At 40.3% G+C, this 288358-nt stretch overlaps 9 protein-coding genes across 27 annotated transcripts; 4 read left to right on the top strand and 5 right to left on the bottom strand.

Moving 5' to 3' along the window:
* Positions 1–1501: 1501 nt before the first annotated feature.
* On the bottom strand, positions 1502–34209 carry LOC148831408 (aggrecan core protein-like). Of its 3 annotated transcripts, XM_088922258.1 has the most exons (19): positions 33893–34209; positions 20329–20405; positions 19281–19664; positions 18775–18949; positions 17588–17715; positions 16724–17017; positions 15882–16331; positions 15236–15410; positions 14911–15038; positions 14227–14520; positions 13709–13792; positions 12179–13318; positions 11577–11690; positions 8645–8758; positions 7358–7516; positions 7028–7110; positions 6374–6518; positions 5689–5871; positions 4801–4926 (listed from the first exon to the last, which is right to left on the bottom strand). In XM_088922258.1, exons 2-19 carry the CDS (start codon positions 20396–20398, stop codon positions 4841–4843), a joined length of 4206 nt encoding a protein of 1401 aa, XP_088778384.1. In that variant the 5' UTR covers positions 20399–20405; positions 33893–34209; the 3' UTR covers positions 4801–4840. The 3 variants fall into 3 exon arrangements, with proteins under 3 accessions (XP_088778383.1, XP_088778382.1, XP_088778384.1); XM_088922257.1 differs by lacking the exon at positions 8645–8758 and having other exon boundaries at positions 1502–4923; XM_088922256.1 differs by lacking the exon at positions 8645–8758 and having other exon boundaries at positions 4596–4926.
* A 24839-nt stretch (positions 34210–59048) lies between these two features.
* Positions 59049–99978, top strand: ppip5k1a (diphosphoinositol pentakisphosphate kinase 1a). Of its 3 annotated transcripts, XM_088920701.1 has the most exons (32): positions 59049–59122; positions 66025–66534; positions 67264–67459; positions 68723–68813; positions 69045–69130; positions 70053–70207; positions 70713–70814; positions 70906–71067; positions 71489–71610; positions 71879–71980; positions 72187–72273; positions 72662–72737; positions 73198–73307; positions 74800–74885; positions 75160–75285; positions 77058–77105; positions 79626–79747; positions 79977–80159; positions 80670–80811; positions 81079–81302; positions 81381–81508; positions 82042–82156; positions 82391–82498; positions 82881–82997; positions 83092–83232; positions 83760–83853; positions 84783–84908; positions 88917–88979; positions 93227–93406; positions 96265–96402; positions 96811–96933; positions 97663–99978. In XM_088920701.1, exons 2-32 carry the CDS (start codon positions 66388–66390, stop codon positions 98214–98216), a joined length of 4254 nt encoding a protein of 1417 aa, XP_088776827.1. In that variant the 5' UTR covers positions 59049–59122; positions 66025–66387; the 3' UTR covers positions 98217–99978. The 3 variants fall into 3 exon arrangements, with proteins under 3 accessions (XP_088776827.1, XP_088776826.1, XP_088776825.1); XM_088920700.1 differs by lacking the exons at positions 77058–77105; positions 88917–88979; positions 93227–93406; XM_088920699.1 differs by lacking the exons at positions 77058–77105; positions 88917–88979; positions 93227–93406 and having other exon boundaries at positions 79977–80195.
* A 14906-nt stretch (positions 99979–114884) lies between these two features.
* Positions 114885–186733, bottom strand: map1aa (microtubule-associated protein 1Aa). 2 transcript variants are annotated; one of them, XM_088920697.1, is made up of 7 exons: positions 186472–186733; positions 178697–178798; positions 133007–133089; positions 132488–132628; positions 123020–132305; positions 122304–122536; positions 114885–121347 (listed from the first exon to the last, which is right to left on the bottom strand). In XM_088920697.1, exons 1-7 carry the CDS (start codon positions 186719–186721, stop codon positions 121192–121194), a joined length of 10251 nt encoding a protein of 3416 aa, XP_088776823.1. In that variant the 5' UTR covers positions 186722–186733; the 3' UTR covers positions 114885–121191. The 2 variants fall into 2 exon arrangements, with proteins under 2 accessions (XP_088776823.1, XP_088776824.1); XM_088920698.1 differs by lacking the exons at positions 178697–178798; positions 186472–186733 and adding an exon at positions 153514–153810.
* Positions 186734–195867: 9134 nt separating this feature from the next.
* Positions 195868–217950, top strand: tp53bp1 (tumor protein p53 binding protein, 1). 11 transcript variants are annotated; one of them, XM_088920164.1, is made up of 29 exons: positions 195868–195963; positions 196952–197166; positions 197549–197633; positions 197803–197887; positions 198403–198488; positions 199078–199206; positions 199450–199516; positions 199640–199809; positions 200038–200164; positions 200518–200612; positions 200756–200967; positions 201321–202857; positions 203167–203283; positions 203598–203819; positions 204188–204254; positions 204833–204925; positions 207234–207633; positions 208111–208179; positions 208827–208979; positions 209144–209394; positions 210121–210285; positions 210674–211080; positions 211903–212094; positions 212536–212718; positions 214371–214559; positions 215107–215201; positions 216000–216199; positions 216745–216881; positions 217630–217950. In XM_088920164.1, the coding sequence occupies exons 2-29, from the start codon at positions 196987–196989 to the stop codon at positions 217818–217820; spliced, it is 5904 nt and encodes a 1967-aa protein (XP_088776290.1). In that variant the 5' UTR covers positions 195868–195963; positions 196952–196986; the 3' UTR covers positions 217821–217950. The 11 variants fall into 11 exon arrangements, with proteins under 11 accessions (XP_088776290.1, XP_088776289.1, XP_088776287.1 ...); XM_088920163.1 differs by having other exon boundaries at positions 217627–217950; XM_088920161.1 differs by having other exon boundaries at positions 216745–216941.
* Positions 217951–218002: 52 nt separating this feature from the next.
* On the bottom strand, positions 218003–227594 carry tubgcp4 (tubulin gamma complex component 4). Of its 2 annotated transcripts, none has more exons than XM_088920171.1 (18): positions 227497–227594; positions 225557–225685; positions 224407–224529; positions 224055–224108; positions 223681–223737; positions 223051–223130; positions 222491–222692; positions 221302–221467; positions 220991–221115; positions 220757–220807; positions 220546–220651; positions 220342–220449; positions 220071–220215; positions 219634–219811; positions 219360–219494; positions 219137–219253; positions 218736–218875; positions 218003–218494 (listed from the first exon to the last, which is right to left on the bottom strand). In XM_088920171.1, the coding sequence occupies exons 3-18, from the start codon at positions 224449–224451 to the stop codon at positions 218482–218484; spliced, it is 1722 nt and encodes a 573-aa protein (XP_088776297.1). In that variant the 5' UTR covers positions 224452–224529; positions 225557–225685; positions 227497–227594; the 3' UTR covers positions 218003–218481. The 2 variants fall into 2 exon arrangements, with proteins under 2 accessions (XP_088776297.1, XP_088776296.1); XM_088920170.1 differs by lacking the exon at positions 227497–227594 and adding an exon at positions 226492–226679.
* Positions 226829–232631, top strand: cdkn2aip (CDKN2A interacting protein). 3 transcript variants are annotated; one of them, XM_088920172.1, is made up of 5 exons: positions 226829–226861; positions 226967–226999; positions 227776–228025; positions 228321–228442; positions 229951–232631. In XM_088920172.1, the coding sequence occupies exons 3-5, from the start codon at positions 227778–227780 to the stop codon at positions 230589–230591; spliced, it is 1011 nt and encodes a 336-aa protein (XP_088776298.1). In that variant the 5' UTR covers positions 226829–226861; positions 226967–226999; positions 227776–227777; the 3' UTR covers positions 230592–232631. The 3 variants fall into 3 exon arrangements, with proteins under 3 accessions (XP_088776298.1, XP_088776300.1, XP_088776299.1); XM_088920174.1 differs by having other exon boundaries at positions 227691–228025; XM_088920173.1 differs by lacking the exon at positions 226829–226861 and having other exon boundaries at positions 226944–226999.
* Positions 232632–239857: 7226 nt separating this feature from the next.
* On the bottom strand, positions 239858–241293 carry cart3 (cocaine- and amphetamine-regulated transcript 3). The gene is made up of 3 exons (XM_088920696.1): positions 241072–241293; positions 240641–240724; positions 239858–240204 (listed from the first exon to the last, which is right to left on the bottom strand). Exons 1-3 carry the CDS (start codon positions 241216–241218, stop codon positions 240097–240099), a joined length of 339 nt encoding a protein of 112 aa, XP_088776822.1. The 5' UTR covers positions 241219–241293; the 3' UTR covers positions 239858–240096.
* Positions 241294–257119: 15826 nt separating this feature from the next.
* LOC148831401 (uncharacterized) lies at positions 257120–260488 on the top strand. The gene is made up of 5 exons (XM_088922473.1): positions 257120–257266; positions 257473–257632; positions 258398–258580; positions 259259–259429; positions 260022–260488. Exons 1-5 carry the CDS (start codon positions 257120–257122, stop codon positions 260486–260488), a joined length of 1128 nt encoding a protein of 375 aa, XP_088778599.1.
* An 18106-nt stretch (positions 260489–278594) lies between these two features.
* On the bottom strand, positions 278595–281357 carry cartl (cocaine- and amphetamine-regulated transcript-like). Its single transcript, XM_088921288.1, has 3 exons — positions 281028–281357; positions 280388–280468; positions 278595–279062 (listed from the first exon to the last, which is right to left on the bottom strand). Exons 1-3 carry the CDS (start codon positions 281163–281165, stop codon positions 278955–278957), a joined length of 327 nt encoding a protein of 108 aa, XP_088777414.1. The 5' UTR covers positions 281166–281357; the 3' UTR covers positions 278595–278954.
* Between the last annotated feature and the right edge of the window lie 7001 nt (positions 281358–288358).

Here is a 288358-nt window from a genome sequence, read left to right as displayed (position 1 = left end):
TTCACATTCCCTTAGTGAGTTTCACGTCACTATGGTACAGATGGAAAAAAAACATTTAAAAATCTGAACATACTGTATAAAGCAAATTTGTGTCCTTTTGATTTATTGCTTTTTTTATATATGTAAGCAGTTTATTCTTTATAAGCTACTAGGAAAGTCACTGGGTACATTTCTGAGGAATAGGAATTAATATTGATTAACCTACACATTGTCAAGCTAGGTCAAGCAGCTGATGACCACTGTTTCCGCCAGGGATCACAGTGACTGGTTAAGTGGTATTGGTGCAGTTTGTGTTTGCGCCAGCAGAGGGCGTATGAACCAGGAATCGGAGAGAGCACAGCAACGAGGAGCTCTGGGCTAGAGAGGTGAAACGGCTCAAGTTGAGCACACAGAAAAACAGTGTGTCAGGACATCACACCCACCTCTCCCAAAAAGAGCTCCATTGAGTGCAGGGAAGTGAGTTTTGTCCTCCCCCCTTCATGAAGAGCAAATAAAATGTCCTGCAATGTTATTATTCCTCGAAGAAATATCCTGTTATTTACACTAGCCTGCTTCACTAAAACACTTTCTGAACTCAGCATCAGCACAAAGGTACTTCTGTTTTGCTCCCTTGCTACTTGTACATATTTTGTCAATGTGGCAAACAGCACATACGCATGCACATGGGTGCCTGAAGTACATGATGTTTCTCCAATTTCTAAGAAATCACTCAAAAGATGAGATGGATTTTTCAATACCAAGCAGAAAAAATGAATGAAAATACCAACAGTCATGCCATTCTTTCCTTTCATTCTTGATGTGAATTTGCTTAAAGTGTGCATGTTTTTGATGTTAAACTTCTGTGACTGATGCTGCCGAGCTGTCTGCAAGTGCTAAATAAAGATGTAAAGTGTCTAGAATTTACATTTTACCAGGGACAAGAGGACATTAGCATCAAAGGCAACGTCAGCTCTAAGCCTTTATTTTTTCTATTCTTAACTGTATTTAGAATGAGGGGTTGAACCTGTATCACAGAGATCCATATTTGTTTGGCCTTTTGATATCTGATGTGAATAATTTTTGTATGTTTGTGGCTGTATAACCCTTTGCACTGGCAAGACCTACGGAATATCAGCCTCAAGTCTACTTCCCAAAAGTTAATTATTTTTACACACTTACTGGAAAAATATTTTTTAAAGATATATGTATAAATATACCTTCATATATTAAAAAAAATCCTATGTTAAAATTAAGGGAACCAGAAAATAAGGTTATTTTTTATTATTATATTGTTTTTTATTTTTTATGTTCACTTAGATATTCGTGTGTATTTTAATGTAGTCTTCTTATATATATGTTCAGCATGTATTTGTTATCAACAGGGTCTGGCTTGCAACAGAATGCAACCAGAGTGCATAAATACACACATGCACTATCAAACACGTTTACACAACCATTCAGTGACACACAAAATCACACAAACTGCTGGGTATATGCTGCACACAGGAATCTAAAGTCCTACTAGGAATAAAATACATAATTTTTATTTAGCATCCTTCATGATGTCTGAGCAAACCAGAATACAAATGTTTTAAAAACAGACATTTTCTTTCTGGGGATACATCCGCGTGCTGTAGACACAGTCACAGTGCTACAGGCTAAACACATAAATGGCGTAACTTACACTTTTATTACAGCAACTGTTTCCTGGCTTCAGACAGTTATGTGTTAAAAAATAGAAATGTAGGTTAGAAAATGAATTAGGATTATATGAAACAACATGTGAATGCTGGTATAGCTGCATATTTGTGATTGTGCAATGCCAATTAAAACTAAAGAGAAGACAGAAAGATGGGAAATACTAGGCAGGGATGCTTTATAAAACCCCTTTGTCAAGAACATTTATTGATCTCAAGCGCCTCTACAAGCGGCATTGATTCTGAGCCTGCTTTTGTGGTTTTTTAAATCTAGAATATATTACCCCAGATTGTATTCAAGAGCTGCTCTAGCTGTGTGTTCCCATGCAGAACAATTCTCATGTCCTTCACTAGGTACACAAGCCTACATCCTCATCACAGCTAAAACAAACCTGCAAAAACAAAGTCATCAGATTTCAAATAATAACGAGTTGCAAAACAAAATTCCCTACTAATGTTTTATGATCACAGCAGAGTTTAACTTGATCACTTTTGAGAAAGACAGATAGGAATGCATTTGACATGTGACATGTTTCCCAATAGGCAATTTTTTTAAACAAAAGTTTGGCATTAAAAAAGCCCACTGCTCAATTTTTACTTTTGAGTAACCTGCATGGAACTGATCACCATCTTTCTTTGTTTGGGGACAGCTTTATACCAAATAATTGATTCCAGTGAGAGTTTTACTGATTCAGAAAACATAAAACATTCTACTCAAATGGTGAGAGCTGCCACTTTTAGCATGCATTACCAATTTCTTGATAGCTGATACCTCACTGTTGACTTGATGGCTTGGTGTCAACTGATAATTGCATACCGCCCTAAACATACTGTAGATCTCTCAGAATGTTCACACTTTTTCTGACACATAACGATTGGGGCCTAAACACTGTTTGGACTTTTAGCTTTAGTTAATGTCACATGAAATACATTGGTTCACACCAGAACGCTCCTCTCAGATTAGTTCTGTTTGGCAGTTTTGCTTGAGTAGGCCAGGATTAGGTACATGATGTCCATTTAAACATCATGGGGCATTTGCTTAGTAACAAGCAAGCACTCACACAGCTTTATTAATAACTTTGTCTACCACCGTCTACAGGCACTAACCTCAAGAGTTTTTAAACAAATATTTTTGGTGTTTTATATTTTGTAAATACACACGTACTCCTCACATTTATACAGGTTTATTGCCAACAGTTTCACCAGTTTCACTAGAATGTTTTTCTTATTTCTTCTATCAGATTTATTTTTATTAAGGGCATTAATCTCTTTAAAGTTCCTGCAAAAGACCTTGATAGACTACACCTCTCCAGTTCTATTCCTCCTGACTCTGAGATGAAAAATGATTTGTTTTAAAGGATCAAAGAGTATACCGCCATGCTGGTTGCTAATGTGTCCAATAGATTCTCCGCACTTAATGAGTATCTATTACTCCCAGAACCTGGTCCCACTCCACATTTCTTATGATTCTTTCATTTCTTTAAAGTTCTTGTCTTGCTGTTTCATGAATCTATAAAAAGAGAGCATTGTACATTTAACAAGCAGCAGACTATTGATTAATGTGCCAGCTTCTACAGACAGTAATCATGGTGGCCTCTTTTCTAAATTCTATATATTAAATAAAATATAATACATGGAGAAAAAAAATGCAAGAGAACAGTTGCTGTAAGTCCATTTCTGCCTGTTGTACCAGTCCCACAGAAACACTGTGCACTGCAAGGCTCTGAGGGAGAGACACAACAACAGGTCGTATGTGGAGAGATCAGGAAGAATGATATTTCACTTCATCAAAACATCAAACTGAAAATAAAGAACACGAAAACTACGATCATGCTGTTGCTATAAATATTCTGTGTTTTGTCATCCTAATATTGATGGGCAGCGACTTGCTATGTTACTCCCCCCCTAGAGGAGTTTGCTAGGCTCAGCGGTTTGCAGGATGCTTTGCCAGTCCATGTGCCAGTCAAGTCCTGGCGCTATGAAGGATCAATAAATAATACTATATTCACATTTTGTAGACCTACCTTTCCTGCAGAAATACCAAGATTAGTCAGTAGGATGTAAACCCCTGTGCTCTTTGATTTGAATTAGCTGGCTCTCCATGGCTGTGTTTGAATGTATCGGATCTAAGATCCCCCTGTAGTCTGACCAGAGTTCAACTAAGTTGTTCTTGATCTATATATCATCAATTGATGGGTTGGGTTCAAATTAATTTAAATTCACAAGCCCCTCGGTACTCAGTTCCTATACTGGACTAAATAACATGGTTAATCAGTGACTCCCAAGACTGAGTTCTCTATGTTAAGTTAGTCAACATTAAAGTCATAACCATTGAAATCCCTGTGTTTCACAAACTGCACTGGCCCTCTACTCACTTTAACTGTAAACTCTATGTTAATAATACAAACACTTGCAAGGCCTGAAAATAGCTCAATGCATTTCATGTGAAGGCATTCTAAATACTAGCAGCACTGTACTACACTCATTTACTTTAACTCCTCTTTTCTATTATCTGTAAGGAATTGAGCTTAGATGATGGACTCAGTGGCACAGCTTTGGTGTAGTTTGTAGCTGGGTGCTGTAAATCATACCAACTGATCTAGATATAGGTCTCAATTAAATATTTACAACAGATGTTGAGTAAAAGCTATCTTGCCAGAAAGGATCTGGAATGACTGGTTTCATCCAGCTGTCCAGGACATGCTCCAATGAGATGGTGAAGAGACCTGTAAGTACCTTGGAAAACTGCCTGAAAATAGGGTGATTCTTCCAAATAACAGATGTTAATAAAATCCTTACATGCATTATGGTTGGTCTGATGTTCTTAAAATAAAAAACAGTGATTAAAATAATATAAACAATAAACGAATTATTAAAATATTACAGTGTGTTTGGCACAAGAACAACAACAACCAAATAAAATCTTTGCTTTTTTATCCCCTGAAAAAAGGCACAGAGTGAAACTCAGTAACCAATACATCAGCCAGGTGGACTACAGAATTAAGTCTAACTTGCTTTGGTGTTTGTATTGTATATACAAGATGGGCACTCTTACTTTATAATCTCTTTTTTCAGACAGAACAAAATTACTCTTTTTATATAAATGTTCTTTAAAATAATAATCTTTTTATTCTTTCTTCTTTTATAAATCCCCTCTTCCCTTTTTAGCGGAGTTTTCCCCAAGATGTGCTGTCTGGTTTTGATCGACTTCTGATGGATCTCTTGCGCAGTCTGCGATTGGAGTGGGCTGCTGGACAGAGAAACGCAGGCAGGGATTGTGTTATTATTAAGAATAAAATTATAATACCGGTCACTTTCAGTGTTATTTTAACGATACTTTTCAAGAGAGCTCATTGACAATAAACACATTCACATGCAGGTAAATGTAATGCTCAATTTAGATTGCAGTGGTGCTATACAGTACATCTTATCCTCATTCTCAGCATTTGTACATCCAGACCAGTGAGATTTTGGCTCACTTGTTACTTGTGAAATTTTACCTATTGAACTGTTAATTCAGACAACCGAATATTAATGCAACCAATTTTTTCCAAGTTGCATACATGAATCTTCTGTATTTATTGTGCCCTTTGTTTCAAACCTGCTAATGTAGTTTCAACACTTCTAAGCTGAACCCAATTTAGCTTTATTTAAGTTTTCATGGATATCAGACTGCCAGACTCATCTCTCACTAGCCTTAATGATCCTTCTGCTGGAGATGTTTAGCTAATTCTCTTGAGTCTTTCCAGGCTGAATGTAGTTTGGGTATAGAGTGGATGGGACTTGGGAACTGTTTCCAATTTCAGAGTTTAGAAGTAGACTACAAAATAGATCTTTTACCATTATAAGGTAAAACAAAAAAGGAAAACATGAAAAACATCTACCACAGCTGGAAAGATTCTTTCTACCACAGAAATCAAACATGATTGAGGTTAATGTTTTTAAAACTAGCTTTTTATGAACCGATTCTAAACTACAGTGTCTCATCTTTGACCAAACAAGGAAGACTCACAATCTATGCACTCCACGTGTGGCTGCTCCCACTGGCCATCTGACAGGCATCGGACTACAGGAAGGTGGCGCTGTGTGAACCCAGGGTTACACTGATACCGTATAATGGAGTTCACCTCATAACGGTCCCTCCTCTTCCCAAAAAGCCTTGCATTTTCCACCTCCGGAGGAGACCCACAAGAGACTAAGAGCAAAGACAACACAACAGCAGTGACCAAAATGAACTGCGTTCTTGTAATGAAGACATGACTAAGGTAAGTACCAAGCGGTGTCACCCCACCCTGCATTTAACTTCTTAACTTGATTAACTTGACAAAAACAAGAAAAACAAACTGTTTAAATCATGTCAGAGAATGGTATTTACTGGTGACTTCCAAACCTTTTTGCTCATTAGTAAGTTGACCAGCCTCCTCTAATACTACATATACTGTATTTGACAGATATAAATCTGAAGCTAAGGGGAACAATATTGTACTTCTTTTCTTCTAAAATACACTGTGCCCTGCTTAATTTTGGATGCCTTGATATTTACTGTTGTACTAAAGATCCTCGACCCTCCAGCAAGAGTGTGTGTGTGTGTGTGTGTGTGTGTGTGTGTGTGTGTGTGTGTTCTCTGTGTGGGCTTGATTTCACATCAGTGCACCAAGGTCTTTTTTCACCACAGCACCTCTGGCTCCTTTGCTTACTTGTCCCTTTCTTGCAGGTGAAGGGCAGGTGGTAGTTGCAGGGTACGTCATTCCATTGGCCTTTCTCGTGCCAGATCATCACCACGCAATCCTCCTCTGTGATGAAATAGTTATCTGGCTGGTTTGGCCTCCAATTCTCATATTGCTAGGTTCAGTAAAATCAGACAAGCATTAGAGTGAAGTTTAATTGCAGGTCTTTTAACGCTTGGCAAGAACGTCACCCAGCTTTAAAGCTCTTGCAGTATCAGACCTGTGGAACTTTGCATACTGGCTGAATTCATTTTGTTTTGCATTACCCAGACAAATTCAGATGAAGCCTGCTCCTTAAAAAATTAACACACCCTTTTGCACTTTTCGGGTATTAACTAGATGAGTTTGAACATTCTGCCCAAAGACAAAGAACATTTGATTTAAGGGAACTTAAGAATTTAAGGTTCACATGCAAGTTTCTTTTCTTTAAAAAAAGTGGTTGTTTCCTTGTCTTTTATCTTTTGTTGAAAGCAATGAGAGGCTGACTATTCCTCTCACAGCAGGGGGTTTGCTCACTACAGTGGTAATAACTAGGAAACGTAAAGTGTTCAATAGGTTTGTTCATCTCTTATTAATTAGTCAGCAGGACATTGTGCAGAAGAAAGGTGCTTGGCAAGAACTGACCAGGGGGTGTCCATCAGACCAGTGGAAGTCATTCTCCAGTGTCCTGTCATTCAGGCCAATCCACTGGTAGTCCTGTGCATTGTCTGTGAGGGAGGAAAGTAGTGTAAGACTTAGTACACAACCCAAAAACATTCAGGGACTTTTACTGTAGACAAGTCTTAAAGGTGAGGAAATTCTCTACAGGATAATATTCACTGAATGCCATTCTGGTAAGGGCCAAATGGAAGAAGGGCACTGGGTCAGCAACAATTCTCAAAACCTGCACATGGGGACTCATTTCAGTCTTATGCATCCCTGTGTTGTGATCAGTGAACAGGTCCCGGGACTCACAGTTGACGAATTCCTGCTCCTCCGGTGTGATGATGCTGACCAGGTGAGAGCCGAGGCTCCGGCAGTGCCGCTCCGCGTCCACCCACGTCTCCCGCTGGGGAATGTGTCTGTAACAGTTTCCCTGGAACTTCTGCCAGCCCGATTCACAGCTCTGCAGGTCTGCAGCGACAGCAGGGGCAAAATCACACCATATCCCCAGCGGGGCATGGGGCATGTGGCTTATTTCGGCAGGGGTGTGCCGAGACCATCCTGGGCAAAAGAGCTTTGGGAATCATCATGATTATGCATACTTACATCAACCCACGAACTCTTACATTGAATGAATGTGAATTTTCCCTGATTCACACCATGTTCACATTTCATTCTGGAAGAACATGTATTTCTGATGAACAAGCTTTATCAGCCTTAATTCAGTTGTTTGTATGCCAGTACGGACACCACAGAATACCTTCAAATCAACACTATAATATATCACACTGGGTATGTATAACATACATAAAAAATATAACCAAATATGACACGTTTTACACACCTGCGGACAGTCGGAACTATACCCATTCTGTATCAGAGCGATCATGTGTATTTTAGGTCCTTGCTGCGGGAATTGTAAAACTTGCGACTGCAGAACCATGTCATGACAATTCATAGCCAGTCTGAATTTATCCTTCTGTACTACAAGGTGAAGGGGAGTTAGGACTCTGTAAATGAAAGCACATTATCCTCTGCCTGGGTAATATCTATGCCATTGAACAGTTCATATGGAGCTCATGAACTGTGCATGTCATTAAGCAAGGAATTAGTCAATTGTTTCTGGATAGAGTGCTTTATTTACATAAAGTCTTTAATTTGTTAAAAAGGTGCTTTCTATAACATAAGTACAAAGTACAAAAGAGTTTACTTGATTCTGTTAAATGGAACCCAATACTCTTCAATTATTAGTGGGCAAAGTGGATCATTTGGAATCATGTAGATTTTTCTACACGACTCAAGGGTGCCTATTTATTCCGTCACCACACCCAAACACATCACTGCTTCATGCACTGACAACCTTTAGTGACATGGAAGGAACAGTAACAAAAAGAGACCTCGGAAAGACCGCCAGGAGATAAAAGTAAATTTGCTGTAAAAAAATAAAAATAAATAAAACTTTCCATGGCTGAAACCGGAAACCACAGACACCTGCCAGACCAGTGACCGAAGAAGCGACACGAGCGTTTAATTAATGCTTAACGGCAGGGGAAGGGTATGAGAGGCAGTTAGTAAAATTAGCTCAAGCCATCGTCGTACCCATCTCACAATGGTCCCCTCCATAGCTGGGAAGGCATAAGCATTTGTAAGAGTCGATGCCATCGATGCAGGTAGCTCCATTGACGCAGGGGCTTGAGTAGCACTCATCGATGTCTGCAAAAAATGAAGGGTCCGCTGTTAGGATTCCTGCTGGGGGGTACGACCCAGAGCAGGTGCTTGTGGGAGAGGCCAAGAGGGGGCTGGAGGGGAGATGGAGCTTCTATTGGAAATGTGCTGCTGGAGCTCAACAGTTGTGCTGCAACAGTTGCTATCCGTATACTAAGTAACCCTAATTGGTTTCAGACCAGCATCTGAAATTCTGTGCATTGCCAATAGCAATTGAGAAAAGAAAACATAAAATGGGAACAAAATCTGTATTTATTTAAAAATACAATGTGCTTTATTTACCGACATTGATTAAAGAAACACAGTATTGCTTAGCAATAGATTATTATTTAAACCAGAGGAATTGTGTGGATTTTAGGTTTTCTTTGAATTTGTCACCTCATGGATGAAGTATTGAAATAGGCAGCAGGATGATGCTTCATTGACAGAAGCCAAAATTGTGATTGTCTCAAACTGATTTCATTTGTCATCATGGCCCTACTGGAACTGTAAATGATCAATTTTAAATGATGACATAGGGATTAACAACTTATTAGGCAGCAACAAAAGTGTACAGACACAAAATAGAAGCTGAGAAAAATATTAATGACAGAGATGGGAGCAGGCCATTTAAGCATGCAGGAGGACTGGAAGGGAAGGTGCGAGTTAGGCTTGACTAAAGCAAAGGTTGTGCAGGCACAAAATGGCTACAAAGAATGAAAGACAGAAAGTCTCCCATTCTACAGAGACAACTCCTCACAGACATGCCACAAAACCTGAAATACACAGAACACATAGGCAGTGATCACATATCACAAACAAAGGACAAAACATACAACAATTATTGAGACAAAAAAAGAAGAAAAAACAACATCCACAGGCTGAATGCTCCAAATATTCAGAGTAATCTCTAAATCACACTCAGAGCATTTAGCACATGAAAAGCATGTGGAGAGAGAGCTGCCGATTGTTGACTAATATAAGGACAGTCACATATTTTGCTAACGTTTTCAAAACCTAGGATTTGGAACAAAGGCAGTAGTATTTGAAAAAAAGTATGAACTGATAACCGGCTTAAGGCATAGTAACAAGCCAGTGTAAGGGACTGAATCTTCTAAGACATATTTCAGATGTTTTTCAACCCACCTTAAGAACACTGCAACAATATTTCATCAGAACGTAACCTTGGAAAATAATGATTCAATTTGACACAGTAAACATTAGAAAACCAGAGGAGTCAGAGGTTCCGACAGGGCAAATCAAACCATTCATTTGCCCTTTACACATTAAATGAAAAAAGCATTAGTCCCTGACAAGCTTTCTAATATGGTCACACAGTAATACTTATCAAACAACCAAAAGAGAAAGTAAAGGATTTAGCACAATGGAAACATGTCCTTGGACTATTTCTGTATAATAGTTCTTCAGAAATCTGTGGAGAAACTAACTATGCTCTTTTTTCTTTTTCCGTTTTAAATTTCCTCCACCACCACCCCTCCCATCTTTGGATGACAATTTTATTTATAGAGTATGATGTTTTTCTCTCTTTTTTTATATCCTCTCAAAGTGCCACTAGTGCCTTTCACGTAAGCCTCTTGTGCTTTATACCGTACATGTTTAAGTTAATTCATTTCCCTGTCCTAGCTGTACACTATCTTTTCATATTTCATTTGTAACACAGCTTCATTAATCCATTCTGTGTGTGATGGTCCTATAATATTCACCCAGTTTCACAGAATTAATTCTAAGCAATAATACACAGACTCAAAAATCTAAAATATTTTTATGCTGAGTTTATGCTTTAACCCTTGACAAATTACCAGGATACAGGAGTAAAAGGAACTGTAAGTACTGTAAGTGTCCTGTCTAACATGGCGTCCAAAAAGCCTGAACATGCTGGCAATCCCTTAGTAAATGTATTAATAATCCTTTAGATTTATTACATTTTACATCACAACCCCGTTCATTTTCTCCTATTTTTCAGGAGTATAATATAGTCTGTTTAAAATATTATACTGAACTAAGATATTGGAGTAATATATTATGGATAATTAACATTATTCTAGGCTATATCCCAGTTTCTTTCATCCGACCCCATAGAGAGATCAGCTATCCAATGGGAGGCACAGCTGTCAAATGCCCTATCTGACTTGATCATTGAGCTGATTATAAAATATCCAAGTCTTCGCCTGTATATTAGTCTGTATTAATTCATCACTGTGCTCATCTATTTGCTGATGCAGGTCACTAAGAATAAAAGTGATAGACAATAAGATTTTAAGCTTTGCAAAATTCAGAAATTCTTTTTCTGGGAGAAATGTTCGATACATTAATTCTGAGAATGATATACGGTTGTTATCACTAATTACATTACCTAACTTGCTAATATCTGCCTAAATTCATACTGGTTAGTTAACTGCCAGTTAAACTACTGCATGCTCTTTGATTAATAGAAAGTAATTCATCCTCTGTGCAGACAGACTACGGAAATGTGAGGCATCAGGGGAATTTGTCCCAGGTCTATGGCCTCAATGGAACCCACTGGCGAGAACAGAAAGTAACATTGCTGATGTGCTGCGCTTCACCAAGTATTGGTTTGGTTTTGAGACCTCAATGAGGTTATCATTCAAAAACACCACACTTATCGGACACTCACAGTAAGATGAACAGAAATGCTTCTGACTGACATGTGTACTTAGAAGACTCTGGACATTGGTTTTGACTTGAAATACAGTCCTTCTTCAAAGACAGTGTTAACTTAATCAAAATGGAATGCCATCATCAACTGGATATCCAAATGAATCAGAACCCAGCACTTGGAACTCACCCAGCTGGCACTCATCTCCACTCACACCAGGTGGGCACTCGCAGTGTCCGATCCCATCACGCACAGAGCATGAGCCTGCACCACATGGGTTGGGATTGCATGGGTCATGGGATTCTGAGAACAAAGCAGAGAGTCAGTGTGCTAACATCTACAGATGATAAGGAGCAGCCTGCACATCTATTATTAAATCCAAAGTTCATTCCTTTTTACACATTGTCCAAATTCTTTAGACCTCTGGCTTGTTCATTTCTTCATTGTAGATTAGTGCCAGTTCTCAACCAAGTCAACAGCAAAAAGTAGTATTTTTTGAAAAGCAGAATGCTTCTTGCTGAATGTATTTTTTGAGAAATTGAATACTCAATAAAGGATTGTGTTTACAGCATGTTGTGTAGTGTACATATTAGTTTTAGTATATATAGTGTATATGTTATTTATGTTACATTCAGCACTGTCATTAACTTCAATTAATCTCCTCAGGTGATATTAAAAATCTATTCATTTTAAATTTGAAATTGTAGCTGTCTTATCTGTATGTAAAGGAGCACAGATATTTGGCTATCTGTAGAAGGTGATTAAAATATCTAGATTGTGTGCTGACATACCATCCACTAAGACAGGCTCTTCTATTACTGATGGTGTCTGCAGAGAAATGGCAGAAGCAGTAGTCACAGTGACCGGAACAGCAGGAGTGACAAAAAGTTCTGGTTCAGAAAGGGCCTCTTCTGGCCCCACTGTGCTGCTTAGAATTTCATGATCTGCGGAGCCAGAGGACAGGATTACAGAAGCTGAATCACCAGAAAGTATCCCTGATGTTTCTCCACTGCCAGACTGCTCCCAGCTCACAGAGGGTAAGCCAGACCCTTCTCCGCTAAACTCCACGGTTCCTCGGCCCAGTTCCTGGGTTAGCACTGGCTTGGTGGAAACTTCTACCATCTCTTCTTGGGTTATGAATGTGATGTCCCCACTTTCACCTGATATCTCTCCTGAAGTAAAACCAGATTCCCCACTGAAGTACGGAAGACCAGATGCACTAGCGGGATATCCACTTGTCTCAGCAGATCCCGATACAAAATATCCTGAGGGACCTCCTCCCACTTCCTGCTGGTCCATTGGTCTTAGTGTCAGTTCAGTATAGTTCGGCTGGACAAAAATCACTTCTGAGAGTCCTGATTCAATCCCACTGAAGTCCTGGATTCCAGACGCAGATCCACTTGGGGCAGATCCGCTCTCAAACCCACTCACCCCAGATGTTAGTCCAGAGATGTCATCAAACCCAGAAAAATCCCCACTTATGCCTGAGATCCCAGATGGCAGCCCTGAGAAGTCCCCACTTTCTGGAATTCCAGAGGAGCTAAAGATGTCAGGAGTAGAGCCACTTTCAACTAACATTCCACTTCCAAAAATACCCCACAGCCCACTTGAATCTCCTGATTCCATCCCAGAAGGCAATGTAATAATTCCGGAAGGCCCTTCTCCAGCTTCTTCAGGTAGCCCAGATGTAGATCCCTCTCCAGATGGCACCATTCCACTTGAGAGCAAAGTCACTGAGATATCTGCACTACCATCAATGATCCCTGATGCGCTCCCAGACACTCCAGAAATGTCTGGAATTCCACTGGGAATTTCCGCACTGCCACTTACTGAGCCATCAGCTGAAAATATGGGGCCTGAAGGTAACTCAGCAGAGCCAGAGCCAGAACTAGTTACCTCCACAAAGATAGGAGGTGCAATCGAGGGGCTCACTAGAGAAAGAAAGAGACGGAGAGAGAGAATCAGCAAGTCTGTGGCTTAGATACTGTATGGTGAAATAAAAAAAGTTACACATTATACCCTTTAGAAAAAAATAAACAGAGCTTTCTAGTAAAAAACAATTTCACTGACACATAATATAATAAACTGTGTGTTTTTAATGGCATAATGGGTTCATTTACCATCAACATTTTGATGGTACAGTATACTGTATTAACCCATTACCATCAATGATAATACCATCAACCAGAGAATGAGTTTTGCAATATCCCTGTAAGATTTACAGTATATCCCTACAACAAGAAGCAGGGATACAAATATTTAATACTGTATCTTTAATGTTCAGTCTCATAAGTCAGACACTGTTCTAGGAGAGTTATTACCAGGCCTTAGCAGTCCCATTAGCGATGTTGCATTTATCAGATCTTCAAAGTCTGTGATATTCAGTCCAGTTGCGTTAAGATCAGCTAGAAAGAAGAAAAAGCATTTTTAGTTATTCAGTTCTTGCATTCTCTGGATCTGCTGTATAAAAGAAGCATACAATTAAACCATATTTTTATTGAAATGCTGCTTCATGCAATGTGGGAAAACTAACTACAATGACTATTCACTATTCACTACATTTGGATTTTTCCATTTTATTGTGTTAATATATGGAATCATAAAATATTAAGTGGGAATTTTTTGCTATTGATCAACAATAAATAAGGCATAGTGTCAAAGTGAAAACAAACTTCTACATATTCTCCTAAATTAATTATGTATGCATTAAAATCTAAATAAGTGTGTATATATCTAATTATATGTATAAATAGAATTTAAAGAGACGAAGATGTGCACATTCATGCTTATCCCAGGAAAAAGATCCCCAGTGCATTGCTTGATTACAAATGGCACTCACCCCGGAAGCAGTAAGCATCGTATTTGGAGGACAGGTTAGGGTAGCCTGTTTGGTTGGGTGAGAGATAAACGGTATGGATAGCAGCTTTGCCACCACCACACTGTGGCCTGGGGTTGGTGATGGGGTACCGGACACTGCCATCAGCCAGCCAGCCAGCTCGACATTTGTCAAATCCCTGTTTCCATGCAGCATATAACTCCGCAGTAGAGGCCAGAGTGGCATTCTGCTCAACGCAGGAGGACATGGCTTCATCATATGTGAAGCCCCCCGGTGAACTAACATGGAAAACTTCACCTAAAACACAGAAAAGTGCACTTTTTCACTGCTGTAACTCTTCAAAAACAGTGTCACCTAACCGTAGTTCTATTAAATTGCAGTTCATTCAGAAAGAAAGCTTTGAAACTTTGAAGCTCTGAAAGCTTTGAAACGTTTGCACATAATTTTAAAGAAGCTTGACACTGCGCAGGTCTTGAGTGTAGGAGATTGCTAACCCCCGAATAGCTTGTGTTATTGTAGATGCTTCAAAATCAATTTCTTGCATAACTGGTAGCCAGGGCATGGACCTGAGGTATGAAGTAATGTTTTCAAAGACAATACAATTGGTAAGCAATCAGGTGTCATAGACGCAGGTTTCTTTTTAGTTTTTTTATTAAGTTCGAATTCACAGAGTGCTGGTGCTCTTACCCCTTAGTCCATCAATGTAGCAGTAAACATCGTACTGCTCATCTGCAGGACGCACACCGTAGTTCCGCACTCCTGGGAGACCATTCATATCGGCATAGCAATTGTCTCGTGGAGAGACGATTGGATACCTTTACATTAGATAGACCAAGATATGTCAATATAATCACACCAATGTAATATGCGATGAAATCACATTGCATCCTTATGAACAACATGTGGTCATTTCAAATTGCGATAAGCTGTTGGTATGGGAAAGTGAGAGGAAAAGTAGCTAACAGTGATTGGCAAACCCTTTATGACTGGCGGTTAGGAATGAATGCGTTACCTGACGGACTGGTCCAGAAGCCAGCCTGCATCGCACTGGTGATAACCACTTTCGTAGGCAGCTTGGAGCTGTTCTGGGCTGGCAATTATTGCGCCGATCTTCTGACAGGCCAGCTGGGCCTCAATGAAGGTCAGGGAGTAGCGACTGGAGATCGGCCGGTAATGGAAGACAATGCCTAGTGAAACAGCCACTTAGCCCGTCAGTGATGAGAGCCATCTCGAAGCATTTTGTTCTCTAAGTCACGTTAATGTACAGACAGTGAAAAAGGACAGGTACAATTCACAACAGACAACCAAGAATCAAATTTAAAACAAACACTAAAACATAAAAATACCAAATAGATCAATAAATACATAACATAGCCTCTCCACATTATACAAGGCATTGCATTTTAAAAGTATTACTAAAATGCATTAACTACAGCCTATAGGTCACTATACACATCTACTCAGGTAATTCAGTTTTAAAACTTATACGCTAGAGGTATAATCTAGTGTAAATTATAAACTAGAGGTATAATCCTAAATATAATCAAATACAGTCCTCCTTAACAGACTGAATTTCACGATCCCTCATGTTTACACATGGAAACACACAGTACTTGACAGACTATTCTTCCATTGCAGCTGGTACTGGGGGAGCTCACCTGTGGGCGATAGCACAGCCTCAGGCTCTTCTGTGGGAGGGATGCTGGGTTCATAAAACTCTGTGGCATTCTCAGCAACAGGCTCAAGGCCTGTCTCAGGAGCAGCAGTGACCATGATGATTTCTTCTACCACCTCAGTGAAGTTTGCTGTGACCACCTCTTCAGTGACCTCAGGAGGTGGAGACAGGGGCAGATCTGTGACATTGTCCACTGGGTAGAAGAAGTCTGTGGTGACATTGTAGGGGAAGTCAGTGCTGGTGAAATTCATGGGCTCCTGCGTCACCAACTCTCCACGGGCCTCACTCTCCGTGGTGGCATTTCTGAAGAAGACCTCAGGGCCCTCAGTGAAGGTCCCTACAGTCACCAAGCCACTGCCCAGCTCTGTGGTCCCTGTCTGAAGTTCCGGTTGTTGGTATTCAATGGTGGTCACAGCAGAACCTTCCTCATCCTCTGAAAGAACAGGAAAAAAAAATACGGCGATTTACCCACGTGGGAAAATAACGTCCAGATACACCAAGGTACATCGCGGCTGTTCTAAATAAGTTAAGACTGCACAAAGAACTGCACCTGGAGCCACTTTCATATAATACATGCTGCCATGCTAGGTTTGAGAATTCTAATAAGAAAACAATGCCAAGCAGTTTAGCAGGGCATGTAGTGGTATCTAAATACAATATGAACATGACACCCAAAGCAGACATAATACATATCCATAGTACCTGAAGAACATCCAAGCTTTTGAATTTGACTGGAGTCCTCAGGAGATAATTGGAGGCCACATTAACTGGACTGCCTTTTATATTGGAGAAAAACTGACGCCAGCATACTGAGGCATCGCTCACCTTGGTAGCAAATAGCATCATAGCGGGAGTCTGGGTAGGGGTAACCAGTCTGGTTCAGGTAGAGGTAGACAGTGCGGACACCCACAAGGTTCCCTCCGCAGTTGGGCCGGGCGATTGAGATGGGGTAGCGGACACTCAAGTCTGCCAGCCAGCCCGCACTGCACACATCCATGCCCTTCTGCCAGGCCAGGTACAGCTGCCCAGTGGTGGCAAGCGTGGCACCCAGTTTCATGCATTGCTCCTCTGCTTCAGCAAAGGAGAACTTTTCCAGAGAGGTGGAATAGAAAACCCTGCCTGCAACAGAAGGTAAGAAACTTACTGTATAATAATCACAATTTCCTTTAAAGATGGACTATGCTAAAGAAAATGAATACAGAGAACCTGGGCCTTTCTCATCACTGTAGGTTTGTTTTAATGGCAATGGAAATGTAGAAAATATACAATTAGATCAGCTCTTTCATCTAGATATTGAAATGTGCACATTAAACTGCTTTTAAGGATTAATAAAGGTCCCATGTGCAAAGTACTTAAGAACTAAATATTTCCTTTAAAAATACCATTATTTATCTGAAGAAATAAAGGAATCATGACAATAAATACAGATTGCCTACAGCAACAGAAAAGGTTTGTCAGTGTCAGATGTTCATCAATAAGAATACAGGTGGATATTTTGTGCAAAAACAAATGATCATCTTCCGTGCTTATTTCATTTTCCAAGTACTTCTGCATACTCAAACTTTTGTCCATGACTGTAATTTTGTCTCTTTAACTTTCTGCTGAGCCCTGTCAACCAAGGGTATTATAACTGAAACTGTTACATTGTCTACTACAATCAATAAAAAACACATAAGATATATACAGTACCTTTCATCTGCTGTGCGAAACAGTACACATCATATGTCTCATTCACGTCTCTTACTCCATAGGTACGCACACCTGGGAATTCATCCTTGTCTCCATAACAGCCTTCCCGCGGACTGTGAATAGGGTACCTGGGAAGGAGAACACATGCCACTCAAAGCACATGATCAACAAGCCAGAGAGGAGCTACCCAGTTATCGATCATATACTGTACAGACCAGGAAGGCTACAGAAGAAAGATTATTCTCATATGATCTACAGTACCTGCTGAGAAAACAAACTAAGAATAATAAAACCAAAAGAAAATTCAGCTTTAATTGAACAGAGATCCTGGGCCATCTAAAAACACTTTGGTGATCCAAACCTTCTATCTGGGTCATAAGGGCTCCAACTGCATTAGACTGAATAAGCTGACTTGGCCAACCTTTTACATGTGCAGATTGTTTCTTCGCACTTGCTTTCCCTGTGTCCACTTAATTCTTCGTATTCTTCAGGATATGCTTAGTGTTCAATAACCTTTGGAGGTAGCCTTAACCGCTTTCATTTAAATAAAGCAAAACACTTCATTTACGTACACACACTGCTTCTTAAAACCCACGGCCGCTTCTCAGGGTTTGTGCTTTTGTGAGAAAACCTAGCAGCACTGTTGTATGACATGCTATCTACCACATCATTGCAGGAATTCTTTAGAAAGCAGAATAAAAACCAGCAGCTAAGACATCTGAGAAAAGTAAACATTTTCTCAGTGTTTCATGGTGGGGCTGGGGATAAGAAAAGAAAAGGCTGCTTTGTGCAAGATGGAAGTAGCAGGCGCGGAAGTACTGAGTTCAGTCTGTTTTCTAAATCTTTCTTAACAAAGCACAGAATGAAAGGACTTTCTGTCCTTTTTTGTAAGGCAGCCTAATCTGCATAGTCAAATCTGCTTATTTAAATATTTATTAGAATTGTTTGAATCCCAAGTACACAATAACACTGCTCATGGAAAAAAAAATCTTTGTGAAAGAGACATTTTGATTTTTTTACTCGTAAAGAAACAAATCACAAGGTGTGAACACTGCCCTTTTACAACAACATTACAGAGGCACAGTGTTGCATCGTGCCAGTGATTGGTGACTTCTGCAGGATCGCTGCTGTAAGGCCATACAGCATGTCGCTTGTTCCATTCTTTAACAAGGAGAGCCTGAGCTCACCTGACTGTTTGATCTGCCAGCCACCCGGCGTCACACTGATGGAAGCCGTCATCATAGGCAGCCTGCAGCTGCTCTGGGGTGGCAATGACTGCACTGTTCTGGATACAAGCAGCCTTGGCCTTCTCGAAGGTTAGAGTGTAGCGTGTGGTGATAGCACGGTAGTGGAACACAATACCTGTGTTGTAAGGTAGTGGAGAGAAATGGACAGAAAAAATCACAACAAAGAGCACCCACCTTCATTGCATTTCTATAGATCTGCCATAGATCTAAGCATGGCACCCATAGGTTTATAGGACTGGAGATCTAAGAAAAACCACCAACTATTTAAGACAAAATAGCTTCAGATTTCCTACAATATCACATTGGGAATTATTCATACAAATTCATCTCCACCATTTTTTAAATACTTCAATTTGGACAAGATAAAGGAGATCGCACATGGGTTCATGGTGATTCAGTAATGCAAGAGTTTGTGAGTTTGTGCCTTGGCAACTGATTGCACATACCTTGGACTTGAACCTCAACAGTGTCTTCACTGTCCTCAATGCCATGCATGACCTCACAGCGGTAGATGCCAGAATCGCTGGAACGGAGCTCGGTGATCTCAATGGTGGCATCGGTGGGCACCATTGGGTAGTTGACCATGGTTACTCTGTCCATGTACTCGGAGGTTACGCGCACTTTGCCTCCTGTGGCCACCAAGATGACTGACTCGCTGTCCTTGGTCACGTGGCTCCATTTGATGCGGGGAGCCAGAGGGGCAACTGTGGGGGCGCCAGGGTCATGGAGGGTGCTGTCCAGGAAGTAGCAGGGCATGGCCAGTGAGCCGCCCAGCAGGGGAAGTAGCGGGGACTCTGCAGGGACACTGACGCTCAGTGCATTCTCAGGGTCTGCAAAGGACAAGAGGTGGTGAGGAGACAGAAAGCCACACCAGCTATCTGCGTTAGATTACTTCCCACTTCAAAGAGTAAGAACACTACAGTATCTAAACTTACAGCACTGACGCCTCACAGTTCTAGTATCATATCTGTGATTCTAGCTGGGGATTTCTGTTTGTGAGGAGTTTGCATTTTCTCCATGTGTCCTCAAAGTATTTGTCTGAAAGTTCCATATTTCTACCACATCCTAAAGATATAAAGGTTCGGACTGATTGTCTGCTCTAAATTTTCAGTTTCTGTAGAGGGTTCCAGGGAGATTTCATAGATTCAGAGGTTAATCCCTAGTACGAAAAGTACTGGGTATGGGACTAGGAAGAAGTGGAAAAGAATGAGCACAATAGACCAATTGGCCTTTTCTCATCTGTGGTCTTTCTGAAGTTCTAAATACAAAAACACCAGATCTGACAGGTAGAATATGAGGCAATGCTGGAGCGAAAAAGATATTAAGTTCTCCTGCAGGAAGCTGAAGAGCCACTTGACATTCTTATACTGTACCTTCTTGTCTTAAACTACACATGAATTCCTGAAGAAAAAGCCAGATAAAAAATTCAATATGATATACAGTAGAATATAGATATAGAGAAATACAATAAAACTGGATCATGAGATCACTCACCTGATAGTTCGACGGAAATTGATGCTGCGATGACACGCAAGCACACAAATACTAATAGTAAAGTGGTCATAGTTTACCTGTAAGACACAGAGAAACAGCTTCAGATAACATGCTGAAATATTAATCAAACTGTACTGATACTGAAGGAACAAAATGACTTGAAACAAGCAGTAATTTTCAAAGGTTTATGCTAATATTTTTTAAAACAAACATAGTAATTGTGATTAAAACAGAAATATAGGATATTATTTATTTTTTAACTTTTTAATATTACTTTCACTGCTGCCAGGTCAAGGTAATGCTGAAAATATGGGTCTTCAAAAACAGCTGTGATATTTGCTAATAAGACATATACAACTGAAAGACACATGCTGAATGAGACAACTGAATGATACTACACTAAATATACTAAAACTGTATAAAGACCAAATGTATAGAGGAAAGGTATTTCGAGAAAGAACACTATGTTGTTGTGTCTGAAACGTTTTATCATTTACTGTACATGTGTGCAGTCTTTGCTGCCAATATCAGGAAGAAATCAGAAATGCCAAAGAAATACATTTTCAAGATTTGTAGGTGAAATCTACTTCCAGGAGAAGATAGAAAATTTTGCATTCATCTCAAAGAAAAAAAGGATCCAACTCTAACACATCTGGGTGTGAAAGAGTCTCATCACCTCTGGAAGAGAGGAACTACAGTAGATCATTCTTTAGATCATCCAGTATCTGCTGCTGTATGGTCTTCATGCTTTGGAAAAGAGGAGTGATATACTGTATCATTTTTTCACATCTTATAATTCACTTTAGGCTGCTGAAGATGATGCCTCATTCTTGATGCAATTACAGCAGCCAAGCTTGGGGGATAGTGGTTTTCCTGTACTGACTTTTAAAGGTTTGCTGATTGTGACCGTTTTAAACTTGATTTCCAAGGTTTTAAACAAATTAATGCATTTATACAGTAAGTGTCATCGTTGGCAGCACGTTTAGTACACCTCAGTTTAATATTTGAGAAACCTGATGTGAACAAATCCCACCCCATTTCCATTCTTTTTACAGGAATGCTGCCAATTACAGTAAGTATTCATTAAGGACTTAACTGCAAAGACAAATTTTGTCCACTTAAGGGCTATTTAAACCTTGAAGACCCCATCAGAATTGCTTAGTACATCACGCACCACTTCCAAAGCATTTGTGATAGGTTTCTGACTCTTAACACAGGTGAAATCCTTCAGCACATCTGTTCCTGAATGTTTTTAAAGCATATACCTTCAATATTGCCATTTCCTTTGGTAATGTACTTCTCCCCTGTTCTTATTTTAAGTGTCAGTGTTGTGTCTAATATGACATTCAACGTTGGCATGTTGCCGTAACATCATAAGCAGTAAGAACACGATTAAACAGCTCACATTTTGATGAGTACAGTTCTCATTCAGACTGAATTCACACAAGAGTTAACTGTTCCACAGTGAAATCAATGGTTTCTGTTCGAAACATTGGAACAAATTGTACATTAATGGGGATTAATACACTCATCTCCTTTCCTTAATGTTTTTTTAACTGCATACGAGTGGAAATATTCCATTATTACTTTTTTCCAAGTGGTTTTAAAACCTGGCCTTTCCTTACAAATGTATACTGAGAAGGTCTTGCTAGACTCATGTGCCCTGCCCTGGCACTTGATTAATGTTGCAAAAAGGAATGCAATGGATATACTGTTGTAACCATATTTTTTGCCATAATGTACTTTTTGTAGTACATTTAGAGTTTTTTATTGTGCTTCAACAAATAGACATTTAGACCTAATCTTATTCTAGTTCTTTACAAGTACATTGAAGAATATTTAATCAAAGCAGTGTAGAGAACCCCGGAATACCCCCTTTTATTTATTGTAATATCTATAATTAAATTTTTAGTTTGACTCATTTTTCACTTTCAGTCTACTGTATGTAACGTAATAAAAACAGATTAAAAAATGTTTAAGAAAACTACCTCATATTATGACCATGGTTCTCAGCTCTGCTGCTAACAAAATGAAAATGCTTCAAAAGCATAAGCATGGGAGGTAGACATATTACTTCCCTTGACTGATAAGGCATCATTTATGGCACAATATACAGCTTGTGTTTAGAAAGAATAGACACATAAGATAGACAGGTTTGATGGGGAAAAAGGAGTGCCAAACAGAATTTTGGTGAAACTGAGCTGATATCATTTATAGATATCTCTCAGGGACCTTTAAGGCATTTCATTTTGTTTGCAGTTACTGTACAGAGCAGGTATTTTAAAATATTATTAACTACTTTTATTCAACTATTATTAACTGCTTATATTAATAAAACATATGCTGATCAACAATTACACTGCCTCAATCTTTCTTTGTATTTCTTTATGTAAAATATAGTCAATTTGCCTTTTTTTAAGTTATCTGATAACGCAGTCCTCACAAAACTGTAATCTTTTGACAGCACAGCTTTCTCTTGCATGAATTTGAGAATAATTCCAATGAATTGCTATGGCAAAAATCTTACAGTGTCCGCTGTGCGTTGCTGTGTTATCTGTTACACACATGTACTGTAGCTCAGAATAACAATGAAACATTGTGATTCACTGGCTTAGAAGCTCTGTATATCTGATCATATTTAAGTAACTGAATACACAAAGACCTCCATTTTATCAGAGCCTAAATCACTGTAGATGAAATCTCTAAATGCTTACTTTTCGCAGCCAATTTAATGTTCAATGTTACTGTATAAAGCTTATTTTCCTGTCAAGGGAACCCCCACAGTCCCTCCTGGAGTTTTTCCATTCTTACAATACAAGGAAAAAGAGAGCACTTTAATTGCTGTTTACATTATGCAAGGCAAGGAGCGGTTTAGGGGCTGGTTTCTAGTTATGAGTTTGTATGTTAAAATGACCATCTTTGTATTTTTCAATAATAAAACACAAATACATCAATAATGAAATCAGGTCAGCAATTGCACCCCTGTAATTACTGTACCTAGAAGTTCTAGTTGAACCAAAATCCTAGCTACACATTATGTAAGAATTGGTGAATGAGAGCTCAAGATACTGGATCTCATTTAGAGACTCCATATTCTTAAAAAACGAACTGATTGTGATACATTTTTACTCATCGCTCTGTCTCTATAAATTGTACACTTGTGAGCTTATAAAAACCTTCCGTACTGTGTATACACTTCAGTTTTCTCACATGATACATGTGATATGAGATATTCCAGTACAGAAAATTAAGACTTGACTTGTGTTAAATGAAGACTGTAACTTTATGCCTTAATTCCCTTATTTGCCAAAATGGAGCTGTATAGATTGCAAGTCATCTCAACCTGCATCACAGGCTTCAGATACTGTGAGTGACATCACACTGGCTCTGAGCAAGTCCATCCTAACTACTTCAAGCTTGTCTGTACAAAGTGCCATCATAGTTCCCTTAATGCCACTCTCTCTCTGCTCTTTGGCCACTTCCAAGAACTGTAAGTGATTTTAGGAATGGCGTGAAAACTTGTTTGGCCAATTTACTATAATGTATCTTTGACTTGTCCAAACAGACTAATTTTTATATATAAATGTGATCCAATGTAAAATTAATTTAAACAACTTACTGCAACAAACTGGACAATTTTGACCAAAAGGATTTTAAGAAGGGTTTTTCTGCACATTTCTCTTTGATTTTAAAGTTATAAAACATATTGTCTACCAGCTTTGAGTAGTTAACAGTAAATGCCTTCTATAATACAAAATTCTAATCTCCTCTGTAAATTTTATTTCTCAAATTCTAAATGTTCAGTGCAGAATTTTTTTTTTAATAATACTGTACCATCATATGGTTCAGCAGATTTATGTCAGGATAGCTCATTGGCAATGGTGCAGTGAGGGGGTTAAAGCAAGTCAGGATTAGTCATTTCTGATGTCAAAGTGTGAATCAAACAGTGATTCATTCTCTAAATAACAAATCAAACATCAGTCCTGTTGTATACCTCTGTCAGTTTATATGTGTAATTAGTCTGACAGCCCAGGAAATCTCCAGCTCGATTACTCCAATACACCTACATAGTAATCAATTAGATGCCAAAACGCACTAGGAAAAATCAGGGAATGACCATAGGGAAGGTAAGGACAAAAATTATAAGTAGGTTTATATCTAGAAATCTAAAATACAGCACATTCTCAATTTACAATTTGCAGTTGATTCAGTATTTTTGCTAACTTTCTACAAATTTCTAGATAATCTATACATGACAGCACAGGATAAGACATCCTCTTAAAGAATATGGACATTCATGATACAAATTTTGCTGAGAGTCGCAATAGTTGTTCTTCAGAGAATATTTATATTCCCCTACCTATGTGTGATCTTCAGGACTTTATTGGACTGCTTTATTGAAATAAATGATTATACAATTTGGTCAATCACTAACCTAGGAATTAGAATAGAAAACACTGATATTCATGCTGTGACTCAGCCATCATTTGAAGTCTCATATTAAATAAACTTATCCAATCACACAGCAGGATTTGGATATTGGGTAACTAATATACAGTACTATACATGTGAGGAAAAGCACAAAAATGAAATACAAATATTGAGCTGTAATTTTTCCATTGACTTTTCCTCATGTTTTAAATCCTGAAGGAAGAATTTGATAATTAACATTCTTGGTCTTACATTTCAACAAGTCCATTACTTCTTGTAGCTATTCACAGTGCCTACAACATTCTGGAACTGACCACTGAAGCAATTAACCCAAGATGGCCTGAAAGAACTTCATTCAAACTGCAGATGTACAGCAGTGATGTGATAAAATTGCCATTCTTCAGCAAGGTTAATGGCTCATGGCCTTGGGATACAATACACCCTGTAGATGCAGCCTACAGTAGGAAAAGCATCTACCCCATTGGTATAATTAAACCTTTGAGAGCTAGGTTTTGACAACAGAAGCAGAAAAGCTTGAAGCCATCACTACTACCTAACTGACGGCTTGATTATTAAGGGTGAAAGGCATCTAGTAGAGTATGACCTGACACAAAAAAGGGCAAGAGAGAAAAAGACATGCAAAGCAACGAGCAGTGAAGACAGGCGCAGTTTCAATAATGAGGAGGAATGGGTAACAAAACTGGGAAATAACATATCTCAGGATGACCTGTGCTTTGGAACATAAAGAGACAAACTAAGGATGATACCCAAGGTTAGTGTCTGTTATACTAAAGATGTGAATCTTGAAGTCATGTCATTGCAGTGACATACTGTACAGAGGAAGAAACTAACACCAGATGCCAAGATTAAAGCATTGTTTCCTAGCTAAGTACACAGGCATGCAAACACTTAAAACAGCCATTCTGGAATAACGTACTCTTTTATGGTACCTAAAAACAAGAGATTTCACTCACACATTTTGTACATAAGTGTGGACATTTTTTACCTCAATTATAGTTTGTCAGACCTGTTTGACAATTGCCTGTGCTACAGAGCCATACTGTGGGACATATACATATCAGAAGAATGAGCAGTGAAACGTGAGTCAGGCTTCTGCACCCCGATCCAAAGGGTGGAGGAAACAATGTGGGCACAGCATCAGAACATTTATAAGGCCATTAGGATTGTTATTCTCTTAAATATGTATCGCAGCCACAGAGCCAGAGAAGCTGATGTCTGACAGGAGGAAAGATTGAGGGAAAGTGGCGAGAGAGTATGAGAGAGAAGAAGCCATACACTCACATCTCACACACAAACTGCCAGTTCTGTACCATTAACAAGGAGCCACTCAGTCTTTTTTTCTTAAGTAAACTTTAAGGTTTCCGTCATTGCTTTGGATCCTGACTTCGTTATTTTTTAGTTACAACCCTCCTCCACTTACAAAAAAAGTTTAGTTTTTCCTTGACTCTCTTGGGACAGTGGGAGAGAGCTGGCACATTCAAGCACGTTGCCCAGTGCAGCCCTGAAGACCTCTTTTGTTGGCAAAAAGAAGGGGGAGATATGGCTCCATCTTGTGGTTCTTAGTGGACCATCATAAGCTTGATACAAATCCAGCACCTCTAGCAAAGAGGACATTAGTACAGGCTAATAGTTCATTGCAGTCAAGTAAGATCTGCCCTTAGATCCTACAGCCTTTCTTTGTTCTCTTTAATAAACTTTTTTTAGTTAGGTGGAGGCAAAGTAAATTTGAAAAATTGACAATAGCGAGTCAAAGTGAGCCTTCTGATTTGCCATACTGATACTATAAGTAGTCTGTGACTGTCACTGATGAATCAAACATTTTGCTTCAATTTATTTATGAAGATATTTTAATCATTTAAGAGATCTATGTGTTATAATATAACATTTTTATATTATTGAGCATGCAAACACAGAAAGGATCGATATTTGTATCCTACATCTAAAAGTAATTTATGATTAGATAGTACCCACTTTTTATGTTTGTAACAATTAAACTGGTTTTGTAGACAAGGTTTGTTACTGCTTAACAGCAGTCAGCTTGATAGCAGCTTTAACCTTAAGGAAGCATTGAGCAGTAAAACTTGAAGTTCCTAAGTTCTATTGCTGCTAAATACTATATGAATTAGTAAAAGAGACCTTTTTTAAAGAGATTAAAGCTTTAAAACTTTTTTCTCCTAATTCCTAAGTTTTTCAGAGAAGGAAACTGACATCTAACTTACAGTTCTTCCAAAATCTGACATTAGCAGAACATCTCAGCACCACTCATTTAGTATAATTAATTGCATACAGTATGTACAGGAAACCATTATGTTCAATGCAAAGGTGGGACACCTATTTATCTACTTAGGATTCTTTAGGAACAAAATATAGTACAAATCAGAAACAACATCCCATATTACCCTTGATTAAACTCAAACATATAAAATCCCTTTTAAAGTACAGTATGTTAGGCTCTTTTATTGCATAACGAAGCAGTGGTCAAACGATCAGTAAAATTTATCAGAAAAATGCCATACTCTACATAAATACTGTATTGTATTGCTAAGTCTTATAAATGATTCATCCACTAAAACCTACTGCAATACTTTACAACTACTGAAAGAATATAGATTTAGAAATTCTAGATTTAGAAATTGATTTAAAAAAGAATTCTTACAAACCAGTGTGACAAGCAGGTAGTTCTAAATAATAGTTTCACGGTAGGAATCTCTTCCTTCTGGGTAGTTCACACAATTTTCTCCCACAGTATTTCTTTTGGTGTAAGATAAAAACAAGTTTCAACAGTCTCAGTAGTTAGAAGCTGTGTAAGTGTTGAACATTAACCTAAAGTTAATAAAAACTCATCATAACTGGACTGAGAACCCTTGTGGTATGCTTTAGGCATTTTCCAGAAACTATGTTAGGTTGTTTTTTACAACTATATCAACAGTCAAAGTCACAGGTAGCCTTTAGACATTTGCTATTTTTTTGTATCCCATTTAATACTTTAGCTTTTGAACTAACTGTTTCTCAGGATTACAGTGACCACCAAATATATTCAGCGTGATCAAATGGGTTTGACAATACGGTCATGAATCTCATTGTGTTTGATTGTGCCTATTATAATTTGCTTGTGGACCTGTCCATTGTTAATATCTTTTTTTGGTCTATTTTCCTTTAAAGAGCGACACAGGGCTGAACTGTTCCTTGCCTCAGCAGAATGCTGTTGAGCGACAGCTGTTTTTGGCACATCTGGCCTAAACCCATGTACATGCAAGAGAACCACACAAACAAGACCAGTTCATGAAGAATTCATGCATTGTCCCAGTTCTGCCCTCTGCTCATCTACGTAAGTGCCCTCAGATCTCACAGACTCCAATATTTGCACATCTGTCTCAGCTCAGACCTCAGTTAGGGCTGAAGAGCAAACATGCCCCAGGCCCAGGACTCCAGGAGTCATAACTGGCACAAATACGCCAGATCTGGAAGGGCTTGACTGGCTGAGAACGGGAGTGTACTGTTGTTTTCACTCTGGCCCCTGACATGTTCCTTGTTCTCCTTTCTAACTGAACACTCTGCATCCACAGAGAAATCATTTCTGTGCGTCACATTGAATCATATTTAATTACAGTAGGGGGCTAATTTTAATTTAGAAGTCGTGTTGCATTTTCCTTAAATCATTTCTTCTTCACATGATATTTTAATGCTTAAAGTTGCAAGACTGGTGCCATCTACCCTGCAATGAGGCTAACCGATGTTATTTTGTTAATGAGAAGTCTGCAAATAAGCCATGAAAGTAAACACCCCATGCTTCTTGAACAGCGGGTTATTGTGCCACCGGATGGTTACACCCGCTTAAAGGGGGAAAAAAACTCCAAATACTTGGCCGTGATACTTTTACAAACACAAACATCATTACAGGAGTCACGTCTTACATTTGTTAAACCCAAAAGGCAAAGCAACCATCCACTGCAGTGTTCCACATGTTTCATAGCATTATAAATGCGAAACACAGCCCCCAAGAGACTGGCTACCTGTTGAGAGTGATGAACTATACAAAATGAAGTTTGCAGTAACCTGTAAGAATAAGAAAGGTTATAAAAACATATACTCGTCCTGTGTCAAAAAAGGCTACACACATTGACATTCATTTACAAGAAAGGACATATCATTTAAAATTGGAACCCTACACTTTACACGAAAATAGATTTCAAAACCAGGCACTAAGAATTTCTAGCTGGCGTGCAAAATAAAAGTTTCTAATTTGACAATCTAGATTGCTTGTTAATACATTTTTCCAAATGTAGAAACTTATGCTATTGACCTTTTTCCTTTGAATAACCAAAACCTGGAGTGTGTTTTTTGTAATTTTGGAAATTAAACTACACTTATTCATTATCAGAAAGTCACTTAGTCCTATAAGGATCAAAGACCCCAGAAATTCATGCCTAACTAGTATCTCTTTAGAAAGAGCACTTACAGTAGTTCAAATGAACATGAGGAGAACATGCAAACTCCAAACAGTATCAAAACCAATACAAGGCAACACTTATTAACACAGCATCTTTTGAGTCAGGAGGATTCTGTTTATTATTTCAGACTGTGTCAACTATCAACTTAAATAATTATGAGATTCTCAAGAAGATAATTATCTCTATGTGGAAATTGATGGTTATGTGTCTCAAACAGACCTTTTTTCATGACAACTCTAAGTAAAAAATAAACAGTGAAATATAGTGTTCCTCATAAAAGAGATGCTTTCTGCAGTGTGTTCTGAGCAGCTGCAGGACGCAGCAGATGTGGGTGACAGTGCATCATACTGCTACAGTACATATTGAGAGACCACGTATAATCAAAATGAATTACGAAAGTGCCCAGATACTCAAATACCCATGTCAAGTCTGTGATTACATGGCATGGTTTTCAATTTCCATGAATTATGTAAAAGACTCTTAAATGAAAATGATCATGAAAAACACTCTTCCAGTATCTTCAAAAGAAAATTTACCAAGTGTCAAGAAAGGTGGGCATCACAGAGCAATACAAGCACCATTTAATTCAAAAGGCAATTGAAAGCAAATAGGTGTGAATCCTATACTGTGGACTGTTGATTAAAACCACGTCTAAAATAGATTAGTTTAAATTAGTTTGATTTTTAGATATTATATATATTTTTTTAAGATATATTATTGCTTATTTAAATGTTAAATAAAGAAATAAAATAGTGCGTAGACATTGTCTGAATGTAATTTTGTGGCAGGAGCTGAAAATGGCAGCTGGGGATAGAATTCTAGTACGCTCTGGCATTGATGATAGTTAACAGTTTACAGTGATTCATCAGTATATGAGTCACAGTATACACACTGTATACTGTATACACATACACAGTCATGTGATGATTTTAATCAGTCAGAGGTGCAACTTTGCCAAGGTGTTGTAGGCACTAATGTATTATTCAAGGAATTAGTTTAAGAATTTATACATCGCTATACAGCATCAGTAAGGACATCTCTCATAGAGGTTATTTGCAGTGCCTCCAATTGCCATGTGAATGTACAATTTGTGCATGGAGGCACTCTATAGTGACACCAGAGAAAAATAGAAAACCAGAAAATGCAGCTTTTTACAATGAAATTGTACCCAATACAAAATTTGTCTTTTTACCTAGAATAGCAACTTCTACTTATGTAAAATGGCAATTGTAAATTGTGTGAAGACAACCACTTTATTATGGAGTGTTTAAAACTACCATTTTTTCTTTAAACTAGTTCATCAGGTATTCCATTATTGTAGGGCTGTCTTGCAGGAGTGCTCTACAGTGTTCCCATTCAGCACCAGCTGCAAGTTCTATTCCACTTGAGGTCCAAGCCAATAAGAAAAACTCTGTTCCCACTGAAGTCAGTATTATAAAACCCTCTAACTGCATTAAGGCCAATGTAAATAAAACAGTCTATCCCAGATGAGGCCCTTGCCATTCCACTGAAGGCTGATTCCAGAAGAACACTATCCACATTCAGGTAGAAGCCAGCAGAAAACACTGTATGTACAGTAATTGGGTTCTTGCCTATATAACAGTCTATTCTAATTGATGTCTGTGCCAACAGAATGCTCTCTCTGCCTTCATGGTTATACCATTTGAACATTCTATATGTATGTATCCATATTACTGCCCAAAAGAAAGTTCATATCACAATGATACTGCACACTGAAACTTGAGTGAGAAACATAGACACAATTCATGCCATCACTAGGATAAATAATTAGGATGCATAATTTAAATATGTTACATTCATGTCTAGTAAACACATAACACACACTTCATACATTTTTACAAATGTAGTCATTATACAAAGCGAGTGCCTAAGAAGAATGTTCACAGCAAGAGCAATCAATGCAAGGCACAATTCAGCCACCTCTCCTCAAATACTGTATGTACTGTACATAATAAGATCCCCAGTTGCACTGCAGATGAATTTTCAAGATTATTAACCACTGTGGTATGAGTGCTATATTTCCTGATGTACTCCTCATGAGCAGTAGCCCTTTGCTAAGAATACGTGATGCAACTCACGTGAACATACTGTACAGTAATTGCACATGCAGACAAAACATTTCACTTGAAAAAGGGATAAGAAAAGTTAGAAATGAGAGGAGGCCTGTTGCCCATCTAGCTTCTTTGGTGTTTAGTGGTGTAATTATTCCAAGGATCTCTTCCTGCCATTTCTTGAAAGAAGTCAGGGTGCTGGCTTCAACAACGAAGTTGGCTAGCTTGTTCTATACTCCCACAACGTTGTGCAAAGAAGTGTCTTCCATTCTAAGTTTTAAATATGCTTCCCTTTAGTGTCTTTTTATGCCCTCCGTTTTATGTTTTACTGGTGATTTTGAAGAGGTCCATTGAATTAATTTTGTAGTGACTGCTCTTAATCACATATACATTATTAATCAGCAAACACTTGTACACATTGGCAGAACACGCAGTTATCAATGCTATTACAATAATACTCAATTATATTCTTCTACAGTCTGAGAATACAAAGATTAAGGTAAAACTAAGGAAAGGGAGTTCTTTTTAACAGACAGAGATCAAAACCAGTTTTAAAACCGAATAAGAAGAATAGGATGGAGAGCACAGGTGACTTGTGGCTTCCAGTTTGACACTGGGTGTTTTGAAGCCAAATTACCAAAAACTAAAGTAATAATTTTGTAATGGCAACCTAGTATTATTTCAAACCTCCTTAAGATCATTGCTTGTCACTTCAATCAATACTAAGCCAAGTGTTAGGTTTGCTGCTACCCATTAATCTTCTAAATCCAATGTCTTTAATTGTGGTAAAACACGTACACCTGCAAGATGGAACATAATACGGTATTACAGTATGTTTGCTTTAGTTGTGACAAAATTGTGTTATTTTTATCTATAAGAACGTATTTAAGCCAGTATTACAAGACTGAACGCCTTTATAAGCCTGTCCAGGTACTGGAGTATGTCCATTCCTTTTTTGTGGGAAAAAACAATACTGCCCTGCTGTTCTGTGGAGAGAAATTGGTGCCAAAGAAAAACATTGAAATTGGTCCACTTCTGGCAGCATGCTTAAGAATCAACAGTATAAGCCAAGCATTTTAATGGCCAAACAATGTCACCCTTTAAAATCCTGAATCCATGTCAGTAATCAAAAGGCACATGCAAGTCTTATTGTAAGTTTCTTAGAAATACATATCTACTGTAAATATACCAGACACATGCAGTACATATTATACAGTACACATACAGACTTGTGCACACGTTATCTAAGCACTATACATTCAATCTATGTACAGTCATAGATGTACATATAGATACTGTATACAGTCATCTATGACTCAACATCTAAACAGGATATTAAAAATGTTATGACTATGACACTATCCATAGCTATTTTGTGTAGGATCTCAACAGGATAAAGACACCAAGTGTACTTGATGGGTACTAGACTAAAATTAGGATCTATTATACAATGCAATAAATTGTTTAAATAAATATAGTCAACCTAACAGTGATGGAGTCTGGTATTCAGGCACAGTAAATTGCATATTATTTAGGCATGTCTTTATACTTTTGGCACTTGATATTTGGTTTGTAACATGAAACAAAATGCTTAATATTAAAAAAAAAATATTAAAAAAATCTGAAAATTAAGAAAAGTAATAAAAATCAACCAATCGCCCTGTCAATCAAATATAAGTGTGGTCATACTATTAATATAATATACTATTAATAATCAGGCAATGATGTGCTTGACTGTAGTGTAACACAAAAATGATTAACTACAGTCAAAAGACTGAGTGCCAAGAAAACTAGGATATACACACTGCTAAAATCTGATTGGCTCAGGGGTAAATGCAATTGATAGTTCAGCACAGCATATTTAATGACTGAGTCTGCACTACATTTATAGTGGATTTATTAGTTTGTGTCTTAATTTTGTTAAGGCGTTTTAAAATACTGTACTTACTATAGGTCAAGTGGGTCAAGTGGGCTTTTGCTCCTTTCGGGACTTTGTATAGAATGATGCCATAAAGACAACCAAGATGCTGATTTTGTTAAAAAATTAATGAAGTATTAGAATTAGCACAAATTCTGTATGATGGGTTTTAGTACAATAAAACACAACACAATATCTGTCCAGCGACTTCAGACAAAACAGGGAAGGTACCCTTTGAAACCACAAGAGCATCACTTTGAATCGTAACTAACACAAACCTCAGGAATGAAGCATGAAATGTCCTTTTGGTGTATACAACACCAACAACCGCCCATATAAGGTCTTACAGAAACACCTGTTACCTGTTTAGCTAGGTACAGTACATTAATATGAATATCAGTCAGATTTCCATTCTACCACGCGTTAGACTATAATTCTGCATAATCTACTTTTCTCTGCTTTGCGAAGGACGAGAAAAGGTGAAAAACGATCTACAGTACCTCTATTTTTCGCATGCGTTAAAGTAGCCTATAGCAAAAGCTTATCAGTCAGAATAAGAAGTACCGTTTTCTCCCCTCTCTGGTCCATCAAAGTTACCAGTATGCATTACTCCACTACTTGCTCTGAAATAAACAGGTGAAGTTCTCTCTGTTGTGAAAGAATACATTTACCTTCAGCTATTCAGTGGAGAATCCCAGCAATCTTAAGTTCCATACACCTGGCAAAAAAGTAAAAATTGTACGGTGATTTTTGGTCTTCGTGGGGAAAAAAAAAGAATAAAACGAAATATCTTCGATTTGTTTAGTCGGCTCTTTCTTCTGCCTTATTTTCTTCTCGGAAACTTTACTTATGTATTTATAACATATCACTGGCTGAATATTGGCTGCTGTATAATTTCCCCGCTGTTTAAGATCCTTGTCTGCCCTGACAGCTCACGGGCCCCGGTGGAGAGAGTTGCTCCGCGTGTGTGTGTTAAGAGCAGAAAGAATCTTTTTTCAAAAAGGGAACGCGTTTAGCTCGCTGTCAAAGATTAGGAAGAGGGGGGCAAGGAAGAAAAAAGAGAGGGGGAGTTTTTTTTTTAAACGACGAAGACTCCTTCTGCCAATGGTAAAAGAGGTGGGTGCCTATGGTGAAAGAGGTAGGTGTCTTCTAAACACCTAAAAAAATGTCTAATAATATTGACTCGTATTCTTATTATAACGGAAGAGGCGATAAGATGTGGAGATTATTGAACAGGACACCTGAAATCTGTAAATAAAGCCATAAATGTGCAAGTTTGCCTTTTCTTTAAATGCCTAACAGAGTCGTTTAATGTAAAAAAACAAAAAAAATCTTAATTCCATATTATTGATTTGTTGTTTCGGATAGATACTATAATTATCATCATCATCCTGGCTCTGCATGTTAACAACTTAAAACGTTAAGGGCCGGAGAGGACTCTTAACAGCTGTCAACAGTTTTTCACTGTTACAGCGAGGTGTACAATTAAATATTAAGTTTAAACATGGATAATAAACCAATAAAATAAAATATGACCAACCTTTGCAGGGCGTTTAAATTAAAATCCACATATTGAAATAAGGTTAGACAATGCTCTATAGGAGTGTCTCATCCTTTACAAAGCAGTGAGACATACTGTATCCAATGTCCTACAATTCTTGAGTACTGTATCATAGCAGCACCTTTACAGTGTGCTTACAAGTGTGCTTTACTGTAGAATAAAAGGTTGATGTTTGTGGCCTCATTACAAAACATAATTACAGGTGCACCTGCCTCTAGTCTATTGCTAAAGACAGCCACAGACTTTGCTAGCTTGTCACTTCAAGAGTTTTTTAGGCAGTGGTTGCTGGATAAAAAAACACAGAGAAAATGTGCAATTCAGGAGACAAGAAGCTTACTGAACTACTGGATCCATATTTCCATTTGCAAATATCTAATCTCACTAATGCTCCAGAATGTTGAAGCTGTAATTTACCCTGGAGTTAGACCAACCCTCTTTTAGGTATATTCACTACTGTTTTGTGTGGACAGGATGCTTCCTAGTATCTGTTTCACATATACCATTAAAGAGCACTTCTACCTCCAATTATTGTAAAGTATGAAGTTCTGGGTGATATTATTTAGGAGCAGTGATATGGAAGGAGATTTTGCGCTTTGAACGGCTTTAGACACAGATGTGTCCATCAAGTAAATACATACAGGCCAGCAGCCATATCACCTTGCAGCTCTCAACTGGCAGCCCACTGAAGCTAAGCTGGGTTGAGTCTGGTCAGTACCTGGATGGGAGACCTCCTGGGAAGCTATGGTTGCTGCTGGAAGTGGTGTTAGTGGGACCAGCGGTGGGCACCCACCCTGCGGTCTGTGTGGGTCCTAATTGCCCGGATTAGTGGCGGGGACACTATACTGTAGTGGGCGCCGTCTTTCAGATGAGACGTTAAACCGAGGTCCTGACTCTCAGTGGTCATTAAAGATCTCATGGCATTTCTCAATAAGAGTAGGGAGTTATCCCGGTGTCCAGGCCAAATTCCCCCCCCCCCTGCCTTTCCCGTGGCCTCAAAATTTTCCCCATGTACTGTATGATTGACTTGCACTTGCCCTGTGATGGACTGGCGCCCCGTCCAAGGTGAACCCTGCCTTGCACTCGTTGCTTGCCAGGTAGGCTCCGGCTTCCCGCAGCACCGTATGGTATGAAGTGGTTTGGCAAATGACATGACATAAATACATTCTCTCAACATCTACAAAAAAGTGAATAAAGAGAAGTGCATGTTCTCTATTCTGTATGTTCTCAATTCTCTATCTCTTCGCTGGTTTGTGAGTTGAATACCTTGTATTGTGTGAAAACCGTACAATGGGTAGCACTAGGAAAAAGTTCCTTAGGTTGAGCCTTTCCTTCCAAAGTACAGCAAAGCTTGTACTGGCAGCCTCTTGTAAGCAGGTTGTTCCCGTCAATAATTTGGAAAGATACATCTGTGGTATATATTGTTGGATAACAGCTTGTGCATTTGTTCTAAAAAAAACAATGAAAACTAAGGCTCCTTTCTTCGGATAGGATGGAAAACCAAAGTCCTGACTCTCCATGGTCATGTACAATCCTAGGGCATTTCTTGAAAAGAGCAGGGATGTTAACCCCAGTGTCCTGGCCAAATGTTTTTCTGGCCTTTACGAATCTTGGCCTACTCATAATCCCTGTCCAAGCTCCTTTAGAAGTTTCATTACTCCGTTCTCCTCTCCACTGATGGCTGATGTGTGGTGAGCGTTCTAGCGTACTTTGGCTGCCGTCACATCACCCAGCTGGGTGCTACACATTGGAGGTGTTGGTGGGGAGTCCCCACTGCCTGTAAAGCATTTTGAGTGGAGTGCCCAGAAAAGCGCCATATGAGTGTTAGGAATTAGTATTAAATGTTACGTGCAGATTCCTTAAGCTACCCACAGGTGTTACTAAACCTCTGTGTGGGAGTTTGAAGCTAGCTCCACAGTAAGGTGTGAGAAGTTTCAGAGAGGAGGAAGAATGAGCTTAATGCCTTAATGAACTTCACAGAAACTGACCAACCTGACCTAAATATGGAGTGTAAACTAGAACACGATTTGTCCTGCATGAATTAATAAGGACAGTAACTTAAATGTTGGAACCCGTTTTTAATCACACTGGTCTTGCCTTGATGACATCCTTCGTCTTGTAGGAAACTCTCACCTGGATGAGTTCAATGTTCTCACGTTTTTTGATCATGAAATGGGCCTGTATTATAACAATGTATCTCACCACCATGACTTAAATGACAACAAATCATTTACGATATACCAACCATGTTATTAACACCATGAATTTATCAAAATAATCTGTGACATTGTCTTTAAAAAAGAAGTGTTTCTTAATAAAATTTCATAGACAAACTCAAGAAATAGCTTAATATTATATAATATATGCAATTATATTTGTAAATATGAAAGCCACTTTATTTTACTAGCTCATATGAGACATTTTGTAAGAAAAAATCATTTTCAACTCTTGGATGCATGAAATGAATCCTCAGCTGACAGCTATATTGTTTCAGGATCCACATAGTGATGCTTTTGCCATTCAGAAGAAGACGGTATTAGCTTATTTCCATTTTAGACATTGAAAGAAGCATTAATGTTGTGGTCAAATGGAAATGGTCAGACTAGAGAGCTCACAGTCTTATATGTAACAGTGTAATCAAAAAATGTGAATAAACTTTAAGTTGTGGTGTGGCGGGCGGGTGTTAATGGGAGCTCACAGGAATGTAACGACAGCAATGGGGTGTGGGTAGGTGTCACTGGTTTTCTTTCTTCCCAGAATTCTTTACCACTTTCAATGCTCATAAACATTTTTGTGTTGACCTTGGATGGAAAATCATGTTCCTCCTGTCTGACAAAGCTGCTTTTCCAATCTGAGCTTGAAACTCCATGCAAGACCTGCATTAACCTTAGGTTTATAGCAGAATGAAGCTATTAACTGCTGATAAAGGGCTGTTGTTTTATAATTGGGTGATGAATACGTTGCTTGTGAGACGAGGGTTATGGATACAGGACCTCTACCTACCCACAAGGACAGATTAAGAGTGCTGGCGTGCACTGGGATGAATTCAGTGCCTGTGAGAGTAATGGTGAGACTGCGACCACAGCAAAATTGATGGAATATCCCCCATCTTCCCACGGGTTGGAGGCATCTGCAAACAGGCTGGCAAATCATTAGGATAATAAGATCAGGTACAAAATAACACTTTAGGTGTCCAGAGAGCTTTTATACTAACCCTTTAGTACTGTAGCTGCATTACTATAAGTGAGTTTTCTTTAGGACCTAGTTGGTTCATGCAATTCTACACTTAATGCTTATGGAAGACTAGGAGCTGTCAATATTAAGAACAAAAATATTTCTGTCCATCTATACTGTATGTGTTTATAAGTTGCATAGAATGGGTGATCAACAACGAAAAGAAAAAGAAAAAGAGTCAGTGTATACAGAGAGAACACTTACTGTATAAGACAAAATGTACAGTATTACATTTCCAGGAATCATTACTCTGACTCAGATTGTACATTTAGACCATCATGAACATGATAACTTAAATAACATAAAAAGAACAATTTTTGACAGTTTCATGAATGTGAAACTAGTTTAATAGGTTTTTAGTATTTGAATAAGATTACATATTCTAGTTTGACTGGTTTCAAAGTTGGAGTCAATCTTTTATTGTTTTCTGTGCAACACTGTTCAAAGGTTTTGGAATTTTTCTGTTGATATTGCTGGGGAAACTAATGACAGGTAATGTACTTTTATGTTTTGCAATGCGAGAGGATATGTATAGTAATGTCTGCTGTTCAACGTATTACTGAATGAGAGGTATCTTCCTGTCCTGTTTTCTTTGCTCTGTGTACTGTACTGTACATTATATGGTAAAGCATCTCCTTCAGAATCATTTAATAATACATGTAACTCAAATGCAAATAACATACTGTAGAATATTGTGCATTGAAGTTAGAGAGCAAAATTCTGATGGAATCCTCAGTTCATTGAAAACAATAAATCACAATATAATTGGTGGATTCGGCAGACCAATTACCAAAAATTGCCATACCAAAAAGAAAAGGGTGTCAGGTGGAGGCTCTCACTAGTGAAGAAGTGGGGTTCATTAAACGTTAGAAACTGCAGTTTGAGTGGGTTCCTTGTCTACCCTTCTCCTAGCACAGCAGCCACAAAGGGAACTTTCTCCATTGTAATGTGACAGATCCCTCCTTTACACTTTCTCCCTCCCTGCCACTTCTTTTGCCTCTTGTTTCTCGGGCAGGCTGAATCACTCCCCGAGTGACGATAAAGCACAAGAAAAGCTATGCCTCACCCTCTCCATCCATCACATTAATTAGTGCAGGAAGAAAAACAGAAACAGAGCAGCCGTGGGCTCAGACAGAGAGCTCCATTCAGCCCCCTGGCAGCCCTACGTCTGTGGTTTGCCTGCAACGTTCTTAAAACAGTATGTGGAGCTGGGCATCAGGAGAGTGAGACCTGTGTTAATGCAGGAAATGGCAATAGATGCAATTTTTTTTTAAAATCATCTCATTTTGAATTTGGAATGCCTGGTAACGGCTCTTCAACAATATGCATTACAGTTATGAAGTCCAAACAGCACAGAGCAACAGTTGTTATTTAAAACAAAATGCCCTTTTCTTGTCATTTCCCAGTATGAACTGATTTACAGTAACAGGTTACTACTTACAGTACATGGTAAGAATGGTAATATTAGTGTATCTATTGTACTGTATGTGTCTGCAAGCTAAGTCTGGGCCTTGTTTTACATTCAGATGTTGACATTTCTTGGGATGCCATTTCCATTTATTTGGAAAGAAAAACCCTTTCTGGGTATTTTGAAGCCTTTTTTACTTAATTGAAAAATACCAGCACAATGGAGCATGAGCAAAGGATGATTTACACCTTCACAGAAAATGCTGAAAAGGACAATAAACATAAGCTGGTATTTAAAAATGTCTTCATTTTGAGCTACACCATGTGAGTTTTGATAGAATACAGTTCTATAAGCTGTAAATCCTATGTCATGGTATAATAAACCTGCACCTTGAATGTGGAAAGGTCGCCAAATCAAGGCAAAAACGGCCTCTCACAATTTGGGTGTCCATTCAAAAGTTTTATTCTCCAAGTTCATTACCAAAAGAACAGCTCTCGTACTGAAATCAAGAGCAGAAAAAAATGTTCTCATTAGTTGAAAGCACTTTACTAGTCCTGCTTTGCAAGATGAGACTATCTTGGTTTAGCTGCTATTAGCTAATTAATATGTGAATCAATTATATCTTATATAGTCATTTTTCGAAAGAAGGCTGTAAGCTTTGACGTTTTGGCTGGATAACTTGTTCCTGACTCCCACAGCCCTTTGTATAAAATGCATCACCTTCTTTCAGTTTTAAATTCCTCATAGTTTCCATCTGCGTTCTCTGGTTTAAACTTTACTGCTTATTCTTAAGCAGACATTGGGTTGATTTGGTCTACGAATTTCAGGATTTGAACATCTGAATCAATCTTTTCAAGACTAAATGACTCAGTTCTTTCAGCCTCAGTGTAGGACATTACTTGAAGACTTGGGATGTGCAGTGTACGTGCACTCTTCTCAGTGTTTCCTTCCTTATATTGTATTTACAGTTTATGTTCTTGCTACCAGTACTGTATGTAACACTATGCACTTGTTAATATCTGAGTAAATAGAAGTTCACTTACTCCCAGTGCTGACAAATATTGTTGTAAAAGCATTAATTGGAATCAATACACTCAAAGAGGAGTCTGAAAATCATTAGGTTCATATCCTAGGTCCTATAGGAAGTAAACAATTTTAGTGTCCATGAACTCCTCTCATGAAAAAATGCCCTCTGAAAATTCAGATCCAGTGGTGGTGATTCTGTTACAATTCTTACTCTGTAAATCACTTAATATTTGTGGAAAAGGCTGTATTTGATAGTAATACAGCAATAATTAAAGTTTGTTCAATAGATTATCTCCAATTACAATAATTAATAAGGATTTAAAACATGTTCCCTGCTTTTAAAGGTTTCACAGTGTTCCTGCTTCTTCCAGTTGCAGTAGAATATCTTACAATACTGAACATGTTCATTCACACGTACTCGGACGTGGACACACCTGGAATCACAGAGGTGACTCTCCCCTTCACAGTGTCTGGTGATTTTGCATTTGATGACATCACTATAAATCACTGAACTTACTGTACGTGGAGTGCTGGTGTTTGGTGGAACAGTGTGGTAGGGAATAATGTCCCTCATTTCTTCCAGCTATTCTTAGCTTTTGGAATGGAGCTATGCTATTCATCAGTTAAGAGCTGTCCGATCCTGCCTAGCCCCTGCACAAAGCATAATGTTTTATCCCCTGTTTCTACAATAAGTTCCAATAAACTCTCGTTCTCCTTGTCCAAAAACTATTTCTGTGGCCAATGTCAGGGCCTAAGAATGAAATGCAACCTGGGTAGGCATGAAGGAAAAAATTCCCCTAAAAATGTCGACAGATATGATTAATTACCAACTGCTAGAACCGTTATTTCAGTTAACCAGGGCAAACGAAGATTTTACAGGTTTGAATTTGATTTAACAACTTCCCTATTTTTGGTATGTTTAGTGTCCTTGTGTCCTTGGGGATCCTAAACAGGCGTGGTCATCCGTAAAATTTTTAATCCACCTCAATGAAAGAGTTTCTTTTTTCCCTGTCCTCGGTCATTTATTTGGATCCAGTAAACATCCATTAAAAATAGCTTGTTTTTTGGAATTAATTACTTTAATGGAACGGTTTCAAAGATGTGCTGTTGAAAAGCACTGAAAATAGATTTCTCAAAAAATGTTCATGCGTCGTTATTTAACAAACAATGCTGGAAATCTTGTTAGCAATGAACCAGTGTATACAGTATTTATGCACTTTGTGTTTATTTAAGAAATGTTTTCAAGGCTGTTAAGGCCAGGACTGCTTAGGAAAATAATGTACTTGGCATTTAAGTGGGCAGATTTATCAAACCATTCAAACTGAGCTAGAATGGCTCCTAGCCTAGGGTGGTGCACAGCCATGATGTTTAGTGATGCTGCCTCACAGCTCCTGGGTCCTGGGTTAGATTTTGGGCTAGGGTGTCTTCTGCACTTGCATGTTCCACTTGTCATTGTGTGCACTTCTCAAAGTGCTGTTGTTTTCTCCCACCACCTCATGGATGTGTCCATCTTTGTGGCCCAGGATTCTGGGATAGGCTCTAAATTGTTTTGACCCTGACGTAGAGAAGCAGCTTTCTATTAACAAATGAATGGATGGCACCTAGGGTAATGATTTCTACTTATCCTACTATAAAAGACCACAAAAGAAGGATACAAAACCATTCAAGCCAACAAAGGGCTGATTCCAGGTGGCTAGTAATGGGGCTAGGAGGGAGGGCAAAGTACACTTGCCTATTCATTGTATAGACTTTGCTATGTACTGTATTTGTTTCTCTTGCATTGCTAGGTGATGCTGAATCCTACAGTAGGGCATCCAGTGACATCTCATTGGAGACCTGGCCTCTTTTGTCCCTCTGCTCGATGTGGGAAAGCCATCATCTGGATTTTTCCATTTAGCTGACATCTTCCTGAGAGCTTGTTGCCCTAGCAACAGTGTGGGTGGGTCAGGGCTGTTTCTTGTTTAAGGAAAATTTCCAGGTTCATCGGGTCTCTCCTGCATTGTGCCAACTATATATTATACATTGTACTGCAGAGATGGAGTGAGAAAATTAAAGAACCAAAAGACTGTTAAATACAGGTAGGTAAGGAAGGAGCATTATAATGACTGCTTGGCTTTAAACAACATAAAACATAACTGCAAGTCTATTTGGTCTGCTTAATGGTAGCAAAGAGTTCACATTTTTCCTGTCAGAAAACATCACATTCACAGGCTGATCCTTCTATTAGTATCCTAATGAATGGAATAGAAGGCTTCTGAGAGACTTTAATTCTGGTCACTCTTAATTCTGAAGGTTAATTCCAAGACAAAACAAAATGTTCCACCTGCTAAAAAGTTGTGACTTTTCTTTTTACTTTTCAACATGGAATTAACCTGTACTTGTTGATTCGCAGCAAATGTATGCTGGCATAGTTCCCTACTAGAACCTCTATACACTCTGATAATGTCAAATAATAATTGACACAGCTATGAGCTAGATGGATGTCTTAATGGCATGTTCTTTCAGTTTTCAGTCAAGTCATACAGTAGCTGCCTGTTTGTACTATATTTGGTACAATTATTTGATACAGTACTTATAGAACATAAGAGTTGTTGATGTTTCTGCATTAATGTCCAATAGAAAAACGTTGGTGTTTTCAGCCAGCACCTGTCACAACCTCAGTGGACAGATGTTACCTGAGATACTGTTATAGCAAAAACAAATTCAGCAAAGCAAGTGTGTTCTGCTGTGGAGAATCACAAGTGCTTATTTTCTGGTGTCCAAAGGGAATTAGAAACAAAAACAAACTTATTGATCATTATTTTTCATCCTGAAAGGCCTCTGCTGTTTAGTTTCATAAGCTCCATTATGAAGCATGTTCAAAAGGAAATAGAACAATATTGTGTGAGAGATGTGACTCTTCTAATGTCTTATGTTCTTACCATTCCTCTTCCAAACTTGGTTGAACAAGTACAGTAGGTTTAGTCATATCTTCCTCTATTCACAGAAGTTAAAAATCTCAGGGGTTTTACAAACCTGCAGTGGTGCTATCCCATGAAGCCCTGCCTTGACAGAGGTTAGACTAGACAATATTGTATTCACTCACTTCTCATTTCATTCCTTCCAGCACCTGCAAAAAAACAGCAAGGAGATCTGCAATGAATAAGAGAAATATTCTAATGAAATAAAAATTAACCACTGAATACAGCAATGAAACTCTTTGTACAAAGTTCCCTCTTGCAGCGGAAAGCAAGTCATTATTAATATTTATTATACTGTATGAGCACCCTTGTCTGCCCTTCAACTATAGAAGAATGAAGTGTTTTAGAGAAAGGAAATATCAAACAAGCTGACCCTTTGTCTGGTACCTGGGCTGTGATTCAAATAAAGCACCACTGGCCAGACAAGTATGGTAATAAAAACAGATTTTTTGGACTTTTACTGCCTCTTTTTTACATGTTTGCATTTCTTCTACCCAGTCTTTGGATATAGAGAAACTCAGAGAAGTTGATTTATTTCTCTACTGAAGACGCAAGTTTAGAGAATTAATACAGATGCCTTGCTGAGCTCTGAAAGAGCACATCCTTAGTTATTCTGGAGCAACAAAGTTAAAAGCCTTGCAGCGCCTCTATAAATTACTCCTGACCCACAACAATCAAAATGCAATGCACACAGCATTAAAACTGCACAAGTATGAAGTTGTAGAAAGTAGATGAACACTCAGCAGCTGCCTGTACTGAACCTCTTAAAACTGAGGTGTACACTTTTAATTACATTTTTAAAAAGTCAATTACTGTGCTTATCAGCAGTGCTGTTGTGGTTTAGACCAACAAAACTAAAGGTCCTGGACAGTTGTCAACTCTAACCATTGTAAGAATTGTGGACCATGGACCAATGACATAAGGCACACATACAAAAGGGACCATAAACTGCCAGATGTGTTGGTGATTTTATATCCTAGGAACACTTTGGGAGGTCTCTGGTGAATGGGTGATGTTAGTGTCTGTTTTCTTAAAATGCTGTGGCTCATGGGACCATGTTCCCTAAGGTCTCATTTGTCTGTATATCAAAAATCCCTGTTCTGTAGTACAGTACAGTATATGTTCATGATGCACTTGCTTTATGTCCAGTTTCTACGAATATTGTCCCCTGCATGGGTTTCCTTAAGCCATTCTAAACCTCCAATCTCTGAAAGTGATTTTGTTTGTCTAAAAAAGAGAAACAGATTGTTAAACTAACACACTATGTCATAAAAACATCCTCTTTTGAAACTCAAGAGTACAGTCTGCGGAGCTGCCAATCCCCAGGAGGAGGGCTTACACATCACAGCACATTAGTCTAGAAAATGCTCTGCTGAGATTGTGAAAGTATGTTTAAGGAAAGACAGCGGCTTTATATCATCCCTCTGTAAGAGATGAAAATCTGAGAGCCAGGAAACTGATAACAGCATTGTAACTGAGAAAACAAGTGGAGGAAATTTCTCTAAAGCACAGCTTACACAGGCTGCATACCACATTTTAGTCAAGTAGAAAAGGGGACCAAAGTACATTACGACAGCAGGCAAATTTCATTTTCACTTCGTTCACATTTCAGCAACCTTTGGGATCATTCTTTCATTCTAACACAGTTGATTAATATCTAAACACGGAAGACAAAACATCTTCACATGGCCTGGAGAGCAGTTCCTCAAGCCAGTTGTAATTGTAGGCTCCTTTCACTCCTCCAAATCTGCTGCTTTGCACAGAACTGTTTGCTTTGGTGTCTGGATGGTAAGGTGGGAAATCTACTTCCCATTTCTAAACCTACAGGTTCATCTATAAATGAACTGAAGTGGAAAAATCTTACGAAGGAGGCTTGAATGCATACTGTACTTTAAATAGGCGCAGTATGCAAGTTTGTGCTAAATTTCAAGATTGTAAAATGTGCTGAATTGACTGTTTTAAGTCCAAGTACACATCATGCAGCACTGAAAAGGAAGCATTATCAAAAACTCTCTCAGACACGATATTCTGTTTCCCTTAAACTTTCCTCATCATGTGCACAAAAGTAAAGGTTGAGGGATAGTTTCAAAAGCGTTTTCAGGGATGTCAACTCGAAATCATACAGTACATTCACCTGTTTTCAAATGCAACGCTAAGCTTTTGGACCACCACTTACTTTCCTACTGTTTCCTTGATTTCTAAAACCAAGGTAGGAGAGGAATCATTGATTATAGGAAAGGAGGACTGCTTTGGTGGTAAGAGAACACAACAGCGTAAATTATCTCAATATAGAATTAAAGGTAATAGCATGAGATATATAATCAGTAGGGTATTCTCTCAGTTACCAGACATTTCCTTCTGGGTCCGCCTGAAAACACACAAAAGCTTAAATTGAAGAACAGGCTGCAATTAAGTGGCTTTGGACTCAAATTGAGTCTGACTCAAGCTTCATGTAATTACTATAGACTGCACTCATTCGGACCAAGTTAAGAAGTTGTTTTAGTAGTGTCAATCTCAAAATAAAACAGGCCTTTTTTACTTGTGGACATTTGAGGTCACTCCTCAGATTACTGTTGTATTAGATTTAACAGGCCAGATATACCCTTTTGTTATGGACAACATAACAATAGCAGAGAGATACTGTGTTGTACTCACAACACAACATGTCAGGTAATTCCAGCAATTAGAACTGTCTTCAGTGGGGGAAGGGGAGCATGTAACTGTAACTAGAACATTATCTCAAAATTGTATGTGTGATTTCAAAAGACAAATTGTGTCTTGGGTGATGGAGTGAGTTTAATTAATCTCTCTGTCATTAACTTCTCTACTTGGTTTGTATAGTTGTCACCTTTCACAAATCTGCATCCCAATTCTCCTCCATGCTGCAAGAATCCTCCTAGCTTGGTGGCAGCACTAGACCCATTTCAGACATTCTGTGTCACATCATGGATACCTGCACACAGGAAACACCAAAGAACACATGATAGCAGAAAACTGTCAGCCCAACAGGTAATCTGACTTTAACACGTGCACCTGTCCTACCCAAAACTAGCATTAATACGAACTTTATCACCCACTGTAACCTAACTCAAGCCCTTACTTTAAACCTCACCCTAACCCTTGATCCAACCTTAACCTGAATCACCCAACCCTAAACCTAGCTGTCGTTCCATCTCTAACCCTAACATTAACTGTATCTCCAACTCTAAAATGAAACATACCGTTTTTTCCACCCCTAAATCAGATCTAATCCCAGTTTTACCTCCAATTTTCAACCTTTACTTTAGCTTCAATCCTAAACCTAATCTTAGCCTGGCTCTAACCCTAACCTTAATAATCACCCTATACACTGTACAGTAGCTCTATATACCGCAGGACACAGAATTCTGCTTGTGAATCAAGAAACCAAGAAAAAAGATAGCACCTTAGAAATCAGAAATTTTGAGATACTGTACTGAATTAAAGCAATTCTTACTGATTTTCACTTTTCATCAAGGTGGGGAGAGAGATGCACATCAACAATGGTGATTCCACACAGGGGAGTAGATTTATCTTTGCTGTTACCTTAAATTTGCTCGATGCGATTTTGACTCAAAGGAGATTACATCTTCATATATTCCGTTTTTCCTTAGATGGAATTTTCCAGGATCCTGCAGACGTTCGAGCAGGGACAGTGTATGCACTGTACCCCTGCCCGCCTCACAACAGCCAGCCAGCCCTGGAGACAGAGACCGATGGACCAGGAGACGACTTTGAACAACCTGATTTATGGCGTTCAAAAATACTTATTCAGTTAAAAATAATTTCTAAATGAGGTAGCTATCTCAGAGGCTGGAATGTCATCCGCTCTTCCTTAAGAATGTATGCTGTCTTTATAAATATTTATATGTCAGTTTTTTCACTCTCATAGTATATTTCCTAATGTTCCGTTTATCTTTTCTTTTGAGCTGTTGGTTTAAATACAGTATGTGGTAGAATAAAAGTGTGGATTTTCAAGCCACAAAAAATATGTATTCTTAGATACTGTATTATATGGGGTTTATTATTATTATTATTATTATGGACCAGTACAAGTTTCAGGGTTATATTTTTTCAGCACACTTGAAATGCTCCCTCTCTCCAGGGCACTGCAGCGGAGCTTTCGCCTGCTGACACACCTGATCGAGCTGCCGTTCCATTCAGCCACTCAAGAGACTGAGCTGGGGATCTGACTGCACACAGCATGTTGTGGCTCCACCTAGTCGTCATTCTTTGGTACTGCAACATGCTGTCCCAGCCCGTTCTGCTCAATTGGAGAGACTGAGCAATGAATTTCCTTTATTATTAAAAGAACCTCTGGAGACACAAGGTTCACATACGTCATCCAAAATCCTTATTGGGACGGGCTGATTCAAGCACTATAGAGCTCCTTTGATTCAGTTTCCTATCTCCACAGCACACTGGAATATTGATATAGCCTCTCGCACAGTTTGTCAGGGCGCCTACTGCCTCCAGGGGGAAAACAGCACTTTAATTTTTTCTGCGAATTTGAATGAAAGGGGTTTTTTTATGGAGAGAAGCCTCAGAGCTTTAGCCTAACTAATACTAACTGCATGGTTGAGAGAATAGTAAATATTGACCAAATCATTTTTTTGGATTTCTTTTTTTTCCTTCTAAAAACTGTTGGTATTCTGTCACTGTGGTAACCAGTATCAGTCTTCTAACTGAAAGAGATGGATCTCCTTCTAACAGTGTGCTCAGGGTTTAACTTTCTAGGGATGATTACAGCATCCTTTGCTTGAACACCCCTAAGTGCTGTGTTCCAAATACTTTTAGAATTCCCCAAAATCCTTAAAGCTAGTGTACAACCACAGGGGCTGACTAACATTTCCTTTGAGACTCTGTCCAAGCCAGGCTTAATGCAGGCTGCTCACAGCTAGAGTAGATAACATTCAAAACAAAGCAAAACTGTGTTATCTTCTCATGAGAAAAAAAAGGTTGTTCAAACCCAAAAGGAAAGCAAAATACTGTGTTGGGTCCTTTTCCAAACCCACTAAAACCCATATCAGGCTGGCACGATCTGCTGTTCATTCTCATTTCTCCTGGATGGATGGATGCAGTGGCAAAAAGGGCTCTCTTTTAAAGAAAAGCTCCATTGTAAACCATGAGAACATTTTTTTTAACCTGAACATATTTATTTTGTTTCCTGTGAGGAGTGGTGAACAGTGCATTGTAGCAGTGCGATTAGTGGAGCTCTGTGTAGAGACCAGAGCAGGGAGGAAAGGCGGCCAGTGTCTCTTCAATAGGGCCCATTTAGCTGTGGCTGCAAAGCCTAGCAGCCCTTAAATCTATTCATTAGCTGTAACCATTTAGTACAGTGTACCTCTCTCTTTGACACCTAAAAAGCAGCTCTGAAAAACCAAGGCTCTCAGCTGCGTTCTGGCTGGCAGCTTAATTCTTATTCACACATCCACCACCCCTTTGCCCTCAGCCCTGCCAACTAAACCTACTAAAAACCGACTAAACAACTAAAAGGGTGAGGGCTACTTTCCGAAACGCAGTGCAGCAGCTCCTGGAGCTAGGAGTGGTGACCACTGTTCACTCCTCTGGGAGAGGTAGAAAAGGGCTTGTGACATCAAATGTTAGAAACATAAAGAAACAAACTAGCCAGGAGAAAACGTTTGATCATCTGTGTTTTTAAGGTTGCACTCAAGTGGTTTCTTTTATTTTAAACTCTTGGATATTCTGGTTCTAAAAAAAAATTGTTCACCATTCCCTACATTTTGTGAGCACTCATGGTCCTCTCTCTCTTACTTGGTGACGGAGCTATAATATTGTTTTACCTAGGAGGTGTATTTCTTCTGTTTGGCATGTAATCCTTGTTCAATTAATACTCATTGATAAACCATGGAGTTCCCTGGCAATTATTGAACTTTCAGTAATAATTATGAGTTCACTGTCCACTGAAGCCACATTAAGAATCCAGTCAACAGCCCCTTAATCCTTCTAGAACCTTACAGAAAAATTGTTCCAGTTCACTTTAACTCTAATAACATGAACACAGGTACTCTGAGTGACCCACATTTTGTGGAATAGACTCAAATTATGAAAACCAGATTATGACACATGCATTCATATTTGTAAAACCTTCTGGTGAAACTTTAGAAGGTTCTGATGAGGCTACTGACACACCACCCCTCTGACTGAGGATTACTTCAATCTTCAAATTATCTGACCACCTGGACTAATGATTACTTCAATTAGAAATATTCTCATCCTAGTGGGCTGATGATTATTTCTAAAGAAAATACTCTCACCATCCCAGAATGATGATTACTTGAAGAGCAAATACTCTCACCAGCTTTGACTGATGATTAATTTAACAGGACATACTCTCACCCTACCAGGCTGCTGATTACTTCATGGTGAAATTGTATCACCTTTTTGGACTGATAATTAATTTTTGTTAAAAAATACTCTAATGATACATTGATGATTATTTCAAGTGGAAATACTTTCATGAAGTACTCATAACTAGGAGAAACGTTCTCTCACTCCTGGACTAATGATTAATTTAAGAAGAAATACTCTCACCCTCCCGTCCTGACGATTATTCAAGGGGAAATACACTCATGAGGTACTGATGATTACTTTAAGTAGACTCCTCTCCAAACCAACAATTACTTTAAGAGGAATCTGCCATCTCTGGCTCACATTGCTGCATTGCGGTGCTGGGATCCTGGGTCCTCAATTCCTGAGGTGCTATCTGGATGGAGTTTATATGTTTGTAATTTTTCTACTTATTTTTGTGGATTTCCTCTGGCTGCTCCTTTTTTTACCTGTGGTCCAAAGATGTACTGGTGTGTTAATAGAGTTCTGGAGAAAATTGCCCTGGTGTGAGTGTGTGTTTGTGTCTGTGTGTGCCCAGTGATGAACTAGCTTCCCATCCAGTGTGTATCCTGCCTTGCGCCCGTTGCTTGCCGGGATAGGCTCTGGTTCCTCCATGAACTTGTATTGGATAAAGTAGCTACAAAATGGATGAATGGAATTTAAACAAATGGAAAACGTAAATTTTGGAGGGAAAAAACTTTTGACATAATAATGACACAAAACTAGCTTGCGAAGTAGTGATACTGTGAAGCTTTGACATAAAATCTCCCAATAATGCAGTTCTTCACCCCAGAGTAAACTTTGATATTGCCCTGTGAGAAAACATTGAATAACAGAAACAAGATTAGTTTATTATAAATGGAACAAATACCAAAAATGTTTATATTGCTATTGAGTTTAAATCTGAAACTTGTCATAGCTTCTTTAAACATTATAAAAGACATATTAAGTGTGCAGCTGTTATGTTAGTCAAAAAACATATGTGATATAATTAGCTTAAAATATACAATATAAAAGTGTAAATTAGATGTTTCATTCTATTCTGAAAAGGTAAACTAAAAGTCAGGCACAGTGACGTGCTGGATTCTGCATAGCATACTGTGCATGGTCTTGTAAATGTCATGTTAGACATCAGGAATCTGGAATGAAGTCCACAAGACCTCGATGAGACCTCCCAAACTCACTATAGTTTTGCTTCTGAGCAGCTCCGGAGTCGAAAACCCTGATGAATGAAACCTCCTTAGTTATCCTGCATGAATACTGCAGAAAAAGACAGTTGAAATATACCGTATGTTGCCAGATTCATTTTCCTTTACATTCTGATGGAGAGTTTCAACTTACAATTTAATGGAGGTGTTGGGTTTCTTTGCATACTCTGTAATATGAAATTTACAGTACTGGGTTCAAATTGTCTCTTATTAATCAAGTTCTTGGGGTAATTCCTGACCCTTCATATTTGAGACCCCCCAGCTAAGAATTACAACTCCCTGTTCTTTATCTGCCCCTGCCCCTCCATCCTTCTTCCCCACTGACTCAAGTGTGCAGACAGGGAACAAAGGGCTGATTTTTCAGCAGTTTGGAGCAGGAAAAGATGGCCCCCAGAACTGTAGGACCACTGGCACCAGAAGGCCTCAGCCTGCTCTGCAGTTAAAAGCGAGAGAAAAGAAAGGAGGCTTCACAAAATTTGGGATCTTGCTGCTGTTTAGGTTTCGCTTGGAGACGTTTCATAATCAGGCCCTGTGCTGTTTGAGGGAGAGGGAGGGGTACAGCCTGTTTTTGGGAACACTGTTTCCTTATGCCAAGCACAAACCAGCCTCTCTTCTCTGAGTGTGGTGCTGGAACAGGGATCTGCAGTCTCTTTACACTGTGCTGATTGAGAGAGAGAGCAGGGAGACGTATGACGACGTCGACAGACCCCGTCTTGCATTCGTTCTGAGCAATCGGGAGTCATTAGCCAAGACAGTGTACGCAGGCCTGTGTGTGTACTGTATGCGTATTTATTGCGCGTGTGTAAAAAATGCCTTTTTTTTCTTTACAAACGGGCAGGGAGCATTAGAAATAAATATTTACAGAAAATTAAATAAAAAATAAAAGCTTCTTAAGTCTAGGGGCGAAATCACAACCATGGTAAATGGTATTTTGTCATGTATTTGCATAAGAAATCGTTTCACCAGTGTCTGAAAGAGAAGTTTGTCATATACCATGTATGCATATGAAATATGGTTGTTTCACGCAAGCCTATCCAAACAAATAATAAGAACATCATCTGAGTAATGTATCTTTTGGACATGTTGTATTAGTCTTGCACAAAAAATCATGTTGTCCCTAAGTAAACTGTACAAAACTTAAGATGGTGACATAATAGTGTTCCTGTTACAATTCCTTCTGGTTCAGATTGGCTGTGCTTGTACTTCAAAACAGAGTCTGAAGTCTTGGAAAATCTGGAGCTTGGAGATGGGACTGAAACTCTGGAGCTATTCCTCTGTTTTCTGGCTTTAGATTTTAGTTAATTGTGGCACAGGACTCAAGCTGACAGTGAGAGCATGGCAGATGATATTGGTAGTAAGGTGGTAGGGAGGCCACAACTTGTCTGAGCCCTGGAACTGGCATTTAGTTGCAGCCATGAACATTCAATAGTCAGGAACAGCACACTAAAGAGGAGGCGTGCTGGAAACTAATACTCTGTGAACTCAAATGTCTTGCTGGTATATGCATGCATGTAAAACCCCTGTAGATAATAATACTTACTGTATAAAGATATTTATTTGATGCAGTGCTGACATGCAAGCAAGGAACATTGAAACATTTAAATCAGTTGATAGCTTTACTAATTTGAGACATTTCAGATCACAAATTACAGATTTAATAATAGTCAATCTACTTTACAGTTTCCATTTTATTGTCCTGTAATGTTTTTTGAACAGAAAGAAATTGTTTTTCAGTGCTTAAGATGATAAATTATGAGGGGTTTCCCTTCAAACATTGACTTTTCTTTATCTTATTCTTACATATGAATTAAGTACGTCTGCACAGTACCTGCCTTTTTATCATTTTTATTTTCTATATTTTACAAAAGGGTTCCCTACTAAAAGGTACAGTACAGTGTGCAGATCGAAAGCTCTAATGGGGTCAACTGCTCCTCTACACAATCTTTCTTCCAATGCCCAGGCTCCATCTGTGAACAGGACTCTTTTAAGATGAATTGATCATAAACTGGCAACTTTCTCTTCTGACCCCTAGATCTCCCCTGAGAATTGAATTTTAGGGCCTGCAGCGCTGGTTCATTATGTCATACACACAATTTGACAAATCAAACAGAACCTGCAGTTGGTACAGCCTATAACCCTGTGTGTTTTGTGTGATTTCTACAGTGGTTCTTGAAATGAGGTACTGTACAACACAATCAACCACTGAATGGAAATTGTCTCGCATTCTTCTTGGGATCGTAACCGAGTCTCCATGCTAGCAGGTCACTTTTCTATCTGCAGGCTGTCTCCCTAGAATAGGATGTTTTCCAGTGAGATTACCAAGGAAGCACTCATTCCCTTTTTCACTAGTACACCGAAGATTACCTGATGCCACACCTGTACCTACGGTAGCTCAGATTGAGCTATTGGCCAGGTACTTTTCCACTTTTCCACAGCACCAATTTACAAAGATGTTTTTTTATATAAAAACGTGCTTTATTTTTTAAAGCACTGCATAGTTTTTCAGCTCCTGACCATTATTGTTAAAGTAATTCAAGGACATACCATTTTATGCAATATAAGATTGAAGACTCCTTGCTCTTCTTGTATATTCCAAATAATAAATTGAGTATTAAGATTCTGTGTCTCTTTGGCAGAGGAGGGCTGAACTTTCTTCTTCTACAGCACTGCTGTATGCCATCTTCTTCTCTTCTTCTTTGCTCTTTGTGCTGATCAAACAATGTGATGACCCACGTTTTTAAGCCCTGTTCCCCTGGTCTTCTTTTTACGGCACCGATACCAGACAGATTGTACTGCTGGAATTTCTTGATTCTTGTTCTGCTAACAAAACAGCCAGTGAAAACTCCAAACACAGCTGTGACATAGGGAACCCATGAAGATTGGTATAAAAGAGCTATCAAATACAGTATATTTCACTGGCATTGTTTCTGTTGGATATTGATCTCAAAGCTTCAATGATGAGAAAACAACCCAGAAAGTGTTGTTGTGCTATAGATAACATATTAACTTTAAGATGGAATGGGCAACAAGCATTCTAAATCATGAAGTTCTCAATTTACTAACAAAATCAAAACATAAAGATTCATAGTTTGTAAGTGCTTTCAATTTATTTGGTTATGCAGTAGTCTCATAAGCAACGCAATGAACACCAAAAGTTAAAGACTTCTTTCCCAAATAATACCATATCAAACATGATACCATAAAGAGGGTCAGGTCTTATTTTTTGTATTCACATTCAGTTATACAGTAAATTTGGACACTGTCAAAAGGCTTAAAATGAAATTATTGATGTTAGCATTATATTGTTGTCAGGACATACGGTAAATACAAGTACATGTACGGCAACATGGTAGTCTTCTCACTGAACTTCTAATTTTTGACTGGATGTTAGTGTCTGAAAGTATTTCTCAACTGCAAGGATACATATTCAGATAAAACATGGGTAAAATGGATGAAAAACCCTGTTCTAAATTCCTTTAACCATCTACATGTGGATCTACATCACCCTTGCTTGACTCCTCACTGGAGCAGATTCATTAGCATTGAGTGGGGCTTTATTTCCAAAGCCTTCAGCAAAGCTACACTGTACACCATTCATATGTTGTCATCACTATGCTTTGAAATCCAATGGAGAGCTTTGACTATTCTCTGTTTGATAAGAACACCAACAGACCAGCAAAAGAATATGCACACAAGCTGGTCTGTATGCCAGAGCCAGAGTGTCAGACTGACCGTTGCCGGGGATGGAGTGCGGGTGCAGTGGCTGGCCTCAGGAGGCCCTGGCTCTCATAATGGATCTTCTTGTCCTGGACTGACCCCCTGTACCACACGTTCTGCAGCACCGCTAGCTGCACAAATGGGAAACACATGTACTGCAGGCTGTGGGCTGGCTGGGGCTTAGGAACAGAGCTGTTCTTGTGTCACCAGCCAGGAGGAAGAGAGGTAGAAAGGTAGTGCCAGTCCAGAAGGAGGACCAACAGAACGAATGGACCAGACTTCTGCAGAGTGTTCTCATACTCCTATAATGGGCAAAGGCAAACCAGTTTTTGCACTCAGGAGAAAGCAGAGAGTGCATATTTTAGTTTAAGAAGTGTAAGTCTAAGAAAGCTTGGGCATGAATATGGTATAGTTGGGATATAGCCTGCAGCAGAAAATACACAGATACAGTATATGATACTCCAAATCATTAGTAGCAGAATGTTCTAAAGCTTTAGTTTTTATTTAGCTTAAATTTTAAAAACACATTAACTTGTACTATAGTAAGTAAATAAATAAGTCTGGACTACAAATAATTCAATATACAGTACAAGAAGAAAGATATTTTGCTCACTCTGAGCCCTCCTGATTATTCTGGTCTCGGTTGAGATTCCTTCCCTATCTCCCATGTCTTCTATCTTCATCAGCCTTCACTGTATTCTTCTATTGTAGCCTCCACTCTCTGTCTCAATTAACCTCCACCTCTGCATCCTTTCTCATCTTTCTCTTGGTCACTTACTGTACATCTGCCTAATGCGCACATTTGATCACCAACAATTCCCATAAGATCTTCTTAACTTTCTACTCCTTTCTCAGTTCCCTTTATCCAAATTTCTCCTCCTATTTCTCCTCCACAATCTCAGATTTTTCATGAGCACTCCAACACTTCATATCCTCTATTCTCAGCCCTCTATTCTATTACTCACCACCTGCTCCTCCCTCACACCACTCTCGGTCTCATTGCTCCAGGGCTGTAGACCTACTGTACCACTGGCATTCAGGACTTCTCCCCTACTTGTCTCTTCCAGGCTGCTGCCCCTGTTCTTCCCTATATTTCTTCTCCCTCTAACACATTTCTACTCTTGGGCTGTGTTCCATCTGCTTTGAAACAGATCTGCAGCGTACCTCACTTAAACAACTCTGCTCTTGAACCCTCAGCCTTTCAGGACTATTGTACTGTCTGCCTTTGATCCCTTCTCTCTAAAAAGCCTTGAGTGTGCTGTGCATTGCCAGCTCTCCGCCTTCCTCCTGCGGCACTTGCTTCTTCACCATCTCCAGCCTGGTTTTCCCTCATCACTCTTGAAACTGCTATCTTTTCTTCTCATGATTGTGTTCATTCAGCTTCTGCAACCACCAACTTCTCTGTCTTAATCCTCCCTCTGTTGCCTTCAACACTGTGGATCACTCAACTCAACAATGTGGGAGATCCAAGCTCTGCTCACACCTGGTGTTCTTATCTCACTGATTGCATACAATATACTGTATAAGGCCTAGGGCTAGGCTAACTGTGCCTTGCTCTCTTTCAAATGGTGCTCTCCAGAGTCCTGTCAGGGGTCTCTCTACACTAGCTTGCAAATACTCTCATCTCTTTCCATTGATTCTCATTTTTATATTTTTTTGTTAAAAATGCTCAAATCTTTCACCCTCTGATTCTCATATCTACTCCTGTATTTCTGCCTGGTTTGTGCCATTTCCTCCTCGCTACACTCTTTACTCCTTAAACTATCTTAAAGTTTTCCTCTCTCCCTTCCCTCTTTTTTCCCTGTCAATGAACCTCCTGGAACATCTCAGCATTTAACTACATCCTTCAGTCATTTTTACACTGTATCACAGTAATGTTTTCATTTTTAATTTTGTAATGTAATTTGCTTGTTGCAGTTATTCACTGTGAATATGAAACACCTATCAATATGGTGTCTACATTATTGCTATTACACGCATATCCGCACTGCCCTTACATGCTTGCTATTGCTTGCTTTGTAATTTTTTATGTTATTGTAATGACTTGTAATATTTTCCAGTGTATGTATTTATATCCAAAATACAAAACTTTGAAAACACTGAAGACATGTTAATACACTATATAAGCAGGTTTAGTTCCAAAAAATTAAAGTTCCTATTAAATATTTAAAAGCCATTTGAGTCATAAATAATTTAAAATAAACTCCAGTTGCAAAAAGGTATCATGGTTGTTTGTTGTCATTTAGTGCCCTCTAGTGGCAGTATTAATCACTGTGGCTTGAGAATGGTTATTTTGTACCAAGCCTCAAAAAATGTATTCCGAATTAATGCTTCTCACTCGTAAAGATAAGAACTGCCCTAAAAATACCTCCACAATTCCAAAATTTGAGTTATGCTCAAGAAGATGTTCTGAAGGTCCCTGGGTCTACGCCTCCTGTTAAAAACAGTTTATGATTTTACCAGAACACAAAGTGTTTGTGTGTGCAGTGTGCACACAGTATGTATTTGGCTTTGCATGTGCCAGTATGTCTGCTCAGCAGCTCCAGGCCTTCAAAAGAGAGCCTTGTTAGCACGGGCTGTTGACCTTGCTGTTTATAAAAACGGCTTTTCACCCACCACACAGAAGCAGACTGTGACCACCCCCGCCACACATACAGTACACGCACTCACACTCACATACAGACCGCGACAAGCTCTCCTTGCACAGACATCACTGAGGCATGGTGCCAGCAGAAAGCAAGCCAAGCACTGACGCCCGGCTGGGTCAGGTTCCCAAGGGAATTTCTTTTAGACAGCGATCACACTCTGATGTCAGTAATGGGCCTGAGCTGGAGAGGTTCCCAAAGGCACTTCCGTGTCACAGTCAAAGTCAATCTGTGGCTGCCACTGCAGTGAAGGAGCCTCTCACTGAACAGACAATGTGTGCAAGTGGAAGGAACACTGAGGCCTGACCTTCACTTGAATATTCAGTTCTCTCCTTACGCCTTGGGCGACCCAAAGTCCCAATGATCAGCACTATTAGTTAATAAATAACTTATGACCTGCTGTGTCGCATTCTATACTCTGAATTATTCAATCTCACCTCTATCTATACTGCAGCTCGACACTCTAACATTACCCCTGGGCTACTTTAACACTGCAGCATAATGTACCACTGTAACCATTGAGCTACTTAATAAGCTCCAATCGAGCTCTATAGCCATTGCGTTATGGAACACATTAGAGCCAAGTAAGCAATTAATTACTACGCACACTACAGAGCAGTCCTTTAATTGTTTAGCTATACCGTGTATCCTTAGTGTATTTCAATCATTAATACACCACAGCTCAGCACTAAACACGCTGTAGCCCTGCACTGTAACCAGTGAGCTACTTACAAAAACCCACTTTCATCCTTACAGACACAGAGAATTCAGATCACCATTCAGCTGATAGTTTAGCATCTGGCGACTGGAACGCTGGCATCCAAAAGTGCCCCAGCAACCACAAGCCTGGAGTGTTGACAACGGTTTAACTCAACAACCCCAGCTTTGGCCTTAATGCAGCGAACATCGGGAAAGCATTCCAAATGAGGAAGGGAGGTCTGTGTCTGTTCGCACCTCGTCAGCACGCAGATGCAGGACACAGGGTATTATTCATCACTCTGAGCTATCAGACACCATGGTCAATTCTACTGTAAATCACCTGCCTATCACAGTGACTCCAGGTCTCCCTGTCCACTCAGAACACCCTGTCTGTTGAGCTAGAGTGAGAATGATTATTGAAAGACCCCAACTAAAAGTAACAGAATTTGATTAGCAGAACTGAACAAAAAAAAGAAGTGTCCCAGAAACTTTACTACAGAATGAAGCCCCATGTAGATCACTACACCTTTAAATATAGTACTTCAGGTGTTGATCTGTGTATGCTGCTCTCATGTTTTAATGATATACATTAATTATAATAAATCTTCATTTTGGTATCCATGAAAACAAATTTGCTACAGCATATTAGGATGTCTGTTGCATAAAATTGGTTTAGTCGTATATTAATACTATAAGTGTTTTTGTCAAACCTAAAGACAAACTGTGGGTAATTTATGAATTGATGTATGCTTATCTGTATGATGCAAGTCTCTTAATGTATAAAATAAAAAAAAACGGTATTAAAGACGAACCCTATCTTATTCTTCTATGATTCATACAGTATACACTGGAGGTCTCTTTTTTTATCTGAAGTGTTAGGAACAATGATTTCCAGGAACTTATTGGCTAGTCATTTCCGGATGAATATGGCTACTCTGTCAGTTATGGGTTTCTATTGGCCCGTATTTACGCTAATCAAACGACCGGTGCTTCCGGGTCCGTCAAGGGAGGTAGGTTGCACTTACAAGCTGTCAATAGAGGAGGAAGCAAGAAAACGTCAACAAAGTCTTTCAACCTGTAAGTAAACTTACCGTAAACAAGAATATGCCTTCATACTTTTTGGTTGTTACCTGTATGGTTCAGCTAAGACGTAAACCGGTGACCCTTCAAGTGATATTATTGATTGGCTATTATTTTTGGATGTTTTTTTTGCACATTTCTTTAAGCACAATTGGAAGGCATGAGATGTTCCGCTTTTCTTTCTTAGCAAAGGGTAATGAATCAACATGTGATTAAACATCCACTGTTCGTTTCTTCAGCTGTTTACGTAACAGTTGCTGGTGGTTCCCAATGTATTTATCGTAACTCCAGGACTTGTACAGTAGCTACGGTATTTGCTAGGGCGCATGATAACACTTATTTACAGTTGTGCAGCAATGAGAGCTGAATTCTGACGTGGAGTAGTAATCACAGAGTCTGTTGCCCAGCTCTCAAAATCAGATACAGCAGTGAACAGGTGGGAGAGGGTTAGGTCGTCTCCAAAGTAGGAAAGTCCGATGCACGTCAAGAGTAACTGGAATCGAGAAAGTTATTAAGAGGCTCGCTCTCTTACAATGATTACTGCAATGTAGCCTTGGAGCTTGCAGTTGACTTATTCGGCGCTTTAAAACACTTAAATGTTGAATGTGTAACAGCAGTCCTACCTACTGTTAATTAAATATAAGAATTTAAGAAAGCTGACTAACCAGAGGGGAGATTGCAGTAGAATTTTCTGTAGAAGCCATGTGGACGTTAAACCTGTGGAATGTGTATGAGGTTTGAAAAAGCACAATGTTTCCAGATATTTTTTCCCCCCATCTGGTTTGGTCAAGTGCTATTAGGCCATTTAAAAATATTTCTTGCAATAGGACTGCATTCAGATCCACACTGTCTCTTGCTTCCCATGAAACCTGTTGCCTGAACTATTCTGCATGTTCAGTCAGTAATTAATACTGTGCCATTGGTTGGTTAACTAAGATTTTTTTGGTTTTTAACAAAATGGGCATAATCCGCTGGAGGCAGTCCAGAATTTAGAAGAAATTAACTTCCCAGGTTATTTCTCCTCCTTGCAGTTTCATTTATAATAGTCTAAGTTATGTTCATGCTGCGGTAGTTCTCAGTTTAATAAACATTCGTTAGGTCATCCTGGGTTCTTCAGAGGAAACCTTTGCTTGAGTGTGAGTGTGGTTGTTTTTAAAAGCAAACCATTTCACAGTGTGTGAGAACTTTCTGTATCAGAAAGCAGAGCATCTCTGTGGGCACATTCCTGGCATGAGGCAAGAGCTCAGTGACATCCCCAGTGCCCTGGATCAATTGACTCTTTTTAGACTTTTAAGGCAGTACTGGAATCAGTGTGAGGCCACAGAACAGCTGCAACATGAAGGTTAGGGATCTAATCACTACTCTTCTCTCTGTGAGGGATTATACCTAACTACTGTAGTACAACATGCAGAAATTAACTCTTTACACTTAGCAAGAGAATGTTTAGAGACAACAGTTTACCTTTCAATTCATTTTAATTCTGCTTACAGTATATATTTCAGACATGTTTGAACTAGATTCTGGAACTGTTTCACATGACATATTTTATTTTACCAACTAAGGGTATCATTAGATTCAAAAGCTCGATAAGCAATTTTATGTTTTAAAGCCCTATTAGATGTCAGACATTTGTACCTAACCTGGTTTATCTTATCATAAACTGAACCCTGTGAATGTTGGAATGCAGATTGCTTCTTATACTGTATACTGTATGGAGCATTCAAGGTGAAAGGGTATAAGTATAATGCAATCAGATGAACAAAGTTGGAAAACATGCTTGTTAGAATATATTTTGAGAGCAATAAAGACATTTACAGTAGCTGCCCAGAGCTGTTAATTGTCATGTTTCCTGCTATACACATAATGAACTTCAAGCAGGGGTGTGTGTAAATGAAAGTATGGCATGTCAGTTTCCCAGTTTCCAAATGCTACCTTTGGCACCAAACACTAAATGAAACTAAAAATCAGTTATTGAAAAGTAATAACATTTGAGGTCTGCTGACGTTTTTCCTTTTAGAATACATTTCATTCCATTTTTGCCCTAGATGCCTTAATACCTAGTGCGTTACGAAAAAAGTTTCACACATCATTGGTGAACTTAATCATGTCATTGGCATTGGTTGACAAATCATCTGTTTATTTTGCAGTCTTCTATATTCTTTGGCCTTCCGTCTTCTGATAATTCCAGCTGAAATGAGTAAATAACACAGATAATTTATCAGAAGCCATACTGTACATTTTATATCCCAGCACTCTGAAGTTCTTTCTATTCACCTGAGAACAACCTTCATCTTTGCAAGGCACGCTGCATAGCTTTATAATAAGCTGCTTTTGTCAACCCACCCTAAGTATTATTCACATGGAAAGATCCTAGCTATTGTTCTGGTAATTAATTGGTTGTCTTGAGACAGGTGCAACAGAAGATTTAAAGAGGTCACTATAATACCTGGTGTAATCTTGCCCTTCATATTCAGCACAGCAAGTTTCTCCTGGGATTCCCTATTCTCTGCTTTCAGAGAGTGTCCCCCTTCTCTGTGCTGCCTGTTGGAAAATGGCCTCCCTGAAATCTGCCCTGAGGCAGGCAGTTGTTGGAGAACGGAAGTCCTGTCTCATACGGTGCACTTCTGAACTCATTGGCCGAGGGGTAGCGCTCAGCTCCTACAGGGGACTGCTGCTTGGGGTTGACATTCTGCTGGATTTGTTTCAGGAAAATCCCACTTGGCTGTGAAAAACAATTTAAAAGTAGGAGCAGTAATGTTTGCTGCTATTCTATAGTAAGGGCAATGAGGAGCACAGTTTCAATGTAGCCCAGCTGGACTTTGCCTTGCACGTTTATCACGGGACATTTTGTGTCAGATTGGAAGTAAAAAAATGGCAAAAACTCTCATGCTTACTGGATTATTTTGGCAATTACCTGCCAAATGACAAAGCCTAGCTGAAAGTATTTTTTTCTTTCTATTAAATTTCTTTAAACTGAAATTCTTATTTTTATTATGGTTTTACTTATGATTGTTCATAAGTTGAAAATTATTAGAACATTCTGCTTCACATATTGTGTATGTATGCGGAGAGTAAGAGTAATAAATAGTTAATAGTTTCTGTGTCATACATGTGATGTTGATAAGGAATTTGCAGAGTTTTAGGATTCTGTTCTGATTGCTTAATAAGGTAAATTTATTACTTTAAAAAGTAAAAATGATAAAATAATTCTTCTGTAATGTTTACGTGCTTGGTACAATGTGTCAAATAACTGGTAGATAAAGGGGAAATAAGGGAAGAGAATAAGGGAAATAATTGCCTAATAATGAAAATTTCTTGGTTTACTGTTTTCTTTTAAGTAGTCAAAAAAGATAACTCCTGATTATGTTTACATGCATGTCACAATGTCCAAACACTTGGAAGAAAAAAGAGAAGTTTGTGTAGTTTCAGTAACCTGACCTGTTGGAGCTCCTGCTGCATTAAAAACTGGGTGGTGTTGACTTTTAATCCGGTTCTCTTGAGTGCTCAAGATATGAAAAGGTTGATCTTTGAGCCTGGGCTTTCAGAGGTTTTGTTATTTGTGAATAACTACAGTACAATTATTATGTTCATCTTCTGCACTGAGCACACAAAGGTGAGTAGTGTACTGACAGATTTAGTGCTGATGAAAAATGAAGTGGTCAAATAATATTTTTTAAGCAAATGATTCTTCCATATCCTGTAAGTCCAGGGAATTTTTTTTTTGCTGCACCCTTTAGAAAAATCTTAGATTTAAAACTTGAATAACAGAATTCCCTTTGTGTGTCTTTACTGCATCGAGCTCATGCTTTTATATATTACCTCTTCATTCGCATCCTCTTGCAAATATGCTGTATGTGTGGTATGAGAATTATGCTTTGAATTTTTGTCTGTCTGAACGGAGTTGTTTTCCCTAAGCTGTTGAAGGTGTTAATGCAGTGACCCTTTTCTATCAGTGCAAACACTTATCCTCAGATTATTGTATTAGCATTGTCTGTAGAATTGTAATAATCTTATGTATTAACAAATACAGATGGACTGGTCAGATGCTGGAAAGTCTTTAAATCTTTGGGTCCTAATCGGTATTCTGCCTCGGCCCATCCAGGGGGAATAATCTTTTCTTCAGTATAGAGTGGGTCTCTCATCTGAGAAAATAATAATACTTCATTGAGTTTTTAAACCTGTTTGTAAATATTGCAACATTTATTTTCTTTTTTAGCTAAAATAAAGTATCTGAAATTTTCTAATATAATATTATCAGATTTTTTATATGGGCTTTGGAGTCCACGTCTTAATTGTTGCACTGAGGTCTTGCTTTTAAATCAGATCTTCTGAACCTTTCAGACTAATCCCAGAGCTTTGATTGTACAGTATAACAATTGAACAATAGTAATTTCAAAGTTTCCTGGTCTTTTTTTTTATAGTTGTAATATTATTTGACCACTCGAGACCCCATAAGTATTGACAGAAAAATGAACCTTTCTTGTTTAATAGTTTGTTTGCAAAAGCCATGTGCTATAAAACAAACAGAGCAGTAAACAATATTGTGTATTTATGGTTTCGATGTAGTACAGGGCTATGTGTTATTATACTCGTGTTTGCTATTCTGCAGCTGAGAGGGTTTAAAAGAAGGTACTGGAGCCAAAGATAATAAGTACTTTGCTGAGCTTCAGCCTTCCTTCCTAATCACAGCCTCAGGAAATCCACAAAATAGATTTCAGCCTTGTCTCAAAGGTTGAAATGGGAGGTTCTCAGAGACAGAGAACAAAGCTGAGGCACTCTCAAGGCCAGTGTGTCTCTGCCTGGCCTAGGACTCCAAGGTGATAAGGGCTTCAGAAAAATACACCGTGGAGCCAAGAGTGAGGATTTAGACAGCCCTTCTCTAATGCTCACTGACCGGTATGTGCTTAATTCCATTTTCCATGAGCCAGGTGCGGTAATAAGACTGGTGCACAGAGAGAGCTGCCAGTCAATTCACCACTACACACCATGTCACTTTCTTCTTCCCAGTTGTCTGTTGCTTAGAGTCTGTCTTTCAATACCATTTCTAAATGCTGTCAGGCCTTGTGCAGCATGTAGGGAGGTACTGATTGTTTTTTCGTGGGTAGGACCTTATTTCTTCAGGGCGTAAGATTCCTCTGTTTTATCTTGCCAAAGTATCTCATCATATTTTCTCAGCGAGAAGAGAAAATACAAGGGAGAGGTTATTGTTTAGCCTGTTGCAGCTAGGCTTGTAAGGGGTTTGAAACCATTAAACTGTCCATTAAAAGCCTCCTATAAAACTTGCTTGGCTGTGACTGTCCTGGACCAAGGCTGCTGACGTCTGTTCTAGGTAGAAATATTTATAATCTTTCTGCAGTCCTTTTAGTACTATGTAGATGTAATGTGACTTCATGGTGACCTACCACAACAACTGTAATATCTCGTTAACAAAAGTTCATTTATGGTATGAATTGCTTCTGTAGCTAAAAGGGATCAATATGTTTTTTTAATAGTGACGTACACTTAGCGATATTCCCTGGAAAACATAATCAGAATATTAAATTACTGCAGATGCCTTTTCTGAAAGTGTATTGTATGCAGTATGAAAGTATTCCTGCACTACACAGAGCCTATGAATTACCAGTATCGTTTTCAGTCTGTGTCTAGAAGCAACTGATCAGAAAGCTGAAATCAGAAAGCTAGGAGATACAGTAGTACACTGTTTACAAGCCTGTCATTTGTCTTGATTTTGTACGTTACACTTCAGTTTCTGTGGTCATTTAGTTTGTTTCTTTGAGTCTCTTTGTCTTCCTACCTTAAGGAACCAACGTAAAGGCTCCTACTTAAAACAGAGCAGTCATTTTTGCATGTTTTTTTCCACTTCAGAATCATAGATTTGGAGTATCACTTTACTGTACTGTACATCTCCTTTTGTAGTTAACTGTACACAAGCTTTGATTGTTAGGAAAGAAGGTTCCAACTGAACTTTCTTCCCTGGGATTTGACATGGGATTTTCCATGTCTTTGGCGGTCACTTGTCTAGAAAAAAAATAAACTTATTGACTGTGAGAATAAAATATCAGGTAGGTGCTATACAGTTTTTCACTAGGTGTGGTCTACAGTATATAATTACATGCTGGCTGGTAACTACAATAATCTGACTTAATTTGTATTTTTTAGTTTTGTATAATATACTGTACATGTGTTGTTGAAACAAGTTTCACATGTGAGTGTTTTCAAACATTTTGGAGCTGAAGGGCATTATCATGCTATATAAATGTTTATATATACATATCCTTTTCACATTTTAGCTTGTATGGAAAAGCGGTAATTTTGTGGGGGATAATTCAGTGTTTTGGAAATGGATTTGAGAGCAGAGGGTGTGCAAGATTAATTTATCTTTCAGACATGTAAAAGCAGGTACTACTGTTTTAACATTGTTTTCTAAATTGTACCTACGTGGAATAAAATCTGAACTGTTGCAGCAAAAAAGTGTTAAAGATACTGTTAACATGGTATGACAGGCTTCAGGATCGTCTCTGTCTGCACTGGATCATTATCTGGAGACACAGTGTACCACTAGCTGGGCTCCAAACCAGGAGGTTTTGCTTATGTAATGACTGGTTCCAGGAGATAAAAAGCTTTTAATGTGGCGTTGCTCATGTGCTTGGATTGACATGATGCACTCTAGTCAAATCTCAGCACTCAGAGACTCCTGTTGTCTGCTGCCTTGCAACAAGTTCTGCATCTGTGGGGCAAGATGGTTAAAAGAGAGAAGAAATAGTAAAAACCTTTTTTTTATTTAAGACTCCTTGTGCTCTCTTTCTGTTCTGGCTTGTTCTGCTTTGAATGTCAAAGCAAACTTGAAACCTTGCTCATCTGCATGACCTTTTACACTTGTATTTTGTTTCTTCTTTCAGGTGCTGGCCCGTGAGCTGATAGCGTGGGATGGGTTGTTCCACGTCCAGCTCTAGAAGCGTCTGCGATTGAGAAAGTCTGAGGAGTTCAAGCCAGATGAATGAGACAGGGCTGCTGACTAAGAGGATCTAAATCTCTGCCAGCTTCCCCTAGGTCCCTGGGCCCTGTCTGTCTGGGGGTCTGTCTCTCTCTCTCTCTCAGTGTCAATCTTTCCCCTTCTTCAGTCTCTGCCCGTTCGCCTCCCAGGCTGTTTGAGACTGTCAGTGCTTTACCGTGCCCCAGGCCTCGTGCCCTGCGCTGCCCTCCGCTGTGTGTTGGCGTGCGATGGCGCGGCAGGACTCTGAGCGTTGCCGCGGCGGGCTGTGATGTCAGAGCCCAGCAGCCCCGGTGAGAGCCAGCGCGGCGCTCCCAGATTCTTCGTGGGCTGCGAGGACGATGAGAGCGAGAGCCTTGGGGACACCAGCATGAGGACAGACATGGATCTGTACGAGGATGACGAAGAGGCGGACTTGGTGAGGGGAACTGGGGGCTCCGGGGTGGAGCATGACGCGGAGGAGGGGAAGGGGGAGAAGGACAGACTGGTACCAAATAACTTGAAGGGTTCATGTGTGGCAATATTGGGCAGCATGGTGATGCAGTGGTTAGTATCTCTGCCAGGACTCAGACCTGGGAACATGGGTTCAGTTCTTAGGGTGTGATCTGCATGGAGGTTTGTACGTTATCCCGATGTTCGTGTCGGTTTCCTCTTGGTCCAAAGACCTGCTGGTAGGCTAATTGGCTTTTGGGAAAATTGGCCTTCCTGTGAGTGTGTGTGTATGTCTGTGTGTGGCCTGCAGTGGACTGGTGTCCTGTCCAGGGTGTATCCTGCTTTGTGCCCATTGATTGCCGGGATAGGCTCTGGCTCTCCAGCAACGCTATGTTGGACAAAGTGGTTGGACATTGGATTGGTTGTGCACTACACTAGTGAATAATGGGTGATCTGCAGGGTATTTTCAAAAATGAACAAAACTAATGATACAAACATTTTTGTCTTTTTATGCGTCATAATTCTCTAATAACTGCACATCAAATGACTTGTACTTAACTTGAATGTAGGGGTGACATTTATTTTTTTCTTTGTATTGTAATTCCATTGTTTATGGGGAGATTTGAGTACAGGTCTGCAGACGTGAGTGCAAGGCCTTTATGTGATGGATTTTAAACTGTGTTAAAAGCATGGGATTTCCGGATTCTCTCCTCAGCCACCAGAGCGGCAGATCGTGGTGGGGATCTGCGCAATGACAAAGAAATCCAAGTCAAAACCAATGACTCAGATCTTGGAGCGGCTTTGTAAGTTCGAGTACATCACAGTGGTGATTTTCCCCGAGGATGTCATACTCAATGAGCCTGTCGACAACTGGCCCCTCTGCGACTGCCTCATCTCCTTCCACTCTAAAGGTAAGGACCCCCGGCGTGCCCATTGTCTGGAGTGTGCTGGAAGGAAGCACCTGCAGATGAGCTCCCGGTGGCGCTCCAGGAACAATGCATGGGTGGAATTGACAAAAATCACCTTGCATGCCCATACTGTACCTCTTTTCACGAATGTTCTTTTTATGAAAATTGGATGCTATGAAGCATGTAAATTATTACCCATGTCTAAGGAATAACGAAAGCCAACTTCGAAACTACAAAGAATTGACGTGAAGAAAAATGTGGAAACTTCTGCCAAGTGTAGAGAGTGAAGAGGAAGATGTCATACGGCCCGTTTCATGTTGAGTGTTCCCATCACATTCCACTAGCTCGTGTAGGGGGGGAGCCACAAGGAGCGGCACGGGAGACATGTCACACAGCTCACCACGTCTTCCTTCATGCGTTATTCGCTAATTGTGTGCGCCTTTACTTTTCATAAGAATATTAGACTTTGTCTGGGATCCTAAAGGTGTTAAGAAAATGAAACTCACAAATTAAACAGGGTTTGTTTAATTACACAAAAAGAAAATTTAGTGCTTACTGTACAGTACTGTACTTAGGTATGAATGATTAATGATATACAGTAACTGCGTTAGGTGAGCTGGTTTTTTTATTACTAAAAACACAAACCACAGTATGAATGTTAGTCATTATTGTTTCTTTTGTCATTTTTTTGGGGTGGAAAAAAGTAGGGGTGACATTTTTGTGATCCAGAATGGAATAATGGAATAATGAAAGTACAGTAGGTTTTTCTGTTTAGGAATTTATGTTATATGAAAGGGTGCGAATTACATTCATAAAAAGAGGTACAGGTGTATTCTGTTGGACAGAACATTAATCAATGCATTGTAAGAACAGAAGGGCTGCTTTAATAAGAATTATACAGTTGAAGAGGTTTTCTATCTGATCCTTCGCTGAGCTGTGATCTGTGAAAACTGTGCAAGTACACTATACAGTAGGTAGAATTTATGTTAAACATAAATTTGCACTCTAAGGCTCCGATCGATCACAGTGTTCATGGACATGAGGAAAGGCTTGAGGTTTGGTGTAGTGCACAGTATAAATGTAATGGTTTATCTATTTCTAAAATAAAAATATTATAATTTTTTAAAAACACTGTAGAACTGGGTATTTATTTCATATAAAGTCCTGAGAAAAATGTATATTGAATTGCAAAAACAAGAGATGGTACTTTTTAATACCAGCCTTCAAGTCTAAACAGTTCTCTTTTTTCCATGCATATGCTTCCAGGATTTCCTCTTGACAAAGCAGTGAGTTATGCAAAACTACGGAGCCCACTTCTCATCAATGACCTGAACATGCAGTACTACATACAAGACAGGTATTATATTGAAGCATCACTGCAATGTGGAGGCTATGTAGTTGTGCTAATGGTGAGATGTAGAAAAAGAGGAATAATAGTGGATAGATCTTGGCAAACATTTCAGTATCTGTAAGAATCTGTCTTGTAAAAAATATTTGTCTTGGAAAGTGTGATCTGGGGCAAAGTACCAGAGCAGTATGTTGAATGATAGCAGTCCATACTTTTTGAAGTCTTTTGATTCTTTCACAGGAGAGAGGTGTATCGGATCTTGCAAGAAGAAGGGATCGATTTACCCCGCTATGCTGTTTTGAACCGGGACCCAGACAAACCAGAAGGTGTGTGTGCGACCATCTAGTAAGATGTTTTGAATTTTTTACTCTTCACTCTGAAAATATGTTCAACCTAACTTGCGATGCTTAGCTAGCTGAGGCATCCAGATGGTCTAAAATGTTTGGTTGGGGGGGGCAAGATCTTTTCTGTTTTTGGTTTCATTTTCTAGCAAAGTAAATTATATCATAGTAAATAACCAAGGCATTCTATACAAATGGTGTAATTTCCTTGTATCAGTCATCTTACCTTTCAGATTACTTTATTACCAAAGTATGCATGGATGAAAATGTGTGTAAACATTAAGCTTTGACCTGTCTAGGATGTTTTCTGCCTTTTTTGTATTTGACAATTGCCAGGTTTTGAAATGCTGTGTAATGTTTATATATAAAGTGTTCTCAGCTCCCAGATATGTATTCTTAACTTGCACTAAAATATACTGAGCAAGCTGAATGATGAAACTGCAGTACAAAATACCAAAACTTCAAAGATCAGAAGGGGATTTAAGACATAGACAGCTTGGAAGTTAAAGGGTATTGTTCAGTTTGTGAATTTGCTGTGGTTCTGTATGTTTAAAGGCCAGTGATGTCAAAATATATGAAAGCTACAATTCTTCTTGTCTTAATTCAAATCCCATGTTGGTTTGATGGTACAGAATAAAACCAGTAACATATCAAAGAAAATTATCAGCTTTTTCAGCATGCCCTACTAATTCCCTTCTGCACTTCTCTAGCCATGGGAAGAGAACAATGACAGTGTAAATTGGAAAGCTGTTGTTTCACATTAGCATAAGTACAGTAATCATTCTCTTTTCTTGTAGCTAATTGTAGACTTTGCCACACTTTACATTTAGTCACTCATTCTATACTTCTGTCCAGTGAAGTGATGCCTTCTCTTCTGTGGCTCTCAATGTCTCTGTGTTGCTTACAGAATGCAACCTGGTTGAAGGAGAGGACCACGTGGAGGTGAATGGGGAAGTTTTCCAAAAGCCATTTGTAGAAAAGCCAGTCAGCGCAGAGGATCACAATGTGTATATCTACTACCCCACCTCAGCTGGTGGAGGCAGCCAGCGCCTCTTCAGAAAGGTGCCTTCTCTCGTTTGACTTCAGCCGCAAGCATTCAGTTTTTTATTATTTATAAGGCAATGACCAACAGGGGTTATGAATAAAACAGAAAGTCTGTAGACGTAACCTACTGTGTTTTCAAACCAATACAGAAACGTGTGTCATTAAGAATATGGCTCCACGTTGCATTGATCAAGATGGGGGCTCACAAAGTGATAATGCAGGTTTCTTTTTTTGGGGATAGAAGTAAAACAGCTTTGTGCGTGGATAAAGCAAAACTGAACTGCACTGCTTTTCCAAAGCAATATCACCTTAATCATAATGCAACTACATAGAATGATACACAAAAATACATAAAAAAATACAAATACAGTGTTTTGAAAGTAATTGCTCGATGCTCATGACCATAGCAATGGCAGGCTGAAATGTACAGTAATAGTGCATGGCTCTTTAATAAAATTAAAGTGGGTATCACTGAACACTTTCAGAGCAGTAAAATTCTTAAACCTTGTGCTTGCTTCTGTAGATTGGGAGTCGCAGCAGTGTGTATTCCCCAGAAAGCAGCGTGCGAAAGACTGGTTCCTACATCTACGAGGAATTCATGCCAACGGACGGGACGGATGTTAAGGTGTGGCTGCAGATCAGGTGTCCTGTGTGTGTTTGTGGTGGCCAGCAGCTCAATGATGTGTTTGTGTGTGTGTGTGTGTTGTGACACACAGGTGTACACCGTAGGGCCGGACTATGCTCATGCTGAGGCCCGCAAGTCTCCTGCGCTGGATGGGAAGGTGGAGCGAGACAGTGAGGGGAAGGAGATCCGTTACCCTGTGATGCTCACTGCCATGGAGAAACTCGTGGCTCGCAAAGTGTGCCTGGCTTTCAAGGTGACTCCTCTCAGATTCATTCTGCAGCCATGCAGTACGTGTATTAACCTGGAAGTAGTGAGGTGTGTTTTTCCCTGACATTCTTCGGGGCTGAACCGAGAGGAAAACAAAAATCAAGACTCATACAGTAATTTAAACGATAGTAAAGAAGCTCAAAAACAGAAGGAAGTACTGTATTAAAACATTAAATTATTCTCATTGAAACTCACGGCTTACATAAATTCCAGGTCATTGTTTGAGACCTAAGATATTGTCATATCTGATGAAGATGTGCCCTGAAAAAAAACATTTTTTAAAATAAATTTGCTATAATAATCAGCAACCCTGTTTTTTTTCTCGCAGTATTTTGGTGAGCTCAGTCATTTAAATTAAAGTTGAATTGATTTAGTGTTAAGCTGACTGACTCATACTTCGATTTCAGCAAACAGTGTGTGGGTTTGACCTTTTACGAGCCAATGGGCACTCCTATGTCTGTGATGTTAATGGATTCAGCTTTGTGAAGAACTCCATGAAGTATTATGATGACTGTGCCAAGATCCTGGGGTAAGTAGGATACTCTTCACTGGTAGTGATAAGTGTACCCAACAGTCAGGCTCTTTTACCTTGATTTATCAGTTCAGATTCACTGTATACTGATTTACCTGAGAACATGTTTGTATTGATAAATCAGAAAATTAGAACACTGCACTGTACAGGCATAATTTTATGTAATGCATCTGATGGGACCAATTTTTATAAAGAAAGAAAAACATAACCAGCCTGCTCTTTTAGAAGAGACTTATTAGAAATACACCCTTCTGATTTCTGTCAGGAATATTGTAATGCGGGAGCTGGCTCCCCAGTTCCAAATCCCCTGGTCAATCCCTACGGAGGCAGAGGACATTCCCATAGTACCTACCACTTCCGGAACCATGTGAGTACACAATTGGAATTGTGATACGAGATTAAAATGTATATCATTTCCTCTTCATCATTTTTTTTCTGAATTCTTAGTTCTTTTGAGTTCTCTACAGAGCTGGGGGGGGGGGGGGGGAGTAAGAAAAGATTTTTACAGATAAGTGTATGTTGATTGGCTTCACACTGTGCCAACAGCCTCCTGACACTGTTGCTTTTTGTCAGGATGGAGCTACGCTGTGTTATTGCAGTGATCCGACATGGAGATCGAACCCCGAAACAGAAGATGAAGATGGAAGTGAGGAACCCAATGTAAGTTTTTGTTGCACTTGTGAAACTTGTCATCTTGCTGATTTTACATCTTGAATTCCACATGAGTGGTCTTTATTGTATTGATTTTTTTTTCTCAAAGACCTTCATACTTCAGTTGTTTTCCAGTTTCTCTGGAATAATTCTTTCTGCTTTTGATGATTTGTCACACTCCAATTGCGTAGTTACTATTCAGACACAATCATATGCCCAAGTCTGATATCGAAAATATCATGGGTATACAGTATCATTCTACTGTAAGTGAATTTCAATAAGTAACTGAGTGTGTTACATACAGTTTGTGTGTGATACATTTACTGTATTTTTATTATTAACCTTATCAGCATGTCTTTGCATATATATTGGACATTAGTTTGTGGTTTTCTTTCAGGTTCTTTGATCTGTTTGAGAAATATGAGGGCTACAAGACAGGAAAACTGAAACTTAAGAAGCCAAAGCAGTTACAGGTGAAGAGAAGACATCTACAGTATGTCAGTCTAGAGATGTAACCACTAGCTACATCAGAGACTGTCTTCTTACTTCAGAGAGTCTCTATTGCCATTTGGTTTATTGTTCTTTGTATGGAATGTGCTGCTGAATTAAAAAAAAGAACCTTACTTACTGCACCCACATAGAACAGCAGTGCATTGTTTTCCATGTGCTATTGATCCATAAGAATATCTGATAGTATCTTTCATTTGTAAGTGTTAGTTGAGATTCTGTAGTTATTATAACCACTACATATTGAAGTCGGATTCCTAGGCATTCAGTATTATAAATCTACCATCTGAATTGGGTGATTTAGCTCCACTCTCTGTATCTGAGAAGTCTTTTTCTTTTAATTGTCTTTTGTATGTGTACAAGTCCACTCGTTATTGCATCTCCAAGCACATTGCTGTTACCTGCTGATTGGGTGTTATTCTCCAGGAGGTACTTGACATTGCCCGACAGCTGCTGGCTGAACTGGGGCAGCACAATGACTGTGAGATCGAGGAGAAGAAATCCAAGCTGGAGCAGCTGAAGACTGTGCTGGAGATGTGAGTGTTCGAACAGGAAAAGAAAAAGTGTTTGAACAGTTGTTACATAATTCTAAACATTGTGTATGTTGTAAAAAAACATGCAGAGCATTTGTAGATTTTACCACGTTGATGTGATGCAGACAGTTGGGCTGATGTCCATTTCTTCATTTAATATTCACAGAGAGAGGAGTCATGGCTATTCCAAATAATAAATAATATTTTTTATTCTTTCTATTACTGTGAAACTGTAGCAAAGATGCCCTTTTTTGTTGTCAGTCTCTCCTGGTTCGTCACTAATACTGTATGTTTTTTTTGCTCTAAAATGCATCAGCCAGTTCCTCGGCTGTGTTCCCTGGCTGTGTGCCTTCTGTGTCGTCATGCAGTCATGCCAGCTTGTTGCCCATTTCACTTTTAGTTGCTGCTACTTTGTCCTGACATACCGTGCCGGCAGTTTTAGAATCCTGTATATCTTGAATTACTGTACATTCATGTGCACACAGGCACAAGATCAGCTGCTTTATCATTGTTATGTAGTAGTTATGCATCAACAATGCATAATTATGTAACGTGCAATTACATAGTTACATAGTTGTTTTTCTCCCACACTCCTGGAAGGGAAATCCAGTGTGAATGACTATGGTACACACTCCTTACCCCTGTTCCTTTTGATGTTTACCCATTTTATCATTGTCATTAAAGTGGTAGCTGTGCAGTAAACTTCCACAACACCAGCTTGACTTTCATAATGTCTACTTTGGCCTGGATCCCTGCAGTTGTTGTTATTGTTGCTGACTATTGGAACAATATTTAGAAATCAGCTAGATTTATTTTTAGCTTACATGTGAGAAAGATGCTGTGTATTTGTTTTAGGCTCATCCTGTTTCTGTGGGCTGTACTGCCATGTGTCTGTGTTTATTGTTCTCTTGCTGTTGTTCCTTACCACATACTGTAAATGCAAAGTTGTTCTGAGTTTTATATCTGCATTTTCTTTTTGCATTGTTGTGATCTAAATTCCAAAGTTGTGAGGGTGTCAGTTTCATTTCAATACTATATTCTTTCTTCTTCAGTTTTTTTTTTATTTTTGGCCATATTTTAGTATTTGGTTTCCTTATGGAACACCTTTATCTGGCTTTTAAGCGCTTAGAGACCATTTTACATTTACAACAGAGCATCCAGAAAACCTGCAGTACTGTAGGCTGGCCACCACGCCCAGATGAGATGTTTTCAGTACGCCCCGGGTGGTTTTGGCTTTCACTGAGTTTCTGCTGGCTAAAGGTGCGTGGCAGATCAAGGGAGAACAGCAAATATTTTAAAGGTCACAGTTCTCTGTTTTCTAAAAAACGTGACAGAGCCTAAACACATCCATTTGAATACTGCTCAAGGGAAATCATTTTCTGACTCCATGCTAGATCTGTCAGGTGCAGTATCTAATAGAATTTGTGTGAAGCGTGTACTGAATTTCCTTTTGCGGATATTAGTTTCCAATGGTGGTTTCCTTTCCTCTGTGCAGGTATGGCCATTTCTCTGGAATAAACAGGAAAGTGCAGCTGACCTACCTGCCCCATGGCCAACCTAAAACCTCCAGCGAAGAAGAAGGTAATAATATAGGAAGGAAGATGTAGACAGGGGTTCTGTGATATTCTAGTGCAGATGTAATTGGGAGATCAGGTATCATAACAGATTTTAGGCTGCAGTCATTTATGAATAAGAAATACTGGTTTGAGGTGTTAGACAGTAGTATAGTAGATATCAATACCAGTGCATGAAATGGGACTGGTTCAGTGAGGTAGTGCAAGAGATGTTACATAGATTGAAGCGAAACCTTTGCAGTTGGTTATGTGATCCTCGAGGCCTGTTGTTTCTCCTGCAGATTCCCGGAAGGAGGGCCCCTCGTTGCTGCTTGTGCTGAAGTGGGGAGGAGAACTGACTCCGGCAGGCAGGGTGCAGGCAGAGGAGCTGGGCAGAGCCTTCCGCTGCATGTACCCGGGAGGGCAAGGTGCGGCTGAGCCACTGTTGCCCTGGCATGTACAGTACACACCTTCATTTATCAGTCCAGCAGAGTATGAGGACATGACCAACCACTTGACTCGTTTCCTCGTTTAACATGCGAGGAACTCGACATGCTGTCCTAGTGTTTCTGTCTTTCTTTTCCTCAAAGGAATATCAAAGGAATAATGGACCATGGGCAGTCCATCGGAGGGATCAAAGAAGGAAGACAGTTGTTATCTCTGTCTGTTCTTTTGGTTTCAGAAGAACTCAGCACTGATCAGTTTATTTGGTGATTAAAAAGCACACCATCGCTTTGCACTGTGTGAGTCCTATTGGAACATCAGTTTGGATAATCGTCAGCTTGCCAGAAAAACGCAAAGAAAATATTTGGCCACAATTTAGTTTAAATTAAGTTATAACATACACTACTATCACAGATATTAAACTGAATGAGTTAAGATCAGAAAATATTTTAGAGGCAGCATAGCTTATAAGACTTTTTTAGTATTCTGAAATCCCTCACATTTTCAAAGCAAAGAATCAATTTGTTTTCTTTACTTGGCCCATTAAATAAACCGCAGATGAGATGCATTATACTGTAAATGCCTTCTCTGTTTCTTTGAACTCCATGGAAGTCTCAGGAGCACAGGAGATGAAAATGAAAATGTAGAGATAGGTTACCTTGACTGTTCAGCGGGGTGTAATGCAGGTCTTTGGATCTGACTGTGTTTTTGCAGGTTTACTGAAGCATTTCTTCAGAAGTGTAAAACCCTTCAGCCTTGTGACTGTCTCTCTGCTTCCAGTTAATTTAAACAATCTTTTTCTTCCAGTTCTGCATTTTCTCTTTCTCTCTGCACTTCATTTCTTTGATTTGTTTCTGTACACAGGCATTTCGGAAGGTACTCACACTGTGCTTCAGAAAAACCATTCAAACCCATTCGTTTGCAAATGAAGTGTCACCTAAAAAATATTATTCCTTGACTTAATAATTCACACTTTTCTAGGCAGAAACATGGCAAAATTTGCACTGCTTTTTTTCCTAATTAATATTTAAAATCATAATGAAAGTGACTGCCGGTAGATTAGAACTCATGCCATGAGACAAACAAATTTCCAGATCATTGACTTAAATAGAAATGCATTTTCATTGAACTAAATATATATGCTGAGAAGCTTTTAACAATCCATATTTCATCTTCACTCATAATTTTAATGCAACAACCAATAACAACCTTTAGAGATACTAAAATGTAGCTTGACACTAGTCTTAATGTTGTTATAGATAACTCGTGTGTATGCATGTATTTGATATTGGCTGTCATTGTTTTTAATTAATGACAAAAGTATTCATTTTGTTGTTTAAAAATTCAATCGTTATAAATTTGCATTGTTGTACATGAAAGAAATGAAGGAAAACAAGTCATGACCAGAATGAAAAAACTTGCCATGGTTAAGTATAGATTTACAGATCTCTGATTTATAAATTAGTATCCCCGGTGTCGTCGCTTTAAATGGAAATTTGTCCTCAGTAGACCTCTCCGGTTTAATAAAAGATGATTAGATCCTCATTCTACCAGTTACTGGGTCTCTCTAACCTTTTCTATGGTATCCTGATTTAATGGTGAATGAGAAAAGATAATGAGGTCCAAATGAAGGCATGCTTCTTTGGAATCTTGTTTGGTTTGGTTTTTTTTTCAAAAAGGGGGTTACGTTCCGAAGTGTCACTTTCCTTTTAATTCTTCTCTGTTTTTCCTGCCTTTTCCGACTCGTTAACTACAGTAGATGGCAGCCGCAGCGCCCTGGGCTGTGAGTCCCCTATTGACTGTGGTAAGAAGGGTTTGGGCCACCTCTTCCCTTTCCTTCTCCATATTAACACTGGCCTGAAGCACTGCTGCCTCCATCTCCCTGCTAAAACCCTGCTGCACTTTAACACATCCACTGGACTAACAACTCGGGATGTGCTAAACAACACAAAGAACAAATATCTTCCCCCATGTTTTGCATTACATGGAGGCAAAATATTACTAAATACTGAGGAGAGGGTCCCTGATTTTGAAGGCTGTTAATAAAATTAATACAGCCTGTGTCTGTTTGGGATTTAAGTGGATAGAAATTATAATAAAAAATCCCCAGCATGGGTTAGCATTAAGCGCACATGACTCAGCCTGTTCAGGAATTCATTCCCTCGCTACAGCGTTGCAGAATTAACTTTGAATTCTTAATGATCCACCTAATAGCTTTGAAATTCTTCATACTGTTTCGTTATAAGTTTTATTATTTGTTATTATATTAAAACTATCAATCTCATCACTGATGCTGTGCAGTCTGTTCAAGCACATCGTTTTAGGAGAATGTAAGAAGGATACAGGTTTTTTTTCATACTGTACAGTATATTACTTTTTAAGTTGTGCGGACTCTACAGGTTACTGGTTGCGGAGCGCATGCTGAGCACTGAGACTGTGTGGTTTAATCAGAGGCAGTGTGGCATGGTGCTGGTATTAGCATTCCATTTGTTTAGCAGTCTTAATACTGCATATCAATGGAAACAATGGCAAGGAGTTAATAGGGGATTGATAAAGCCATTAGATTATTAATGTGTGCAAGAAGGAATAATTGTGTATGCATATTTGCAGAAATCTTTCTGGTAATCCAGAGCAGACACAAAGCTGTACAGTATTTTATTACATTCCTTTTATTTGATGACTTTGTGTGTGGATTTATCTTAATTCAGTGGTGTTTTATTATTAATATTTCAGTTTTTTAACAACTTCTTAGGTTTACTTGAGTTTATACTGAAATGATTTTATTGTCTTTGACAGGGGCAGGGGCTGTTAACACCTGGCTACATTTGACTTTATCCTGTGAATTTGAGGTTTTCTACTTTTAAAAGTATTTGACAGCGAAGCTACCTCCTGTAATTTAGTTGAGCCACCAGTGAAATGGTCTCATACCATGGCTTTTTTTGTCATCATGGGGGATATGCGCAAAAATATGAGCTCTTTCACCTGCTGATATTCATTGATATTTTTCACTTTGACATTTAAAATGAAATTAAATTTTTCCCCATTCCCCATCATGATTTGTCTTCATCTCAGCTTTTGAATGAGCATGGGCTGGCTGTTCCAGGCCCTGCTTTGTAGGCTGCAGACATGCAGATGAGTTCCTTTACAGTGTTACAGTATATGCCATGCACTTCAAATCCTTTTACAATACAGTAAATCCCATTCCAGCCTTATCCTTGTGGTAATGTATGAGGCTACATTTCCATATACTTTAACAGTAAAGAGGTCTTGCCTGGATATTTTAAACATACAGTTGTATATGTAAATATAAACACATCATTTATGTATTTTTTCTCCAACAGGGTATGTAAAAGATGATCTGAAAAAGTCCACGGAATAATTGTATTGACCCACCTTCTGATAAGAACTAGCTTGATTTTTTTCTGACTAATTAGAGACATTTGATTTTTGATTTGGTTTTATAATTTTATTTGGTCACTTGTTCATTTCTTCTGATGCATTTCTTATGCCACTGTGCCTGACATCATCTGAAATGATCCAAGGATGAAGTAGCCTACATATGACCTAATGCTATTTTAAAATTAAAATATGTAAGTGCATGAAAAGGAGCAAGAAGCTAAAAATTCTGTATTAATTATTAAATGATATGTTTGAATGTTATCCATGTTGCACCAGCACTGATTCTCTCTGCAGTGCTGGAGGCCAAAGTCAAATTATTGTTTTGTATAAATGCCAATTGCAGATGAAAAAAAAATGCAGGGTACCAGTTTTCATTCAGCTGTTGTGTTTTATTTAGGATAAACAGTATATCCAAATGGATATATGGATGTATATCAGTTTCTAGACCCATATTTGTTTAGTGTTAACTCTCTAAATGTGCTTTGTGCATTTAACTGGTTATATACATCATGGAAATGCACTTATTAATTGATGTGTTGTATCTCAGATTTTCTCCGATTTTAAAAAGTGAATTATTTTACAGTACCAGTATACGGTGGATGGTGCTGTACAATCATTTACAGATGAATCTGCATTCTCTATCAAACATTAATATTTCATTTTTCACTTTCTTTCAAAAGCTTTCAGAATTCCTACATCAACAAGGTCTGGATAATCTATACTTAACTGTGCAATATCTTACCAGTGTCTTACTGAACTCTTATACTTTGTGTTGTTTCAGGTAGAGGTTCCACATTTCCACTTTTCTTTCAGTGAAGGCAGACATGTTTCAGTTTCTGGTCATGTCTACTGTAAGTACAGTATATCCAGGATTTCAGCTGATCCTCTGTGTGAAAAGTCCCTGTTCTGTGATGTTTGACTGCAGGGGACTACGCTGGGTTTCCCGGCTGCGGGTTGCTCCGGTTGCACAGCACCTATCGGCATGACCTTAAGATCTACGCCTCTGATGAGGGCAGGGTGCAGATGACAGCAGCAGCCTTTGCTAAGGTATTGTATAGATGCTGACTGTAACAGGAATTGGCTAGGACCTGGATAATATACCTTTTAGAAAACAAGTAATTTCTGATGGTCATACTTATTAATGTGGAGGGAGGAGATAAGCTTACTGTTTTAATCGCCCTGATGATCACTGGCTGATGAATAACCATGTTAGTGTAGATAACTGTCCAGTTGTGTATAGCTCATAGTCCCTGAGGTTTAGCCTTGTGTGCTGCAGGGCCTGCTGGCTCTGGAGGGGGAGCTCACGCCCATCCTGGTGCAGATGGTGAAAAGCGCCAACATGAACGGGCTGCTGGACAGTGACAGCGACTCGCTCAGCGGCTGCCAGCACCGTGTCAAGGCCCGGCTTCACGAGATCATGCAGAAGGATCAGGATTTTACAGAGGAGGACTTTGAAAGGGTATCCAGTGGTCCTTTTGTCACACAGGCTCCTACAGTATCTATACCATTTTGTTTTATTTTTGCAGTCTTGTACGTCTGTTTCTCCCATGGTCATTAGTTGTCCAGGGAATCAAGAGCAGTTTAATGTTAAATTGGTCTGTAAAGTAGAACATGATTGTGTGTGCTTTCTTACCAGAGTCACTTGACAGCCTGCAGATGACATAAGACCTAGTGTAATTGGCTTGGTAATAGGTCATTAAGAACAATGAGAAGGAGTTCACATTGGTTTTGCTTCTTTGCCTCCAAACAGTCATTAACCTTTATTCTTTAGTCTTACCTGTATGAAATAACTGACTGAATTTCTAAACTCATGAAAATTGTAAGCTTCTAAATATTTCTTGTGTCAATTAACAGTAATATCTGTTTTTTCTGGATGTAGGATGAATTGTTCTGTCCTATTAGTGCTGGAATTGAATAGTGGTATGCATTACCGGAGGCTGATCTCTGTTTTCCCTGTTGCTGTGCCAAGCTGGCCCCAACCTGCAGCTCGTCTCTGTTGAATTCTATGAAAGTGGTGGGGAATCCTGTCACGACCTGTGACAGCGTCTACGCCCTCATCCAAAGCCTCACCTCCCAAATCCGCCGGAGACTTGAGGACCCCAAGTCAGCAGGTCAGTGAGGTTTAGAGATATTTAACTGTTTGGGAAACTCTTTTAAAAAATGCATCAACAAATGAATTAATCTGTGCTTCGAAGGTAGTATTGGTGTTTGTTTGATCTGATTAAATGTGATGGCAGAACTGCATGCCATTCAGTATAGCCTCAGTTTTCAAGTGTAGCTACTGCCGTTCAGCCCCTTCATGGTGGGCAGCAGACATGGGTTGTAGGCTTGAAAGCCCAGTTGTCTTTGTAGTTTAACCCATCTCCTGCTCCTCACAGACCTGCAGCTGTACCACAGTGAGACCCTGGAGCTGATGCTGCAGCGCTGGTCCAAGCTGGAGCGGGATTTCCGCATGAAGAGTGGGCGCTATGACATCAGCAAGATCCCTGACATTTATGACTGCGTGAAGTACGATGTGCAGCACAACGGCTCTTTGGGGCTAGAGGATACACTCGAGCTCTTCAGGCTCTCGCGTGCTCTGGCTGACATCATCATCCCTCAGGTACGAGCTGAAGTGTTCCACGTCCTGCTTGAGACTTCTCCTTGTTTCTTACCTGACTGTTGCCATTGTTCACTTTAGGAATATGGCATCTCTAAAGAAGAGAAGCTGGACATCGCCTACGCCTACTGCCTTCCACTGGTGAAGAAAATCCAGCTAGACCTGCAAAGGACGCATGAGGATGAATCTGTCAACAAGCTGCACCCTCTGTGAGTCTCCACAATGCGTGACCTAAACAATGACCTTAACCTTTTCACTCATCACAACAGACTGCTGGGTTCTAATGGATGGCTGTTCATGAGTTCAATGTCTACTTTTTGGAAAACACAGTTTTTCTTGTATCGCTGTAGATGTGAAGAGTTTGGCTCTCCTTTGTCCCTGCTGGGATTCAATCCCGGATTCTTGCAGGCTCTGTGCATTCACAGTGCCACTCGCAAAACAGCAGATAAGTCTGCTCACGATAAAATCCTCACAAACAGCATAGTTCTGCATTGTCCAGATTTCAAAGGGTGGTGACATTGCACAGAATTACATTTATCACATTTGTACTCATACGCATGCGTCTTAAGTGTCCAAGATCCACATTTGTGTGATGATAGGTTTAAGATTAAATTAAATCTGAAAATACAGAAAAGCTCAACAAAATAGTTCAGCACATTGAATGTTTTTTTTTCCTTTTAAAATATCGAGGCTGTTGCAGAGTGATGTTGTTAAAACCAGGCTGTTCTGATTGGTTGTTCAGGTACTCCCGTGGGGTGATGTCTCCAGGGCGCCACGTGCGAACACGACTGTACTTCACCAGCGAGAGCCACGTGCACTCCCTGCTCAGCATCTTCCGCTATGGAGGCCTGCTGAATGTAAGCATGAAACACACTGGGGAGTTAACAGGAACGGGGCAGTGGATCGCTTTGAAATGCTGGGAGAAAAAGAGTCCAAGGTACTGAAACTCAGTACAGCGTGAGTGAACTGGTTCACACTGCATGGCCTTTTGGGAAAGACGATATGTATATATTCTGCTTAGATTTAGTAACCTTATGCGAGGTGCCTAACGGTGGCTGATACTCTGATGCTGATGTCTGTGTCTCTGACAGGAGGAGAAGGATCAGCAGTGGAAGCGTGCGATGGATTACCTGAGTGCAGTCTCCGAGCTCAACTACATGACGCAGATCGTCATCATGCTGTACGAGGACAACAACAAGGTCTGCTGCTCCCCTGACCGGCTGGCCTAGTCCCACAACCCGCAGCCTAGAGGAAGCTGGAGCATCAGGCCAATGTTAAATTGATCTGAATCAATTGCTTTCCCCTTTGTGGAAACATAAAGATCAGCTGGTGAAAGCCTAGATCCCCAGAAATTTTACTCCCCTACTTTTACTGTACATGTCCTCTTTGTTTTTGGCAAAATAAAGGAAAAGATTGTGGCAGGGGTGGGGTTATGTTAAAAGAATGAACCTATTCATCATGCCTTGTTGGAGCTGAGTGGAGAGCTGTTTATGTTACACCTGTATGGTTATAAGGGTTTGATCAACTCACATGTGCTATAGATGTGATTCTATGTTCATTGTTTTTGTGCTCTTTTGGCAGGACCCCTCATCAGAGGAGAGGTTCCATGTGGAGCTGCACTTCAGCCCCGGGGTTAAAGGCTGTGAGGAGGAGGAGAATGCGCCCATGGGGTTTGGGTTTCGTCCTGCATCTGCTGAGGCAAGTGCCCGAGCAGTTTCAGGTGGGGGGGAAGGAAGCTGGGTTTGCTGCTGCACAGCTTACCCAGCTCTCTAACAAACTGACTGTGTGACAGAACGAGGAGAAGCAGACGGATCCAGGTAGCTTGGAAGACTTGTCCCAAGACGAGCCGGACCGGGCTGTTCCACTCTCTGAGCCAATAAGCATTCAGAAGAAATCGCCACTCACGCGCACTCGCAAGACTGGTTCCATGGAGGTACTACAGAGATGAGAAACCATTTCCATTGCTCCTCTGTGCTTTTTACCCTCGGGGATGTTTTTAGAACAAAAACTAAAGAAATCTCAGTCACTCCAACATACAGTATCATTTGATGTGTTTCATTTCTGAAGCACAATATTTAATCAGTTATTAAATGTAACACACAGAGTGAGCGTGCTTATTTCTGCAAGCCTAGAGTATTAAAATAACTGCTCAAGCTTTACATTGCCTTATGTTAGTCACTGTAAATCTCAAAAGCCACGTGCTGGGATGAGTGAATGAGTGTTCAAGAAACATAGAAGAAGAGGTTTAACAAACATTAACTAAGTGCAGTAAATTAGTCGGTCGTAGATGAAAATCGTTACTGGAGACAGAGGACAGTTGCCAGCACATGCTTGTGGTTGTCATGTAGGCCTGTCATGTCATGTAGCTGGCATGGGCTGCTTGATGTGACGTGTGTGATCTTTGGACGAACGCCTGCACTGTGACTGCCCTGACCTCGCTCTGGCTTTATTTTTCTGCAGGTTCTCTCCGAAACCTCCTCCTCCAAGACGGGAGGGTACCGCCTCTTCCCCTCCTGCTCTCGGCAGTCCCCCGAGATGAAACAGAGCGGCTTAGGTTGGTGTCCGATTCCAGCTGTTCAGCATTGCCATCAGTCATTGCATTCCTTGCGCCAAATCTGAGCTAAAGAGGTGATCAGTGTATGTGTCTAGAATAGCCTGTTTTCATGATCACGTAGCTCATGTGATTTATCCCTCCGTATCATGTGCAGTAACCCTCTGATTACATCTGAGCAGGGTACAGTCGAGGTGCCTATACAATTACAGTTTGCTTATTCACTCTGGACGGTCCTCTGCTATCTATGTTAGTCTGGCCAGTTTCCATAAATTAATTATGCTTCCACTAGGAAGGATACATCACTGCGGTCACTGACTGTAGATAGGCTTTCAAGGATAGTGGTAATAATATCTTCTCACTCCAAAAGAAATAAAATATGAATTCGGTCAAAGTCTATGATAGGAGCATAGGAGAAGTTAATTTTATTTGCAATCCTGTAATTTTATAAATTGACCATGGTTCTGAAATACAAACCACAGCTTTTTTGCATTATCAGTGTTGCTGTTCAAGTAATTCAGACAGTGGAGATCTGTCAAATATGAGAGAGGGTGTCTGTAGAAGAGAAGATGTACTTATTCGTGCAGTATAACATTTAAAAACCGTCAAGATCGCAGCAGTAAATTTTTTGCATCCCATAAAGTGCTTTGTATTCCTTTTCTTTTGCTGGCACACTGACCTTTTATGATTTCACATCATGTTTTGACAGACGCCATAAATGTTTTGAAAGTTTTCCCTTCAGTGTTTGGCTCAGCTGTAAGATTTGGCTGACACACAGGTGTTTAAGGTGACCTTGGTGTCTGGCATGTGGTTTAGTTTAACTCCTTTTTCCCCCTCATTGTGTCTGGAAAAAAAAACATTCTTTGAATAACTGCATGTGGTGTTGTGGAGACTAATCCCTCCCCTCCCTGCCCCGTGGCTCTCCTACACAGGGTCTCAGTGCGCAGGCCTCTTCAGTACCACAGTCCTAGGAGGCTCTTCTAGCGCCCCCAACCTTCAAGACTACGCTCGTACACACCGCAAAAAATTCTCCACTGGCAGTCTGTCCTATAAAGACGGTATGTTGTAATGATTCTTTTACTCCTAGAGCCTGAGCAGTGACACAGGATAGGTGATCGCGAAGCATCAGTCCAGACATCACTCTTAATCGACACAGTTCAGCTGACCTTCTTATCATGCTGATCACAGGGAACGGGACAGCTTTTTTTGGTCTTACGATGTTGTCTTGGGGGGGGGTGGAGAATTCCCTTTTGAGTAACAAAACGTGTGTGGTGAAAACATCAACCAATATCGACATGACTAGCACCAATTATATAAAGTCTTGCCCAGGCCAATATCCATTACTGTAACTGCGCAGAGTTTAGCTTTGTGCTGGAAAGGCATTACTTTCAGAACCCACAGAGCAGTGATTAACGTGGGAGGGGTGTCTGGGAGCATTTTAATCGCCATTAGTATGAGAAATTAATTAATTATTTAATTAATTAATTAGAAGTTAAACCTGTTTTTCAAAGACAGCAGCCCTTTCTCAGAACTGCTCACCTAAAAGATAAAAAAGAATCACTAATCCTATAGTGGGGTGCTTCCTTCATTTGTAGTTCTAATCTGTGTCATCAGGTCAGTTTCTCTTACCGCATTCTGGTGCAGCAATCTGTATATGGGAGGAATCATAGCCTCACGCTGATGTGGAATTGACTTTTGATGTACTGAACTTTAACTTTGACTAACTATTGTACCCACCATCAGCAATGGTTTGAAATTCATATCCCCCAAACAAATTAAATTGAAGTGATTTGCGTAAAGTGTCCTATAACTGTACTTGACATGAGACAAACTGTATATTATAGTCATGGCTCCTGTGAACTCTTGGGGCCGATGCAGCTATATTTTAAGCATTCCTGCCTGTGCTTTTCATGCTGTTATGATTGCTAAAGCCTTACTATGCTAACTCTGTTGCTTTCATTTTACTTCGGAGTTTTGCAGAAAAAATGTACTAGTGCTGTACATTTTTTTTACATAAGGATGAACGAAGGAGAAAGTAGCACCATAAAGAAGCATATAAGACCAATTCAAAAAGAGTTTTGAGTCTCAATTGCAATGATGATTGCACTGACACATGCATTACATATTTAGCGAACAGAATTACATTGTTATTCCAGTAATGCTACATTGTGTGTTCAATTACTTTAAAGATCTCAGCAATTATCTGGTTTGGTATTTCCTTTCCATCAGCAGTGTCATAATTCAAAGCAGTGTGATCTTCATATTCATCCTCATCATAAAATCATCCTCATCCTCATCACCCCCGCACCTGCAGTTATCATACTCAAGGCTAGTGGGCTTTATGAAGACGTTCAGTCCTTGATTGATTGTTTGAGACTGAATTTTACCTAAAACTCAGCTTCTAACACATCCTCTGAAACTGAAATCGTTCAGAATAACCTTGTATATGTCCTGGCTCTGACGGGATGGCCAGTGTCCAGCTGCAGTATGTTATACAGTTTAATCTGAATTGCAGGATCACTGTTCACTGTTGTTGGTTTCCTTGGCGACTGCTCTGGCACGTTTGCTCTGAAATAAGCACACCTCCAGTAAAGTAGCAATAATACTGGCCGTGGCCGTGAAAGCAGGTAGATTTAGAACAGCTGTTGTAAATCAGGGTAGGCTTTTTGAATTTAAGTAAAGCAAAATAAAATGTGCTGATAAGATGAATATATTATTGAACCTATAGTCAAAATGCGATTTTTTTTAGTTTTGAATGCACTTCAGAGGAATTAGCTTTCTACACTGCTTAAATAACAGTAAATCAACAGACCTGCACATCGTTTTACAGTACATCAGGACAATATCATTAAGTCTGGTGAAACAGTCTTCCTCCTTTTGTTACATAATAGAACATGAACAATCTGAGTACAGGGTGTAAACTGCTGTGTACTCCATATTATCCTGTTATAATCCGAATAACATCTAAACAATTTTACTGAGATAGATGTATACCTTGCTCCAGTGGTCTGGTGTAAGATGCTGTTTTCCCACACATACAGTTTCTATTTCTTCATGTACAAAAGCTGGTGCAGTTACAAGATAAAGCCACGAGAGGTCTACACTCTTCTTCTATTCCTTGTCACAGGCTGCTTGTCACAGATTATCATGCCAGTGATGTTTTAGCGTTCTTTGCCGGTATATCGCTGCTTTTGAGCTTACCCCAGTGACTGTTTTAGTGAGTTCTCTTTATAAGTATTGTAGGGATGGAACGCGAGTTATGTTAAAGGCTACAATATTTAACACAGCTATAACTTCATTTAATTTCTTGAATTCCAACAGGGTTACAAGTCATTCATGTTATTGATTGAAGTAGCAGTGCCATTGTTATTGACAGCATTGTGACTTACTTGATGCAGTTTTCATTTCTTGACATAATTGTTTACCAGAAAATCAGCATATACTTTTATTTAAACAGTGTTATAAGAATGTATCACAACTAAACTATGCTTGGAATGTATGCAAAACTCAGCTAAAACAAAACTAAATTATGTTAGAACAAAGAAAAAAGGCATTGGGAAAAAATGGAATTATGGAATCATGGGGAAAAAATATTCTTAATGATTTATCTTAGTAAATGCTCAATTGTAATTCAGACAATTTATATGATTATAGATTGGTTTCTTCTGCATATTATCATACAGTCCACTAGGTGTCGCTGTGACGTCACTTAGGACTTGCTGGTTAAGGTGCCATTTTAGGGAATGATCTTTTGTGTTTAGACCACATAACACTGCTGTTGCATCAGGTTAAATAGAGCCCACTAACTGCGTTCTGTCGTCTTTCATCACACTGTTCATCATATTTTTTGTCTGAACCACCAAATGATCACTTTTTAGAGCATCATCACTTCATCCAGTTATTTTCCATTTTCTGTCTTTTTAGCAGATTAAGACACAAAAATCACAGAACACATTTTTAGAGCTTGTGTGAGTGTGTATGAGGGGGTGAGGGAAAGAGAAAGAATGGCTATGGGGTAAGCTAAATAAGACACTTTTGACACATCTTTTCAACCTCTAAGTAAAATGCGTTTTGGAAAAGAGTCTTGAAGACAGTGGTTTAAAAGCATAGAAGACTGTGATTAAAAAATCTGAAAGAGGTCTGGGGTTGGGACTGAGAAGAGCACACCTACACTGCCTGGAAGTGTGCAGGATGATTTTTAATAGGGATGAAAGTTCTGGTTGGACTTTTGAAGGGCTCAGAAAAGGGTCTTTCTTTCATTATTGGGAAGTTATTATCTCTTGTATGCTGGTATGTCCAGCAGAGCTAGCTGTTGTGGTGCTGTTTGTCACCTGCTAAGAGCCAAAGAGAAGCCAGAGTCCTGTTTCTTGTCTAAGGACATATGTAGATGTACACTGTGAAAGTACTGGAGCTTTCATGGCAGCTTCTAAAGGGAAATCAGACTTTAATGCTTGAATCTCAGTGCACAAATGTGATCTAAGCAGTTCTTTTCATAATACTGGTTACTTTGGGTAACTTTTGGAGAATAAAAGTATAAATGGTTCACTGGAATAGTGATTAATCTGAGGGGGTTACCATTGTTTTCTGCCTTGTCTTTTTTTTCAATATCTTTTTCCAAAGAGACCTACTGTAAACCTAGAAAATTGTAGGTGTCAAAAACATAAACCAAAATGACAAAAATTAATTATATGTTAAACATTTATCAGTTTAGCTTAAGATTGTATTCGGGTAAGCACCAAATGCAGTATCTGTACTTACAATTACTGCTTCCAAAAGTCATACTGGGCTACGAACACTTTCTGATGTGAAAGTGTATGTCTGTTACATTCTTTTGAAACATCATATACCCTGCACCATTTACAGCTTTCCAGAATGTTCTACTCCATCTAGCCCAGCACAGCCTTGATTAAACAAATCCTTAACCTTCAGTTCCCCAGTGTCTCACACCTCCTCCACTGCCCCCCCACCACAGCCCTCTCCGCCAACATCCCCTACAGACACACATCCCCGTTACCGGTCCAGAGTGAAAGAGATGGTAATGCTAGTGACCTTTTTTATTTCCTCAGAGTTGTTGTCTATGCCGGCAGTAAAGCGATTTTCTGTGTCGTTTGCAAAGCATCCGACTAATGGTACGTCTGCTTCTTTCAAGTATATTTCCACTTCTCCATATCCCTTGTCTTGCATGTCTTCCAAAAACACACTCTTACTATTATTATTTTTGTTTTCCTTTTTTACTGAGCTGCCTTCTTCACATCTTTCTAACCAGACTTATTTGTTCTTTGCCGTCTCGCTTGGACACTCACCCTCTTCCCATTTTTACATATTGTCTGTAACCTCCTGCGTAAATTTGTCACTCTCACCCAATGACTCGATGTTTCTTGATAGATGTATGTGTATATATACCCATCTGTGTGTATATACATCTTATAATCTATATAATTTCAGGATGTTTTGAATCTAAACCATCACCTGAAAAGCCCCACTTATTAACCCTTCCCCTGTTATTGATGACTTTTGCTAGTTTTTCCACATATACTGTTTGCTGAGAACACGGACTCTGAAGATGCAGCAGATTGTAAGGGAGTGCCTCTAGATGCTCGTTTACTTCATAAAATAATAAGAGAAAGATCTGTCTAAGTGAGTGATTTGCCAGTTTAGCCAGAGGATTTGTGTGGCCTGCTAAGCTAGCAGAAGCATTTTGCCTCGGCACATTCTGAAGGCCCGATCTTTAGAACCTGTTATTGCTAATGGGGAAAGGGTTAAACTGTGATTTGTGTTCATTATCTGTCTTTATCATCGTTGAGTTAATTGATTGATTCATTTGAATGAATACAAATGATCTGTTTGTGTTTGTTTAAGTGCTTGTGAAATGTGAGGGCCTTAGCAGTTTTTGAAGACCTCATTTCTCATGCCTGAATCCCTCCCCTTAGCAAAACTGTAAGAGGTTGCATGCTGAATTTTGTCAAAAGGCACTGCACCAAGGCCAATAAACTCCTCTTCACTTGTGACCAAAATAGTAGCTAACTCTGGAGCCCTGAAAACAATGGGCATACTTTGATGTGAACTGCAAGGAAAAAGCCTTTTGAAACTTGTTAGCTTCAGACACAAGCAGCCATACTGGATGTTTTCTGTATGTTTTATTTTAAGGTTTTCTATGCCAGGTACTTTTTCCTGCTGACTCAGTGGTTATCAAAAAAACATATCAAAGAGAATTCCTTATTGTCTCCGTCTTGTCTTCAGAGGATTCATTTGCAGTTCACAGTGTTTGGCTGATGAATTGTTTCTATTTGCCAGTAACCAGTATACAACACGTGTGTAAGGATATATACTGTAGCCTTTTTTCCAAGATGAAAGTTTTGTTTCCATGTGAATCTAAAAAGGAAGGTTCCTTGACCAGCATGTGCTCAGTTAGATGTTAGCAGAGTGTATAAATTAAGAAACATACAGTAATGACTTCTTTAATGTACTGTACTGTGAAACATTTTCAGCCCTCTTACTGTACATCATACATGTGTGTGTTGTATGCAGTCTTTTTGTGACATGAAAAGTTTAATGCACTATAAATCCACACAACTAAATAATGCAAAACAAAACACTGATTTTTATGTTTAAAAATTCATTAGATGTTTCTGCTGAAATGATTTAGGCATAACAAGATTAATATAATTGGATTTTGATCTTGCAATTTTACCAAGGGTGAAAAAACTTTTCCACTCTTAACTCGCATTTCTACTTCTTTTGTACTATAATTTACTATTGATAGATATTGGGGTTTTTGCATTTCTATTTAATGTGATAACTTTCATGTTTAAAGTTATTGTCTCTTAAAGTGTTGAGAGTAAAAAGGCTTGAATGTTCTGACTTGAGTTGTGTGGCTGCAACTTTTTTTCAGGGTCCTGAGCTTTGTGACAAAATACACATACACCACCAGAACAAAGTGACTTGACAGTATCTGCATCTATTTTTTTCCCTGGCTTAGTCTACATCAGCTTTCGAAACAGGGGTTGTGTTCATAACCTTACAGAAAACTGTTGATTAGAGCAGCAGTGCAAACAGTGGGTGCTTTATGAATGTAATTCTCGTTTGTAGCGTGGCTTTTCACTCCATTTGATCAGCATGAGCTAACCCTGACGGCTAGGAATATATTACATTGCCACCTCAGCTTACAATGCAGAATATATCATAGTACTATTCACCTTATATATTCAGCTATGCATTCTGCAGACTGTATCTCTGTATCTCTCCAACTTAATCCATCTGCCGGTTAACAGTAATTCCAAAATAAGATCACCTCATTTGTTTTTCTGTATCTCTTTGTGATGCACTCTCATAATAATTCAACTAATTAACCAGCATTCCTTTTTAACAGATAGCCCATCTTTACATAAGGGCAGATATACAGTAATTTTTGGAGTCCAGGGTGAATGCAGTGAAGGTCTAAGGATTGTTCATTTTTATGGGCTGCAGGACACCTGCTGAAGAATTTGTACCTCGTACTCAAGATTTGCACAGTGTTTTACACAACTCACAACTGTCTTTGCATACTGTACCTCTGGACCTCTGTATACTTTTGTTATAGCGGCACTTGTAGCAACATGTTGCTAGCATGAATTTCTGTTGTTTTTTATTTACATGACATTTTGGTATTGATCAGCTTTTCAGGTATTTCAAGTCAGATACAGGTGAAAAATGCAAAAGAGGTACTTTGATGTTTAATTTGATAATATTTAAATTAGGTTTCAACATTAGGAAATGGTGACTATTTTTACAACTGTAAAAAAGAATATGCAGTATATATATCCATGCATATTATTGTGACAATAGTACTCTGGATTCCTACAGCTAATGCACAGATAACAGAATTGCATGCTCTTTTGCATAACCTAATTTCCATTAAACATGGGATTACTGAGGAGCCAAAGTGACTCTGTAAACCTCAGTGAATTTCATGTTAGCAATGCTAGAGTTACAGTACTTATTGCTGGCCCTTGACAATTAAATTATTTTAATTGAGCTGTTGATTTAAAAACATAAATGGAAAATAATTTGATAAATTATTAGATTGTAAGAAACATGACAGGCTATGCTTTGTATATCTTTGACTAAGACCACAGTGGCTTTCTTGGACCTGTAGAGACCTTGGATTCAGATTCCTGAATAGGTGCAATAACTTAAACATGACTTAGAGAAACGGGAGATTGGATCCACTTTGTCCATCATACTCCAATGGTAGGGTTCATTATGCATGTGCTTAGAAATACGTGCTAACCTCTGAAGCTTGCTAATGCACATTACAGCAAGCAAATGTAGTTAATAAGCTGTTTTAAAAGCATTTTGTCTCATAAACAAAAGAGACTAGATATCTCATATCTAATTGTCTTAAAAAATCAAAGTATAGCAGCATCCGTAGAGTCTGGTTTAACCAGTCTGTTTTTTTCCCCAATTAGTGGTATTACACCCATACCGGGTGTCTGTCTTTTGGTACAATGTGATTCAGAGAAGAACACGAAACTAAATAAAATTTAAACTAAACTTAAAAGATTAATTTTCATGTTTGTGCACCTCTCACATCCACTTAATAGAGGGAGTATGTTGTAGCTGGATTGGAAAGTGGGATTTTTTTTTATTGCATGCGGTAGCGGTTAGCAGTGAGGCCTAGGTGAAAATTGTTTCTACTGTATCTTGAAATACTGTAGCTGGGTTTGGAGGGTACAGAGAGCAAGTGACGGACATTTCTTTGTCAGTATTCCAACTGGGCTTAACCCCAGTGACATGGTACAGTATGTGGCTATTGCATTAGAGTAACAGAAATGCATTTTTAGCCAGATGAAGTGGGCTTTTGAAATGCCTGAGCATGTAACCTGTTACTAAAGTTTACCGGACTAGCATTTAGGTCAAGCACGCAATCTTTGAATGTGTCCTAAAACCTTAGTATGCCATACAAAAACTTCTTTGTGATCTGGTTTGTGTGCAGGTACTGCAGCACATAGTGCTCTAAATAAAGGTGTGAAGGATTCATTCTGGACTGATATTCAGCACTCTCAATACAGGGAGCTTGATTTGTTGTAGTTCTTTTCCGAAAGTACAGTAGCTCTAGGATGTAGTTAGTTTTTTCCACAAATGGTCAATCAAAACAATTGGACTAAATAGGGTAAACATGGTCTTCGGAATGCCCAGTTGTTCTATCCGTCTGTGATGAAACTTTGCAGCAGTAAATGAAGGACATTCTGGTCACCAGCACACGCAGCGTTCGTCCCCTTGGCCTTGAAAGGGGCAAGTGTAAGAATAGCCGAGAGCTGTGCCTCAGGTAGGATATTGCTGGCTCCTCCTCGTCTGCTCTGCTCTGTCCTTCCTCGCTCTACCTCTTCTTCCTCAGAGCCCCTGGAGGAGCACCATGTGGCCCAGCTGTTGCGGCGGTTTTCCACAGACCAGGCAATGGGGCGCCCGCTCTCTCTGGACGCGGCGCTGGCCCACCACCTCCACCAGTGCTCCTACCACCTGCGCCTCTTCCGCAACTGGTTAATCTCCGGCCAGGACACCATAGAGTGCCTCTACGGTCAGCCCTGCAGACCCCCCCCTGCCCTGCTCCGTTGTGCCTGCGGCGGGGGCTGCTGCCACAGTTGGCTCGGCTTTGTGTAGCGTTGCACTCCTTCTGCATGTGTGCCTGTGATTTGAGGAAAGCTCTTTAGTGTGTGCTTTTCTGACCGTTTGTATATTTAAATTGTATTTCAGTCTGTTTATGTTATTCATCTCTCATCCAAGTTCTAGCAGCCCATGGCTCTCTCCTTGCCTCTCTCTCCACAGTGGGGCTGTGCTCTTTCTGCCATGTTTGATCCTAACCGATTATATTGACTTATTTGTCTCTTGAGAATGCTGGACTGTGTGAAACAGCGGCTGCACGCCAGCAATCCGGTATTCAGACTCTTTGAATAGTGATGCAGCTGCTGGGCTACAAAACTAAATAAAATCCCCGTCTTCTGGCTGAGCTTTGCTCTATGGGCTTTTGTTTGGATAACTCTTGGCATTTACGGTAATGCCGTTTCAGTACCTAAAAAGACAGGTTTAATGCTCTCTTTCTGTGTTCAGGGTTTATTGAAAGTTTCAGACCCGGGCATATTGGGCTTCAGAAGTTACTGGCTGTGGTGCAGAGCTTTTGATTTCAAAGACATTGGGATCAATGGGTATTGAATAATGGGCATTGAACCAGGTATAGCTTAGTGTATCTGTAACTGAATGAAAAACAGTGGATCTGAGAAGCAAACTTTTTTGTGACTAGCAATTGTGCAAAATTAGGTCTATAGGGGAGTATGCCAAAAAAAAGTGTCTACAGTAGCTGCAGTTTGGGAAGTGCAGTCGAAGGGACATTAAGCTTACAAGGAGTCTTGTGTTATAATGCAGTTGCTGTGTGGGTGAAACAATATACTATATAAGTGGACCCAGTGGGTCGAGTGTAATATTCAGTGCAGCAGACTTGGACTATGAAGGAATAGATATGCCTTAACAGGCATAGATTTGGACTATGCCTGTTAAGGTACACCAAGCAGAGTGCTGATGTTGATCATGACTGTTTTGGGATTTTCCAGTGTTCCACGCTGGTTCTGCTTCGTGGAATCATTGCATGTGCTGTGTGACATAAGCAGCAGCATAGTCTCACAGGGAAACATCACTACTGTGCTATGAAATACTGCTGCATATTGTGTGTCAGCTAAATGCCTTCCTATCAGGGAGATGCCAAGATTTGCACTTCCAGCACATCTTTGTAAGGGACATTCCCTACCTCCCATTGAAGTAGCAGGGATCAGACAGTATCTCTGTGGAACGGGTACAGCATGAAAAAGTGGCTAAATGTGAACTGAATATTAGCCTGGAGTAAGTTTCTTTTTAGAAAGTAAAAATATAATTTTCAGTTTCCGTTGTCAGGTACATTCTTTAGTGACATTGGGGGACTAAGGAAAAAATAGTTTTTGTCCCCAGCTGGTAGGTTGCAGTGGGAAAATGTCTTTAGGGGAGATGTTCACTATTAGATAAAGTGTCCCTCTCAACATCTGCTTAATAGAATTATTCCTGTCCTGTTCAAGCTCCAGAAGCTAGTGCAAGTCGATCACCTCGTATTCTCTAGTGTGAGGATAAGATGTGCCAATCATTTATAGTCACCAATGCTGTATTTAGAGTCTCTGTCCTGCTTTTGGAATACACAGAATCATGAGCTAAAGAACTGTTCTGCCTTCTGAAGACCTGTTGCCTTCTATTGTAAGGGTACGCTGTGGTCATTTTCCGTCTGCAGGAAAATGCAAGCAACACTGTATTCAGCATGAAATTAGGGACTAGGCTGAATCGGAGGCTTGTTTAGATGCTGCACGAGGTACTTGAAGTTGCTTCATGGTTTTTGAGCTGTAATTGTTTTCTTTACTCATGCTAATATTATTGCATTTACCTATTCTGTCGTTACGTCATAGTGACATCAAGTTAATAGGATTCTTAAAGGGTTCCCAATTTGTGTGAAAAGGCTGAAGCTTTTGACTTTTTCACTTTTGAAAAGCAGACTTCATATTGTATCACACTACATTAGGACCTGTTCTGGTACAGTATTGTCTTGATTTACAACCTGATGGGGGTGTCTTTTGCAGATGATGATGATGATTATGATGATAATAATTTGCAGGATGTACAGTAATTGCTCACAACAAATTACCGTAGATACTAGTCTGTCTGGCTGTCCAAGTTAGTACTAACTTTTACCGAATTGTCATTTCCACCATTTACACAAAATATCTCCTGACTGCAGTCTGCAATAAATATTGTACACACCAGTTGCTGGCAAAGCATATGTTTATAGAAGGAAAAAAATACTTGTTTCATTGTGGCACAGGGTGCCCATGATTAGCATTTGTCATGTTTAAACAGGAGTTTGATTAAAATAAAGTGTTGTTAAGATCGAAGAACACTGGCATAATTGGAATCCAAACTGCTTGGGTCGTCTCTTATGCTTGCTTAGTAAGGTGGTGTGATGTTCTATACATTGACATATATCTATATTAAAGTGCCTCAACCTTGGCACAAGACTGCAGTATGTGCATTTGTATGGATCACGTCTCCTGGAAATTGAGCCTGTTCTGAATGGATTGGTGCTTTGATTGACCGTTGTGTGACTCCAGTAGCTCACTTAGAAACTCATAATGAAAAAGCAGTAGGGTTGTGTGTGCATACCTGCAGTGCTTGTGGGGAACCTCTGCAAATGCAAAGACTCAACTAGAAAAAGGTAAAGACCAGCTTGACTAAGCAGTGATCTCTGGTGTGTAATGGTGTTCCTGAGATGACGCTTGCTTGTGAGGTCTGAGTTCACTCTGAGACCTCTTTGCACAGACTGATGGATGGGTGGTGGGATTGTTGGTTTGTGTCTCCCCTCTGCTGCAGGATTTGAAGGCTGCTCGATGGTGCCCTCTATCTACCCACTGGAGACACTGCACAACTCGCTCTCACTCAAGCAGGTCAACGAGTTCCTGACTGCCGTTTGTGAGAGTGGCAATGATTCCCACTCCAGAGCCACCAGAGGTATCATACCCTAACTCTGACCCTAATCTTAACTCTTCCTCCCTAGCCCTTGTGTTATCTTATTCATATTTTCTTTCGTTACCGGAAAGACAGATTCAGAAAATTAGTTACATAGTATAATTCTGAAGCAGCAGAAATAATTCTCCCAGCAATCGGAAAGGATTAACACCTATAATTGATCACATACTGTATAGTAATCAAGTCAACATTGCTTTTTATTGGTACAATGGTATGAAAAATTATAAATTAACTAAACTTTTTTTTTTCCTTTTCAAACAGCTGCTAGTCTCGTCCATATTGGTTTAATGCTCATGGTACTGCTGTAGTGAACAGCGGGTTCTAATTTCTGGCATCTGTCCTTGTGATTCGTTAATAACAACAGCTGTGCTGTTGCCCTTGCCTGTGCAGCTCTCTCAGCCATGTTTGACTCCCAAAGCCAGCCTGCAGTGGATGCCTTCATTCCTCAGAGAGTGCTGTCCTCCTCCGTGTCTGTCCTGTCCCTGAGACACCGCTCTGACCGCCCACCCTGGTGTGAGTATTCCACTGAAGTAATATTTCAGAGCCCTAAACTCCGGTGTCCTCATCTGTCTTCTTTGCTACAGCAGAGAACCCACAGAACCCAGAGCAATTCTGCATTGCCACTGAGTCATCATGCCTCAGGGTTAGATCCATTGAGTGGCTTTTTGTTGAACTTGCTTTAAAAGTCCTAAAGATCAGAAGGCCTGAGGGCACTGCTTGGGTTTAAACACTGAGCGAAAACACAGGATGGTTAATGGTAAACCTGTTGCCAAACCTCAGATTGTTTTGCACCACATTATGTTACTGCTTACTATTTGATGTGCTCCTAAGGCAGGGAACAATTTATCAGGACTAAATCAGGGCTCCCTCATTGACAGTCTGCACAGGCCTGTGGAGCATCTGCTGCTATTTCTGACTGCAGGACTCTCATTGTCTGCTCTTTCTGTCTGGCTTTCTCTTCCTTCATCATGTACTGTGCTGATGATTAATTTAGTCAGGGCAAAGCCTCTGAAGTACTGTTAAATTTCCAAAATATTGTATTTAATTTTAAATTTCAGCAACCAGGTCATTCTATTTTGCTTGCTTACTCCCATTTTATTATAAATTTTAATTTAACTTAAATGGAGAGTGGATCATAAATTCCTTATAAAACTAAAAGAAGGGAAGGGAGTCTCAAACTAATCAATGTCCAGGTTTCCTAGAACTGAATGGTAAAAAACCCTTTTGTTTCTGCCTGTGCAGACAGCAGTGGTCCTTCCAGTACAGTGTCCAGTGCTGGCCCTTCCTCGCCCACGACAGCAGACATGTCTCCACGCTTCAGCTTCAGTGACAAAACCCCTCTCACGCCCCAGAGCAGTGAGGAGGCACACTCCAGTCAGCAGGGGAGCAGCCAGCCCTCATCTACTGCCAATCTTCCCAGCAGCTCACCCACTGACACCAGCGCCACCGGAGCAACCCAACCTAATAGCAAAACCCCCAGTCCTCAGCAGTCCTGCGACCAGCAGTTTAACAGTACAGATCAGCTTGTCAGCTGCACTCACCCGCCTCTTCTAGCCACTCCTAGCAGCCCAGAATCGCAAGAACCCTTGAGCAAACTCGTTGAGCAAGACCTGCCCGTTTCCCAGTTGGCTGAGCTGAGCCTGGAAAGGGTGGAATTGGGAGGGACCCCTGGCTCTCTCCCTGTTCTGCTGGAGCTCAGAGAGAGCAGCTCTGAGACAGGATCCAATGCACAAACGCCCCTCACTCCTGAGGCTATAGAGGAATTCTTTGACACACAAGAGACAGTGGAAGTTTAGGAGATCATCCCCAGTAGCCTGGTGCATCCTGGGATGCCTCTAGATGCAGAAAAGTATCACAGCATTAGTGACTCAGCAAGAGGAAGAGGCAATGTTGTTGTGATCCTTGGGCATTGTTTTAATTCTTCCTACCATTAGATGTTCAAAAGGATGACATAACTTAGACAGGTGTTAAATAAGGTCCTGTATCCTCTGATGTTTTATGAATGCATTTGTGGTTGGGTCCTGTAATGATCTGGGTTATGATCATGTTTTCAATCACAATGCAAATTATTGTTTTGTGGCAGTCAAATTCGGTAGTCAGATGTTGCCTTCATGTTTGCTGTGGAGCCAAACCTTTCTTCCAAACCTTGTAATCCATTACACAGAGTATATCTGAGTCAGAGTGATCACATGCATTGGCCCTTAATCTGTGGGAACTGAAAAATATCACTGTTGTTATTTGCAAGAATAACAATTATTGATATCGGTAAACAGTTTAGTACAGTATATATATGCATATATTCTCAAAGTGTTCAAGGAAATAATTGCATTAAGATAAGTATTTGTTTCAGTGCAAACAACCAGGGATGAAGCAAAACATTGTAGCCCACACTTTTCTACAGCTTTTATACACCGAATCCAATGCTAAAGCTGGCTCAGTGCCCCGAAAAACTTACTCCTTTTGGCAATATTTTAACTTTGCACTTTGTCGACAACACTCTGAAAAATAAATCGGGAAGCTGAATGAAATTATGTCATTTTTGACACCAAACCATGGGTATAAAAATGGGTATAAAAAGATTTTTTATAACATTTGGTATCATTTTAACCATTTTGGTTATGGTACAAAACAATCACTGCGTTCATTACACTCTGATCTTGAAAGAAGATTTGTCTGTCTAGTGCACATTAACGTCTTATATTAATTTTAAAAATGTATTTTTATAGCCTCAGATAAATAGAAAGATTTGTAATTTGTTATCTTCCTGCAGATTTAAAAGATCATTAGGCCCATTAATAATCTGAAAATCTGCTTCAGGTCACCATCAGTATTTGCCTGTCGTCTCTAAACTAGTGGCTGGAGTAAAGACATTGATTAAATTCAAGAGACAGAGGGAAAGTCGCTGAAGTATAGTTGCCGTTGTTTCCAACATTTCCAAAAAAAAAGATATCAAAAGTGGATTCCTGTGGATCCGAACACTTGAATGTGCTTTATTGCCAAAGTTTTTAAGTATCACCTGCCACTGAAGTAAAAGGAAGACATTTTCACTGCAGAATACATCAGAAGAACATGGAGCAATGCTCAGTGGAACTCAACTATCAATGAAATACAGTGGGTTTCTCCTTAAGACTGTTTTCATGCCATGTCTGTTTTTATTTCTATAGATATGACATCAGGTTTCTAAACCTGAAATTTCAAACGAGTTTAAATTCATTTGATATCAACATTTTTTTCCATGTTGCTATTTATTTGTAAAACCACACATGGAATTTCAAAACATTTTTAAACTGCTGTTTATAATTGGATTTATTGTTTATTTGCCTATGTTCAACAATTGCACTGAGTGAAGAATGAACTGATACTGTATTTTGTTATCGGAATGAATTAATTCTGATTTTTTTGTGTAGTATTGATGCTGAAATATATGTTGGAGAATCAGATGCATTATTTAATGTTGGTTAGAAAAATCCATGCTGCTCTGAAGCAAACACTGTAAATTGTCTCTGTGTTAATGATTCTGAAAAGAAATTAATAATATAAAAATCTGAGTGATAGTGATGCAATTTTGTGTTGTGTTTATTGGTAGTGCTGTGACAATGTTTGAGCATTGAATAGGTTTGTGCAGAATTTTGTCAGTGTCCTGTTTACAATCCATTTTTGGATATTTTAGCTAAATTTGTGTTTTAGCAATTTAGCTATAAATTCAGTGGTTTCTATGAGCATAATCTAACTTGGGTTGACGTACTTTGTACACTGTCTTTATAGTAAGCAGTAGTTATTGTGGAACTGATATAGTGAACTGTAGTCTTTAGTGTTACTTGCTGTCCTAGTCATCTGTCTCTTTGAAAAACAGAGCTTTTCAGTTGTCAAACAGATCTTCATTCCATTATCATCTGCTGTCAATAGCCATTCGCTTGTGGCTGTCACTACTTGATACGTGCTTGGAGAGTTGTTTTCTGGTCCCCTAAACTCAAGTGAGCCACTTACTGTTGCTAACAAAGGAGTTCAGAAGGTAGTTTGAGAAAAAGAAATAACAGACCGGAACTTATTCTACTATACAGTATCTAGGTCTGAATTGGTTTTAGTCTGCCCATATCTAAAAATGGGACAGAAATGGTCTTTCTCTGGTTGCTGTTTCCTTCTTCTGTAGAAAAGAAGTAGCTTGTCACCCCAGTGTTCTGAGAAGAAGATTGTGACCCATGTGTCATGTTTGCTGGAGCATTGTTCTTTGCTGCTCTTTATTAATTCTCATGTTTTGTGAGACACCTGCACAAGAAATGGGGAAATGGGGGGAGGGGGGAAGGGGACATCTGGCTCTTGAATTCTTTTGACTGCTGGCTGCAAACACTCATTAATCAGCTGAATAAACTGTTTATCATTTCCTCACTCCTGGTCATACAGATACACTCCCCCAGGATCATTACATCTGTCCTTGAGTCTCTAAAGCTCTGTTCATTTTTTATATCTGTTAGTTCTTTCCTATGCACCCTACCTCTTTTCCAGGTCTTCAATTACAGTATAATCACTACACCACACAGCTTTGGGTTTTCATAGAATGATGACTGTTCTTCTTCCCAGTGCCTCCTCCGCGATTCCTTAATACTCTAACCTGGCCATTCCTCTCTGGTCTGTAGAACCACCCAGCTCCATGCTTACAGCACTTTACATGTTGACACTGAGAATCTTACTGTATAAGACTGTAACTTATAACCTTCACTGTAGCTGATTAATGTGTAAAAATATTGCCTTTAATGTGGGGAAGGGATTAAAGAAAAAGCTCTCAGTCTGTGAATTCAGTAATGAATGTTTGACAGTGATGTGGCAGATTAACATTAACTACAGTACGTCAGGCTGCATAAAGGATAGTAGTTCAAGTGGGTAGCTGCGTCAGCATGCCTAGTCTGCAAAGAAACACGTAATAGGTTTATTCCACGCTGAAAAGAGAAGAGAGAAAACATAAGATGGTGTTTTCTCTCTTCTCTTTTCAGCATAGAATAAGCATAAAGGATAGATGCATTACTGTCTCTGACCCATTACAAAAATAAGGAATTGTCTGCACTGAATTCACATTGGTGATGCTTAGCAAAAACATTTTCCTTACACAGAGATTTGTGATTTTTAGTCTACCAAAAATAAACTCTTTTAAAAACGTTTTTTAAAAAACAAATATTGCTCTGAGCGAGCTTTGAGAATTGAGATAATGAGAATGAGACTGGTGGTGCTCCAGCTAGCTGGTTATGAGAACTGGGATTGTTGGTACTATATAAATACTGCATGAACACTAGTTTATTAGTTTATTACTCGGTTGTTTGGTGCAAAAATGTATTTCTGTGTTTTAAAAACTGTTTTTTGAAAATCGTTTCTGATTTTTCCAAAAAAATCAAGTTCCATAAAGCAGACAAGAATTAGTTACAGTTCCTGAAAATGTGTTTTTAGAATGCAAAGAGCCTGTTGGGTCTTTTTTTTTCTTGGGCTTGAAAATATTGATTCTGCACCAAATCCCTTCAGTTTGCATACAGAGTTATTAATTAAAGATTTTAAGGATCAGGAGCCAGATGCAGCAGATTAGCAAAGATTACTTTTTCACCAGAGCAGTAATTTGTCACCAGAAGGTTATTTGTGTGTGTGTGTGCGCGCATGCATTTACACTTAATATTATGTATTAGAGGTTCTTCAAATGGAATAGGTGAGCTACTTTATGAATTCCTCTGGGTTACAGAGATACACTGCACTGCTAAGTATGTCATTTTTCTCCCTAATAATCTAATTATGTTAAATATAGCCAGATGCCGAATGCCACATCCTAATTGGGTTCTTTGAGTGTGCCTGCTTTCACATCATCTTAGAAGGTCACTTTGTTATTGAGGATATGATAGGAGGGGGCAGTGCTGCAGTCAGACAGCGAGCTGCAGCTAGCGGCCACACGTATGGGCCGAGGTGGGTTGGTGCTTTTGGGTTTTGAACTGAACAGACCCTTGAGGAACCGAACCGCAAGGGGAACGTTATTCTGCTCAGACAGCAGGCGCATCCCGTAGACACTTTTTTGACACCAACCCAGGTTGGATGTCAAGAGAGCCGACCCTGTTAGTCATCTAATTTGTTTATAGTCCTCCAAGGCTTTGCAAAGTCTCAGTTCATTTGCACCTGGCAGTTAATCTGTCCTTTCCTGAAGTATATAAATCCTCCTCTCTTCCGTATGCTCTGCAAGATATTTGTTTTCGCCCCTGTTATTTGCCAGCCTCCCGCTCCTGTCTGTATGGGAGATGGATGACTTCACTTTGCTATGCAGAGACCCTGCCTATCACATTAATAAGGGTTATGGGAGTTTTCAGTGCTGTATGATTCCTGTGCGGCAGCTGAGCTGAATTCTGACCATGTGTACTGTACGTGATTGCTCGTTCTGCTAGGACGACCCCAGTGAAGGGGAAGGCGTTGCTGGGATTTACCCCCCTTGTGACTTGTGGGTGAGAGAAGTTATGGGTGGGGCAGTAACCGAGAAAGTCAGGCAAGCTGGGTGCTGATTTGGAGGGCGGGGTGAAGTTTTGAATCAGCAGAAACCCAGTAGTCCTGGAAAGATGTCATCTTTGTTATATGGCTGATTTAAAAGCAAAGTCCTAATGCAATCAATTGAATTTAAAGACAAAAATGTTCAAATCCCAATGCGATCAGTGGAACGTAAAACACAACCTAACCTGCCAAAAAGACTTCTGCTGCAGCTCTTCTCTCATGAGAATATGCCCGAGTTAGCATAACGCAAAGGAAGTTTATAGGAAAATGATTATTTGCATGCCAAGAGAGCAAGCAGCATGGATAGGGGTGATTTGAATAAGCCCTGTACGTGGCTGAATGTCAGTCCGGAAATGAAATCTTGAGAGCTGCCATTGGGAAACCTCCCTGATTCACAGGCCCTTTGGAGTCAGTGGAGTACACCTGTGTACTGTGTAATCAGTTTCATTCATTAACAAAAGGAATGCAGAGTGAAATCATTGGTTTTCCTTTTAATTTTGACATTTGCATTCAATTTTTCACTTTGTTTCGTAACATAATTTTTAGGATTTCTTTTTGCCTTGCTACAGAGATATCAAGCTGACTGTTCTGTATTTTAACCTTCTTTTAACTTCCTTGACAATTGCAGGTCAGGCCTGTAATTGCATTCCTTCATCTATGTGAAATCCCTCTTCAATCATCAATCTTCCAGATTGGGTGCTGTTTTTCCAGTATTAGTGTTTTCTATGGTTATTTATCTAAGGTACCAATAAAGGTCCAGGAGAGGGGGCAGCTGGCTGTGCACCATGTGTGTTTGAAATCCTGTGTGTTTGTTTCTGTGTAAATGGAGTCCAGGTAAACAGCAAGTGTACAGAAAGTGACTGCCCTTCATGTGCCCATGCAGAGAGATGATAAATGTCTGTCAGGGTGGGAAAAGCCCAAAGACAATGCCTAGGAGACTAGAGATACTGATGATTCCAAGAGGAACTGTTGACATTTCAATTAGAAAGGAAGTTGCACAGCCGTTTTCCTGTGGATCGCATGCCTGTCGGTTTCACATGTAATACAGTAAAACTGTAAGCACACTGCAAAACTAATTGCAGAGGATGTGGGTGGATTCTGGGAATCACACAAGACACTAACAAGAACTTGCTGCACCAGGATTACTGAAGCTTTGCAGATGAAAGTGTTGTGTGAACTGCAGGGATATATGTGTTCTTTCTCTCATACGGAATAGTAATTGTGTTTGAAATAGAATAGCAGTCTATGAGCAGCAAGAATTTTAGTTTTCCCATTCTCATGCAAAAAAACTGAAGTCTAAATGTTTTGTTGGCAGTTGCTTTATCTTTCATCAAAGTAAGTGGTGTATCTTGGACTCTGTAAACACAAAGATGATGTGTATCATTTTGAATGCAGAAAACCTCCCTTTGTCTCATTGTGTTTCTCATGCATGAACTTAAAGCCTGAAAAAGAAGCAGTACAATATACAAGCATGAGTTGCCTGTGAATAAAATGTACTGCACAAACTGTGAGCCCATTCAAAAAGCAGTTTTCTTTTGAATGCTCTCTTTGACATTCCTAAACCATTTTTCACTATTGATCAATATAAAATGATGCAAAAGAAGCTCCCCTTATTAACACTGCTCAACTATCATAGTGTGCATGTTTGACCTTCCTGATTTCTTTAGCATCACAATAATTAAAAGCGCAATGCTAATTGCCTTTAGCTAAGTCTGTTTTTGGTCTAGCTGGGGATGTGGGGATTATTGGTCAGGAATGTGTTTTATCCCTCTCCCCCTTATGAGGCCAGTGATGACTCATCGCTCATTTGCTAGCGTCGGTCTGTTGTCATGGAGATAACTTTCCCTTTCTCTAATTGTCTTTACATGGAGCTGCTAAGCGAATAGGAGGCTGTGCTGTCAGAAAAGTGGGGTGCTGGCTGAAGGGAAAATACTAATCCTTTTATAACACTCTCTTTTACAGAATCCTGAACGGTGCATAATGCCTTCTGTTGGCATCATAAACAAAGTCTTCGGCTGCTGGTTCCAGTGTTATTTCAATTCTTTACGAGCCTCCTACACAGGGCTCACACGTTAGGTCTGCATGTGGCTTCTGCCTATCTGTATGCAAGCTGAGATCTGAACACTCCCATTAATTATGCCATCTGTCATGATTATTATTAGTTCTGAAGGATGTACATCCTTATATCTCAGGCTTAAATCGCTTTTCTTAACTGGAATGTAGAGATGCAAGAGGTCTTGTAGACTTTGTGGCAGCATTTTCACAGGTTTTTTTTCCTTCAGGACATACATCAGTATCATAGAGGATGACAAAAGAATGTGCAATTGATTTTTTTAATGTTGAAAACAAACAGAACTTTTTGTTTGCCCATTTTTTTCTAGTTTTTAAATTATTTTCCCTATTAAACCTGCATGAATGCAGTATTTCCAAAAGGTAAATTTACAGACTCTCATTCATCAGTACTTTCATTTTATTATATATTGTTTTAGGGTCACATACAGCAGCTGATTGATCGTCTCAACTAAAATTGTAAGGACATTCAACCAGCCCCAGCTCCTGTTTCCAAAACCAACAAACATCATCCATCACTTCCTCCATAGCAGCCAAACTGCTGTCCTCTCATCCCTTAGCTGTTGCCAGGGCCTCATCTCAGACCACTAGATCAAACTGCCTCTCAATATCAGACAAGAGCAGGCTGCACATTTGCAACGCCAAACCAGGCTACTCTGTCTTGCTGAGTTTCCAGGTGCAGTGCAGTGCTGGGGAAGAGGCACATTAAATTGTGTACACTTAGGTTAGTAACAGAGCTAAGGAGCTGTTTGCTCTGATCCGTATTCTGCAGAAGATTCCTGAAAAACCTGTTGTCATGGCAACCGCTGTCTGGGTGTCTTGGTGGCTCTGGTGTCCTGATGAGGTTTGTAGGTCCTCGTGTCCAGACAGCCTCTCTGGTTCATCATACTATTGTCAGTTGCTGGACTTCAAACAGGGCTGAAAAGTGCCCTGTTTGGGCTCAGACAGCTGTCCACAGCACCCTCTCCCCAGCACTTCGACCCACCCCGGCTCTGCTGGCCTGTTCTTATGGAGCTCTGACCTTTTCCAATGTTCTTTTCTCCCACTCTGACATCAGCGTCTTCACAGCTTGATTAAGATAAGCACGTCTTACAAAAAAAAGCTGTCAGATTTAGGACCTACCCGAAGACTCTGACAAAAATGCTGTGTACAATATGTTCCAATGTGTGGCTCATGTTCATGTCAGGAGGCATAATTTTTGGAACAAATGCAGTTTCCTTCTCTTGAGGGTAGAAGGAAAGAAAGAAACAGACTGTTGTAGATTAAAATCCTGTTTGATCAGTGATTATCTTCATGTTTGCAAAGGGGATTCCACTACATTAATAAGTCCAACAATAACTTTTCTGTCCAGTCTATTGTCCTTTATTAAGTGATCACTTCATTAAGTTCTTGCCCTTGCAGAAACACACATAGAAGGCTAGTGTTCCTGTCACAGACACAGAAACATTCTATTTATTGGAGGTGGGGAGGGGGGTCTCATCTCAATTTGGCAGGCCATTAGTATCAGCTGCAATGAAAGATGAACAGACAGAATTTGGAGAAAGCAGCTCTATCAGGTAGCAGTCAGAGAAGGGTCTGACTGGCCAGTCCCTCGGAAGGCTACGGGGTCTTCCTACCACCTGCAGAAGAAAACATGGCTCATCCTGTATAAAATAATGTCTACAAATCAGCATCTCAGAGTTGGTCATCTTATTTTAGAGAGTTCAATGATAAAAACAGGTAAAAACAGGATAATATAAAAAATGCAGAAGTGAATAGTGGTTTTCCTTGCTTGTGCACTACAGCAACATCATTCTCAGGGCAGCAGCAGTCTGTGCTTAGTATTTCTTTCCCATGGAAAGTCACATTTGTTTGCAGAGGCTGTTGAAGTTAATGTCTGAGGTGTCAAAGACACTGCTTTAATGGTTTTGGTTTCTTTGACTATCCTTTATTTTTGAGGTTGCCATTGCTGTCACAAACCTTTTTGTTAAGTATTATTATAATGGAATTTTCAGCTTTTCCCATAGGCTTAATTATACCATTCAGCTGACCTCAAAGTACATGTGTCTCCACTGGTCCCTAAAGCAAATGCACAGTCATGTAATTATAATGGAATGAGCCTTTATGCATTTTACTCTTTGTCCTTTGAGACAACCTGCATGCTTCCTCAAAACCAGAGATACCAACACTTTGCCAGAGACTACAGGCAGCAATATTTCTTCTCGATATGAAAGATACATGTCCCAAAAAGAAAATGTTTCCATAAACCAAAATGATTAGCAAAGCCAGACATACTGTACCGTTGTGATTATACAGTATCCAGCTTCTGTTGAGAGGACATTAATAACAAAACTGCAGTAAAAAAGAACAAGTCTCCCATTGTCAAAAATGTGTTAGGTTCTTCTGCTGATGTATCTGTTCATGCAGTAATGAACAGAACTTGATAATCGAAGAGAGATTTTCTACCTCCGACCCTTGAGTCTGTATAATGCACTGGCAGCCGTGTCTGGTCAGGACACTGACCCACCTCCCTTCCCCGACTCATTCTGCAGATGGCAATGACACAGCCCAGTGCCCACGGCCCCCTCACCCTGAGTCTTACACAATAGAAAAAAACCTGCAGCACTATACTGCATCTCAGGGCTTGCCCAGGCTAGTGGAGCATGAAATCAGTTTGATCTGCTTGTGGTTCACCTTTCTGCTGGAATATAGCTCAGGGATTGTTTTTCACAGTATTTTTTACAATTTTGCAGCTTTGACCTTAACAGGTTCGTCTGTTTCTCCTCTGTCCCCACACATACAGGGTATTTTTAATTTGCTCATTTAGTATGAATCTTGTTCTAGGAAATGCTGCTTCTAGAACATCAAGCCCCAAATATAATATTTTGAACATAAAAGTTGTCAAGGGTGTTAATTTACTCAGTTTGCATTATTTCTCGTTGCTTCATTTAACATTTAACATTTGCGGTGTGGTGCGGTGCCTCTGCAGCTAAGGATCTGCGCCTGTGGTTGGAAAGGTGCCTGTTCATATCCCATGACTGGCGGAGGAATCCTGCTCTGTTGGGCCCTTAACCCCAACTGCTCTAGGGGTGCTGTATAAATGGCTGACCCTGCGCTCTGACCCAAAGCTTCTTTCCCTGTCTGTGTGTCTCATGGAGAACAAGGTGGGGTATGTGAAAAGACAAATTCCTAATATGAGAAATTGTATATGGCCAATAAAGTAATCTCATCTCTTATATTCTCCATTAGTTATGCCTGGCACTCATTATCATATCCTACTCTGTACTTTTTACTTTATCAGTTATGCCACTCTAAAGTGACAACACTATTTAACCACACTACTGTTCTGTGTGAGCTACTATAGAATATTGCGATACATATTCCAGTATAACTTGCCCAATCCTTTGAACCTACTGCTTCCTAATGATTCTTCTGTTCTGTAAGAAACCCCTAAAATCCCAATACTTCTGATTTTACTGGTTCCTGGCCATAGTGTCCTTGAGTCATGTCTACCATGCTGTATATCATGTCAGGGTCACCACAAAAGGCATATCTTTATGCAAACTACTGTGGGAGTATTGTAGTTATGGGATACCCAATGCTACCCAGCCTTGTTGAAACAGATGCCCATGCTTCTTTTCTTGAATGAGATCGTCTGATCAGTGAGCTACAGTATTAACCACCAAATGAGTTAGATGCTCAGTATGACCTTCTTTTGTGTGTAATATTTTGTATGTTCTCATCAGCTGCCCTACTGTATATATACCTGCATCTCGGGAAAGTCCTATTTTTTCCACGGCAAAGCAGGGGCAGCAGATCTGTTGCTTGTTTCCACGTGCCCTTTGTCATTGAGTGCTCCCTGTCACCTTTCTTCTGGAGCCTTGTCACTTGCTGGCACTATGAATTCCCCTCAGTGCCATTATCCCTGCCTGCTTATATAATCTCCTGCCCTGGCATGGACACTGTGCGGCAATGCCATGTCACGCTGACACACACACACACACACACACACACACACACACACACACACACACACACACACACACACACACACACACACACACACACACACACACACATCATCTTGGAACCTCCGACAGCTGGTCACCTGGCTCCCCGTCTCATCTAGAGAGAGGCAGATGCACAGACTTTAGGGACTCTGTACCAGAAGGGAACAGGAAGAAAGAAAGAAAACAGTTGCAACTCCTTCTTGTTGAGGGTGACACTCCTGTGTTGGTCAACATGCAGTAATGTTGTCATGTATTTTTAATCTGTATTATACACCTCACCCAGCTTACTATCTCCAATGTTGTTGCTTTAAGGTTTTTTTAATAAATACTCTAAGTATGGAGCCCCTGACTTCATGCAGGTAGACAAGAAAGTATCATGAACAAATACCGTCCTATTTTTTTCTGATGAAAACGTCCTTTCCTTCCCCTTTTGAAAGTAGAAGTACTTGCGTTTCCCCACTCTGAGCAAACTTTTTTTTCCCCCCATAACTCCCCCCTGGTCAATTCTGTAGTTGTCCCAAATTGCCCCCTCTGTGACTAGCAGTCTTGTCCTCATAGCCCTCACTGCCCTCTTGCCTGATGTGGGATAAAAATATCTGAGCAGCCAGACAGATCGTTTTTGTTCAATTAGCACTGGCTTTCAGATCCTACCCTGAAGGCCCAGAGCTAGAGTGCCCCTGCTACTTAAAAAAGCTCTGATGGACAGCCAGGCAGGGGGAGGGGGTGTGGGTCAGCAAGTGGCAGTGATTGCAACAGGGGGAGGAGACAGGAAGAATATTGTGGAGAGCCATCATAACTGAGCAGCAGTGTTCTCGCAGACTGAACTACTTATCCCTGCATAACCCAGTCTTAGGACTGCTTGTGTATGTTTTTTGTTTTGAAGTCTGAACTACTGTTTTTGTCCAAAATTAGGGAAATAAAAAAAAATGATGTAACAGCAGTTTCACAGGTAATATGAACTGATCCATTAATCAAGTTAAGCCAACCAATGTACTCTTTAATTCAAATGTGAACTGCTAGATGCATTTATACCACCGCATGAATATAAAAGCCTGCAGTATGATATGTGAGAATTTTATATTTAGCTTGGTGCTTCTGTGTGTAGTGTTCAAAGGCTTTCACTGCAAGGGTAAAAACAAAATGACCATATGTCAGTATGGTCAAAAAGTGCATTTTCTCTTGGCTGAGACTGAAAGACTAATCATAGGTAATTATGAATTTCCCACTCCTACCTAGCCCCCTCATTACTCAACTAACAGGATCTGGTAGAAAAGAGCCCCCCCGCAGGGTTATCAACCTGTTCCTGAAACTGCAGAGGAAGCAATAAAATGTCTCCTTTCAATTCAATTGCCTGGAGCTGTCAATGGGATAGTATCAGCAGAAATAGGGGAGATGAAAGGCCCCCCACTTCCGTCAGAGACGTGTTGATGCAGTCTAACTCAGTGACCCCCTTTCTCGGAAAGAAGACTGAGGCAAGATTACAGGAAAATCTGTGCTGGATTCCTTGTGCATCAAGCAGCAGGGCAGAGGAGCTGCTGGATTTTTAAGAAAAGTCAGTGCAGCACCAGTTACTGTCGGTAAAGGCAATTTATTAATAACAGAATGTACAGTAATAATGCAAACAATAAAGTAAGACTTCAGACAGTCAAATGCAAATCATACCTGCCCTTAGCAGCTATGAGTTATAGTGTATATTGTCAAACAAGCACATAAAGTCTAGGTGGAAAACAAAATCAAGTTTGGAAACACTGATAAAATTCATGCACACGATCTGATCATTCTAGTAGTTACTAGTCTGGCATAAGGTATTGACATCTTGTATTCATAAACTAAACCTTAACAGCTCTCGTTGAAATACACTACAGTGTCTCCAAATATTCTAGAAGATTCACAGAATCTCTGTAAGTATTTCTTCAGGCTGTTTCGCAGATCCCATGGTTACCACCAGTGATACTGATGAGAACTTGAGCTACTATGAGTAAAGTACGGCATAAACACATGCCATCAGAAAATATAAAGTAGTCTAATCATTGTGATGACGTTTGAGTAGGTAGCTGTGTCAGCATGAGTAGGCTGCAAAGGAAAAGGTAAAGGTTCATTCCACGCTGAAAGGCAACAAAAATAAACGCAAACTTTCAGTCTGAAGAAGACTCCACAGATGAAATGTTGTGTTTACTAATCATTATGATGTTTAATTAATAGATGACAGTAATAATGATGTTTGAATTGGGGCTGCTTTTGGTGTTGTGACCGAACAGCTACCTCACAGCTCTTCAATCCAGGGTTCAGATTGGACAGCGGTTCCTTCTGCGTTGTGTTTTCATGTTTTTCCTGAAAACCCTACTGCAGGAGTTTTGTCTGGGTGTTCCGATTTCCTCTCAGTCTAAAGACAAGACATGTTGCCTAGGTTAATTGGTGTTTCTACTCCTGTTCTATAATTGGTGCTTTGGGCTTTACAGATTACCAAGGACAAACCAGAGAGTTTACCTTTATTAAAGTGCATTGCCTTAACATAGAAATAATATGTGCTTGCCCCAACAAAAAAGCTTGAAATAGAGTCCCGCAAACACATTGTACCTGAATAAGACCTTGAACTTGAGGCTGACAGGATGTTAATATTTACAAAATGAGCATAAAGGTGTTGTGGACAAACTGGATAGTGACATTATTTTTCTAACTTGTGGGATGGACTTATTTATCATTTAAAAACGGCTTTGTACCTTTGAGTGAGGTTTTGAGTCTGCCCTTGTTTTCTACACGCCCTTCACCCATGCCCTTTCCTTTCTAGTTTAAGTTTTAAGTTTTATTTTAATTACTTTGATCTGATGCCAACTGACTGAAAAAACAATATTCATGAGACTGCTCTGATTAATAGTGCTGTTAATATTCTGGATTGAATGCCTCTTATTGCTTCTGTTTGTTATCCAAAGTCAAGTCAAACACTAGGGAAAAAGGCCCATAAAAGCCAGCAAGTACTGGCAGAACACAAAGGCTATTTAAATGTCATTTAATCATTTATTTATGTACAGAATGGAGAAATCAAAATAGGATTGCTAAACAACAGAATTGTAAAAGTGTTTATAATCCTTTTATTCTGAACTAATGCAGTTCCTTGAAGATAAAACATTACCACTGCTGATAGATATTCGCTTTGTACAGACACGTGACAGCAATACCTCCCTGAGTGACATCACTATAGCTCTGAATCGGCCTATTTAAAGATAACTAGAATGTCCCTTCCAGGGCAATATTGAAACCATTGAAGATATACTGAAATAGTACTGGTTTTATGTGAAGTGGAAATTATAGTGACAAAAGGACTAATTAACAGGATATTATTTGTTAGTAACAGATATAAACTACAGTATCAAGAAAACACTACTTTTACTGGGTTGTAAGATTGCTCACTTGTTACCAAAGGAAGTGCCTGTCATTTGTGCACATGCCCTGTGTGTTGTAGCGAGTGTGTAGTAGCAGGTCTGGACTAGATTTGCTCTTCTGGGCACAGTGTTTGTGTTTCAAACACAACCCCCCACTGCCCTCATCCCACACCTCCTTCCCTGCCGGCACAGCCTGGCCTTAAAACAACACAAGAGACCCATTCTTACCTATCCCCCCCCTCTCCCCCCCCCCCCCCCCCCCAGTCCTTTGTGAAACAAACCAAAAAAAGTTCAAGAAAAGAAAGAAAATTGAAAAATCTACTCCAGCAACATCTGTCGCCTCCACACTAAAAAGCCCATGTGACTCACTCCATGATGTCATCCTCCTGGGCATTCAGCCTGCGCCAGGCTGGCATTCAGCACCTCGCGGCTCAATCGCCAGTCCCTGAAAGCGGGGATTGTGCTTGCCTCAATACTCCACTTGTTGTGCAAATACTAAAGGCAGTTTATTTAAAAAAAAACAGTGAAAGGTTTTTTTTCTTCCTAGCTGCACAGCCAGTGACGATCACATTGATTGTAACCAGGCGTGAAATAAAATAGCAGTACTGTAGATCTGAATAAACCAAGTCCCCTCGTATACCCTCTGGGCTGGAATGCAGTTGTTCATTTCTTTTATTGTTGTTGTTGTTTTTTGATATTACACTCAAGAATGTACAATTTTTCTACATATTCAAAGATTTTCCACACATCGATTTTAGTTGTTCAATGTGAATGCATCAAAATGGGCACTGCCTCCAGGAAATATTTGAGGTTTGAAATTAATTAGAGAATAAGTTTCACTTGCCATAATAAGCACTTGCCAAATGTTTTGTCATTACTCTTGGCCCCCTAAAATGATACAGAACTTCCGTAGATGAGGGAGTCTGTTAGCCTGCAGCCAAAAACTTAGTGGAATTGGACACAAAATCTGGAAGGCATGGTCTTCATATTCACCATAAAACAATGAAAAAGGACAAAAATGTACCTCCTCACACTACCTTCTCAATGAAGAACAGCTCTTGATATTGACCTGACAGCATGTACATAAGCAATGTAATTGATGGGACTTGAAGGAGTTTTGTAAGTCCAAAAATTGGTTCTTGTTGGAATGAAATGCATTATTTCATTACATTACACTCACTGGGACAAGTGGCTGATAACAACTCTATTTCCCACCAAATTTATTCTTTCTAGACCCACAGATGGAAAGAGAAAACAATAATTATTTTATTTCACTGATATATGTCCTGTATCAAGTGGGTTAGACCAGAGATGTTTTGTGTCAATGTCTTATGTATTACTCATTGTTTCCTTTTTTCATTAACAGATTGTTGTAGCTGTTGGTTTAACTCTGAACAAAATGAGAAAATTGAACGGGAAACAATTTGGAATTTTTAAACTGTACAAATGGGAAATAATGGAGATGTGGTCCATTAACAGTATGACCGCATTCACACTGGCCCAGATCAGAGTATGCTTCCTCTCTCACTTTCCTGGGCTCTGAAGGGCTGGTTGTTTACAGAGCTGAATTCTTCCTTTCACCGTCTGTACAAACAGTACTCTCTCTTTCCCTCTTCCTCTCCATCTCATTGTAACCCTCCTACACTTCCCTGTCCCTGCCTATGCAGAAATGTGAAAAATTTCAGTTCACTTTCAAAACAAAACGAGCAGAATTCCTTCGAGTGTGTATAAACAGTATGCAAGTGCCCCTCCTGCCCTCCCCTTTCACATTTTCCTCATGTTAACGATGCCTGTGGTTCTATTTGAATTACAAAAGTGTGAGTATTGTATACCCCTACCACCTCCCAACAACACCAACTGATCATACAGACTTATACCCTCAGCAGAGGGATAGCAAGTTGGCAGCACAATCTGTACATTGTTCAAAACCATGGTCCTCCTTTCAAACGCAACTGGAGATTAATTAGGGTTCATCCGTTCTTTCATTTTCTTAGCATTACATCAGCTCCCATTTCATCCCTTAGGATTTATGAATGAGATGCAAAGGGCCAACGTCTCTGCATCATCCCTTTCCCAGCATGGAGTTATATTTAGTAAACTGTATCCACATGAAACCTGTCTATGAGTAAACCATAGTACAATGTGTGTTTTCTATGCATAATCACAATGCCACTCCTTAAAAAAGAAGGGAGCGATACGAGCTCAAATGATCGTGATACTTTCGAAATACATCTTCCAAAGATTTAGTGATCCCATATGTACTGTAGATTAGCCATTATTCGAAAGTGTGAATGCTTCAGGAGTGGCTTTCTTGGGTTAATAAGCAGGGGCCAAAATGCGTGTCCAAAATGGGACAGACAGTTTGCTTCCTCGTGTACCTGTGTTCCAAATGTGTCAAGAACACGAGTCCCTTGGGGCGTGTCCTGCTTGGTAGGCTTTGAGAAGCAGGTCTGCCAGCACCAGAACAGCTTACCGTTCACACCATAGGAAAAAAATAAAGACACAGAAGAGTGCTGGGTGATTTTCAATAAATGTATTTTATTGGTGATCACCAGGCTGTTTCCGTTTTACAATAAATTTGCAGTAGTTCTATTTTTTTATTTTTAGATTTAAAGAGAGATACAGAATATTGCACACAAAATATCTGAGAAACTAAAAGATTAATACAGCGCAAAAAAGAAGAACTATCACAGCGCCTTCTTTACAACACCCCACGGCGAAAAGAGCAGCGCGGCCAGGTAACATCTGCCATTTCAGTACCATTAAGACAATTTGCTTATTTTTTTTCACAGATTTTTTTTTTAAAATAGCATTTATGTTTAATTTCCTTTTAAACTATTACATACAGGATTATAACTGATAAGAGATCACATGCAGAAACAAGCAAGGCTTATTTAAATGATCTGTATGCTTTTGTCTGACGATGATTTTAGGGAGAGAGTTGGGAAGATGCAGCTGAAGCCAAGATCCTGTGTTTTGCACAGCAGGTTTTTCAGCATCGTTTTTTTAGATTTTACTTTTTTTTTTCCTGAAAAATGCATCACTTCCAAGATAAAATTGGATAAAAATGAAAGCTGTCTTTTTTTTTTAAACTAGAGCAATCTGATCACCCAGTCTGGCAGTCAGGTTTGTATTTTGTGAGCATACTGTATGTAGAATTGTGTTAAGTCTTTTGAATCTGTTGGAAGTCTGATTCAAGTAGGTGAAAATCTGCAGTCCAAGTGAACACCCCTAGTGTTTTTTCATTGCATTTTTATGGGAAAAAGGCAGAAATCTTTTTCCTTTGTAAATCTCCTCTTGAATATGGATCTTGCCTATCCTCAAGTATATAAACAGACAACAGTACAAAGTAAATTGCATCTGCACACAGACAGCAAGAGCACTGAGTATTGTAAATCACATTCTTTCACACTTTCTTATATTATCTGTTCTTCCTTTCATCAAGATATTATTTTTTTAGCTTTTTTGTTTCATTGTTTTATTTCTAAAGTCAAAGCAGCTTTTAGAGTTAAGCAAACTCTACAAAGACATTCAAAATGTTTTTTTTTTCAAGTTAGTGCATTCACTTCTGAAACTAGGCTAGATTTTAAGTTCTCAGTTGTTTTTGTTCTGATTTTATTACCTCAAGAACTGACTTACATGTTTGTTCCATTCAGGCACCCATAGCTGACTGCTAAGGCCTCTGGGTGCCTGCTGTTATGGCCAGGTTGTAGAGATGTCGAAAACTGGCTAAACCACAACAGAACTAGCATCTCGAGAGACATGAAACAGACAGAAGACAAATCAAAACAGCAGACTATTTTAGTGCTCTAAAACAAATGTCTCAGTTCAATGTAACTAATGTTTGTACTATAAAACTGGACTCTGCTGTCGAAGACAGGGGGAGAAAAAACATGATTTCCAGCTTTCAAGATACTTGGAAATGACTGCTGACACAATAAGGGTCAACAGGCCGGCAGCACAAAATAACCTTGAAAGGCTACAGAGTCTTGCTGAGATATATTTACTCAACATCATAGTTAGGCCCCAAAACCATTATCTTCTGGGTCTCCACAATAGCAATGCCTACACCACTCTCAATGCCCCTCCCACAGAGCCCCTTTTTGTGCGTGGAGAGCAATTTAATATGTATCTAAAAAAAAAAAATAAACAGCACAGAAATAGCAGCACCCTCAAGCATGGATAGCTCCTATTTTGTAGTGGCTGTAAAGACTTTGTCTACGTCACAGCTTTGTTCTGGGTATTGTACAGCTATGTTATGTTTTCCTTAACTATAAACAGCATGCACGGAAAAGCTAGCACTGTACATTTTACACAAGGAGCAAGAATGAGCAAAATAATGAATTCAACCTCCTTTGTTGGCTGGTCCTACTGTAGAGCTACCCAATTTGAGGGCTGACTGTGCTGAGTCAGATAGTTTACTGGACAGCAGCTAGTTTTTCTAGTTACTAGTGCCACTCTGTTTGCTCTGGGTTTTGAAGAAACTTTGTACTATTGGCACGATTCCATACAGGAACAAGACTGCTAATCCTGGCTAAATCCCTATAGGTATCGCGGGATAACCACCCTGGTTTTGCCTTGGCTAATTCCCGTGACTCATAAAACAAAAAGAGGAAAGCCCTAGTAAACCCGATGCTGGCCCACAATTAGATCAATTCTGCACAAAACGACTAGTAATTGATCAAGCAGAGTTCAGGAAGAGCTCTCTTCCGTCCTGCTGCTTGGCGCTCACAGTGACGCGGACCCCAGTAGACACTGTCAAAGCTGCCAGATGTGCTCCCTGATTCCCCAACAATCTTTTTGTTCGCTAAATATTATGCAGCATTTGAAAGAGCATACCTTCATATCACTTGACACAAACGGCACGTATACTGTAAAAAACACACTCTTCTTTCAACGAGGCTCCTGTCTGTCATTCCAATACTCCCTAAACACCTCAATGTAAAAGAAATGTAAACAACACGAGTCACCTCTGATTAGTGCTATCCCAACTAGGGCACTTAAAAAACAATCACAATCGTGGAAAAAAAAAATGTTTTGTTTTTTTTTAATTAGACAATACTGTCAATAATAAGCAACTTTTACAAATAAATATGAAAAAAAATATTAGACTGCAAACAAAAGAATTAAATATATAACACTTTGTTAAAAATCATCTACAAGCAACAAGCCCAGAATTCCAAACAAGATATCAAAAAAGATATTTTATCAATGGTCCCAACTGGAAGAGTTTGGAGTTTAAAGGATAATAAACCCTATTCTGGGCACATAAAATAGCTATCCCCGTCCCCAAAACTTCCATGCCCTCCAACTCAAATGACCACTATATAATGGTCAGATTTTATATGCAGATTTGTTTGAAACCTTAATCCTTTGAAAATTCACTGCTTTTATAAAGAAGACCCACCCAGTGAAATTAATTTGTTTTAAAACAGTAAGCTTGTAGAGGGATGAAAATGCTTTCAACACAAATTTTGACAGATTTCCACCACATTCTCAGAGGTTTAAAGGGTGATTATTAGTATATTTTACAGGCAAAAGTACCAAGAACATGTTTTTGTTCATACTTTGAATGTCTGCAAAAATCTCACAATTGTAAAACATATTCCATTGTCATGAGCATTTGTTGGTTTGCATGTTTAAAAATGATCATTTGCATCCTCTTCACTTACGAGCTTCTGATATCTTTTTTCTCTTTCTACATCAATAGCTTATAGTATTCAGTCACCTACAGTAAATTACTAAATATAACAAAAAGATGCATTCTCACTTGGTGCTTTTTTATGCCCTTGATGTGACCTCTAACCTTTCCTCCCTGACCTCTGGCTCTGCAGACCCCTCTCGCTGCTATCTATACTAGACCTGCCTGCCTAGTATCAGTGAGAGGGGCTCCCTGTGAGCCAGACACTTCAAATTCAACCCCTGACTTAGAGCCTCAAGGCACATGTGGATGACGATCACACCTTCCCATCCTTACTGTGGGAACATACTCGTACTCTCCCTCACTGTAAGTACAGGAACTCAATCGCAGAGTCTATCCCAGACCTCTTTTTAACTGGAGTCACACAATTCAGTCAAGCTTCAGAGCACGCCCACTGAATGACAAACAGTTTCTATTGCTACATTTGCAGCATTGGCAAGTGCATAAGCCAAATCTACCTCATAGAAAATAATGTCAAAAAAGAACATAGATTGCCCAGAATAAATTAGGGAATAATTGTGTAAAATATTAATGATTAAAATTAAACTAATGTATTACTCCTTGGATTTATACTGTATATATATTTCCAGTGTTTCTGAAACAGAGTTTTCTTGGGTAAAATTTAAAGTGAAAATAAAAAGAACAGAGGTTAACTTAATTTGTTTTAGATTAGTTGGCTACAGCAGCATTTTAAAAACTTTTTTTGATTCTTTTTGTTTTTCCTTTTTTTATATGTATATATATATTTATATATATAACACCAGCTGCACCTGTCTATTTTAACACAGCCTGACAGTCTCCAACTAACAAGCCCAAACAGGAGTTTAAATCCATTGATTGAAAAACAGGAGAAATGTACAGAAGAGGACAGAATTAAAGCAGCTATACAGGCAACTCCTGACCCCTTGGTAAGCTAAGGTATAAGATTGCTAAAGGGTTCACCCTTTCATTATTACTCCACTACAGTCATTATTATACTTCTAATATATTTATATATATTTATATGTTCACTAAAATACAATACATAAGACAATGACAAGAACTGAACAGAGATCAGAAAAGCGCCATTTCTTACTATCACATAGAAATCCCCTGCAAGAATAAAGTATCCTCGTTACTATGCAAACTATATATTTATTATAAGTCAAATTATAAACTCCCCTCTCTGGGTAAATAATAACCAGATGTAGTCCATGAAATATTTTTCAGCATTAAACTTCAGAAAGAGTGCTTCTAGTTGATAGCAAACAATTTTACCTCCAGTAAGCTGAGAAATGAAGTGTTAAAGCTGCAGTTTTTCAATCAGGTTCTGTTTGTCAGCCCAGATTGCTGAGTTTTGTTTTTCCAGCTTATGAATGCTGAACTGTTTATTAAACATTTTTTTTTATTTCTCTGTGTAAGCTTTTAAAAAATACAGGTCACCAAAAAAAAATGCAGGTTCTGTCCTAATGAATGATATTTGGGAGTTTGCTCTGCATTTGCTAGAAGCTTCATCTGTCCCTAATGTCCTTCGTTTGCCCCACACCCTGGCATGAAGCAGAGAAAAAGTCTTCTTTCAACAAATGCATTGTGATGGTGGCATTTTGTGAAAGACTGGCATTCACTCTGTCAGAAAGAAATCGAATTCTGCAGAATGGAGCAGGGTCGCTGTTCTGCTCGTGTACTTGACACCCTGTACTTCTGAAATTGTTGAGCACATTTCTTTCTAGACATAAATATTATACACTGCAAGAGCTTAGGGTGTTTCCTCATACTCTCAGGAACAGGGGGGACTTTTGCTGCTCACATAGTCCATTTGTCAGTGCCAAGCCAGGTACTGAAAATAGGAAACAGGACATGAAGAGCTCATTAACTGTAACTATTTTCTTTTGTGCAACTCTGCAAACTATCTCAGCTCATCTGAACATTTAAAGAATCTCATTGAAATAACGGCCCTAGCACATCTCATTGCATTTTAATGTGCCTTTGTCAGTCTTGATGCTATTGAATAAAATAATGAATTAAATAAAAATGCTTTAAAAAATAAAAGCCTAAAGGCTTAAATTTTCCCATCTAAATTCTGCAGGCTCTGTGCCATTTACTATTAGGCACTGAATTTATCAGCAAGGCTGGGCAAACTCAAGTAAAAGTTTCAGAGATGGCACAGAGGAGGTTTAAGAAATAATTACCAGTGCTGACATGAGCTCAAACTCAAATGTCCTGCACCAGTACAGGGTTTCCATAATGTCTTGTCTTTATGGCTAGTGGGAATTGTCTCTGAATCCATGGGGTGACAGGAACAGCCAAAGATCACACAGAAGAAAACTTGAGGCATGCTTGGCCATTAGGAGAGACCCTAGGGATGGAGATATGGAGTTCTATCACCTGTATACTGAACACTAACAAAACATCTGCTTGTGCTTTAATTTCGTCAAATCGTTTTTGTAAAAGATTTGCTGGAAGGGTGGTAGATTTGAATTAGTCCAATGTCCCAGTTACCCCGCGGGTAAAGACAGACACAGTGGGCTTTGGGTTAATGATTCTATGAAGGGAGCAATTAATTCACCTAGACAGGAGTGTATGAAAACCTGCACCAAGTGGGAGCCTGTTGTTTTCCAACCATTATGCTGTTTCAGAGTGTGGTAAGTTTTGTAAATGCCCTTGCTGTAGTCAGAGAAGAGGTGTTTGTTTATTTAAGTGCTTAAATGTACTGTACTATTTGAATAAATGGTTCTCAATGTGCTGGCCACACCTGATGTGCTCACAAAGTGAAACTTCTGCAATGTGTGTTACAGGCTCAAACTTGGTGTGTACACAAGCATGTGTGTACCCTTATTTGGAGTTTGTGTGTACGTTTATTCAGTATAAGGAAAGAGAAAGGTTGAATCCTCTTAATGTCCTTGATCTGTGATCGCTCAGTCTCCCAAGACCAAAAGGTAGCAAGCACTGGGAATCTGATTTGTGGTTAAGAGGTCTGAACAAGAAGGAGATTCCCTGGATGTGTTACAATGTTGAGGAATGAGCAGAAGAAGGCAGAAATAAATCCCTGTCACTTGTCTATGATGAAGGCCCCAGAGACAAAAGCGGGACAGGGGGTGAAAATGAGACAAGGAGAAAGACAGAGAGGACACTGCACCCACAGGACTCAGAACTCAATCTTGCAGGCTGGGAAAGACTCATCCTGCATTACCACTGTGCTGCTGCTCGCCAGCACCATGATGTTGAGCTCTTGCTGTTTTTCATGGGTCTGCTGATACCACTCCCGGGTCACCTCTGTGTCATGAGTGGGGATCAGGGTCACCTGTAAGGAGAAGAGAGAAGAAATGATGAGTAAGAGAAAGAGATCATCACAAGTCAAACACTGCAGCTTTAGCCCTAATATTTTGTTTCAGCCAATCAGGATTCTCAAATCACAAGCATTCCAGGCTTCTTTCTTCATTGTCAGGACAGTGTTCCACAAATTCACCAAGTGCACTGCTACTTTTATTTATATTGATAACACGTTAATAGGTCAAATGGATTTTCAAGTATACCTTCATGGTCCTCTCACTATTTGTTGTAGTATTCATTTTTGGTGATCAGCCCAAAACACTGCATAATTTTTAATAAGGTCCCAAGTGAGAAATGTATCCCTTCATCAAGCCAGGTACTATAATACTTACAATATCTGAATTCACTAAACAGACATTGGAGGGCAGTTAATTGTTTGCACCTTTTCATTTTTAAACCAGCTCTCTTCCTCTTCTAGTTAAACATCATAGTTCGTTCAAAAGTGAATAAAGAGAATGAACCAAGAGCTCCATAAAAGGGGAGTTTCATGTTGACATCTCCCACACTGTGTTCATTTTCAATACCAGAGTATCCCTGCTGCCTCATCACAGTTCCTTTCTTATTCCTCCTTTCTTTTTGCGTTTCCAGTCAATGAGGAGATGGCATATCTATTTTCTTATAAAGCAGCCAGTCAGCGTCTTATTAAGCAACAGGCACAGACACCTAAAAGCAGGAAGATGGTGGAGTCTTGTTTAGTTTTAGTTATTGCTAATAATTCAATTTTTAAACCCTAGAATTGTCTACACAACTATTCCGACAGTCACTGACGTGCATATCATGTATGAAAGAGTATGGCCATCGAGAAAACAGCTCTTAACTGGTGGCTGTGCCAGTGAGAGCTCCTAGGAAGCCATTTTTTATGCCAGAATGAACAGCAGTAAATTAAAGAGTACTGCAGACTAATGATCTCAGCAGAAGTGGAGTTACCTGCAGGTTTGAGCCCCACTGAGCCTTGCCATCAAGCAAGGCATCCAAGACGCTGCGGCTGGGCTCTCCGCTGCCTGTGTCATTCCCGCTCACCACATAGTAAGCAGCACGGATGCGCTTGAAGAACTCCTGGTCCACGTTCTTGGCACTGCAGTGGTTAGGGATGTAGGCCAGATCCACATAGATTGGGGGTCCAGGGGGCGCCCCGGAAGTGGACTTCTGAGAGCTGGATCCTATGAGGGCAAGAACAGCAATGCTGGATTTGTGATGTTCTCCTAGATAGAATAATTTTCCATCAAATCAATTAAATAAATGGGCTGGGTTTAATGGAGCTTGGACTTGGATATGAACCTTAGACTTCCAGGTTGAATTTATGACTGACAGATCTAGGACTATTTTATACTGTCAAACTTTTCCTCAAAAGAGGATTTTTTTAATGCACACTTATTACCATTAAATATAGATTTATACTGGGGGAGAAAAAAACTTAATATTACTGGTGAAGTGGAAGAATTCCAAGAAAAAGGCTACAGGGATTACTTGCTCCTTCTTTAGATCCTCTACTTTGTATAGGGCAACTATTTTTAGAGACTTAATGCTCTTAATTATATAGTGATTGTGGCCTGCAGCAGTAATAATAGCTTGTGAACATTGTTACAGAACCTACAAAAAGATTATCAGGCTTTTTCTTCAATAAATCAGTAAGTAAACAGTACCTGTGTTGCTTTTGACTCCGTTGACAAGGCCCTTGCTTGGATTGTGACTCTGGCTGGACCTGGAAACCTCGTCTCTCTCCTCTCCTCGAGATCCTTGAATGTCAGACACCCGAGGTGGTTTAGAAGCCTTCTCTCCCTCCTTCTTTTTCACAGAGGCAGTTCGTTGAGACTTCTCAGATGAGTCTTTGGAAGCCTGCTTGGCAGGGGTGGGGGATCTCTTGACCCTGGTTTCTCCCTTGCGGCCAGGTGAGGCTGACTTAGGCTTTCCAAGTGTCTTCCGCAGGCCTTTGTTAGTCTTTGTGTCCTTCTTGAGCAGTTTATCTGTGCGGTTTTGGTCCATGGTCAGTGCCTCTGGGTCAACCATACATACGTCAGGATGTGGGGGTTGAGGGAAAGGGTCTACCATGGGAGCAGGTGGGGGATCATGAGCTCTGTCTGATGTCCTGGAGGAGGAGGTGTGATGGTTGCCTCCTCCACCTACAGCAGCAGATTTGTCTACAGGCAAGTACTCTGCATCTTCATCAGAATCCAGGTTGGCTTCTGCAGTAATTGATGGGCACTCCTCAGTCTCAGGAGGCACATCAGAGTCAGACTGTGAAGGCAGAGATTCACTAACTGAGGTTGGAGGGGTTTCCTCGCCAGCTACCCCCAGGCCAGCTGCCATGGCACCAGGGAGATGATGTGACTGACTCCCATTGTTATCTCCATGGTGACCATGATGCAGAGTGTGGTGACGCTGCTGTTTGTGGGATCTCCGCTTGACTGATGGCTGTTGCTGTTGGTTTTCATCACCATCTTGTGACTGGTCACTCCCTTCTTCTTCCTCCTCTTCACTAGAGAGTTGGTGTGGGCTGGGGTTGATGAAAGATGGGGAGAGCTCTCCTTTACGGTGTTTGTACTCACAGGAGGAGTATCTAACAGATGCTGAAGGAGAGTAAGATGAGGCAGCCCCCAAGCAGACATCGGGAGGGACTTGTTCAGAATCCTCTTCTGCTTTCATAAGCTCTTCAGGGTAGAACGGTGAGTGAAAGGTCTGATCACCTGAGGCCAAGGAGAGAGGGCGGGCTGGACGATCTGGCTCCCTCTCATCATCATCCTCATAGTCGTCTTCCTCACGGGAATGTGGATGAGATACCATTGCTCTCTGTTGCTGCTGTTGTGGTTCCCATTCAAGTGTGCAGCTCTGTCTCTTTTCGTCTTCTTTTTGTTTCTTCTCCTCCATAGCTTTTTCCTCTTCCTTCTTCTCTGTTCTTTCCAGTATTGCTGCTCCTGTGCAGGTAGCATCCGTCACTCCATAGAGAGCTTCTGGTGGGCTCATGCTAACTTCTGTGGGCCCATTTGCAGTTGCTGACTGTGCAGGCTGTGGTGGTGGAGCAGAAAATGATGCCAGCACATCTGGGAGGGGGCTGGCCGAGGTAAGAGAGGGGGAGATGGCCTCAGTCGGGGCTGCCGTAACTGCTTTTTGCTCAGCTGGTTCAGCTGTTGGAATTCTTTGGCATTCGATCCGACACGGTAAGGTGGTCTGCTCCATCTCACAGAAATAAGTGTCCTCCTCAGCAGCATCCATCTCTTCCATGAACCTTTTGGCAGTGGAATCTGCTGGCTGCAATGGAGAGACATCAAACAGACTCCGTGCTGTGGTCTCTTTTTCAATGGACTGTGACAAAAGGGAGTAAGGGGCAGATGCTCCTGGCCCCACAGATAATACTGGTTCATCTGCCCAATCAGCTTTATAGGAAGTGTCAAGATGATGTTCCTTTTCTGTTGTGGTGTCTGTCAAGCTAACCTGCTCTTTTTTTAATTCATCTGCAGCAGGAGACATTGGGGGGAAGGGTTTGACCTCTTCAAAGGGACTGAGGGGAGAAAATCGCGTGAGACTGGAGGACGACTCAGCAGTCGTGGGGGCGGTAACCAGCTTTTCAGAAACCTCCAGGTACTCATCTTTTACCATCCCTCCTGCACTTGAGAAAGGGGATTCCATGATTAAGGAAGGCTCCTCTTTAAAAGAGGAGTATTCAAAGCCAGTGCTGTCGAGATCAGTTTTAAAGAGTGTGTCAGAGGTGGCAGCCGCAGCCTCCAGTTCCTCTCCAAATGGACGGTAAGTGCAGAGAGATGCAGAAGCTGAAGAGGAATAGCTGTAAGATGAGGAAGAAGAATATGAAGTTGCAGATGTGGTGGTATAGTCAAAACCAGATGTGAATGAATCCCCCAGTTTTTTACTCAGTAGGTCAGGAGTCTTCTGTTTTTCAAATTCAAGATCTTTCTCACTTTGGAAGAATTTATCTTCACTTGTCTTGGAAGTCAAGGAGAGCCCAAGATGATCAGGTCCAGGGCTCTTGTCTTTCTGATCTTGTGTTTCCAGCTCTCTCACAAGGAAGGAGTCTTTCCTAACCTCATCATAGGAGTATTCAACCCCAGAAGAAAATCCTTTGGCCTCGGTTTGTCTGATCTCAGTGTAGCTGCCAGAGAACAGAGAAGATGCACTGCTCACTTCTTTCTGAAGAAATTCTTCTGCCTCTGCCTTCTGGCTGCTGCTGGGAGTTGGTTCAAACACTGCAGAAGTGGAGGGCTTCCCTTGTATATCAAAGCTGTAGTCTAGTTCACTACAGGAGGTTTCTTGTTTCTTTTCCTCCTCCTTCTTCCCTGGAAGCACTGAGTCTTTCTCTGTGAAGCTCTCATATGAATATTCCAAAGCAGCTGCAGAGAATGCAGCCTTGGATTCCTTTTCTGATTTTTCTTTAGCACCTTTCTCCAAATCTGAGTCGCTAGCACTCTCCTCTTCTTCTCCCACCTCTTCTTCCTCCTCTCCTTCGTCCTCCTGCTCTTCTTCCATCATTAATCTCATTTCACCCCTCTCAATTGCCTCTTCCTTCTCATAGTAGGTCATCATTGATTTACTGGCACCAGCCATACTTTTGCAAGCATAATCAGATGCAAGGATGTTGTCATCCAGGTGCTGAACTGAAGGTTCATTGTATGAGGCTGTGCTAGCTTGACTGTCCTTGTCGTCTGGCTGAGCGGTAGGAGAAAAGAGCTCCTTCTCTTCCAGTGAAAACTGACTAGAAGGAGATTCTGATTTTTCTGCCTCAGATGTATACTGTTTCTCCTTGTCTTGGTCTGTAATCACTTTTTCATCCTTCTTAGCCATGGACTGTTTTGCAGGAACATCATCAAAATCTGACAAGGCAGTTTGAGATTTTTCATCCAGTTTAGTCTGAGTCCACAAAGGTGAAGACAGCTCTTTTTCACTCTGTGCACTCAAAAGGGCCTCTTCCTCTTTAGGAGACATTCCATCCTTATCCTTGACTTCTGGTGAAACTGGATGAGAAGAAGGACTGTGATCTTTCTGATCAGCCTCCTTCTCTTTTTCCAAAGGCACTTCCTTCTCCAGGTAATCAGTGTATTGCTCCATATGACTTAGGGCAGAGGAAGAGGGCTCCATATCTGGCATTTGTTTATTGTCATAAATCTCAGTGTATGTAAAGCTCTTATCAACCACAAAAGGGGTGGGCTGTCTCTCCTCCCTCTCATGCTCCTCTTCCTGGCCTTTTTCACGATCTTCTCCAAGTTCTCCAGCAATACTCTCCCTTTCTAAGTCATAAAGACCAAAATGAACACTTTTCCCTGGTTCTACATAAGCCTCTGTGTGGTAATCAACTCGGCTGAATGAGATTGGTTCTTCCCTGTGCTGTTCATCCTTCGTGAACACATCCACAGTTTCTGCTCTTTCTGGGGATTTGTCCAGCTCTTTCTCTGCTGATGTTTTATTGTCATCGTAGTGGATGCCTAAAGCCTCATCTTCACCCATGGAGTACTGGAAGCTTTCCTTTAAGTCCCATGTCTCCCCTTTTGTTGCTGGTTTTTCTTCTTCAGGAGAATATTTTGACAGGTCTTGTTTCTCTTGGTCTTTAGGAGAATGCAGCTCCATTGTTTGAGAGGATTCTTTTTTGTCTTCAACTGTCTTTTTTACTTGGTCTTTTTCTGGGATGAAGAATGAAGATGTTGGGGGGAGACCTGGAGATGCTGCCTCACGCTCACCTTCCATTTCCCGCTTTGCCTCCTTCCCTGGTTTTTCTTCATCTTTGGTTATATTTACTGCTGGCTCATCTAGAGAATAATGGTCATCAGCTTTGCCTTGAATAAGGGGAGGCATGGATGTTTCATTAGGGGAGGTTTGCTCTGTGTTGCTCTGGCTCTCTGCGCCAAAAAGCACTGAATCCACAGAGGTCTTCTCAGCAGTGTAAGGATGAAGAACAGATTCAGAGATCACCGAGGTGCTGCTGGTAGAGACGTCTGTACAAGAAGGTACTGCTATAATCTCTTCTGCCTTGGACAACACAACCTTTTCCTCTGGTTCGGGTGAGATGTCTCCACCTTGCAAATAAGTCAACTGGTCTTCGGCATCAGTCAGAACTTGTGTCTTTAAGTCTTTGCTAGAGAAATCAACCATACTTACATCAGTTGTCAAAGCAGAAGTTGCATAGGAATCACTTCTCTTTTCTGGTTGAAACTGATCAGGCTGAACTATGTCAGAGGAAGGAACAGATGGCAAATCATCAGACATGAAATCTATTTTGCTTGCCTCAAGTGACAAAGGCCTAGACCCTGCGCCCCCCATGCAGATGGCATCCTCTTCATCTTCTTCGTCTTCTTCTTCCTCTTCTTCATCTGAGTATACTACCTGTGGCTTTGCTTCATGGTCCACAGGAGATGCTGCATGTCTTTCAGGTGACTTGGCCTGTGTGGTTTTAAGGTAGGGTGATTCAAAACTTTTCTCTGGCTCTTGCTCCTTTTCTTTTTCTGACGAGATGTTTTTAGTCATAGATACTGGGAATTCCTCAATTTTCTCTTCTTTTAGAGATTTAGCCTCACGGGTATATTCCTCATCCAGAAATGTGCTTTCTTTCTCTTCCAGAAATTTGGATTTTGTACTTTCCTTGATATCTCTCTCCTCATAGTCTTCCTCATCCTCTTCCTCATCTGTTTCTTGAAATGAGGCCTTTTCACCAGTTATATCTTTTTCCAGAAGCTCCTTTTCTCCCTCTACAGGAGAGATATCTTTCCTCTGTATGGTTAACTCTTCCTCTACAGAATCTGGCTTTGTCTCCTCCCTTGGTAGAAGCTCAGTTGTTGTAGAGTAGAGCTCAATAGCATGTACTTCATCAACTTTCTTTTGCTCTTGAGAAACAGGTATGTCTTTAGGAAGAGGGCTGGGTGGTGGTAGGTCTTTAGGAAGAGGGCTGGGTGGTGGTAAGTCTTTAGGAAGAGGGCTGGGTGGTGGTAAGTCTTTAGGAAGAGGGCTGGGTGGTGGCAAGTCTTTAGGAAGAGGGCTGGTTGGTGGCAAGTCTTTAGGAATCGGGCTGGTTGGTGGCAAGTCTTTAGGTAGAGGGCTGGGTGGACTTTCTTTCAGTGCTACAGTGTCCTGTTCAAGCAATGATAATTTGTCAACATCTGGAATTGTGACCGTCTCTGGTTTTGCCTCTTTAGGAATTTCAAGGACTGCGTCTTCCTTGCCTTTTATTTCCTCCACCTGTTCTGCAGGAGATGCCTCTGTTGTGGTTGCTTGTTGAATTATTTCATTTTCATCTTTCTTGTGCTCTTGCAGTCCTGGGGCAATTTCTGATTTTTCTTCAACAGGAGACTGATGGAAAGGTGTGTGTCCTGCACTGGTAGGACCAGACTGTGTTGGGGAGGCCATTTTTACTGTACTGTCATCTGGACTGAGGCATCTTTCCTCAGTATCTGGAAATCCACTAGAGTCTGTCACCAAAGCACTGGAAAGAGAGGGAGGAGGGGAAAAGGCCTTTGAAAAAGTCCCATCCTTGGTATCATCTGTGGAGACAGAAGTCTGGATGTCATCCACAGCTAGCTGGGTAATGGTCTCCATAGCAGATGTGGAAGCAGGCTGTTTTTCAGATGATATAAATATTTCTGAATCCTTCTCTGTGTCCTGAAACATCAAAGGAGATGCATAGCCTTCTTGGAGCTTTCCAAGTGGCATTTCAACATTAGGAGTCTGATCTTCCTCTTCATCCTCCTCTTCTTCATCTTCCTCCTCATGGAGCTGTGTCATCCTCCCAGCAGCATCTCCTTCTACTGCAATGGGTTGGTACTCCTCTGATGGAGGGGACTTGAAGCACTTGTCCTCTTCTAAGGAGGAAGTAGGAGAAATAGTCCCAGCAGAAGGTAAGTAATCCCTTCCTTGGGTGGCCTCTGTACGAGTGGAAGATGGAATACTATTGACCGTGTCAAGAAGCAAAGAGCTCTTTCCTGTCTCTTCAGTTTGAGGTGCTGTCACAGATGCTACGGACTGATCTTCAGCAACAGAAGTGGCAAAAGATGATAATTTGTCACATTCAGTGATGGAAGTGGCTGATGAAATGTGCTCTTCTTCTGCCAAGGGTGCTGCAATAATGTTAGTAGAGTACACAGCTAATGCTGGATCTTGCCCTCCTATGAAGCCCTTTGTTGCCAAATCTGATACATCTGTCAGAGCAGCTGCTTTCATCTCCTGCATACCATGGATGGCATCAAATGAGCCTGTTTCATCAGGAACAGAAATATCATAGGAACCAACTTCATAGCGTAGATGTGGTATTCTGTCTTCTGTTTCCTCATGAATTTCTTCATCAGAAATGGTCTGCTCAGTTTCAGAGTAACCAGGAATAGTCTCATCCTGAATATAAGAGATGTGTTCAGCTGCTGTTGCACCTTGTACAGTTGCAGTGACAGCAGCTGTTGCTGCTGCTACATTGGACAGATACGCATCTTCATCTTGTTCTTTGGCAAAGATTTTCTCATCTGTTGTTTTGGCATCCTTGTCAAGTTTTTCTTTTCCCTCAGTTGTGACCTTCAGTTCCTCCTCAGCTGTTTCATTTAAGTCTTCTGCTTCCTCCAGCTCTGCCTTTTCAACTACGTCTCCCTCTTCTTCCTCTTCATCTTCCTCTAGTTCAGCTTTCCTAGCTTCTTCCTTTTCTTTCATCTCAAACTTTTCAGTATATTTTTCACACTTTTCCATCTCCTCTTCCTCATGCTTTATATCCACACCTTTTTCCTGTGTTTCCTTCCATTTTAATCCATCTTCTTCTTCCCCCATTCCCATATCCTCTTCATCCTCTATTTCCTTCTTTTCAGCTATTTCTTTTCCTTCCTCCTGCTCTTCTTCCTCCTCTTCCTCCATTGCTGTGCCTTCATCCTCAAATTTCTCTCCTATCTTTGATGCCATTTCTGGCTCTTTTTCCTGTGAAATTTGCTTTTCATCATGTGGAGATTCGGCTTCAACATCTGTGGTTGTAATTCCCTCATCAGGGGACTCCAAGGGAGGAAACTTTTTGTCTTCTACGATTTGTGAGACAATCCTTTCTTCTGTATCTTCCTCTTGGTAAGGGCTAGGGATCACAGTGTCATCTGCTGGAGGCTTGGACACTGTTAAAGTATCCTCTGTTGGTTCTTCTCCCAGCTGTGTGACTTCTTGTTTAAGCTCTTCGAAATCCTTGGTTAGATCTTCTGGGGAGGAAACAATGGACCTGTCTTCCAGTGCTAGAGGAGGCTGTTGTACTTCAGGCTGAGGCTCAGAACCCGCAAGCCCTTCTTCTGTACCTTCAACAGGCTTTTGTTCAGTGGACTGTTCTTTAGCTGCTTTGGCTTTAGTTTTATCAGTTTTGGGCTTGCCATGCATTTTAGCCTTATGCAGCGTCTTCCTGACCTCAGGAGTGAATGGCTTCAGGTCAGGTTTAGTTATCTTCTTTAGCTCTGGCTTGGCAGTTTCCTTCTTTTTGTCTTCCTTCGCCTTGGCTTCTTTCTTCTCCTCTTTTTTAACAGCATCTTCTTTCTTCACATCACGCCTTTCTTTCTTGATCTCTTTTTTTTCTTTGTCTTTCTTCTCATCCATTTTGGACACCCTTTCTTTAGGATGTTTTTTGATGGTCTTCTCTTTTGATAGCTTCTTCTTTTCCAGCTTTGCAGCCTCAATTGTTTCTGTCTTGGCCTTTGGTGACTTGACTGTGATTTTATCTCCTTCCTTCAGTTTTTTCTCCTCTTTCTTTTCATTTTTGTTCTCTTTTGCTGGCTCAGTTTTGGTTTCAGTGACTGAAGCTTCATCTTGAGCATCTGCCTCTTTCTTAGAAACTTTTGTTGAAGCTTGAGGCTTAGGGGATGATTTAAGACTTTCCTTGCTATCTGTCCTTTGCTTCATCTTAGTTTGTTTTAACACTGGAGGAGGTACTCCAGAGGAAATATCCTTCTGAGTAGCCACTGGGTATCTCAAAAAGTCCAGGTGTTTTAATTTCTCCAGACCTTCTAAGATTTTGTTCTGTGGGGCATTTCCAGGGAATAAGACTCTGACAATCTTCTCTGTGGGGCTAGCAGGAAGCCAAACAACCAGAGCTGTGACTGATGTCAGGTAAGGAACTGATATCTCTCCTTCCTTTCCATTGGGCAGTACTATTCCAGTCTTAGCCTTACTGTTGCCAGCCCACTTCTGCATAAGAAATTGCATTTCTTTACTGTCCTTGACTGGATTAAGCACATACATGTCTAACCTGCCTACGCCCATCTTGTGGAAAAGAGTGATGGGCTCAATAGTGTTGCTCACTACTCTATACAGGGGCTCAGGCTTGATCCCAAGCTTATTGAGGTACTGCAAGGTGAGGGAAGCCTCCTCAATGCTCCGTTTCACTTTCAGCGTGGATTCAGGCATTCGTAATTTCTCAGGAACATTGAAGAAGACCACTCCAAGCTCTGGTGAGATCAAGTTTTTCATCCAGTCACTGTAGGTGGTGGATCCCTGTGACTGCTCCTCATCTTGCTCTGCTATTTTTCTCTGGAGGAGTCCATTTATACCTGGCAAGTTGTCTGCTCCAATGTGTGTAAGAAGAATAGAGTCGATACGATCCAAGTGCCTGACGAGCTTCCAGAAGCATGATCTCCGTTCGGAGCCTCCATCAATGAGGATATTAAAGCCATTGACTGCAAAGAGTGCAGAATCCCCTCGCCCTCCAGGGAAAATGTAGCAGCAGGGCTTGGAGAGCTTTAGAAATCCCCCTGAGGTAGGGGGCTCCAGAAGGTCAAAAGGTGAGGGCACGTCTACAGTTTCGGAGACATATTCTGTGAACTCCGAAACGCCCTCCATCTCGGGCAGCACAGGGTCAGGGTTCAGTCTGAAGTCCAAGAACTCCCGAAAGTGCTGATGCTGCTGCCCCAGGGAGCTCCAGCCCCCCTCCCCTTGACAGATCACCGTAAGAGTGGCCTGGTGTTCTGGGGCTGCTCCGCTCAGCAGGTTACTCACCTGTGAGATGAAAGACAGAAGCAGGATTGGTCATTTAGTATTCTCAGTCCAAACTAATTTACTGCACCCATGCAAAAAAAAATAGATACTAAACACACTCTGCCTTATAACTTTCATTTAACATGGTATATAACATTGAAATTGTCCATGTGACAAACGTATTTAAAAAAATTGTTCCTTACCTCAGGATCAGCAAAGATGTCTGAGAAGTTTTTAAAGGAGAATACCCCACTTTGTAAGATAAGGTCACCTCCCTGATCAGAGCTCTGGCCACTCAGGACTAGGAGCTTGTGTGCAGCTGAGTCAGTGATCAGAGAGTGGATCTAGACAGGTGTAGAGAGGTTGACAGGAACGTGTTAAATACAGACCAGCATGATGACCATCAGATTGCATCACAGGAATATGAATATTTTAATTTGTATATTATTTGCAATAACTTAGATATCTACCTACATGCATTAAGTTACTGGACCAGATGTCATGACAGCATAAATCAAAGACAATTTTAGAGAGTACTCTACAGCATACATAAATATACATATGCAGACGTGGGAACTTCTCACAGAATAATTATTACTTTAACTTTAACTGTCTCAAAGTTAACACCTTGAACAAAGCTCTTCTTGTGTTGGCACTTTTTGTGTTGTTAATTTGACAGCATGACTCAAAAGGCCAAAGTCACCTGCCAACAGGGAACCTACCTCAGAGGCAATGGTATCCTCTGATGGATTAACTAAGACAACCGTCTCGAGGACATCGCTTTTGTGATGCAGAGTTCTTTGTCCTGTGGAAGACAGAGATAAAAAGAGACATAAGGAAAGGTACTGACATTTCATAGACAAAAAAAAGCTGCCTTGGTGTGATCGTCGCGGTTCCGCGGGGTGTTGTGCCCCTCCGCCACCCGTTCCGTCCCGCACACCTGGGTCGCGAACCCGGGTCTCTGGCGTAACGCAACAGGGCACCAACCGCGTGAGCTAAAGGAGACCTCCCTCAGCCCAGGCAGCTGAGGTCCCTGCTACGCGCAGTGAGGGCGCTGACGTCACCGTATCCGAACTAGCTCCGCTACACCAGCTTATTGATACCTATAAAAATGTATTGCACATTTTGAACCACCCCATCTTTAAAGTTTAATAAACACAATATTGGTTCTGAAATCGGAAGATGTTTAATTTTATGATACTCTGTGCAGAACACCAGTCAACTGCTCTCAGGGGGTTTTGACAGACCTGAAATCTACAGCCATCTCATCTTCATTAGAGGTCAACAATGTTAAAAAACTATGTTTTATAATAAACATAGTTTATATTTTAAATGTTTACAGTACATGGTTCACAAAGCTTCTCTTCGTACTGCAAAACCACGAAATAGGGTTCTTAATTGTAGTGGCAAACTGTCATTTGAGGCTTGCTCAAACCTGACGTTCCAAATGATCACCACATTCCTAAATCAATGGCTTAAAATCAGAGTACACAAGTGTACATTTCCTGTTAGTATTTAAAAGAACACCAAACAAGAAAATTGATCTAAAATACAAATTCCGAAGGCCATGTTGTGAAAGAAGGCAAACATGCAGCTCTGAATCCCAGTTGGTAGATTAAAAGAAAAAAAAATCTCTACAAGAATAAGCATTTTTTTTTCATTGAACACATCATGAAACAGCCTTTTAAGTGGTAGTTCTAATGGACTGGCTTTCAACCAAAAGAGTCATCAGGGCACTTTGGAGGAACATTAATAGGAAAGTCTCAGAATGATCTTATGGCGCTTTGTCATGACGCAGCTGCTTTGCAGATAAATGGAGGACCGCACAAACAGTTTTATCAGTCGATTCCTGTCATGGCCACTAAAAAGTCTCTACAAAAACAGAAAACAAATACATTAAAGTGCACAAGAGGACAGTAATGCCATTCGCCGTGTCTGAAAGCCTCTCTCTGCAGTTATAACAGACTGCGGAGACTGACTATATCATCACTCCCTAGAGCAGAACCAAATTCGCTGCGTTTGTTTCACTTCACCAGAGAAAACCTTCTTTTGAGTGAAATTAAATTGGCTGAGTTTTTTTTAACAACTAAACATTCTGCAGCAGGAAGAAGGCTAGGTTAGAGCAGGGCCCTACTGCAATGTCTGCAGCAGAGTGCGTCAATTTTTCTCTTCTGTAACACCCACCTGGATTAGCTGTGATACATGTCAGCATTTCTGTCATGCCACCAGTGTGTAGATAATCTTTTAATTCCTTTTGTTTAAATACCAGTACAGAATCTAATAATAGGCCAGGGTAAAATAACATTGCCATAAGAAACATCTGGAGGGAAACCCTATTGTCTCACAGGGGGTTATCGTTTTGAAACCTGAATCATTACCAACAGCGAAGACTGCAGACTCTTGCAAGACAGGAGGCACTGCAAGGACTCTGCCATTGCAGCCTTAAAGGCTGTTCCTGTGAACAATAATTTAAAATGTTAAAATTTATTTTGAGTAAAAGTACCAAATCTCTTGTTCTCATATAAGATATATAACAGTGTAACAGCTCCTATAGTATCTTTAAAAAATATTTACAGCAAGAAGACCTAAGTAAAAGATTGAATAGGGAGACAGGATTTTCACCCTACACTAAATCTGACATAGCATAGAGAAATCACTCCAACTTTGCCTCTTGTCTGGCATCCAAACCGCAAATTAAGTGACCAACTGAATATTTCATTTTAAAAGTAGGACAGACTGAATGTGTGGTCTTGAAAACTAAAATCCAATATTTTTGCCCCTGTTTGGAATCCTCAAGCCTGTCCTAGCATACCTGCCACTGCAGAGTTCTGTGCAACAACATTCTCCCAGGAAGACAAATCCTCCAGGGCATGTCTGATTGGCTTACAGAGGCTTGCCATTTCTCACGAAGAACGCAGACTGACAGGTCGGGTATCACAGTGCTGTGAAACTACTGGTGGGCTGTGATGCAGAGGAACAAATAAATACAGGCAGATTAAAACTCTAGAGACCAAAACTTCAATCAGAGCATAACTAGTTCTTAACTAACTAGTGACTAGGTCACTCTTTTTTATTTTACAGAACTCAGTTAAAACGAAACAAGCAACAAGTGTCAGCCTAATTATGATTCAATACAGCCTTACGTGTCTTGGTCTGACTGTTTTAAAATGCTATCTTTTTGGCACTTTTAGAAAACCTAATTAGCTAATCACACCCAACGCAGTTGCTTCCATGCACTACTGCCACAACAACGTCGCATCTCCTCAGTCAGCAAACGCCACCATGCTATTGGCTGTTGCTATGGAGATGGTTGGCTGGCTGTTGCCGGCAGCCCCGTCACACTGACCCAGTCCTGGCATTCCGAGACGCATTGCAGCATTTTCGTGCAAGGAAAAAAATCTTGCTGCCTGGAAGATGCACAGTGCTGCACAGATTGGGAACTGACACAGCAGCAGTGCTCCAGTCCTTAATCAGACAAACTATATTTAGCATGAAATGCTTATCGTCTATGTTTAACTGCAAGAATCAGAACAGCATATTCTATGGGGAATGGGCAATTTTCTCTGCAGCCTATTGAGATGGTGGGGGATGGGACTACGTAGGGAGAAAAAAAGAGTACAAGTAAGATAGGACAACACTCAGACAGAGGTTATCTGCTAGAGTTCAGATTAGTGCTTTAAAAGCAGGCCAGCGACTTCTTATGAAGTTGGCTGCACTGGATAGTAAGGTGAAGGATATGTCAGAAGTTCTAACAACTCAAGAGAGTGATCTTTATCTCTGCTGATGACAGGAGAGGGATTCAGTGGGAAAATCAATTGAAATACAATTAGGTACAGTAAAAAAGTAAAGTTAAAGAGCTAAAACTACAAAAGCTAAATTAAATGTAAATGAAAAAATGTACTATTGTGTGCTATCTTGTTTTTGCTCATAAACATTTAATAGGGGCAAACAGGCTAGTGATGGATGTCACTGGAATGTTGAATAGAGAATTAGAAAGGATTTAATCATTTTAGTGTGAAAGGGGGACGAAGAGGAGCTTCAGACTAACAACGCAGGAAGCGTTGCCTCGCTGTTTAATTACTGAAGCTCTGTGATCAAATTCATGCAAACATCAGGAGTTATTATTTATAGATGACACAAGCTCAGCATTTAAGACTTCACTTGTCAAGTTCAGACTGAACAGAAGTCTTTCAAATGTCATTTATTCTGAGATTTTCATTGTGTTTCTGTACTGGGAGTTCATATTTACACAGTCTAACACTAAACTCTGCAGTGGTAGCCAGCATTGTTAAAGACTGCACATGTATCTTAGATACTCTCAGAAGTGTGGGATTGGGCAGCTTCTACTTGAATTCAGAGCCTAGGCGTTAGGAGCAAAATAATGAAAGCTGTAGGTGTACAGTATATTAAGAGTAGGTGAATATGTTAATAATAAATGCTGCTCATGACAAATTGATACAATACATTAACAAGTTATAACTAAAGAAGCAGAAAGCACTAGAATTCCCACGCAAAAAAAAAATTGATATACCTTTTTGGAAATTTCTAGATTCTATTTCTTATTTTCCATAAAGTTTTCTTAAAACTGGGAAGAGGGTAGGATTTATTAGTTAGAAGATTAGAATGTGGAAATGTTCTACAAAGAGCAACCTTAAGCCATGTTGTGCTTTAGCTTTTGTTGTTATTGTTGAAAAAAGAAACAAAAGAAAAGGGGGAGAGAGTAACCTTCAATGAGTTTGGCTGCTATTAGATGCACACAAAAATGCTGCTGGCCTGGATCACTTACATTTGCATTGAAACAAGTCCAAAATGTGTAAATATTCCAGTAGAACTCCTTTTTCTATAGTTTTGGTTTTATGAGACACTGTTCTGTCTTTTAAGACCCCCAATTCTTGCTATCTGTATATTCAAAGTTTCTCTTAGTTAAAAAGAGGAATTAATTCAGTAATTATGAATGTTTTTTGGAGTGTCACATCCATCAGAGAAAACACCAGACTAACAGTGCTGAAGGGAGAAATATAAATAAATAAACTTTGTCCTCTTGATCTCCACACAACTACATTCTCTCAGCAACCTGCTTTTCCATGGGTGTTGTTGACAAGAAGCAGCCCTAGCTGATATCTCCAGTACGACTCCTGCTGACATTGAGCATCTAGTTTGCAGCGAAACTGCATGACATAGCAGCAATTTGACATCTGAAGAGTCACCTTCAAAGGCGTTTGAAAAAAATTATTGCATTTTTCCATCACTGACAACTTACCACAGTCTTATGAACCAAATTCATCTTAGTTAATAAGAAAGCATTGCTGGTAAATCACTGAAATCATTAGGGATTCCAAAATGTCTGTCTCTTACTGATAATATCAGTTGAAAGACCTTAACTATTAATTGTAAAAAATTCAGGATAAAATATTTGTAGCTCATATTACAGGTAGCTGTCATAAAGCACACCCATTGACAAATAATGGACACCAGAGAAACTCAAGCCTTAACCACAGCATCTCAAGTTGAATAAGTATTTGTCCAAACAACTAAAGACACAAATGCATACATACAGTATGAATAGAAGGATACAAGCACATATATAGTGGACTCAGTTCCATATGACATATGAACCTCTTCAACCCACAATGGCTTCCATTTTTCCAACAGTAAAATTAATAAAAGTAAAAAAAATACTGTTAGAGTAGATGCATATCCCTCAAAGCAACTGTGTTCATGTTCAAGAAACAACATGAAAATGAAAACTGGGCAAATGACTTGTCACTATCCCATGCCACCTTCCAACGAAAGAATCAATTAAATAACAACAGTGTCAATGAAATAATCTCTCCCAACACACACAAACCCTGTCTTGAGCCAGGCCTACGTGACAAACGAGCACAACTGCCTGTCACTGACCGCACCCACAAGGCACCTGCCAGTTCTCCAGCCCCTAACCCCACTGAGCCACTATACTTACACAACAGATTATGCTCTCTCGACCCTCTCAAACCTTCCGCCATGCTGCACAGTACCCTCTAAGCCCAGAACACTTCTGTGCAGGCCTGCCTTTGTAGAGACCAGGGTGCACACTGCTAGCCAATACAATAAGCCTCTTAGGGCCTGAGGGAAATGCGGCCTAAATACAGAAACTGTGACGCCTTCTTGCTCACAGCTTCCCCCACCCACCCTCTGACCACAGAGTCTGAGGGAGCATCAGAAAGGCTGTTCCCTCCTCATCCCAGTGCCATCAGAAAGGCTGTTCCCTCCTCATCCCAGTGCCCACCATACCAGTTCCCAGGGGAGAATGGGACAGCTCCATCTCTCAGTGTCTTCCAGACTCAGCAGTAATGCTTTGTCTTAACACCTTTCCATAAATAGATAAGCACTCACATCCACTTTTATGGAGATACTCAAATTCATCTTTCAGGTGTATTTTTAAAATAATTCTTTGTGAGTGGAGCCAACTGAATGTGAGAATATGATTAAAAACAAACATAAAAATATTTATTCTATTACAATATTACTTTAATGCATATGCATATGACAAACCATAATGAGATATCCATTTGTACCAAGTGCTAAAACAGAGTTTGTTTAAAAAGTGTGAATGTAACCATCTGCTTAGTTTTTAAAGTGCTGCCACATATGTCAGCCTAAGTCTGTTCCTCGGGTTTACTGGTTGGTTTAATCGGGTCTTTGAAGTGCGGTATGTACAGCCAAGTTCTCATTTTTTATTCATTTCTCAAGCTTTAACAAGCATGAAACGTCAAGGAAAACAACAAGTAATTTTTATGAACATAAATGGTTTTAAACTATTTTTAAGAGTCTAGGGGTTGTGCAATAGCAAGGCTTTGGCTGGCGAAATCTCAAAATATTTCAAGACGCTTTTGCTATGACTCATTTCAGTAAAGATTCTTTTTATCTACTTATTTAAATCCCAAGTCTTTCAAAAAGACTTTCTAATATTCATTTTATCACACCCTTTAACATTGCTTTCCATGAACTCAAAAGAAAGAGAAAAAGGCCAATTCTTTTTATTATGTACAATCAGGTATTTAGTGCTAGATTTCATTTTCTGACTTTTATGGCTTGGTATTACTCTGTGAGAAAGGCTTAAAGGAAAACAAATGATACAGCCTTACATAAGGAAAATATCCAATATTATGAAAGAAATCCAGCCAGCCAGCCTGTCTTAGCAAGCAAAATGTTCACTAAAATGTAGTGTTTTATTCTTCTCTAAAATAAAGATTGCAGCTACTGAGCATTGCAGATTAGCTTTATTATAAAAGACCTGTATAGCATTATCACATTGCTATGTTGGATATAAATCTCTAGTGATTGCTAGGTGGGAGAGGCCTCTCTTGATTTCAGGACCCTGGACAGCCCCTGGAGGAGCCGCTCTGATCAAGATCCTTAGCCACTGTGATGGCAATCATTGATGCTTTGGAAGATGTCTGAAATCATTCCACATTATCCAAAAAGCCAAGTTAATATTCAGGCATTCGCTGAAAAAAAAACATTATTTCATAGGAGAAAAACAAAAATGCTTTGTTTGCTGCTCTAAAAAGGTCTAACAACACTTATCCTTTGAAAACTAAGCCTCTTGAAGTTCAGAATTTGAAGAAAGACCACTTCATTTCTCAAAACACACATCTGAATTTTATCTTAATCACATTATACTCAGTGACACGTGCAATATAATCTTTCTTTTTCTCCTTTCTCTCTTCGTCTTCCTCACAGCACCTTTTTCAGGAAGCTTGTCCTAATTTCCTCCTGTAATCCAAGTCGTGTGATTTGGCCAACACTGGGAGCTTCCGTCGTTAATCCTATTAAAGCATCAGAGTTAATCTCACCAGGGCTACTCAAGCTCTGCCCACCACCTAGGGAGGGGCCTTGCCCAGCCCTACCACTAACTGCCCATGTCTATAGCTCCCTGCTGGTCATGTCTGTCAATATACCAAGTGCTGTCAATTCTGAACATGACATTCACATTGTCATCGCTTACGTTATTTTTCATTGTGTAATAGACAGTGTTACCTAATGACTTATGAAGCATTTCTTTTGTGGACAAAAAAAACATTTTAATTTGGTGATAATCTACGGCTTATGATCATCATGATTATGACGATTAAGGTTTTGACTGCTTCTTATGTCTGTGAATGCCAGTTTTTTTAAAAGGAAACTTGAAAACAATTTTGAGGATATATATGTCAAATTGACTCAAAGAGAAAAAAAGACACCTTTTCTAAACAGCTAATTTGGGTATATTTAGCCTGTCCGATCACCAGGGGTTTTAGAGACTAAACTGTGTTTTTGAAAAGACCTGAAAACTTGAAAGAAAATTCATAAAGAGAGATGTGACTGTGGAAAAATGAACAGTAACAAAAGACAAGCTGTAATGGAACTATACAGTTTTGCTAATCAGCAAGGGCTATAACAAGCATAATTATGGGTTTCAATTTCAAATAAAATATGAATGAGTTCATACAATATTAAATCTCCACTGCTTTTAAGACAGGCTGAACTGTTGTTTAGACTGTCTAACCTCAGAAGATAGCATTACAAGTGTGCCTTCAATCTCAAAACAGCACCCAAATTAGACTTAATGTGACATTTGTTGAAATAATAACAAGACAAAAACCAAAGCCAATTGATTTTCATCACATAAGACAACTGGTTGATTTGTTAGTGAGATATAGACCTTAACTTTGAGTATGAGTCCATATTTCAAACAAAATCAATGTACTGTACATACATGACCTGAGCCGTTTAAAAATTATATGACAAAGCGAAATGGGGTTAGAAATTGAACCATTATTCAAAAGGCATTAGTGGTACTGATAACTCACTACACTTTGTTTTACATACGCTTTCCCATGCTGTATTTGTAGCAAATTCAAATGTAGATCTGACCACTTCATCCTTTATCCACTGAAACCGGACTCTGACAAAAACAAGGCACTACTGCGCATCTGTATAGAAAGTAAGATTTCCTAATGATCATTTATTACCGATGTTTTGAAAATTAGGACTCTGCATAGCTAGCTACAAGTAGTTAGCACAAATACATTTCACACTACCAAGAATAATGTTGCAATGAAAACAAAAAATATCAATGTCAGTCATGTTATGTCATATCATTTCCCAAACCGCTTTTTTACCATACGGTATCGCAAGAAGCCAGAGCCTACCCGGCTCAAGGCAGGGTTCACCCTGGATGGGGCGCCAGTCCATCTCAGGGAAGGTGCAAGCCATTCATACATGGGGACAATTTGGAGGCCACGGTAAAGGCGGAGGGGGGGGATTTGGCCTGGACACTGGGATAACTCCTTACTCTTACTGAGAAATGCCCGGGGATCTTTAATGACCACTGAGAGTCAGGACCTCGGTTTAAAGTCTCATCCGAAAGACTGAATGTCAGTCATTTCTTTGTAAAAACAGAGTCTTGCTTTAAGGTAACCATGAAATGTATTGCATCACAATTGCCAATGCTCTACGTCACAGGATTAACCTTGAAGTTCCCCTGCTGCTTAGAGGTATGCGACAGATAATCACTGGGAACTTAGAGGGTAGAAGTACAGGGGTTTTGAATGTCATCCTGTCATCACCTATCCATTAATCTACTTGTAAAACACTTTACCTGAAAAAGGGCCATTGCTGTGTAATGCTGCTCCACTTTAGAGTATGTATTCTGAAATTCTGTGAACAGACTTTTCTGAGAAAAAATTGCAGGACACAGGACAAACTCCAATGACCTATTTGGAAGAGAGGCAAACCCCCAGTTTGTCAAGGTCATTCTTTTCCAACATCAGGCAATAAATTTGAAAGAATTTTATGCAGTAAAAGTAAAAGTAGAAATGATGCATGTATAACCCATATTGTCGTCAGATGATGCTATAATGACTTTTGGTAGACATGTCAGTGGAGACGAATAGTGTCCTCTCCTGGACAGTCTTAGGTCTACAGTCAAATTCGGCATGACTATGTGTCTGTGTGGAGAAAGAGACTGGCCTCTTTTACTGTCAGACGCCTAGCCTCAAACTGGGAGTCACAGAGGGAGCCTTTTTGTACAGCTAAACCAACGCAGCATTTAATACAAAATCCTGCTGCAGCTGTTGTCAAGGCAACCATCTCCCCAAAAATCCCCAACACAATGGTATCACAACGGTAACCCATTGTCTGTATGCTCAGAGATTGAGGAGCTTGGGAAGACTCATCCATGAGTGGGGTGCCTGGATGAGGACGAGCTGGCAGGCAGGTGGCAAGGAGCTGGTGCCAGAGAGACACAGACACACAGAGGGAGAGTCTGTGTCAAGGCAAGCCAGCGAGCATGAGCTGGGTGGCAAGAGCAGTGTCATCATTCACCAGAAGTGGGCTTGACGTCTCCCTCCCTCCACTTAGATCTGGCAACATTGAAAGGCACCAGCACTTGGCATTGTGCACCGCAGAGCACTGAGAGACACTATCAATTGGATAAGAGCAGAAAGCTCTCTTTCCTGAGAGCTTATGAAGGAGACCAGAGTGTTTTAGAAGATGACGAACATTAACGACTCCAGACACTGAAATAAAAAGGGAGAGGTTTTTGTGTGGAGTTCCACTGTTGGCCCCTATCATTCTTTTTGTCACACTGTAAAAGGTAGTCCAGCTCAAGAGGCCATTTTTGTCCATAAAACTGGTTCCAAATAAATGCTTTCTTCCCTTCGTGAAATTGTTATGTACTGTACAGTAGGAAGGAGCTGAAAAGATCAGAAATCTGGGTGGCAATTTTCAGACATCAATGAGTGGTACCTTATGTTGCTGAAAAGCACTTAACAAAACTGACAGTCTAAACAGTTATAATGAGGAACTCAACCAAACAAGAAACACAAAAGCTCTTGTGAGTGGGGACAGAGTGTGAATTTGTATGTGTGGAGGAATGTGTTACTGTAAGGCTCAAATGAAGAGATTGATTAACTAGATCAAATGTAAGTACCGAACCACGGTTTATTGTAAAAGATCAATTAGCAGTAACATTTCATTCATTCCATGATTCCAAGTGTCAGAATCTATAATATGCAGTATTACAAGCTCATGGGTCGCTTTCTAATATGTATGAACAGTGTCTGTTATTTAAAGGCAATATATACCGTACAGTACTGTATTTCCATCCTTTTTCTAACCGCTTCATCCAATACAGGGTTGTGGGGGTGCCGGAGCCTATCCCAGCAAGAAACGGACACAAGGCAGGATTCACCTTGGACCAGATGTAAATGCATATATGCTATATAAATTAAAAAGAGAATAAAATACTATTATGAATATGAAGTAACGACAAGTCCATGCTTTCCAACATAACAACCTAGCAGGGCAACATTCTCTTCCTACTGGTAAACAGAATCCGTTGTGTTCACTTACAGTGCTGAACACTCATACTATTATATTTAGCTTCTCGATGTTTTCCAGATTCTTTGCTTACCAAAGCCCATCTCTGCAGGATTAAAGCACCTCCCTAAGCATAGTGAAAATCTGTGCTTATTCAACAGAAACAGAAAGTGATAGGTTGTGGGTGCCATTAAACCTTCTGAGCAAGAACGCGTTATGTTGGATTTATCTGTTCTGCCCATAAATCCCACAACTCAGGATGAGACTGCAATCCTGCACTGAGTGTAGGAAGCCCAAGGGGAAATTTCTTCCTGCCAATTGTCAGGCATGTATTAAACAGGTTACTTCTTCGCTGTTGACAAGATGACAAACTATGATTTAACACATCCCTGCCTGAAGGACCAAGGAGTGTGTGACAGAAACGATTGAGGGACGAGAGGAAATCAGTGGGATGTCACTGTATGCACAGGTGTGTGTCCACTGCATTTTCTAAATGGACTTTGTGGTACAGGTGTTAGTATGGTAAGTCAAGAAGTGTTAAAGAAAACAGGACAGTTTAATAGTAAATGACAGACCTAAGAGCTGCTGTGGTTAACTCATTTTTTTCTAAAGATATTCTATATTCTATTATTCAGTAGGGGAATGGGTATGATCTGGAAATAGCTATATTTCTGGTTTCATTCACTAATTCCAGGTAACAATTCAAATTAATTAACCAACATTTGCTTTATCATTCCTTTGTAAATTAAAAATGATTTATGCTTAGCAGTACAGGAACAATTTGTAAGTATGCACAGCATAACTATATACAGTACATTTGACCTATGAACAGTATCTGCTGGCATTGTCTTACACTTCTGCTGCCTGGGCTTTGCTGAAAGGTGCAGCTTTTCTCTGTGGTTGTTTACAGCAGCAGTTCTAATGTCCTCAGACAGCCTCCCAGACTCCTACACAATTCCAGCACTGGCTGCTGGCCTCCCCTCTGTGCTGCTGTGGCTCAAAGGCTCGGAACACTGCTGGAACATTTTAACTGCGTTTCCCACCCCCCATCACACACAAAAACACTTTCTCTCTTGCTATGTAAACAAGCTGACTGCTGCTTCCAGCTGAATCTGACCAAAGAAAATCCAACCTGACCTTATAAGGGAGGCCTAGCCAACATAGAACATAGATGATGGATCCACTTCTATTACAGTATTTTCCTCACAGCATTAGTGATAATTAATAAATCAGCTGGAACAGCTCAAAGAGACTCTCTTAACAGGTTTAATAAGCTCACTGCAAAAAGCTGCATCCCCTTATCCCCACACGGTGCCGAATATGAAGGACAGTAAGTGGGAAACAGATGGAAAGATACGGCACAGGTGATGGGCTGGAGTTAAATGGGAAACGCAAAGAACAGGTTAGTCTCAACCTAGCAACAAATCAAAATGCAGTCTTACAATTGGTGACTTTTGCAGGCAGCTTAGAACTGAAGCTCTGGTGTTGATAACTATGGAAATTGAACTAGAGGACAGAATGATGACATTCTAGCAGGGGGAGCAGAGATGTCCTTCTCTGGTCATTTCTGTCAATCAGGAGGTTTTGTACCATTCCTACACCTGACAAAAATCAGCCATGCATGCTAAGCAGGATTTTGACCAGCAGGTTTTGACAGGACATGACATTTTAACATTTCCATAGCTAGGGATCTCAGAGGCAGGGCTCTGGGTCTCTTACACACACACTTTGGGTGTCCGAGACTATCAATTAAACAAAGATGGCAGGACTTGATACTATGGATTTGAGAGAGAGGAAACTCAAAAGTGTAGAGCATTTCAAAAAGTGTGATCTTCAAGGCAATGGGTTTAGTCCAGACAATTTAATACCGGGGGTGTGAAAGCAAAACTAATTCAGTCCTGTAGGAATAGCAGAGGAATCAGAGGATTAGAGACAGAAATATACACAGAAGAGCTGAAAGTCTGAAATGCAATAAATGAAAATCTGTTCTGGATATCTGAGAGTCTGCTAGTTCAGTGCAACATAGAAAAAACAACCTAAATAAAAAATAACAGACCAACTATGGCCAAGCTAGGTGACAACAGGTGCAAGAAAAATACATAGATCTCCATTAGACATATTTCATGTAAGGTGGACTGGGAGGTGGTTGGATCATAAAGGTCATGTAAGTAAACACTGCACTATGTGACTAGAATAAAAAATAACTATATACAGCATTTGACATTTGTGAAGCTCTACATATAGGAAAACATATCTAGCTAACATAATACATTGTGATTCGTTACAGTTTAACATGGAATCAGAGAGTGCTTCTCAGCTCTGACCACAAACAAATACCCATTTGTGCAATACTAATGAAAACATACAGCCAAAATATTAGTGCTCACCACAGAACAGGATGAGCTTCTCCAGATAAAATGCTGTGTTCAGTGTATTCATTTTTCCCTCACCCAGTGTAAATTACTTAGAAGGCATTAGTCCATTAGTCAAGCGCAAGGTGGGGGAATCATTATTTTTAAAAGAATAAGAACCACAAAGTTCATATGCTTTTCTTTCCCTACATATATAGTCTCCTGTGGTGCAAAGATTCTGGTCAATAATGATCAAAACTGGTGTTTGCAATTATTATTATTATTAACTACTGTTAAGTTCAATTCATATTCATTTTGATTTAAGTGCAAAAGGCTTTGGGCCACAGGGATTGTACGTACTGTAGCTTCAATCCCACATGCATTTTCAGTACGTGAGGACACGTGCACAATACAGCTCCTTCTCCACCCCTTTCAAGTTTCCACTCTCCACAGATGACTGAATAGAGTAAAAAAAGCACACTCCCGGAATTTCCACGGAGAAACAGAAGGAAAGAGAGATTATGTCAGCTGCTAATGCCAGAGCCAGAATCGGGTCTTTTTAACACTGCAATCCAGAGTGACAAGTTATTCTTTCCAGACAGAATGGCTCCCTGGGGGGGCAGTGACATCATATGTCACTGAGGCCCCCACTGTCCCTTTGTGCCCCAGAAGCCAAAACCTCCTGTTGCTTTCCAAAACCCATTCAAGTGTGCTTTTACACAGCAATGCAATGAAATCAGACTTTCCTGGCTCACGATTCCAACGCTGCCTTCTGAACAACACCTCTGGACAATCTCAGAATGCTTACGGACATTTCCTCTCAGTTGCTCTGCATTCACGTAACCTGCTAAACCCCTCTTACATTATAGCCTTGTGTATTACATGCTTAAGCGATGCTTAATCAATGGCACAAAGGTCTCCAGGCTCCCAGTGAGGCTCAATTCATTTGCCTCTGTGTTCCGATACCAAGCCAGACTCTTTGAAATAAACGAATGAAAAAAAAACTGCATTCGATAAATGTAATTTGTTAACTTTCATTTCAGTCGGTTGGTCAAATTCTAATAATGATGAAACGATCCGGCGAACAAAGAGAGAGTGGGCTTAATACTTTGGCTTTAGCTCGCTGGGCTGAGTACATGATGGCGCTGGGCAAAGATCAGGATGTTCAGCGGCTTTTATTCTTTAATGTGCAGGAAAGCCAAACTGTGACATTAGAATTTGACCTCCACCCCAACTTCTGTTCAATGACAGCAGGTGGTGAATCTGAAGCAAGGGACCTCTCTTGATTGCTTCTCTCTTGAATTTGATGTTAACAGATAATCCAATAACAGATTTACATTAACTGAAAGTCCTATTGCAGTTAAAGCTGTATTTAGAGAGAGAAGAAAGAAAACAGACAAATTTCCTTCTTTACACTGGAGACAGAACAAGATACCATCTGTGTATGGATACAGTCAACAAGTGCACATTAATTAATATGAGTCCAATCAAATAGCAACCGTATTATTATTATATGTTATATAATTTTTATAGTATATATTATGATATGTTAGTATAATTTTTACTAACATACCTGTTCATGTGACACTCGGCACATGTTTTAGAAAAAGCAATTGTGCCCAGTGATGCAGTGTTCTAATACCCCAGCAATGAATCTATGAACAGGCCTGGCGGGGGACACTGTACTGATAATGAATGTTCCTTCTGAAAAGCACAGTATTACCATTGCCCAAAGACCTAGCTATTTCACTGGTTTATTGCTATTTATCAGGAATAAAATACAGCTCCCAATAAAGTAAGAGTCTGGTTTCCAATAACAGCAAGAAAATCAATGCCTTAATTTGAATTATGGTTTGCATCAATCATTAGACTCTTTTCTGGAAGCAAGTTATCAATGGATCATTTTTTTGTGCATAAGCATAATGTCAGCAAGTAGCTGTATTACAGGATTATAGGTATAAATCTGATGTACCTGTAACGATAGATGTTTCACTATACATTCTGCTAGACATCACATAATTTATTCACTGGGTGGCAACCACATAATGGGATGAAAATGTGGCTACTTTATATGAAACAATTGTGTTAAATATTTTTAACTCGAGCACCTTATAATGGAAGACAGGTGGCAGTACTGATTGATTATGCATAGGCAATACATAGACAACCATAATAAAAAGCCTAAAGAAATGAGCTGGGTAGCACTACAGAAACATGCATCTATTGTACACATCACTTAAACAAATGTTTTTTATGCAAAATCCTTTTTGGCCCAGAATCTATTTTTTTTTAAAATTTTATTATTACTTACATAGAGTAGTTCGTTAGCTAGCACACATTTAAAAGAACACATCCAAGTATAATTTTCACCACCGAATCTGACTTAAAGCTCTAAAGCATGTATTGTATTTACAAAATCTTACACTACTGTAACAATGCATCTCGTTCCAAGAGGCTTTGTGTGGCAGCTGTTAACAGCTAAGCAGCTATAATCACCAGTTTTAATAAAGTTTGACTGCTGTTCCAGCTGGAAACAGAACCAGTATCAGAATATCTAGAATAACTTCATTACCACCTGTTCTAGATTTCAAAGAACAGATGTAGTAGTTCTCCGCGAAAAAAACAATAGTGCACATCTTTCAATTTATTCCTTCTTTGTTTTTTCTTCACGTCACATAGAGACTCTTTTATTGCAATTTGTGTGTGACGTTCTGCTTTTTTCTTCAAAGAGCAATTTGTTTGTTCAGGCGGGGATCTTATGAAAAAGATACACAGAGGGTGATTGATTGTTTTGTTTTGCCAGATATGTGAGTTTTTTTAATTAAACCCTCCCGACATCTGCCAGAACGGATGCCATCACTTCAGTGGTGCAGCTATTTTCAGTATTTCTAAAATGACATGTGCTGCTGACGCAGTTTGCACACCAGACATTGCGCAGAACTTCATTAACCTTTCCCACATTTTAAACAACATTATAAACAGTAGAGTTTTGAAGTTGGTTTGAACCTCAGAAAAGCATGAAATAAATTAGAACAGGAAGTATTCTTGCATCCTTGCAGTGCTAATCAGTAACCAGTAAATGTCTCAAAGTCCATCTTTATGAATTAAACCTCCACCTTTTGTGCCTCTGGCCAAGTGAATGAATACGCGACACTTCAGTCCACAAAGACAAGTCCAGCACTTGTGTGTACTGAAGAGATACGTGGGCAATTCATTACTTGTGCAGAATGTTTCACTGTCCGTCCCTGCCATCTCCCAGCCTCTTCATCCTGTCATTCCTGTCTGCATGGTTGTCCCATCTGTCTGTGAATCTGTCTGCCTGTATTATTAGATACTCTCCATTCCATATGTGTGTATCTGTCCATCTCTTAGCAAGTTCTGTGATTAAGGTGCGAATTAATGACTTTTGATTCAGGCAAAGATTTTTATTTATGACACAACTCCAGCAATTTGTAAGGGTTAAACTTAATAATATTGATAGTTAATTAAGCAACAAGGGCTGATTTTTAGAGATATATAAGACTTTTTGAAAAACTATATGATAAGCCGTTTTAATTTGTACATATCTCTTGACAATGCAAATCTGACAAATCTTTAACGGGGCTGTTTCCCCACCATTCCTCTCCAGGTTTGTTGTCGCTGCATTATTAATGTCTCAGCTCTAACTTGCGGTGACGACACCTCTCAGTCTTTCTGGGTCTGGGACATGGCAAAATGAGAAGCAGCCCCAGTGGGGATGTGAGATGATAGATTGAGGCCAGTCAAGAACAAGGGAGCCTGCAGAGTTGAAGGAAGAGACGGGGATGTGTCACCAGCACCTCTGTGCTCTAACTGGCATTGCTCCCCGGGCCTAGCGGGCAACACCACAGCATTATCACTGGGGCAACTTCAGCACGAGTAACCAGCTGGCACAAGAGTGAAAGGATTAACAGTCAGGCAAGCATACTGGCACCAGGGCAGAGTGGGTCCCCTAAGAACCTAAACACCCCCTGGAAATATAGAAGAGCTCAGCACAGTGTGCACAGAGCTCAGCACAAACTCTCACATCCAGTTCCTTCACCCTTGCTGCTAACACAAAGCAATTATGGCAAAGGCAATTTCATTCTTAGAATATGCATACTGTATATAGGGAATATATACTGTATATATACTGTATAAATAAGTGTATTTCACCTCAATTTTGACATTCTGCAGCTGTGATTCTCTCTGATGTTTATTCCTAACAACTGCTTTTACACACAACTATCCCCATCCCTTGGCATAAAGCCTTGAAATATTCCTTCTCCTCCGTTCAGCTCTCCGGGGCATGACCACCCTCACCCGGTTTAACGCAAATGGAATAGAAAATATATAATTACAGATTTCCAGCACCAATTAACCATAAGTAAGACCTGGAACAAAACTGGGAAAGGTAACATGACACGAACAATGAATAGTTCTAATTGGGTTCAATCGTGGCTGTGGGAGCAATATCTCTGCATTTCACATGTTTTCTGGAACATAATGTGCCAATTGCTGCGAGATTTATAGATGAGAAATTTGCTGTCAGAAGCATAAATCATGCCACCCCCCCCATATTTCTTTTTGACAAATACAAATATAGCATGCTTGCAGTGACAGGTTAAGGACGTTTGATGTTGACATTGAACAGTACTATTCCTGAATGGACTGAGAGAGCAGCCCATTATCACATGAGAGTTATATCGATATGTAACCTGTGTTTTATCTCTCAAGGTGTGCTCTTCAACAGTATCCTTTAACACTAATTAACTCTTTTTTCAAAGGCTTTCTGTCAAGCAGCAATAACGAGAACAAGGTGCCTCTGTATGATGACTGACAATGGGCTTTGTGGGACCTTCATGTAGTCAGAGTGACTCTGCCTTTCTCTATTAGCTAATACAGAAAGCTTCAGGAACAGGCGACCTTGGAGAGTGGAGCTCTTACAGACACCTTGTGTGGCTTTAAAATATTGTCATTTAATATTGCTCCAAACATTGAGCTATACTCAAATAATCTTTATATTAGTACTTTAAAACGCTTTCCCTATAAGCAGTGAAAGTACTCTATCTTTTCAGTTTCAGGACAGTCAGGGTGGTTTGTGGCTGTTGCTTTCTTTCTTTGTAGTGACTGACTTTGTATGTCTGACTGCCAAAGGGGTTCAATGCATTAAGTGAACAACAACAAAAAAAGAAATGCCAGGGAGAATAAAACGACCCTTTGCCACAAAGTAGAGCCAGAAAACTTTTGTTAATTCAGAAAATGTCATCAAAAGGACAGACTGCAAGGAAACAAATGCTTTTGGAAGACGCCAAACAATCTCAATCATGCAAGACTGAAAAATGATTATTTTTCAACAGCATTCATTCCACTGCCCCAAATATTTATCAAAAAACTGAATGGCAATTGATGAGACTGCTCAAAGACGGACCTTATCCACAAAGCATTAAAAAATACCTAGTTAAAATAAATGAATTTCTACTACAACTACTAGTATGTACTTGGCTTTGATAAAGCTATTATACTGTCAGGAGTCATTCTCTCAGCAGTTCCATAACAACAGAGGAAAACTGCTCCTTTATTTTTTTCAGTGTTGACAAAACACTTTCATATACATATTCATAATATACAAATATATATTTTCAAGCCCAGATTCTTCCCTCTCCAAACACGAATCACACAAAGGGAATATCGACTTAAGTTTAGTGAATAATAATACAATATGTAAACAAGTCTAATTGCCAGTACAGTAGAGTGTAGGGGTATTTTTTCCAAGTGGCGTTTTATTTTCTACACACAAAAGAAAATGTTGTCAAATCAAAAGCACTAAGGAGGTCAGTGATGCCAGCCTGGTGTGTCCTTGCACTGGACCGGCTGATAGATACCGCGGTCTGCCCTGCAGACGGTTCCTTCCTTCGGTTTGTCCCGAGAGTCAGAACCTGAGCCTGAGTCACACACTGCACCCCGCTGACTCACACAATGGAGCGGCCTGGGACCGACGCTCTCGCTCCCCGTCTCACACACGCAAAACACGACCGCTCGGTAGTTCATGGCATACCCTGCAGAAGCATCAATCAACACCCCATATTCATACTTAACGATGAAGCAGTGGAAAGGGCTCTGCTGTAGCGACTGTAGATTAGTAGGAATTTCCCGTAACAGCAGTAATAACTGAGGTCAGAAGAATAAATGACGCTTAAAATAGACTCTTAATGTCTATTACTCAGCGCGAACTTGTGATATTAAAATTTTCCAAAATTACACGACATAGCAGATATAACTTCTATTATGATGCAATAATAATGATAATTTATATATATATGAATAATACAACCGTTATTTGTTTGCTGTAGCATATGATATTTTGGCCAGCTAAACAACACAGATGCGTCAAGCTTTCTGCTGTTAATTACGCTGCGGTAGCTACCCATGTATAGTACAGCATATCTCTGTTGCAGTTCGTATTTGTCAGCTGTTATCTGTCTTGATTGCATCCACGTACTGTAGCAATACTAACTAGCACTCGATACCCATCTATCTCCCTGCTCATTCTGAGGCACGTCCTCCCCAGGAAGCAACAAACGAGCACTTCGGCGGGTTTTGCGTCCTTCTCTCTCTGAAGACCAGTAGCATTTAGAACGAGGTCACATACCAAACGCTTTCCAACTTAAACTTAGCCCCCGCCGAACACGTAGCCCAGATTCCACATAAAGGATGATGTTTGCATAACGCCCATCCATATATTAATACAATTTATATGTAAATCAAACGGGGGGGCGGGGTGCCCCAGAAAGCCAAGACTGAAGAGCTTAAATTATCAAATGTAGGCTGTACCTCCAGCATAGAACACGTCAAAACATTTATCCTTATTTGTATTTAGAATTGGGTTACTGACACATTAAAGCATGTTATATACACATAAAACGACTATATACGATTCTGCGGACATTGGGTATTCTGCACACCGACAGTAGCGACTTCTCTTCCAGTCTCCATCACCTCCAGATTTCTTTCCGCCTCCAGTTAAACCGAGACCTTATTAGATCGGCCAGAATCCATCTCCACTACCTCTGAGACATATGTGCAGGTTTAAGTAGATGTCTGACTATTTAATTACTTAATTCTTTCTTCGGCCAGGAACCTGCATTCTTCACTTGTTTACGTCCAACACCCCCAAGAACTGAGAGCACCCAAAAACCGCGAATGAAATGCAATTTCCTAATTCACAACATAGATAAAATTAAGATAAAATAAGGACACGCACGACAGATTAGTGGAATGGCGAACAGCAGCAGAAACAGACTGTAGGTACGCACAACCATCACGGTCTATCATGCTATCCTTATTCGATTCCTCCTCTCCCGTCACCTCAGCATCTAACAATTCTATAAAACAGCGCAAGAAATTCATTGCGACCCAGAGGAAACAGAATGCAGCATATTCACTATAGAATAAAACTGATCGGATTTTTCTTTATGTCTATGTAGCAGTTACAATACCAGGTTGTTGTATTCCTCTTGGAGATGTGTACGTACCGTTGACGAGGCAGCGCTATTTCTACAACAGCTTGCGAGACTCGGAGCCGAGGCAGTGCAGAGCTAGTAGCCGCTCGTGTGCGCACGCCGGTCGGGCGGAGAGAGGGAGGGGCCCTGGCGAATGGATGAGCCGATACGGAGACAGAGCCGCGCAGCAGAGAGAGAGAGAGAGATGCAGTGACACAGTCTGCAGCCTCCAGCCGGTCGCTCTCCGGCTGCGGTCCAGGGAGGGGCCGCCCAGCTACTCCGACAATGCGCCAGAGGTTAACTCCTTCGCTGCTGAAACCTTCCCGACTAAATCGTGCCTCCTTTACTCGTGCCCTTCCTCCAGGGGTGAGCCCATTGCTTCCCATCCATACACACACCAAGGAAAACAAATATTTCCAGCTAAAGAAAACTGAACTTCCCAAGACCTTATTTTTCAGGCTTTCTCCTCCATTAAATGTTCAGAAGTGAAGCCTTCACCTGAAGCTTAACATTTGTCCTACTTACTTACGTTTAGGTTTGCAGGTTTGAACGCAGACAGTGCTATTGGCTGGCTGAGTTTCTGATGTCTTGTCTTCAGGGAGTTCTTGTTAGTTACACATGTCATGGGAACTGCGAACTGACTCTCTGGCACTGTCTCCAGTCAAGCCCTGCCCCCTTCTCCTTCACCCCTCATGAGATACGTTCATGTCAGTTGATCTGTGAGATCCATGGGTGTTACATTAATCCTGGTCCAACAGAAAGTGTCATACTGTAGTCCATGAGTATGGAGAACAGTCACTTGTGCTTGCTAACTTGTCAGGACTGGAAAGTGCACACTCCATATACCCTTCCAGGCAGGACACATAGAGTACATACTGTATACATAATATGTGGTGCAAGTAGAACAATTTGTGCTCATTCCTTAGTGTTAGAGCACCCTACAACATGGCTAATAGCCAGATTTTTGTACATGTCTAATTCAGACGATAACCAAGAAAATCAGTTGGAACAGTAACTGTGTATCTGTATTGTAAAATGCTGTTTTGCACTATTTTTTTTAAATATTTCATTTAAAAGTGTTTCTAATCAAGAATAAAGCAATAATGTCATCAGCACTAGACAAAGTTTAAGATCTACCCTCTTCTAACTGTGTGTTCATTCTGCCATCTTAAATCCACGCCATGCTCTATGTTTTAGCGAGGATTGAAGGTGCTATTGAAAGCTCACAGACTACAATCCAGATGCTCCGCTGACAAAATTAAAATGCGGTATTTTTTTTAAATGGTTAAATTGAAATAATGAGAACGAGCACCATCCCTTTTATTTACATTCTTCTATTGTTTTACTTTCAGTCCCTAAAACCCCATCATTAAAAAGAGTTTCTCACAGAATGTCCAAAGTAATTCTAGTTCTCTTGAATGGGTCAGTGAGAACTGTGCACTCTTAATGTATAAGATTTTTATCTCTCTTATTATATTCACTACTTGGGTTAACTAGGAACTTATCGCCTTTGGGTTCTTATTAATATTTCATTTAAACATTATTTGAGTGACCACTCAAAGAAACCATTTTAGTTTACTTTTTGAAGATATTTCTGTGTCTTGGCCATCCCAGGGCTCATAAAGATCCAGTTCTCCCTTATTTGAATGGATATAATGCAGTATATGCAGGCGCCAATCCCAGCGGTAAAATAATTTATTGATTCAGCCCAAAGTCCTTACACTTGCCATCTGAGAATCAGATGCATTTAGAATCCATTACAGGTCATGTTGTGCTGTACTGAATGCAATTCCTCCTGCAACATGCCTCCTTGACTATGCATTATGTGGAATCAATTTGTTGCAGGAAGGAATTTCTTTCAGGGGGACACATTGTACACCCATGGTGTTCCATCTGCATGTTTTTATTAAAAGAGCTTGTAAAAGCTTAACAGCAATATAATTGTGAAGTGAATCATGCTGCTACAAGCTTACTTTTACATGAGTACCAAATATCTAGCCATTAAGAGTCTATAGAATCTGGAAAAGAACAGTTCTCATTTCTAAATACCTCTAAGAAACTGCTGAAACAAGGGGCAGAAAAGAAAACACACTCCCATGTTTTTCAGTTACACGATGATTTGGTTTGGGAAATAATAGCATATAACATCTGTGTTAAATAAGGTCCCTAAATATCTAAATGGTGTTTTTTCACAACTATTGTCCTGATGAATACAAAAATGTAAACATTTATTGAAGGTACCTAGCTAACATGATACACCTTGCCTGATAGGTCGATCTCGGGAACATATCTTTCAGAAAATACAAAAAAGTTAAAGAAACATTAAGATTATTTTCAAAATCTCCAGGCCTCTTTAGTTCATGCTTGTGGTTAAACTTTAAATTATATGATCTGACTGTAATCATAGGGAATACAGAATGAATAAAAAAATCCTGGTTCTTCAACCTTAATTGATCCCTAAAAGCACTTAATCTCAATATTAAAACATGTTCCTATTAGTTTCATAATGGAATCCAAATAGTTAGCAACAGAAGCATGGGTTAATTCAATGTCTCTACTACTCTCTCTCTGTGATATATTCATTCTGCAGCATACTGCTCTTTGGTCAGCCCTCACAGTTCTTGCATCTCTGACTGAAAGAGCTCAGAGAAAATCAATAAGGGACATTTAAATTCATGTGCTGTGTGTGAACATCTTCAAAGAGGATGACATACAAGCTGTTTCTTTCCAGAGCTTTGGGGTCCAGTGACTCTTTTGCTTAACGTGCAGTCAAAAAGACCAGGAAAGACACAATGGCAAAGAATAACACCTCCAAGGGCACACTCAATTTGAAGATGTTTTTGAATTCCCCCAGGCTTCTTTTTTGTGGGAAGATAAATGTAAAGATGGCTTCTGTTTTTATTGACAGCCAAAAGTCATCACTGATAAAGCACTTGAGTAAAGATCAGCTTGTCTAAAGCAATGATTTCTTTTCTTAATAAGAATAAGGGTATACATTTTCTGCTAGAACAAAGACTCAATACCTAGTGCTGTGTATCTGTCCTGGCCTCCAATTAACAACAGTGTATAGAAATATACAGGAGATAGTGTGGAGGATGCTTTCTCTGATGAGCTCGCCATTGCTCTTTTCAGCACTTTGGGTGTTTATTAAGAGAAGAAATGAATAGAATGACCCTTCCAGAGAAATCCACACTCTGGAAGGACCTGTCACACTTTTTGATATTATATGTATGTCACATATACATGTACAGTATTATGATGACTGTATATAAGAAATATACTGTTGCATCTAAGGTCACACATATACTGTAGCAAATGCTGTAGATAAATTTTGCATATATGCAGAAAATGTATTTTTAAAGTTTAGCTCTATATACTATTATTGTAGATTGAAATATTTCTATAAAACCAGCACAGTATATTAATTAGTGTATTTCATTTGTTTTCTTCATGACTAAAATGTCTGAAAATGTTTCTTATTCACTGATACCATATCCAAGCCAAGAATCACAGAATTTCTGTCCTTTTAGAAAGCTTTACACTGCACTGAATGCTACCAGGCTTCACTCTTGACACTTGTGAACTCTTTTATGTATCTTTATCATCAGCTCTTAAGCTCTCCAACACTCCAACACTCTACTCTATGTTTTAATATTGTTACTTCAAGTGCTCAATCCCACAATCTGTGCCTCACGAAAAGAAACCAGAGTGCGTTCCTTTAAAAAGCCTTTTGACTTAAAAGGCACTGGATCATTTCAATAATATCATAGTGGTGGCACTTTTCAGAATAAGAATAAAAACTCCTTTCTCAAGTGCTTTACTAAAGCTCTGTTTCTTCAACCTTCTCTACTACCCAGCAATCATATCTAACAGACAGATCACTGGCACAGAAACTTTGTCCTACACATATTTTAAGGAGAGGAGGGTGGGAAATGTTAATCTCAGCTAAGGGGCTTGCAGCTATTTTCATATTGCTGATTTTATACACCAAATAATTGAATTATACCCTATTACAAAGTACCTAGGTCTGAGACCTGAAGTTTGTTTAAATCACAGTAGGTTCTTCCAAAATATTCAATGTACAACCCCCACTTCAGTGGAAGTGACAGTCTTTCATTCACCGTTTTGAAACAGTTAACACTGATGGGGGAAAGAAATGTGTCTTTGGCAACCCATGATCCAGCAGAGGAAGTCTGGGCCCTTCTAAACAGAGGCCCTGGAAGGAAAATCAGAGGAGGGGGGGGGGGCGGTGTCAGGGGTGTGTATGTGTGAGGAGGGGGGAGGGTTCAGACTCTCCACACACAGCTGCCTCTATTCCAGCAGCTGCGGGGTGGGACATCTCTGACTGAAATAGTTACCAGACTCTGAAAGTAATATTTCAGCTGGCAGAGAAACACTGCGAGACAGGCAGGGGGGAGCAGTTGGGATGCAGGAATTGTGCGCTAAAAAAGAAATCTCATTCTCATCTCCCAGACACAAAGAGAGCAGCGCCAAAAGCAATTCAGTCTGGAGATAAATCTGAGTCACATGCAGTCTCTGTTTTTGCACTCCACTAAGATGTCCTGATTGACACATTCTGTGATATGGAGACACCTGAAACAATATAAAAAATGACAGTAAAGAACATTGTGTCTGTATTTCATCTGATTGTTTTTATTTAAAGGCTCAGTTGGACAGCAATCCCAATCCACTTTCAGACTGAAACCTCTTCTTCTTTTCAACAAAATTCCTACCAATGTCCATAATGTTAACCATGTGATACTCAGTTTAAAGATGTCAAGACACACTGAGAGGAGTATTGAAAAGCCACTTGGAAGTATGTGCCTCTCAACTTTTATTTGATTTTGTTTAGGAAACAATAATGGAGATAATGTCTAGCCTGAGTGGAAATAAACTGACAACTTTAAATTATTGCATTAGATACATTTACCCAATTTATCACTAAACAACAGCTCTTCTCTTAGTTCAATATTCATCCAGTATCTGTGCAGGCAACTTTGTCCAATTTTGCTTCTTCTGTCTGAGAGCTCTGTTTTCCTCCCACCTCCCAAAAATATTCTGGAGAGGTTTTATGGACTTGGGTGAGTTCTCAGTTTCACCTTGTGCCCTGTGCTTGCACTATATGCTCTGGTGTGCTACAACCTTCAATATGGTAAGCAGCATTCTGATAATTGATGGATAGAAATCAAATGCGTTAGCATGTGATAATGATAAATACATGTTTTTGTTTAATCAGTTTTCACTCATTTTAGATCATCTCATCCAACCCAAACCTACAAAACTGTCTGTCCAAAAATTAAGCAACAAAAAAGTACAGTGAAATGATATGGCAAAGTGGCATTTCTCAGAATGCAAATGAAATTGAAATGTTCATAATGGCTTCTGTAACTTGGGTGATTTTGACAAGTGTTTGTGGGCACACTTCAATATTACATTTGTATCCAAATAATCCAAACTTATTTTTTGTACCTAAAGAAAAACCCATCATTGGATCACTAAAAGAAATATAAACGTGTATAAATTTCTTTCACTCTGAAACACCCCAAATCCACCCACAGCACATCCATTATAGCCACCTATCTAGAACAGCAGTGCTTGTGAAGACATCTGGGGATTGCTGGGGGTTTCACAGGACCAAATGTGCTTTGTTTGACTGCATAGATTGAAATCACAGACAACTGTTTGCGGTCGTGATCTGCTGCCACACCCATCCCACAAATACAGAATTATCTAAGCTATTCAGTCCTTTCCCACACCTCCAACTCTCTCCATTTCCAGGCAGCAGCTGGCTGTAGTCACGTGACAGTGCTGGAGGGAGGGACAGTCTTTCTGGTGGCTCGTGCAGTGTCCATCACTCCACCCCTTTATTGAGCTCCTTGGCAGGGGACAATGGTCAGATAATACTCTCAAGCACAGATCATTTACAGGCAGCATGTGTCCTCTCTGCTCCCTGTGCCCCAATATCCACCTCCCCCTTGGCCTTCCTCTCTCCCTGCACTCCTCTTTAATGGAAAGTGACAGGCTTAGAACTCTTCATTCAGCAGCACTCAGAAATCATCAGCCAGACATCACCACAGGCTCTCTCGCTCCCTCTTACATCTCTGTCTCTGAAGTCACCATGCTACATTGAGCATTTCCAGGAACTCACAAAATTGTACCCAGCAATGTCCTCAGAAGACTTCTCTGTCCTGGCTTCTCTGTTCCTTCTCACTTGAGAAGACTTTTTACCTAAAAAAGTTAAGCAGCTGCATATTAAAAAAAAAGTTTGGCATGAACATTTTGACTATGGGTTTGCTGTGCCCTTGTACAGACTAGTATTTGTACTTTATAATTTTTACCTTTTTACCATTTTTCTACTTCACAGATTTAGTCTTTACCTGTAAATCTTCTGTGTGAAAAGGAAAGATGAATAACTATTCTTTCACTTATTACAGCCCTTTTTTGCTTCTCAGAACACCTGGTTACTTATTGGCCAATATTATTTTAATCTTAGGAGGTGTGTGCAGGTGGTAGCGAGGCATTGTCTACTTTCCAGCCATCAACATCAAACATAGCTGTACTTGGGACTCATGTCTCATCTCATGTTTGGAAAATCTCTTTGGGAGAATGCATTTATTTAAGCATTGTGACATTGGGATCATTAATTTTCAATACACATTGGTAGTCCACGTCTAGAATTAATGAACGCTGTATAGACCATTACACTAAACCACCTATTCAATGATGTATTTGTGCATTTGAAAAGTAAATTTGAATCATTCATACTTTATACGGGCAATTCAGAAGATGGCAATTTATGAAGGCTGGTTGGAATTAGCACGACCAGGACAATTTTAGCATGTATTATATACTATTAAACATATTTGCAATGCATTTCATAAAAAAAAACTTTTGTTAACCCTGTGCTACGTGCACTTCCTGCATGAGTCTGTCACTCATCTCACTGAAGACTCTTGCCTTGAAGAAGTTGAAAGGAACGGATAAGGTTTTTGTCAAAAAATGGAGGTGATCTAGTGACAAAACCAACGTGTATTGTATGTACTGTAAGCATGGTGCAGGGCCCTGTCTGAAATCAATGGCATGATGAGGTTGTACTCAAACAAATCCTGCTGACCCACAGCTCTTACATAGAAACTGCAGAGATATTAAAGACCCAGATGAATAACCTGCACTGAATTATTAATCAGCCCCCACAATGTATGAAATACTTGTACTGTAGAAATAATGCCTCATTCACAAATGATCTCATTATGAAATCTGAGATTTAATATTCATTGCCTCAAGATTTTAATGTTAAAGCTTTGCATTTTCCTCTTGCCTTTCCAAAAAACAGAGAAGATCAATTTATTTCTAAGCGATTTAGAGAGGTTATAATGAATAACTGTTTAGAGTGAATAACATTCAAAGAATCCAAAGTCAGGTTATTTCCAGAGCTGTACTTTATTACATCTGACTTGTTCTAATTTGATTTGTAGTATGAATTTCTAATACAAGTTCTGATATATGAATGCCAGTTTTAATATTTGCATTTTTGCAGACTTACAGGCTAAATATTACATTTCCAAAAGGAAAATTCCTAGAAGTTTATTGCAATATACATAATACAGTGCTGGATGAATTGTTTTTAAAAATAAAAGTACAAGACCTTAAACTGCAGCAAGCTACTGCATTGGAATGCTGCCTGTTTCTTACTGTTTAATATTTTTACCCTTTGCAATGCTTTTATTCTTGCATTTCACCTAAAATTATCTGGAGTATTTCAGTGAACTGAATGAATGACCTTGCATTTATACAGAAGCAGTGCTTTGAAAAAGACTCACAGTTCTCTCTCTCTCTCACTCTTTTTTTCCCTTATGAAATCAACCCACCATTGTCTACAGAAATATGACAATTCTCTAATAAAAACGGGATGTTTCTAAAGAGAACTGGGATATTTTCATGGAAATCTTCATTAATCATACGAAGAGTAGTTATCATTATTTTAAGGATTGTTATCAGTCTTTCCCAAACCTACTACCAGCACCTTCTATTCACCATGTGTTACAAGCCAGCACTGAGAAACCCAAGGGAGAAGGGAAAAGGCTTGCACCCTTCTAGAAGCTCAGCACAACTATCACCTCTGAGAGTACTATGATAACAGGAGACAGTGTGGTCTCCTGGTAAAGAGTGCAGAGTTAAATCACTGGGGTGTGCAAGAGCGATGCAGCTCTGGCATCTGTCAGCCTGCACAGCAATCTTTCACCATGTCATTTTGTGGTCTTCATTAACAGTTGGGTCTGCAGGGCTGAGAGTGTAATTAAGTGGGTAGTGCAGACAACAGCTGAGGGCTTGGTAAAAAAGAAGCAGTGTCCGTCTCAAGGGATGCAGAGAAAGCTTTAATGCAGTTTTGATTGGCCCACCACTACTCCTTCTTTCCTGCAAGTAATACTGGGGGCATGAGGCTCCAGGTCAGAGGTTACAGCTTTCTAACCAGTGACAGATGGAAAGCAGATGGTGAACATCTATCTGTTTAGGAACACCTTTCCTTGGTGAGGTATCTTTTGTTAAGAGAATGCAATCGTTATGAATTACAGGGACAAGTACTAAACCAAAGTTCCAGAGGAAGTCAAACACTGATTCCACCAACCTAAATATAAATATCACACTTCTTGCTTACTTACTGTTTTTGCATTTGGTGTTTATGTCGGGTTTAAAAACTAAAAGTTTCCACTGACTTAGTAAGCCATGAAAACTCCAGCTGATTTGAAACTGAAACCAAGTAAAAGTAAGAAAAAGGTTGCCTTCATTTTTGAATTTGACGTTGCCTCTCACCTGAGACAGATCTTCCTTGCTATTCTCTGTGGGTTCTCTTTTTCTTCCCCCTGCTCCAGGGAATCCAAACTCCAGCGCATCCAACACAGTAAGCCATTATATTCCAGGTGAAACCTGGAACCCCAAAACCTAGCCCACACTGCTTTCTTGCAAGTCTCTTGCATCCAAACCCATCTTCAGTCCTACATCTCTTCACCAGGTGCATCCTTTTCCAAGCAAAATGATTCTAACCCCTTTCTTTCCCTTTCATCCAATGTCAGCTCTTAAAACTCCTCACTTAAAATACTCTATGCACATCGCTCCTCAGATAAGTCCTCCATCACTTATCTTCTCAATAGTGATTCTGCTTCTTCTGTAAATCCTCTGCAGCACCCTGTTACCCTGCCTACAGATTTAAGGCTGTGGCTCCTTCCCCAGGAGAAGCAGAATATTTCTGTAATGACTGCTCAATTACAGAAGGTCAGCAAAGACCTCCAACTTTCCTGGGCACCACACTGGTCATAAACGTTAGTGGTTCAGGTGGACCTCACACCTGAAGCACCTCACACCTGAAGAAGGCTCCACAGCCGAAACGTGTTTTCTTTCTTCTTTTTTTCAGCATGGAATAAACCTGTTACTTGTTCCATAAACGTTAGTGGTCATACACAGAAAAATAGTATACATCCTTCGCACCTCATGAATACTCTCGGATTCTTCTGTAATGTGTTACAAACTGTACCCTATTGTTTTCTTCCTTGGGGTACCATTTGGAGCCAAAATCTGTCAAATCTGTGTCATCCACTCACTCATATATTTGTAGCAGATTTTATACTGTAAGTAAAGGTGTTCTAATCTTTGCATATCATGAACCTTCCCAGAAGTCTCACCTTCCTTCTATCTGTAACTAATTCCTAACCTGTGCTGCTCAAACTAGTTTGCAGGCCAACCCTTTTCAGAAATTCAGGACCAATGCCAAGGACCAATGCCAATCCTATATCTTTTTAGAAGTTCCTACACAACTACCTATGTGTGATAACTAAACCATCTTTAGCACCAAACGCTTTTTGGATATTTCTTTGATTGGCACAGCATCATTTCCTGCTCATTGAGAATCCCAATAGTTGCATTCTAATCCCTTGATTAGTGTCAGAGCTCACATGAAATTCAGACCTCTTTAAACATGCTCACTTTGTTTCATAAGTGAGGATTTTGGCTTCTGTTACCACAGATTCTCATTCATTTCCCTTCTTTACACTCGCTCAACCATTATTATCCAGAGCATGACCTAAACCTTTCTCTCTATGGTCAATTTTGAAATGATACTAAAGCTTCTTTTGGACCTTACATTTCCCTGTTAATTGTACCAACTCTTAACTGTACTGTATATCCTCATTCATATTTTATGGTTAGTCTTTGTAACATAACAATTCTGTTTTGGCATTATATGGTCTCTCTCATTGCTTTTGGAGGCTTCAACAGCCCTGAACTTACAGAAGGATTGTCATTCTCCTAAGCCAGGTGAAATAGCCCCATAAGGTTCTCTATTTAAATCACACCTCTTTTCCATCTTAAACAAGGTTTGACTGAGCTACTAAAATGGAGTTTTTGACAAAAGTCTGGGAGGACGTCAAACCCTAGTCTCTCCCACTTCTGCCTGCCTACATACACATATAGCTCATCTTACTAATTTTGATTTTGCATCTTTCCCTCTGCCTCATTACCCTTGAAGACCCCTGGTTCATCACTCATGAGAGGATTGTGCCAGCCCTATAAGTGTTGGCATTCTCCTCAGCCAGGTGAGTTATCAGAACAAAGCTCTCTATTGAGATGTTTGACCGAACTACTGAAGTAGTTTCTGTCATTTCACAGTACTGAGAGGGTACATCAATCTCAACAGACTTCTATATTTGCTCTTTTTCTGTACAAGGTGTGTTATCACTCGGGGTGTGTTCATGTGTAGAGGCGGAGCTCTCGAAAGAGAGTGACACGTTGCCTTGGTGACCACAGCTGAGAGGAATGAGTGCTAATGGGGGGGGGGGGGGAGGGCCTTAAGAGCATGCCAAATACTTCCCAGAGTGGAGATCAAACCAAGACTTCAGTCTTGTTCTAGCTGCAGACAAAGAGGAGGGAAGATCAGATCTCCCATACGCAGGGACTGGGCACTGAGAGAGCCAGGCTGAAGCAAGACTGCAGCAGATGTGAGGTGCTCTTGATGAGCACTTTAGGCGAGCGTCTGCCTTAGGAGGAAGAAGCAGAATAGCAGCCGCAACTTAACTCAAATAAGGGGAGAATAAAACGTGGGACAGTCATGGTGGAGATTGTGGGAAGGAAGTGTTAGAATCCCAGAAGGGACTGGGAAGAGCGTCAGTCTTGTAGGTGACTGGGCAACACTGGAGTCTTAAATGTCTCGCTCCTCTCAGCTGTGGTTATTAAGCAACCTATCGCAAGCTCCACCTCCACTCCTAACTCTCCCCGTGTGATAAAAAAAAACAGTTGGCGGTAAAGCCTTTAGTTGCAGGGCCCTTAGCTTATGGAATAGGCTCCCACCTCATATTCGGGATGCCGAGTCAATCTCAGTATTCAAATCCAGACTGAAGACCTATTTCTTCAGCCTAGCCTACTCACACCTTACAGCATAGCCTGCCGCAACCAAGGCTGCCGGTGCTGCTGTACATGCCATTGTGTGTCTCTATGCTGGCCCACCAGGTAGATACATCTGTTCTGACCAAACTATCCTATTCTCCTCCCCACATGTCTGGATGGCACCCGGGCTGGGCCCCATCTGAGTTGGATGCTACATCGCCGCCATGGATCCAAGAGGGGCATCATGGATATACAGTAGCTATCATTTAGGAGGATTTTGCTGGTCTACAGAGATCTGCATGGAGTACTGACATACAGAAGACATAATGGATGGATGGATTAATACCCCCATTCGTTTATTTCCCTTTTTTATTATATAATGTTAGCATGCCCAAAGGGGCTGGGCAGCCAGTTAACCTGGGACTCCTAGAGGTTTTTTTTCTCCTTACTAAGGAGTCTTCTGTTCTGTATTCACAACATGTATGGTTACTTGCATTGTTAAGCGCCTTGGGGCAACCTTGTTGTGAAAAGTGCTATATAAAAATAAATTGAATTGAATATCACAAATGTTAAGATTCGGAAAGTTAGCTGTGTCACACTGAATAATACAATGTATGGCAACAGCTGAATTTGAAGTCTGTTTAGACAGTTCTTGCCCTCAGCACTGTGAAATGGCAAGAGGTGATAAATATTAATGTTAATCATTCATAACCATTTAGGAAAAGGATGTTTATTGGTTTTATATGGGTTTATTGTTATGGCATTTAACTCATAGGCTTTCTGCTTCAAGTGTACCAAATGGACCCAGCCTGAGTATGTTATAAAAGGTACAATAACAGGCTATAATGTCTGCCAGTCGGGTTCAATATCATTCTGTCCATTTAGCCATTAAGCCACCACTGATGTTAAGAGAGCAATCTGGAAGTGACCGTCCTTTCTGCCCATGAAATGCCAGTGTTTAGGTCACAAGCTGGTGTGAAGCAGAGTGCAAGAGCTATGCTATACATAGGGAAAAGGGACTGGTGGCTTCCTGTTGTTTCCATGGGAACAACTTTTTCAGAAACCATGGCAGCTGGAAATAGAGGGGGAAGAAAAAACCAGAAGCCATATCCTCCCCCATTAAAAGGTACTCAGGAAGGAATCTTGCAAAAGATTTGATCAAATAATGTGGGCTTAACTTTATTGAAAAATTTAGGAAAAGATTGGGCTGTTTAAATCAATGAGTAAAAACAGAAAAAAATGACACTGTAAAATTCAGATTTTCTCTGCGTGAAGTAATAATTCTGCGTTGCATTGAATTCTAATAATGATTCAAAGCATGCTGACCTCAGTTTTCTGCAGTATATTTTTCCAGTCTTACTTGACTCAGGATAGTTAAAACTTATTTTTCCAAAAAAGTAATTTTCAGTTTCGTATTTCAGGGAAATGGATTACATGGGGGTGTGGAAACACAGAGGATGTCAGAGAGGGAACACTGTATGAAAGGAAATAATTAAAAACTGGTGAAGATTGATTTTGATGACAAAAAAATATCTGAGGTTGTATTAAAAAATCTGCCAGTGAATTATGGGATATATGCTAATTAAATTGTTATGACCCATTTCAATGCTAGAAACAGAAGGTCTCAAAGACTTTGATTCTGCCTTACATTATTGGAGCTCTAATAAAGGCAAAACAGTTGTCTGTGCTTTCCTGCCTTGACAAATTATCCAGAAGCTAAATGAAAAGCCTGCTTAGACGTTCTGTTTCGAAAAATAGGTCATAACAGTTTAATTTGCATAATATCCCTTTATTCTATCATTCTGTCAATCGTGATATAATAATAATAATTTAATTCCCGTGCATCCGTCTACTGTATAAACTACTTCATGTATCTAATCTATATACTGTACAAGTTCAGTACAACACACGTGCTATAATGGTATAGTAATGCTGAGACTAACACATATTGCCTGTGACTCAGCACTATTTCAGGGAATTTTGGGTTACACTGTAAATATACAACGAGCAGTTATAAAAGTGAGACTGCAAATGAAACAGACAGAGGAACTGTTCAAGAAACACAATATAATAAAATCACCTATGTAGAACTATAGTCTTTAACTCTTGGATTTACAATTAGATAACACAAAAATGATACATCCACCATTGATACATAAACATGTCCATGTGTTTCTAAAACACAATGCCAAGTCACAACAGCTCTTAGTCAGCAGATCAAATTCAGCCTGACTTGAATTTTAAACTCTAAAACAATTCTTCAAACAGTGCACTAATCAAATCAGACACCCCTCTTGCTCCTCACTCAGAAGGCACAGACTGAGTTCCTGTGTAAGAAGTACTGTACAGTCTGTATTGCTCCATTCTCCAGCATGAGCCCTCCTTCCTCTCTTTAATTGAACAGTATGGTGTCAGTGTGTAAAAGGGAATGGTTACTTTAAGATAGACAGGGAGGGAGATTAAAAATAAATCCCAGATTCCTGCTAAGCGGATGGCGGCTCGCTTACAGGACATATGTCATCCATTCAGGTGGCTTCCTCATCCCCAGTGCCATTTACGAGCAAGGAGTCCACTGGGCCATGGCACCACTGTACAAGTGCTCTGTCTACGGGTGGGAATGTACAGGCAAACCCACTGTATTTTGGCAAGGTACTGTTTCTATCAGCTTAGTCACTCCAGCCAGTTGCGACTGACTTCATTAATCTGTATTTACTGTCAAAGACAGATCTTCAGTAAAACAAAAGCTGTTTGTAGCCTAAAAACTCCACACACACGGCATCAGCACTGATGACAGCATTGCTGTCATTTCTGAGTTAGAGAGAATCAAGAATATACAAAGCTGACAGATTTAAATCATTCTGTTTGGTTTATGAGCTCAGTGTCCATATGGGACTTACTCATAAATCTGACAGCAGCCCTGTGTTAGGTTTTTCTTTCAGACAATCCACTCACTTTTTTATAATTTTCTCATCAATTCACAGAATAAAATCATTGTTTTGAAGTAGTTTTGAAGGGAGGATATCTGGTCTGATTGAAGCAACACACTACCCTTGTTGACATTCATCCTAACACAAGAGCCATAATATAAGCATAAATATCACTGAAGCACATATACCGAAGTGTACTTACCCTATGCTGTCCTGAGCAGTAACTCTTCGACTAAATGTGATTAATGCATAGCAAGGTGGCTGTCCTGCTTTATCTTTCCAGAATATTTTTAGCATTCATGAGATAAACAGGGAGATTGTAGACTATCAAGAATTGCAGTGATAGCCACTTATGGACATTGCTGACCTTACTCTGAAGAAAATTGCCCTGCAGTGAGAAACAATAGGAAGGGTGAATTTGCAATTGGGTTTTCAGAAGGACTGTTGGCAGGGCCCCCTGTCACTGAAATTGACAGTGGAAACTCTTCAGAAGGGTGCTACAGAGAAGGGTGAGAGGGAGAACTGCCATTTCTGTTACCTGCATGTGGTAAAAAAGGAAGAAAGGAATCAGAGCGAAATTATAATGACATTAATATGAAGCATGCATTTTGGAAGGCAGTCAGACAGACAGATGGACAGGTGGTTAGCAACCTTTCAAACACACAGCTGTTGTGCACAGACCTGCTCTTTTTTAGTTGAAGTTTTAATTATGCAATAAACACCAGTCATTATATTATTTTGGTGGGAGGGATATAGTCGGATATTTGGGCTTACTTTGCCATGAATGCAATGCTCACTATTTGTATTTCAGTCATTATGGCTGTGTCTTAGAGCACCACGTTGTAGGTTGTGTTACTCTGAGCTTATAATTGATTCTTCTGAAGTGCGAATGCCTATTACACTCAGGGAGCTTTCTGCTACGGCAGGTGAGCGTTTAAAACATGCATCCTGTAATAAAAGCTGGTGTCTCCTATGCTCTTTGGCAAAGGAGGATAAATCTCTATCCTTCTCTCCCTGTCTGTTTTTTTCTTTTTGCCATGCAGGACTTTCCAGTCTGTGTTTGACAGCATGTGTGTAGATTACGTACTTGTGAGAATTTTAAGCATGTCTTTTTATGCTGTGTTCCATTTCTCTATATATCTGAATAAATACAATTTCACATTCATTCAGGAAGCGAGCAATGAGCTCCAGACAGACACGAAGGTGACGGTGGAGGCAGTGGAATCAGTGTTATATAAGGTGATGAGCTGCCCCAGCCTCATGAGGTCTTTCAAGGGGAGTTTTACATAACTGGGGCAAAACAAACCCTATGTCAGCAGGTCATTCTGGGTGACACAGTGTCACAATTGGAATCCCTCCTCTCAAGAGCGCTCCGGGCCTTTCGTATTTTAGTTGATTATGTTCACCTGCCCTCTGTTTGTCCTTCCTTATTTAAGCCTGGCACTCTTGCTGCTCCTGGCTCTGCATTGGAAGACGGGCGCCTGGAGCCCCGCCTAGCATCGTGTCGCCCTACATCCATGGCTTGAGGGCATAGGCCTCCTATCAGCATCCTGACCCAGCTGAGTCCGGGGCTAAGTCAGTCTATTTTTAACTTCCTAGTTCCTGGTTCCATGTCCCTGTTCCTTGTTTTTATTCTTGTCTTCGTCTTGGATGGACCTTCCGGTTTTTGGATATTGGACTGTGCCCTGGTTTCCTTATTTGGACTGTGTTGGACTCGTTAGCCTGCGCCACGCCCCCCAAGCACTATAGTCACACCCCCCTGTCTGTCAACCCATGCTGATCCTTGTAGTCTCCTCCCTGATATCCTTCTCCACTTACTTCTGGATTATACCGTCTGCATAGGGTCCTGAACTACGGTTTGCGGGAGCCTGGACCAGCTCCTGTTACACACAGGGTCTGCTCCTTGCTGACTGGGGCAGCAGAGAAGAGCAGGCAAGAACACAGTGCTGGGGCAAAGGAGCACATGGAAGAAACAGAGTGCACAAAGTCATTGGGACCTCATTAGTACTCGCAGTAGCCAGTGTAAACACTGCTCTGTGCACTTCAGGTAATTTTTTTAAAAATGTCATATTACTGTACTTACTTTAATAATAATAATAATAATAATAATAAACTTTATTTTATATAGCGCCTTTAAAGGTGGCTTCTCAAAGTGCTTTACAGAATGACAACAACAATAAATAAGAAGAATAAACATGATAAAACACAATTACAATATATAGAGGAGACCGTGGATGGTGGTACTAAGAAAAGCAGAGGGGTGAAGAATGGAACCAGTTAAGTAAAGGCTTTTCTAAAGAAGAGGGTTTTGAGTCTGGATTTGAAGGAGTTTAGAGAGGGTGACTCTCTGATATCCTTGGGCAAAGAGTTCCAGACCTTGGGGGCATAACAGGAGAAGGCCCTGTCACCCATACAATGTAGACGGGCTTGGGGGACAGTAAGGAGACCAGAATTAGAAGAGCGAAGGTTGCGAGGTGGGAAGTAGGGCGATAATAGTTCAGACAGGTACTGAGGTGCCAAGCCATGTAGAGCCTTATAGGTGAGCATGAGGATTTTAAAGTCTACACGGAATTTGAACGGAAGCCAGTGCAAGAACTCCAGAATAGGAGTAATGTGATCACTTGCACTAGACCTGGTCAGGATTCTGGCTGCTGAATTTTGGACATACTGCAGTTTGTTCAGAGTAGATTTAGATACCCCAGCGAGTAGAGCATTACAGTAATCAATTCGAGAGAACACAAATGTGTTGATCAGCTTTTCAGCCACAGTTAGTGATAGCATAGGGCATAGTCTAGTGATATTTCTGAGGTGAAAAAAAGATGTTTTGACAGTATGCTGCACATGTGGGTCAAACGTTAAGCCAGAATCGAATATAACCCCAAGGTTTTTCAATTTAGATTGAAGCTCAAATACAGATCCATCTACAGATAGGGTTATAGGACTGGCTTTACAAAGTTGATGGGGTGCCAATAAGCATGACTTCAGTCTTGTCGCAGATAAGATGAAGGAAGGTTTGAGTCATCCAAATTTTTATGTCAGAGATGCAATTAGATAGAATAGAGACAGCCACATCAGTGTCAGGTTTGGTATGGATGTATGCAATTACGTCCCCTATTACTACAATAAATACTACTAAAACTACAATTATTAATGCTTTCTCAACATCTACTGCCACTTCCACAGCCTCTACTGCTACCACTTCTTCTAGTACAACTGCTACTACAATTACGATGCATACTTCTGCTTGCACTAGCTTTTGATATCGATGTTGACTCCTTATTTTGCTCAAGTTTTGAAAAGACATTGCAAAAAACAATGAATTTGTTCAAGCAGGCAACATATTGCAACAGTAAGTCCACAGCAGCGGAAAAGTAAAGCAAGAATTTGGGGAAACCATGTAAATGCAGATGGAATCATAAAGAGGTTAAACCATTAAAAAATGGTTAGTCATTATTAAAATAAGACTGCGGTGATCTTTAACAGGACAAGATTCTGAAGTAATTAAGGGGAAGTCATTTAATGAGCAGACCCAAGGGCCTGGGAGGACAGGAGTTCAAGACATCGGATGTCTGGTGGTATGAGTGAAAATAATACAAACATTAGTGAAAATACATACTTATTTAACAGAGAATGCGCTTCTTAAAAGTTTACTAAAATGACATAGACAACATGCTTACTGTACACGTAATGAGAGAGGGAGGACTCAGTTAGGACTATAGACAAATCAGAAGGATATACAAAGTCAGGACAGTAGCCCGCAGAAATATAGTTCAGAGGGAGAGCAGTGAAGAACAATATGGAGCACTGCCATGGAACCACAGTCTCCTGCGATTCAAAGTATTCTTAAGCCTCTTCATAATCACCTTTTGCATTATAATCTGACAGTTATAACGGAAATACAATCACTTTTCAGCAAAACTGTTTTGTCTGCGTTCAACATAGAAGGCCTGAATAAGTCTTTCGCTAAGGTAAAACTAAGCCTAAACAGTGATTTCCAAAGATCTCCAGAAATGATTTGCTGATACTATACAGTAAAAAACAAATTCTGAAAAAACGTGCATCAGTGGTATATTTAAAGACAAACTATTTTCTTTGTCAGTTGACAACAAACAAGCCAAATTATCTCCCATTGCCCCAGCTTTAACCACAAGACAACTATCCTAGAGTTTTGTTCTCACCATTGTCTATGAAATATGAAGGCATACTGCCCTCTCTGCAACATTATAACTGGAAAGTCTTATTCAGACACATCATGGGCTCAATCCTTCATGGAGACTAAAGAAAATATTGAACAACCTTTCACCTTCGCTGTATTTCCTAAAACTGCCGAAGTGAGACCTGCTTCCAGTAATTGCTAGTCGCCACGGCAACGTGGCCTAACGGGAGAATTGGAGCTAAGTCAATTGGGTGCAGACATTGTGAACGATTGATTTTTTTCCACCATTTTTTCTATTCCTTTTCAAGGTGGATGAGTAAGTAAAACACGCATTAGTTGTGAATTAAAAGACCATTTGCAGTCCAGAGCACTCTCGTCTTATTGGAAGATACTGCAGTATAGTGACATAATCATTGCATTGTCCACTACTTCATATATAAAATTTATACTTTAAATGCTGTATGTTTGTGTGTGCTGTATGTTCACTGACTCCTCCACCCGTCAGAAGGGATTTCTGCATTAGTTATTTATTCATCTCCTTCCGTATTTGAAGTTATATCCACAGGGCAGCTCTTTGAACCAAGCACACAGCTCTGCATCAGTGAGGCATGGGGAGATCTGTTGAATGATAATCACACACACTTTCAAGAGCACCCTCTGCGAACAACCAAAATTTCAACCCACTTTTAAGTCAGAAAGGCTGAAAAGTCTCCAAATCCATTGCCATATCACATTGAAACCTATTACCTGTGAATGTTAGAATGTTCATTTCCCAGAAGCAGCCTGTCACTGCCATAGCCTGTTTTGTTATATTCATGCAGTTCAAGACCAGAAAGGTGTTTTTATTTTATGAAGGATGATTTAAAAAGTCATTAAAAAGCTCCGGTAACTTATGCATCCAGCTGTGTGGGCAACATGAGGTCTGTGGACTGGTACTTCTGTCAGTACTGTAGTGGCAAGCATGTTTATCAGAAATTAACATTCACAAGATCAGTCATAGAAGAATGAGGAAAAGGTATTGAATGACCTTGAAAAAGGTTAGAATAGGTTGATACTCAAAAAGTGTAGGAACACCGTCCTATTTATTTGATAATAAATGTATAATTATCTCCTACCAGCTTCCAAGGAAATGCTAACTTAATTAACAGGATTCTCTAAACCAACACTGAATGTTTCACCTACAATGAATTGGTGTCCTGTCCAGGGTGGAGTCCCACCTTATACTCTGTGTATGCAGGTTTAGGCTCTGGCACAATTCAACCCTCAATAAGTTAAGCAGCTATGGATAACAAAGATGGACAGAAACACTGTTTTCTGTGGACAACAGGACAGTGAGATCACCCTGTTTCAAACCAAGTTTCTTAAAGAAATAAAAAAAAGTAAAACTGCAAATGCTGGGTCATACCAAGCAGATACCACCCAGTATATGGTAAGAGTAACACCCAATGAATGTCAAGTAAGTTGTTGGCTATTTAAAATGCTAAAGATGAGGTTTGTGGGCAAGGAAATACATGTTTCAAGTCACTGGATATCTGGGCAATACTTTAATCCAAACACGCTAGTGACAGTGAAGACACCTTAATCTGGTCCTATAATTGTTCAAATTAATAAGACCTTTAATTGTACCATTAAAAGGTTGTAATTGAATGTTAATTTATTCACGAATAGGCAACTCCAGACGGCCAGAGTCCTGAAGGGCTTTTGGACTATTCAATTAACCACTGATGAAGACACAAAAACAAACTGATGATATATACTGTAGCTTTCATCTAAATAATTGGTTTAATTAAATCATTAAGGTCACAGATTAAATGAAAACCAGAGCACCAGAGGTGTGTCCATCATGAACTATCCCTGAGCATCCCTGCTTAAATGCTTCTACATTATATTTTACAACCTGTTTTGTAATACTGAAAAATGTTAGCAACCGAAATGCAGTTTTAGAGCTGTGTTATTGCTCTTTGATCTTCCTTTAGCCTTCAGCTCTTAGAAACCTTTACATTCTTTTGCTCATTATTATTTTGACAGGTGACTGGTGAACAAAGGCATGCATCTGATCGTTCTCGCAAGGTGGCGGTACGACCACGACAGGGTTAACAAGTATTTGCCGTTGGCTCAGTGAGCGAACCTGTTCTTAACACCCCTCAGCTCTGTTCTTCACACACTCCATTGTGCTGTAATAGAGATTTACTCAGCCAGCACTAACAGAGGGAGAGGTGGGGAGGCAGGGGGAGAGAGGATGTTGCATTATTCATCCTGGAGGGATAGTGCAGAGAATGAGGGATAAGCCAGGAATTGCGCAGGCAGAGAGGAAGAAAGGAAAAAGAGGAGAGAAAAAAAACATTTATTCAGTAAAACAAAATGAAAGTGCAAGACAGCTGCAACATGAGCAAGGAAAAAATAGGCAAAACGGTGACAGGCGAAAGAAAAAAAAGAAGAAGAAGGTGAAAGGATAAAAAGGTAGGTATCAGCCCAAGAGAGAAGGTGGGAGGAGAGAGAGGTGTATGTGGAGAGGGGTGTGTTGCAGCTCAGCGTGGCACTGCAGTAAGAAAGGGAAACAGAGATGCAGAACTATCCCTTACAGCTCAATAAATATTAATGTTTGACTCTGCAGTGATACGTTGTTAGAGAGGTTGTGTTGAGGCTACAAGGAAGAACTCCTTTAACTCTCCATGGCTCTCTGCAGTTGTGAAAGTATGAGGGACGTTGCATACTGAAATCAATGGCACATCGCCTCCCACGTCCTTGTGAAAACTCAGATCCTAGTCACAAGGGGTTTATTTGTTTAATGAAGTTCTTTCTATTAACAGAGGGACTAACAACACTGTATCACCCACTGTTGAGGCTACCCAGTGAATTTCAATACATTGTGTGTACCACAATGCATGCTTTTGTAAATGTGCCTTTGTAAAATATGTAGTGTATTAATAAATATTAAAATAAATATACATTTAAATTTCTGTCTTGCAGTAACAGTATTCTCCACCTAGAGGGCATCCATCCAGACAGTTTTTCCAATATATACTGTGGGTTGCATCATGAGTTACTGTACCTTTTATTAATCCTGGCTTTTTTAATAAATAACTTGCTTATAAACTCATTTTTGATGTCTGTGGTATGCTCTCTACACTGCTGGCAAGTATCTTTACTTTTAGAAAGTATGTGATAAATGAAAGCTATTCATAATTTACTTCTATATGAAGGAAGCTTATGCTGTATTACTGTATGGTAGACTTGGTTCTGATCATCCGTGGAATTATAGGACAATCCTGGACAAGGAGGTATAAAAAGAGATCCCACAGTTGGCTTTGTGTACAAATACTCTCTGGTATCACTAAAGGGTCCCCTGATGGTGCCATCTCTGTGGTGTTAGAGCAGCAATAACCTTCCATATTGATACTCAGTTTGTTGTCCACTCTAGCGCCAGTGTTCCAGACACTGGCAACACTCCCCTGCTTGATCTGCACCAGGCCAGTGAGCTCTGTGATGCAACAGGCTGAAACTCCCAGACAGCACCAAGTGACAAGAGACAGACAGCCACTCCATTCCTCTTGCTTCTCCTGTTCTCACATTCACAGCAGGTCCTCACTCACAAAGTATGGATTGAGATCCCTTGGATGTATGTGAACTAAATTCTTGGCTCAAATCTATATAACATGGGTACGGGTAGGATAAATAGATGAAATGATTTGATAACGTGTTGTATTGAATGAGGGTAAAAAACACCATCTTAACTACACAACACAACACAATAACATGCATAATCCTGCACAACTGTTTGTGCAAATGACACTCCAGACAAGCAATCATTTGCAGCAGTTTGTCACATTATATATTTTTTTTTCAAATCTACTTTTCCCTGCTCTTCCTCTTGGCTGTTTGCACTTTATCCATGTACTTGCCATGTGATCCACTTCTTCTTTGTGCACCAAACTCACGACTACTCGATTTCTGTCCTATTCCTATCGCTCCCTATTTTGCTCTTCTAATATTCCCTTGTTTCCATGTGATAATTTCCCCAAATCTTCCTATGACTACACTCCCGCTTTAAAACTATATCCTACCCTTGTCTCTCCTTCTTAATGTCACCATCTTTCTCATTTATTCTCCATATTGCCCTCCATGCTCTGTTTACTCTCCCTGGTACAGACATAAGACATTCAAATCATCTTTCCTTCTGCTAAGCTAAAAGACAGAGGTACTGTACACACTGCAATCCCCGTGCCACACTATAAAGGTGCTGGAGAATGTTTCCCCTTGACAAGGTACAGAGATCTTTTCCATATTAGTCTGTTGATACATTAACATGCAGGAAAGCAGCCCTGCCTGCCAATCTCTTTGTTCATCCTCAGTGTTGACCCAGCCTATGTCACAGAGACATTTTCACCACTATTGTTGTTTAGTCTTTGCCCTTTCTGTCAATGCAGTAGCGCAGTACTGGAAAAAGTGCTATCGCATGAATATTATAGATTATAGTCAGGAGGCAGTGTTCAGGAATTGTGTGGGTGTTTACCAAGGCTTATTGATATGATTAAATGTTATTGTTACAGTGCAGGTGAGGACTTCGTGTGGGTGCAATAAAGGTTTCATGTCAGATTGACTGCTGCAGCATCTTGGGAATTATAGATAGGTGAGTTTTTCGAAGGGTCTCATTTAAGAGAAATAAAAGCAAATGGCTTTTTAAAGAGGTATTTTTAACAACCCTGCAAAATTTGGAAACTGTAAACCTCCTTTAAAATGGGAATTTTAAAGGGAACCACATCTTCATTCTGCCATGGGCAAATGTTCTGCAAAAACCGATCATTAAGAGTAACTGTAACAAATAATGTTCTGCTTCATAAGGACAATAAAGGTACAGTAACATAAAGTTTTGAGGAACATTCTGTGTTTTTTAAAAGCAAAGTGAAAACTATCTTCTGCGAAGGGTTATGCATACCTGAACATACTGTATAATGGAACATTTGTTTCTCATTGAAAACAAAAGTTTACAAAATTCAAAATGGTAGAGGGATAAAAACAAAATTAGAGAAGATTGAGAAATATGAAATAAAAAGCTGTTGTATGTCTCTAATAATGTGAACTATACCCTGAAATGTAGTAAATTACATTGATACTGTATATTGATGTACAGGTATATTGAATCTGCTTGTGTCAGTAATCAGGCTGTATTTTTATAGATTCATTATGCAACATTATATCCTGATTTATTTTTGTTGTCAAGGTATTGTGTGTACTTTTATATTCTGGCTATCGATCTCTGCTGTAAAATGACCCAAATTGGAGTCCTGCAGTCCAGCTTCAGTCAATAAGTTCCTTGTCTATGTTACTGCATTTCCAGTAGCCCACTTAAAATCTCTGCTCCTCTCTGAAGTACCAAGACACCCGCCCTCTCAGAATAAAACCAGAAAGCTCTTTTCTGCTGTTGTAAACTCCGGAGTAGGCACAATCTGATCTGCTTGCTTCTTGTCCTTCACAAGATGCAGTTGCTAACAGGCGAAACATAATATTTATCAATTGCAAGATCTCCCTGAACAGCCTAATGCTGTGTTTTACAGTTCCACTGGAAGCAGGTGATCAGTAAAGGCTCCGTGCTGCTTCTTCATGTTTCACAGCTACCAAAAGGAGGAGGTCTGCTGCTGTTTGGTCCTGAATGTGTAACAGTATTGTTATCAGTGTACAAAAAACATTATCTCCTCCGTGATAGTTCTTCTTAGTCTTCAACTGGAACTGGCTTCTGGCATCTTTCCCTTACCACTGTCTGAGAAGATACAGTCTGCTCTATTAACTTCACTTTTAGCCCTCGCCTGTACCTTCAATGTTCCCTCACAGGTTGTTTCTGTTGTGTTTAAAATTATTTACCTAAATACCTAGGGTTGAATGACAGGGCATAGCATATGGCTATAGAATCAGATTATTTTTCAAGCCTCCACAGCTGTGTTATTATGAGATGTAAGATGTATAAAACACTACTGATCCATAGAAGAGAGTACCTAGAAGACATAAAGAGGAAACACAGGCCACTGCAGAATATCACTTAATTATCCTGACCCTTTTTACTTTCAATCAGTACAATCCTAGTTTTCCTGAACAATATCCACAGATAAGTACAGACACAGTTAACATTATCTTTTTAAAAAAAATCAATGTATGAGATCAAAAGGTCGCTGGACAATCAGGATTCCAGGACAATCATCAGATTCTCTGGTAATGAGTTTTTTGTTCTTTGTTTTTTGTTTTTTGTTCAGAGATGTTTAAAACTGATAAAAAAAAAACTGATGCATGGTATGATTTAATTAAACTTGACCAGACTTTTAGTGTTCCATCTGAGGGATGATCAACAAGCATTGGGTGCATGACTTTTTAAACAATATTGATTGTGAATATCTCACACATTCCTAATGAAATAATCAGTGACAGGTTAAATTATGCTGGAAAGCAGATCTAGGCCGAACTGGATTTTACCAATATTTGTATCATATGATACATTTACTGGAAATGCAGGAAATGAACAAAAAAGAAATTTCATTGTTGCCTTTATTCTGGATCAAGTTACGTTAAAACCCTTCATGCACTGAAATTAATGGATGTTCATCAGGCTGGCAAATACAAATGTTTAATCCAATCTGTGAAGTTGTAAGGGTGTGTGATTTAATTGCTGTTATAGTTCACTACACTAAAAGCTTGATGTTTTTCATTTACTCTTATCAAATGAGCTACCATCCTGTGGACACGTCATACCCCTTGGCCTGGGGAAACTAACCTCTGACCTCTGCGGAGAACTGTGCTGAGTGCCGTGTCACAAATTGCTGCAGCTGCTGGTCAAGGTCACAGGAAGTGAGGTCGATATCCCATGAGCGAATTCCTGTCAAAACAACAAGGACAGTCAGTAAAGCAGGAGACAGAGACAATAAAGTATTTTACACTATGGAAAACACAAAATGTATTTTTAACCGACTACAAGCTTCTTCCGATCAATCATTTTGTCTGACAGAACATACACGGGTAAGAGCTGATTATTAAAATGAGATGAGCAAGACTCTTCTTATCACTAGGCAGGTGCCTTAGAAGGCTATACAGGGGCAGGATGAAAACTGAAGTTTTCTGAGAATAACAAGTAATTCTCTGCAAAAATTGAAGCCAATATCCATAGTTAGAAGATGACATGTTGGATTCGTTCAGCGAAGCAGCCCTGCTGTCAGGTTTCATTATGGAGCAGGCGCACAGTAATGAGAGGACCCTTTGCCACTGCAATCTCACTTTCTTACTGTTCTGTAATTTTCCACACAGCTCATACTTATTGAGAGGCATAACACAGAGCTTGAATGTCATACTTGTAAAGGTATGTAATATGTTTCACCATACTACATACTTTTACCACAATTTCACTTTGCTTTAGCGTGGATTACCATAGTAAATGTTTGCCTAGTGGCTTAATGATCAACAACAATCAGGAATTCTTTTAATTCTTCCCCCTTGCATCTTCTAATTTAACATGTTGGTTTTGCTTTCAAGTTACTGTACCTTGCAGAACCAAGTTCCCTTATTTCCAAACTGTAACACTTTCCAGTCTTCATTTTATTTTTTCCCTAGTGTTACTACAGTTAATAGTGACTGGCTATTTTGTAACTGACAGGACTGATGAAGGTCACCATCTTGCCATGTCAGAAGGAAGAAGACTAATTTCCACCACCATAACCAGGATGTGAAATGCAGCAGCACATCCTGCCACAGGTGTATAGCAGGTTGAGCCAAATGAACTCTCCAGTGTCGTTGATGTCTTCAAGGCTCTTTTAAGCCCTGATGGACAGTCTCGTTAATGCTGAGTAATGCTTTCAAAATGCTTCAAAAATGTTTGCAGTGAAAAACACATTGAAAACCAATGCATACAAAATGGTCACAGACACCATGAACCTTCCTTACAGCTCATTCACCACTAAGCTACTCAAATGAATGTTACAGTTGATCAAGGTCAAATAAAGATCTATTTTAAAAGGTCACCCCTCAGAATGCTTTACAATATAAAAGAGAATACAGTCACACCTGCATTCATGCTGTTTCATACACACACACTGTCTCTCTGGCTCTAACTGGGCTCTATCTGAGCATGTCCGCTGCTGTCTCACTGCGGTTAGCAGCTGCATGTCCTGTTCCTGTCTGACTGGCTCAGGGTGCAGCGCTCATTAAAGCTCCCTGACTTTCTCAGAGTGGGATGATCTGCAATGGGAAAATGGTGCCTACCTCCCTCCAGCCCACTGCTTTCACACAGAGTTTTAGCAGCACTTGAAAGGGAATAACAAATGCTGAAATATCCAAGGATCCCAGCAGAACCTGGTATAAACAATTCTGAGACTATTCAGCAGTTTTTGTCAGATTTAAGAAAGATCTTCCTTACAGGGTAGAATAGGAACTGGGCAGAGACAGAATGGCTACCACGTGCAAAGCCATTGAACTACGTTGGCTTCTTTAATCTAATTTAAATCTAAACATAAGCTTTAGCCAATGCTTGTATCCTAAATAGCCCATCTTTCAACTTTAACGGCTAGCCTTAAAACCACCCTAAACTCCAAATCAGAGGCATATCATTAGCACCCTGTAATATTCTGAAACCCTTTTATTGTTGTCTGGTAAGCAAGTATTTTCTTTTGTAAAAACATATCTCAAGCACTCTCAAATATACGGATATAAAGACCTTTGTTACAAAATGGGTTTTGCATAAATAAAACTCAGCAATCATAAGGTACTTTGCCAAAGACACTGTGTGTACCAGCTATGCAGTTTTATTCATCATTAATATCTGGTGCAACATACTTAATTTTGATTGGTTTTCAATGAACGCATTTCTTATTGGCTGCCTGTCAAAGCATGGCCCACGTTTGCGCAGTAAGAGGCCATGAATGTTTATCAGAATGCAGCACAGTGAGCTGTGACTGTGACGAAAAGAGAGAGAAAGAAATCATTGTCTTCATTACAATGTCAAGGGCATTCTCTCACAGCTGCCACTGTGCATGGGGAGCTATCACTGACTCAATGACGCCTCCGAATCTCATCGTATTTCATTGTAACTCAATTTGCGTCCCATGCGTTTGGTCTATAAATCTATATCCACACGCTGGCTGGAGATCATTTGTTGACAACAGCCTTGTCTGGACCCTATTAAGAATCTATTGTAAATCAGTATGTATGAGTCACAATTCCCAAACTGGTTAGAAAACTTTAAACAGATGTCTGAAAAACAGGAAATTGCAAAGAAAATATAAGACTCCATCCATGCATTTTCAGTATTTTTGGATGAAAAACCTAAATATTTATTGAGAAGACTTTCTTGGATGCCCTCTTTGGACATATATGTGATAATGCTATATTTGTGCTATATGTGCTATTCTGCCACAACAAATTGCATTTTCAGTTCAAATTCCATTACACATCAGATCTCATACTTACTGTGAAAACTAACCTACTGTATAGAGACCTAAAGAAAGTGGAACAGTGTTGTTTAGAATGATGTGCAACTATTCCACATATTTGCAAACTATTATTTTGTAGGATCTCTTTTTAATTGGGAATATCGTAGAATCCATAAGCTTTGGTGCAGATGATTAAGCTATAGTGAATCCTGGAATGGATTAAACTACATGCAAAGGGAATCTTATGTGCTACACTAAGTCCTAATGTGATCAGAAAGTATTATCTGCACACTGTTGCACCCTGCTTGCTGTAAGAGGTTGATGTTTAGAGACCATGAGCCTGACCACCTGGTGTCTGTGATGTTTCCAAGCTGACGTCTGTGTTTGTTTCTTTGCATAAACAACAGTTCCATGGGTGGTGCAGATGCTTATGAATAGTTGCTCCAGTATACAATGGTAAAAGTAGGACGAAAAAATATCATCTTCATTGAAACCATTTAAAAAGCATGCTGGTGAAGAGTAAAGCAAGGTAAATCGTATAAAAATGTCATTTCCACACCTCAGGTCTTGGGCTTCTCGGGCAGTGAGCTGTAACCTACCATAAGTCTACATGGTATGGAGGCGCAGGGATGCACAGGTTGATGTTGTGCACAGGGTTTGAGCTGAGTGATGGCTGTGTCAGACAGCCAGTAATCTCATGCTTTGTCAGGAAGAATGGCTGTCTCTGTCGGCACAGATGTCTCTCAGGAAGAGGAGTCAGTCCTGCTACCACAGCGGGAGGCCTCTGGTAATTCTCTGAGCCCTAATCTTTCCTTCCTGGTGGGTGGGAGGAACTTGAAGGTTTCATCAAAAAAGAAAACACCGTCACCTTCGTTCTTTCTTTCATAGTTATGACCTGGATAAAGGCATAATTCAGATGAGAGTTTTTGAAATTCCTGAGGAAAAGAGTATTATAGGCTGAAAAGCAAAACCAGGGGTAAAACTAAAAATGATAAGGGTTCATATCTGATTTAAGATTAATTGATATTTCACAGAAGCTTAATCTTGATAGAATTATCTTAATGCAGGCTGGGCAAATACAGCTGGATATGGAGCCAGCACTTTTACTTAACGCATTAAACCAGCTTGAAAGTGACAAATGGATTTATTGGCTGTAAGTGTTTTTTATGTCTGATTAGTGAGAATAATACTTCACGTTTCGTCTTACTTGACCTGGTTTGAGCTCTGACTTTGCCTCTACATTATAAACCCCTTTTTGAAAGATAAACAGGTATTAGCTCAATCTTTTGATTACTGGTATGTCCAAGTACTGTGAGAATATAAAGCTGTGTTTGCACTGGCATAGATGAATCCATTGTTGTTGTTGTTTGTCATTGGCACAGGCGTCACGCTGTAAATTACAGGGCGCCAGTCTGAGTGCTTCCAAGCAGTGTGTGGGAGTGAGGCTGATGCCAAAACAGTGATCCATCACCCTGAGGCTCCTGGCATGGCGAGGTACGCAGTGAAGGCAGAATTGCATACAGAGAGGTTTCTGTCCCTCTGCAATTGTGTGACAAACACAGCAACCCTACCACGGCACTGCCCATCTGCCTCAGGCACCACTGCAGAGACTGGAGACTGCCGCAGAGCAAAAGTCATGCCACCGTGTTTATAAGACAACACCACTGGCATCCACATCACGGCACAGGTTACCTGCCTTCTAACCATTTCTTCCTGTCTTTACACTTTCTCCTCCCTCCCAGGTAATTCCTGCTAAAGAAATGCCATAACAAAATCTTTACGGAGCATTCTCCTGGAGCAGTAAATCACACAGATGCCTGAAGGTCAAATATATTGCAGCTGTTATTCATACAACTTCAAGACAGGACCACGTTTTCCAAATTGGAATTGCAAACTACACCATAAATAGCTTGAATTTGTTATAAATCTAATCTACCTGTCTATATTTATTTACTCATATCAGATGAGCCCCTTATATTGATTGAAGATCGTCCTGATTACAAATAAAGTACTGAGGCCTTGAAGATTAGACTTTCTCACTTATCACTATCCAGGCACCAAGAAACTTACTATAAATCATAGAAATGTTCTGGAAACTTAATTGTCTCGAGTTCACAACCGTTAAAAAGAGGAATTGATGTTATTATATATTTGGGTATCATAGCCATTTCTCTTGCATGAATGTCTTTCTATTGTGCACAGTTTAAGGTGTCTCCGATCCCCGTATTAACAGAAATACTAAGCATTTCATCATTTAGTAATTAAATATTAATATTGCTTTGTTTTAATTAGTGTTATATATTATAATATATTGCACAGGTTATGTTGATATTACTACTTTTATACAGCTTTTATAAAAACTTTTTTTCTTTCTTTAATTCATCCCATTGTTTTTGTTTTGCATTGTTCGGTTTTTCGAACTCTAAAACACTTATAGAGTTCTACAGAATGTTATAAAAAGATTCAAGCTGCAAACTAAAGGTATTTCTAGAAACACAGAGCTTTCTACAACAGAGACACTGGAACAGGAATCGCTGAAGTGTTGATAATATTATAAAATGTGTTAATCAGTGTCATTTATCAACATTCTTAGCAATGTTCCTATTTTTTATCCTATATTTATTCTATTTTGTTTAAATAATAACACCTGGTGCTACAACTATAATGAATTAAATTATGTTTGAAAAATTAACACAAATACTTGGTTCTCCATACTGTAAAATAAAATGCTGTTTCTGTCAAACAATAGCAAGACTTATAAATAATGAGTCATTTATTTACTGTAACCAGTGCATGCAATCACAACTTATTGTATGTACTATAAGAAGCACTTTATTTGGACGTCTTAAAATAATGATTTTCATTTGTACACTGTGTTTTGAAAATCTGCGAATTTCATAAATCGACTCTACTCTATATCCCTTGAGTAATTTTTACAGCATCATCGTACAGACAACAGTGAGGCCTGTGTGTTGACCTTACAAAGAAACAAAGACTGCGTGTTTCAAATGAAGTGTCAATGCCCCGATGGTACCAATAATGTTTGTACATTAATTAAAAGGTGTTTTTTTTTAGTTTTACTTAAGTTCCTTAAGTTTTTAAGTTAAATTAAGTTTCCTGTTTGCATGCCAAAACTGTTGTTATATGTTGTTGAATGTAGGCCTACCATACAGTGTTGCTTTACACTGCCAATAGTGCTTTTTTCTGATGATATGTGATTAAGATTTGAATATTTATCATTCTAATGTTGCTTTAGGTGAGTTCTTGCATGACTTCCATCTGCTGAAATGAACTCAGAAACCTATTCAGTGTAAACCTTCTCCAGGAGAAAAATAGCAGGGACGTCATATTTTATTATATAAATAATAGACAATATACTGTATACATAATAGACTTACCAAGCAAAGCAGGGACATACAGTATGTCACTAGGCTCTCATATTTTCCTATTATAGGAAACTTGCGTTTCCATTGTCTCGACTTTCGTTTCTCCCGTTTTCGTTCTTTTTTTCCCTTCTTTTTAAGCGGATTATTTGGTCTGTGGTACCGGAAAGCCTTTATGAGCGGTGAAATGTAAATGAGCATGGAGTCAGTGGAGCCCTCCCCATCCTTAAACATTTCATCACTCCAAATAGTGCAAAGCGGACTGCTGCCTCTCCGCAATATTATATAAATATAAATATATTTTTTTACATTTCTGCTGTCAGCGGTATTATTTGTTTATTAAGCACAGGGCCTTTAGGAATTGTTTCTCGGCCTTTGAATTTTTTCGACCGACGGCTGGCGTCGCAGTGTGAATTGTTTATGAAGTCTGTGCGGGGATATCAGCTCCCTTGCTCTGCGATGTTTTCCTCCTCACCGAAGGCAGAACTGAGGAACTGGAGGCAGAACTGGGGAACTTTTCGGTGCCTTACGAAGTATTTTAAATCGTTTCTGCTTCACGTGAATTCATCCTAACGGATGCGTCATTGGCATTTTGTTTACTCGTTTGTAAGCGTTGTTTTTATCCGTGATCTCGTGAGAATGTTAAGGTAGTGGAATCGCCTGGTCACCTATGTCTTCAGAGTCTTGCTGTATATCAAATCCAGACGTTGTTAGCAGTCCTGACCGGTGGTATTACGGTGTGGTATGGTGGAGCCACAGTACAGGACGGAAAAGCCATACAGAGGGTTGTGAGGTCCGCGCAGAAAATCACTGGGACCGAGCTCCCCTCCATCGACCGGATATATCTCGACCGCTGCCAGAACCGGGCTTGAGCTATACTTCGGGACCCAGTTCACCCTGACCACGGTCTGTTTTCACCCCTGGGGTCTGGTAGGAGGTATCGCAGTATCAGAACACTGACCAATAGATTCAAAATCAGTTTCTTCCCCCAAGCAGTCCGTATCATAAACAGCTCAAATTAGCACCTGCACAAATTAGCACCTGCACTTTAAGGTACCGCACTGTTTGCACTATGTCCTGTCTTGGCTGTATTATAACGTCTATTGTCTAAATGTATTGTCCATGTCTGTTTGTCATGCCTGTCTGCCTGTTTTGTTCCCTTCTCTACTGTTACTGGGTACAGCTGAACGAGTAAGCATTCCAATACACTTGTTGTATATGGCAAATAAAAAATCTTTAATCTTGAATCTTGAAGACAGAGAATTGAAGATTTACAGTTTGGAAACAATCGGGAATGTTAGAAATGAATGAACTTTCTGGAGATTCTGCCTCTACAGGACTAACAGGGTTGGGCTGTATTAAGTTATTATCACATAAAATTTTCTTTTTAAAAAAACAAGGCGTGATATGGTAGACCAAGATAAAATCTGGCTTTTTTTTTCAATTGCTTAGAATCTGTCGGAATTCAGAAAACCCTGGAGACTTCACTGACTTTCTCTTGAGTTTCTTCTGCACCAGATGCCTAAACCAGCTAAACTTTGCCCTCTCCCATCATTGCAAAAACTTGAACTTGGTGAAAGTTGGACTTTATAACCCAAGGATCTGCCTTCACGTGTTCCCTCGGCTAAAAGTTGCGTCAACTTGATTCTTCTTCCTGGTATGTTTTGCAGCCCCGACACCCTTTCCAGCACACTTGCGCATAGAGCGGTGCAGCGCGATAAAACTCGAGGGCATTCCTGCAGACTCACCCAGTTCGGTATGTTCTCTGACGGCTCGGAGCTGGTTTTCTGTCGCGACTTCCCCGATTGCGATCAGCATGTAATACTTCCCCTGGCAGAACAGTGACGCCGCTCGCTGCTGCTGTCCTTGGTGCTGAAGCGGCTCTTGCAGCTCCTGGAGTCCCAGATGCGCACCGCTTTCGTCCTTCTCCGCCGCAGCCCGCGCCATCTCCATGGCAACAGCACCTAGAGCCGACGCCGGCCCCTCTTCCATCTCCATGACAACTGCTGCCACGAGCTCTCGGCGAGACGGAAAACTAGGGGAGGTCCCGGTGGGAGGGGCGCACTGCACATTTAAAGAGCCATTTGCTCGTTTGTGATTGGCTACTGGCGCATGCGGATGTTTGATGTCACGGTCACCCAATAGACGTGTACAGAGGGCGTTTCTTCGTAACACTAGTGGGCCCACGTCTTCCAATACAACATATTGATTGCATCCGCGTGTCGTGGTCTGCGCTTAAATGACAAATTTATGACGTTTAGGTTGTAAGGATCAAATTCATCCGCAGTTAGGAATTGGAGCAATTTATGCTAACTCAAATCAACCACATTTTGTAATTCACGTTCTAATTTTATTCCTGTAACCCTAGCTTGCTGCCCATGGATCTTTCGAAATGCTTTGTTCCCGTAAAATTGTTTTTGTTCAACATAAAATGTTATTTCTTCTCTAATCACTTTAGATAAACTACTCTAAATGAGAGGTTTCATATATTTTTATTAAGACACTCACGGCACAGATAGAACTATCATATTTAAAGCCATAGAGGCATACACAGTGGGGGAGGTACTATCAACAAATAACAACTGTGTCTAGGTTTGCTAAAGGCAACGCCAGTAGACCATAGATCAGCACTTAAGAGCCTGGCACACGTTTCCTTTACCCAAAGCGTGACCTTGTAGGCTACAGAACCTCCGTGTCGGGCATCAGAGCTACTGTTGACAGCACACTGTGAGAAATGCTGACACAGCTCTTGAAATACGCCAAACTCTCACTCCCAGTAGGGTTATCAGACGGGGCTGTGGCCGGCTTTCATTAGTTCTTGCGCTGGGGTTTATTTAAATTATTTTTTAAACAATTCCAGACAGTGTTGGAGAGATCGTTTTCATTATCCGTGCTGCTGATGTCAGCTCTGTGCCTTTACTTCAATCTGTTTCTGTTTATGCGGGTGTTGGCAAGTATGGAATATGTCAGAGACACCTGGGCGGTGCAGGATACACACCGAAATCATGAGGCCTCCGTCTCGCGTGAGTAAGTAAATACCAGCCAGGTCATCATCTGAGTAGAGGCATCAACGGTCATTTCTCAGAAGGTAAAAATAAAAAAATACTTTCACAAGAAGGTAAAATTACGTGTGGCTTCAATATACTTCCGGTTACCACTTCACGTGGGTATATTCTGCCTCTAACTACAGTACTGTATATTCGTTCGAAACAGGTTCTACGTTATTAACTGGCCTCAAAGTTTGTTGTAACACATCTGCAATGGCAGCAGTCTTAATGACCCCACTTTTAGCTTGGGAAGTATGGTTCTCAATGTCACAGTATTGGGCCATTGTGACATCCATAATTCATTTTGTTTAATTATTAAGAAGCAATAAATCTCATCCTGAAATCATCTTGTCTCTACCGATGTTAAGTTATTGCAGAGATGAGTCGGCACTCTTTCGGTTCCCCTCATTTGTATTCAACATCTGAAGAGCCTAGAATGTAGACAAACGTTCAGCCAGACTGTTTTACATGAAGAATGTTCTGAATCACTTTTGTTCTTTCGTTTAAAAGCATGAGGGTCTATGTATACAGCATACACACAAAGCTAGCAACCAACGTGTAACCTGAGTTTAAGCAGTTTTCATCCAAGCGTGTTGTTTGCAGGCTCTGTCTACACGGGCAGCAGAGCTTTACTTTCTCAAGGTCAAAGCAAATATACTCAACAAATGTCTCTGGGAAATAAAAAAAAGATAAAGTGGGAGAAAGAGTGATTATTATTATTGTTGTTGTTTTCGAAATGAGCAGGAGAACAGGAGATATCCCACACATACACTTATTCTCCAGGGAATGACACTGCACTGCAGCAATCAGCTCTATCTGGGCAATAATCCAGAGAGAGAGAGAGAGAGAGGAGGGGTGGGGGAAAAACAGAATCAGACAGAGAAAGAAACAGAAATATGGACACAGATTGAAGGAAAAAAAGAACAGAATAAAGTCAGGAAAGAGAAGGAGAGGCAGGTTAGAAAAGGTAAGGAGAATGGGAGGCACAAGAGGAAGGAGAGAGGGGCTTAGATGAGTTTATCGGATAGCACCACTGTGATCTGAAATGTAACACATATCAGTACATGTAGTTCTGATCCTTATTTTGCCTGATATCATAGTTAATATCACGGTCAGAATGATATTAACTCTACCTGTAAGTACTTTATTCTCCAGCAAATCCAAATAGGGTGAAGCATTTTGTTTTGGAAAAGGATAATTATACAGTAATGGTTAGATATGACTAAATGCCATTTTAATGATGTCTCTACTATGATATGCTGCACTGGTAGTTCACTGTATCTTTGTATTAAATTAGTTCTATATCCCTTTCTGCAGAAGAGCATTGAATTCTGAGAGCTCATCCCCAGGGTGGAAAGCAGATATTCATCACTTCTAAAGACAGTAACGTACACAGTGACACACTTTGTATGCTATGTGCAGGTAACAGTGATATGTAATAACTCAAAATGCAAATGGGGAGTATCTTCAGTAAAGTACCAGGGATTGTTTGAAAATCATGTCTGTATCGTAATAGATCAGCTGGAATCTTCTGTCCTGCTTCCGAGAAGCTGATTCATTGGCTGCCTAGGAAAGGGGCCGAGCCGGCTTCAGGAATGAGCGGCTTCCCAGCCGGCTCTGACCTCTCCTGCCTGCGCTGCTTCCTGTAATTCTCCCAGGTGTCCCTGCTGGCCTCGGTGAGTCAGCACTTCAGCAGCCCAGCACGCCGCATTTCAGCATCTCCTTAACAAGACCCTCTACTGCTCCCTACTGGCGAGATACACACGCGCTGATGTGATTCATTTGAGGAAATTCCGAGGTTTATTTTTATTAGTAGTAGGAGAAGTAAAAGCGGTAGTGGTGTATTAATAGGCATTATGTTACTTGCAAGAAAACTAATATAATTGCATTGTAAAGCATTTGCAGAATAAGAGCTAGGTTCTTGTATGTCTCTGAGTAATTTTTCTGTACAGGGTATGAAGGCAGTGAAAAGCCCAGGGTTGGGTTTAAGTGATTTAGGACGGACAATAAACATAAGGCTTATACTCTTTTTGAAAACAAAATGCATACAGGGAATGCTTTCTTATTTTTCTTTACCAGAAATGAATGTACCTTTCTCAGTGTAGAGCTGATATGTAAAGGCAAATCAGACATGATTTTCAGCAGTCCAAATGCAAGTGTGCTAAGTGAAGTCATTTGATCAGTTTCCTTGGAAATCTAAAATGTTTCTAGTTAATTGTGCTGCATGAATTTCGTTCTCCTTGAAGTGGAAGTATCTCATGCAGGAACAAAAGCCTTACCTCGCCAATTGAAAATGTTCATTGTGCATAAATGCCTATTTAGTTTATTTTTGAAGGAAGAAGCATTCACCCCAAAGTGTTCAGGTGGTGGTTTGAGAAACAACACGTCCGGCTGTTATTATAATTTTTAACTTACTGGGAAACAGTCACTTGACACGATACAGTAGTTCCTCCATGAGGTTACACCCCTACAGAAAGTGGAAAAAAAAGGAAAAAAAAACATCCTTCCCTAGAATGTTCTCCTGAGTTCACAAGCAGTTTCTTTACTTTAGAGATTAAGACATGCACATTCCTGCAGTCAAACAGTTTTATATGTCTTGTCAGTGTTTTGTTAATGAGTCCCATAGCATGTAACTAATAACCTAAAATAATTGTAGTAGGCCTGTATGACAATATACTGTACTACTGCTCTGCTATAAATAGCTCCCTTAGAAATGACACAGCTGTCAGTGTAGCTGTTTGTGACAGCTGTTTAAATCTGATCCTGCAAGCAGGCCTTAAGAATGTAATCACATATCCTAGTGTACCCACCTAAGTATGTTAAGTATTTATTGACCATAGATTAGTTTTGCTTCACAGATGACAATTTTTGACATTTAGTCTCACACACTATGTGAAACTACGAATGCAAGTGTGACTTGAAGACCACCCTAAACTGCCACACACAAAAACCATGTACGCGTAACATATAGTTCATACAGTACAGTAAATTGGCATTCAATGTGTAGTTTTAGCCCGTCTGTCTTCCATCCTGGGTAAGGTCTTTCAAGAGATTTCGACTTTCACGTGGTGCAGGAGAGTGTGAATCTACCTTTGTGCGGCTCTCGTGCTGCCTCTTAAATCCCACCCTCTTTCATTGTTTAATGGATGATGAGGAAGCAATATGACTCTCTTACAGTCTCAGCACATCTCCATGGCAACCTTGCAGAGGATATCGGTTCCATATTTTGTACCAGCTCTGCAGAGTGGTGATCAGGGCCATTGATTTTCCGCTGCCTCCCTTTAAAGAAACAGCGCTCCCACACTTTCAAGGACCCACTGCACAGTATCTCTGCAACTGTGTGACAGCTCGTCCTCCAATTCATGGGGCCTTGTTGTTGTTAAGAACCTTGTTCACTACAATATCAGGAATGTGTTCTCAGCTGAATGCAGTTTGAGGATACGGACATGTTTATCGACTCGAAATCTGTCAGATTGTATTTACATGCTGAGATACGTCTGAGGGCCCTGTAAGACATTACCAGCTCTATTCAAGATACGGGGAGTTGCAGATCTTTAAGGATGCATGCAGTATCTTCAGTCATACAGTATATTTATTTTTGTGTTCCTGGGGCTAAAATGTTCAAATGTATAGATCATAAGTTGTATTGTGCAAACGTTTAAGTCTTCCATCCACAAGGCACATCACTACACACGTGGGCACAGCTGCCAATGTACTTATAACTCACCAAAAAGATCAGATAAAGATAAACTTTTGTTGTCCCTTAGGGGACAATTATTATAAACACATAGCACATCTGTACATGTGGGATAATCAACAAAAAAGAAACAAGGAAAAACAGTGTGGTCCTTAGCTAGCTGTTTCTGTCATGTGAACAGACACAAAATGAACACAAAAATGTACATTTTGCCAACTTCAAATTTCTTCGGTAGCAGTATTTTTTTTTCCCCACACCAGCACTGGTCTGATCAGCAATTGTGAAATTCAGGTGATAGAGACGAAAGACGGATTTGGGGGTAAAAAAAAACAAAACATCTTTCACTCGTCCGTGTTGAAAGGAGCAGCTTAGTCTTGCCTTTGAACAACACATGTACATCACACACAAACATATTTAGGCGCGCGCATATACTGTACGCGCTCATCAAAAAATGCCATTGCATCTTTAAGTGGCACCCATGTCTCCCACACCCAGCGTTTCTGGTAGAGTTGCAAAGTGCGAGAGAGAAATTGTAAGGGGCGCTGTTAAAGACAGTGGAACCTGGCAGACGAAATTAACACATTGCCAATTTTGGCAAAATCCTCATCAAAAAAAAGCATCAATCGAAAAGCAGACATCGCCATTAATAGGTAAGACTTCTATTTCATTAGCGCTGGCGGCAGGGAAGGGGCTTAAGTGCCAGGAATCGGTCTTTGTCTTTCCCCGGCAGCGTTGTAGAATGTAGGGACATGGGTGATGTGACTACAAGGGCAGGCTCGTCTAACGACGTTTTGACAATTTTTGGTCCCGACGATGTCAGCTTATACAAGCGTTCAGCTGCTGTGATTCCTCTCCACCTGGGTCAGGGCTAGACGAGGGGTGTTTTTCTTAAATTACAGGTTAATATTTGTAGGGTCCTTGAGTGTGAACTGTTTATATACAGTACTATACGTGGTCTTTTTAATAGCGATTTGTAAGTAACGTTACTGTTTTCTTGTAAGAATTCAACATTGATAATATTAACGTACTTTTGGCCATTATTAAAGTGGTATATCGGCAATGTTCTGAAAGCTAATGCTCATATTAGAGCCGTTTGAGTGAAATTTTCAAAATGCCTAATATCTCTCCTACTGGTATAGAGCAGAAACAGATCAATTTTACTGTACATCAAATGCATGTCCTTTCCATTACCTTGTATCAACAAACAAGTTTGAATCTGAGCACACCTCCGTATCAGTTACTTTGATAGGAACGCAGAGTTGTTTTTTTTTAAGAAATACAATTTACCTAATGTTGGGCATAAACGCTGTTTTGGGTGAAAGAGGGGGTGATCCAATATCCCCTCTCCAAAATACAGCCTCCCACGGGCAGTTGTTGTCTCTGATCGGCACACAAAAATAAAGGGGTAATATACAGTACAGATGACAGCCACATCAAAAACAGCTTTTGATCTGTCTGTCTATTGTGTTTACTGACGTGCCTATTTTCTGCATGTGGAAGTCATTCAATAAATTATATTCCATCTAAATATTTGATATATGATATATTAATTTAAATGTAACTATAGTACAAGCTTTTTTTAAAAGGACAAAAGGCCATTTAAAAGCCAGAGGATGATGTAGCTCAAATTCTATCTTGGCTTGGGTTCAGATTACATTTAGATTTTGAATCAAATGTGTTTTATTAGATTTTGCTGATAAATTACTCGCTATAGCTCTAGATACTAGATACTAGTACATTACTGTCGTCTTGTAAATAAATTGTAGTCTCTATCTAAAAGCAAGAAGATTTGAAACCCTCCCTCTGAAAACTGTAGTATGGTAATATGACAAGTAAAGTTTAATTCCATACTCAAAAACAAAAAGAAGAAACACAGTGTTTTGACTGTTGAGCCTGCTTTACTGTCAACTTAATTTGAAAAGGTTGTCTGTGACATTTACTGTGGCCTTGACAATGATAATGCCATAATTTAATGTACGCTGCTCTAGGTACTTCTGCTGTAGTTTAGACTGCTTCATCCTGTCAAACTCAGGTCCCACTTCGGGGGAAATTCATTCATGATGAGCCTTGAGGTCTCACAATAATGAACATTATTCTGCATCATTTAATAGCCGTAGAGCTTCCGAAAAGGCAAAGAGTTCAGCCACAATTTGTAAAGAAAGAAGACGAAGATTGACTCAAAATCTAAAAGCCTGGATGAATTATATTTGCAGGTCATAGTGAAAATGCTATTAAGAGAAGCTTCCACTGCACTGCCTCTGTGAATAGTGGAAGGGTTATTGTCTGCTGTTTATCCAGTAACTTTATCTTACCTGCAGTAAGAAATTTAAAAAAAACTTTCAGCATAAAATTAAATGTTAGTTTCCTTTTAGTGCAGCATGTGGGAATTATGAATCTCTTTAACTCTCAATATGGTATTTCTAACACACAAGAAAGGCTGCCTCCCTGCTGCGATTTGTGCTTGCATGTAAGTTGTGAATTTTTCATCCTGTCCTCGCCCCTAGCATTCAGTCAGAGAGCAAACAATTGAAACTGTGTATCATTTGTTACTATGGCAACAGATGCAGGTACTCTGCGATGCTGGAGAGATGGTCCAGATATGCAACTCTATGAGCATAACAGCAATTTACAGCCATTTAACCACCTGCAGACATTTTTCTTCTGAAAGCAGTGACTCCACCAGTCTGCTTAATTGTTCAAATTTCTGAGTGATCTGTGTTTTGCTTTTCAATTATTTTTATATGCTGCCTACTGTACTTATGTTTTCTGCCCAACTGATACTAATACCTAAAAAAGTGCTTAGCCATAGTATTGTTTTTAGAATATTTGATTAGCAACAGAAAATAACAACACCAGTAATAAGAATAATTTCTTGCATGTACTGTACATAGTGATTTTCATTCCAATGGACCACAAGCTGTTGTGCAAATAGGAGGAGATCCACTTAATTCACTACTGAAGTGATGCTTCATTATGTTTAGTTTACTATTGGGTCATGATTTGTACTTAACCACTATTGTGACTTCCATCGCTATTGACACCCTATAAACAATGGCTAGCTTATCAATAAAACAAGGTTTTGACTTAAAAATCAGCTACAGACAAATGCAAAAAGCCTTGGTACATTTATTATTTTCAGTGCTCTTTCCAGTAGATACACAACTCTAATGTCTACTTTTCCCAGAAGCCAGTTAACCCACCAATATGTGTTTGGGCTGTGGGAGAAAACTGGAGTACCCAAAGGAAACCCACACAGACATGAGGAGAACATACAAACTCCATGCAGATAGTACCCCAGATCCAGAATTGAACTCAGAGCCCCAGTGGCACAAAGCCTCAATGCTGACCACTGTGCTGCCCTTGGAATGGCTTTTTTGCTGCTGTTCTATGGCACCCCCTAAAAAACTGGGGTGGCGTTCCCATGGGCAAAGGTCAGAACAAGTCAAACGATTGATCATACAGCACTGGTTGTAAAAGCAGAGATGTTAACCCTGGTGTCCTGGCTAAGCCCCACTCTGCTGTTGCACAGTCTGATGTACCTAAAAGTTCCCCCTTTATTTCATCAGTTCTACAGATTTTCACTCCTCTTCTTAATCTGCTGTGAAGTGGATCTGATGGCACATAATGGCTGCTGCACATAATCCATATGTATTATTAATACTTATGTCACCCATAAGGAAAAATATATAAATGCAATTCATTTAGTACGAGCAAACATACTGTATCTTTGATCTGAAACAGGCTATGGTTGCTTGTCATTATCCCTGGTTAAAGTAAGGTAAAGTAAGGTAAAGCAAAAGCAAGGTAAAGTTATGGTATTGATGCCACTGTCACTACCGCTCCTTTAAATCTTAATCTTAATATATCAGGAAGCCAGTACAGTGATTTGCAGATAATCACGATGAGTTCAGAAGGTAAATCAGTAAAGTCATTCTTTGAAAATGGAATTCACAACTGGGGGACAAAATAACTTTTAAAGCAAGGCATAAGTTATGTAATGACATTTAAAGTACAGTATACAGACTAGGTTTCTGTCAGACACAGAACGGAGATTTTAAATTTCCTAATTAGTTACTCATGAGTGTAACATATTCTTTGGAAGCAAAACGTAATGTACTACACAAATTTAAGAAATTGATCTGAATCCCTTAGTTTTTGGCAGCATGCTAAATTAATCTTAACAGTTTTTGTCAATAAACAAGTCCTCGCATTACTACGAAGTGGACGGAAGTGTATTGACACGTGGTGAGGGCTGTATCTCTGTGACTACAGTTACCTCACCTCACTCTGCAAGAAAACGCCTTACTTTTCCACTTGCAACCAATCAGGCAAGGAAGAGGGATGGCTTGAACTATGACCTTACGTGTGCGGGCCAATCGGCTCTGTTCCTGGGGTTGTGTGTGCCGCGAAGGAAGAGAAAGGGCAGAACTGGATGGGGTGGCAGACGTTTTGGGGTTCGGGGAGTTGAGGGGGTTACGCGTGGCCATTCGAATCAGGTAAGATTGGAAAGAAGAATTTAAGGGTTCGAAGGAAGTATGGAGAAGGTTTTATGGAATGGTCGGTAGTAACTTTTCGGTGTCTGATGGTTTAGCACAAAAAAAAGCCATTGGATCCGGGACTACTCGTAGTTCAGCACTTTGTCAACAGAGTGCAGCAACTGTATTTTTATTGTATCTTTTTTTCCATGCGCATTGCATGTTTTATTTGATTGCATTGAAAGAGGCTACCGCTAACAAAGATCTCACACTAAAGTAAATAAATTATTGTACTAGAGGTCACACATTTTGCAAGTGATGCAGAAACTGTGGATTTCAATTTGCTTTATGACCGCACGCTCAAGGTTAAGTATAATTGCAAGGAAAGGTTTGCAAAGAACGAATTTGATATTTTGTCCTGTGAGAATTAAGGCGCAAACCAGCTTGTGTAGACCTTTGTGGTGAAATCTAAGAGTGTATGGTTGTCCCCTGTCAACGTAATCTCTCCGCTCTTTCTTCAAACGCTTTAAACTCTAGTTTTAAAATAAGCTATATTCACAAATACTAAAAATTAAACCTTAAAGATAGCCTAATTTTTTTTTCTAAATCGTGAGTCTTCTAATAACTCAAGATTGCCCTTCTAATGTAGCAGGACGGATAATTTCAGGAAACATTGCCTGAGATGTGTAGCTGCATTGTTGTACGCTGATACCGCTGTTTCTGTACTGAAGGAAACGTTAAAAACTAGGGTTGTTGCCCATGCTGCCTCTTGCTGAAGCCACTGAGTCAGCAAATGCTTTACACTCATTTTTTTACAGACCCTCTAGATCTATTTCTCCAACAACATCTTGCTCTGATTCTTATGTAATCTAATCTGCACCCTGGGAACACACATTGGGCTGTAAATCCTATTTTGACCGTTTTCTAAAGGTTTGAGAATAGAGGTGGCAGAGTCGGGGACGTTTGACTGATTTGAGGTTCCAGCCCCTGAAGTGAGACCTGGATGTAGTTTGTGTCTCTGCAGCCTGAGCCCATCCCATCTCCATGGAACCCGGTGGCAGTGAGTTGGAGCCCAGCCTCCCCACGCAAGACAACCCCTGCCTGATCGTGGAGGACTCCCAGCCCGACAGCGGCGCCCTGGAGGAGGACCCCGAGAGTGGTTATCGAACTCTGCTCGCAAAACGCCTCTCGAACCTGCAGCCGCACGCTCACAGCCCAGTTCTGGTGAGTCCTTGAGGGAGAGTGACCACAGATGCTCCCCAGATTTGAAAGATGCTGCATACTCAAGTGTGCTCTCCTGGCATCATGCATCCAGTAGTATTTGACCCTCGTAATTCCTTTAGTTTTAAAATGACCTTACTGCACTGCTCAGATGTTGTAATATTTTCTATTATATCTAAAATACAATAACCAGATGTCATTGGAGCTGATGTGGTGCAAGTTGTATCATCCGTATTGTCCTGAAAGAAGTTCAAACCATAGCTGCGCAAACAATTGAAACGGGGGTTTGATATTGTTCTCTTGTAACCAATCTTGGAGGGTATATGTTCAAAATGAAGAGTCTTCCCACTAAAATGTCTTTGTTTTGTCTTTTTTCTTCTCCAAGGAGCTGATCTCTTCTCCACTAGGCGGCAAGGGGTGTGCGGGGGACGGCCAGCAGGAGGGACAGAGTGACGGGCACCCCAGCTCGGGTAGGAGTTTCTGGGGAGACCAGGAGCAAATATGCCTAAGCTAGACAGGAAGATTGGTGAACTGAAGCCTTAGGACTGTCTACACAGTGTCATGCTTCAACTAGTGTTTGAGCACCATTCCATGATAAGGCATTTTACAAAGTTCTTCTCTTGCTGTTGTTTCTTTTAGCCACTGTGGATTCTAACCAGACCCAGAGCTCTGCCATTGAAGAAAACAGTCAGCTGCTTGTGTGCCCCCTTACGAGCCCGAAAAGGTATGTGATGAATAATAGTCTTCCGTATAGTTAGGGTAATGATATAGTTAGAGCTCCCATATCTCACCAGAAAACACCAAAGGAAGATCACACTTTACACTTAATGAGAATTATTGTTCTGCATTTCTAAATATTCTATACCTAGTTCTTGTGCAAGTGGAAATAATGCAGTGCCTTTCGTTTATGCATGACACGTTCCAGACATATTCATGCTGGCCTCTCAGTTGTCATGAATTGGTCATGAAAAGGCTGAGTGTTCTTATTTGAACAGTACAAGGATTTGGGCAGCAGTTCCTACAAGGCTGTTAAAAAAACTTTCCAGTCCCCTATGACGTAACTCTTTTCCTGCAGCGAGGTCTGTAATGGAGCCTATTAGTGAGCCATTAAATAATTAAAACCGTGCTGTGGAATAGAAGGGATGGCATTGAGAAGCCCTGTTTTGTGCGGAAGGTAGCAAACCTAGGCAGACGGTTGAATTGCTGTGGGTGGGACTGATGTGTATGCTCCTTGCCCAGGGCCCTGGGAACCGTGAACAGTGAGTCTGCTGGAGAGGACGTGGGAGACAGTGCTGACTCCACCACACATTGTGCCCAGTCTGAAGGTACTGTCTCCTTTCATGCACCTGCCTTCCAAACACGCGATACTGTTCAACACAATACGGTATTTCTTGCATCACTGTCTATTGACAAGCTTTGAGACAACACTGAGTTGCTGATTAGAGAGTGAAAGATCTTAGTGGTGGATACAGATGTTTATTTTTATTCAAGACTTCTGCGCTTCCCAGATTTCAATCATTTTAATATTTTAATTCTCGCACTGTTAACATTATAAAACAAACTGAAGGATTGTGTTAGCGATTAAAACGTTTCACGGCTTCCTAAAATTGTGTTATTTGATAAAGCCTAAATTGTTTAAAGGTGGCCGGGTCGGCTCAAAAATAACGGTAAAATAAAACGGTAAATAACATGCAGCTGGTAATAAGGAGGAATAGGCTAAATTGACTATGGAAACAAGGCCCTTTTAAAAGTGAAGAAGCTTGTGGAATCATCTGGTATTTAGTGGGCTTAGTTTGGGTTTTGTTTAAATAAAAAAATTAGATATACTGTAATATGCTAAAAAAAAAACCCAGCAGAATCATTTGAAATAACATTCAGGGGCACAGCCTTGCTTATACCTGTATGTGTGTGCAGTAGGAACGTCGCAGTTCGGTCTCCTGGAGCTGTCAGAGACTCAGGGTCTTAGAGAGGAGCATGAGAGCCAGGAAGAGACAGACACTTCAGGGAGAGTGACTGAGAGCCCTCAAAAGCAGTCTAACCAAGGTGAGTGTTGCACATTGCACTTGATTATTATTGGTTTACTATGTTGCATGGACTGGGGTTAGGTTTGGAACTTCTAATTTACTGTATATTGCAAAAACTTTGTCTCTGACTCTTCTGTAAACCTTCCAAAGATCAGTTTTAGTGATGTTTCATTCATCAATCAATACATAAACATAACTGCAGCGCTTGGACCTGCTAGTGAGGATGGGGCTGGTATTTATCGACTTCTTTTGTTTCATACAGCCAGAGGGCAGAGTATAACAGGGGAAAACAGCCTGACTCCCCCTGGTCAGGATGACGCTTCGAAAAGGTAACGTCGCCTCCGGAAATCCGTAAGGAATGATACAGGATTAACTGGCAGGTTCTGGCTTATGCTGGGCTGCTTGCAGTTAATGTAGCAGTTTGTTTAAGGTGCGTGATTCCTGTGCTGCAGGTCAGAGGTGACTTCCAGTTGTACCACTGAGCTGCAGTCCAGGGAAGTGACCAATGAGAAGAAGATGACCTTTCACCACTTCTTGCTGGGGCAGGGGTCAGAGGTGTTCCCGCAGGAGGAGGACTCCCAGCTCTCCACTCAGGAGGATCTCTTTGAGAGGGATGACACAGGTGCACAGCCCTTGACCTGGTCCTCCCATGGACCATGACCATTTCCAGAGAAAAACTACACGTTTTGGAATTGAATTCCTGATAGCTTGTTTCGGTTTTCCAATGTACACTCTTCTCTGTTAAAAGACCAAGTTGATTTTTTTTTGATCCCCCCTTGATATTTTTAAGGAACTTGCAGACTGTTGATTGCTGTGTGATTCAGAGATTGAGTGCTTTGTCTCTGTGCAGGTTCCACTGTGGATAGCACTGTGGCTGAACCTGAGACCCCCGGGATGCCAGCATCAACCCCTGCAAACAGCCTCCGTCTGTTACACCTCTCTGGCCACACCGCCCTAGTCCAGGAGAGCCTCTCCCAGTATGAGTCCCGCTGTGTCCTTCTGTACTGTCTCTTATGTCTTTAAACTGATGATGATCATATTTTTATCAAAGGACAGTTATTATTCCTTTATCATCATTGGGGAAAATTATACACATTTTCTTTAACAATGTAATTAACAATTAACATTAACAATTGTGATTTAAACAAAGAACAAAATAGTTGCTTAGTCACAAACTGAGGCATTCAGTATAGTTGTGCAAATATGTTATTCTACGAATGATACTGTTAAAACAAAACAATTGTGAAGGATTTTAAGAAATAACATTTTTTTCCCTAGAGGGGTGGATTGACATGTAGATATTTAAATCATTGCTTGCATTTCCCCTTAGGAACTCAGTTGAATTTGTGGCCCCTTCTCAGGACAATTTTGGCCCAACGCCCATTATTGTGCCCAACTCGCCCACAGAGCAGGAAGATGAACCAGGTAATTTTTAGTGCTTTAGGAATAAGCAGTTTCCCAGTTATGGTTCTTTTCAGTTGCTTTCTGCCAGTTGTAGTTCTTTTTTAATGACAGATGACTTTCGGTTTAGTGATTCTGTTATTTTTGCTTGCTTGGTTTGTGTTTAGGTGATGATGAACCCATGGATACTTCTGTTTCTCCTGATGAAGCTGAACAACCACAGAAGAAAGAAGAAGAGCCAATGGAAACGGACCAACTCCCCACTGAGTCCTTCCCTGCCCACCCAGATCCCATCAGTTCATCTCCAAAGTCTCGTAATTCCCCTGCTTTGGTGCTGGAGAAAACTCTCCCTGTGCCATCCCAGCCTCAATTCTCACATGTATGTATATACACGCATATACCTGCATGAGTGCAGAAAGTCAATCTGACTAAATTGTTTTTAGTTAAAAGTAAAATGTACATAGTTAGAATTTCTGTAAAATGGGCCAGATGAAACAATTTTTTTTCTGAAAAAATGAAGCACAAAAGGAATTTGAGTCTGTAACCTAGTTTTTTGGAACTTGTGAAGTGCAGACAAATTCTGTTTGGTATTCTGCCATTCTTAGGTAGGGGAGTGAACTGTTAGTTATTTTTGCTGGTGGTTTGTTTCCTTGCAAGCCCATTTAATGCCGCCAGACTATACTCTCTGTGGCCCTCAATCCCTCAGTACATTGTGTCTCATTATTTCTGCAGGATATATTTGTCCCAACTCCAAGCCTGGAGGCTAGCAGCAGCAGTGTGGCAGAGAGCGGCAGGAAGGAGGTGCCTCCCAAGGATAGCCCCTTAAGGCCCCTGGAGACGGGGTCTTCTAAAGACGCTCAGGCAGAGGCCAGTAGACAGGAGCAGCACAAAGCAAATCCCTGCCAGTCAGGTCCCAGTGTACCAGAGGAGTCATTCCGATTAGAGCTTTCTACAAACAGTGAGTGCAGCAGTCTTTTCCAGAAAACACAAGGAAAGGAGGAGGAGGATGACAGTGAATTAACACAAATAGAGGAGCTGGATGACAGTGCAGGAGCCGCTACTAATGACCCCTCACTCACGCCTGCAAGCCAAACAAAGGAGAAAGACATGGGAAATGCCACCGGCACTCTGCAGCCAAATGAAAGTAGTTTATTTAACGTTTCCGAGGGGCCCAAGGCGATAAAAGATAGTTCCATCGAGCAAACTGCTACAGACTTGTACCCGTCCGAGAATGCTAAAGCAGAGAAATTTGCAGACAAGGACAACGATGTGTCAGATGTTTCCAATGCAGCGGTCACTGGCTTGGCCGTGGACATGCAGAGAGCATCAGAAGCAACAGACTCGACAAAACCAAGTAGCTTGCAAAGTGCAGAGCCAGCAGGATCAGCCAGCCCCAGCAGCTCCTCCCCTAACCCTCAGACTGTAGACTTGGCCACCACCAGCAGCGTTCAGGAGGGTCCGGCAGCAGCCGATCTTCTTAAGCCTGCCACTTCCGAATCTGCACCATCCTCCTCAGGAATTCCCAAGGATGCCGACCCTCGGACTCCAGAGGAGGCAATGGAAATCCAGTCCAGGAGTCCTGAGGCTCCAGAAGAATCCAGATCCAAGGAGGCCGTCTCAATCAAAGCTTCAGATCAGGAATTCGGGCAGAATGCAGGGAAATCTGAGGGTGATGATGTGACTGTGGACACTTCAGAGGAAGAACAGGTTCAGATGGAGGAAGACAAGAAAGAGGACGAGGGGTCAGGCCTTTGCCTTGCCCTGTCTCAGAGCCAAGCATTTTCTCCAGAGCCAATGGAAGAAGAGGATTCTTTCCCAGCACCAGAGGAGCCTAGCGTCCCAAAACAGGACAGTCCCCCAGGGGTGGAAAGGCAAAGCGTTGGGGAAGAAGAGGACGTTCCCAGCAGTGTGATAGTAATAGAGGAGAGTGAGAGGGACTCCCAGAAAGAAGACGAGGAGGTGACCCTACAGCCCAACAAGGCACAAACTGTATCGTCCCAGCCAGTGGTCCTGGATTCCTCTCAGGACTCTGCCAGTGTTCCTGATATTCCAGATAATGTTCGAGCAAAGGGAACAAAAGTGGATATAATGGGAGACAAGTCTGTACCTTCTAGTAATGGCTCCGTGCACCAGGCCTCGGAGAAACCCTGTGAGACCGACGAGGCAGCAGTGTGTACGGACAAGGTGGTGGACACGAGGTGTCCTGGAGAGCTGGAAAGTCAGAGTGCAGAGAACTCTGCTGCCAAGAGCCTGAGTGACAGCTCTGGGGGTATGTGCTTCTTATACATGTACCTTGATTGACCTGGTTCAGCCAGCTCAAGACAAATCCTCATGTGTACCTTTCTAGAGATTAAAAGCAAGTTGTCTGAGACTTTCAAAAGTTCTTTTAAATTTTTCACGTTGATTTTGTTTTTGTTTTTCTCTTAGTTCAGCTCCTCCAAAGATGTCATTTTGTCTCAAACCTTTACATATTGCTAGAATAAATTTGGATGTTTTTCATAAATCACAGCTATGTGATTGGAGTGTTTTAATACATATGCTGCTGAGTTTTATGGTACTCTTTTGTCTTGTCCTTTAGAAATCCCGTTTCACTTTACTCTTCCCAAGGAAGGAGAGCTGATTCGTCCAGCAGCTACTGCTACACCCCCCCCAGTTGACCATCTTAAACTGACTCCCCGACACAGCACTCCTATTGGTGAGTTTCCTTTAAAATCTCCATTATGCCTCAGTTTAACTGCTTTCTAACATCCATATACAGCATTTCTGTTCTGTGAGCATTTAAGTATAGTAATTGGATTTGGTACATTTCAGGAGATAGTTTATCTTCTCAGGACAAGTTATTTCATCGTAAAAATCTAAATGGATCTCTTATTGATTAAAATTAGGATCCATGATTATTTATGACATAATGTAGGGCTTTGTACCTCTGGATGTGCCTTAAACAAATTGTTGTTGTTTTTTAACTGCGTTGTGAGTGTCTTAAATGTTTCTGGTTATTTTCGTCTGCAGAGGTGGGGTCATGTTCTGTCAGAGCTGCAGTCACTGGTGATGTCAGCAGGGAGACAGCCATGACCACCAGTGACATCATGGCAGAGGAGAGTGGCGGAGATGGGGTCACAAGCGATTCAGCCTTCGCGGTGGCAGAGCGTGATGCAAAACTGAGCCTGAGGATGAAGCTGGTGACCCCAGTGAATGAAGAGAGCCCAGAGTCGGCATGTTTCAGTCTGCAGAGTACGATCTGGTGTCACAAGGCTGACAGTGAATGTTGTGAACGTTGAATGTGACATTTTGTTTTATGCTCTACAGTTTGGAGTGTCATACACTTTTAATTATCTTCGTAGTGTTTTTAAAAACACCTCAAGGAAATTACTCAAGTCATTTTCCCATCCTTGTTTAGTTATTTGCCTCCTGAAAAGATATTGGTGATCAATAATGTCTCTGAATGCTCCCTTATCCATACTGAAAAATAAATTGGTAAAAAAAACTCCCATACAGCTGGCAGTTCCTTACTGCAGCTATTACATAATTGTTTACTTATATAGTGGTAATATCTGATGCTCAGCTTGAGTGCTTTTCATTAGTTTTCTTTTTGTTTCCAGAACCAGCGTTATCTGAAGAGGAAGTCTCTGTTGCCACGGCTACCACTGTTGCTAAGGCTGTAACCAGGTAACCTGCCACTGTTGCTAGGCATGCAGCAGCTTATTAAGAAGGGCTCCATCAGTGAGATGATTCCAGGGTTTGTCCACTAATTTTAGCCAATGATTCAATCTTGCTGAAAGCAGGATTTCATTTAGAAATTTGGCTAGACTTATCCCAGGTGTATAATACAGTTTTAATTGAAATACAGATTTTCCGTGAATGTTTCATAACATGAATGAGGTTATTAAAGGCTGGACACTGTTCCGTATTAAATGGAGTTTCCTCCAGTAATGTCACTTCCCTGGACGCTGAAGGCCCTCATAGAATAAGACAGGTCAGCACTGGAATGTGTCACCTTCAGAGAAACTGCAAGCTGATTTGAAACAAAGTGGAAAGTTCCTCTCCCTCCTGCTATGTTCTTATTTTAAATTATCCAAACATTTTGTTTTGCAATACTATGTTAAAAATTATTACAGTGAGCAAAAAGCAGCCTTTAAAAAGGCTACAATACACATTGTGCCAGTATTGTTTTAGAGGTTTGGGTGGCGTTGGCGATGGCAAGCCACTCTCTATCAGACGGCTGACCGTGCTCTCTGCCTTCTCAGCCCCCTGCGGAGCCCGTCGGTGTTCAGCCGTGTGTGTGAGGTCCGCAGGCAGGTGGAGGCAGCGGGGAAAGAGAGGCCCAGCACCCCCACCAGGTACAGTGCTGCCTTCCCCTCCTGCCTTTGAAGACCTGAAGTCGCACAGAGGCTTATCTTAGTTCTGTCAGCCACGCAGGAAGCCCTTTGCCAGATTCTGATTGGCGCTCGGTTTTTCAAGAGCTCCTGTGCCGTTTGCTGTTGTTTTGGAAGAATTTTAGCAAAAAATACATTGGCACTTTCAAAGCATTGTCAGTGTTTCTCAGTGTTATCTCAGATATGCATCTTATTATTGCTCATTACTGCCAGTAGAAATTCTAGTATTGTGAAGCTCTTGCTTAGAATCTGTTGCGCTAAGCTTGAAATTCAAACCAGACTTTGCATTCTACGTTTTTGACCCTCTAACCATTCCTTTTTTTATTCAAAAGTGCAGTTATCTCAGAGTTATCTTCAGCATTTGATTAGACCATTTACATCTTACTAGTTCTGCTCACTCTGGTGCAGTGATGACCTTCTGCGGTCTTTGGAAAGTATATTTAAACCTCCCAAGGTGCACCACATCTTTAGAAACCTGTAAGTAGGTCCTGGAGTGGCTTGGCTGTGTTGTCAGCATGGTTGCTGTTAGTTGTGCTAGTGCCTGACCCACTTGTGAATTTTGGTGCTTGGACTGAGGTGCTATTCTGAGCTCCAGTCTTCCTCCCCAGAGAAGAGGAGAAGCAGCAACTGGATTTGTTTTGCTGCAAAGTCACTTCAAGGTTTTTCTCGGGGATCTCTAAGTCCTAGCTCTCCTCCTCTCTGGCTGGACTGAGTGTGTGTCAGGACCCAGCTGTAAATAATTGTCCTTATATAATAATTTAACTCTTTGCCGGCCAGCTGGCTTGGCACATTGTGTTCCCAGAATGCCCAGACAAGATGGCTGCCAACATCCAAATTAGTCTGACCTGCAAAACAGCTGCTCTCTCCCTCGCGTTAATTGCCAGAGAAAATCAATTGAGAACTTAAAGATTGCAAACAAGAGGAAGTTGTTTAGTTTTACAAGAGTTTTTGCTAGCAAATAATTGAACCGAAGATCTCATTCAGCAGGTTCTCATTTTTATTCTAAAAAGGATTACATCTTCCTTTTCAGTAAGGATTGCGTTGTGAACCTAATTAATTAAATTATGCCACTGTGTAATTTTACATATTTTTTCTGGGCCATGCCTAATAAATGATATAAAAGGCTAAATTCACAGAGTCAAAACATTGTTTTACTTAGGATAAGGTAAAGGTTTATTCCATACTGAAAAGAAACACAACGTTTTGGCTATGGAGCCTTCTTCAGGTGTTCTACTTAGGTCTACTATCTAACAAGTACAAGCATGAAAGGATTTTTTTAACCTTGTTGATTGGTTTCTAAAGGAACAACACATTTAATAACAGCTGCATTGATACCAAATAATTCCACAGTTATGTAAATATCATAATTTACAAATTGGAAATTATGATTGCTGCCACACGTGATGTAAAATAAGAGTTCTTTTGGGAACCGAATCAATAGACAAATATAAATAAAATAGTGCCATGGTGTGTTCAGACTTGAATGACACCTTTTCATTAATACTAGGAAAAAAAATATGAAAAATCTAATTGAAACACATCCAGGTCGTTTCTTGCAATAAACATTTTGATAATAACACCCGTTGCCGTTTTAAGTGATGCTGTGAGCATGAACCATTTGTTCTATCTGTTTGTTCTGAAATTTTCCACTCCAACCCTTTCTTGCTCCTTAACTATAATGCTTTAGCTTGTAAAATCAAGAACTGTCCCTTCATTTTAAAAAAACAATGAGATATCAATGTACCAGTAAGTGTATTTTAATTAATGTAAAGCTTTCTACCCAACAGCAAGTGTTTGACAAGCTATAAAATCTAACAATTTTGAACCATTGTTTCTGTTGACTTTATTGCAGTGTACGGTGTAGAATATTTTTTGGCGGAGCTGTGAATAGGGACAACGTGTTTCAACCCAGCCTGTCTAAAAGCATATATTACTTTGAACAACATGCTGATAAAGCAATGTGCTACTCAGCAATTATCAGAATTTTTTATTATTTTATTTTGCGCTGAGCTGTCTTTCCATTCTGAATCAACGTGCCATGAAGCATATACAGTTTTAGTTGAATATTTAAGAAGATTGAACTGTAGAAGAAATGCCTGAAGTTCAAACTCCTGGATCTTACAGTTATTATGAGAGTGAGTGTGCGTGTGTTTATTAACGGCTTAACACGTGTAGATTACAGAAATGCTCAAGATCATCCACTGTGTTGAAGACAAACAGGGTGAAGTGTGTGTTGTGCGCAGTGTGCTTGACAGCAGCCGTGTTGTTGCAGAGGAGGCCTGTCGGAAGAGGGAGAGCCGGGTGAGGAGGGACAGAAGGCACTGCCTCTTCGACACGTGCCCTGTAGCCGTGCCCCCCAGGAGTCCGACCAGTCCTCGAGCCGCCCGCCGGAGGAAGAGGCGGGTCAGGGAAGCTCGGTCCGGCAGCGGGCACAGCGGGCGCAGCGGCTCAGCGTCCGGGAGAAGGAGATCCAGACAGACGCTCTGGCGTCTGGGCGGCTGGAGGAAACTGCGACCCAGACAGAGGGCAGACCGGGGCTGGCTGAGGAGGAGGAGAAGAGGTGTAGCGCCACCGTGCAGACTGACAACGCCAGCAGGGCCCTGCTGAGGCAGAGAGCAGTGTCCCAGCAGACCAGCTTTGATGCCACCGGCACCCCCACTCTTCCTAGGAAGGTACCTGGAGCAGATGTAGCGTATACGGCATTTTTAGACTGTTCAATTTTGTTACTGACTGATGCGATCAACAAGGTTTCCTTTTCTATTGGTTATTGAAATGTATTTTAGTGTTCATTTTTTGATATCCTGTGGACCTTTTTATATACTTTTGGTGGAGGCAGGATTTTTCTAACTGCCCCAAGGTGCAAAGTGAAATACATTCAGTTAAACATGTCATTCTACTGTGTCAGCATAGACCTGTGAGTGAAACTATGAGATTTCCGTGACGTATCTGGACCCGTGCGTTGATGTAACATTTAACAGCACTTTTCTCGATTGGATAGATCATTCTGTTGAGTGTTGGTAATGAAACGATGATGGAGCAGCTCTTGGACAGAGGGTGCAGGCAGTTGGTTATATTATAAGAGGTCTAAAATGAGCCTGTTATCAAACCTTTTCAATCCAGTGTTTGTAACATCCTCACTCGTTTTCCAGCTTCAGCAAAGGGCGGTGTCCCAGCAAACCAGTTTCGACGCTAGTGGGCCCCGGCAGGTAATGAGCAAGGTACTGGAGCAGGGACTTCATTAGTAACGCACGCTGACTCGGTATATAATTACAGCTTGAGTATTTTGTTTTGTTGAAGTGCGCGTTATATCTTGTGTTTCTATGAATACTCTCTTGATAATTACAATGTGCCATTTTGTGACTGGGTTTATGATGTTTTGTGCAATAAACTCCAGCCATCTAAAGACTGCAATGATACTTTGAAACCCACATGAGTAAAGATGCCTAACGAGCTGCACGTGGGGATTTAAGATGTATTAGGACCAGTTCCTACTCTGAGTCTTTTGAAATTGTAGATGAATTCATGATTAAATTCATTGTTGTTTTTTTTAAACTAATTTCAGTTCTGTTCAGGTAATTTGTCATATGTACAAGTGCAGTGAAATGCTTATTTGCATGTAAGCTCCAGTACAAAGACATTAAGGAATCACCAAACAGAAACAGAGAAGAGCAACAACAACAATAACGAAGTTAAATAACGTACAACTTAAAGACAAGTTAGCACCAGCAGTGTAGGGGAAAAAAATAACCATAAAAAAAAATTGCAAAACAAATTTAACCAAGCTAGAGGCTGGGTTTGTTAGGGTGAGTGATAATGGGGACGGGGGGCTTGTGCGTCAGGTCTGAGGTCTTGCTCTGTATTTCAGGGAGACCCCGAGTCCCCCCCTCCGCGGCCCCCTCCGGGGCAGTCAGTCCGACGACATGTGCGGACGATTCGGGAGGTGCGCACGGTTGTGACCCGCATCATCACCGATGTGTATTACGAGGACGGGAAGGAGGTGGACCGCACTGTCACTGAGGTGAGGGCTGTGTGAGGGCCTCTGAGCCTCCGGTAATTGATAGAGACTTGCACCATAAGAAAGCCCTGGGAAGCAGTCCATAGGAACTTGTCTACGCTGTTCCAATCTGGCTGTTCATTATGAGGTGCCGTGGGGCATTGCTGATTGCGGTGTGTGTGCCTCAGGAATCGGAGGAGCCCCTGGTGGATTGCCGCGTGGTGGAAAGCGACCTTTCCCCATCCCGTACTGCTGGCTCCATGACCTCAGGCGACCTGGGTGACGTCAGCTCTCTCTCCTCCAAGACGCCCAGCCTCCAGCGCAACTCCAGCGGGGCCAGCAGTGGGGGCCCCGGTCCTGCCAGGAGGATGGGCGCCGAGGATGCCACCAGAGGCTTCATCATGCCACCTCACCGCGGAGCCTCTGCCAGGCTCGCCAGGTAACTCTCTTTTGTGCCTGCCTGCCTCCCCTCTCTCCTCTCCTCTCTCTCTGTCTCCCTCCCCACGCCCCACAGAGGAGTGCTCTTTCACCTGTCTGCCCTTCTCTGTGTCATCACACTTGTCTCCTCCTCTGTGCCATTTTTTTAATTCCTGCCCCCCCAGCTTCCTACTGCCTTTCCGAACTCCATGGGTCTTTAATCTTTCACTCATGAGGTGAGAGAGAATTAAACATTAAGTTTTAGGATTAATCAGGAAGTGCAGAAACCTGCTTTTCCTTAACAAATTGTCCCCACTGAAGTCCGAAGGCGAGCATGTTGTAAGCGAGACGGAAAGATGATATTCCCACAGTTTTGTGAAGCAAGCTGGGCTGGTGTACGATGAGGGCAGGCAGCTCAGGACTAGCACAGCGCACAGTATCCACGCAGTAAAGAACAAAGACACCACGGTCTTTTTGAGAACGGCCTCACGGGTAAGAAAGGTAAATGAATGAGCCCAGCACACCAAGAGCAAACTTTATTTAGATTTAGATCAAACTTTTCCCACTCTGAAATCACAAACAAAACACTACCAACTCAAATCCCACACGGGAACCAAGAGCCCAGCCCAGCCCACCTTGGTGATGAAAGCCTCGTCTCTACCCACTGCTGTTGGCCACCTGCACAGACTAGACCCAAGGCCTTTCCTGCAGGGTGTGCGCTCTGACCCCTCTCTGTCTGTCTCCCCAGCCCCCGGAAGGCATGTGGTCAGCAGCAGGGGGGCTCAAATGGGCCAGGTGGGTCCAGGGGGACAGAAGACAGAGCGAGAGAGCTGGAAACAGGGCCCCTCACCCCCTTAACACCCCGTGGAAGGGCGCGACGAGGCAGGCCTCCGTCCCGCACCCCTTTCTCCAGGTGAGACCTATGAGAATAGGAGGAAGGAGCCACACAGCATCTCCCTTGTCACACCTCTCAGCACACTCAGTAACCTGTGGACTCATTCTGCAGATACCAGAACTATACCAGCTCTATAACCGAGTACAAACGTGATCTGAAGCCTTGAATCTCATTCATATGTCTGTATTTCAACCTGGTGTGCACACTCTTTCTCCCCGTGTCTCTTCACCTTTTTACTTTTATTTCTGTAATTCACATCTGTTTTCTCTGAACTGTTATTTTGAAATCTATGACTTTGTCCACCAGTACGACGAAGGGATGCGTCTTGTTCGAGCTAAGAGCACCAAGTCAGTGATTAGCAGCTCGGGATGGGTGACCAGCTGTATTTTCCTCCCGCTTTCCGCAGGGAGTGTGGGACCCCCACATCAAGGGACAGTGGCCAAGGTCTGCCCAGCTCGTCCTCCGAGGATGAGCCCTATAACCAAATGTGTGCCCATGTGTCGGAGAGCCCTCCTGAGCACAGGCCCCTGCGGCGCTCTAACTCTCCCGAGTTTGGGGTGCTGCCGCCCCAGTCTCCCGACACCGGAGGGAGTGTCAGCAGCTTTGTGGGGCTGCGCGTCGTGGCCAAGTGGTCCTCCAATGGCTACTTTTACTCCGGCTGCATCACTCGCGACTCGGGAGCGGGCCGGTTCCGCCTGCTCTTCGACGACGGCTACGAGTGCGACGTGCTGGGCAAGGACATCCTGCTGTGCGACCCCATCCCGCTGGAGACCGAAGTCACGGCGCTCTCCGAGGACGAGTACTTCAGTGCAGGTGAGCCGTACTCGCACAGAGCCCCCCGAGCCGCGTCCACTCGCATCCTTTAACTCGTTCCGTTTTTCCACACGTGGAAATGTATTCAGTGCTGTTGAACACAAACCTTTCGCCTGACCCAGAGTGGTTTTATTGGCTGATTGACCGGAGTCAGGATACATCCAAATGCCTCTTTCCCATTTTGTGGGCAGTCAGTTGAACAGCTTCAAGGGCATGTGCCTGCATAAGGCAGAGCTTGAGACCCCAGCCTCTCCTGTGTGCCCTGCTGGCTTGGACTCTAGTCTGGGGAGATCAGTGAAGCACGGTGACTAAGTGGTTATAGGAATTCAAATGATGCTTTGTTAGTTAATTGAAAGGAAAAGCCATTATGCTTCTTTTTTTTATTTAAGTGCCCACCCCCTAAAAAAGGTCTGTATTCATTTGTATTTTGTCAGTGCAACTTCATTTTCCCACTACAATGTGCGCACACTCCGAGAATCTTTCTGATCCTTCCCACGCAGGATTGTTCCTGTCTCATACTCGTACGCTGAAATACGCACAGCCCTTGCAGGAGACACGCGATGCACAAAGACAGGGTGAAAACCCAATGGGCAAACTCCAGCAAACAGGAAAACAAGAGTTTCAAGGAGTGTGGAACGTTTTCCCCCTTGAAGCTGAGCGGTTGAGAGGTGTTGTGTGGTTCCGTGCAATTGCACCTACTTTAGACTTGCACTGTGTGCTGTCTTTTTTTCAAGCCACACAGCCCAGTACTGAAGTGCTGCCTTTTCATCCAGTGAGATGTGTCCCAACTCCTTTTCCCATGTGATTGTTGCGCCCACACAGGTGTGGTGAAGGGGCATAAGAAGGAGGGCTCTGACTTCTTTTACTGCGTGGAGAAGGATGGCCAACGCAAGTGGTACCGGAGGATGGCAGTCATACTGTCACTGGAGCAGGGCAACCGGCTCAGGGAACAGTTCGGCCTGGGCCCCTATGAGCCCGTCACTCCCCTCACCAAGGCCTCTGACATCAGTCTGGGTAAGGCAGGAGCAGGAATAGGCCTGCTGAGGGCCTGGCTGACTTGGCTTTCTTCCTGGCTCTGCAGAATATTAGTCTCCAGTGGTTTATCTCCAGATGATATTCCTATATATTAAGTTTCTTTATGTTGTCTTTGATATGAAAGGTTTGTTTACAAAATACATTGACAGGATTATAAGTTGTAGGTTATAAAGTGCTATTTGGAAGGTGCGAGTCTGTGAAAACTGAAGAAAATGGGGAGCGAGTTGCATTGAAATTGTGAAGAAGCAGAAGTCATAGGCAAGAATAATTTGATGGGCCTGGTGGAAATTATTCCTGGGCACCGCTCTGTTCAGCAAGAGTCCGTGCTCTCTGGAGATGTAATGCTCTGAATAGCAAACTGGGGCAGTATTGCGATGGCACTTGAGGTCTTGGTCTTCAACCAGAGTTTCACTGCTGCAGATAACCTGGTGGAGGGGAAGCGGAAGCGCAGAGGGAACGTGGGGGCCAGTGGGACCCCCACCCGTGGGCCCAGCGAGAGCCCCAGAGCCCCCGGCAACACAGGCAAGCGGAAGCTCATCAGCGCTGCTGAGGAAGACAAGTGTCCCGCCAAGAGAGGGCGGAAGTCTGCCTGTCCCAAAACTGGTATGGACACCCCACCCAGAGAGGAGGGAGATAAATGACAATGACTGACCCCATCCCTCCCCCTGCCCTATACATGCCATCCCCTTCATTTTAATTGTTGAAAAGAATCAGTGTGAACTTTTAAGACTATGAAATAATCACATTTTCTTGTTTCTTTTATATCTACATATTTATGCTTTTATCAATAAAATGGATTTGATTTTACATCCGGTCTGATTTTTTTTCCCTGTTTCATAGTTCAAGTGGAGTTGCAGATCTTCACTGAGCCACGCTAATGTAAAACAAAGGCACTGTGTAGTGGAGCTTCACGAGGGGTTAATATACATCTGCAATTGTAGGACCAGCACAAGATTTATTTAGCTACACTTTTAGTGTGAAAAAAAAAAATAGTGATGCTCTCTTCTCTTTTGGGATTTTGCCTTTGAGCCTGTTTTTGTAGGCCTATATATTCATCTCAAATTGAAAATACATATTGCTGGATTTTAGAGGGGAATGGGATGAATTCGTAACTTTCTGCTTCTGCACAGAATGAAACTTAAGCTTGCATTGGAGAAAGACAAAAAAAATACAAAGACAAATGAAAAATACTTTAAAGACATATGTACGTAGGATTTGTTCATACACCACTAAGGGCTGTTTGAGTGAAGAGGTGTGTTATTCTTCAAAACAAACACGGCACAAAAACCAGGTTAACAGCAACCCCACCTGAGTGTTGATTTTTTTCGCAAGTGCATCATTAACCATTATTAATTTAGTATAGATAAAATATCAGGTTTTAGTTACAAAGTTTTTTTTGCCTATAGCGTCTAACATATGACATTGAATAGAATTCAACTCATTTCTTGGGTCTGGGTTATAATTAAGGATTTCTGGAAAGGCAGTTTGCTTTTTGTCTTTTCACTACAATTCTGAAATCGTGTTTGGATGTCTTATTTCTAGAGTGTATTGCAAGTGTTGCTTCCTGTCATCTACAAGAGAAAACTTCTTTTGTGTTCGTCTTGCTCTTGATAAATTCTTGTTAACCTCTGGTCCTCCCTTTCCCTTCTCTGCAAAAAATGGTATGTGACTCATCTGTTCTCATTTTTAGGTACTTTTTGTGGAGCATCTGTAAGTCCAATGCTGTGACTGTTTGCATGTGAGGAAATGTTATGGAAGTGGGGACAAGTCACAACTCACTGAAAAGAGAGAGGCAGTTCCATTCTTGGGGGTTTGCTGTGTGTCCATGTCCTCTCCAGTCTTGGATGCTTGTCTATATACTGGTTAAGAATAGACAGGTGCTTTGTTTTTTGGCTCACAATTTGGTCAGGGAAGCACATACTGTAAGATGACTCCCATTGCACAGCAGTTGTTTGATGATCCATTTCAGGTTTAAGCTACCTGCAGGCTATTAGCAAACAAAAGCATAGCACAACATTTCCAGTATTATTTTATTTTCATGGGTCTGGTTATGCAGATTCATTCAAGATGGCTTATTTGTAGCTGTAGCTCTAGGCTTATGTACTGTAAGTATTTGCAGCTAAGGCAAACTGAAATAGATCTGGCTGCTTTGCAATGGGAGTCTTATTTGGTTCCTTCACATACTCCCCTCCGAGCCCTTAAGCAGACATGCTGCAGATTCCTTTATTTTCTCTTGCCCCTTCCTCTCTCTCCAGGGCGGCGTGTGGAAGCATGCAACACCTCCGAGAGTGGCGCCGAGCTGCCCTCGGACCCCGCTGAGCTGGTGGAGACCCATGGGCCTCTCCCCCAAAGTGCCACGCTCTTCCTGGGCTACGCCTTCCTGCTGACCGCTTCTTCGGAGAGCGACCGCGAGACCAACCAGCCTGGCAGCGAGGGAGAAGAGGGTGAGGCAGCCGGGTGCAGCCGCCAGAAGAGGCTCCATTTTTTTTAATCCGTTTTCACCATAAAAAAAGTCCATTTTTCCCAAAACCCCTTTGAAGATCTACATAAGGTTTCTTTTATGTTTTAAAGAGCTATAAGCCATTATGTTTTGTTTTTTTTTCTTGTGATGGCAACTCAAGTTAGGATACTGCAGTCTCCTCTATCAGCTGTGTAAAGAGAGTAATCTTAAATTAGTATTGGAGTAAAACAGCCTCAGCACGTTAGTGCACCTTCCTCAAACAAAGATAGCAAAATTAGTTCACATGGCTGCATTATCAGTCCCACATAAGTCACCTCTGTATGTGTCCAGTCAGCATGCATAGATAAAAACCCTAAATGGAGAATGTCGCTGGTTCCTACAACACTGCTGCACCACTGGGACAATTCCACCACTGTTTTCCACCAATCACCAAAATAGTTAATAGTGCTCAGTGTGAAATGAGTTCAAACTCAGACCACAATGCAGTAAATGGAAGAGGCATAGTGTGACATGTTTGCTTTTGTTGGCAGAGTATGTGCAAACAGCCCCTTATAACAAGCACTACACAGAAAGCCAGCTGAGAACAGGAGGGGGCTACATCCTTCAGGACTTCAATGAGGGACAGGTGAGTGAGGACAGGCGGTGCAGTGACTCTGTGGCTAAGGATCTGCACCTGTGGCTGGAAGGTTGCCGGTTCAAATCTCGTAGCCAGCAGAGGAATCCTACTCTGCTGGGCCCCTGAGCAAGGCCCTTAACCCCAGCTGCTCCAGGGGCGCCGTATAAATGGCTGACTCTGCGCTCTGACCCCAAGCTTCTCTCTCCCCATCTGTGTGCCTGTGTGTGTCATGGAGAGCAAACTCCAAACTCCAAACAGCAAACTGGGGTATGCGAAAAGACAAATTCCTAATGCAAGAAATTATATATGGCTAATAAAAGTGATCTGGTTAACCATACTGCACTCTGTTCGAGCTTCTCCTCTCTCCTAGTCCTATTCCAGCTGAAGCTCTGCACCTGGTTTCCCAGATCACTGTGTTTCTGGGTATGCTCTTTCAAACAGTTTGAACAGTTTCAAACTTTTGAAATGGCTTTTCTCCGTTTTAATTTGAACTTTCCACTACCAGGATTTGCACCTTCACTTAAGTTTAGGATACTCCATCCATGTAAAAAAAAAACAACAACATCAAATTATTCTTTTTATTTGTAATTTAAGGACAGAAGGAAGAGGCTTGAGCACGCTCGAGAAGGGAAAAACTGACATGAATGTTTTACAAACTGGCAGTGCAGTGAAAGAACTGAGCAAAAGAGGTATTAATGATGTTAAAAATGTAGGAGTGCAGAGAGATTTTGATTAGACTGAAATGTCTCAATCCTGTCTCTGATGATAAATCTCTGGGATGCTGACAGCTTAACTCTGCCTCCACAGTGTAATGCAGCCTATCAGAGCCTCCTGATTGCAGACCAGTACTGCCGCACCCGGAAGTACCTGCTGTGTGTGGCAAGTGGGGTCCCCTGTGTCTCTCACCTGTGGGTGCAGTACTGCTGCCGCGATAACAAGCTACTGAACTACAAGGATTACCTGTTGCCTGCAGGAGTGGGGCTACCAGACAACCGCATAGTGGAGTGGTAAGACAAGGAGCACATGAGGCCTGGGTTACTTAGGCTGAAGAAATGCACCAAAACCCCTTAAGATACTAGCAGTTTCACGCGAGCCTTGCTTTATTTCTTTCTGACATGTAAGAAATTAATATGCCTCACGGTCTTAAATGTAAACAGTTCAGAAGATGGGATTGTTTTTTTCTCCAACAATTTCTGCTGTTGTGAAGGAGTGGGGTTTAGCTGCCATAGTAATATTTAAACAACTGTTTTTACACCAAGTGTTGTGGGGAATGTGGTAAATACTGCCCAGCTCTGGTGTTGAAGCTGGATCCTCTCAGGAAATGGCTGGATGAGATAAACTCAGACCAGCCAGCTACCACCAGCAACCAAATGAGCTATCCTATCCTGGGTGGTCTCCTCTCGATTACCTCCTCTTCTCCACTAACCTCTCCCACGTTTAGAAGGTTTATGCTAAGGCTTGCTTTGTCACAGTGGTTGATGGGAAGAGCACGTCTCAGCACTACAAGTGCTGGCGCCCAGTCCTCCTCAGGACCTGTGCTTTGTACTTGCAGGCACCCTCGCCGCAGCCCTTTCCAGTCCCTGCAGGTCCTGCTGGTCTCGGAGCACCCTGTGGAGCTCTGGGCCGAACTCCTCATGATGGGCGGAGCCTCCTCTGTGCGCCAATATAAAGTGGACCCCGACAGCCCGCGTGAGTGCCCTTCTTCATCATATTGTGTCCCGAGGCCAAGACCCTGTGCTGTGGACTCCAGTGAGTGTTCATGTCACAAGAACCCTGACACTGCGAGATGCTAGAACAAAATCTCCTACCTTGACTTTGCATGTTTGCATATCGCACAGTAACAAGCAGCCTGACCTAAAACCATCTTTCTGATTAATTAGGTCTCTAGCAGCTGTCACGGTAACCATTCAAGGACTAAATTTCGACTTTGAACAAAGGAATGTGTGTTTTATTCTTCTGAACCCTTTTAAAAACTTGAGTTTTCGTGTTTCATCACTACAGTATTTTGTAAGTCATTAGGTTAGTATCCACTTACATTATTTCAGGGTAAATGATGTCTTTATACTTTAAATGTATAAAATGTTCAATTAGAGACTGTGAATGATGTGGAATGTCTGATTTATTAACTCATTAAACTGGTTTTCTTTTAAGTAATCTTGAAGCCATGCCTTAACAGAAATCCACTTGCTCCGACACAAAGCAAGTGGATTTCTGTGGAAAGTGGAAATCCACTTGCTCGGACTACTGCACTGAGAAGTACAGTGCAGTAGTCCAGGTTTCTTCTTTTTCTAATTACTGCCCTCTACTGTTTGTGGTTCGTGTATAGTCATCAGGTGCTCCCAATTTAATATGTAAATGCCACACAATAAACCGTCACCTCGGCTACAAGTTGCGAGCAGTTCATTGATGACAGCGCTCTTCCCTGTTCCGGCAGCAGCGATCTCGGTGGGAATGTTCGACCTGCTGGTGACGGACCGCTCGTGCCCAGAGTCCGTGCTGAAGTGCGCAGCGGCCCTGGAGCTGCCCGCGGTGTCGCCCGAGTGGCTGATCCAGAGCCTGATCGTGGGGGAGCAGCTCGCCTACGACAGCCAGCCCCAGTACAGACATGACTACACTCCCCCTCCCTAACCCCTCCCCCTGCCTTTAGAACCCCTCTCAGAGGCTTTCAAAACGTCCCGTGTTTGTAACTGTTCTGGTGCATGTCTTTCCTGTATATAGTTTTATCCCTCAATTTTTATGAATAAACTGTTTCATTCTATTATGGTTTTATTTTTTACATCTTATTTTCTGGAGAAATCAGAAAAAAGGTTTCAAAAGCCTTAAAAGGGTTCTTTATTTCAGCTATAAACCCATTACTACCACTAAACCAATGAGACATTTTTTGAAATTGAACATCTTTACAATAACAGGCTTATTTACAATTACATACATTATAGAAAGTGCTACTAAGAGGTTTCCCAAATGCTTCCTTAATCCTTTTTGACTCGCACAAGAACTGTGAATTCGTCTTCTGTTTTTAGCCCAAAGAATGTGGGAGATCTTCCAGTGGCAAGTCTTTCCAAGTACGCACTGCTCTCCGTTCCTAAGTGTGTTACACACAATGCAACAGGACGGTCCGAGAGATCCAGAATAAATCAAGTGTAATACTCATGTCATGGTGTTTTTGCTGTGCCTTTTAATTTGCTGGGGAGATGACTCTGGTATCCCATGACGTTCACCAAACTGTGATCTTCTCCATGCTTGATTAAATTCAGTGCTGCCAAGAGAAAGCCTTGGACTTGGGATCATCTCATAATCCAAAACTGAAAAGAAATGAGAAAATATAACATTTATTTTACATTTCATGGAAACGTCAAATGCAATACAACCATCGCAATCAATCAGGCTTTCCAATAGAGCTGAACATAGCCGGAACACAAAACTCGCCATTTCCACAATGTTATCCTTAATGTAGCACTCTTTAAGTCTAGGCCCAATAATCATTTATGACTTCACATTCTGGACCAGCTCCAGATTTGTTTTCTCCTATTTTGGCAGTCCTACCTTCCTAGTGTGCCCCCGGACTGGGTGTAGTACTTGTTATAGTCGAGCCGCAGGAGCAGCTGAGCCAGGTCCGAGTTGATCTGGTGATTGCGAACACTGGACAGGATCTTAAAGAGCAGGAATGACTGGCGGCTGAAGCCCTGAGGGAGAAAAGCGAAGCACAGAGGTCAGTGGATAATGAAAGGAATAAGTGAATAAAACTCTGACTCGTTTTGGTTCTCGTATTACATCATCTGCTTTCATTGACAGCATTTTTGTAATGACAACACTATATGGACATTCACTGAACTTAAATTATTTGCATATTTATTTCATCTGTAGATTGCACACTGTTGAATCCATTTATTCAGAAAGTGATTCAACAGCTACATTGCACGGCTGTGCAGAACGAAATGTCCAACCTTGACTTGGATGTCCAGCTGAGCGGTGCCTCTGTCATCTAGTGGACCCGGGTTCTGACTGACAAGGGTGCAGAAATTATGACAAAGCTCCAGGATCTCATTCAAGCAGTGAAACACCTGCACGTAAGATTGGGAATTAGATAAACCTTGGAGATGTAAAAATCAAAAGGCCATAAAACAACCCATGAGACTGTGTCCTCTAATCTTGTTGGGTGCTACTTACTGGCTTGAGGAGAATGAAGGACTGTGCCAGCAGGTTGCTGAGAAAATGATCATGGGCCAGCCGAATGCTCTCAAAGTCTCGGGTGGCATTAATCTGCTGCAGGAGCTGGGAGAACTGCGACTCCAACACATCCACCTGTATTGCAAAAGAAATTGCATCACTGTAACACAGGTTAGTTTGTGAGACTTTAGAAACACTGTCCAGGAGAAGAAATGCTTTACTCCAGGGGCTCTAATAATAACAAGTCATTGCAAGTATGTGGGTGGAGATATACCTGGAGGTAGTACTGTAAATTGTCGACCAGAAAAGCCATGTGGTTGCGCAGTCTCCACTTGACAGCGTCCGTCCGATTTGATTTCAGATGCTTGCGCTGCATTTGCAGAGCCCAGCAATGCTGCAGCTCGGACTGCACTCTGCGAACGCTGAGCAGGTAGCGGAACACCACATTGTACCTGGAAGGGATATCAGGACACCTGCTTGGCTTGGAGGGATGGAAAGCATGTCACAGAAAGGACAACGGGTAAAAGCTCTGAAATCTGACAGAAAAAGAAAAGGGTCATATCTGAAGGCATACTGTCTGGAGATATACTTCTCTGACAAGGAAAAAAGTTGTAGCAGGGATGTTGTCTGAGGGAATTCTCAGAAGCAAGCAAGGGCAAACGGAGGAAGATGGATATAAAGACGGTCATTTCAAATGATAGAAACACTCACTTCTCCAGTACGGCAGGTGTGAAAAGGATGTGCAGAGGCCACTGCACTTTGTAGGTCAACCCCAGAGCTGCCCAGCCAGTGGGTGGGACCTCACGGGGGGAGGAATCCTGAGGGGGGGTGGCTCCCTCCCGACTCCCAGCAGACTCTGAAGCACAGAGACCTCTATTACTGATGACGCTTTGTAGCCCCTTTAGGTTCAAACAGGATTACTGTAACACAGTTCAGCAGTTATCGGCTGTTTAATAACACCTCAGGTTCCTCAATTGTGTACCTTTTGAGTCTTTGCCCTGGTAGTCAATTGTGAAATGCAGAAGAGGCAGCAAGTTATCATCATCCAAAAGAACCTTGTGAGCAGCCTGCTGGAATGCCACATTTACATCTAAAAAGGAACAAAGAAGCAGAGAAAGAGCAAAAGTGAACGGAATATACTGAACCATATTTCATTAAATCAGATCCCAAAGTCTCAATCTTTTACCATGCTCTGTGACAGCTGTGGGCGGAGTCTTCAACATGTGCTGGGCATGATCGATGAACACCTGGAACAGCTCCCCACGTCCCAGCAGGTAGAAATCTTTAATGATCTACAAGGAAAACGTACAGGATGACCAGATGGGCAGCACACGACAAAGTGAAATCTAAATACACCACAATAACTTGTATGCAAAGCTGTGCTGCTGTCATCTCACCTTGAGCTGCCCTAGAAGGTCAGACTCCTCCACCATCAGTGTCCAGAGGTGCTGCAGACAGAACACCAAGACAGGTGATGAACCATCTCACATTTTGGGAGGTAATATATAATTCCAATGAGAAGAATTTATCCTTTGAAGCAAATGTATTGATTACAGTAATGCAATGTGATATTCAAAGTTAAACTTTGCAATTTTCAGCAATAACAATGAAGTGCATCTGCAAATAAATACCTCAGCCACCGTACTGCGGATGCTGTCAATGAGGTTTTCAAAGTCCACCAGGCTGAAAAGCGGCTGCTGTTTGAGACGATGGAGCTCTGCAGCAAAAAGATCCTCCTGGTGCTTCAGGATAGAGCCTGTTGGGAAAGACAGAGAAACAATGGTTCCAAGGCTGGCCTCTGCATTATGTGAAAAGTATTAGTAATCTGTGGGGATTGCCAAAGAGACTACAATCTTTCAAGGGCAAGACGTCAAGTGTTAACACAGGCTAGACCACGAGGAGTAACCATATGTTCAAAATGGCTCTGGCAGGGCTCTCTCACCGGATCGGGATGGGTGTTGATTTTGGTTCTCAAACATCTGGACAGACTCGCCCACAAAGAGGATCTTCTCTGCCACGCGGACAGGGATGTAGGAGGGCAGCATCTCAACACGCAGGGAGAACTGCTGGAGGGATGGAGCCAGCATGTTCTCCTCCTCAATCAGCCGCTGCGGAGACCAAAAAGAAAGGCAGTAGTGCTGTGGGGTGTGCCCACAAGAGGTCCATCATTCCCAAAACCAGCCGCCATCACCATTCTTCCAGGTCCGTAAACCCCTCTTCCTTTGCATCACACTCCAATGTATCGTCCCAATACAGAAATCTAATTCTCCCAGGTCCCCTAACCTCTATATTTAGAGGAGAGCTGCAATGCTATTTTTATGTTTCAGGGTTAGAAAGAATCAGCATCGAAGAGTGCATTTTAAACCACAGTAAAAGAAAAATGTACAAAGAAACTTATAAAACCTAAAATTTACATCACAAAATAGACTCAATTTCCAGGTATGTGCAGTGCCATATTCTGCGATTCAGAACGGGGCAACAAAACTTCCAGTGAGGAAATTTGTAAAGAAGCAGGCTTGTGAATACATCTCTTTTAATCCAACAGAAATTATCCTCTCAACTTTAGATGGTTTTGCTTACTTGTTAACTCTACTTGCAGATCACGTTGGAACATTTCTGCAGTGAAATGCCTGCTGCACAGCCTGTACTTATCTGCTCATACATCGCATTACATCCGTCATTACAGTAACCAGTGAGCAGGAAGGGCCGCATCACGGCACAATTCTCACAAACTCTCGCCCATGGCCAGGTTGGGGTTTATGACAACATGGCAAATTATAGTACTTTCACAAAGTTCACGATGGTGTGCTTAATTTGAAATTTGTACATTTTTTCTACACTGTCAATGAATTTATTTTGCTACTGAGCTTTAATAACCAGTCTGCGAAATTCCGACTGCAGTTCCCCTTTAAAGCAATCTCACTCAAGGGGTCCAAGTATTCTGAAGCATTCACCCTTTGTCTCTCACTTCCCTCACTGCTTGAATCCTTCTATATTCACAGAATGATAACCTCCTTTCTTTTCCTCTTTCCTCATACCCAATTTGCAAATCAAGGGGATTCTTCTATATACTGTATCCCTGACTCTGCATCCTGTCTGCCTTAAGGCCCACACCTGTTTGCTCCACTCACCAAGTCCTGAAGCTCTCGCAGCTGCTTCCCGCTGAGCCCCCCAATCCCCAGGTCTTCCTCCTCCTCCTCCTGGGCAGGCGTTGTCCCCCCTGCGCTGGGGCCCTGCTTCACAAAGAACTCCTCGCTCTGGTCCAGCAGCAACCCATGCAGCATCCAGGCTGCCAGCTGTTTGTACATGACCCCATGGCAAACTGCTAGGATCCTGCATGACAGACCCAGACTGAGGGTGCAGACTGAGAACGCCCTCCTTCTGAACACCAGCACGCAAGGTGGAAAGCAAGTACACAGTCAACAGGTCAAACTGTAACACAGCTAGATAAAGCAGTGCAGAACTGTAAATGCTTCAAAGGGAGCCACCAACGCAGGACATACAGTATGGCTGGTTTAAAGGTCATCGATATGACCTAAACCTTTCCTAGCAACCAGTGTTAGGAAAAATGCTCCTTGTACAGCTGAACCCTAAACTGTGATCTGCAGAGAAAGGGCTTGAAGAGTCACAGCACAAAAACATTTAAAACAGAGATATCAGTCTTGAGCCAAGAGGGGGAGACACCACTCACTTCTCCAAGGCCGTGCGGACAGGGGGGAGCCCTCCACAGCTGTGCTTGTATACCGTCTCAAGGATCTGACAGCCATGGATCTGCTCAGCAGAGAGGACATAGCCAAACTGTTTTCTGTACCATATACTGCTTAGCCCATACGGCCTTTCAGACTCAGAAAAAATGTACAGGAGTACACAGAATCAGCACCACTGTTCAATTTCTTTTTTGCATTGTTGATCCAAGGTCTTTTATGGATGAACAGAAGATGACTGTCCTCCCTTTAAGGTTATATAACATTAACACATAGCATTCTAATGCAAAATAACATCAGAATTGTTTAACTGGCATATCTATTCATCTGATACATCATCAATATGCAGCAGTGAGTTCGCCAGTACTGATTAACGATGCAAGTCTTAGAACTAGCACTAAAACAACACAATTTATCAATATTTTTACTTTGAAATGCAACATTCAGCAAGACCTCTTCACCTATTGGAAATGTATTAATCCTTATATACTACATCCTGTGGAGACAAACTGCACAGCCCTAACAGCGTTAATATTTATTCCATTTCTCTTCCTGCAGACCTGTCTCTTGCTCTCGAGTCAGAGCTCATGCACAGCCAGGTGCAGTGCAAAACGTACCTTTTGAGACTTAATGGACTCCACCACTACCATAACAGATGGGAAAAGCAGCTGAAACTAGAGAGCAGAAACACAGAAACAATTAATGAAAACAGCTGTTTCCAAATGTCTGAGCTCAGCCTTTATCACATCCAGAGTATAAGTGTGCTCAAATTTTTACATTCAGAATGATTTCTGGTGCTTCTGTCACACTACATTGACTATACCTAGTGAATTTGAAAAAGTGAAGAAAAAATTGGTACCATTAATTTTATGTGGAATCAGAACACTGATGATAAATTATAAAGTACTACTTTGTGTCATAAAAACTAATTGTAGTTACTGAAGAAATAATAAAACTCTTGTGCTCTTCAAGTCTGAGTGCTCTGAATTACCTGGTCCAGCCTGTAGTTGACATGGGAGATAGTGAGATGGGGATCCCCCAGGAACTGAAAAAAGCAAACCATTTTAACGTGAATGAAAAATCAGAAGTACACCGGTATACTTAATATAAATTATGTATTTATCAAAATAATGCTTTTTTTGTCTCATGAATCGGGAGAATATAGTTTTTTAGACTTAGCACAGAAAGTGTCAGGTAGGAGGGAGTCAAGGTATTATAAGTAGTCAGGAAGGGAAGCTTTGGACTGGACTGTACAGAGGCAGAAAGAAGAACTGAGTGTGGTGTAGTGTGAACTGGTAACTATTAAAGTTGAGAGAAAAGATCAGCTCAACCGCCCCTCCTACCTCTTGCTCTAGGTCCAGCAAGGCCTGGCGGTAGGGCTGTAACATGGAGTCCAGCCCGGTGCAGAATGCTCGCAGGTAGATTCCATGGAGTCCAGACTGGTTTGGCTGGGACGCATGGTGCTCCTGTGTGCACAGTGAACAGTCAGGGTTCCAGTAAACATGCAAGATCTACAATGTTCCCCTCCCACTGTCGTGGGCTTGCTTTCAGACCAGAGATTCCACAAAACAATTAATGTTGTCATATTGTTGTTCACTAGACAAGTGACGGAAATTTCCTAATAACAAAAAATGCATAAAAAGTGGGAAGAAAAGGCTAATTAGATACAAAACACAACCTGACAAAGAGTTGTTAAAACACTACTCTTATTCCGCTAATAATTATTTTTAGCATTACTTATCCTGGCAAAAGGAGGAAGATCTATGAAAATGTATTTTACCTGCTGTCCCAACCTGGGTTAAGCATTATCAATTTTACTTGAAGAGAAAGAAAGGATAATTACATTGCTTGGATATAATGCATATAGGTTTTTGAGCAGCAAAGGTACAGGTGCAGCAAAGTGTTTTATACGCAGTTGTGGGAATTGTAGTTCTTCCTTGTTACAATTGCATCCTGGGACATTGAACACTACAAAAGCAGGGGAAACAGGCTACCTGTAGAATGCTTTCAGACTAAATTACAATGTTTAATAAAGGATAAATCAGCCTCTCTAAAGTCACTGGAATTACAGTAAGTAGCTGGTAAATAGCAGTAGAGGGTCTGGATTAGTTTTCATAATTTATTACATAACATAGGTTAATTTAAAATATGATTCAGCCTTCCACAGAAAACATTTTGTTTTGAAGTACAATATCTGAATTCACGTAAAATTGCCTGAACTCTAAAAACAAACCCAAATCTTTTCTGCACCTTTGACTTCAAGCAGCATAGGATACAGCTCCTTTTAATTACTAATATTTTTTACATTTATTTTAATATTGCAACCCAGAAAATTGTTTTTCCTTTTTTGTTTGCTGTTTTGTTTGCTAAGTGTTCTTTAGGAGTGAAATCTCACTAGACATCCTCAGTCTCCAAGACACCTAAAGCTTAACCAAAGTCCTCAGCCCCCGACACGCATCTCCGGCCCCTGTGTCTGTGGTGGCAGTGCCTCACCTGCTGGTGCACGTGGCCCGTGTGCTGCTCAATGAACTCAGTGAAGCGGATGTAGTCAGAGCCCAGTTTGCACACTCTGTTCAGGACACTGCTCTCACTGGGATGGAGGAAGGGCAGGTCCTGGGACACCTGAGGGAACAACGAAAAGGTCTCGGAGTAATACAATACACAATAATAGATGATGTGGGTAAGGTGGGTGCAAGTAAATGTGTGCTATAAAGTAACGGCAGAATCAAAAACAGAATCAAAAACTTGGTATACAGGTAACACTGGAAAGCCATGATCTTGCGTGAATCGGTCCATTATTTTCTACCCACTGTTGAGTGCAAGTGGCTAATCTAATTGATATGACCAGCACCGCCATGATTATAATAGATGGATTAACGGTGAATTTCAGGGAGAAATACAGGGGGTAATCCCCTACTCTTTTGATCTTTAGTAACTAGGCAATCCGGACCTCAGTTTTACATCTCCTCTTGAGCACCGACTCTCTGCAGCACAGCCCTAGATCATTGGGCTACTGGGACACATTTATTCTTGGCTGTTATTGAATGGGACAATACTCTTTTAAACCGAACAGAGATAAGAGTGTACGTAATGAATTACAATTGCAAATAAATACAGTTAATAATGACGGAAAAAAACATCCTATAACAAGAAAGCAATGATAACGTTTTCTAAAATTGGATCTAGTATTAAAGCAATGAATGCAAACCACATTTTAAAGGTAGGTACCTCTCTGTAAAATACACTGGATCACTACAATTTACATTCTGTATTGCCTAATAGAAAGACTCACAGCCTACAGATACTTTTTACATGTTTCAGTCTTAGCGCTTTAAAACATAAATTAAAATAACACCCGGAAATATATTCATTATATCTATCTTCGGCATTAGTAAAAGCAATAGAAAAATCATTTTTCTCAATCCCACCTGTAAACCGGTTCGTTTATTCCACGTAAATATGGTGCCAGGGTACCCACTTAGAGCAAGCAGCAGTTCATGGATCATTGCAAATTTTATTTCCAAAAAGAAATTTAAAATACAGGGCGGAATATTGTGCCAAGATTTCAACACACAGTACTGTATTTTCTTTAACGCAGCCGCCAAACATACCGCCGCAATTCGATGACGTTTGCCGACAACCCGGCAGTGCAGTATGGGAAGTATAGTTTTTTTTGCGCTGCCCAGTTAAATCTGGTAGGCCTAGATGAAGCGTGACTTGTATGGTTGTGGGAGTTGTAGTTCTTATTTGTTGTAGTTGGGTCTTGGGACATGTAGTACTACTGGCAGAGGGAAACGGGTAAGTTGTTGGATGTTCTCGTAGTAAATGCGATGTTAGGTTATTTTTCTTGTAATTTGCCTGTGTTTTTTTTGTCGACATCTGAACACTCTTTCTCTCTTCCAGATCTAACGTAGCGCTCAGAGCGAGCCTTTGTTGGTAAGGGGTGTGAGCAACTTGAGTCTTGGTACTAGAATTAAGTAGGCCCTGCATTTTCTAAAATTCTCTCCTGTGTTTGTTTACCTTTGTTCATAACAGTTTAAGCTTTTTAAAATCAGTGTATTTTGTAAGTTTTAACTTAAAGCCTACGTAATCGGTGTAGGGAACTTAGTTTTCTTCTTTTTTTAACCATGAAATTCCTACATTCCGGTAAACTGGAGGTCTGCTAGGAATGTATTTATCTTTATTGAGATAGTCTGTGTTAAACCACTTAACTAAAACATATAAACAAAATCTTAAGTACATTATGAGCTTTTCCTACATTCTCTTCGAAAAAATAGCCATTAAAGGCGGTTTAACGTATGATGACAACAAAATGATTATTAGATTCAGACAAGCTCTGTTTTAATATGTATTAACAGAACATAGATCTCATTGTACCGAGATTGCAACTATGTAATAAACGATCAAAACAGAACGAAAAGCTGGGCACTTACTATACTGTGCTCAGATGAATTCACGTTGATGATAATATATTTTCATTTGGTTCTGTAGGCTCGATACAACGCTCGAATGTAAAAACGTATTTCAACACAGTTTGTCATTGGGATGCGCCACACACGTCTTAAAATGGGCTTAACCGATTTGTGACGGCTCAGATTTAATTTAACACTCGTCTTAATCCACGCAGAGTGGCCGAGAGGTGGGGGTTTCTCGCACGGAAAGGTCACTGGAGCGATGCCCGGTTTTTAAAAGCGAGTTGTCTGGGGTTGCAGAGATGGCGGAGGGGAAGAGTGGAGAAGACATCGTATCGGAGTTTCTCCGTCAGAACGCTCACTTGAAGCAGTGGGTGGAGAGCCTGCGGGGGCACTGCGAGACGGACAAACAGTGGCGTGCCAGGCGAGAGTTCATCCTCCGGAACATGAAGGTTTTCACCGGCATCACGCCAGGAGTTCCCAGCCGCAGCTTGGACCAGCTGCTGTCTCTTTCCATGGTCTGGGCGAACCACGTCTTTCTGGGCTGTCGGTGAGTCACAAAGAAGCACTGGGTGGGGGTTTAATCCAAACGTGTGACATAAACCCACCCAGCTCCACACTTTTTTTGTAATTCTGCTGAATTAACGTGGTCTGAAAACTGCAAAGAATGAATTGTACTGATCTCTTAGAAGCTTGCAAAGACTATTTTGGAAGGCAAGATAGATTGTTAAAGGAGAGAGCTTGTAGTCTACTGGAAAACTGAAACTCTGTTGCTTTCCAGTGGTGTACTCTGTGCATTCTTCACACAGAGGCTGGAGAAAAAAGGGCTTCTTGTCTGCTTGCAGGTATCCCCAGCCTGTCATGGACAAGATAACAGAGATGGCAGAAGGGGTGGTCGTACATGAGGCTCCAGTTCGCAAGACAAGAGATGAGCTAATGGGCAAAGGAAAGAGAACAGCCTCCACAGGTGAAGTATGGGAAGTGTGTAAAACTGTGATGTATTACAGCCCTGTTCACTTCACATTGGACTTGGCTCAAAAAGTGGTTGCGTTATGGTGTGTACTGATCAGATCCATTACCTTTGGAGAGTACTTTTCACATTTGAAACAGAATGCAGTTTGACACAGGTGTAACACAAAAAAGAACTGAGTGCTATTTTGTGGAATTCTTCACGTGACTGCCAGGAAAGTGAGCATTTTAGGTAATAGCTTCATTGCCAATCACTATGAATGTGCAGATCAGGACAATGTAATTTAGGAGTGCATTTCAAAGGAATTGGCTATGTACATATAACATTAGTTTTCTTCCATGGAAGATTGAGCTTTGTAAAAAGCGTTTTATCCCTATTGGAGAGGGTGTACTTTACCATGTTCTTCTACAGACTACCCTCTCGGCTATTTTGACTCCTTTAGAATGAGTCCTTTCTCAAGGATCTGCCACTCGGTGTAAATGGTCATATAGCTGAAAATACACAGTTTTTGCCTTTAGATCTATGTAACAGGACACAGTGCACTGATCATGTTATTGGAACAACATAATCTTCCTTGAAATCTAGACAGTGTACTATTCTGTGGCAGAAGTCCCAGTCTTTTGGCACAGTAGAGTTCACCTCTGAATTTTTTATGTAGTAGGATCACTTACCTTGCAGACTTAAGTCTAAATGTTAGAAAGGTTCACAAATTAAGCGTTTGCATTTTGCATCTCCACATGGGACCAGTTTACATGTTTGTCAGCATTTTTGTCTGTGATACACATAGGACATTGGGTGTGCACATGATTTTACTAGAAGGTCTGTAAATAGAACTGTTTTTACTAAAAATAAAATATTAAGTATGATACCTTGGAGAAGAAAGCAGGGGACTGACATTGGATACTCTCTGCAATGTTGCTGCCAATGGTGCAGTGTTGGTTGTATTTTATTTTGTGAGGGTCATAATTCACAAATCATGTTTTCTTTTTATATGAAATTAATAACTGTTATATAAAACTACAAAGTAACTTTTTGAACGTGCCTGAAATATTTTTGCCTTTTTCTGTTCATTGTTGCTGTAGAAAATCCTGCATCCTTCAGTATAGCAAGTTTCTCTTTTTCCCTGTCATTATCTCACTCACAGTGACAGCCTTGCATAGTCAGAAGATCAAATTTGCCCCTTCTATCCTCTGGTGTAACAGTAGTCGATGAAAGCTCAAAGGGAAAGAATATATCAAAAAGCTTTAAACTTTTTAAGTTTGCCTCAGAAAAAAGATCAGAAGGTACCAGCTATCATTTTGAAATAACCTGTCACTGCAGGTGTGATATGGGAAGTAGTACTTTGCTAAAGATTCTTTTCGTGCATGCGTTGTTGCCAGTTATGATGGTACGAATTCCACTCCCCCCCGTTCTACATAGTTAAATATTTCATTAGCAATAAAATGAGAGACACAAGAAAGAATAATAAACCTTACTGGAATTTTTTGGGATTTTCTGTTTGGCAGAAGGGGAATGTGATGTTTCTCAGAAGAAGCTGAAGGCTGGTAGTGGCAGGGAAGAAAGCAGAAGTGGAGTCCGGGGTCCAGGATGTCAGGGGATTAACATGCAGACCCATCCAGGAAACAGGGCCAACTCACAAGCAGTGATGCGGCCCCCCAAGTTAGGACCTCCTCCACACGCCCCCAGTGCCCACCAGCCCTTCTTCAACCGTCTCTACAAGGCAGTGGCGTGGAAATTGGTGTCAGCCGGGGGATTTGGGCCCAACCTGGACCACTTTGAGATCCTGCGGGCCTGCGTGGAGTCTTCTAAGGCCAGCCTGACCTGTGCGTTTGTGCCCTTGAAAGACATCCCAGACCTGCCAAGTAGCCGCATCCAGAAGGAGGGGCAGGTATGTGAGCTGCGCTGCCAGACTGTGTACTTAGGCACGGGCTACGGACGTGGGGAGGACAGTGCCAGAGCCATGGCAGCCAAGGAGGCCCTGAAGATCTTCCAGGGCCGCAAGGTCACGGTGAAGATCTGCCGGCGGAAGTACCAGGGTGGGGATGTGGAAGACTTGGTCCTACAAGACGATCAGCTGAGGAGTTCTGGTTTCCCACCAGCACTCAGCTATCCCTTCCAGCCAGAACAACAAGCTGCAGCCCTTTAATAAGACAAGCAATCGACTCAAGAACACTTTAAATTAAAATTGTCATAGTTTTCTTTTTTTTTAGGCTTTTCCTATGGTGCTTCTACATCCTTCTGGGACGCAGTAGATGTTGCCTTTTGTTGTAGAAAGCCCTGCAGGCACAAAAATACTATTGGCTTTAGATAAGAGTGACAACACAACCAAAAGATGGCATTAGAGTTATAATACAAATTTGGTGCTGAGGCAAGGCAATGCTTAAAATTAAATTGGGGGCAAAAAATATTAAGTTTGGTTGATGTAAATATTTTAAACATTGGATCTATATCAAGGCTGGATAGCCTTCATACAGATTCATGCGGTTCTGTTTGAACCATCAGGTTTGTTAGGTGATGAAACTATGAAAACTGTACCATGTTCCACAGGTTCAGAAGTGAGTACTTCTGTTATCGGGGATCAGTGCTGAACAGCTTGTTGGAAAGTTCTTAATATAGTTTATACTTCTGTTCACAAGACAATTTCTGTTAAATATGGAAAATCATATACATTTGATTTATTAAAAGATATTTTAGATAAAAATGATTTACATGAAGTGAAGCTTAAAGCACTTCAGAATGAAACAAGAAATGCATCTGAAGATATTATTGAATGAAAAGTAAGCAATTGAGACAGAGCTATGTAAAAGAAGGTTTGATTTTCATGCACAGGAGAAAAAAATACAATTGATGTTAAATTTCTGATTAATATGGTAATATGGTATTAATATGGTAAGTCTTCACTGCTTCAGAAATGATCAGTACCAGGAACCATTTTATAATTATATTCAGCTGTTAAGAAGACATGATTTTTAAAGTGTCCAAACAGAGCTTTCAGAGACGTTCACCAAATGTGTAGAATCTAGCTGTAGTTCTGATCACTGTATAAAATGATCTGTTCCAAATTTAAGTCCCTTTTTGATGTTATTTTAATAAAAATAGTTTAAGAGTTTAATACTGTAATTACAAATCTCCAGCTGGAAATATGTGGGCTGACTTAGGTTTCTACAAAAAACAAAGTCAAAACATCGAGCCAGTTCAAACAGGTATGTCGGCACACTGCAGGAGTGTTTGGTGATGAGGAAATCTACGCTGTTTCCTTTCATGGCATACAAGACTATTGCTTAAAGGAAACATGGTCAGTTGTCTCACTATTTGTCATGGACTGACTTGGGATTTTATTTGTTTGCTGGATTTTTTTTCCCCCCAAGTACAGATGTTTTGCAATTGTTTTTTTAAGGGTTTTATTCTCCAAATAATTTTCTCTTTTATCATATGTACATTGACTACTAATGGAAAGTTCTTTATGATATTTTTGGGTCTACTCTGAAACATGTTATGGGTTTCTAAGGGCTTAGCTTAGAAGTTTGTCTATTGACAAGAATGTGGCGGTGTACGATAGAAGAAGCTGCCAGCCTCTGCTGAATACTTCCTTTGTACATTTTCAAGTAGTGAGAGACCTCTGTGTTCTGTTGTGTAAACATGCCCTAAATAGTTCATTTCTAATTGCAAGCTGGATCATAACGCTTGATTCTCTAATTTATCTTACATTGCTAAAAAATATTTGTTTATACAGTTGACTAAACACTTAGCTATTAACAGATATTTGGGGCAATAATTCGTGGTACATAATACCTACATACAGTACATGCACTGCAGTGTTATAGAAAATGAGTCTGTAATTGCACAATATACCCACAGGAATGTGAACCATTCATTAAGAAATAAGTAGTGCAGACAAAGACACCTACAAGTGACATTAAGCAATGTATGGAGTGAAGTCTTACAAATGTAGGATTGTATAGGATGACAGTCTTTGTAGCTGTTGAGTTACTAACAGGATCAATCGCAGAAGTTGTATTAACAATTGTGCCAGATGTTTAAGAGGTTGCTTACTTATTCTAAGACAGTAAAATTACTCCTCTACAGCTTTCAGATATATATTTAAATGGCCAGATTACTTTTTTTTACTGTAAATTCATAAGTGATCATGTTCATTTCTGTGTAAATATACTTCTTAACAGAAAAATGTATGTGTTTTTGCAAGGTTTGTCAAGCCACTAATGGCAATATAAAGAAGTAATCTTTATAGAATGATCCCACACCTGTCTTAAAGGCCCAGGCATTATAGTCGTATGTTTTTCTTGAGGATCATAGAGTCAGTCTAAAACCCGCACTACACTATATGTATCTCCTTACTCTTAATCCAATTTTTAACCATTATCTCCAAACATAACTTAAATCTTTGGACCTCTATAACCTCATTATTATACCCAAGCCTAGATAACCCTACTCCCAATACCATAAATGTTATCCTTGCCTTTCTGTCCAGCCCTAACTCTAACCTGACCATCATCTCAAACTCATACCGCAGCCATTTACTTTACCTCAGTCAACACCCTCTATGTAACCCCTAACCATTGCCCAATCTCCACCTGCTTAAATGCTTCATACGTAGCTGATAACAGATCTGGGGACACAACACACGCAACACAAACCAGATCTTAAATTAAAGATGTAAGTCTTAAAGGTCATATTTGATATGACAGTTACCCAAATCATTATACAAAAGCAAACTAACCATGCCTTAATTCCACTTGACTCCAACAAAACTGCTGTGCCACTGAAGCTAAGCAGGTGTGAGTCTGATCAGTACCTGGATGGGAGACCTCCTGGGGAAAACTAAGGTTGCTGCTGGAAGAGGTGTTAGTGGGGCCAACAGGGGGCGCTCACTCTGCTGTCTATGTATGTCCTAATGCCCCAGTATAGTGACGGGGACACTATACTGTAAACAGGTGCCGTCCTACGGATGAGGTCCTGACTCTCTGTGGTCATTAAAAATCCCAGGGTGTTTCTCGAAAAGAGTAGGGTGTAACCCCAGCGTCCTGGCCAAATTTCCCATTGGCCCTTGCCAATCATGGCCTCCAAATAATCCCCATCTAAGAATTGGGTTCATTACTCTGCTCTCCTCCCCACTGATAGCTGATATGTGGTGAGCGTTCTGGCGCACTATGGCTGCCGTCGCATCATCCAGGTGGGGCTGCACACTGGTGGTGGTGGAGGGGAGTCCCCATTACCTGTAAAGCGCTTTGAGTGGAGTGTCCAGAAAAGCGCTATATAAGTGTAAGTAAGTAATGATTACATGTAAGTGTAATGATTAAAACTCTTAATCTTTCTCTGCTGAGACATAGCCCGACACCCAACCAAATATAAAAACACTCGTTCTTAAGAAGATATTCATATATCAATATCACATTAAATGCAGTTAGAATTTCTATGAACAACTTGGACTTTAAATACTGTACCTTTAGCAGGTAAATCTAATGTTTTGTTTCAAATCTGGAGTCAAGGTAAAGCAACATCAAAACATAGGTGCTTTTTCTCATTATGAAGCAGCATTCTTATTCAGCTAAAATATCCTGTTAAGTGCAGTTTGACTTTTTCTATCCTGCTTGAACTATGTAATAATCTCTAGCAGTTGTGCGTACCCCAAATCTGGTGTCAGGTTTACTCAGTCCTTGAACTGATTTCAAATTCCTTTATGGTAACGCTTGTAATTCTGCCTTCAGCCTCTGGAGGGCAGAAAAACCTCAGAAACTGGTGTAAGCTGAGTTTCAACTGTAGCGCACGGGAAATATTTGCAATCAAATACAACCACAGTGTACCGAAATGTTTCAGGTTCACATGTTTAAAGTCTGTGTGGTGGTGTTGTTGGTCAATAGACATTTAAAATGTTTTTTTCAATTAGTCTGCTCAGGAGTTGTGGTTAGGTTCTGGATCTGTAGTTTGAAGGCTGTGCATTCAAGTCCTATGTGGGAACATTACTGTGGTATTTGTGAGTGAGAGACTTTGGATTGCTTTTGTAAAATGTCAAGCTGTGTAAATGGACAAATGAACAGAAGAGTGTCAACCAAATACTTCTAATGAGCTGAAATAGACAATCGTCTACAAAAACATGGTTTGGTAGGGAATGTAAGCATTTTGATAGGCTACCTACATCAAAATAGTGGAATGTTGTGATTTTATAACCATAAATATAATACCAGGACCTTCACATTTGCAGATCCCGGAGAAACATGGACATAAAAGTAAATCACAGTACGAGTTCAGGATAAGATCTATTGCTTAACAAGATGCAGTAAAACAGCTCATGGTTGTAGTTCAAAGACTTTCAAATGATTTGGAAAGTTTATATGAAGGTAAGAAAAAACAAATCCGAGGGTTCCTCCCATACCCCCTTCCTTCCTGCTCCACTCGCTGCTTCCGAGAAGGGCCCTGGGAACGCTGCCTGCTCCTTAATCTGTCAATCAGCAAAGGGAGTCACCAGCTGTCTGATCCAGTTAGCGTGACCCATCCTGGAACTGTGACAGAGGGGGGCATGCTTGGTTTGTGCATGGGGCTGGGAGTGAAACTCAGAACGTCCCCTTCTACTTACTCTGGGCATGAGATTGTTGTTCTTCTTCTGTAAAGTAGAGCCAAGTAATAGGCAAACACGAGGCATCCAACATTACATTTAAAAAGGGCAAAACATTGTGCATTGAAAGAGACATCTAATTTGTCCAAGTTATTTATTTTTAATTTTGCTGCTGGTTGTTTCTTTCATGCTGGGAGGAGGGGGGGTTATTGGTTTTTAGCAAGTCAAATTTGGCATAATGCTGAAAATCAGTTTATCATGCTTCGTAAGAGATTGTGTTTCGGGGACTGGAAACGGTCTGCTTGCATATGCATTTAATAAGGCCTAAGTGACCTTTATTTGTCAAACATCATCATCATCATCATCCAGGATTATTGCTTCAGTCGCAGAAATGTCAGCTCCTTTGCTCGTGGCAATTTCTCTCAAAAGTGGCAAATCTTCCTTTAAACACCAAGTCGCCCCATTTTTACAGAATCATTTACCCTTGACCTGAAAGCGAAACATAGAACAGGCACATATTTTCTGCTTTTCCCTTTTCTGATTGTATAATCCAAGCCATAGTAGGACACGCTGAAATGTGAAAAACATGAAGGCCTGTATGTAAATGGAAGCAGATGTAATTTTGCAAAGCCATTTCCCCTTGACATTGCTTTTCGGCGGATACAAAAATATCCATTGGTGTTACGAAAAACTTGAACTATTAATTTAAAGGCTCTTTGGTTATAATAATATATTTCCTGTTACATAAATTGATGCTCTGCTGTATTTGGAGAAATGGCACTAATGGTATGTAAATTTTGCCCTACAGTATGTGTGTGCTAAAGCAGGAACTCTTTCCTGTTCCAGGGGCTTTTAACTGGTGCACTATTGCACTTCTAGACCTACAGTACGAGCACTGCAATACAGATTCAGACGCTATACACTTCATTCAATGGGAATAATTTTAGAACAGCAAAAAATAGACTTGGAAGTCATTTGCAGCTTAGTTTCTTACGTTTCCTCTTCTTAAATATCACAGCCGTAGCACATCATCTCTGCTACACACCTTTGCCAAGCACTGCCTAAGGTTTGGTTTGATAAAGCACTGCACCTTGAACAGAAGTAGTCCGATGCTTCATTCCAGTCCCTTGGCGCGTTTTGGTAATTCACAGTACACATTACATAAGGCATACATGGCATGTCTTGAGTAAAGAAGCCCAGTGTGATAGTTTCTAATATACTGTTTGTTTTTAATCGTTTCCTTAATTTAGAGAATATTTACATGTGGTCACCCGGCTATTACTGCCAACACAAGTGGTGGCCTCTAGGGATATATTAATTATTAATAAAAGCAAGTTGAGCTAATACAGACTGAAAGCAGACAGACAGTCGAAGAGACACCAGTGCTTTCTTCAGCAGCTGGCCTGGAGCCCAGTGATGGAAATAGTATTCCCCTTTAGCTGACCTGCTAGGAAGAGCGGTTCTTTTTGTTTCTTTGGCTGTTTGTCGCACCAGATACTTGCAGCCTTCGGCCTTATTGCTCGTGGAAAGATGGGGAGCTGTCAGTAAATGGCAGGAGGAAATAGCTGGATCAGATAGCTAGGGAAATGATATAGAATGGTTTTGGTGGGGATCTCAGGGAGATGCAGTGAAATCGCCCCAGAAAGACAGCTGATGAAATCCTCAATTGATGAAAGTTCAAGATTTATTTTTTGAAGGAGGCAGAGAAGAGAGTGAGATGGGAAAGGGACACAAGAGACAAAGACGTAGAGTGACATGTAAATTAGAACAAGTGAACAAAAAAACATGACAGCAGAAGACAGATGGGCACAGATGTGATAAAAGATCTTAATCAGCGCTCTCCTTCTGATTCTACACTTACAGCATATGTTGCAAGGAGGAATCCACAGCCGATGCAGGATATAATTCTGCTATTTCATTTATGCGCGGCCAAATCATGATCAAGAGCCTCAGAGTCTCTACTGATCACGGCACCTTGATGAAGATGGCTGCAACCCAGAACGCTGAGCATTTTTCGATCTCAAATGACATTGAATACTTGAATCCTTTTCCATTTTCTGTGAAAAGACCATTGTTAGTATTCGTGCCGAAAAACAAGAAGGGATGACATAGGAGAGAAGATAGTAAACTGAGCCCCACCTGCAAAATTCCAGTTATTTTACAAAAGAGGTATCTGGGTTAAAGACATTTTTTTCACCTGATTAAAACAGAATTTTAAAATAAATTTACATCATTATCTACGTTGGACGTTACATGGTTAATGATTAAAATGAAGGGTCATTCTTTTCTAGTGAATATTATCCAGTGGTTTTGCAGCCTGACAGCACTAATCTTGGACTACCGCATGTCATTTCAGGCAAACAAGTCTTGGAGAATAACTTTTTATGGTCTGTAAAACCAGGCCTATTTATGTTTTGTGTTGTATGCATAATTAATCTCCTGGCCTAAAAGGATTAGGATCATTAAGCCAAGTTCTTATGAATACATTGAAAGGAGAGAGATAAATATTTATTATTAAGACAAAAAAAATCCAATTAAGGCTTGGGGATGGATCAAAAGAATTAGCCCATCTGCTCAATTTAAATGTGTCCATTCCTATGTAATCTAATTCTCTGCTGCTCTGGTCTTGTGGTGAATATGATTCACTGAAGGCCTCCAGATCAATTCTTTTGTTTACTTTAGTTTCTTCAACCCCACGCTACCTGTCTGGTTATTTCCCATGGTGCTGCTTGAAAGGTGACAGGCTAATCCCAGCAGCGTGTGGGACATGCAGAGACTTCCTTTCGAGCAACGACAAGTGACCTTCCATTTCCTGGAGGAGAAGGTATTCTCTTCCTTCACTGTAAACGCGGTTACGTACAGTATATGAGCATCGCGGGTGTACTGATGCCCTCAGTGGGTCTGACAGCAGCCAGCAGAGGAACGCAGTGATCTAACACCAATTACACAGACAGGCTTTCTTCCAGAGAAAAGAACTCTGAGCTGCCATGAGAGAGTGAGGACAAAGAAGTCAGCAAACAACATATTTGTATCAGGAAATGTAGTGTGCGACATTAAAAAGGCAGCAATAGAGTGTTGGAACCAAATGTTGCAGTTTTAGGTGCTCTGTAGAGAATTTGAGAAACGTAAGTGATGAAACACATAGAGCAACGAAACAGAGATTCAGTTAGATTGGTTATCGCTTTTGTATCCCCTAACAGTTCAGGTCATTTTCAATCTTTAGTTTATTTAAACATACCATTTTGAATGATATATTTGGCCACAATGGAAACGTAACTATGGACCACCTTCCCTTATGTGTTTTCCCCATCAAACCAGTTCATTTCTTATCAGTGCAAACAAGGAGATGGATGGGGTGATATGGGGAACAGGGTCACGGTCTCTGTTGTCGGGCATCACCGTGTCTGCTGGTGTTCATTTCAGTGAGCTCTAAATCACCTGTGTTAATTGATATCTTTAATAGATCATCTTGTTCATTTAGACTTATAGGTAACTTGTTTATGCAGTGTATGCACTGACTGTATGGGTACTTTTTCCTCACAACTTCAGCTCTCAGAACTCTAAGCACTGTGTGCCTTTTAAGTCACCCTTAATTCTGACTAAACATATTTGATTGTGATTAATTTATGACCCCTGGGGGAATGACAGTGTATCAGGCACTCTCACTACACCTATTTGTTTTTTCAGCATCATTGAATTGTCATACATTCGAATCATCATTACAAATACCACACCACTCACTCATTGTAGATACCTAGTAGTGTCCTACTCTTTGCATTGCTGTTCCATTATTATGTTAGCTAAATGCATTTAGATTTCTTTTAAGAAAATAACCACAAAGCCTTTGCAACCAGACTTCAATAAGCCCTTATCTCTATTATGTGCCTTTTGGGAATTACAAAAAGAAACTCATCCCAATAGTGTTTATTTAGGCTTTCCAATATGTACAAAAATGGCACATCTTTTTTTAGGTTCATATGCTTTATTACATAAATGTTTTAATAGCTGCAGCTATCACTTCAGTATGATATGCAGCAAGAAAAATTGAGCTGGCCTTCACTATAAAAATATTCCTGTTGAGCTCTATTACTCTGTTGTTTCCTAGACTTAGAGGTTAAGTATAATCGTCCCTTTCGTGCAATTGTTGTGAGATATATTTTCAGAGTGAGCAAGAATGTTAAAATTATTATGTTAATAATGTATTGGTAGGTTGGCTGTTATTTTACGTTTAATTAAAGCCATGCTAATTACTTCCAGAGAACTTTGTGATGGTTGCTTTGTCACTTTGTTCTGACGCATAAAAAGGCCATTGTTGTGTTTAAAAAAGCTCCCTGACGCACAGTCTGGGGGATTTAATATGTAACACTTTTATGCTAATATATGATTATTTGCCTAAATTATGTGCGGTCTTTTATAATGTTTATTCAGACAGATTTGCACATAAGTGCCTGTTTATAGCTCAGTGAATCACTCTGCAAGCTTTTAGTTGTCCCAGTTTCCTATACTCTCCACTTGCCCAGTAACTGAGAGATTATCACTGTAAGTAAAAATAAACGTTCTGTAGTTCTTTCCCGTTTTTTATACGAATATGAATTTTGATATGAATAAATGAACAGGAATGGGCGGCTCTTTCCCTACCTTTAAGAGCGTTGAGTCAGAACCCCTGTTATTACCTGTGAATGTTACCGTACAGTACCTCCCCCTTGTTACATAAGGTCTTCGCTAATGGGGCAATTGACTAAGGAGTTGTTCTAAACACACTTTGCTTTTTGCAAATTGCAATAAAAACCAGCAGTATTGCATTTGAAATAAACAGTGAATTCAGTGATCACACAGACTGCTTTACAAAACAAGATATAACATCTTTTAATATGCGTGTAGTTATTTTAAGTCACATAAACATACAATAAACAATAAAATATGTCCAGGAACGTTTAGGAGCTCCAAAGGTTCTAACAGTCTTTCAAAACCTCACCCATCGTCCACTTGATAACGTTTCCTTTTGTATCCTAAAAATATATATATATATTACATTTTGATATTTTTATTGAGTTTTTTTTTGTCTTCGTTCAGGTTGTTTTCACAAGCACTTCAGCAAGAAAAAGTTGCAAAACGCCCCGCGCGGGCAGTCGCACATCTTGCCGATGCGAGCGCCTTTTCTCACCGCGCACTGCTCCCCCACATCGCACTGAAGAAGAGAGAAGGGGATGAACCGAGCACGACAGCCACCGGGGACCACCACACAAAAGAGCTTCCCCTCTGCTCAACAAACACTAAATGGCGCGATTTATAAACCCCTCTGTCTAATCTACCTGTCAGTATGTTCATTATTTATACCTGAAGTATTGATAGCATGCATCTGTACTCTAAATAACCTAAATGATACAAACAGGTTTGAATATTCTAAACAACATCAAACGACACAGTTATAATGATCAAAATCGTACAGATCTATAAAGACTCTAATTTTTACTCCATTTATTGTTTCTAGCTGAATAAAATCTCTAATACTCCTAATACTGATCTTCTGTACTGCTCTTCGGCTTACAGAAGCCTGTCTTTGACTTCTCTACATTTCTCATAGTCTTCAAAAGTTGTCATTCTAGTTTTCAGGTTATAGTTACCGTTGGAACTTGCCCAAATTTCTTTTCCCAGGTTGGAATCCTCTTACTCTGTAGCTTTTCCAGTACTTCCTGCAGAGCTCCAAGCTGTTGGGATGACATATTTTGTGAGTCACAAAAGCTTACACGAGGGTTTTATTTTGCTCAGCTTTGGCGTTACCTCTCTCATGGATGAGTTTTGAATTTGTTTTTTTAGGTCATCGAATAGTTTACGATTCCCGATTGAAAGCCCAGAACAAAGTGAGTGCACGATCGTCACTTTGTAAAAGTCCGCTTTTTGTGTTTTTCAAACCAAAGTGCTGAAGTGCTGCTTTGTTTTCATCCAAAATGTACATAAGTGTTGTGTGATCGACACATTAGCACTTAATCATATATATGTACTATCTGATAATACGCTATAGGTGGGAAAAAAACTTTTAAGAAACCAAACTTACAAGCTGCTTTTCGTTGGTCAGGTTTGGGTCTTTCGGATAGAAGTCCGTCAAGGCTCTTTCTTCTAAATCGTTAGTTTCAGCACCGCAGACGACGGACAGCAACACAGCGCATACCACGACTCTCATCCATAACCTGGAGCTCTCCATTGTCCTGCACACCGACTGCAAGGCAAACTACCGAAGTGCGTGCGGTTCTGCTCTGCTTCCCAGAGATGCTCTTTAAGTATCCTGCGCCTCCCTGCCACCTTTTATCTGTTCCACATGGCTCGCGATCGCGTGGCTATGCCTGCCCCTCCCCGCCCATTGATGCCTCTTTAAGTACGTAAGAAAAGCTGCGTGGGTGACTCATTGCGTTAACGGGGAGAACTTTATCCTTTTTTAACATCAAATAATGAAATAATTCCTTTATCGTCCCGCTAGCAATTCTCTTTGTTCTCGTTTATGGCAACAGACTTATTCTGTGACACGTACATAACTCTGTTATGCTAAAGGAACCAAAACTGCGGTAACTGTTGCAAATAAACCAGTCTTCGGTGTCAATACACTTTCAGTCCAGGTTAAGTTTATATTATTTAAGTTCAATCAATGATTGCCAAAAGCACAAAAGCTAACAATGCCTTACTAGCGAATTATGGAAATGTCAGGATCAGTTGACTTTATTTGACATTAATGCCACTTAAAATAACGCGCGCACTTGCAAAAGCACATCTTTACAATTTGCTCGACATTCGCAGCACTCATCTGACACTAAAGAAGTATTTTAAGTGTATTGTGCAAACTGAACCTAAGTGACCCCAGACTGCAAGTCGGCATAGAATATAATGCGTTTACGCAACATAAGAAAATAGGTATTGTTTTTACGCAGTAGTGCACTATTTTTACGCACCCTACATGGGTGACCTAAAATACACTTATTCTTTATGTAATCGTTTACCCACAGCCACATTGTTAAATTGCGCTTATCAAACAGCCAGGCGTATAGGAAAGGGTAGCGTCTTGCAGTTATCTTGTTTTGTATTTAAGAATTGCGAGGCGAGCAACTCCTTGCCTGCTTCCGAAGTAATTTGGTCATCACACAAGCCATAGCATACAGTATATAACAATTAATTGGATTATATGAGTTGCTTGTTCATGGTTTTAATATTCAAATCCACAAGAGGAAAACATGGTGATTCTTCTAGAATGCTGTCTCTCAGACCACGTCAGTACTACAGTACATGTTGCTTATAATGATGTATAACGCGTTTTCCATTTACTGGCTCCATTGATAAACCTAGTTGTTTCATTTTGTGCCGTATATTTAAGTTTGCGTCATTTTTTTATCAAAAATAATAATGAGGCTGGTAATAGCAATAGGGAATAATTCTAGAGGTTACTTCTCAGATGACGTAAAAAACGTTCCAATTCGGAGGATCACGCTTCTGCTATCGCTGAAACAAACGTGTAGGAAAATGACAGCAGGATGTATCGAATCGCATGACCAAAGGGTCATTCACGTTTGATGCTTTCGTTGAAAATAGATTTGTCTTTCTACCACCCTGCTTCGCAAAGAAATCACCATGGATCAGTTTGTCTGGCGATCCACAAATTTTAAGTGCCTTCTCTTGAAATTCTAATGTGCTTTGTTGACAAAACAGCAATATATTCAACTTCATTTGAGCTCCCATGAGTTAAAGGAGCCTCTAAGGTAAACAGTACAGTACCTACAGGTCACTTTTCAAAGGAGATTTTAATCCTCAACTCTCACTGCAAGTAATTGTATGATGGAGGCTTCGTTCTTCATTCAGTGCGTTTGCAAGGTAGAAAATCTAATAGGAACATGATTGTAGCCATGGGGGAAAGGCGCACAAATCCCACCCTTTTATTTCAGCAGACTGCGGGTCAGTTGAAAACGCAATATCTAACAGGTTGGAAGATACGTACGCAGAATACTGAACAGTCCTTTTAAAACGAATTCCTGCAAGACTTTGCGTCGTCTTGATTGGATTCTGTCTTTGAAAAACAAATTGAATTCGTTACGCCTTCTTTTTATACGACATTCATAAAATAATCAAGAAAATCATATGTTTCCTTGAAATGCTAAACACCCCTGTGCCTTTGTGTCTATAGCCGTGACTAGACTTAATAGGTTCTTTTCGAGTATATGTAAAAATACAGATTAGTTAATACTGTATGTAGACTGTTTCTTCTCTTTGTACAACACTACGGTTGTCGTTAAGCAACGACAAATGCCAAATAAACAAAATATATTTTAAATGGACGACCGCGTTATTTCAGAACGGTATCCACGATTTCCGAAAACCACCAGTAGATTACACATTTCAAAGACTCGTTTGTAGAACATAAAGCTTTATGTAAATCATCCAAAAGGAACAATTCTTTGATAACCATCTTCACTAGCTTTTATTAAGCAGGAAGTAAAGGCACACCCCGTGGCATACCTTATTAACTTTGTTCTGCCTCTTTGATGTCCACGACGGTTGTAACCGATGAGCATGATGGGCTTGTAGCGATGGTGGTAAGGCAAGATCTGTTATGAATATAATTGTGTTTGATTACAGTCATTAGTCAACGTTCCGTGATACGTTCCTTCATTTAGTCCAAACTTAAACCTGTAATCACATCTATGTCCTCCTTTATTTTCCCTTTTCTGCTTTTTGGAGGTAATATTACTTTCTAATATAAGAGTGTGGTTTAAGAAAGAACTTGGCTTTGTGCGAAGAAAACATGCCACCAGAACTATTAGGGCAAAAAAAAAACTATTTTGACTCGCTGTGACAAGATGGCGGTTGACAGGGCAGAAATGGTCCTAAGTTCCCGTCTCTGGGCGTTTGAGCCTGGGCGTTGTACCCCGGAGGACGGTAGTAGATAACTAATGCACGAGTTTCCAAGAGCACAAATGATGGTAACGCTGAACTTTTTCAGCCTATTCCAACGAAACTAATTGGTATGCCGGTGTGATCTCGTCTTGTTTTCAGTCTGGTATTTAATGTGATTTCTCATTAATCTGTCAGTGGTTAAGCAGGAGAAAGCGAGGCATATGGAATTACGTTTGGCTTCAACACGTTTTGCGTGTCACATCAGAACACGTGTTTCTGCATCCGATGCCGCTATCGCTCTTGAAGCACAGCTAATAAAACGATCCTCCCTCGAGCCTCTGTGAAAGACGAAAGACACGCAATCAAAATCCCTAAGCTTCATTGTATGGAGAAAGCTACCACACGATGTCAGGTGAAAATAGCCTTTGCTTACAACTCCGGCTGCATATAAAACGGTATGTAATTAATAAGGTGTTCTTAAAACTTTCAGGGCAAAGTCTTTTCAAGGTCAGGGGTATAATGCACCTGAGAAATCGTCTAGATTCCAAATAAAAAGATCGAGAAATCCTAAGTCATTTATTTCCTGTTTTGAGAAACAGAAATCAGAATAAAAATAATTCGGTGAATAAGTCTTTCTATAATTTCTGCATTAGAAACAAGTCATTCAGCGTTTATGGCTGAAAAACAAATTTCCTTTACACCGTTTGCTTTCTTCTGTGTAGTGATTTAATACAATCACACATGTGTAGTGTGATTGTATTAAATGTAAAAAAAACTGATATTTTAAAAGTAAATTACATAGAAGTTTTCTTTATTGATGTCTGATATTTTTAACAATGGTCTTAATAATATTTAAACAGAAATAGTTTCAGTTTGTGGTACAGCTGAATAAAATCAATCTCTGTCAAACTGTCAAACTCTTTATTCTCTTATTTCTTTAGAACTCTCAATATGCAGCAGCTAAAACTAAATTGTAAAGTACAGGCCTTTTCTGATAAAAAACTTCAAAATTGTGACTTTCATTTTGAAAGACAAGTTATAATTATAAAGAAACTTGGAATATAAGGAATGAAATGTCTAATTTCCAATATCGTCACTCTTGGATTGTTACAGAGAGCCTCAACCTAAAAGCCTTGCACTATCTCACCAAGCTATTACTGCAATTTCAATTTCATCAGATGTCTGTGAGCCTTTTCAGTGTATCTTTCCAATGCTTTAGTCCTGTTCAAATTGAATAAGAGTATTAAGTCTGGTGTGCTATAGAAAAAATTATTAACATTACATTACAACATACTGTACTACATACAGTAACTCTTAAGAGCTCACAATAACAGAGCACAGAGCCCTGGTGTGGGTATTTACAGCAGCAAATGTCAACCACAGTCCTCAAGTTCTTTAGTTTCTTGATTTCAACAGCTTGAGACTTGCTAACATTGTTTAGCTTTCCCTATTCAATTAATAATAGGGTTCTAGTAAGTAATAGAGAGGCAGGGATAGACACAAACCCAAACAAATTCAGTGGTCCACAGATTCAATGCCCTTATTTATCAGACGAGTGAAGAATTTCACCTCTCTTTAGATATGTTCAGTATATCCATTCTGACTGTACCCGATATCTGTCAGGTGAGAGTTGTTATTCAGGTGCTATAAGCTTTGTGAGGGTTGTAATTAGAAGTCATGGAATGAGTGAGATTGGGTGTTTGGAATTTGGTACTTTGGCAGAGTGATTGACTCACTTTCTGCATCCCTACAGTATATACCCCTCTCACAACCCTGACTGAAGTTGTGAAGTAATGTTGTGCAGTGAAATGGGAGTTTATCTGAGAAGGTTTAGAAAACTCCTATATGTCACTACTGGCAATGGAACTTGATGAGACTTGTTTCTGAGAGCCAAAGTGGAAAATCAGTGCTATTATTTGCTAGTGCCAGGTGTTTTGTTTGTGTGTGTTTTTTAAGCAGAGCCTTTCTACATGATGAGAGATACTGTACATCATAATACATTGGATTGGAAGGCTAAGTGACCCAGGGGTCGGAGGTGAACTTTGCAAAAGCAAGACTCCAACAGTTAAGGGTAGCTGAGGTGAACCTGTTTTCTTATGAGCCAGATTTTCTTCACACCCAAAAAGAAAAAGCCTCACACTGCAGCAGGTGGTGTTCTGTAGCTCACAATAATAACAAGCCTACACAAGTTCATTATATAGCCTCACATCGAAACTGACAGTTGTTTCCACAAGAAGAATTACACATACAAAGGTAGCTGCACATTTCTGAAAAAATAATTTAGTAGATTTGTCACTCTGTCTGGAGGTGTCATTGTATTCGAGGCAGTATTTTATTACTTGAATTTTTTCACCGAGTTTATTAAAACACTTCTGAAATTTATATTTTAAATATTGTTTTCAGACATGAAATATGGTGCCAATTCATTGAAAACAAACAAGATTATTCCACAGTACAGAATGTGCAATTTGTGTCAAATACAGTAGGTGACGGGGATATAGTGAACCATTTCCATAACGTTAGTAAGATGGAAAAGCATTTTTGTTTTTCAATTTACAGCTTGTATCCCTTTAGCAAAACTGTGAAATTGAGTAAGCTTGGACTTGCAACCTTCTTAAGTGTCTCCAGGTCATTTCTCAGCCAGAATAGCAGTCCTCCTCAACAGGAGGTTTTGTATTTTGAGATGTTAGGAAAACTTTAGAGGAAAGTCCAGTGAGAACTATGTCTAACATCATCTTCCCTGATCTGAATTTCCTTGGACTGGTATCACACTATCCCTGTCTTGTGAGTTCAAATTCAAGAGCATGTGGAATCAAGCTCAGTGGTATTAAATTGCAGCCTGCACTGTGCTACATGTCACTCACCTCTAACTGCTACAACACACTGCTTTTCTTCTTACTTCCTTCATTTTACAGCCCAGGAACCCTTTTGTGTAAACTCAGTATCCTCTACAGATATCACAGAGGAGACCAGGCAAGTGTTTAACGGGATAGTGAGAGCACCAGTCACTGACCGTGCAGTTTCTTTCAGCGCTGGAACATTTTTGCAAATGTTTGCAGATGTTACTCAGGCGTACGCATGCAGCACTCCCTGTGAGGTAATTGCTCCGCTCTCGGTAAGAGCAGGTGTATTATTTTAAGCACAGATGCATTCTTGAGCATGCCAGCAGTGAAGATATGCAAAGAGTGAGGGCTCAACAAGTCCTCTGTATCACAGGCTGACCCAAGCAGCTCCTGATGGGAACAACAGATGGATTCTTACATTTGGAAATTTGCAGAAAAGGCAAACAAAAAAGCCAAAGCCACAGACTCTCAAACTAGCAAACGCTGTTTGATGAGTAGTTTCTTTTCCCATTACCAAAAGTACAAATTATAAGATACTGTTGCTAAGGTAGTCAGCGGGCCTTTTTACCCTTTTCCATTCCATTATTGTGTGGTATTATAATAATAATAATAATAAACTTTATTTTATATAGCGCCTTTAAAGGTGGCTTCTCAAAGCGCTTTGTATTGAATTTGCATTGAAGCTATAGGCATACCTTAATATTCTTATAATAAAGTGTTTGACACAGAGCTTTGAAAAATCCATTGGACCTCAGTGTTCTTTGTTTATCATTTCTGCTGAGCTCTTCATACTTGAATGATTAGTTAAATAAATAATTCACTAAAACCAAGCCTTTTCGTTGTTTTTAGCTCCTATAAAAAGCAGCAGATTGCAACTTGCTTATGAAAAGTACTGTAACAGGAAAATTCAAGACAGTCTTAAGAGCTGAAAGCCATTTATAAATGATTCACTAAGCATTCAAGGGTTCTGTTAAGCAGATGAAACAACTGGTGAATCATAAACTAGGAGAGGGTGGGTTTCAGAGAGTTGAAAGTGGAAAGTCCTGCCACAGCAGGTTTTACTCAGATTCACTTTAATGAAATAAGAAACGCAAGACCTCTCTTACCTATCAAAGACAACGTGGAGATTGAAGTGTTCAGGCAGTACTGACCTTTCACTTTCTTGTTACCTCAAAAATGCTGTGAATAAACATATTGTAGAAAAGTGGATATTCACATGTTACTGAATGCCTCATAAATGCCCTTTTCTAGTTTGTAGAATATGTTTGTTAGGCATGTAATTTCCTCTGTGGGTGCTTCACGCTGCAGTTCACTCATCAAATCTCAAGCCACAATTCACCTGTGATAAGCTACTTTCACGACTTTTGGCCATTTCCTCACAGTGCCTTTCCACCCTGTGCCATTTTATCATTGTTTTGGATGAGAAAGCAATCATTTGTACAGGGTCATCTCAAAATTTCATACATCAAGAAGAGGACGCATTCTGCAGAAAGAGACTGCTTCCTCATAAACTAAGATATGCATCAAATCAACACTTTTGTAAAAAAGGTTGCTGTCTCTCTACTGAAACTGTCTCTCTGTGGCATGAGGATCTTTACTGCATTTCATCCATCATATCCATGATATTTAGCATTATGTGGCAAGTCATGTGCTGTTCCTGTGGTATTTAAAATATTTGTTTTGGCGAGCAACGCAAATACAGAGCAGCAGGGAACACTATTTGCATTGTGACATAATGAAAAACTTGTTCTTGACAGCAAAATCATTCAAATACACATGACTTCTTTCTCATTTGGGGTTTTCCACTCCCTCTGTGCTTCGAGTCTGATTTCCAGGTAATGGATAGAGAGGTGGCTGTTGCTTAAGGAAATCTTTAACCTGGAGACACATGACCACCTCACCGGAGAGTGCTGATGTGTACTGTCACATGGCCCAGTGCCCAGCTTAGAAGGAACAAAGCTATTTATCAGAACCAAAATCCTCTGACTCCTTCCAGAAACTGGGACATGATGAGAATTATAGGCACCAAATCACCTTCTGATGGAAGCCCAGTCCTGAGGCCCTTGGAAATGGTAATTGTACAATACATTGAGGTTTCTCAAATCCTAAATTATAAATAGCCTCTAACATAAACAAGTCACAAAAGGGTTTTAAATTCCTCCTTGTTCCTGCAGAGCTTGCAGTCATGCTCACAGGTTTGTTTTATTCCCTTTCATGATATGTTTAGCTCTTCGGGATCCTCTTAACTCCCCCTACGCAGAATTTGTTAAATTGGATGTGATCTGTCTCCATTTCCCCTCTTATCTCTTGCCTTCTTCTCTTTGAGAGTCCGGAAAGCAGCCATTTCTAGGACAGCTGGCCAGTGAACTAAATATTGCACCCCAAGTATACAAAACTCTGTTTCTTCTTCATCTTTAGCTGCCAGGCCTGTTGTTAATCATTATTTAGTCTAATGTAGGTTGTTATGGAAACATGAATGTCTGGTTCACTAATAAAGAATCAGTCACACAGCTTTGTTCAGGCAATTAAAAAAAAAAAGATATGCAGTGTCTTCTCATCATATTAAAAGTTAAACAGGGCAGAATTAAACATTAGCAACAACTTAGTTAAGGAACACAACTCACTCTAAGTTGCTGCCCTAAAAATCAAATATTTGTCTTCAGTTACAGCAAAAGCTACAAAAACAGTCCAAGCTTCAGCCTTCACTGTGTGATTATAATTAACCTGAAACCATTCTGGGGGAAAAAAATCAACCTTTCATGCATTTTCAAATCTTCCCTTCCAATTTAGGGTCACAGGGGAGCTGGAGCCTATCCCAGCAAGCAGGGCACAAGGCAGGTACACCCTAGACAGGATGCCAGTCCATCTCAGGACAGACAGACACAAACACGGGATCGGGATGCACACATTCACACCACAGCCAAGTTTCCCAGATCTCAATTAACCTACCAGTATGTTTCTGGACTGTGAGAGGAAACTAGAACACCCAGAAGAAACTGATGCAAACTAGTGGAGAAGATAGAAACTCCAGTCAGATAACAGCCCAGGTCCAGAATAAAATTCAGGGCTCCAGTGCTGCAAAGCAGCAATGCTGACCACTGTGCTATTGTGCTGCTTAAAAAAATCCAGATTCTAATTTTTCATGACACAATCGTAACAAACATGTTTTTTCGATTGAGCAACAAGTAATGTAGGGCTCGCTTTCGTGAACTGTTGAATCTCAGAAGGTATTTCTGTTGGCATAGACATGTCTAGGGAAAGGACAACTTGACAAGCTTTGCCGTTTCATTTTTTACCACTCAGATAATAAAGATTTCTGTTTCTATGCAACAGACTAACAAAGGACTCCTTTGTCTGAGCAAAAATAGAGTTTGCAATATATTACTTTTTTTTTTTCCATGGAAACCATGACACACAATCTCACCTCACCCCACCTCAGGAATATCAGTTTAGGGGTCTCTACAATCCCCTTTATCCCAGTGCCTGAGGGATATGACAAGACACAGGGAGATGATAGTGAAAACCTCCAATTCACCCTCATTTTTTACAGTTTAACCTCAGTGAAGAGATCAATGGTATTGACTCTCTGTATTGATCGATCACAATGTTTTTAAATTAAGCAACCACTCTATCAAGTAAAAGGCATTCCTTCCTGAAATAGCTTCATGCCTAATTACTTTCTGTCAGCTTTTTAAATGAATTTAGTTGTGTATGTTGTATTTCACCTGTGTTTGAAAACAAACTTTAGAGCCCTTTTTAAGATGAAGTGAAATACATTATCTATTTTAGGCAGTGTTGTCTTCATAGACAATCTCTATAATAAATAAGCTCAGGAGCCTCAGGGAGAATAGCACTATCAATGCGATGGGATTTTTTTAAAACAATCTGCTTTGAGAAAACAAAAGGCCAAACTAGTTTAAAAATGTTCAGAAACTCAGATATTGCCGTTCATTTTAGATTCACTATTACCTGGTGGTGATTGCAGCTATTAGCACATACAGAGTTCATTTTAAGCAGACATTCATGGATTTTTCATTGTTATAATTTGTTAGTGTAGACAAGAGAGTTGGTAATGTGGCTAGGAGTTGTGACACATAAGATGCTACATTGTTTGGTAGATATACCTGAAGGCTGGAAAGCCGCATAGCCTGTTTTCTGGAGCAGAGTGACTGGGCAAATGTGAGGTACAGAGTTTAGAGGTGAGCTTATGTTGAAGAAAATGCAATGGGAAGCCACAAGGAAAAAAAGGCAAAGAAATACAGGAGAGGTAGAAGTAGTCTTCTGAAAAGCTAAAGAAACATACAGTAAAGTGGGACTGCATGGGAATCTTGTTCATCCACTCCGTCAACATGCACAACCCCTCAGTTTCCACAGCATGAGTCATCATGAGAAAGAGCTCATCCCTCCCATAAGGGCTCTGCAGTCGGGATCTGGGCTTAGTGATTACTATTGACTCCTGTTCAGTTTCCCCCACTCCTGCTGGTGTTAATTAAACTTTGATGAATTGATTCTCATGTACAAGTGATGGGAAAGTCCTATCTGACCACAGTGCTCCCAGGGGAGTGCAGAACAACCTCCCGTATTACCAAGGCTTTTAATTTAAAGGCAATTTTCAAGATAGAGAGATGAGATACCTCTGCAATCATTCACACATTCAGCTTCAGGTTCCCAAGTGAAAATCTTCAAAACACAGTGCGATTAAATAAAATTCTCTCCTGAATCAGGGCTGTTAATCAATGGATCTGATCAGTCATTATAAGTCTAGGTATTGTGATTAATAAGTGTTGTCAATGTAGGTAGACATGCACCTCAAGCTATAAGCAGTTCAGGAAGTAATTTTTACATCTTCCCGCTGTGAGGATCCTCTCCCTCTCACACAGAACTTTGGAATCCTCACATGTGGGAACATTGCACTGACCTCTAGTGATGGCACGTGCCCGCTCTTCAGTAAATGCTAGAGCTAGGAAGCTGCATGATGCAGACTCACATATGACAACAAATTCATACAATTCCATTTCAGCTTTTAATACACAAACTCTTTATAGCTCCCTAAGTGGCCTGAGTTTCAGATACAGTGAAAAGTGATCTGATCTGTGGTTGGTGGCTTCTCAGTGCAAGACTGTGGGGTCAGGTCTACTCTGCAGACACAGCTGATTGCATTAGGGTGTTTTGCCTTGATCTTTTTGTTCTACTCATTTGTGTACCAGCTATGCTGAGTTCCAAAACCAACAAAGACCAGCCCTTCAATGGACTGGTATCCAGTGGTCCAGAACAAGCTGCAATCCATTGATCCCCTTGGCTCATTGGTCAGCCTTAGCATACTTGCTCATTCCACAGAGATGGATGTGGTAGCGAGTCTTGGTTCTGCATTGTATCTGAGTTAAAGCAGTCCTACATTAACACCAGGCACAGCAGTCTGTACTACAGCTCCCCCACAAGCTCGAATACAGTCATAGCAGCAGCACAACTTTAATATCTTGGCTCAGTTAACTTTTTACACAGACATGGGTTTTGCCCACTGCTGTGCCATGGCCCAGGGGATGCTTCTAATTTTAGAAGCATGTTTTTTTTTTTTCCGTGAAAGTATCAAAGGAAAAGAAATGAGAAGGATGAAGAAGCAGAGAGGCCTAGAGAAGGGAGAGGGGAGCTGGTTGTGTGTGGCTGGTTAGCTTTGATGTGATTCCCCAGTAGAAAGACAATGCTGTTGTGTGGGAGAGCAACCTTTTTGTATTTATTTACGCCATTTAATCCTCCTGCCCCCCAGGGCAAAACAAAACTGCCTTTCTCCTCTGTTTCCTGCTCGTCAAAGAATTTTCTCCTGTCACCCTCAACCTCCCGTCTTTCTACTCTACGTAAGATTTCAAAGGGGCTCATTTACTTGTACTGAATTTGTGTTGATACTGCTTCTGAGCAGGTATTTGGTTAAATTCCCCTTACGTATGATATTTAAATGTTGTTTTCAGTTATCTGGCAGACAGCAAGATAGGGCCAAAAAGCATATGCAAAACAGCAGGTAGTTGTCAGACACACAGTACTGTATATCAGGAAGACAAAAAAATCTAAAACCCTATGAATGTTAATTTGCCTGCAGATCTCTTTAAAACGCCATTAATTTTACTTATTGTCATTGACATCATCAAGGAGATAATTGCATAGCCCTTACAGCTCATAGGTACTGTACAGTATGTGTATTGCTCATAGGTACAGCTCATAGGTACAGTATGTGTATTGCTTTGACCAGACTCTTAAAAAACGATGACTTCTGACACAATTTCATTCCATTGCCTTATAAAAAAACCAAAAAAACACATTTTAGAAGATGCATGTTGCACAAGTAGTGGTGGTACTTCTATTTTTCCTTGAAAGTTGTAATTTCCATATCAAGTACAAACTCCAGCAAACAATGTAGAGTGATTCATCGAGTGATTCATTGGAAACGAGCTGGCAGTATGTTCCTTATTTCAAAGGTTTCCACTGCTGGAAAATATTTACCAGTACCGGTCAACTCTCAGACCTGGGGGCCAGTTAAGCCCATTTAGATCCCTGTGTCAACATTCAGGACGTAATCCAAGTCAGCACTGTCCGCATGAAGTGTCTTATTTTATTCACAATGAGAGGAGCCACTCTGATAGGATGAAGGAAAAAGTGGCTGTCACTTTACCCTAATTTCTGCATGCTTACTAACCTAAAACCAAGGCACCTACAGTAAGAGCCACAGATTATAAAATGCTGAGAAGCAAGTATATTGAAAGTTAACTGGGTGCTACATCATTGGAGTGTGCAGTGTACGGACTTCTACCAGTGAGAGGCTTGTGTGTGCCTTTATAAGCTGAGCACATCTTTTTGCGTCACAGTAGGTCTTCATGCTCTCCAGGAGAGCAGAATCCCTCTGGATCTGCTGTGTATAAACACATCAACTTGCCTCAGCCACTTTGTTTCAGAATAAGGCATATGTATAATCTCCCTTTATTTGTTTATTCAAGTTCTACTGATGGAATAAGGAGAAAAAATCTTAATATCAAAATGAATATCACAACATTTTGCTATGGACTGTGTGAATGTGTGTTTGAGGTTTTTTCAGCAATTTCATACCAGCATGCAAAAGTACGTACTGTAGATTGAATCCATATATAGACTGCAAAGTGGGAAGTCTGCCCCCAGCCCCTCCACCACCACCCTTACCAATCCCTACCTCTTTTTATCTTTAAATATTTTATTTGTGAGGTTCCAAGTGCAGAGAAGCTATGCAGCAGAGTGGAGCTGTAATTAAAATGTCAAGGAGGACAAACTGAAGTAGCGCCCAAGGAGTCTGTGGGGCATAGCTCCAGGCCTTTAGTCATCAGAGGGGGAGGAAAGATGGCGGAGTCTCGGGCTCTGAACACAAGCATACTGGCAGTCTGGTTCAGCACACTGCCATTTCATTCAAGTCTCTCCTGGTTGCGGGTGTGTGTGTGCTGGAGGGGGGTTGTTGGCTGAAGATCCAAATGTTTGATGAATGTAAGACAGCAGTGTACAGTAAGTAGTGCAGTCTAGGAGGTGCCTCTAAGTTTCCTGACAATGAGTTGGAAGAGTGAGGCGGAGATAAAGAGTTCGTATTTGCATGTAACATGGATCAGTTCACACAAGGTCCCAGCCCACTGTCTCGACTTATCTAAAAAAAAAAATGCAGCAGGACAAATGCTAACCACACGCACATTTGCATAAAAAACACATTGCTGTGTTATGTGTTTTAGACTTATATAACTCAGTTTAAGTGGCATCAGGCTCAGGGGTGCAATAACAGTTTCCTAATTTACTCTTAACTCAATTTCCCCAAATTGCACCTTTTGATGTGTTAGGAGTCTGATTATAGCACAGGCTGATACCGTAATTAATCTGTCTCTCTTTGATGCAGTGGGCTGTTTGTTAGTCTTTTGTTAGTCCAATTGTAAATCTGCGCTGGCTTTCTATTTGTATTTAATTTTCAGCAAAGTTTTTTTCAATGAATATGACTCACAAAAGAAACGACCTTGCTCTGTTCTGCCTTTACTGAATCCCAAAGATCTTGTTTTTTATTTACAGTACCTCTGGCGCTTTGGATGTGAAAATAGACACCTACGTAAATTATTGGCTTTCACACTACATTTATTGACATAATTTTTGTGATCTGTCTTACCTATCAGGTTCTTTGTGCCATTCAGATTTGTGCTTCAAATGGGAGTTTAACTTTAAGCCCTTAAAACCTCATCAGCCCGGGTGTCAGATTCATCATGTCTGGGTGACAACTTTAGACGTTTGCACAAGGAAAGTCATATTAAAAACAAGCAAATAACCTTTAAGTGCACTTTGTAGCAGTAACAGTGAAATCATGCAACTAATACAAGATAAAACACAGCCCAGGAATTTAGGCAATAAAAGTAAGCTCATGCGTACTGCGAGTATGAAAGTAAAAGTCAGTTCTAAGCCTAGATTTGAAAATGCACATACTTTTCTTGTAGAATCTTTCATATGTTCTTAATATAATTTTAGGTGTAGTGAGGACAGTATGGCACAGAAAAGGGTTTCATCTTCTCTGTGACCTTGCCAAACTTGGAGCTCTAAGACAAAGTTAGCTCTTTATATTCAAAAGAAGGTTAATAAAAATAGGAAGTAATTCTATGTAACAGGTCCTGAAGTTATTTCAGTTTTCACTTTCACGGTTGTTTGCAATGAACGACAAGCAGGTGCAACAAGCGGAGTTCCTTCTTAGAAAAAGCCAATGGAGAGCATGAGTAGTTTATTGGAACATATGATGCCCCTCACTGACAGGGAAATGCTTCCTTTTCAAAGGACAGAGGAAGAAAGGTCCAGTCCTCAAAGGACACCATTGCCCAGAATTCATAGGGAAAACTAAACTCTGAATCTGAGAAATCCAGGTACAGATTGAGCACAGTGTACTATAGTGTATAATCGGCTATATGGGCTAACACTACTAGATCCATGTCTGTGTCTTTGTCATTTCCACATCTTCACATGCTTTTAACCTGTGTCAGCTCACAGCTTTCTGACTTTATTCCAGTTCAGTTTTCTGACCTCCAGTTGATTCCCTGCAGATTCACAATCTCTACCCTGTGCTGCATAGTCAGCTGCCTAAGGAAGGGCATTATTCCATGTAGACATGTATCTTCAGGTGTATCGTCTGATAGGGAGTATCTTCTCATTAGGCTTCTGCTTCAGTGCTTTAACGATTTCCAATGCATGAGTATACATTAGGGGCACTTATCTTTGTAAATACAAATTTCTTCGTGGTTCTTGCCCACACTTCATGCCCGCACTTGTCTTTTTTTGTTATTTGCCTAATCTTTGTGAATGAGGCCCAGTGTGTTCTGAGAATGGGAGGGACAAGGCAGGGAGGACTGAAGTGCTCCTCCCTAGCAGGGTTGTCTGTCCTAAATCCGCTGGTCCACACACCTGCAGCTCTCCGTTTCACAGTTACAACGTTCTTTGCCTTAATAATAGTATAAATTCAGGCTGTTTGGCTATTTTTCAGCCCTTAAACATGTTGGAGGTTGCCTTTTAATTACTGCATTTTATAACCAAATACCAAACAAATACCAAAAATACGAAAAGACTGAGTAGAAAAAGATAACTTTCAATTAATCCAATCAAACAACTTCTCAGTCCAGGTATGACTTCACTTAACAATGGCTTGGGAACCCCTGCCCTGGACAGTCAAACACACTCTGTCCAGTACTGGTTCTTTTATAATGAAAAATGATTTAGCCTATTTGATTTACCTTCCAATGAAAAAAGCCCAAACGCAAGTGTTTTCTCTCTGTGCCAGCTCACTGTGTTCTTTAATACAACTGAATCACAAAACCATGTTTCTGTCTTCCAAAAAAGCTAGTTTTCAAGCCTAGTGCCAGGATTTTCTGGAGACTGATATTTATAGAAAGCTAGAAAAAGATTTCTGGGGTTTTCCTCTGCAATTTATAGTTTAGAAACCTAAGAGAAAATTCTGAACTTTGATCATGAAACTGTGCACAAAGGCATGTAGAGCCAACAGCTACCTGTATTGAAGAAACACAAAACAGAGAAGCCAAGTCATGCAAAACTTTAAAAACATTCACAACTCGTTTTAACCAAGACAGTCTGTTATGGCAAAAGAGCCTTTAACTGAAGAAACATTGTCACTCTCTGTTACAGCTAAGTTAGATTGATTCTATCAAGTATTTCCCTTTGGCTTTGTTCATTTATAGTGGCTTAGCATTTCATGCAGCGAATGTGACAGAGTGACTATTTGCATATCAGGCTGAAGTTAATTTTTAAGATGTCATACTTCCTTGTTGTGTGCAGAGCCGGAATTTTCCCTCCCGGCACTGCTGTGTGCAGGTGCTGGCTTTCAGGGTCTATGGTTTTTCTACAGACATGGATGTGTCCAGGATTCTCTGGTGTACCACAGAATACACCATTAAAGAGTTTGCAACCAAATTCAAGGACTCTTTTCCCAAAATCATTAAAGTGACACAAGGCTTCCTGGGGAGACAAGAGCTGGACAGTATTAGCTCAAGCACGGTGAGTGGATCTTGGCATTGATGTTTGGCGGACAGTGCTGTCTAGTGACTAGATGTGTGAGGTCTACAGTAGGGTATATGTATTCTAAAGGACAGAGAAGACAGACGCTGAGAAAAGAGCTGCAATTTTCTGTTTCAGAATGTGCTGTGGTAAGAGGCCAATAACTCAGACTTTCTTTTGTCATTTTGTCTGTTCACACTTTGTAGCTTATTCACGTCCATTCGCTGTACTCCCAGATGAGAGCCGTGGCAGAGTATAAGTCTGGCAAGATTTTGTCTATGCCAACCACGTTCAACACTGTGACATTCTACATCAAGAGCAGAGGCAAGCCTGGTGAGAAAAATAGAAAAGCGGTAGCAACAGATGGTAAGGCTGTCCAGACATCATTAGCTATTCCTGTTTCCCTCCAGCAAAGCGTTTGGTTTTGCTCTTAGATCTTATTCTTATCTCAGTTTGTATTCTTCAGCTAATTCCTTCTCTCTTTATACAGTGTTCAGATACCTGTAGAGTCACTCTACCTGTCAAGCTACTAAAAATCCATTTTGGAAACAAGACGGCATGTTTATATCTCCGAAAGGCAGTAGGTGTTTCCTACTTGAAAGGATGAAGCACATTTGCTTTTCATTGAACTTTTCTATTCACCTTTCAGCTTGATCTGCTTTACCTATTTACACTTTAAGAGTTTCTCTTTTTTTCTGTGAGACTGCTCAGCATTTTGTCAACTAACACATCCCTGCTGTCACGATGAACAGTGGAGAGGCAGGAGAGCAGAAAAAGACCCATGTGTGTAGCGGCGGAACAGGGGATTAGCCTGGGCTCAGCAGTTCAGGAGTCGTGTAGAAACCAATGCCTTCAGGCAGCGGACATGGGGCAAACTGGATGCTAGGCGGGTCTCAGGACATCCGAACATCAATGCTGAGCGAAGGTGAATCCGAGACCTGGAAATATATAGCCCCAGAGAGAGAGACACCGGAAGGACAGCAAAGCACAGGAAAATAGGGACAGGACAGAGTAGGAGCGCCCTCTGGCTGCAGAGGGCATGACACCCGCTCTGTGTGCAGTTCCCAGGTATCTGTCATGTCGTGTCTTCCCTGGCTTCCTGCACTATTAAACAGTTATTTTTTGCTGCAGATGGTCCCTACACTCTTCAGGCAATCCTGGAGACATTTCCTTTGCCTGTCAGTGTCCAGCCCACAACAGTGCTCAGCCTGAACACAAAAAACCTGCAGTCCTCTGACCAGAAGCTGGACAGCCTGACTATTACTCAGACCTACCAGGAGATGTTCTTACTGGGGTACTCCATCAGTAGCACAGGTCAGTAACCCCACCACCTGTCGAAATTTGCCTTCTGACTTTTGTCTCCCAGCTCACCAAAGCAGTCACCATCTGAAACAAATATACTCAAGAAATCCTATGCATTTTGTAGAGCTTTAACATCCTGGTTGTGTCTGTCCGTGTAGGTTACTTTGGTGCTAATCAATAAAAACCGCTGTTTTTAATAAAAAAGTTTTCTTCAGCTTCTTTCCACTAAATAGTCCCTGTGTGTTTGCCATGTCTTGGACTGGTATCATGTCCAGGATGTAGTTAATATACATCTTAAGCCTTATGCTTTCAGGATAGGTTCTGGCTTGGTACATCTCTTATGAGAAATAAGTAGTTTTTTGATGTGACTGGGTGAATGTATCACATTCTACAGCAAAGCAACAGAGTGGTTTATTGCTTATTAATAATTAACCACTTAATAGCCAAAGCCTGTTTACTTCAAGCTTTGATTTAAAGTATATAATGCCCAAAGATTTAATGTATCACCCATGTTTCATTCTATCACTATGTAAGTTTAAACCAAGAGAGTGGTTGAGGTGGAGAACTCCAATGACTTTAATGATTCTTTCACAGTTAAATGCAATTCAGCTTAAAAGGGGAACAGAAAATGATTTTCGGCACTGGAGGTTGGAGACTCTGTGCGGTGTTAAGGATCTGTGTGTTGTTCAGGGACTCTGATGGTACAGGTGCCAATGGTGTTGCCCATGTACATGAAGGACGTGAGGCTTGCCCTGGCAGAGGGGCTGGAAGGGCAGAGCCAGGAGCAGTGGGATACCATCTGCACAGCACACAGCAGCCTTATCAAAGAGCTGGGTCACATGGATCACTTCATCTTCCAAGGTACCAGGGCCAACACAGAGCCATCCTCCTTCAGCACGTCTTAGCCACCCTTATCTGGGGCTCTTACATTAGTCCATGAACAAAAACGAAAAGGTTGTCTGTAAAAAGTCATTATAGTGCAAAATGTTTACTCACTGTGGTATTGCTTGAGATTATACTGCTGTCCATAGTTCCACTACATAATCAACATGATTTTATTTTAAACCTATTGTTGTTATTATTAGTATAATATTAATGATGAAATAATATTAGTCCAGAATCCTAACCACTCTGCAACGCCAATCCAGGTTTTATCTTTGCCATGTCTTTAGTGTTTATGAACTATGTGTAACGATTATTTAATCTGTCATGGAGTAAATTTCAACAAATGACACAAGTAATTCAAGGCAGACTGTACTTTTTCAAGTACGTAAGTTAATATGAAATGAGGGACCACAAAGAATAAACATTATATATTAGTGTGCTGCTGACACTTTAAGATTTAAAATAGAGTAGAAAATTTGGCGTTCTTGAATGCATAGCCAGTGAACGTTTTGTTATCTAGAAATCCCTTTTGATTTGTATTATTTGTTTATCACATGCCTTTCTGCAGATATTACCCTACTGGATAAGAGTGCACTGAGCGATCATGGCAGTGTGTATGCAGAGCTGGAGCCTATCTACATGACTATCCAGAAGGAGGGAGCTGAGATCGCTCTCTACCAATGCCTGGGGAATTCCACCCCAAAGAACAGCAGCATAGAGGAGAAACCCCCTTCTCTTCCTCAGAAGAAAGATACAGAAGTCCAAGTCCCACTTCCCACTACTTTTCAGACCCTGGCAGAGGTGCCCACAGACCTGCACGGGCTAAGCGTGGCAGAGGTCTGTGACTGTCTCCAGCTGTTAAACCTGGGCCAGTATGCCGAGGCCTTCCAGCACGAACAGGTGGATGGGAGCTTCCTGTACATGCTGGAGCCAGACATGATGAGGGACGTTATGGGCATGAAAAGTCTGCACATTGCTAAGCTGCTGCACTTCCGTGGGGGCTGGAGGCCCAAGGAGGAAGCGGCTTCCATATAGATTCTCCACCTGCTTTCAGGCTGGAGGCGATGCTGACACAGCAGACTGCTCACTCTGCCCTGGACAGAATTTCATGTTCTTTACACTTAAGGTTAGGAAGGGGAATCTGGCTGTATTATAAATCGCAGGCATTTTTCTTTTTGAGCCCCAAAATAACCCATGGTTGTATTAGTTCGGATTGCTCGGATGTCCAGGCTTGTAGTAAAATTTCAGGTCTTTGCAATAATAGGATATGCTAGGCGTGTTCAACCATAGCCACAATCACCGCTGAGGATCTTAAGGATGGGACTGGCGAGCAAAAATTTCAGAACCTTGTGGAATACACTCCATATCCTATTCAATCATTACTTATTCAGTGAGGATTCCTTCTATTTTGATCAGTGATGGTGAGATTTATTCACCATTGCAATGTTTGTGTCTTGTACTCTACTGCCGAAACTGGAGCCTTTGATTTACCCTATAATTTAATAACCTATGCCCTGTTCTTTATCATTGTATTATGCCAAAGTACTGCATTATATTTTTAATTATACTCTGTTTTTTTTTCATTTTGTACAATGATTTGGTTGTTTTGACTGAAATCACCTTGGTTACATTCATGAGCTTAATGAGTCAATAATGTTAATATTGTTATGTTATATAAAATCATAGTAAAGATACTCATATTGGTAATTTTATGGTTGCTGAACATTCTGATCAGTCCTACAGTGTTCATTGCAGGTGTGTTTTTATGGACCTGGCCTGGACAAAGGGGAACTGGGGGTAGCTGTTAGGCTGACTACAGACACTGGACCTTTCTTGGAGTTAGAGTTCTGGACAGGCTGAGAATTGTATTAATGGTGTCCTAACCTAATGTTAGTGTAATGAAATCATGAACTACAAGGCAAAAGACAGGCCACTTGATATGTCAGAGCTTTGGTCATCTTATACTCTCTTCTGATAAAATTAGCATCACCCCGAGTGAGTGTGATCTTGTAGTGACCAGATCTCCAAACCTTTCCTTGTTGATGCATTTATTCCATTTATTGGTTATAGAGAGAAAGGTTCTCTTTGGTTTTTCACCAATTTTTATTGAACAGATGTTTCCTGAATATCATAAAAGATGAAAGGATCCACCTTTCAGCTGGCAAATTTGTGTCTGATTTGGATGTGGTTGGTATCTGTTTGTCACCCAGAGACCCAGGTGACAAATGCTTGTTTCTGTTAAAGGCTAGGCAGAGGTACTGATGTCACTGCAAATTTATAAACAATAACTGTCTTGTTTTGTCCTTTATTTTTTTTTTGTAAGATAAATACAGAAGATGCCTGCAATGTGACCCAGCATTTTCAAACTAGTGGGGTGTTTTATTATTTAACTTTAATGTTCTTAAGACAGGCTGGTGTCAGGACCTGATTCATTGAATTTACATTACACAGTCCCATTCTGGGGCAACATTAGGTTAAAGCGTGAGCTGCCATTTACACGTTGGTAATCAGAAAATGGTACAGAGATGCAGAAGACTGATACAATGCGGGCGTCGGGGTTCACATTTACCTTAAGTTCCTTTCCCTGTTATATTTAGATAGATTCTTTCAAAGTTTAATTGTGCCAGTTCAGTTCAATAGAACATTATTGGCACTGAGCTAAACCCCTTCTCCACTGTCCGGGTCTCCCTGTGAGAGCCAGATTTCAATTCACTGAAAGATGGCAAAGCTAAGACCACCCCCTGCATCTGTATTCCTTGAGGCAAGCAACCCAGAGGTAGAGAGCTGTACAATGTGTCCTTTAGGTTTTTTAGCCTTGGTTGACTCTCGAGGTGCCCTATGTGCGTCATAGTGAGGTAATTAGAGGTCTCTAAAAACCATCTCTGCCACCACTGCCAACCTTCTGCTCTGCTATCCTACACAGCTTTATTTGTTCTGATGCAGCACATGGTTATTGCTTTAATTGCACTGCATGGATATCATGTCAGTTCAACAATAACCTTTGTCATATTGCTAAAAATGATCACCCCAACCCATTGCCTCCTGCCACAGCCCCTCCAGCCTCCTCCACCCCCTTTCCCTCTGTTTGCTATGAGGTTCTTTTAATATCATGTTACGCTTTATTCCAAAGTTCAGGGCTCTCCAGACAGGCTATGCTGAGTTAATGCGACGAGAAGGATTGTTTACAGCCTTTGTTCTGCAGCTGCTCAAAAACAAAACCAAACCACAAGAAGAGCTTATCGCAATAAGTATAGAAAGGTAAATAAAGACAAAACATCCGTGACCGAGACAGACAGCTGCAGCTTTTGAGTTGCTTTCAGTGTGAAAAAATATATTTTCAGTGCATATCTCAAAGTATGAGCTTTGTCCTGCCTATACAAATATGCACTTTCTATCTCTTTTAGCTCTAAAAATGTTGTTGGGCTCCAGAACTGCACAGATTCTCATCTTAAGCCACTGTGACAAACAGAAGTCTTAAACATTAAGTCTTTTAATTTCTGTTGTGTTTGCTGTAAGTCCCCAGACCCTTAGCTTACTGTAGACCACTCTGGTGGTTTCCTCACCTGCACCCATTTGCCATTCTTTGTTGTCACTCGACATTTAACTGTGGCACGTTCACCCTTATGACAGCTGGAATAAATAGATTCTCAATATAACAATGTAACCAAGCAGTTAAACTTCCTTCCTGTGGCTTGAGCAAAAGCCTGTAAAGTAGTACTAGACTAAAAGTGAATTGGGCAGTTTCTGCCTCGCTGCAACTCTGTGCAGATGGTACATCATCACGAATTTAATAAGAAAGGAAATTATGCTGACATTTCCATAAACTCTGCTTATTGTCTTTATTCGGGGAAACAGGAAAATGAACTTAATGAGCATTGAGAACAGCATATTTGCAGGATTATTAAAAACAAACAGTTTCAGATTCTGATTGTCTTTGATGCTACCCACCGGAGAGGTGGGATTTAATTATTGAAATGTCATCCATCGACTTTAGAGATGTGTTGTGACTGAGCTGGAGGAGAACCAAAAGAATATTGCAACTGCATTAGACAAAAAAGCCAACAAGCAGATATGACGTATTTGTCAGGTCTGCCTAATAAGAGTTATTTTGGGCTGTGCTATTTACCTTTGCCTGCTAAAAGGCTGAGCCATGTGCTAAGGTTGTACGCCACTGACAGTCACAATAATTAGTGACATTTGTGGCTTCAGTTCTGATACATGTGTTTTCATATAATGGCCACTCCTTGCTGAATGAATACCTCAGAACAATTGTATTGAGATGTAGATTGTCTTTCATAGACCTATGAATAGAACATACTCCCCCTAAAGGGCAGAGGTCCAGTTTTATAATGAGTGTCTGTATTCTGATTTCATTCTTACCATTGAACACATGAAAGCTTCTTGTCAGGTAAACAGATGCTTCAAACACTTTTCACTGAAACCCAATACCAATATCTGAGGATAAAAAAAATATTCATCTAAACAATCAACTAAAAAAAACAACTCCTGATAGTGGAAAACAAGCATTCTAAAGATTACAGCCCCTCAGGAAAATGAGGAAGTTGGAGATTGTTTTTATCTGCTCCATATCTGTAAACAATGTTGGACAGTTAAATGTACTCGGACAGGAGGGAAAACATCCTGGAGAATCAGTCACAAAATGTTAGTTTAAGACTCTGTTACAGAACTGTTGAAATACTGTATTATGTATTCTGTCCATGCTGTTCTGTTAATACTCAGTTTTTTCAAAGATTAAAAAGTATGCTTTTTTTCCAGACAAAAGGAATTTCTGTCCTGCTAAACATGTCTCATAGCTTCTCTTGGAAATATGATCACTTTTTATGTTTTGTTCAGAAAACCCTATATATATTATAATAACTAATAAATTATTGAGATGTAGTAAATGATTCTCATTAAAACCAACTTAATGACTGTCATTATTCACCAGTCGAATTCCTTCTCTGCAGGCTGACATGGTTTTACTGCCCCTGCGCAGTGCCATACCAGTCGATGTATGGAGGTTATTATGCTTGTGTTAATGTGGGATGGCTGTCCCCAGAGGTCACTACCAGCTATCTGGGATATGTGAGGAAATACCCCATTCGTTAAGCCATCTGTAAACGTGTTGTAGGAATGCATAATGATGTTAAACATGTTCATTCTTCTATCAGTTCCCCAAAACAAGATTAATAAGGTCATTTTGTACACTCAGAGGGTGACAGGACAACTGTTTTCTCTGTCCATGTAACATTTTAATGCTGTGGCACAGATGTCCTGACTGTATATGCACATGCAAGGCACAAAGTGTCAACTTTCACTAAGAGCTTTGAAATATAGTTACCAGTCGTCCACTGAAGAGAAGTTATTTGTACTGAAGACCAAAGGATGGTAATTACATTTTTATATTGTGTTATTGTAATAAGAAAACGGCTTGTCTGTACAATCTGAGACTGCAGCAACTACCAAGCTGTAAATGCCTTTGAAGGGATCACTTATAGAGAAAAGTATATCTTGCCTTCTAAAAAGCAAGACATCTTGACAAGCTCATTGCTGACTTTCAATCCAAGTCCCATGCCTTCCTAATCGGATCCACACCCAACCATCCTATTATTATTATTATTGTTATTGTTACTATGGCTGTGTTTCCTATTGTTATTATGGCTGTGTTTGATCATTTTGTTTTAAAGCAGTGAACTGCATTAATGTGTGCAATGTAACATCAAAGGAGTACTGTATATTGACGTCCCATGGAAGTTAATAGAAACCTGACATTAGTGTTGTCCCTTTGCTTGTATCCATGTTTGGTTTGGAAGAGCTTGTATTTGCTAATAAATCACTGAAGAAACTGAGCTTTGAGACCAATTTATACAGTATGTCTCCTTTCAGAAACAGGTACTGAATAATAAAAGTGGACGCTCCAACATGCCCTTCAATAGCATGACATCTTGTGACCAATTGTACTTAGAAAGAATACATCATGTATTTTTTTCCTTGTAAAGATACTGTATGAAGGGCTTATCATAAGTATAATAGCTCTTACAGCAGAGATATAAAATAATAGCCCCAAACTTAACTGGATGAAGGAAAATAGCTTACAGCAAACCACTTATTGTGTTTTCGATACTTCAAAGCACAGGATACATTTCAAGGATTTCACATTACAAATGCAATTAATTGGGTGAAAACGTAGCTGCTCAGCAAATCATACTTTGGCACTAAACCTCTTTCTGACACTACTCTCAGTGCCTGATTTCTGAAATCTCTTCGCTTTACCGCAGCTGTTCATTTCAAATTCTTCCAAAAAAGTAATAAACTGTGATTCAGCATCTTCTTTTCAGTAGGTGTTAAAGTGCTTAAAGCACTATCCGCTATTGCTGGTTAAAAATAGTAAGCCTTTCCAAAAACTGAAACTACAGTGGGGCGGACAAGAATCCCAAAGTTTGGTGAGTAAGCAGAGAGCACCTTATAGTGCATCAGCCAAGTGAGCTGTAAAATGCACTTATCTTTTAAATAGAACCTGCCACAGTAAACAGAAATAGCTCCCTGACTCAACAGCAAACTATAAAGGCTTTGAAACTTAAATTCCATCTAACTTATTTTCTTATAATAAGTAAAATAAAATTGCCTTTTTTTTCATCCCACCTGTTAAACAAAATTAGGGGAGGGAGGCTGGAGATTGATGGGTGTACTTCAGCCATTCCATCCATCTCACATTCTGATTCTGGAACGATGGAGTTTACAGTAACTTTGAAGAGTCTGCTTGATTTTGTCAGGTTTGTCAACTCCAGATGATGTCCTCTGATCTTACGCAGACGACAGGTTTATGCTGAGAATGTTTTTATTGATGTTTCACACTGATGTTTGTGTCTGATGGTTTGTTCTGTTTGCAAACACAAATGTCCAACATCTGCACATTTTCCAAGATTTCATCCCAGGTGGAGAGTTGAGTAGAAACATGAGACGCGTATTATTGTCTCTGTAACCCTAGCCATCCGCCCAGCGTGATCACATAACCCAATTTTATGGACGTGTCAAATCATTTTGAAATGTTTTTTTCTTTAAGTCAAACTGGTTTTCTTTCAACTGGTGGTGTAGATGATATTTTGAATCTGTTTTAATACATTTGAAAGTTTTATATATATACTGTATACTGTAGAGTTAGTATAGGAAACCCTAATAACATTTACTTGGGATTTAACATACTCAAAAAATACTAGATGGGGTATTCATTTTGATCAGTGTTATTGTACTAAGATTGTGAGGAAGCATTATTTGTTAGTTTAGGTTAGACTTCTTTAATCAATTAGTTTTAGACTAGAACTAGCCAGTAGATGCACAGTTTAAGAGGATCCATACAGCTTTTTCCTGTGTTCACCCAGAGTTGACCACAATGTGGCAGTACAATCCTATTTTTCCACATTTACTGTACAGTATATACTGTAGGTGTTTGCTTGTTGTTGTTTTTTTAAGGCGATGCATTTATTTCCTACTAACATGCTGTTAAAATGTGCAAAATGTTAGGCAATCACCATCATGGTCTTGAAACCCCAAAGTGAAGTAATGTTCAGTGTGTTCAGCAGTTCAGTGTCAGACTTCTGGCTCACAGAGTGTGTTCAGAGTATTAGAGAGCTGGCTGCAATGTGTTCAGCAATTCAATGTTAGAGTGTTTTGGGTAGCTTAATATTAGAGTACTTTGTTGTACTCTGATCTTTTTGTTGAAAAGATTATGATCCATTAACAATATTATTTCTTTTGCTGTTGTAGTGTGTTCATAAGCTTTATAGTTGAGTTCTGGGCAGCAGTGAGTTCAATAGCTAGATGGTTGAATGTTGGACAGCAGTGTGTTCATTAGCTTAGTGTTAAACGCTGGGCTTTAGTATGAGCAGCTGCACAGTGGCTACAGTGCTATGCAGCAGTGTTCAGTGTTTCATTATCAAACTGCAGGACTGCAGTGTGATCAACAGCCTAGTGATTTTCCCGGTTGAAACTGGACTGTTGTCTTTTCTTTAGATCAATGTAATGATGGACAGAACTGTGTGTAGGTGCCCATTGGCTACAATTACTGGGCTGCGGTGTTTTCCAAAATTTAGTATTAGAGTATTGGGCTGCAGTGTGGTCAGTTGCAAAGTGTTAAGTGTACTTGGCTATAGTAGCTCATTGTGTGACTTCTGACCCCTGGTGTGTGTGTCAGTTGAGGGGAGTAGAATTCTGGGCTGCTGTAAGGAAACACAGCAGGTTTCTCATTATGTTTTTAAAGCCACTTTAAGAACTTACTCTGATATACTGAAAGATGACTAACCTGAGCTTTATAGGCTCAGTAGAACTAGCACAATGCTATTATTTTAACTTGACATTATGTTACAATACAAGACAGGCAATTGAAAACAGATAAGAAATCACAGGCATGCACTTATAGTGATGCCCCTAAGCTGTTTTCTAAGAAAATGAGCTATTGATTTTTTTGGAGATGATCGGCATTTTGCAAACATGAGAAAGAGTGCAAATGCAATAAGGCAGGCCAAGGCGAAGTGGGACATGGGGCTTGTATCACTAGTATCATGCTGATGCTACAGTACAGCTGCATGTTCTTTCCAACACCCTGCAGTGTCATCTTCATGAGCAGGTCATGCATAATCATCTTTCCAGCAGCGAGAGGAACTCATGGCAGGGAGGTTAGGACAGATGAAAATAGGAGAGACACTCTGAATGTAGCCCTTGACTTCGCAGATAGCTGCACTAAATTCTGTTCACTGTAAGGCTGAGAGAGACTACACAGATGTCATTAGTCTTCTGGATGTGGTAAAAGGGGCCATTTCTACCTTGTTTCAGAGTTCTGATAATACCATTTGACTGGGTGAAGTGTATGGTGTAGAATAGTGGTCAAGTCTCTGAACTCTAAACTGTGAGGTGATAGGTTTCCAGGGGGTATCAGCAAGGATTTAGAAAAATAAGTTCTTAGAGTTCTTCGAACAAATAATAGCAGTAGTGGATCTAAATAGAGTATGACATGATATACTTATAATGAAGTTTCTCAAAAAATATAACATCTCTATTAATACACTGGTTGGTGAATAGGAAAAGAAGAATTTAGGTAATATGTGAATTTATTGGAGTGATGGAATTATCAGAAAAGCACAGGGATCTGTATTAGGAGCTCTGTTCTTCCTTATTTAAATTAGTTATCTAAATTCTGGTGTGCATATATAGTAAACTCCATAAATTCACGGATGATACCAAAATATAAGAATTAGAAAAACGGTGTAGAAGATGCAAAGGAAGTTTTAAAAAAGGTTAGACAAAATTCAAGACTAGCAACAGCCTGGCAGATGACATCGTAGACAAGTGCTGAGCATAACAAGCAGGTAACAAAAATATAAACTAGAAATACAAACTGGAAAACACCGAGCATGAAGAAATTGCCTATGAATAAGTCTTATGTGTTTATTTTGAGACATTATTTTTGTCTTATAGGCAACATAAGGGAGCAATAAAAAAGACAAGAGGAGACCATCTTGAAGTATTCAAAATCTTCTAAGGCATCAATAAAGTAAACCCTATGGAATCATTCCGAATCAACAATGGACTTGATCCAGGGGTCAACAAATGGAAACTTTTCAAAGGCAATACTGTCTCTTCTTTCAAGAAATTGATCCTTGAATCAATTAGCTACTAAAAACCAAACAAGATAGTAACACTGTATTAGAACATTTTGAACCTGCACATTAAGTACAGCTTTTACTTTGAAGGAAGAGATTATGATACATCAGCAATATTGTTTCTTTTACTGTACGCTCCATGTCTCATGATAACCAAAAGAAGCCCTCTGCTTTCATGCACTGGAGAGTGCAGAGAATTTTTAAAACACTCGAATGTCTTTGGAAGTGTTGAACTTAATCCTGCTCTCTTGCATGAAGACAGAAGCACCAACCAGACAAATTATTTTTCACTACACCAAGATTTAAAAAAATAAAGCTTTTTGTATTTGGTTTGCTTTTATTTTTGTATAGATTAATCTCATAAAAGGCTCCCTGAAATTGTACAATAGATTATTAAATGCCTTTCCACTTTACCAATTGAAAATGCCTATTTATGTTAATGCACCGTAAGTGGCAGGCATTCTGAATGATGTGAACATCCCTCTCAACCTGCTGCTAAAAGAGGTACACCCACACCTTTCGGTGCATTATTACTCAACATTTCAGACTCTGACAACACATAAAATCAGCTGAGGTTTAATATACCTTTAGCTCTTAATCCCTACTTTTAATCATGTTTGTGGAGTATTGAGGACTGGAAATTAATGCTGTAGAATAGTATTCACAGCTTCAGTCTACAGTCCCTTTAGTGTCAAGGTATAAATTAACACCTTGTGATCTGATCACATTCACTTTCCCTTCACACACCTCACACAGAGGTGTCTAAGAGCAGGTGAGTTAATGTGCACACCTGTTAATTTGGTGCTTGGCATCTTAGCTTTTAATACTTGAGCTGAGTTACATTCTTCAGTCCAGAAATATTTTATAAACCATCATCTAGGAGCTCTTTGTTTGGAGAATAGTGCTTTGTCCTGGCAATATCCAGGCTGCTAAGAGTTAAAACCTCTGTTGGTAATGGGAAATAAGACCAAGGAAAATCACGCACACCCCATATGCATTAGAAATTCATCTGCATTCTGCTTTAATTAACAAAGCAATAACATTCTTGTAGATTACTTTCATTATAAGAAATGCTTGTACATCATAATTAATAAACTTGTGTTATTACAGTATGCTTAATGAATCATTATTAGAGATAGTTTCAATTTTTAATTACTGCAGTCTGCATAGAGTGTATTATTTAAAATTATAAAAACCTCAAGTGATATTCTAGGATTTGTTTATTTGTCATAGATGTACTGTATGACCAAGATGAAAAGTTCAGTGTCAAGTCATTAGAGTAAATCACGGTCCTGTATGTTTCATATGAATTCTGAAAAATTCATATGTATTCTGAATTATTTTAGAGTTTTAGTTATAGTTTGAAAATGTAAAAAGAAAAGCCTCTACTGGTAAAATAATATGCTGCTTATTTTTATCATAAAGTTAATCAGAAAGCAAGAGTAAGAACTGTTCTTCATTAATCTTATTTTCAGAATGGTGATGTTGTGTCAGTAAGAGCAATACCTGTGAAGTAATCTTTATAGGACGATTTCATTTGTTGATCTCAAAGTTGTAGTTTTCACGAAAAGCTTGATTTTATTTCCAGGATGTCTATGATTTAAAAAAGCAGGCCCCAATTTTCAGTTTAACAGGAGCTCAACCACCTTATACATTGTCGGATCAGTACATTCTGCCAAAGCACAAAAATGAAAGACATAAATAAGAATCACATAACAGACAGCAATGTGTCAGGGGCATTGGTTAGATGGGAAGGGCGAAGTGGTGGCTCTGTGGCTAAGGATCTGTGACTGGAAGGTTACCAGTTCAAATCCTGCAGCCAGCAGGGGAATCCTACTCCGTTGGGCCCCAGAGCAAGGCTCTTAACCCCAACTGCTCCAGGGGTGCTGTACAATGGCTGACCCTGTGCTCTGACCCCAAGCTTCTCTCCTTGTCTGTGTGTCTGTGTCTCATGGAGAAAAGCTGGGGTATACAAAAAGATGAATTCCTAATGCAAGAAATTGTATAGGGCTAATAAAGAAACATTATCATTATCAAGCATCCAAGTGGAAATTATGACCCTGGTCAGAGTTCATTTCTAGCACAGGTGATCAGCAATCAGTTTCCACTGCTCTCAGTCCTAAACAGAGAGACCTCACCACTCACCCAACACAAAACAAGATTTTAACTGAGAGAAACGCAGGCCAATCTGTTGGCACAGAGGAAGATTTGTCAGAGTCTTAATGGACAGAGAATGTTCACCCAGGAAAGTGGAGGCGGGTATTGATTTCATACAGACGCCAGTGCCTCAAGACAGGTCACAGAGAAGGATGGCAATGTGTCTCTTTTGCTCAGCCTGCCAGAAAACACAGAGTTTGACTAGGAAACTGCTTAAAAGACTGAAAGTTAAAACCACTGTATTCTGCATGCTGTTTACAATATTAAGACATTCACACCCTGAAAAACCATGAAGGGATTTTATAAAATTCCCAAATTGTTGTTTTATAGATTGTTTTGTTTAAGTACTCTTTACACTATAAGATCGGATTTCATGGTACTGTCTGTGCTATATTGTGTAGAGTATTTACAACAAAGATTTATTTTTCATTTTTGAAAATGTACCGTGAATCTTTAAAAGAAAAAGGTTGTGTTCTGTTTCTCAGGGATTAGCTTTATAGTGTAATAACAGCTCTTGAAATCCAAAAGCTAAGTGCTTTAAGAACAGCTTTGCTATGGCCTAGAATGGATTGGTCTGATTTAGAGGCAGACGCACCAAGGGAGTGTTTTAAAGAAGCTGGGGAGAAGTGTCACCACACATTTCTGTTTGAATGTGTACTGTTAATAAAGAACCACACTTCAGGAGTTAATTGAACTCCAGTTCCTGAACCATATTTCTAAAGAATAAGTACTGTGTAGTTTATTGACTTTGCCTCTAATTGATGCCTGTATTATTAACAACTGCTTTATACAGAGTACCTTGAGGTAACTGGTCCTGGACTTAATTTGTGGTTCAATTAAGTAATTCACTGGAATTACCAAAAAACTGGTTCTGTTATATATAAGGAACAGAATAACCTTCAGGGGTTTAAAATTGTCAAATCAGCTCAAACTCTTCTTTTCTCTCTTGGTAATATTACTTCTGGCCCATATTTAGGTTTTATAGAACATATCAAGTAATGAAACGCCCACACAGAACTTACTCACAGCTTATCCATCCAGAAGCCTTTAGGATCCTTGCTTTAAGGTTTGTCAAAATAACCTTTCATACACCTTCTCAATGACAATTCAAAGCTGTTGTCACCCTTCATACATAACATCTCTGTTCATGAGTTTAACTGTATTCAAAAATATACTTTACAAGTGACTGAGATCTCTTTAAAATCTCACTGGGTAGCCTTCATTCTCAGGAATTGTTCTTACAGAAAGACAGACAGCTAAGGCATATCTTCCCAGTGCAACAGGGACAACAGTCAGATACATTTCCTTGTCTTCCAAATTGTTTCCCTTTCTGTGTGATTTTTTAAAATTTCATATATTTTGTACAGTATTAGTTTTATTTACATCTACTTCCAAAATAAAAAAGTTAAACAATAATCATGATTACCCACCAATCAAAATATAATATACTGTATTAAAAATGTATGTAAAATGATGCATTAAGATATCACACCACCACTTATTTTTCTTCTCCTCCTCATCAGGCTGCTTATGCTGCTCTCTCTCTCAGGAGCTGAATCTATCAAGGAATAATTTCCTTCTCAGAATGTAGATGTTAACCAAATAAGGAAATATCAATTCAAATCAGGCATCTCAAGGAATATACAACAGACACATAAATGGTAGCCAAGACACTGACAGTGTTTTGTCCTTCCAAGCTCTGATCACAGTACAGTAGCATCAGATGTTTATGAAAGATATGGAAGAGAAACATAAAGTCACAGGCTATGGACAATCATCCAACAAGATGACCAACCAGCCAGGGACCTGCAGAGTGTGGCTACCCCCTCCACCTGGTAGCTTCTTGACCAATTACCAGCTGTATTTTCCCCAGTTAAAAAGTGGTGTATCTCTGGTAAGTGTGCCCCCTCTCTCCACTGAACCAACTTGGCTGACTGACAGCAGACCCACATGCCTGCCACACTTGTTGTCTAACCTCTAGAGGGTGAGCCCCTAGCCTGCAGCAGGACCTTGTGACCTACAGACTACCACCATGCCTCCGCTTGATCACCAGAGCAATACGGTTGGACTTTTCATGAACACGCCTGAATAGAGCATCATTCAGCAGTAGCCGCTACACCAGGAGTAATCTGAGTTTCTCTCTCTTTTTGTGTGACTCACCCTGACTGAGCAGTTACAACCAGAGACTTTGTCCCCAGTTCAGCTCAACGCAAAATTAGTGATGTAATATGGGTGTATGGCATCTCTGCTAGGGAGACATTGTACCCCTAGGATGTTCTATCACATGACTGAACAGGGTCAGGCCTACATAATGAACTAAGGATTTCAATCATTATGGACTTAATTTTTTTATTATGGAATAAAGTATTATGTTAATGCATCTTGGAATGTCTTCTGTTGATATACGATTGACAGTCCTTGGAAATGTAAACATTCTTTTGGTCCTCTACACTGCTCTAGGCCAATAAAAATGTAATCACTGTGAAATTAGGCAATAAAGATATAGTACTATTGATTGAGTGCTTGCATTATGAATTGAAATGATTTTCTGTTACACCAGCAGAACATGAGGTGCTTAATATGTGTTACTGGGTTAAGACTAAGACAGACCTTGAAATGAAAGATAGCCAGATTTATTCCTGTGTAAAGGTTTTTATGGCTGTGTAGATTTTCTATATTAGTTCTGAGGTCATGTGATTCTTCAGATTGTGCTGCAGTGGACAGTTCTTTACTTTCTTTGACAGTAGCAATACTGCCATGTAGCCGGATGTTGTCATATTCCAGAAATTAAGAAGATCAAGAGCCTGGTTAATGCTAGGATGGGAGACTTCTAATGAAAGCCATGTTCTTTTTGTAAGTGGTGCTACTGGACATGTAGGTGGCCCTCTTTGCTATAGACCATAATTTACAAACCCATGCAAAGTGACTGTGGACACTGTGCTGTAGCAAGTGCCATCCTGTGGATGAAATATTGCACTGAAATCCTCTCTACCTGGTCATTAAAGATGCCGTTCTACTTTTTGTCTGTGTAGTGTACACACAGTGTACAGGACGATCTGTGTACTGGGGCTACAGGCACGTAATGCCTGTCATGTGTCAACCAGGAGATCTGCATTTCAGTGGTGAGAGAAGTGGGTTGTCTCCTACTGTATATGTGAATTACTTTGAGACCTTTTGGGATGAAATGCATGATATAAATGCAAGGAATTATCCTGAACACTAAAGAATTAATGGCCTGTTTTTAAAATAGACCTCTTACCTGACTTCACTTTACTTCAACCTCCCCAGCTTGGAGGAGGATTTTTATAATTATCTTTAATGGGTTTTTTTATTGTTTGACTGAAAACTGAAATGTTAATGTATTCATTCAACACTGTACTTTCTATGCCATTACTGGATAGCGGAAATGAAGATGCATCATCAGTAAAATCAGCTTCTTTCTGTAAAGTCTAGGACAGATTTTAGATTTGCTGATGCAGCTTTCCTTCCCCTCTCGCGTTTTCCCGCAGTGGGAGAGCACTAGGGCTAGTCGTGTTTCCGGGACTTGAGACATCCTGTGTAAGTACTGTAGCTTGTGGTTTTGTGACATGATGCTGTGAGGGATCAGGAAGTCTGGTTCATGCTTTGTGTGGGACTAATGCAAAGACAGAGGATACCAATCTGCTCTATCCAGCCCACAGATCCTGGCCTTGTGTGGGCTGTACTCAGATAGATATAAATGAGCACCAGATGTCAAAGAGTGACAAGCAATTACTCACTTAGTGAAAGCAGGTATTTGTCTGCTGGAGACTCGGGGCTGCACAACTCACCACTCAACATCTTGTAATTGCCTCATTTTCAAATTCAGTCTATAAAAAACAACTGAAAAAAGTTCACAGAAGCTTATTGATCTTTTCATGTTAAATATTTTTATTTAGCCTTTGAGGTTCTGCTTTTCTCTTTTGGTAATAGTGGCTAAAATATCTATACATCTCTGTGTCAGTACTTATTTTGATGCCAAAAATAGATGTCAATTACACATGCAGGTTCTATTTACTATTTAATTACCTGAGCTGGTCTGTATTTCTTTAGCCCTTTTGAAATATGTCTATGAAGAGTAACTTTCAGGGATAAAGGGCAGTTTTCTCTTCCAGAATCAGTTATGGGACCAACACTCCCCTTAATCCATATGATCTGGACTTAACGATCAATGATCTGGACTCTACTATAGTGAGTACTCTTTTAGTGAGTACATATTTGTCGATGAAACACAAATACAGTTGCAAAGGGTTTTGTGACAGCACAAGAAATACTAAACAACACTCACTTAAAATAAGATAACATTCAGTACTGGAAGACAACTGTCATCTTTAACGTGATTATCAACAAGATATTACATACAGGAGGGAAAAACTTCAGTTTGAAATATCACATGGGTGGTATCATGGGACCAACCAGGGTACACGTCTAACAAGTTGGTAATTGATTATGAATTCAAATCAATGAACATTATATTAAGATTAGCCAATACATTTGTTAGATCAAGTCTGGAATATAGAGTACATTTTCAATAACCATGATATTACTGCTTTAGAGGCAGTACAAAGAATAGTAACCACACTCTTGGTCCAAAGTCTGGTCTGAAGGGAATTTCAGTACATTTCATCATGAAATGTACTAGCAACCAAGCAAGCAAGCTAGGTCAAAATGCCCATCTTCTCATTTGCACTGTAACTTTTCTGATGTTACTGTAACTGAAAAGATGCTGTGACTTTTCTAAGCATTGCCGCTACAACAGCAATAGATTTTACATAAGATCCAACTTCACAGTAGGTCAGATGAAAAGGTTTAAGAAAACTTTGACTCCTATATCGTGTTTCCAGATCAATGAAACATGTTTAATAATTTCCAAATCAAGTCCTTGAGTGCTGAGCAGAATTGAACTGAGATCTACTGCATATGATTAAATTCAGTAGTTTTAATTCAAAACTACTGCCATAGATGCTATCTCACTGATGAAGAGCAATCCTAAATTCCCAATGTCTTTGATGTCACAACACTGTTAACTGCTGTTTGCCGATCTGCAGAAACATACATGTCAATCCAGGCTGTTTGCCTTCAATTATTTATTCAACAAAACTTTAAACAACATTTTTGGGTGTTAAACAAATCTAACTTTGCCTACTTTTATCTATCTATGTATAAATACACATCTTCTTGCTTTCTCATTTGCACATTTGGTTTTTTCTTCCCTCTCTCCATCCAATCTTCTCTCTTGCAGCGGCTCCCTGGCTCATTCCTCATTAAATGGGGGTTCCATCAGCTCAGTCCTTACAGAAGAGTTGTTGTTCTCCTCAGCCAGGTGGGATAATCCCAATAAAGCTCACTCTTTGAATTACGCCTCTTCTCCACATTAATTAAAGTTTCATCAAACTACTGAATTGTAGATAATAAAAGTAATGGATTCTATTGAATTCGCAACCACAGATTTTTAAAGCATGGAAAATTGAAAACAAATTTTAGCCTCAACAAAACCTTCTGAAACAGAAAAGACTATCAAATCACAACCTTTGGGGAATACAATGCAAATCATTATGTTGTTCACACAGGTGGCCTGACATTCCTGCTTGGGTTTGTTGCTGCACACGGGAGAGTTCAAGGACTCCTGTCAGTCTGCACTCAGCCTTACTGTCTTGTCACCTGAGGAGATGCATTGTCAGTACATGTCAGCCTAGTAATGCTAGACAGAGGAGGCAGACGGGGTGCTGACAACTACAACAACTGATCAGACAGGTGACAGGAAAACAGTGGAATATCATCTGATTCTGCCTTCCATGACTACATAGGCATTAATAGACAAACATACATACTGGACGTTCCTGACATAACCTGCATTCTCTGCTGATTCTTCTTCTTTGACCTTGGAAGGGATATATAGGGAATGGTGATTTACTCCATCAGACTAGCCAAGGCATTGCTTTTTACATAGTGAGAAAAAACATGGTTGCTGTTTAATCCCTCTCTCTCTTCAATTTAATACAGTTGAAAGTATTGCTGAGTATAATCTCCAAAGGTTACCTTTAATATTATGTAATTTTGGTTAAAAAACTTGGTAGAAAAAAGCTTGGAGAGTCATGAGGCACAAAGAGATCTAATTAAACCATCACATTAAATCTCACAATTAAATATATATAAGCCGCCTGTAGTCTTTTGAAACCTGCTGATTTCTTCCTACCTCATAGATTAGAGTCCTCGTTATGTTCAAGAGATTCTTTTTTTATTTGGAAATGTAACTCCCTTGATTCTTTATCTGAATTACTGTACGTAGTGACTGTTTGCTTTGCATAAGCATTTGTATGTGAGAATGTGCAGGAGTCTTTATTCATCACGGTTGCATCTGGATTCCTTGAGATCTGCAGAACCTTTCTCTTCCCTTTCCACTTGCATGATCTAATTAAACTCTAAAACAGTTCTGTTCACCACAGCTGTGTGAAGGTGTTGAAAAGCATGGCACTCTTTTGCCTTAATGCAAAGTGTTCATATGCACACTGTGCTCATTTGTTTAAAACTCCACTCTTTGTTTGCTTGGGTGAATGTCTCTCTTCACATGTATTTTACAAGAAAAACTGACCCAGAATCATTATAGCTTCTCTACGTCTTTGTCCAAGGTTATTGTTTGTAAATCTTCTTAATCTATTAAATTCATAAGGAATTTGAGGCTGTCATAACGTCCAGTCAAAATGAAATAATTCTAAGATATGCGCTGGCTGTCAAGATTGCTAGGATGGACACTGGCTTCGTGTATTAATAGTATCTGCTTTGCCTATTGTACTTTATATATCTCAAAGCTTTGCTGTGACTGATATGTAAATGTCTTGACTTTGGATGCAGAATAACCCCTAGACTTCAAAACCCGATAGGAAATACAGCAGTCTGGTAAAAAGTAGAACCAAGATGCTTATTTGAGAACAAATCCTCATTCAGGTTATAATAATATATGGGGCGGTGCAGTGGATGGGGCAGTGTGGTGGCTCTGTGGCTAAGGATCTGCACCTGTGGCTGGAAGGTTGCCGGTTTGTATCCCATAGCCAGCAGAGAATCCTGCTCCGTTGGGCCCCTGAGCAAGGCCCTTAATCCCAACTGCTCCAGCGGTGCTGTATAAATGGCTGACTCTGCGCTCTGACCCCAAGCTTCTCTCTCCCTTACTGTGTGTCTCATGGAGAGCAAGTTGGGGTATGTGAAGAGACATTCCCAATACAGGAAGTTGTATATGGCCAATAAAGTGATCTCTTAAATACATGTGTTTTATTCTTTAAAAAAACAAACACTTCTGGACATCAAGCTCAGTTGAGATTAGCAATGCATTTTTATTTTTTGCCAAGGAATTTCAGTTCCACACACATACAATAATTTCATTAATTGTATTATATCAATTTAATGCTACCTTTTTTTAAAGCATACATCAAATAAATTTAAAACTAATACACAGTAATAGCGTGTTTCAGCTTTAGAAAATTAGACAAAAAATTCACACAGAATGCTTCAGAGGACACAGTCATTAGCACATAGCACTTGTGTTATGATCACTGTATGAATGGATCCTACAGTGTTTAGCACTGCAGGTGATGGCGAATGGATATCAGGCAGGCTGGCTGTGTTTCAGATGCAGTTCTGGTCTTTTCCTCTAGGGGCGCTGGAGAAGAGGGTATCTAGATGCACTTGAGAAGGAAAGAGTTGCAGCTGCTCCCTCTGGCACAGTCACACAGCTTCCCAATCCTGGGGCCTTGCCTCAGTGCACAGCGATCTCCGACATCACACTGTACAGAAACAGACAGAGAGAGAAGACTAGATATCTATCTCCCACGCTGGGCGCTGGTTAGCATTCTCAAACTGCTTCTGTCGGCATGATTGGTCAGTGGCACAGTAACAGGAAGCTGATATTGTCCGTGGACATGTCAGACTGTCTGAAGTTTAATCTTAATATTTGGGTTTTTCCCATGTTTTGGCCTCTTACAGAAAAATACAACAATTGGTGTCCCAAGCAGAGAAAAGTATAATGGGTCCAATGACAGGTAGCAGGTGACAGTTAATGTTCAGTAGCATTGAAACAGTACTTCCCGTTAACCTAATCTGGGTTCTAAGCCAGCCTTCAGGATGTTTAATTTTTATGTTACTTTTATTTCTTTAATAAAACAAGATGAGATCAAATCAAATTTGGGATGTTATCATGGCAGGTTTGAAGTGAAAGTTGGTCTCTTCCATGACTGCATGATCCTTTTTCATCCTGTTTTAAGAAATATGGATGATTCCTATAATGGTCCTCCTCACAGGACACAGGAGGCTACTGCATTGGACAATTAAAAAAAGTTCCTGAATTCCCAGAATTGAATAAACACCATAAAATTGAATTACCAGACTTTAAATTACTTGCTCATGATGAATAGTGTCGGTAAAGAATGTGTTTAATGAGTACATATACAGTACTTTAACTAGGACACTGTGTAAAAAACACCTTTGTTTGCATTGAAGGTTAAAAGCCAAATAATGAATAATATGTAATGCTATCCCCAAGACCACTTAATTAAAGTGACATTTGAAGCGAAGGGTGTTTACCAGACCTTTGCAGCTAATTAAACATTGTCTCCTTTATCTGTTCTGTTTTTTATAGTCTTCATGCCTGTGGGTCACAGCTTTTCCAAGGGTTAGTACTGTACACGTACTCCCTCTGCCTGCTTCCCTGTTGACTTTACTAATTGGTTGTCAGTTCCGTCTCAGTAACTTCAGCTTTGGTGAAATTAAACCCAGTCTTGAATGAAAAAGTCCTATTGTAAAATAAGCTGCCCCAATTAGCGTATGTAAAGAGCATAATGGGCATTATCAGTGAGGTCCTGGGTTCTAATTTACAGGAAAAAAATCTGAAAGGAAAAAGACAGAGGAATTGTCTTTAACAAATTAGAGTTAATTTCTCTAAATTTGATATTACTGATGTTCCTTCTACCAATAATAATGATAAATATACATACATATATGATACATAGCTATCGTCGCTGAAAATTAAGAATACGAGGAAGCAGAAATTAACAAGCGCAGGTAAGTCTTGAATTGTTGTAATATATGCAGTCAATGGCGATGATTAAAATACCATAGGAATGGTGGCCGCTTTCTTCTCGTAGGAAGGAAATCTGCTCTGGACTTTCCCCAGAAGTTCCTCCATCGCCTCCACCTGTGAGAGTAAAGAACATACGGGTCTGCTAAACTGCGATTCACACCTCTGAATCACCAGTTAATATCATAACCGCAATACCGTTTTTCTTTGTTGTAAGAGCTCATCAGTGTTAGCAAAGAACGACTTTAATTCTACCAGATTTACGATCGCATAGATACATGGAAAATTAAGCTGATTTAACATTCTGACGATTAAAATGTGTCCATTTTCCAGTTAATCAACAATTAAACACGTTATTGAAGTTAAAACACCAGGAGTTGTTATAAGAACTTTAATTTACAGCGAAACCCTTTGCGGCACCTTAAACAGGAAAGTTCATGACAGTCAGCAATACAGAGACAAAGCCGTCCGTTTATTGGACAATAACAAGTATGCTCTTATACGTTTGAAATGGTGAACGCCAACCATGAACGTTAAACAAAGATTTCAAACAAATCTTCCAAAAACAAAAAATCTCCTTTAGAACTATATACTTTAGCAACTATATACTTACACTAAGCAGTGCACAAACAGAACTTTTCAAAGTAATGAGAAACCATTTTAACAACGTTCTTACCAGTTCCTTCTCTGTAGAAGACGGAGATTTCTTGGCTGCGAATTCCTCCGTGGATAGTTCTCTAGAGGACTGTCCATAGCAAAGGACCAACACGAGGCTGGCACACAGCAAACTCATCATAAGGCTAGAGCTCTCCATAGTGCTGAAACGAGGCGCACTTGAGGCACCGAAGTACTCTTGTCGGTGCTGAAACAGAACGTAGAGAAGCCCAGAGTTTGGTTGGGTCAGTGTGCCTACGCCCCAGACACTCTCGGGTTATCTGCTGGTCTCTGAAAAACCGAATCCCCTTTTATTAAACGTCTAGCCCCGCCTGCGAGGTGACTCCTAAGTGTCAGGGAGTATGTGTTTGTGTGTGTGTTGGGTGATGGTGGGGAGGCGGGTGTTTAACGAGAGTAAGGTGATATAAGGTAAAAGGTCACATTTACCCATCATCACACTTTAAAAAAAAATTATCTGTTAATTAGAAAGCGCACTTTATTACCGTAACAGGTCTTTTGTGGACTCTGGAATGGCAGCAACATGAAAATACTTTTTAAAAAGAATTTAACAGTTTATGGTTGCATTGAAGTACTACGTTCAATCGAAAGGAAAATGTGTATATTAAAATCTTCAATTTGCAATTTTATTTGCGTTATTCCCCAGGTTACAAGTGAATATGCAGATATTACACAACACTGTAACAGACTGTAACTTATAACTTGAGAATTACCTTAAACTCACTCTTGAAAAACACCCTGACAAATGTTTATACCGTAGTGTGTTGTTATTAACAAAAAAAGCTTTGAAAACACACCTGTATTTTAATGTTTTACTGTATGTACAATGGTTTATACATATATCAGTGTGATTTGCAATGTAACTGTTAGTGTAAATTTGTTTTTATTACCATATTTTATCAAAAAGACAACCAGACAACAGGCAACCACACATTGATCAGCTGGTATGGAACCAACATTATCTCATTTGCAATAAAAATATTCTTTCATTGCAAACACAGTTTTTCTTCTTCTCCTCCTAGGACCAGTATGGTAAAAAAACCTGGGAACAGAATGTTACTAAATTAATGTTCACATGTGGCAGGTTGTCTGGTTGAATAAAGGGGAACACGAAGAGATGAGATGGAAAGTTGGCCCGTATTTCTGTCGCAAATGCAGTGTCTGCCAGATGTTAAATTATGAGACCAATTTAAAGCTTTGGTCAAGTCGTGTTAAAATACACTAGACACATACCCAGGCCACAGCTGGTGACAAATGCATTTCATGTGCTGCTTAATGACTTTTGGTTTCTCTTGTTGCAGATCACTCTTGTGAATAAGAGTACAGTCTCTGATTTAGTCCAGTTACCCTGGTGGATTCTGAACTTTACATTTGTTTCTGTGCTTCTTTATATTAATATATATTTCGCTTTTTTTCTAAGATCTTCAGTTTCCTCATTCAAAGAGAAAATGTCTTGCTTAGTTTTTCAGTCTGGCAAAAGAAAAGTTTACCCCCAGCAGTTAAATATTGTAGCATCATTTCTCTTCATTGTGTAGACTTTAACTGATGTTTTAATTAAATTTCAATATGAAAATATTGCTAGACAGGCCTCATTATATACACATCCAGATGTACAGCTAATGTGTGAGAACTTCAATTGTTTAACTCACAGCTCTGCACTTCAGACTTGACTAAGCACATAGAAAAGACATTTGCCTTACTGAGCTAAACAGTTTATACTTTGTTTTTAATTAATCACATTCATTGTTCACCTTAGTTATGACTGCTCATTTTCAAAAGAGCCCTAACTCCGTATGCAGTTGGGATAATTAAGCAGCAGTGTCTCTGGGAGCTCTCTGATCCTTAGGATTAAAGATGTTAATGCCTACCAGTGGGTTCAGTAAATTAAATATCACTAGCTAGAGCAATTTTGATGAAGGCAACCTGTGCTGATCTAAAGCTTGAAGCTCCTCTCATATGCAGTATATACTGTATGAATGTTATTTTTCCCACCATCCCAAACTGCCCAATGATCCCAAATCCACATTTTCAGATTCCCAGAGACGAGAATAAGAAAATAAAACTCATACTGTGAGAATTCTCTGAGGCTTTGTTAAAATATTGCAAATTCGTTTCCTTGCAATGTTCAATCTCACCCCATGAGACATGTTACACAACCCTTACTTTTTTAAGGTTATTACTACCCTATTAAGACTGGAGTTAGACAACAGGGGCAGCGAAGAGACGCTTCTTTCTTCAATAGGATCTTTCATCTACTGCCTCCACAATTCCCTGGGGGGATGTTCAGAACAGAATGATTTTCTATCGGCGTTACGATACTTGGCCAAGTGAAATAGCTCCCCCTTGTGGTTCTTTCGCAAAGTTTAACTGACTTGCCAGAAACTACAGAAATGGGCAGGTTTGCGTTATTATGAGATTAATCCGTATTATTGTGCAGATATTCCACTGAGTGGAATCCTTGTTGTTGTTTTTTTTCCTTCTGACATATCATAAAGTCATCATATTACTATTTTAAATGCATTAACTCTCCAGAAGTGATGTAATGATCAGGCTGGGGAACAAATAAACACAGTGCACTCAATTTAAACCTCGTACATTTATAAATACGTATATTCTGCAACAAATACCACTCCATATTTTGCTTGTGGTTAACATTATTACAGTGGGTAATTTAAAACATATGGAGAAGGGCACCCTGACAGTTGTCCTTGACAATCACCATGTTATACTCAATGGACCTGGTATATCAAGGTTTGTAGTGGTCATATGGGCAGTGGAGATTACAGATTTCCTCTAGAATGCAAACAGATTGCTTTCTTATGTATCACCCAGTATTAAGCCAGGCATTTCTCCAGTGCAGTGGTTACTGAAGTACAAGTTGCTGGTAGACACATTTGCTTCAGTGGATTGATTAGGCGTTTTGGGTCTAATAAAGTCTTGTGTAACAGGACTCATTGGCACCAGGCATGCTACAGAAGTGATGTCACACTTTTGAGGCCTAGACTGTGCAGAGTCCTCCTGTGGCAGTGGACTGGGTTGGGCAGTGGAGTGGAGCTCTCTGCTCTCCATGGACTGGCACGCTGTACACTCTGAGCCCCTGAGCAACCGTGATCCAGGTCCAGCAGGGCCAGAGCAGAGCTGCACTGCTCACACTTGCCAGAGCCGGGAATAGGAGAACCTATGGTGACACAAACTCAAGGTCAGAGAACAAAGGGGGAACACCTCAAGCTTGAACAATCTGGATAAACAGAAAAGACATCTCTCATTAGGCCAGTGATTTAGCATTTTATTCAGGGTTATTTTTGGTTTACTGTTTTCTAATTAAAATATTACGAGAGTAAATAAGCAGTGGTATCTTTCAGGGTCTCTAAATAAGTGTGTATTAATGTTTAAAAAAACTCCTTCACACATGACATACAGAAGTCATTAATTCATTGCAATATAATTACTAAATCTGAGGCTTATTAAAAGCTTCTGGTGGAGTGAAGATGAGAGGACACACAGCAACAGAATTTACAGATACAGTATACTAAGGAGCTCTTCTTGGTCAGGACATCTGCTCTGATTCCACCTAGCAGTGCTGAAGAAAAGTGCTTCAGTGGACCCTACTGACAGACTGTACAACCAATATTGTACATGGCTGGTAATCAGACTGCACTAACTAATGGCTTCACTGATTGATCTGAAGTCTTTCCTCTGTTTCTCATCTAGAAACAACTGTGAAATCAATGGTATCTCACTGACTCATGCTTGAAACAAGCAGCACTAACAATGGCTCATTTAAGTCACGTGTAACAAATGTGTTTTTATTGCTTCATCTTCTAACAACAGGTTAATGGGAACTTTAAGACCTTTGTGAAGAAGCAGAGCTGGTATATGGCTGTTTATTATAGTGAATGCTTACGAGTGGATTTTGGGATTTTCATGTTATGGAGAAAAAACTGCAGAAATTCAATGTGAACTTCTAATAAACTGTGGGACAGTCATCCCTGCTCTTTCAAAAACCTGTTAAAACAAGCAAAGGATCACGCAGAGGTAGGACTTAATGATCAAGGCATCCTGGGTTTGGGCCAGGTTCATCCCACTAGCTACAGTATCTGTGACTGGGATTCCCCAAAGGATAGTGTGCAATTGACTCAGCTTTGCCGTGGTTAAATGTTGATAATAATTTCTTGGCTCCAGGAAACAGCAGCTCCTGTAGCTTCTTAGTGATGTCAGTGTGGGATGCACATTTGACACCCAGCCTCCTCTGTGGCACTGGAGAGCTACTACCGTGCCAAAATGGCTTGCTGGCACCAATGTTGGAGGAGCCTGTCTGCAGCTCCCTTTTTAACCTGTGCTGGCACAGCAGCTGTCTCTGCAAGCCAAGACATAAAGACACCAATGATGATGGGTTGTGAGTTGGGTGAGTGATGATAGAAAATCCCATGTGATAATTTAGCAGAAATATCAATTTATTGAAAACTTAATGCTCAGCTTAAACCTTAGTTCATGTGTAGCAGAGCAACTTTAAAATTGTGTTCTCTCTCAAGCGATTATGTCCACAAATAATGAGCCAGGTGTGATTTCTACTTTGAGAAGAGGAGGCCACTGGTTACTACTATAACAGCAGGCTTAACTTGTTCAAGTTGTATATGAAAGGCATTTTTCCCCAGTAGGAACACAGATTTCTACAGGCATACAGAAAATAAAAGCTGCCTTTTTATTTTGACAGGACAGTGACTCTTGATCTTGACCCCAATTAGCTGCTGTCTCAGGGCTGCAGGATCCAATGATAATGAGAATCACAAATAAGCAGATTCACTGTCAGAGAGAGTCCAGTAATTACCATCCTGCAGTCCACATGACTGCTCCTCACAGCCAGCCTACAACATCCACACGGCTGCAGAGCAATGAATGGATGTTAATTGCCATCTTTTATTTTATTTATTCATGCTATTATTTGCCCCGACTAAAACACAGCATGGCAGCAACAAGAGTGCCATCACTTTCAATCACTGTGTATAATTAAATATCTTCGGTAAGGGATTAGTTAAAGACTGGGTCCAATTTTCTCTGACGTTTTTTCCTTCTGTAAGCAAGCTGTGAATCTGTCATGCCCTGTCAAATTAACAAGAGAAGTCAGAGCACTTTATTTACAGAGGATGCAATTAGCATTGTTTCTTTAAAACCAGAATCTAACAGAAAGAAGGCAGATTAGAATCTCTCCCTTCTAATGATTGAAGTCAACATCATTTCAACCCAGTGTGACTCTAAAGTTACTCTGTAAGACTCCTCACAACTTGGAGAGGAATGGTGTCAGTTTCAGATTGCTTTGACGCCACTGTTGGAAATTTGTTCCTTGAGTCCATTCAACCTGGTTCTTGTGAATGTTAAGGAACAAGTAATAGGTTTATTCCATGCTGAAAAGACAAGAGAGAAAACACAACGTTTTCGGCTGTGAAGCCTTCTTCAGGTGTGAGCCAGGTGTGAGCTTTGTGAATGTTGTTCAATAAGCATAAAGCCCACCTCCCTGTCCATTATAAACCCTCCATGCAATCAAGCTGTGCTTGTTAGTGAGGCCACAACATCTGGCTTCTCTCTTTGTCCTGCTATTTCCAGAGCGTATGCATGCTGGGCTTTTTTCTACCAGGAATATCACATCAAAAGCCACCTATCCCTCCAGATCATTAACAGGCACCTGCTGCAGCTGGAATGATTTATGACAGCCAACTCCTCTGGTGTGACAGCAGGGATTATATCGTGTGACATGTCAGATGGCTTTACATTCCTGTTCCCTGAAATGGCCCTCATGCAGGTGCAGTCACATGCAACAAGTGTCTGACTGAGAGCGCGTCTGGAATCAGCCCTGATCTTCTGCAGGGTTAACATGCCATTCTCTTTCAGATAAAGCACTGGAAACGTATGGGACCCGTGGGGCTGTCGTTGGATTTGTGTAACTGCGCCATTCTTAATTCAAAATTGATTCATTCCCCATCACCCTTCCCTAGGGGGGTTCGATATGCTCACGCTCCAAGGCAAGTATTATCCAAAGCTGCTCCCTTCCATCAAAATAACAGTCCTCTTCTCTCTTGTGTAATCTGGAAAGTGTTGGATAAGCCACACATAGACAAATAAAACTCAGCACAGATTTTCCTCTGTACAAGGCCTCTTACAAAGAAACCATAAACAAAAAAAAGCAATAGTAATATTCTGTTCAGTATAATTCAATAGCAATTCTGTTATATAGGCATCTTTCTAATACAATTAAGGCCACTGTGCTCAAGGCTTATAATAACATAGCACATTGTCTCCATCCGGTAAATCGGCTTGGCAATAAAGATCTATTGCTGCATTAACTGGGTAATTAATAACAGATAGGGCTCTTTTATGTAGATGCTTTGTTATTGCACTGCAGGGTAAGGTCTTGCTGGGTCAGAGCTCCACCATACCTGAAGAGTGCAGGATGGGATTGGGTTAACATCAGGAATAAGACAATGAGTAAATTCATATCCCTTCCTTCCCACAGTGTGTCTGCTCCTGGCTGCTTCAATCTGTTTCTTAAATTGCAAGCCACCTGGCAACCCCTTGGTTACTGGGTGTTTCTGGTGTGGTACATGATTTAAGTGGTGATCTCAGTTTCACAGATAAGTGAAGAACGATACGGATGCAGATTGAGTAATATTACCTTCAGGGAGACATGGTGGCACAGTGGTTAGCACTGCTGCCTTGCTGGGGCCCTGGGTTCAGTTCCTGGGGTGCTATCTACATGGATATGTATGTCTAGATGGATGTATGTCCTCCCCATGTTTGCATGGGTTTCCTCCTGGGGCGCCACTTTCCTCACACAGACGGAAGGCATGCTGATAGGATAACTGGTTTCTGGGAAAACTGGCCCTGGTGTAAGTGTGCGTGCTTGTGTCAGTGTGTGCCCTGCAATGGACTGGCATCCTGTCCATGGTGTACCCTGACTTGGAACTTGCATCCTTTGCTTGCTGGGATAGGCTCAGGCTCCCCCACAAACCTGTATTGGATAAAGCTATTCGAAAATGGATGGATAGGACCATCAAAGCTGAGGTGATGGGTCTAGGATTTACATTCTAAGTCACATTAGACCTTAAAATGCTGTCACATTTGAAATCGAATCGACTTACATTACATTAATATTATAAACTCAGAAAAAAATAACGTCAACGGTTCTATTAATACATATCTTTTGTCCACAATTACATGATGTTCAGTAGCTAGCTGTGACAGGTTCATCTTAATACATGACAGATCCATTATCTGCCAAAGCTCTACTTCCGCCTAGTGGACAGTAACTGCAACAGCAGCCTCGTTACAGAGCGGCTGCAA

The sequence above is a fragment of the Atractosteus spatula genome, chromosome 7 (assembly GCF_055471065.1).
Source record: "Atractosteus spatula isolate fAtrSpa1 chromosome 7, fAtrSpa1.hap1, whole genome shotgun sequence".
Lineage (NCBI taxonomy): Eukaryota > Metazoa > Chordata > Actinopteri > Semionotiformes > Lepisosteidae > Atractosteus > Atractosteus spatula.
The sequence above is the reverse complement of the archived record's forward strand: the minus strand, read 5'-3'. Positions and strand labels throughout refer to the sequence as shown.

Coding starts and splice junctions, on each gene's coding strand:
- LOC148831408 (XM_088922258.1), bottom strand. CDS start 20,398: ATGACCACTTTACTATTAGTATTTGTGTGCTTGCGTGTCATCGCAGCA. Junction 18,950..19,280: donor TGTTGAGGTTCAAGTCCAAG/GTATGTGCAATC, acceptor CTTACAACACAG/GTATTGTGTTCCACTACCGT. Junction 13,793..14,226: donor CGATGCTTACTGCTTCCGGG/GTGAGTGCCATT, acceptor TCTTCTTTCTAG/CTGATCTTAACGCAACTGGA.
- ppip5k1a (XM_088920701.1), top strand. CDS start 66,388: ATGTCAGAGCCCAGCAGCCCCGGTGAGAGCCAGCGCGGCGCTCCCAGA. Junction 69,131..70,052: donor GGACCCAGACAAACCAGAAG/GTGTGTGTGCGA, acceptor TGTTGCTTACAG/AATGCAACCTGGTTGAAGGA. Junction 73,308..74,799: donor CTGAAGACTGTGCTGGAGAT/GTGAGTGTTCGA, acceptor TCCTCTGTGCAG/GTATGGCCATTTCTCTGGAA.
- map1aa (XM_088920697.1), bottom strand. CDS start 186,721: ATGGAGATGGAAGAGGGGCCGGCGTCGGCTCTAGGTGCTGTTGCCATG. Junction 132,629..133,006: donor AGGATACCATTGCCTCTGAG/GTAGGTTCCCTG, acceptor ACACCTGTCTAG/ATCCACTCTCTGATCACTGA. Junction 122,537..123,019: donor CGGAGTCAAAAGCAACACAG/GTACTGTTTACT, acceptor TTGCCCTCATAG/GATCCAGCTCTCAGAAGTCC.
- tp53bp1 (XM_088920159.1), top strand. CDS start 196,987: ATGGAACCCGGTGGCAGTGAGTTGGAGCCCAGCCTCCCCACGCAAGAC. Junction 198,489..199,077: donor ACATTGTGCCCAGTCTGAAG/GTACTGTCTCCT, acceptor ATGTGTGTGCAG/TAGGAACGTCGCAGTTCGGT. Junction 210,286..210,673: donor TCCCGCACCCCTTTCTCCAG/GTGAGACCTATG, acceptor CGCTTTCCGCAG/GGAGTGTGGGACCCCCACAT.
- tubgcp4 (XM_088920170.1), bottom strand. CDS start 226,569: ATGATCCATGAACTGCTGCTTGCTCTAAGTGGGTACCCTGGCACCATA. Junction 220,808..220,990: donor TCCGCAGTACGGTGGCTGAG/GTATTTATTTGC, acceptor TTCTGTCTGCAG/CACCTCTGGACACTGATGGT. Junction 219,812..220,070: donor ACACCTGCCGTACTGGAGAA/GTGAGTGTTTCT, acceptor TATCCCTTCCAG/GTACAATGTGGTGTTCCGCT.
- cdkn2aip (XM_088920172.1), top strand. CDS start 227,778: ATGGCGGAGGGGAAGAGTGGAGAAGACATCGTATCGGAGTTTCTCCGT. Junction 228,026..228,320: donor CACGTCTTTCTGGGCTGTCG/GTGAGTCACAAA, acceptor GTCTGCTTGCAG/GTATCCCCAGCCTGTCATGG. Junction 228,443..229,950: donor AAAGAGAACAGCCTCCACAG/GTGAAGTATGGG, acceptor TCTGTTTGGCAG/AAGGGGAATGTGATGTTTCT.
- cart3 (XM_088920696.1), bottom strand. CDS start 241,218: ATGGAGAGCTCCAGGTTATGGATGAGAGTCGTGGTATGCGCTGTGTTG. Junction 240,725..241,071: donor TGACCAACGAAAAGCAGCTT/GTAAGTTTGGTT, acceptor TCATCCCAACAG/CTTGGAGCTCTGCAGGAAGT. Junction 240,205..240,640: donor AATTTGGGCAAGTTCCAACG/GTAACTATAACC, acceptor TCTCTTCTTCAG/TGCGATGTGGGGGAGCAGTG.
- LOC148831401 (XM_088922473.1), top strand. CDS start 257,120: ATGGATGTGTCCAGGATTCTCTGGTGTACCACAGAATACACCATTAAA. Junction 257,267..257,472: donor ACAGTATTAGCTCAAGCACG/GTGAGTGGATCT, acceptor CACACTTTGTAG/CTTATTCACGTCCATTCGCT. Junction 259,430..260,021: donor GGATCACTTCATCTTCCAAG/GTACCAGGGCCA, acceptor GCCTTTCTGCAG/ATATTACCCTACTGGATAAG.
- cartl (XM_088921288.1), bottom strand. CDS start 281,165: ATGGAGAGCTCTAGCCTTATGATGAGTTTGCTGTGTGCCAGCCTCGTG. Junction 280,469..281,027: donor CTTCTACAGAGAAGGAACTG/GTAAGAACGTTG, acceptor TTACTCTCACAG/GTGGAGGCGATGGAGGAACT. Junction 279,063..280,387: donor AAGCGGCCACCATTCCTATG/GTATTTTAATCA, acceptor GTTTCTGTACAG/TGTGATGTCGGAGATCGCTG.